Source organism: Sarcophilus harrisii, chromosome 4, assembly GCF_902635505.1.
Source record: "Sarcophilus harrisii chromosome 4, mSarHar1.11, whole genome shotgun sequence".
Lineage (NCBI taxonomy): Eukaryota > Metazoa > Chordata > Mammalia > Dasyuromorphia > Dasyuridae > Sarcophilus > Sarcophilus harrisii.
In genome coordinates, this window is record NC_045429.1 from 379,048,714 (window position 1) to 379,337,071 (window position 288,358).

The 288,358-nt window shown below is 34.2% G+C and overlaps 2 protein-coding genes across 11 annotated transcripts; both read left to right on the forward strand.

The window, feature by feature from the left end:
• The first annotated feature begins 5,989 nt into the window (after positions 1-5,989).
• On the forward strand, positions 5,990-179,229 carry WDR64 (WD repeat domain 64). Of its 8 annotated transcripts, none has more exons than XM_031966959.1 (28): positions 5,990-6,347; positions 12,799-12,929; positions 28,887-28,989; positions 42,101-42,204; positions 45,051-45,080; positions 47,657-47,767; positions 55,057-55,271; positions 58,889-59,023; positions 70,195-70,274; positions 78,508-78,647; positions 91,035-91,161; positions 94,618-94,766; positions 101,329-101,452; positions 104,705-104,880; positions 111,051-111,230; positions 116,473-116,603; positions 122,876-122,977; positions 124,506-124,566; positions 140,278-140,314; positions 142,180-142,340; positions 156,907-157,012; positions 157,819-157,877; positions 163,073-163,182; positions 167,242-167,430; positions 169,755-169,860; positions 170,715-170,795; positions 174,321-174,434; positions 179,056-179,229. In XM_031966959.1, the coding sequence occupies exons 1-28, from the start codon at positions 6,203-6,205 to the stop codon at positions 179,134-179,136; spliced, it is 3,288 nt and encodes a 1,095-aa protein (XP_031822819.1). In that variant the 5' UTR covers positions 5,990-6,202; the 3' UTR covers positions 179,137-179,229. The 8 variants fall into 8 exon arrangements, with proteins under 8 accessions (XP_031822819.1, XP_031822820.1, XP_031822821.1 ...); XM_031966960.1 differs by having other exon boundaries at positions 104,705-104,874; XM_031966961.1 differs by lacking the exon at positions 122,876-122,977.
• A 34,313-nt stretch (positions 179,230-213,542) lies between these two features.
• On the forward strand, positions 213,543-258,941 carry EXO1 (exonuclease 1). 3 transcript variants are annotated; one of them, XM_031966967.1, is made up of 14 exons: positions 213,543-213,714; positions 226,894-227,055; positions 232,434-232,553; positions 233,007-233,130; positions 234,052-234,189; positions 236,700-236,912; positions 238,391-238,578; positions 239,345-239,441; positions 242,306-242,534; positions 246,212-246,458; positions 248,892-249,435; positions 254,533-254,637; positions 256,996-257,189; positions 258,677-258,941. In XM_031966967.1, the coding sequence occupies exons 2-14, from the start codon at positions 226,895-226,897 to the stop codon at positions 258,816-258,818; spliced, it is 2,502 nt and encodes an 833-aa protein (XP_031822827.1). In that variant the 5' UTR covers positions 213,543-213,714; position 226,894; the 3' UTR covers positions 258,819-258,941. The 3 variants fall into 3 exon arrangements, with proteins under 3 accessions (XP_031822827.1, XP_031822828.1, XP_003767833.1); XM_003767785.4 differs by lacking the exon at positions 213,543-213,714 and adding an exon at positions 225,811-225,936; XM_031966968.1 differs by lacking the exon at positions 226,894-227,055.
• The last annotated feature ends 29,417 nt before the right edge of the window (positions 258,942-288,358 follow it).

Here is a 288,358-nt window from a genome sequence, read left to right on the forward strand (position 1 = left end):
CAGTTATAAATCTCTAATCCTATGAAACCAGAAAGATCTCTCCTTTGAGACAGAAGAGGCAGGAATCTTGAAAAGTCAAAGAACAATTATGTAACACGCATAGAATTTGCTGGACTTGGAATCAGGATATGGGTTCATAGTAACTATGTTACTGTGGGAAAACTATTTCACTTTCTACTCCTCCATTTCCTCAATAGCATGACAGTTGTAAATAACATTAGATTGCAAGCTCTTTGAGGGCGGGGACTGTCTCTGGACTCATGTCTTGTTTTTTAGCACAGTACCTGATACATAATAAATGCTTAATAAATGTTTGTTAGGGATTATTTTTAGCCACGGATTTATCCAGACAGATAGGTGGCTCAGTGGATAGAGTGCCAGACTTGGAATCAGGAAGATTGTTCTCCCTGAGCTAAAATCTGGACTTAGACACTTACTAGCTATATGACCCTGGGGCAAGTCCCTTAACCCTGTCTGCCTTAGTTTCCTCATCTGCTTACTTTCCTACCTCCCTTCCTCCCTTCCTTCCTTCCTTTTGTTGTGAAAGATGTGGAGAGCAATGAGAACATTTGGAACAGCTGCTATGGAAAGTGACTAGTAATTCAATTTGAGAGGATATAATGTTTGCCTTGTAGCAGTGAAGGCCCAGTGGAGATGGGAGAAATTAAATTTGTAATGTACTTTTTAAGTAAATATAGTATTAACAGTTTGGATTTCTTGTTTTCTATCATTGGATTAGCTTATAGTTAATCTATTTTATTAGTTTTAAAAAAACTTGTAGTTTTATTTACCAATATTTTTGTTTTCAATTTTATCTCTAATATTCAGACCTTTTAATTGTATTTGTTTTTGTTTGTTTGTTTTATTTTTATTTTAGCTGCATGAGAAACTCATTGATTTGTTCTTTTTTTATATATTAAAATGTTTAGAGATCTAAAATTTTCATTAAAGAATGCCTTGGATATTCCTCAAAAATTTTAACTGCTTCACTTTTGAAATTTTTTAAAATGAAATTGTTTTTATGATTTATTCTTTAGTTTATCAACTCTTTAGGATTAAGTTATTTAGACCAATTTTTTTTTCTTTTTTTAATGAGAAAACAAAGATTAAGTGACTTGCCCAGGGTCATATAGGTAGTAAGTATCAAGTGTTCAGAGAGTGGATTTGAACTCAGATTGTCCTGACTCAAGAGCTAAACATTTTGCTATCTTCATTCTTTTTTTGGATAAATTCATCCTATTCATGTTTACTGTTATTATTATTAATTACATATTTCTCTCCATTATACCTGCTTCCCCCCCACCACTTTTCTCTTTATAAAGAAGAAATGGATAAAGAGAAGAACTTTGAAGATACCTGTAATCTATAATTTAATAATCTGTTCCTTCTTATCTGTACCTTTTCTCTGTATTAAGCCCAGACCCAGATCTTTGCTTTTTCTACTTTATCAATATTTAGTCACCCATTATGACTAACTCTTTGAAATCAAAATGTATTTTTTCATATCTATTTTTTCCCTAAATCCAGACATTATCAGTGGATTCTTTTTATTTTTATTCCCTCCATGCATTCAAATAGCTGTGAATTTTCTTTTTTGAGTTCTTGAAATGTGTTATCCAGGCTTTTTTTTTGGAGGGGGGGAGAGGAGGCGTCATGGTTTTCAGGGAGTTGATGACATATTAGAAATGATCTCATTTTGACCTATTTTATCCAGGACAATTATTTTTGATGGTACATATCTCACATTTTCTTCTATTTTTTTCAATCTTTTGACTTTCTTATAGTATTTCTTATTTTCTCATAGTTTTTCTTATTCCATTCTAATTTTCAATTTTTCTGTCTTCTGTTTTGTGGTATTTATTCACCTTCACAACTGAAATTTCTTCCAGAACTTTTATTTCATTTATGATTTTGTTTTTATCCCTTTTTTCATTTTTTCAACCACTTTTGGAGTCCTTGTGATCAGGCCATTTTTTCCCTTTGAAACTCTATTTATTGTAGAATTGCTCTATTTTTCTTTGTGTGTGTGTGTCTACAACTTGGACATTTATTGATCTATATAGTATTTCTTTGTTCATTGTTTTCTTCTATTTATATTTGTCCCTGAACTAAATTCTTTGTGTGGGAAATAGGTGCTAGACCGCCTTATTCAAATTAGCTAATCAGAAATATCTTCAGATACAAAGAGAAAGCATTTATTTAATCCCTGCAGGAGAGGTCCAAGCACAAGTCATCTCAGTTCCCAACATGTGCTTGACTTGGCAAGCTGGAAATAGTAAAGCTGGTTAAATAACAAAGACCCAAGTGTTTTCTTTGGATGGTGGTCACCAATGTTGTCTGCTTCCTGTGGGTCACATCACTTCCTGTTACTTCCTGAAGCTTAGACCTAGGTTCTGACCTTTCTTGCCCTAAAGAACTCTAGGCTTTGAAATTATGTGACTTCCTGCAAGTTGGGCCTAAAGTGTGATCTACTCCATCTCATAGACTTTTTTGAGAAAACTTCACCTGGACCCATTCATTTGGATACTTATTTTCTCTAGGAGTTAGTTTCCTCATTTGTAACATGAGAAGATTGAATTTAGTGATCTCTAAAGACATTGATGGTTCTGAATCTATGTTATATGATTTTTTTTTTTCCAGAACCAGACCCTATCCTCTATACCTTTACTTTTGGATGGTGCCATCAGGCTCTTTTTAGCCTTAACTTCTACTTCTTGTGCTTCTGCTGCTTACTTCTCTGAGAAATGATTGAGCATTTATTTGGTTTCCACAGTTATGAAAATTAAATTGGAGAAATGAAACTTAAATTAGAAAATTGAAACCCATCAGGAGTAGAGATTTAGATTTGTAAGGGAACCCAGGGACTTAGTTTTTCTGCTTCTCTGGTAATCTTCCTACAAAAGAATGAAGAATGTGAGCTCCTTGGGGCAGGGACTGGCTATGTGATAAGAATAGAGTTTATCTCTTGGACTGGGAAAGATTGGAAGAGCAGAGACATGACACCTGAAGGAGTTCAAAGAACCAAAAGAAAGAACTGCTCTGGCCACATGTTGCTTAAAATTGAGTATATTACATACCTTATAAAGGAGAATGGTAACCTGAAAAGGATTCTGATTGGTTAAGATCCTGAAGGAAGAAGTAAGACTAATTAAACCCCATAAAAAGGCTTGACATGGCTTCTGTAGGTGTGTGTTCCCATTCTACAGAATTTGGGTACCATTCTTGCAAGAATGTGAAATAAATTTTCTTACATTCATCAGTGAGTCCACTGGAGCTCTTGATTATTTTGTTTCTTACATTTCCAACTTTTCTAATGTGACTGCATTCAAAGGATTGAAAGGCTTAAGTGTCCTTATTCTGATTCTAGTTTCCCTAGGGTGTTCTTCTAAGGACTCCACAAGTCTTCTGCTTTATCTCACCCCCCTCCTCCATTCTATGCACTGAGGGATAGGTGATCTTCTGGGACCCATCTACTCTGAATGCTTCTGTAGGCCACAAGCTTCAGGAAAATTATGTTCATGCTGATTTTCTTGGGAGCACCCCTCTTCCACATCTGTCTATTCAGATTATTTTTTTTTCTGTACTCTTGAGCTACATGAAAGATCATACTGTTATTTCTCTTTTCTTCATTACTATTTGATCTGGTGACTGTGCATTATCTTATACAGGGGTCCTCAAACTTTTTAAATAGGGGGCCAGTTCACTGTCCCTCAGACTTTGGAGGGCTGGACTATAGTAAAAACAAAAACTTTGTTTTGTAGGCCTTTAAATAAAGAAACTTCATAGCCCTGGGTGAGGGGGATAAATGTCCTCAGCTGCCACATCTGGCCAGTGGGCCATAGTTTAAGGACCCCTGATCTAAAACATTCAGTACTAAATAGATGGGAGAGAGTACACTACCAAGAGTACATGTAATATCTTACTGCTGCTAGATTGCAGACATAAATCATGAAAATGTGCCCCTTAGAGTGGAAATGACATTAGAAAGTAGAATTATGGGGAATTACACTGAGGCATGCAGTGTTAGGATCATAGGATCCAAATGTTAGGATCATAGATTTAAAGTTGGAAGAGACCTTAGTGACAATTTATTCGACCCTTATTTTACAAATGAGAAAACTGAAACTTTGGGAAGTTAAAAAGACTTATTCAAGGCCACAAAGCAACCTGAGGTGAAATTTGAATTTAGGTTTTCTTGCTTTAGAGGCTGAGATTCTCCTACTCAATGCAGATGTTTTTCTACTTCAACAAACTTTTAGTGCTCTCATTAGAGGTGGACAGAGATATATACTAGTATTCAATGAAAAAAAGTATGAATTTTAAATGGAACTGAAAGTGTCTGTTAATGCCACATATTATTTACCAAGGAGCTGCAAATACTGCTGGATGTTGAATTTTTGGCTCTTCAGTGAATAACAAAGCAATAGGTGAAATATAACAAAGCAATAGGTGAAATATAACAAAGCAATAGGTAAAATATACTTCATATGAATATTTGAACCACAAAACAGGTAACTCAGGTCTGAAATTCATTAGTTATTGTTGTTTAGTCATGTCTGATTCTTCATAAACCAATTTATGATTTTTTTGGCAAAGATACTGAAATACTTTGCTATTTTCTTCTCTCATTTTAGAGATGAGAAAATTGAAGAAAATAGGGTTAAGTGACTTGCTAGATTTGAACTCAGAAAGATGGGTCCTCCTGACTCTAGGCCCAGCACTCCATCTATTTTGGACAATTCCAAAATACTATTAGTCATTTCCAGGAAAAATTGAAGGTCAGTAGTCTTGGTTAAGGAACATGAAATAGTTTCAGGAAGAGTGATCATTTCTGGGCAAATTGCAGAAAAGCATCTTCTCATGCTAGAAGATCCTGAAAATTCCTCTATCTTCCACCAGTTTGTTTTTATTCAAATTAAAATAAAGACAAAAAGAGAACCAGCAGAGTGGTTTGTGGGTAGAGAACTGGTTTTGGAAACCAGAAGACCAGGTTTTAAGTTCTTCTTGGGTTCAGGAATGGCTGTGACAAAGTTCATGCTTCCCAGCCCCTCCTAGTCATTTAACTTTGTTCCAGGAAGCTAAAATTTAGTTGCAGAGTAGGTGCTAGTATACATTAGTAGACTGAGCACCTGATGAAATCACAGGTTTGGATGAAAAAAAAAAGGGCAAATCCTTATATTTCTAAGAATCATAATGCTGACTCAGAAAATATTGGATCATACCTTTAAAGCTTAAAGAAAATTTAGATCCAACTCCTGATTATGGTAGAAGTCGAGAATGGTAAACATAACCATAAATCAATGATCCTAACATTTGGATCCTATGATCCTAACACTGCATGCCCCAGTGTAATTCCCCATAATTCTACTTTCTAATGTCATTTCCACTCTAAGAGGCACATTTTTATGATCTATGTCTGCAGTCTAGCAGCGGTAAGAGATTACATGTACTCTTAGTAGTGTAAGAATGGTAACATATGGGGAAATTGAGAATGGTAAAGTCACATAGCTGAGATCCTGGACATATTTGAATTCACTTCATCTGTCTCCAAATGAAGCATTATTTCTATTATCGTGTTGCTTCTTACTCACAGGATGAACCAATGCTACTCAATTTTTTCTTTTATCTCCAATAAATAGTCTACAATTCCATTTATCCTATCCAGTGCAGCTTCAAGAGAAAGTATCAAACATACTCTCCTTTGTTTTTTGAAGTATGAAGAAGAATGGAAACTCAGGGAGCTATGATAGGCAAGGAAACAAACAAGTATAATGCTGTCTGAATTCACAGCATTTAAATGTATTCCCCTACCCACTCTTTACTTAATATACCTGCCACTCAATATACACATAGGAAGCAAAATCTCACTAATGTTCTTCTAGTGTTAAATGAAGAAACTAGCATACATTATGATGTAATGAGGACTTTGTGAAGAGTATTCAGGGAACATTATGAGGTCAGGGCTTTCCCTGAAGGGATAGCCAGGATGTAGGCCTGGTGAATCCAAAGTCATCTTTCCTGCTAACATCCTAGCAGCACATCTTGTTCCCATTCTACAGCATGGAATTTTAAGATCAAAGGAATGAACTTTAGAGCAAAAACTGAGACATCAGGAGGGACACCTTTACAACAGGGAGGGATTTTCAGATCATCCGATTAGTGCCATCATTTCCATCTAGAAATAAAGCCCCCATATGTCCCCATGGAGAATCCTGAAGAAAAGAAGCTCAGCATCACAACTGAAACTAGCAATTTTACAGCAGCTTTGAAGGAATTTGAGAAGTTAGTGGAATTAACAGCGATCCAGAAAAAGGAAGAAAGACTAGGTTTATATGTCAAAAATGAAGGTAAGCTCAGAAATGTCAAAACCTCCTCAAGAATCCAAAAAGAATCAGGCTGACTAAGCTATGTAGAATTTAGGAGTAGAGAGAGTTTCAATGTTCTGTCACATGTCAGTGTTTAAAGATACAATATTACTTTTCAAATTCTCCTTTGGGGAAAAATAAGAAACAGGTGAGAAACTTTTCAATCAAGTTTGCATTATTCTCTTCTGAATTTAGGGTTAGACTCAAGAACATGGTTAACATAATTACAGTTTATCACTCATTACCTTTCCTTTTGTGAATTTTCTAAATTCTCTACAAATAGTGAACTAAATATACTAAGACTAATTTTCCTTGCTGGGGTTACGTTCCTTCTTTAATAACATTATACAGATAGATGGTCCAGTGGATAGAGTGGTAGACCTGAAGTAAGACTCATCTCCCTGAGTTCAAATCCAATCTTAAACACTTATTAGTAGAGTCTGCCTCACTTTCTCATCTGCAAAATGAACTAGAGAAGGAAATGGCACATTTCTCTAGTATCTTTGCCAAGAAAACTCTAAATGGTGTTAGTAAGAGCCAGACAGGACTAATACAACACAATAATAGGAATTTTTATTTTATATGAGGGCTTACTTCTGTGAACTTTACTCTGGTAATACTTAGGAACATGTGAGGCAGCATGGTATAAAGGATGGAATGTTAAATTTGGAATCGAAGTTTGGGTTCAAATTCCACCAATGACTTTGTGGACTACAGACTAGTTAATTACTTTCTTTAACCTACTCAAAGTATGGGGGTGATATTTGTACCTAACTCATATAGTTGCTATGATGATTGAATTAGAATGATGTCTATAAAGTACGTTGCAAACTTTAAAGAGCCATGTAAGTGTCAATTATTATTGTCTTCTGAATTAATTCTTTGATAAATGGGATAAATATCTCAGCCCTGCGTGAGAAGGAACCAGTACATCCGTTGAGCTCACAGGCGGGGGGCAAGGACATTGCTGGCTGCTGGCACTTGCAGGAGGGTGAAGCTCTTGGTTTGGGGTTCCAGGTCAAAGGGAAGAGTTGAAGTGAAGCTAGAGCACCATCCCCCCACCTCACAATTAGAGGTGCTTACACTAATAATTCTCATTTAAAAAATGAACCAGCAAAGAAGACCCCAACCATAGAAATTTATTGTGGAAATAGGGAAGACTGAGGTTCATCTTCAGAGGAGGACACTGAAATATAAAAAGCTTCTGCCCCAAAGAGTAATGTTAAATGGCTCCCTGCCCAAAGAGAATTTATAGAACTCAAAAAAGAATTTTAAAAAATCAAATGAGAAACATTTCAGAAAAGCTAAAAAAAATAAAAATAAAAACCATCCAAGAAAAACAAAATTTTGAAAGAAAAGTTAACCAACTAGAAAATGTCTTAAAGATAAAAAAACAACTTTTTGAAAATTAGAATTGGGCAAGATGAAGCCAGTGAGGTTACAAGAGATCAAGAAATAACAAAACAATATAAAAAATGAAAAAATAGTACAGTATATGAAACATAAGTAAAACAATAGATCTGGAGAACAGATGAAGAAAAATATAAGAATAATTGGACTACCTGAAAGTTATGACCAAGAAAAAGAATCTTTACACAATAATGCGAGAAATAATCTAAGAAAATTGTCCTGGAATGATAGAACATGTGGGGAAAGTAGAAATAGAAGAAATCCACTGATCACCACCTCAGACAAAGTTTTTCTTTTGTGGAAAACCTATAGGTCAAATTTCAAAACCCCCAGACCAAAGAGAAAATCTTGCAAGAAACAAGAAAAAAGATTCATTTACTGGAGTTAGAATTAGAATTGTACAGGACTTAGCAGCAGCCACCATAAAAGATAGCAGGTCTTGGAATCAAAAGATCTAGGCCTCGGGATAAAAATATCATCTGCTGCAAAATTATCTATAATAGTGAATGAAAAAAAAAGGACACTCAATGAACTTGCAGATTTTCAGAACTTTTACCCAAACCTAAAGTCAATACAAAATTTAATATATAAGAACCAATATTAAATTAGTTTTTCAAGGAACTTAACATGGATAAATTGTTTTATGTTTTTACATGGAAATATGTGCCATATTTTTAATATTGACATCAGCAATGGGTAGCTCCAAAGAAAGATTGAGACAGAGTTAAGATAAAAATAGTAATTATGTTAAATAGATGAAGTATAGAGGAAAAATAGAGGCATTAGAATGGGGAGAAGGGCTTGTAGTTCTGAAAACCTCCTCACATTCAGAATGAGTTAAATAAAGCGACACTACAAAAATACTATGAAGAGTATAGCACTTTCCAAAATCTATAAAGAAAAAAGGAGGAGGGATGGACCGAGAGGGAAACAAAAGGTAGGAGAAGATGACAAAGGAGGGATTGGAACCATGGATGGAGGGAGGTTAAGTAATAGCAAGGTAAATCAAGGAGCAAAATGTGTGTGTGTGTGTGTGTGTGTATATCAATACATGTATATATAAATATATTTTTGCTTGATTATAGCCTTCTTGGGGAAGGTGAGGGGGCATGAAAAGGAGAAAAAAGAATAAAAATTTAAAAGTATGTAGTAGAGAACATAAGAGCAACTTTTAATGAAAAAAGGAAAAGATGGACACTTAAGAATATAATTTCTTGAGGGCAGCTAGGTGGTGCAATGGACAGAGTACCAGCCCTAAAGTCAGAAGGACCTGAGTTCAAATATGGTCTCAGACACTTAACACTTCCTAGCTGTGTGACCCTGGGCAAGTCACTTAACCTTAATTGTCTGGGGGGGGGGGGGGAGAAGAATATAATTTCTTTTACTATTGTATATCCTTTTTTGAACTGGTAATTTATGGTTATATGTTTTGAATCCTCCCTGATGGAGGGAACCATGTGCTAGGCATATGACAATGTTCTGTTTTGTCTTGTTTTGTTTTCCTTTGATATTTTTCTTTTTTAAAAAAAGTTCTATTTTTAATAAAATAAAAAAATAATAAAAGGTCTGAAATTGATAGTTTAATATGTGTCTAGCAGTGTGATAAATAAGAAAATTCAATTTTGGGGGAAGGTGAATTAATAGAAGCATAGATTCCTGGAACAAGGAGGCAATAGTCTCACTGTTCTTGTCAAGCTTGAAATATTGTGCTTAGTTCTGGGCACTAAGGTTAAAAAGAGTTTTGATAAATTGAGAGTGTCCAGAAGAAGACAGCTGGGACCTCAAAGGGTGAGTATGTGTGGCGTGTTAAGTGAAGGGCTTTCAGGCTTTCTTTAAGAGGGTCTTTTGAAGGAATTAGGGGTATTTAATCTGGAAAAGAGAATACTTGGGGAGGGGGATAGTGGAATGAATTGCTATCTGTGATCTAAGAGGTCTATTATGTAGAGGGGGAATTAGTCCCAGAGAGCTAAATCAGTAGAAACATTGGATTTAAGTAATCAAGAGACCAATTTAGGCTGGAGATGAGGAAAAACTTTCTAACAATCAGAAATATCCAAAAGGGGAATAGACATCTCCAGAGGGGATAGCTTCTTTCTCCTTGGAGATATTCAGATGGAGGACAGATAACTACTTGATGGATTTGTTACAGTGGAAATTCCTTTCATTGATGAGTTGGGTTAGATCATCACCGAATTGCTTACTAATTCTCAGTTTTTCAGATTCTGTGAAGGTGGTTGGTAAGTATGCTCCCTAGCTCGAGTCCTGCAGAAAGGTTAAAGTCAATCAATATTATGTGTTCTTCAGTCATATCCAATTCTTTGTGACTCCATTTTGGAGTTTTCTTGGCAAAAATGCTGGAATGGTTTGTTATTTCCTCCATTTCATTTTACAGATAAGGAATTGAAGCAAATTCCTTAAGGTTAAGTGATCTGCTCAGTGTCACAAAGCTAGTAAGTGTCTGAGGACAGATTTGAATAGAGGAAGATGAGTATTTTTCTGTCTTCAAGTCCAGCACTCTATGCACCTCACTGCTCTCTGCATCCTTTCTCCTGAACCATATCACATACTATGATTTGACATACAGGGAAGACCTATATACAAAGCTACTGTTAGCATCCCAAGATCAAAGGTAATAGTGACAAATGCAGAAATGAAAGGGGAGTAGTGGAAATATTGCTAGGACAGTTAATATCAAAGAGCTGGCTTGGTCAATCATTGTCTACTACACCTCTGTGGGGATATTTTGGCTCTGCTGTAACTGTGTACCAGTAAAAATTCAGGCTTTCCTAATGTATTAACTTAACATTAAGGATAAATGGCTTAATGGAAAAAAAATATGCTTAGCTATTTGCATTATAGATTGTGTGATATCCGGATCTCAGTTTTCTCATTTCTTAAGAGGATTGGGCAAATGTTATGATTTTGTAAACACTGTATCAGAAAATTGAATTCTGAAAGTTACATTTCAAATTTCTTATCTTCTTTGAAAAGAAATGAGACACTAGTTAATAGTTAACTTAGTTTAGGAAAGATTGAGTCTTGCTAAATTAATCTTTTGCTGTGTCAAAATGATATAACTTGAAAGACTTAGGGGAAATGATAACTGTAACATTCTTTGACTTTAATCAATCTCTTTAATCAATCATATACAGTCTTTTGTTCAATAAATTTCCAAATGTACAGCCGCAATTGAGCAATAATTGATATTTTTATGTAGCATTGTAAAGCTTGCAGAGGGCTTTACTTACATTATTTCCTTTCAGTCTTATAAAATGTCTTGTGAGGTAGGTACTACAGGTAATGGTATTATTTATTATTATTATTATTATAGTTCTAATTTTTGTAGATGTAGAAAATAAGGTTCAGAATGACCCAATGATTTTTATCCTATATCTATACAGTTAATAAGTATCAGAAATAGTGGACCCATATGTTCCTGAATCCAAGGCCAGTACTCTCTCTCTACTGTATTAGTTTGACTCTGGAAAGTAAATTTTTTTGATAATAGTAATGCACATATATTTAGCAGATTATTTCAGTTTGTAAGAGTTGTTTGATTACCTGTGGATTCATATTTGTATCAGAAAACTCCTTTCAACATCTTAAGGATGACTTGAGATCCATAGCACATAGGTGGTAGATCTATGGCCTAAGTAACTTACAATCTAGTAATTCTATTATGAAAAAGACAAAAAGGGTTGTCTAGAATGATTTTATCTCAATGAGCCCATGCTGACTAATAGTAATTAATAATTTTCTTCATAAATGTTTACAACCCAGTCTTTCAATAAGTGGTTTTAGAATGTTAACAGCAATCCAACATCATGATCAAAATCAAAATGAGATTTGAAAAGTAACTTTTTAAAATGAATTTGTCTGAAGTTACTCACAAGTAATCTACAAGGATTGATCTTGGATTCAATACTTTTTAATCTTCTTGTCAATGACGCACAATAATAGAAATCATCATATATGTAATATGCATATTATATATCATCCAAATTTGGATTTATAGGCTTTTGATAAGTATGAAATATAAGCATCTCTCATATTACTAGGTTTGTTCATTGACTTGGTTTAATCTGTTATGCATATAATAAGTAAATGGTGTAGTGTTTGGAATGCTGGGCCTGAAGTCAGCAGGATCCAACATCAAATTTAGCTTTAGACAGTTACTTCATATGTGATCCCAGGCAAGTCATTTAATTCTTATTTACCTCAGTTTCCTCACCTGCAAAATAAGCTGGAGAAGGAAATGGCAAACCATTTCAGGGACTTTGCCGAGAAAACCTCAAATGGGATCACAACGAATCAAACACAACTGAATTAACAACCAAAAAATCTTTAAAGGTTTTAAAAGTCTAAAACCGAGTCATTATGTCACTTAGCATATTAGTCTGAATTCATTTATTGCTAAGTTTGGCATCAGAGAATTCCAAGTGATAGTAAGAGATCTTATGTGGTTATAGACTATTACAGCAGGTAGTCCGCTATCAATAGGGAAATCATTCATGTTACAAGGGAGAAACCAAGTGTGGTATTCCCCTTTGAGGAATCATGCTGGGGGAAAAAAGTCCTTCCTATTTTAGTTGAGAGAGACTCTTTGATGGAGGTGCTAGAACATTTATTTTGAACATTTGCTACCCTACTCTGGAATATTCTAACTCAATACCGAGTCAAGTCCAAAAGGAAAGAATTTTTTGAACCAGAATAATCGCTTCTTACAAATGGAAACTAAAAGCACCAGGGTGATACATATTGAAATGAATAATGTGGCACAGTAGATATTGTGTTGATATAGGACTTAGAAAGGCCTGGGATGAAATTCCACTTCTGATACTTTATAAAGTATGTGTTCCTGCATATGTGTCATAAGCTCTCTGACCTTCAGTTTCCTTATTTACAAATAAGGGAATTGAACTCAATAGCTCTTGATATTCTTTCCAATTGTAATTCTAAGATCTTAAACAAAAGGACCTTCCATATTTGGTAACTGCATCTATAATTCTTTGTTTCAATGCAGACACTATTGATTATGAGAAGTTCTATGAATCAGTGTTGGAACTATTTGGTCCAGAAATAAAAAGCCAAGATGTGAAAAGCTTTTACAGGAAACTCAGCAACAACCCAGATGCATCCGTGGACTGGTGTGAGGTAGGAAATTTTGATATCTGTTCCATGAAATCTCTAAATCAAGTTCCTCAATATGGGATTACATATTGATTAAACCATGACAACATGCATGCAATTTTTCAAACACTATTCTAAATACTGAGAATTCAAAAAAATGCTAAAACATGATCCTTGCCCTCATGGAACTCATTCTAATGGAGAAGACACTTTGCAAATAATTATTTGCATGCAGGATATTTACAGTGTAAAATATATTAGAGGAAAAATACCAGAATGCAAAGTGAGTAGAGGCCTTATTATACCTCTGAAATCTTGGGACAGGATTTTTGCTTCATAGCCAAAAAGGGTAGGCAAAATGCCACTTATTTATATTAATAATAAATAACATTTTAATACATATCAAACTATTACAGAGAATACGCTCACAAAATTAATTAATCCAATGTTTTTTTGCCATTATTTACATACCAGTCACTTCTCTCTTTACTATACCATGAAAACAAGTATTACATGAGTACAAGAGACAGGGCTCTTCAAACAATCTCTCTGATACTTCAGAACAGAAACAGTATTTGAGTTTCATTCACAGAAAGTAAATTTCTGTAAGTCACTTCTAGTAGTTTGGAATAGGTAAGAAAGAATTTCTCTTTATCTCCTCATGGTTTTCATGAGTTTCATCCCAACTCATTCATAGTTTTTGAGTCCTAGTTGGTCTAAGTTGGTAGATAGCTGGTCTACTAATGTTGTGTATCACATTTATTAATGGTGTGATGTTATGCCATCAATATAAATTGCAGAGTAGTTGCCAATTTGCATGAGTAGAGAGAGTTTTCTGATCAAGAATGCTATATCCAATGAAATCACAGGTTTGGTTAAAAATAAAAATAATATTAATAATAAATTTGGAGTGGCTGTTTGACCTAGAATTTAAAACACTGGGGTCATTGTGATAGGAAAAAATGCCCATCTTTCTGCATAATCCTATTTTCTTCTTTCCTTCCTTATCCCTCCCTTTCCAAGACAGTAAGCAAGCTGATATAATATAATATATATATATACATATATATATATATACACAATCCTTTTAAATATAGTCCCATATTTGTTATATTGTACAAGAAAAAAATCAGACCAAAAAAGGGAAAAAAAAAAAAAAAAACATGAGAAAGAAAAAAGCAAACAAACAAAAGAAAATTAGGGGGAAAATACTATACTTTGATCTACATTCAGTCTCCATAGCTCTGTTTCTGGATGGGGATGGCACTTTCCATCCCAAATCTGTTGGAATTATCTTGGTGTTCACTACTTTGCTTAGAAGAGCTAAGTCTATTATAATTGATCATCACATAATCCTGTTGTAACTGTGTACAATGTTCTCTTGGTTCCGCTCACTTCACTCAGCAACAGTTAATGTAAGACTTTCCAGGCTTTTTCTAAAACCAGCATGCTCATCATTTATTAAAAGAAAATAATATTCTATAACATTCATAAACCATAACTTATTCAGACATTTCCCAATTTATGGGCATCCACTTGATTTCCAGTTCCTTGCTACTATAAAAAGAGTTGCTTCAAACATTTATTATATATGTGGATCCTTTTCCTTCTTTTATGATCTCTTTGGGATTCAGACCCAGATTTTCCCTATTAATTCTGAGGGAAAAAAAAAGAAAGAAGAAGAAGAGAAAAATTTTAGGGGAAAGGAAGAGACAGAACAATCTCAATGTTCAGAAAATAGGTCTAGAAGACCAACTGCCCAAAAACTCATTCAAAGTGCCAAGATTCCTCATGACCAAGGATATTATGGTATGAGGGAAAATTTTTTTAAACGATTTAAAAATCTTAATTGTTTCAAAGGAACATCAAGAGTAAAAAAAAAAAAAAAAAAAGACATAAATGCTAATTATTGTACAGACCAATCTTCAGAATAACCGTCATATAGATGACAATTCAACAATCATTCTAGGGCCTTCTGAACTCTAATCAGTTAACTTCAAAGGTTGAAGCAATAGCTTAGAAATTAGGAGAGTGACATTATGTTGAAATAATATGGATCTTTGTAATTTAGGGTAAAATTCAACATTTGCATTATACTAGCACTAAACCAGAATTCTGGAAATCTATATGCAATGTGAGTTAATTGCTAAGACTTGTATTTTCTACAAAATTGGATGACTCACCAGGTTTTATATATGTGTCATTACAATATGCCAGGATGATTCATCTGGCTTCCATTAAACAGATGGTCTTTACAAGAAAGTCAGCCCCATAAGAAGGATATTGAGATGAGGAAGAAGAGTGATGGTAGTCTTTCATAACTGGTCTTCTAAGTAATGGACCTAATATTTTCCCAAAGACAAAACTTTAAAAGACAATGTGATATAGCTGAAAGAGCAGGTTTTACTGGGCTTTGAATCCCAATGTTACCATTCTTCATTGGAAAATCTATTTCTTTACCTCACTGGGCCCTGATTTCTCATTCTCACAGTATTAAGGTGGTTAGGTAGAGAACTTTAAAGGGAAATCACTTCTAATTCTAAATTTCATAATAAATTATTTGATTATATCAACTCAGATGAGATTCTCCAGATAAAATAGAACTGGAAAAATCTAGTGCTGATTGCTCCAATACTGATCTTATTCATGACATTATTTCTCTGATCTTATTCCTGATGCTGATTCTAACCTGGGGCTTGCTTCTGGAGAAAAGGATGCCATGCCAAAAGGTTTTGCTTTATCTTAATACTGAACAAAGGTCTTCTCCATTTCCTATTTTGATCATGTCACCATGGTGATCCACTGCTTCAGGTTAGCTTTAAGATGTAATTCAGAAATCATCTTCTGTATGAAGCCTTTTCAGAGCTTTCTCTCCCCAACAATCTTGTATTTTATTATTTACATAATGATGTGTATATGTATATAATTATTAACTTTATTCTTATGCTGTGTGTATTTTTATATGTACTTATTGTCCCTACCACTCCATTAGATTAGAAACTCCCTTCAGATACAGATTATTTCATTCTTTCTATTTCTATCTCTAGGTCCTAGCACACATAATCAATCAATAAAAACTTGTTGATTTATTAAGAATAATAAGAAATGGGAGTAGATTGTAGGAGGGAAAGATAAAAAAGAATAAGGTACAGCAGTTTCTATCCACTAAGGGGTAGAAGAGCAGGATTAATATATCATGGACACCCAGAGTACCTTTCTCTCACTCCTTCTCTACTCCTTTCTAGAACTTATTGAACACAAGGTCAAAGTGCTATTAAATAAAATTTAATTTTCTTTATGTTATTAGGGCAGAGTTTCCCAGAATATTTTCTGGACAGAACATCTAGATTTGCATAATGGAAAACAGACAATTTTAAATAAGAAACAACAGTGCTTATTTGGAGACAGAAAAGTAACGTAGACTGTGATATTACTGATTTATTCATTTTATTGTCTTTCAATTAATCTATCCATCAAAAAATATTTATTAAAGGACTTAGCATGATAAGTCAGGTTCAAATATCTGTGATCCCACAAATGTGAGTACTTATCCATTTAGTAATCACTTACTATGTTCCAGGCATTGTGCTAATCTATGGGATGCAAAAAACAAAATAAAACAAAACAAACAAACAGAAAAAAAAAACCAAGTCCCTGCCCTTCAAGGAGTTTGTGGTCACATGAAGAGCCAAAATCCTCCCACCAATGTGGATTACTGTAGTCAACAATCAAAGAAAAATTTACAGCCAAGCTTTTTTGCCTTTAGAAAGTCTAGTTCTGGAAGATTAGTACATAATTTATCAGTAGGCCAGTGCTTAGTGTCTTTCTTGTAGAAAGCTATTGGACTTCATTGGAATAGTCTTTGAGAACAAAGAGTCAATGCTTTTGAGATAATCAGATAATGGCTTTCTAGGCAATAAATATGTTGAACTGGAAGGTTCATGAGCATTAATTGAACTCAGAATGTCTATAACATCTAGCATACTAATTGTGACATGAGTAAATTAATGAATCTTAATTTCACTGTAAAATGGAGATTATAATTATTATCTACTCAAGGTTGCAGTGAGGACAATGCTACTTTGTAAATCTTATTTTACTACTTTGTAAAATTATTTTCATGATAATGGTAAATGAAGAAAGAAGGGATCTTACTAACACATTTATATTGTATTTTACTATTTATGAACTGCTTTTCTCACAATAACCCTGTAAAGTAGGTAATTCAAGCAGCATTATTTTCATTTTACTTGTGAGGACTCAGTTTATATGATTTGTCCTCAGTCCCACAGTCATGGAGCTAATTAAGTTCCAGGATTTATTATCAAACCAGAGCTTCTGACTTTAAACCCAGTGTTCTTTCCTCTCTAATGTAGCTGATTTGGTTTGCATCAGGATTTATGTGGTCCCTTAAGTAAATAATAGACCATTAATGTGACCAGAAAAACAAACCAAAAAAGCCTCATGAAATTATGCAATAACAATTCTAAGTCTTTATGGTTCTCCACATTATAGTAATTTGTGAATTGCCTAAACTCTTGGATTCTTAAATTTTGGGATCTTTCTTTTAGCCTGAGGTCCTAAAATTTTTGTAAAAGTATTCTGGCATGGACAAGTTTCAAAGGTGTATTCATAAGATTTTTAAAAAGCTCACAAGGGGCCATGGCTTAGTTTTCACATAGAATTTTATTAAGATTTTCATGTCAAAAATAAGAATGTAAATGTACTGGGAAGGATGCTAGTAGTGGAAAGGGAGTCTTGGAATACCATTAATAACACTGTGAGTCAAAGATGATTAATTATGACCAATGAATGATTAATTCTGCTTTGTTAAAAATGTCGGTTCTCACTTAAGGGTGGTTTTATTTTGTTTTGTTTTGTTTTAAATCATGGTTCATGTTTTAAAAAAATGTTAGCTGAGACAACCAAAGTACTCCAGCCTTAGATTTACTGTAAGCTTTCCAAGATATACATGATTTTCTCAGCTACAAATTTTCCATTGACTTAGTCAGACTAAATCTCTCCTACCTTACTAATGTATTCTCTTGGGATCCTGAGTTCTTAGTCATGAACATATAGATGCTGTCATCATGAACTAATCTCTGGGGTTAACAATATCATTATGAGGAGACACTCAAATTGCTCTTAGTATCACTGGAAGATTTCATAGAAGGCTTGACCAGATTTAATTGGTGTTACTGCAACTTCTCTTGATGTGAAAACAACTCTGAATGAGCCCTATGGTTCCTGGTGAAAATACAGACCCAGATTTATTCACAAAGCATACCAAAAAAAGGACAAACAGTTAATTGACAAATGACCATTTTAGACTAATAAATAGAGATATTTGATACAAAATTAAGAGTTAGAATGAGACCTTCATCTAGCCTAGAAGTGCTGAACCTGGACTCCACAAACCATACCCTCCCCTACAGCATACAGAATGGATTGGGGGAGGGGGGCAATTACATTTTTGTTTTCACTACCTTCTAACTAAAATGTAGCATTTCCTTCAGTTATATTTTTAAAAACTATTATTTTTGGAAGGGGTCTTATAGGGTATGCCACCAGTCTGCCAACTAGTTAAATCTAAACCTGAGGTTTAAAAAACAAAACAAAACTTTTCCATTGTCACACATTTTTCATAACAACAACATTATCTGATATTTATCATTTAAACATAATAGCCCTTATACTTCACACCAAAGACCAGAAAAATCTCAGGCTAGGGGAAGAAGAGAATGGGAAAGAAAGGGATAAAATGAAGGGAGAGAGAAATTCTTTCTGGGTCTTTTCTTCACGGAGCAATTTGTCTTTATGTTTTTGAAAATCTTGTACAGGAAGTTTTCCACTATCAATTCTGGATTACTGCCCCAGATACTTGTCTTTTTTTCCCTTTTAAAATTATATTTTCTTCAATTGCACGAAAAAACTATTTTTGGCATTCATTTTTGAAAATTTTGTTATAAATTCTCTCACTCCTTCCCCTGTCCCTCATTGAGAAGGCAAGCAATTTTACATGGGCGTTATACCTATAAATCATGTAAAACATATTAGTCATGTTGTGAAAAATACACAGGCAAAAAAAAGATAAAACAAAATAAAACAAAAATAGTATTCTTAGATCTATATTTAGATTTTGTCAGTTCTTCCTGTGGAGGTGGATAGTATTTTTCATCATAAACTTTAGGACAATATTGCTGTTATTATGCATGATATTCTCTTGGCTTTGCTCACTTTGCATCATGTGGTCTTTCCAAGTTTTTCAGAAAGTATCTTATTTGTCATTCCTTATAGCATAAGAGCATTATTTCACTATCATATACCACAACTTGTTCAGCCATTACCCCATTAATGGATATCCCCACTATTTCCAATTCTTTGCGACCATAAAAGAACTGGTATCAATATTTTTGTACCCATAGGCTTTTCCTTCCCACACCTCTTTTTGGAATACTGACCTAGTAATCCTATTGCCAGGTCAAAAAGCATGTGAAATTTTATAGCCTTTAAGACAAAAATCCAAATTACTTTCTATAATATTTGGATCTGCTCACAACATAACCAACAATGCTTTAAAGTCCCAATTTTCCCACATCCCTTCCAACATTTGTAATTTTATTTTTCTGCCATGTTGGTCAATATGATAGGTGTGCAATAGTAACCTTAGACTTGTTTTAATTTGCTTTTCTCTAATTTTTTTGCATATGATTATTGATAGTTTTGATTTCTTTTTCTGAAAACTACTTGTTCAGATCCTTTGACTATCAATTGGATCATTTGGATAATGACTTATATTTTTTATAAATTTGACTCAATTAGGTATTTGAAAAATGAGGTATATATCAGAGAAACTTAACTGTAAAAATCCTCCTCCTATTTTCTGTTTTCCTTCTAATCTTGGATGCATTGGTTTTGTTTGTACAAAAACTTTTTTGCTTAATTCTTTAGAACAGAGTTAAAACCCAAATGGGGCTATGAAGTCAGATAATACTAAAATGACTAAACCACAACAAAGCATTCTTAATAAACTATCTAGATAGTACTTTTAGGCTAAATCTTTTTGTTCTAAAATTCTTATTCTTAGTCTCTGAGATTTTACTCTGGTTTGGGGAGGCCATCCTCTATGCCTTCCAAATTATTTCTAATCATTTTACCTTGTTTGTTTCTCCTCTTGGGACTGCCCTTTCAAAAAAAAATTGCCAGAGTTTTCAGGTTCCAGGTTTCTCTAATTTTTTTATTCTAAACTCCTTTGGCTCTCCTTGGCAAAGCAGGAGAAAATGGAGGAACAATGAAACAAAACTATTTACTTAGAAGCAAAAGTCTTGAACTTCCCATGGTCTGACTACATCATAAGATTTAGAGCTAGCAAGAATTTGTGAGATTATCTAATCCCATATTTTTTATAGATAAAGAACTGAAATCTAGACAGGCTAATGGACTTGTTCAAGGTGAAAGGAGTGGTAAAGAGCTGAGGTGAGATTCAAACTAAATGTCCCCTGCTGCTCTTTTCACAAATGTCTTGTTGCTATGTGGCCAGCAACAAACTATCTGGCAGTACAATTATAACAGCTAGTATTTATATGGAGCTTTAAGGTTTACAAAGCACTTTACAGATATCTCATTTTTAAACTTTAAAACATTACTAACTGTGAAATTGTTTCCTCCGAATGATTAATAATAATTCAAGCTAACATTTATATAGCACCTACTATGTGTCAGATACTGTGGTAAATGCTTTATAATTTTTATTTCATTTGAGCTTCACAACAACCTTGGGAAGTACATATTAGTATTCTGAGGCTAACGGTTACTTGCTGGGATGCAAGTAACTGGTCCAGGATAACACAGCAAATGAGTGTCTTAAGGCTGAATTTGATCTCAACTCTTGCTGTTTCCAGGTCCAATGTTATATATAGAATGCGTTACTGTGTTACAGATTGATCAACAAATATTTTAATGATTACGTACCATGCACTTTTGATATGCATTGAGAGAATACAAAGACAAAAATGAAACAGTTCTTTTCCTCAAAAAGCTTACATTCTAAAACTGTGGGAAACAACATGTATATGTAAAGATGGGAGGAGGATAGAAACTAGACCTCTGATTTCATTAGTATAAGAAATTCCCAGATGAAGAAACTCTACCAAAGTAGATGCGTGTCTTTTCTGCACCTTATAGTTTTCCCAAGTTGCTTAAGCAGGGCTTCTCAAACTTTTGCCACTCAAACCCCCTTTTTCCCAAGAAATTTTTATGTAACCCTGGATATAATGGTATATAAAATAGGTATCCAAGTCATACGTGTCTGACAACATTATCTGTGATGCAGTGGCAAAAAGCACTTAGTTCTTCAAAGTCTCTATCGTCTACCTGTTAGTGTGCATCCTATTAGTTACTAATACATATCAGAGGTAGGTCTTCCTGATTTCAAGGCAGGCTCTCAAGCCTCTCTAACACACTGTCTCTCATATGTAAGTATGTATTTAATATACTTAGTCAATATAGGATAATTTGTTTTGGAAATGCACATTAGCAACTAGATGACAGAGATTGAAAAACTAAGTGATTTTTGCCAGTGCACCAAAACTGATGTTGTTAGACCCCTTCTGTGAAGATGAAAAATAGTCTCAAGGTCAGCTACCACACTGATGGTAAATTATCTAACTTGGAAAGGCTAAAGCCAATACTAAGATGGAAGAAAAATTTCTGCCTCGATATTTTGTTTGCATATAATTATCCATTCAATGCAGTCTCTGAGGCTGAGAGATCGCAAAGTTGATTGAATCTCTGTTGCTTGTGCTTATTTTGCCTAGAAATCAACATCAAGAAACAGAGGTTTTCCATATGCCAGCATTTGGCCATCCATATGTGAAACCACTGGTTATAGAAAATGGAGAAATATTGAATGCTACAGACAAAAGTTTACTTACCTTGGTGCAGGATGCTTTCCAGAGATATATACATAGATGATGAGGTATCAACCTCATGTTTCCAGTTAGCTCAGTGTCTGGAAGGCTCCAAAGAAAAATGAGAGAGAAAAGGATATTAGGCTACCTACCAGACTGAAAGTTAACAGAATCTTTGTGTTGACCTCACATATGCCTGGGAAACCTGGGCAATATACCAGCGCCCCACCAGGAAACTGAATTGCTTTCATTTGAATTGTCTGAGGAAGAATTCTGAAAAACAAGGTACAAGAAACTGAGCTCATTTCTCAAGCTGAATTGCCAAGTATTCAAACTCTACTGCAGAGAGCACAACTCTGATTGGGTTGGCCACATTGCTCGAATGCCAAATATATATTTGCCTAAGATACTAACTACTTTATGGAGAACTCACACAAGGGTAGTGTTCACATGGAGTTCAGAAGAAGCAATATAAGGACAGTCTCGAGGTCTCGTTGAAGAACCTTAAGATTGTTAAATATGGGAAACACTGACACAGGACCACCCAACATGCATGCCTTTGTCAAAGAAGGCATTGTACCCTATGAGCAAAGCAGAATTGTAGTAGCTGAAAAGAAATATAAAAGGTGCAAATTTAATGCCATTGCTACTCCAGTTGTTCATATGGATTATTTGTGCCTAGATCTGTGGTAGAGCCTTTTGACTTTATAATGGTCTGATCAGCCACTGTACCTATGACCAACCATATTGTATCTTGACACACACACCCCATACTGATGTTATTTTGTTCTTCTTAGGAGAATGAAGGACAACAACCACCAGGTATCTGAAGTGAAATTTAACGCCAAGACTCTCTTTTGTCAAGAAGTTCCTTATGTGGCCACCATTTTTTTCTCTACCTCAGTTATTGCCCCTACAGTCATGGAATTATTAAATATACTTATGATCCCTCAAATACTTTGGTTTCTTCTGAAGTGCCCTCCCTGTCTAATGACCTTATGCTCAATAGCTCTTTTTTCATCCAGGCTTTAAATTATGCTGTATAGGAAAGTTTGAGAAGTCTGGCAGTACTAACTTTGAGGCAAAAGCAATCACAGGAAGGTATGATCTAAGTATCTTTCCTTCTTCCTAATAGTGGACCTTTTGAAGTAACTCCTGCCCAAGATGCCCTTTATATATAAGCTAGTTATGGGTGAAAGAACACTTCCCAAACTGTGACTCATTCCTTAATTGCTTATTTATATGCCTGGGAGTTGAACTTTCTTTATATTTGGTAATCAACCTGTTGAGAGAATTTTTTTTCATATTCCAGAAGGAATCAGTCCATATTCCCTGCTATCCTTTGGATTCTGAAATGATGCTCTCCTACTCCCAATAGGTGATAGCTTGTTGGAGGAGCATCTGTATAGATGTTTTGTCTCTTCCCTCTCCATTCCCACCAGGGAATCCTACTTTCTTACCTACTATGGGTCAGGGAAAGCATGATATGAGTCAGTCAACAAATTTTTTTAAAGTGTTTATTATATGCTAGACACTGGAAATTCAAAGACAGACAATATATGGTTTCTATCTTTAAGGTGCTCTTATTCCAATGAAGATTCTATGCTAATAAATATGGAAATATATAACAATACAATATATGTAATAACATTTAATAAATGTACTATGTTTATGTATGTATATATATATATATATATATATATATATATATATATATAGATAATTATATACATAGGGTGAGAAAAATATAATGAAAAGTACCTCAGAGGAAAGGCAATGGAAGTACCAAGAAATTCTTTTGCTTAAATTAGGATTGAAATGGAATCTTTTGGAAAGACTGACATCCATGAGGCAGAAGTGAGGAACCAGATAATTTCTAGGCATGGAGAATAGTGAGTGAAAAGACAAAAAGTCCTTGGGAGATGGATAGTCCTGGGAAAGAAACATAAAGAAAGCTAATAAGTTGGGGGTTGGGGTAGAGAAGTATAAGGAAATTTAAAAATTAGATTGTCAAGAGATTTAAAAGGCAAATGGAAGGTTGTGATATGATGCTGGAGATAATAATGAATTACTGGAATATATTGAGAGAGAGAGAGAGAGAGAGAAAGAGAGAGAGAGACAGAAGAGTGTGTGTATGCATGTGTGTTTGAGGAAAGTCACTGGTGGCTGAATGAAAGATTAATTGGATTAGGTAGAATATTAAGGTAGAAAGAACACTGCATTATTACATACTGGAGGGAAGAGGGACAGCACTGGATGTGGTGAGGGTTGAGACAAAATGACAACAGATTGGATATATTAGGATGAGTATGAGAAAGAATTTGAGGGTGGCACTGAGGTTGCAAATTTGAGTGACTGGGATAATGACAGGTTATTTCTGAACCATAAAGGAAGAAATATTAATCACCCTCCCAAGAAAATTTATACCTAAAATGAAACCCTCATTGTTGTTATTGTTGTTTGGTCATGCCTGACTTTTTGTGACTTAATGGACCACAGCGTGCCAAGCCTCTTTTGTTCTCCACCAACCCTTGAAGTCCATCCAAGTTTGTATTGATTGTTTCCATGCTATTATCTATCCATCTCATTCTCTGCTGTCCCCTTTTCTTTTTGTCATCAATATTTCTTAACATCAGGGTCTTTCCCAATAAGTCTTGCATGTCTCCTCATTATATGACCAAAGTATTTAAATTTCAGCTCCAGTATTTAATCTTCCAATGAATAGCTGAATTAATCTCTTTAAGTATTGACTAATTTGACCTCCTTGCTGTGTAAGGGACTCTCAAAAGTCTTCTCTAGTACCAGAATTTGAAAGCATCAATTCTTTGTTGCTCTTTATATTCCAACTCTTACAACTATATATTTCTAATGGAAAAAACATAGTTTTGACTAAATGGAACTTTGTTGGCAAGGTGATATCTCTGCTTTTTAATATGATGCCTAGATTTGCCTTAGTTTTCTTTCCAACGAGCAAGAATCTTTTAATTTCATGGCTCCAGTCTCCAACTACAATTTTGAGCCCAAGAATATAAAATCTGACACTGCTTCCATTTCTGTTCCTCTATTTTCCTGGAAGAAATGGGACTAATTGCCAAGATCTTAAGTGTTTTTTTTGGTTGTTGTTGTTAAATTTCAAGCTATCTTTTACATTCTCCTTTTTTACCCTCATCAAGAGGCTTCTCGAATCTTATTTTACATGCTTATCTGAGATTGTTGATATTTCTCTCAACAACCCTAATTTCAACTTTTTATTCATCCAGCCTGGCATTTCACTTGATGTTCTCTGCATGTAAGTTAAATAAGGTGGCAATGTACAGCTTTATTGCACTTTTTTTTTCCAATTTTAGATGTCATGTTTGGTTCTAACTGTTGCTTCTTGACCTACATACAGGTTCCTCAGAAGACAAGATAATCTTGTCCTCCTATCTCTTTGAGGACTTGCCACATTTTCTTGTATTCCACACTGTCAAAGCATTTAGTGTAGTCAATGAAGCAGTAGTAGATGTTTTTCTGTAATTCCCTTGCTCTCTCCATAATCCATTGAATGTTGGCAATTTGGTCTCTGGTTTCTCTGACTCTCTAAAAACCAATCTGGTTTTCTTGTAATTCACATATTGCTGGAGTGTAGCTTTCAGAATCTTCTGTCAGCCTTACTGGATTGAAATGATCACAAATTTTTGGTAATTAGAACATTCCTTGGCATTGCCTTTCTGTAGGATTGGGATGTAAACTGATCTTTTCTAATCCAGTGGTCATAGATGTTTTCCAAATTTGCTGGCATATTGAGTGCAATACTTTAACAGCATTATCATTAAGATTTTAAATAGCTGATCAGGAAAAAATTGTTCATTATAGTGTTAATGTGGAATGATAATGTGATCTTGAGTCAGAAGGTTTGGAGCTGAGTGTCCTTCTAGGTCTCAGTTTCCTTTTTTGTGAAATGAGTGAATTGGGTAAAATTCCTAAAGTTTTTCTAGCTCTACTTACTCTGGTTATAGATTCATAGTTAACTCCTCTTCTTTCCCCACATCTGCTCCCTTTTACTTCCTGGGACTGCTGTTATTGTCCCAAGGGAAAAAAAAAATGTAGTGAGAAATCTGCATGTGTTTATGGGATGATTGTACATTGCCCGAGGTTTTTTTTTTAATATATTGTTATCTAAATGTAGGGAATTATTTTGCAGAATTTACTTTTTTCCTGGGAAATTGGAGTTTATCAGTAAAAGAATAAATAAAGTATTTTTCCTGTTGAATTCTGAAAATACTCCCCCCATAAAGTATTTTTCCTGTTGAATTCTGAAAATACTCCCCCCAAAATGGGAATAGAAACATTCAGACTAAAATATGAATTAAACCGGTTGCCCAATTTTACAATTATTGTTAGTTTTGTTTGGGACAGGTGTTTGTATTGTACTAAGTTGTATTCATAAAAAGAAGCGAAGTGATGATGGAGGTTGGAGAGAGCCGTTGATCAAAATGTACATGACTGTGAGTGTTTAATAAATTCTTGTGAGGCCTAATCATATCTATTATAAATATGTCTTAATATCAAAAAGACCAATTAAAGATTTCAGACTGGCTTCTAGGTCAGAGGACCAATAAGAGAAGACAAGAAAATTTCTCTACTTCTCACTAATTCTCAAAAATTCCCCCAAACTTGGGAAGAAAAGCAATATGCTAGAAGAAAAGCCCAAAGATCTCTGTCGACCAGTATAGCAAGAAGCTGAACAAAGTAGTCTTATGCACTAAGAGCAGAAAACATTAATGTCTAACTCACTCACTCACCATTTGTACCAGACCCCAAACTTTGACAGAGCATAAAAGCTGCTTTTTTTTTTTTTGCCAGTTCTTCAGTATTTGCTCCTTCCCAGAATCCATCATTCTGTGACAATAAGTAGCAGAACTTAACTCTGCCTAACCTCTAGTAGAGAGGAAACAATAGTAAATAAGTTTTGTCTGGGACTTCAAAAGCTAGCTAGATCAATTCCTTCATTTTGTAGACAAAAAAAAAAAAAAAAAAAAAAAAAAACCTGAGGCCCATAGTGTTAAATGACTTGCCAAAGGTCACTCAGTATGGTTGAGAAACAGCAAGTAGGCCAATCTGGCTAGATGTTAGAGACCATGAAGGGAAATATGTTTGGAAAAAGTATAAGCTTAAAAAATTAGTCTAGACTCAGTCTGTGAAGGGTTTTAAATGGCAAACATAGAAGATTGCACTTGATTTTAGAGGCAATAGAGAGCCAATAAAACTTGGAAAAAATTAGAACTTCTATGTATTGTCTTTATATCATCTTCATTTGCAAATGACTCCTTCTCCTCTCCCTAACCCTTCCCTCAAATTAATGAATTAAAAAAAAAGTTTAAAAAATTCAGCAAAATTAACCAATCAATTGACTGTCTGAGATTATCCAACATTCCATATCCATAAGCCTGTGCTTCTCTAAAGAAAAGAAGCTGTGTTTTCTCATCTCTTCAATTTCATCTTTTTGTTCTTTCCAGTTACATTGGTATAATCAAATTCAGTCTTAGACATTTACTAGCTATGTACCCTGAGCAAGGCATTTTTTTTGGCCCCAATTTCTTCATCTGTAAAATGGAGATTAGCGCATCTACCTCTCAAGGTTGTTGCAAGGATCAAATGAGATAATTAGCACAGTCCTTGGCACATTAGTAAGCTCTATTCAAATGTTAGTTATTCTTGTTATCATTATTATTATTATTATTGTCATTTTTTCCTAGTTCTGCTTACTTCATTTTGTATTAACTCATTTGTCATCCCATTGTTCTCTGAATTCTTCACATTCGTGGTTTCTTTTGGTATGATACTATTTCATTACATTTATTTATCATAATTTATCCAGTCCCTAACAGATGGAAATCATTTTTCAGTTTTTTACTAACACAGAATGCTATTATGGACATTTAAGTGTTTACAGGACCTTTCTTTTCATTTGTGACCTTCTAAAAACTTGTGCCTAGTAGAAGGGTCTCTTGGAAATTCTTTTTTCCCACCATTTCTGGAATGCATTCTCACCACATTTTTGCTTCCTGGAAGCCTTTAAAATTTAGCTCATATAGGACTTCTATAGAAAGTAATTCCCAGTCTCAATCTGCTGCTAGTTCATTTTTATCTTCTATAGTAAGTCTTTCAAAATTCCTATTAATTCTAGTGTTTTACCTATATTGACAATTTGTCATTTATCCTGTATTGAGCTCTTTTTATACATACCTTTTTTAATTTTTTTGCATATTGTCTCTTCCATTAGATAGTGAAGGGATGATCTTTTCCTTTTTTTCTTATTCCTGGTATTAAATGCAATATTTGGCACATAGGTTATAAATGTGATTATACTAAATAAATGATTAAGAGACTTCATAGTTACCTTATATTTAATTTGTATATCTTACGTATACTTATATGTGTAAATAGATTCTCTCTCCTAGCTGTATTGTAAGTTTCTCAAGGACAAAAACATTTTTCTACTATCTATAATATCTAACACAATTCCAGGCACTTTGTAGATGCTTGTTGGCTATGTAGATTGATTAATTGACATTTGAGCATGATACAAATTTGTTTTCTAGAATAGTTGTATCAATTGATAACTTCATGAATAATTAAGCAGGGGAGTGACATGGTCACACCTTACCTTTAGACTTGTCACTATAACAGCTGTATGGAGAACAAATTGGAAAAGGGAAAGTCTTGAAGAAAGACCAAGCAGAATAATATTGCAGCAGCTCAGGCAATAAGAGATGCTGGTCTTAACTAGGATGGTAGCTGTATTAAGAGAGTAGATGTGTGAGACATTGTAAACTTGGAAACTAAAAGATATTATGGAGTGATTGCTTCTCTTTCCTTTCCTTCATAATAAACTAAACATGATTTCAAATGATTATGTTCAATCATATTGTAATCCCCAATTGCTTCCAAAAGTAACATTATAGAATTAATAAGATCCTTCCCTTTTTATGAATGAGAATTTAAATTCTATCATTATTACAAACAATCACTAAGTAAATGGAGCATGTTTAAATCATTGTGTAATATACAAATATTATTTTCATTTTAGATATTTGGTTATTTTCTATCAGAAGAAGATGCCCTTGCTTCTCAGCTTGATGAAGAAAATTTGGTTTTTCTTATTTCCAGAAAACAAAGATTTCCACTTTCAGGTAGTATTTTTAATATTCCTAGAAATTAATATGAGTTTTAATGTATATCCAAGAAGAATGTTATACACATTTTCCTATAGACTCATTTAATTAATTACATTTGTTTTTTAATATTGTAAGAAAAGAGATGACTTATATAGAATCAATTTCAACAGTCAAAGAAATAGGCATAATTTAATTGCTCCATAAAGCATATTTGCAGGAGAATCATAGAATCACAATAGAGCTCAGCAGTCACCTAGCTCAACCTACCTTCCTTGAAGCTTTAACGTTCCTTATGAGAACCTAACAAATGATCATCTAATCTTTATTTGAAGACATACCTTCAAATTCACAAGTTCATGAGAAAGTCATTTAATCTCTGTTTGCTTCAGTTTTGCCATCTATAAAATGGTGTTAATAGCATTTACTAACTAGGATTGTTGTGAGAATCAAATGAGATAATAAATTTGCCTGGCACATAGTAAGCAATATATACATGTTAACTGTTATAATAATAATGATGAAGATGATGTTTATCCTACTTTTTTGAGAATTGTTAGAAATTTCATTTCTTTATTTTGAGCTAAAGCTGCTTCCCTATAATTCTTACCTATTGGTCTTAGTTCTGCCCAATGAGAGAGATGTGAGAAGTCCATAATAATATTTAGGTTTTCCTAAAGAATACTGTAAGATATTTAATAATCATAAACTAAGACTTCAGTAATATGATAGCACCTCACTAACTTGGACTCCAGGAGTAAATCAAGCAATGCTTTTATACAAAATATTTTATAATTAAACATTTTAAATCCTCTAATTCAAACTGACAATTCAGCCACAGTTAGCCTTCATTGGTAAGGTTTCAGAAGGGATCTAATTTTGAAGGATATTCTATCAGGGGTCCTCAAACTATGGCCCGCAGGCCAGATGCAGCAGCTGAGGATATTTATCCCTCTCACCAAGGGCTATGCAGTTTCTTTATTTAAAGGCCCACAAAACAAAGGTTTTGTTTTTATTATAGTCCAGCCCTCCAACAGTCTGAGGGACAGTGAACTGGCCCCCTATTTGAAAAGTTTGAAGACCCCTGTTAAGATCATAGGAACATAGAGGTAAATTACATAATCCCAAACCCTCATTATACACTAAGAAAATCAAGGCTCACAAATAGCTGTCAAACTGTGCATGCCCTTTGATCCAGCAGGGTCTCTACTCGCTCTGTATCCCAAAAAAATCATTAAAAAAAAGAGACAAGGATTCACATGTGCAAAAATATTTGTAGAACTTTTTTTTTTTGTAGTGGTGAGGAACTGGAATCTAAGCGGATGCTCATCAGTTGGGGAATAGTTGAATAAGTTATGGTATATGAATGTTATGAAATATTATTGTTCTATAAAAAACAATCAACATGATGATTTCAGAAAGACCTGAAGAAACTTACATGAACTGATGCTAAATGAAGTGAGTTAGAATCAAGAGAACATTGTACACAGTTGGCAACAAGATTATGTGATGATCAGCTCTGAGGGACAAAGATCTTTTTAACAATGAGGTGATTCAAACCAATTCCAATGGACTTATGATGGAGAGAACCATTTCCATTCAGAAAGAGGACTGTGGGGACTGAATGTAGATCACAACATAGTATTTTCCTTTCTTCTTTTATTGTTTGCTTGCTTTTTTCTTCTTTCTCATTTTTCTTGTGCTGCATGATAATTGTAGAAATATATATAAAAGAATTGCATATGTTTAACATATATTGGATTGCTTGTTATTTGGGGAAGGGTGAAGGAAGGAAGAAAAATTTGGAACACAGGGTTTTTGCAGGGGCAAATGTTGAAAACTATCTTTGCAAGCATTTTGAAAAACAAAACCCTATTATTTAAAAAAAAAAAGAAAAGAAAAGAAAGAAAATCAAGGCTCAAAAAGTCTGATTGGCATATCTACTTATTGAGAGGGTCAGCCCCAGAACTCCTCACTGACTCCAATGCTTCTCTATTACAATATATTTGCTCTCTGGGAACATAGTACTAGGGTATTCACTCCATGTCCACGGATAAGAACAATGTTATATCATGTTGTTCAGTTATTTTAGTCATGTATGATTCTTCTTGATCTCATTAGAGATTTTCTTGACAAAGATACTGGTGTGTTTTGCCCTTTCCTTCTCCAGCTCATTTTACAAATAAGAAAACTCAGACAAATGGGGTTAGGTGACTTGCTCAGGATAGAACTAGTAAATGTCTGAGGTCACATTAGAACTCAGGAAAATAAGTCTTCCCTAGTTAAGATCCAATATAGTGTGTGCTATTGCACCACCTAGTTGCTCCATGATGACACATGCTACTAAGTTAGAAGAAGTCTGTCACTCAACTCTCCCTCCGTAGATGTCATTTTACCCATCTATAGAATGGATGTAATATTAGCACCTATTTCTTAAATTTGTTGTGACGATCAAATGAAAAAATAATCATAAAACACTTAGCACAGTGCCTAGCAATACTGTTATATAAATGTTAGCTATTGTTGCTATTGTTATTAAATTGAAGAGTTTCAATAATCTTTTAAATTCCTGCTGAGAGAAAATGTGGCACAATGGGTAGAGCACTTGATTAGAAGTGAGGAACTATAAATTCTTCCTCTCACGTTTACTAGCTACTAGGCTATAGCCTAAATCATATTACCTTTGAGTCTCAGTTTACCTATAGTAATAATAATAATAATAATACTTGGGTTACCTAATTCATGAATTGTACAGTAGGCATGCAAAGCATTATATACATTTCAGTTATTAATATTCTATAATAGCTTTAATATTGCATGATAACCATAACACCTTATTTCTAAATCATCATTCTATATTAAGCATTGTGGAGAATGGATTTCAGAGTCAGAAAGACCTAGGGTCTAGTCCTGTCTCTGAGACATATTTTCTGTATGACCCTGATCAACTTCTTACTTAAATTCTCAGTGCAACTATCTGACTTTTCATAGGTTTTCCATCCTGCCTGAAATGCATTCTCTTGTAACCTCTACCTCATAGGATTCCTATGTCCCTGCAAAGCACTGTTCAAGCCACACCTTCTACATAAGACTGATCCCAATACCTCATATTGTTAGTACTCTACATGTCTCTTTTTTAACTGTTTATGTAGATTTGGCATTTACTTTTGTAAATAGAACCTTCTTGAATACAAAAATTTATTTTGTTTTTGTCTAGCACGACTTGCATATAAGGGATTCTTCATGTGTCTGATTGAACTGAATTCTTGAATTAGAGGAGTACATCTCTGTTCTCCACCTTATTGAGGAGAATAAAATATTGCTTGGAAGGATTTAAAAAAAAGATTCCAGAGAAGTCTACTAAGAGATGCAAGCATGAAAATATGAGAAGGTCAAAGACTGTCACTCAGAAAAGAATAAGGAACTTCTGAGCAGATGAAACCATGTAATAAGTAGAGTAGTTTCTTTTCACACAGTCTTATGTCTGGATCTTCTGAGGAAAAGAAGTTTCTCATACTCCAAAAAAGCTACAAATATAAGCAAGGGTGATAATATCTATTACTGGCATATGAATTTTTTTTTTATTCCCAAGAAGGTGGTGATAGGAGACTCCCTGATAAAAGGTGTGGAAAAGACTAAATGTTGGAACAGGGTCATAGTAAGAGATCCAAGTGCCAACAGCAGAGTCTAAGTTCCTTGAGGTCAGGGACTGCTTTGAATCTTTTCTTTAAATTGCTGGCACCTAGAATAGTGTCTTGCAAACAGTTGGTGCTTAAAATTTTCTCTTAGATTAGGTTGCATAAAGTATGCATTCAAACAGCTTCCTAAAACAAATCAAGAATACAATCCACTTCTGGGGATTTGAGTGGGAACAAATAATATGGCAAAAAAAAAAAAAAAAAAAAAAAAAAAAAAAAAGATTCTTTAGATATTTTAAGAGGGAGTAAATGAAGAGTTTGTGAGTACAGATGATCTTAATGTCTTCCAAATAAAAGTTACCAAATAAAAGTAGGGAGTTTCAAAGAGAAACTACAATGTAGAAACTGAATAGATGTGTCAGAGAGATTTAACTTTGCAGACTTGGCTTGGATCCAGGAAAGATCCCTGACCATCATGGAGAGAGTACATATAAGGGGATTTGGAAATTATCTGTCTGAAGATTATCTGATATAATTGAGAAGATTTTAAATTGAAAAGTGGAGGAAGAAAATGTCCAAATATAGATAAAGCAGATTCTACAAAGAGCAACAATTATGACCCATAACAGAGCTGTTTAGAAATTCACAAAAGAAAAAACAAAATATGATTCTTATTGTTCTAAGTTGTATCTTAAGTGTATATTGTATAGAATATAGGTGAAAAAGTAAGCTAAAAATTTTAACATAGGGATATCTTAAAAGTATCATTGAGACTTGGTACGATATGACCAGTGACTGGAATATCATAATAAAAGGGCATACCTCATTCAAATAGAACAAATTATGTAGAAAGGGAGACACTTTAATACTGTAAAAAAGAAGAGATAAACTTTTGTGGAAAAGGACAAATCCTTGTTGGGAATATAGCATGATGGAAGTCATTTGGGTGAAGATCAAAAAAGGAAGAAATAAGAACAATACTGAGGTGGGAGTAAACTACGATAAGGGTCCAAATCCCATAGTTCATTCTGAAGCAGGGCATATTTTTGAGTGGAGACTTCAAGTGGATAGTTATTTGTTGGAGATCTTTTGCTGATCAAAGCAGAAAAATTAATAAATTCTTGTTGATATTTTCATTATTAATGACTGAGAAGTGGCCAGGTAAATTTCCATTCTGGACTTTATCCCTACCAATAACGAGTGGAATTGTTTGTTAAAGTTGTCAATCATCCAGCATTTATGAAATGCCTACTATAGGCTAGGTACTGTGTTAAGAACTAGAGATACAAAGAAAGGCACAAGCAAAAAAAAACCCAAATTCAAAATAGTACTGGCCCTGTCTCAAAGAGGTCATAGTTGAATAGGGAAGACAATATGCAAACAAAGCTTAGGGAGCTGGTGACTATGGAATAAAGAGGTAAGCAGTGGCCATGGTATGATCTGTGATTTAGATTTTTTAGAGTTTTTGAAACATGTTGTGTTTTAAAAACTTCAGGAATAGGAAAAGTAGGAACCCATATCTTGAAAATGAAATTTTGGTGAGATAATCATAGTTGATTCTAACAAGAGCTATGTAGAGGAACTCATGGTTTTAAAGTATTCATGAATGAATTCAGATTTTTTTAAATTGACATAGATGGGAGATATAATCAAAGGCAGATAATTGGGGATAAAAAAAAGACTGGCAAGACACTAAAAAAATCAGAAAGGTTAGTTCCTAATGTCAAAAGGTTAGCCATATATTCTATGGACAACAAAAAAGTACTTTGTTAAAAACAAAATGATAAAGAGGAGATAGAACTCCTGCTTGAATAGAACATGAAAATGTTTCATTTTCCTAAAAAATGAACTTCAAACTGTTAAGAAGCATAGCAAAAATAACTAGCAAGGAAATGAAAAACAAAAATATGATGGTAGGAGAGTATCTTGTTGGCCAAAATTCATTATAACAGATAAGATCAAGTTACATGTACCAGACAAATTAGATTTAAGAGAATTGCAGGAACTCCCAATTATGATTGTAAATTTATGTGACAGTGATCTCTGTGGAATCATGCAGAAAGAAAGTGACACAAGACAGAAGCAAGCATATATTCTCTTGATTTACAAAAGCAGAAAGAATATGGTTGATTCTAAATATGTCATGGAACTTGATGTTAATTCTTGGTAAAATCTGGGAAAGATCACTAAGACATTTTGTAACACTTAAAGTATAAATCATAACTATTCTAGCATAGATTACTAACCAAAGTCATTTCAAACTAGTATTTTGCTTTTTGACAGTTACTAGACTGGTCAAGCTAGACAGCACAATATATAGAATGCCAGGCCTGAAATCAGAAAGATTCATCTTATTTCAAATCTGGCTTCAGATACTTACTAGCTATGTGACTCTGGGAAAGTCATTTTACCCTGTTTGCCTCAGTTTCTTCATTTGTAAAATGGGCTGGAGAAGGAAATGCCAAGCCACTCTAGTGTTTTTTTGTTAAGAAGATCCAAAATGGGGTTACAAAGAGTCAGACATGACTGAAAAATGATTGAACAACTGAATAATAAACAGGAGAATATTTTGGAATTCAAATTTTTAGTTTTAGCAAAACATTTGACAAAATCTCTCCTAATAATACTTATGGACAAGATGGAGGTATGTGGTTTCAGTAATGGACAATAAGTGTTTCAGATAGATTCAATACGAGTTGACCAGAAATAAATTATTTTGATTAATAGATCGTTTTACTTGGGTATCATTCTTTAGTAGATTGCATCAGGTTTTCTTGAAAAACCAATATTTTGTTTTCTTCTAATTAACATTTTCATCAGTGATTTGTATGAATATATAAACAGTATTGAATCAGATTGACCAATAACAAAAGGTTGGAAGGAATAGCTAGTGTATTGGATAATAAAACCTTTATCCCAAAAGATCTCAATGAACTAGAACAATAGACTGAAGATAACAAGATTTAATTTCATTGGGATAAAAGGCAAAGTCTAACATTTAGATTAAAAAAAAATAATCACTGAGTAACTGTATCAGAGACATGACTGAGAAGCGGTTCTTGGAAAATATTAACTTATAATTTTTATGAACTGAAATTTTAATAGAAGTTAGAAATATGACATGACTGTCAAAAAAGGCAATTCAATTTTAAGAAGTATTAAAAGAAATATATTGCCACATCAGAAGATTTTAATAGTCCCAACATAACTTTTCTCTAATCATACCACAACTGGAGTATAATCAGACAAATTTTAGATACTTTATATTTTTAAATTTCTGTTTATTTAGGGTATACATGTATATTCACTTTTTTACATATTCCATTTGAGTCATATTGGGAGAGAAAAATCAAAGCAAAAGGGAAAAACCATAAGAAAAAAAAACAGAAGGGAAAAAAAGAGATGAAAATAGTACATGTAGATCCACATTCAGTCTCCATAGTTCTCTCTCTAGAAACATAGTGCTTTCCATCCAAAGTTGATTGGAATTGCCTTGTATCACTGAATTACTGAAAAGAACCAATTTTATTGATCATTTTTTTTGAAAATATATTGATCAATTGGATCTTTTCCTGAAAAGAATAATTAATGGAGGAATTATGGGAAGACAGACATAGTACAGCATTGTTGGTAGAGATTTCATAAAACCATTTTGGAAAGTAATTTGGATTATGCAGAAATGGTGATGAAGTGTCCATGTCTTTGTCACTGAGATCCCACTAACAGGCATATACCCCAAGAAATCATTGATTAAAAAAAAAGAAGTACACTTCTACACTAAACTAATTATATGAGTACTTTTTTATAGTAGCAAGGAATTAGAAACAAAGTAGATACCCATAGATTAGGGAACAGTTAAAATGACACATGAATATAATGGAATATTACTGTAAAATAAGAAGTAGGATGAATATAGAGAAGCATGAAAAGATTTGCATATACTGACTGATACAGAGTAAAATAAACAGAGCCAAGAAAAAAATAAAAACAATTATAACACTGTAAATAAAAAGAACAACCACAACAAAAAAAAAATCAAAAGTGAATGTTTAAAAATTACAAAGAACAAGCATGAGTGACAGCTATATGGCTCAGTGGATAGAGCATCGGCTCTAGAGTCAGTACAACCTGAGTTCAAATCCAGTCTCAGACATCTAACATTCTAATGCTTAGTTGTGTAACCCTGGGCAAGTCACTTAACCCCAATTGCCTCAGCCAAAAAGTGAAAGAAAAAAAAAAAACATGGCACCAAAGAAAATATAGCAGAAGATATTTCTTCTATCTTTATAGTGATTGGAAGTCCATGAGTATGGAATATGGCTTATGTTTTTTCTGAGTTTTTCAGTATATTAATCCATTTTGTTGGAATTTTTAAAATCTTTGTTTTTTAGTTGAAAAAATATTCTTTGGGATTACTAGGTGGTGCAGTAGATAGAGCATTGGACTTGGAGTCAGGAGGACCTAAATTCAAATGTGACCTCAGACATTTACTACTATATGACTCTGGGAAGGTCACTTCACCCTGATTGTCTTCCCCTCAAAATAAAAAACAAATATTTTTTGTTATATGAAATGGCTTTCTTGGAGGAAAAAGTGAGGAATACAGGGGAAATTTTAGGCAATGTAAAAACAAAAGATATTTAAAATTAGACAAAAAACAAGCAATTCTGATGGCAAAAGATCATAATCCATTCTTTATAATGATAATATTTATGTAGCATTTTAAGGTTTACAAAATTCTTCACATATTATCTCCAGTTATCCTCATGACAATCCTGGCAGGTCATTGCTATTATTGTCCCCATTTTACAGGTCAAGAAATTAAGGCAGAGGTTGAGTGACTTGTTCAGAGTCACACAGCTCATAAGTATCTGAGGCAGAATTTGAATTCAGGTCTTCTTGACTCCATATATAATACTCTTATCTATCTAGTGGCCTTTTACCAGCTAAAGGAACTAAGGGTTTGTGCCCTGAGAAAAACAGTTTGGAGTCAGTAGAAACCTGGTTTTGACTCCTACTTCTGATGTCTCTTAGCTGTGTTAATATAAGAAAACGTTTTGAGAACCCCAGTCAAATGTAAGCTCTTTGAAGACAGGGGCTATTTTCCCTTTTATGAAAGTCTTTTCTCATCATATGTAAGGAATCTTAGTGAATCTCAGCCATGTTCTTTGTGCAACTTTTTGCTGAGAACAAGAGAATGTGCTTGCAGTAATTTGATATAAATGCCAGGAGGCACAGAAGGGGAAGTCCACTCTCTCTGTGTTGATTAAAGATCTTCCTTTATTGCTGACATGTGCTTGCTCCAGAAATCTGGTCAGTTCCCTGAGTAAAGACAGTCAACCTAAAGGAATGAATAAACTATTCTTCCTGGTGGGTCCCTCCAGACAGAAGCACCTTACATCTGGAAGGCTGTTTTGTCTGGAAAGTCACATATCAAAGAGGAATACTTAGAATAGTCCTTTCTTTGTTCTCAGCCTATAAAAACCCCATAGTAGGAAAGGCACTTTGGACTCTCACCCATGGGGAGGATGCTCTTTCTGCCTGAGATCTTTCCATCAGGGACCCTGACCGGCTGTGACTCAGGATTCTCCAGCCAAGAAATGCAGGTGTTGGTGCTTCCCTGGAATGATGATGATGTTTGTTTTTCTATTATCCTTATTGTTCTAGTGATAGCTGTATTTGTAAGTTGTGTATTAATTCTATGTTACAAGTTACTTCTTCCTTCATGTCTTGTTTGAATCAATGTTTTGAGTAATAATAAACTTGTGCTTGCTCCCTTTAAGTCTGTGCCTATTGAATGCGAATTCTGAACCTCTATTAACTTTACAACATATAGCATAATGACCTGTACACAGCAATGTCTGATAAAATCTTATTGAATTGCTTTGAGTAGTGTAAACATGGGCAAATTATTCAACTTCTTAGAACTATTATAAAATAAAGATTGGTGTTGCTGCTTTGTTTGTTCTTTATTCTCAGAGGACCATGGGAGCTGATGCTGTGTCATGTAAGTGAACTGGATTTAAGTGAGGGAGGGCTGTGCAAGGTCATCAGCATCACATTCTCTTCCAGAGCCATCTGAGTCCAGTGGCAAGATATAGATGAGGATGACTACAGGTGGTGTTGGATGTAATAGGAGACCATGGCCTTTTTAAGCTAAGGTCTTCAATAAGTCTTAGTTTGAGCCTGCAATCATTCAGTGATTAAGACTGGGTAGCAATTGAGGCAAAAAAAAAATCTCCTCTTTCACCTAGTCAAAAAAAAAAAAAAAAGCAAAAAACCTCAAAACTAACTAAATAAATAAATCTAGGAGGGAAGGTCCTCAGAGTTTCTGGCCAAAGCAGAAATGATTGCTTATTTATACTCAATGAGTCAATCAGGATTCAAACAATAATTAGGCAGCTAGGTGGCACCATAGTGCATAGAGCACCAGGCTGGCATCAGGTAGATCTGAGTAAAAATCACCTTAGACTCTTACTACCTGTATGACCTTGGGTATGTCACTTAATCCTGTTTGCCTCAGTTTCCTCATCTGCAAAATGAACTGGTAATCTAGTCTAGTATCTTTCTTTTTTTTTTTTTTTTTTTTTTTTTTATGCTGAGACAATTGGGGTTAAGTGATTTGCCCAGGATCACACAGCTAGGAAGTGTTAAGTGTCTGAGGTCAGATTTGAACTCAGGTCATCCTGACTGGTTCTCTATCCACTGCACCAACTATAGCTGCCCTCTAGTGTCTTTCAAAATAAACAAATAAACCCAAATGGGTCACTAAAAATCAGAAATGACAAAATGATTGAAATGACTGAACAACCTTCCTCAGAATGCTGAGAATAAAATTATGTAACACATGAAAATTTCAAAGTACATTATAAGTGAAAATTACTAATACTACTGTCTATTGAAGTCTGAACCAGAAATGCCAAATGTGCAACCTACAGGCAGTACCTCTTGAATATGGCCCAAACCAAATTAAAATGTAACTGGGAAATATTTAACAAAATGAATAAAAATACAATAAAATACAAATAACAGTATGATTTTCTAATTAAATATGTGGCTTGCAGAGATTCTTGTATAGTTAGTAGAGCTCTTTTTTTGAGTTTTAAACCACTGGTCTAAGCACAAGGTGTTCTTTAATCACTTGTTTTTTTTTTCTATGTGGTTAGTAAGAACAAATTCTGGCATTAGTGGGGCTTGAAGCAATCATCACCATGCTATTTGCAAACAAAAAGATATCATTATCTATAGAGAATTCTACTTTAATTTTGACTCTACCTGGAAAATAACAACCAACAATGATAGATATTGATATAATGCTTTTCATTTTGGCAAGGTATTTGCATACATTATCTAATTTGAGTCTCATTACTACATATATAAAGTTGGTTTTATTATAGATTAGTAAAGCTTAAAGAAAATAAGTGACTGCTCAAAATCGTAATACATATATTAATTATCAGAGACAAATTTGAAACCCAGCTTTCTACTCAAAGCCCAGTATTTTACCCACTATGAATTATGGGAGCAGCATACAATTTTAGTGATCAGACATCTCCCTGCAGTATGTTTTGCTTCACATGAATAATTGGTGTTGTCAAACTTAGTTCCATTTTTATATACTGAAGGAATTTTACAACTTTTGAATTTATGTGAGTGATATTTTATGAGACAATAGCTTTGAGAGGAGATATTTTACTCTCACCATTTCCCTAAAACAAAGTTCCCAAGAAAGATTGGGAAGACTCCCTTACAGGGAGATTAAAGGGAATTGTAACATTAATAAACATATTTTCATCATTCAAGTTACATAATAAATCAGGTATGACAAATGGCAATTATTTTCCCTTTAGTAGATAGTTCAAACATTCTTAGAAATGATTCCATTAATACTAATATAATTTGGAACAATGCCCAAAGTGCCATAAAACTCAGCATACCCTTTGATCCAGCAATGTGTCTACTGGGCCTGTATCCCAAAGAGATCATAAAAAAGGGAAAAGGGCCCACATGTGCAAAAATGTTTGTAATAGCCCTTTGGAAATTGAGTGATACCCATCAATTTGGGAAAGGCTGAATAAGTTATGATAAATGAATGTTATGAATATTATTGTTCTATAAGAAATGACAAGCAGCTGATTTCAGAAAAGCCTGGAAAGACTTACATGAACCGATGCTCAGTGAAGTGAGCAGAACCAAGAGAACACTGTACAACAACTAGATCAGATCAACTCTGATGGATGTGGCTCTTTTCAACAATGAGGTAATTCAGGCCAGTTCCAATAGACTTGCGATAGAAAGAGCCATCCACATTCAGAGAGAGAACTATGGAGACTGAGTATGAATCAAAACATAATATTTTCATTTTTTTTGCTGTTTGCTTGTTTTTTTCTTTCTTCTGTTTTTTCCCTTTTGATCTGATTTTTCTTGTGCAGGATGAGTAAATATGGAAATATGTTTAGGAGAATTGCAATTTAACCTATATTAGATTGCTTGTAGTCTTGGGGGAGAGGAAGGAGAAAGAGGAAAGAGGGAGAAATATTTGGAAGAAAAGGTTTTGCAAATGAGAATGTTGACACTTCCTTTGCATGTATTTGGAAAAATCAAATACTATTCAAAAGAAGAAATGATTCCATTATTTATAGCAGGGAAGTCCTATATTAATGTGACATTGTTGTGAATCAAGAATTGAAATAATTGGCTAGCCTTACAGGAGGCATCCCACAATTTTGGGGATTATTTTTCATTTCACTATTCTTGAAGCAAGCATTTTGCCTTCATTAAAGGGTATGGTAACTTTGCATGCAAACCATGAAATTTGAAGGAGCAAAAGACAACCTGGTAGTAGCTTTAAGAATTACTTTGACATAGTCAAGATTCATTATATATTCTGTCTGATCCTTCTTGGAACCATAACAACCTTGGCCAATTTATTTTGTGTACTATTTCTACCACATATTTCATATAAGTGAAGGGATTTGACCAGACCTATTTTATGTTTTCATAATTATTTGAAAACAAACTACAATAAAATGAAACCAGACAAGTAAGGTAGTCTTGTTCTTTAATATTGGAGTGATTCAAATGACATTAATTCTGTATCTAATAAGTTATCATAACTTAGAGAAAGTTGACATTCTTAAGCAGAGATAATCTCAGCAGAGAGATAATGCTTTATCAAATAAAAACAAAAACAAAAATCCCACTCTATAGAATGTAACAGAAAATATGAGCCCTTTCTTAGGACCAGAGCTGTCTATTTGAAGGTCATATGAAGCATATCATTTCCTAGTTCTATGTTTTCAGATTAATGTTCTATGGATAGATAGGGTCTTAACAGGAGCTATTGTTGTTTGGTTGATTTCTTTTCTGACAATTATTCTCTGAGACGTTTTTAAGAAAAAGTAGTTTTTGTTTTATATTTTTAAACCTAACACAAAGATTTTGGAGCCTTTTTGGCTGGGAGAGCAAATGAATTATTATGCCATTGACAGGTGGCAGGAAACGTGATGTGGTTAAATGTCTCGTCAAGATTCCTCAACTGAATTTCCTGATAATAGCAACTCAGAAAGGATCAATAACTGTCTTCAACAGTAAGGTAATTTTAAAAGTTGCCTTTTTATTATTTATTTTCAGTAATGCATCAGGCACAGCCAAAATCTCAAACCATAGTTTGAAATTACCACCCCAAATAAAAATATAAATAAATTGCTGAGGGGAATACAGATTCCCAGTCCATTTTTATGATACTGAAAGTACCAAATCTGGCACCATTCCAGAATCCTCTGTTGCACAGTGTAGTACTGACACATTCATAAGACAAACCTGGATTAGCGCTCACATGAAAAAAAATTAAAAACATTCATAAGGGAAATGGTTTTGAGAGTACCCTGTGAAATATGTAACCTGGTTGCTCAGAATGATTTTGAGTGTCTTTTAACTTCTTAAGTTCATAAGCTTTCACCTCTAACTCAAAGTATCCCTGAAAGATTTTAATAGGAGGCATGCCAATAATTTCCCTATAATATCATTATGAATCTTTAAAAATAATTTAGTATTAATATGACTAAAATGTTTCAGTTTCTCAGTTCATTGGCAGCTGTAGAAAGAGTTTTGTTTATGAAAGACCTGAAAACTGAAATTGGTGGGTACCTTTTTTTTCTTTCCCTAACAAGGACTTTTCTATCATATTCCTTGTGACTTAGTCTTTCTATAATCAATGGGTTGGTTTTTTGTCTTTCCTAGAAAACAAATTAAAGAGTAGAAATCAAAAGTAGAAAACAAAATATAATCTGAATTGAGAGGCTTATAATTTTCATTAAAAAAATATTCATGGTATTTCACTAAAATTTTTCAAAATGAAATTTAGTGTATATATTTCCAGTCAGGGAAATATGTGTTGTGTAATAGATGTTTTTATCCAGTCAGATAAACATTTGTCCAGATGTCTCTACATCTAGATCTACATATATACACATACACAGAGTATTTAGTATTTTAAAATACATATCTTGTTTCTAACATGTAAATGTAATTAAATACATCAATTAAATTTGCAAGTATAATTGACATTAAAACAAATTTTAAAAATTAAGTTATTTAAAATGTTAAATGTCTTAAAGATAAAGAAAAAAAAAGGAAGGAAATAAGTATTCATTAAATATCTACTATGTATCAGGTACTATGCTAAGTGTTTTATTATTTGATCCTTAAAATAAACCTAGGAGAATAGAGGCTATTATCATTACTCCCATTTTTCAGTTGAGGAAACTACAGTAGATAGAGATTAGGTGATTTTCTCAGGATCACACAACTAGTAAATATCTGAGGCTGAATTTCAATTAAGATCTTACAAACTTTAAGTCCAGCACTTTATCCATTGTGCCACCTGTATGTAGTTTTCTATTGCATAGGGGAGAGATTGGGGGGGGAGGGAGGAATTTTTCTTGTTGTTGTTATAATCAGAGTAATTTATCAAAAGACAAAATGAGTGATCGCATTACAATACCTTATAATAATCTGATCCATAATTCATGTTCTTTATGGAAAAGTAAATAGAATATATGAATTTTCTGATTTATAAAAGATGAAAAAATATATAATGAAAATGCTATAATATAGTATGCATGAAACTTTTAAAAAGTTAAATGATGGCTAATGTTAAGGATTATAAAACCTCTGTAAGAATTAAAAGGCTTTCAGCATGTAACTTCAATTAAGGCAAGTGGATTGAGGGAAGTAAAAAAAAAAAAAAAAGAAATGAAAATTAAGTATTTGGTAGTCCCTCTCTTTTCTCTCTTTTCCTTTCAAAATTTTAGATTTCCTATCTCTAAAAAGAAACTTCGCTTCAGACATTTACCAGTTATGTTACTTTGGACAAAGGTAAACTCTGCCTCAATTTCTTCAACTGTAAAAATGGAAATAATAATAGCACCTCAAAGGAATTTTATGAGAATTAAATTCAATAAGTTAAGTGCTTAGCACAGCATCAAGCACATAGTAGGTCCTATATAAATTCATTTCCTATTCTCTCCACCCTAATAACATTCTATTAATTAGATTAGCTCCTTAAAAATAGGAATTATTATTAATTTTTCCCTTTCATTGAATCCCCAACACAGTATAGTGCCTAGATCACAATACCCTTAAACCAATTATTCAATTCAATTTTAGAGTGTTCCAAATTCCTCCCTCCTCGTTGATGGACTCATGAGGCAGACAAGCATTTTCTTCTTCTTTTTTTTTTTTTTTTTTTGAAAGGGGGGAAAGGATCCTTAATAGGACTCTTAAAAGGACTTTTAATGTTTTTTAATCCTTCCTCAGACACTTATTGGTTGTGTGAATAGTCACTGGCAAATCACTTAAATTCATCAATCCTCAGTTTCCTCATCTGTAAAATAAGTATACTAACTACCTATATCACAGCGTTGTGAAGATCAAAGGAGATAACACACTCAAAGATTTTTACAAACTTTAAAGGGTTATATAAATATTTCCTATTATTATTATTTAGAGGAGTTGTAAAAAATCCTGTTGCTAATATCATTTCACTATAAACTTTTCATCACAGAGAGCTAAGCAACATATAATTGTAACAGAAAGAATTTAATGAGTGTTGTAATGTGAGGGAAATGAATTACTTAGTAAAAAAAAGAAAATGAAAGAATAAGAAAGTAGAAGCAGAACTGTCATCAACATGTTTCAAGATAAGCCTTTTAATTGTCTCACATGTCAAAGAAAACTTGGATTCTGCCATTTTGCTAGCTTTTCAGGAGGATGAAGGAACAGACTAGGGAGGAAAGTGGTCACTTAGTGTAAAGGAAGATGCCATGAAGCATCAACATAAAAATGGCTCCATTTTAGAGTGTGCTCAGTGTTAATATTCTGCTTAACTGCAATATCTAATATACTTCCTTCTTGCTCTGCTCTGCTTTTTTACTACAGATGAGAGTTCAGGCAAACATCAATGTTACAGTAAGTATTTCATTTATTTTTTAATTAACTGAAAGGAAAGTTGAAGGACAGTTTCTTAGCAATAAATTGAAAGCGCCTGAACTGGCCTAAAAAATATGAAAGCCTTTTTGTTCTGCTGTTTTATATGGGGAGTGTGAGAGCCCACAATGATTATTCATTGTGAATTTCTACTGGACTATGAAATGAGGTGACAGAAATGTAAAGATCTTGAATCTTGAATATCTGTCCAAAGGATCAAGCCTACATATTTTTTGGAAAGGAAAGGAGAGTTAAATATAGAGCAAATCTGAGTAAATCAAAATCCACTGAGAAAGGATGCCAATCATTTAATTAAAAACATCTACCATGATTTGCAGTGAGCCAGTTATCACAGATCAGAATTGGGGAAAACCCCAACATATCCAATTCGTTCTCAGTTATCCAGAAAAATGGGTAAGGTATACTCTGTAATAAATATGGTGCCCCTGGTTTATAATTGGCAACAGCAGGAAAAGAACTACTTTAAATAAGTTGAGAAAATATTTGAAAGCCTCTTGAATTTTAACTTTGAAAAAAACAATAATTTTTGGCTTTGTTCTCCCCCTCAGTTGTCAGGTAGAGAGAAGATGCTATTAGAATTCTTTCATAGCCCCAAATAGAGCAGAAGAGGAGAAATCACCTCTTTCCACATCCTGCTGATGGGTGGTGGAGGTTGTAATGTAATAAGGTAGAAGAATTGAAAAAAGATAGTGGAACTAATATTGAACTTAGCTTCAGCAAGTTTGGATTCATGGTTTATCAGAAATTGTTTTGGGCTTGGAGTCATGAGTTAAATCTCATTCAGAACTTAGATGTGTAGGGTGAGTGTGAGGGAGTAGTCTACAACAAAATCCCAAAACTGAGAGCATGGATGACTGAGAGGATGTTAATACTTTTGACAGTAATGGGTAAGTATAAAAAAAGAAACGGTTTGGAGGTAAGATAATGAATTTTTCTTTGGACATGTTAAATAGGAGATGTCTAAAAATAACGAAGATATTCATATCAATTGTTAATGGCAGGACTGACACTTTTCATGAATGCATTGCTTTTTCCATTGGACAAGGTTACTTTTCTTTAGGATTCTCTTTTTAAAATATACATTAAATTCATTTTCACTGAAATGTCAATGATTTCTTAGAACCTCATTCTTTCTCACAGAAAGGAAAGTGACATAAGAGTGCTGGGTCATTTGTAGAGGGATGGGAAAAGTGGTGGTAAGTGAGGGAAAGGCTGAAAAAAAGAGAGTTAGGAAGGGGAGAAGTAGGAGAAATTTGTCTGAGATCAAAAAAGGGAAGGTAACAGAGAAAAGGAAGAAAAGGGAAAACAAAGTGTCTCAGAGATTAGAATCAATTCATTGATAAAGAGGGAAAAAATGTGTAGAACTGAATTTGGAATTCAGAGCTATACCTCTTCTCTCCCTATTCAAATGGTTGCCAATTCTTGTTTATTTTATCTCTTCTATAAGTCATGCACCTTCCTCCTTTTCTCAATTCACATAGTCAACTATTTACTATAGGTTCTCATTGCTACCAATCTAGACTTCTGTAATTGCATTTCTTGATCTCCCTCCTCCTCTTTCCTTTCTTTGGTTCTTCCTGCATATGGCTGCCAAACTTATTTTCCTAAGGTACAGACATAATCCTGTAATTACCCTCCTCAAAAGCCTTCAGCAGCTTCCTAATCCTGTAGGATAAAATATAAAAACTCTGCCTGGTGTTTAAGGCTCTACATTATCTAATATTATAGCTAGGTGGCACCGAGATAGAGAATTGAGCTTAGAGAAAGGAATATCTAAGTTCAAATCTAATACACATTATTCCCCTCTGTACTCTGTGCTCCAGCCAATTAAGCTACTAGTTGTTCCCCAAACAACCTTCTGTCTTCTCCTTCTGCAGGTGTGATCTCCCATCCCTGTTATAACACCCTTCATCATCTCTGCCTTTCAAATCTTTATTCTCCTCCAGGGCTGATTTCAGTTGTTACCTCCCTAGTGAAACATTCTCTGACTCCTCCACCTAGAACACTCTTCTTTTCCAAATATTCCTAAAGGATCTGATTTAATGAAGACAAGGCAACTGGGTGACAGAGTGGATAGAGTGCTGGACCTAGAATCAGGAAGACCTTCAAATCCAGCTTTAGATACTCACTAGATATGTGATTCAGGACATATCACCTACTTCCTAGTGTAGTTGTAAGCATCAAATGAAACAATGATTATAGTAAATGTATATACATGTTATTGTTATTATTATGATTATTATTATAAAATCCATATAAACAAAAACTCTTTGGTGAAGAGTATAATTTTTGAGGGTATCAAGGAGATAATGAGTCCAAAAAGTTTGAGATGTGATGTGTAAAATGAGGTAAGATGTCCTTGTTAGGGGTAATTGGATGGAGCAGTGGTTAGAGCACCAGCCCTGAAGTCAGAAGACTTTAGTTCAAATGTGGCACTTAACACTCACTAGCCATGTGAACTTGGACAAGTCATTTAATCCCAACTGCCTCAAAAAAAGAGTAAAAGAAAAAAGAAAAACCTCTTGCTTTTCTTCTAGGACACTTCTTGGATTACAGGATGTGATTACCTTCCTCAGCTGAAACGAATTGTTGCTGTCACAGAAAGAACTATCATCATCTGGGATTATAAAGCACAAGGGAATAGCCAGGTACTGTGCTAAGAAAGATTCATGGGCATGAGCCCATGATTAGTAATGTCAGTGGCTGGGCATAAACTCTACCCAGCGACCATTTTGAAAGAAGAGAGATGGAGATAGGAGTTCTTTCTCTCTCTTATTCCAGTGCCTGAATGTTCTTTCTGACTGGGTGTATTTTTTATATTTTACTTTTAAAATTATTTTTAATATTATATGTAAGAATGAGATGAAAATCAGATGCTTAATGTTGGTAGCAAATATAGTAGTTAGGGAAAAAGCACTCTTTCAAGCATTGCAGGGTTACCATTTTTTCTGTCATTATTGCCTTCTAGTATGTGCCAAGACAATGCTGATGGGTGTGGTAGGGGGTTCTGGAGGAGCACAAGAAGTGGTCCCTCTCTTCAAAGGACTGAGAGTTTATAATCTAAGTGTCTGTCAGAACTAATAATCAGAAGGAGAAGCCAATACATGTAAAATAAGAGAACAAAACAGTAGGTAGTGCTGTGCTAATTGTGCAAATACCTCATTGGGCTTGAGGTCTGATGGAACTGTGTGAGAAGTAGGGTGTGAGCTGATATTCTTGCAGGATAGATAAGATCCAGATACCATTTAATTCTGACACTTGTGACCTTATGGCCATGGGCAACTTCACTTAATCTTCTATCTCAGTTTCCTGAAGGAGGGAGTTGAAGTCAATGGTCTCTGAAATCTCTTCAAGCTCTGGGTTAAATATACAATGAATTATAGGTTAGCAGGGTCTCTTAAACTTTTTCATTTGCCACCCCTTTTCAAACAAGAAATTTTTAGGGAACCCTAGATATATAGGTATATAAAATAGGCATACAAATTAAACATTTACTGAAAATAAATCATAATTTAGTGACTCCCACATTTAACTATATGACCTCATATTGGTCTGAAATGTATAGTCTAAGAAGCTTTGGGTTAGCCTCTCAGTGGACCTATCTTTTGTGTACAGAGTGTGGTAACACTGCTTAGTCTAATTAGATCAAGATTTCACAACATAACTAGTAACTGGTATTGACATTAACATTTTAATTTTTAATTTTTTTTCCTGAACATTGTGAACAGGTATATCCTTGTGTCTACCCAAATTATGGCTATCTAGCAAACCAGGTTTCCCTAGCTTTAATTTTTGAACACTTTTCTTGTAAAATTATACAATGATTAAGTCATTGACTTTTATTGTCTAGTTTACGCCTAGGTTTGTGTCAATGATTGGCTGTCATATCCATCTCTGTTTCACATTTCCCCTAGATATTCCCTTCAAGGGGAGTCCAAGAGATCGCTAATCACAGCACTGTTTTAGTATACATAAGAATAGTCCTAGCAGTATTCTCTGCAAATACCAAAAAATTGGAACCCATGTGCCCTGTGAATGAAGGGCTGAAAAAATATATTAAAATCAATGTGATGGAAATTTGCTATAAGGAATGACCAATATGAAGAATTCAGAAAAACAAAAGGAAGATTTTTTTCAGAGGAACACTAAGAATGAAATGATCCAGAGGGAAATAACAATTAAAACATGATGACCACATACATAAATATACAAGTTAAGCCAACAAAGAGAGGCAGTAAAATTCAGATGAAAAACAATATATTGATAAGCATTTATTAGTGGAACAATGGATAGAGATCTGAGCTTAGAGTAAGGAAGACCTGAGTCCAAACCCATTTCAGATACTTACTTGCTATGTGATTCTAAGAAAGTAATTTTTAATCCTTCTTTACCTCAGTTTCCTCATCTATAAAATGAGTATAATAATAGCAACTACTACTTAGCATGGTTGTGAGGATCAAACAAGATAATTATTAAGCACAATGCTTTGCATATAGTAAGCACTATATAGATGTTGGCTATTATTATTATTATTGTTGTTGTTGTTATTTTTATTATTATATTACTTATGATATATACTAGGCATTGTACTAAGTCCAGGCTTAGTTGAGGCTCCAAAAGACAAAAATTTAAGTGATTCAAAGTGATCCAAAAATTTACGTAATTACCTTCAAGGAATTTACCCCATTTGTGCTATATGACTAAAGTTAAAAGGCATACATACTCTTTTCTGCTTATAGTGAATAATATATTCTCATTTCCCATATCTATCTCTAGAGTAGGGATAGACCTTTTAAAGGGAGCTGTTTAGGTACACCTGTTTTTATTAAATCAAAGTTCATCAATCATTTCTTTAAAGTAATGTTTCAGACAGACTACCAAGTGAGCCTGAGGCAGGAGTCTGAGCGATAGAATTTTAAAAGCATTCAGACACTAATGAAGAAAAATGAAGGATGGCACACAGAGCCTGTTGGGATCAAGCTCTTCACCTCTATGTGCTATGTGCAGTAACCTCACAGAAGACTATCTAAGCATGAGGTTGGAAAGTTGGAAGTTTGAGGGAAAGCAGAAAGGACAGTCATTATTTAGTCTGAAAGAAAATTTAATTCTGGTCCGAATATTTAATTTGTTCAATGCATCAAAGAGCCGTGATTTCATCACTTTAGATACTACCTCTGCTGATTTTGATTGAAACTCCTCTGTAATGCTTTTTGAGAGCAGCTGTATCTGAAAATGGTGACCCTATAACTATTCCAGTGAGGAGCTTCTTGGAGTTCTGTGAGGCTGGTTCTTGGAGCCTTTAGTACTGGGCCCACAATACAAACCTTTCCTCAGCTTTCACCCTGTAAGCATAGTTTATCATGGGTTCACTCTGGCCCCACTCATTGAGGGCCATTTATGTCAAATTTTACCACTCCCCCATCCCTCAGGGTTATTTGGTACCATATTGGGTATTGAAAAGCTTCTCATTTCTATTATTGGCACTCTATACTCCCATTGATTGTATTCCTCCATTTTAGGGGCTCAGTGAAGAACACCCTAGTACCATTTAAACATTTAATATCAGATTAATAGAGATATTTTAATCAAACCTATAGCAAAGATAGATAAATGAACATTTCCACCAATGCCTGGGTGGAACTCTTTTCCCTGCAAATATCACCCCAGTCTCTGGAGAAGGGGAAGAAGTATACTGGGCTCATGGTTTAGCTCAGTTCCTTCATAACTTTAGTTCCACCAAATTCAACTTCAAAGCCTCAGTCATTACTCACCCAGGATCCTTTCTCCCCATGTTTTTCCTGCTGAAATAGCTTCAATACCCAACCTGGATTCCTGAACTCTGTAATAAAAACTTCTGGATTGAAATTTCATTCTCTGAACCTAAAATGAAAAAGGATAAAGGAAAAAAAACCAAATACCCTAAACCTGTTTCCTGGGACTATATGGCCTAAGAAAGATAGTTATGAGTGAAAGAATCTTTCACCCTTAGATCTAATTGAAGGAAAAGCATTAAATTTCTCAGTCAATGTTAAAGACCCAGTCAAGTCTGTTCATGCAGCCAATGCAAAAAGACTACTTTCCATCATACAATAGGTGGACTGCAGAATATTCACAAATATACCAGTTTTCTTGTCTTCTGGAAGCAGATCCCCTAGTGTCTTTCACTGATACTATCTTCAGTGATTTAGGCATGTACAAAAACTCCATTACATTAGCCTTCAATAACTCAGATTCCTAATTGTCACATCATTATGAGACATTGGAGAAGAAAGGGATTTGGTTCAGGATAGCCAAAATATTTAAAATAAAAAAGAATAGCTTACATCTCTGTAGCACTTTAAATTTTATAAAACATTGTATTAATAATCGTGGTGTTTATATGGAGGTTGGCTAAAAAAAGGAAAATGAATTCTTCTTCTTTGACTTCTGGTAGATGTACTCACTCCTAAAAATGACACAAAAGAGGTTGTGTCTCCAAACACTTTTCTAAAGCCTCCTGTTTGCCCTCAGATTTTCAGTTTTAAATAAGACAGTTTTGAACCACTAGGGCCTGCAAGCCACTGAAAGGATTAAAGAAAAGGATTGTTTGCCTGGGAAATGAAACAATCAACATTTATATATATATATATATATATATATATATATATATATATATATATATACACACACACACACATTACATATATACATATATATATTAGGTAATTTATGTGCTTATTGTTCAGTCATTTTTCAGTTGTATCCAATTCTTTGTGACCCCATTTGGGGTTTTCTTGGCAGAGATACTGAAGTGGTTTGTCATTTCCTTCTCCAGATCATTTTATAGATGAGAAAACTGAGGCAAACAGAGTTAATTAATTTGCCCTGGATCATATTGCTAGTAAGTGTCTACTTTACCAGGTTTTTGGAATATCAAATACAGTAGAAATGCTAGTTAGTCATTTCTATTGATATGAAAGAAAGCTCTAAATCACTATTGATTAGAGAAATGCAAATTAAGACAACTCTGAGTTACCACTAAACACCTCTCATATTGGCTAAGATGACAGGAAAATATAATGATAAATGTTGGAGGGGATGTGGGAAAACTGGGACATTGATGCATTGTTGATGAAGTTGTGAACTGATCCAAACTTTCTGGAGAGCAATTTGGAACTATGCCCAAAGGGCTATCAAACTCTGCATACCCTTTGGTCCAGCAGTGTTTCTACTGGGTCTGCATCCCAAAGAGATCATGAAAAAGGGAAAGGAAGGGGACCCACATGTGCAAAAATGTTTGTAGCAGCTCTTTTATAATGGCAAGGAATTGGAAACTGAGTGGGTACCAATCATTTGGGGAACAGCTGAATAAGTTGTGTTATGTGAATGTAATGAAATATTATCGTTCTATGAGAAATGATCCCCAGGATGATTTCAGAAAGACCTGAAGAGATTTATATGAACTAATGCTAGGTAAAGTGAGTACAACCAAGAGAACATTGTACATAGCAACAAGATCATGTGATGATCAACCATTTTATAAACCAGTTTAGTTGCATCATTAAAATACAAAAGAAGGAATACCATCTAACAAGGCTGGGAAGATAGATTAGGGCCTAATTGTGTTTGTCTTTAAAAGATAAAGAAATTTCTATTTTATCCCGGAGACAACAGAAGATCACTGGAGTTGAATGAGTAGAAGAATCAAATGTCAGACCTGTGCTGAAAAAAATTGTCTCTGGTGGGACTGTGCAAAATTTATTAAATTGGTGATAGATGATGAATGGAAACCAATTAGAAGTCTGTTGGAATAAGTTAGCTCAAGGCCCAAACAGAGATGGTAACTGATCCACCATATCAGAGTGAGGGAGAGTGATAAGCTTAGGATAATACTGAAATTATAAACCTAGATGGGAAAGATTGTAGTCCCTTGGATAGAAATTGGAACACTAGAATGATATGAGTTTGAGAAAAAATACTTGTTTATCATTCCTTGTTTAACAATATTATCTCAACAGCTACTGGTTTTGACCATTAATTAATCACTTCTTCAACAATATTTTCATATGTCTTCCCTCTATAGAAATCAATTTCAGGGATTCACTAGTTTCGATCTCAGCTTTTCTCACTTTGATTGTAGTCACTGGCAGATAAGAATGTCAGGCATGATAGCTTGTAGCTATATCATTGGAATTCTAACCACGACAGCTACTGCTTTCCCATGTGGTAAACAGCAAATCTGGGTCCAATGTCCATCACTCCAATTCCTCACATGGTGATCAGGGAGTCTATCTCCCAATAATAATGGAAGGAAAAAGTTAGGCAGCCACTTTGAGACCAGAACTTATTTCTCTTATTACATAGGTCCTTGTTTCTTGTTATCACATATTTCTTGAGTCTTACAAATTCATTTCTCCTCTGAGCTTCTGGAACTCTCCTAGATTCCCTCATTCAAATGAAATTGATGGAACAATCACAGCAATCGAAAATAATTACCACTAAATCTTAAACTTCACTGAATTTAAAAGAAAAGGAAATGGATCAATAGAAGAGATCTGGCTCAAACATAAGGAAATGCTTTTTCATAATCTATCCTTGTACATACATATATGTTACTAAGACAGTGTGAAATTTAAAATATTGTTTTTCATTTGCCTTATCTGGCTTCTTTCTCCAAACATGCATACCACAGTAAAACTAATTTCAGAATATAATTTCCTAAATGTTTTTCTCCTGACTAAAGAGCACTAGAGGCTCCCCTATTACAAGTGGAATTTTTAATCTATAGTCCTCTGCATAATATTCAAAGCTCTTCAGGATTTAGGCTATACTGTTTAACTAACCAGAGCGGCTAGGTAGTATGGTAGATGGAGTACTAGGTTTAGAATCAAAAAGACTCATCTTCATGAATTCAAACCCAGCCTCAAACATGTAATAACTATGTGGCACTGGGTAAGTAATTTAACCCCATTTGCTTCAGCTTTATCATCTTTAAAAAAAGGGCTGAAGAAGGAAATAGTAAATCACTCTAGTATCTTTACAAGAAAAGCTCTGATGGGATCATGAAGAGTCAGACATGACTGAAAATGACCAAACAACAATCTAACCAACCCTCTTTCTATCTATTCCCCAGGATGACTTTCTGTTTTATATCAGCCAGTTTTTGTATTTTTCCTCACATTTTACCATCATTTCATGCCTTTGTGTTTTTATTCATTCTTTTCAACCCTAATATATTTTTCTTTTTGTTCTTCACAGTAAAAAAGTCAAAGCCTATCCATCCTTTGAGATCTGCATATCCTCCTATCATCCATGAAACATTACTCAACTATTCTGCCCTACATTGATCTTGATCTTTTTTGAATTCCTATAGCATATCATCTATATCATGATTTAACACTTAATCATATACTATCTTGAATGTATAGCCATGATAAATATTATCATCCTCATTGATAGATGAGAGAAAAAATGCTCAGAAGTTAATCAGTTTTCTCAAAGATTTCAACGCTAATCACAGCTCTGACTGACTCTGACTCATGACTCATGAATAGTATTTTATTTTTCCAATGACATTTAAAGATAGTTTTCAACATTCATTTTCATAAGATTATGAATTCCAAATATTTTTCCCTTCCTCTCTTATCTCATCCCTCCCCAAGACAGCAAGCCATCTGATATAGGCTATACATATATAATCATTTATATGTGACTGTTTTTGTCTTTTCAGCAAGGTTGGAAACATTTTTGAGGTTAAGGATCACATTTCATATTTCCATATCTTCAATAGCACTTAACAGTTATGTAATAAATATTGATTGATTTATACAACTGATTTTCAATATCTCTTTTGCCCCATGAGTCTATTCATCAGGGAACAGCTTTTGACCAATAATAGGGCTAATCTGAAGTGAAGGAAAGCAAGCGTTAAGAATGAAATCTCTTGTCTACTTTCTAGGACAGCTGTTTTGTCATAAAGCCAGTGGATCACTGCCTTCTGTGTGTTTGTGTGGTGCCTATTACTGACCACCTGGGCAGAGATGACATCCTAATGGGAGATGATGGTGGCTTTGTGAACAGGTTCACTTTAAGCAGCGATGACTTTGGACTAAGGCAGTCAAAACACAAAAGGAAAGCTCAATCCCAGATCCTGGATTCCAAAAACTTCAAAAGGTAAATGGTTGAATTAAGGGTAATCGTTGTCACTAAAACACATATTATGACATGTGGTTTGAATATCTCAAAGCGATTTCCCAAATGTGCTTCATTGATTTTGGCTAGTATTATTCCCACGTTTAGATTTTTTTTTGTCAGCTTGCCAGCAAGACTGAGAAAGAAACAGAAATCTGAGCAAGCAGCAAAAATTATCCTAGTTCTTGGTATAAAAACATTTCAAATTGGTTTGGATTAAATACCATGGTGGTAAAGACTTTTGTTCTAGCCAGGTATTGACTCATTGGATTTGAATTGTTTCATCATCTTTGGTCCTAAAAAAATGTTTTCCCTTGTTGGGAGGGATGCCTAAAAGACATCATTTATTGACTAAAATAAATTTTGTACAATATCACACACACACACACACACATATACTCTCTGATAGCCATAGCCATAGTAACAATTTGGAAATTTAATTACAGGGTACTAGACCTGTGATTTCATTAGTATAGAGAATTCATAGATACCATAATTCCTACCAATACAAGTCCTCATCTTCTCTGGAAGAGAAGTTCAGAGTTCACTGAAAGTTTAAGCATTTTGCCTTGGGGGGCACATAGTATGTATCAGAGGCAAGATTTGAATTCTGGTATTCCCAGTTTCCAGGTCAGTTCTCAGATCAGTATCCTATGTCATGCTTCAGAAAGGGTCCTTGAATAAAATGTAACCTAAATGACCATTAATGTCACTTGTCATTTCTAGTCTAATTCTATTGTTGAATTCTTAAGAGTGATAAATTCTCACAATACTTGGCTCCATTTTGGAACCTACTATGGGAGATGACAGTCACAACTGAGCAATATTACTTATCTCAACAAAGTATTTAGTAGGCTAAATTGATGGGGAATTCAGCCCTCCTTCTCCTCTTTCACCACTATGTGACCTATTGTTCTATAAAATGTCAGGCATGTCACTTTTCAACTTTCTGGCTAGGATTCAGCCTGTAGCAGACCCTTCTCCATCAAGATAGTGAAGTAAGGCATTAATCTTCTCTTCACTAAGATATTTACCACTTATAAAAAAAACTAGAGGCCCTTTTTCACATTCACTTTTTTTGTTTCCATTTGATGGGTGCCTCAGAGAGACTTGAAAGATTGTATAATTAAAAAATAGTAAGATAATAATATACACTAACATTTGTGTACTCATTCTTGTATATAGCCATCACAAGCCTCTACATGGAGGAAATCAATGCTAAGAATGAACAATTTTTATGCCTTTTACTCAGAAAAGGTGCCCTTATAGCAGAGATGATCACCAAACCTAGCAAGGCAGGGTCTGTGCAGACTTGCGGGAAGGAAAGAATTCAGAAATAGAGTATAATTCTAAGAGCCATTAGAAAATTCTCTCTTATATGACATTTTGTTCAACAAACTTATTGTTGTGGACTTACAATGTTCAAGGTGCTTGGAAATACAGTGGTAAGTTGATAACTAAAGAATATAGAATTCTAATAGTATGCTGATCATTTTGCTAAGAGGTAATCCAGAACCCAGAGTTACAAAAAGAAAGACAATCAAGATAGAAAATACCATCCACTAAGTTGTGTGTAATATCAGTGATAATATTGTTTCATGCTCAAAAAAGAGATTTTGAGACAATCTCTATTCCTGAACTTTCTACTCAATATTTATTTGTGATCTACTTGATAGTCTACTGAACTGAAAAAAAAAAAAAAAACAAACAAACCTGAAATATAGACTAATCCACCTGCAAGACTAAGGCTAATAGATGCTAGCCATTATTCCAAAGAAGGAATATAAAACCTCACTACCTGAAATAGGAGACTGGTTTATTAAATAAAAGTCTCCCTGCAGCCACATTTGTGTCTATGTCTTCTATGTTCTCTTAACAAATTTCTACCAGCCTGTTAGGAAAAAAGCTACTTTTCCTATTAGACTATTACTATAAGCTACTTTTCCTATTAGGCTGAGAGGAAACAAAAGGAAAGTAGTTCAGATCTTAAATTCCAGATAAAGAAATTATACTTTATTCAGAAAACAATGGAATAAATCAGAAGCAAAGCCAGGTTACCAAAGCAGGTCCAGCAGTGTTCTGACATAAACAGGAAAGATACCTGGAAGCTTATAAAATACTAACAGAAATCAGGGATTTTAAGACATTACTACATGAGTTTTAGAGGTTTCTTAATAAGGATCACCAAAATAAAGGCACACATATAAAGACAAAGGGCTCAAATTGCAAAGAAACTATATTAAAAATGATTTACAGGGAACTTCTGTGCTTCAACTATTTTATCATCACTATGCTTTTGAGCTTTTCATTACTGATTACTTGGGAGAATTACTTGGGAGTATTAGATTGTTCTCAGTCAAGGTAGATTTCATTGTGAACAGTGAAGTAGGCTTAGTGTTTAAGGGATTAGCAGCAAGCTAGAAAAAGAGTCTCATATTTATACAAATTTCTGGGTTGTAAAGGGCTGGAACTCTGGAGAAGTATACTTGAAACAAAGTGTTAACTCAGTGGAATTGATAAGATGATGGTTCTCTAGTTCACATATATACTTAGTACTTAGCATGATGATATAATGGTTCTTTAGTCCACACATATTCAGTATGCTGTAATGATGTAATTGTACTAAGGTATATAAGGGCTGACTGGAAATGAGACATTCCATCTTTCACCATCCTCATGGTGGCTCTCCTGCCTTCATCACTTCTCCACTAAGACCAAGGACTTGGGCTGATCCCGAGGACCTCCAGAAAGCTAGCCCGAACATTACACTGGGCCACCTGTCACAGGCTTAATTCTTAGGTAGGCAATTAACTACAAGTAAAAGACAAACAACATGTAGTTGCCTACCCAGCCAGGTATAGGGAGCTTGAGTTATACTATCTATTTCAAAGATCTTGATAAAATAAGGTCAATCAAGTTGTCCCAGTCCCCCAAAAATAGCCTTTGTTACTGGGTAGAGTTTCCATTGTTGATGGGCAAATTTTCCACCAGGCAGGTTACAAGTCAAAGATTGATCAATAAGATTAGATTACTAACAATCTTAAGTAATCTAGATAAATAAGAAATCACTTATTTTAAATGGGTATTTGATGACAATTCATTAAATCAACTATCACACTTACAACTATCACACAGAATAGTCTACTATTCTGAGGGCTCTACTACATGGCACACTGTAGATAAATGCTAAGTCTGGATAAAGAAAATTCATTTTCCTGAGAATAGCCTCAGACACTTAGTATTTTTGTGGCTCTGGGCAAGTCACTTCTAACCTTATAACTTTTATAGATGAGTTTCTTCATTTATAAAAATGAGCTGGAGAGGGAAATGGCAAACCATTCCAGTATTTACATCAAGAAAAACCCAAATAGGGTTACAGAATTAGACATGACTGAAATCAACTGAACAGCTACTAATCACTACTCAATACAAGACTAGGAGGAACTATATCTGTAGCTATATGTAAGCTTGCTGGGTTAGATTGAAATTTGCGCCATTTCTGTTTTGTGATTTGGTTCTGAGCTAGAATATAAGCTGGAGCATCAAACAGTAGCTCAGTTATATTGTGCATCAACAAAAATTCATTTTTTTGTCCCTAGTGTTAAAAGGAAGCTACATAATGACTGGGTCATGAAGATTAACTATATCCAGCCCCTTCACTCCTTTGGGTCTTGCTCTTTAGACAGCACCCATTCGTTTGTTCTGGACTCTTTGAAGAGACTTGGAGACAACACGTGAGTAAAATTGTACACATGCATTTGGTGAATCAGACTGCTCTTCTCAGTAATAAACCTGTGGTAGCTTTAGAGCTTTCCAATTAGTTTTCATAGAGCTCAAAGGTATTCTATTTTATTTTAAAGATAAAGTTAAATTTTTTTAAAAGAAAAAGGATATTGCATAAAAAGCTGAACAGGATTTGGTCCCTTGTTGTTTATTTTTAAGTGCCAAGATCTGTTCTAGTATGCCCTGCCTTGTAGAGGGCTGAAACTATTGAGTCAATGCACTGAAGTCAGGACTGCCGAGCACTTGAGGCTAACTACCCATTGGACAATACTCTATGGACATATGCTTGGAAAATGGTCCTTCCCACTATCCTGTGCTGGCTCAATGATTGGTGTAGATAGAGGATTGTAGGAAGGACTAGGGGGTGGAGTAAGACTGTCCAGAGTCTCTCTTGGCAGTAGACGAGGGAGAAGGCAGTCGTAGAGAATCTACTTTGATCCTGTTCAATCCTGTGTCTAAAGACCAAGAATAAAGACCAAGGACTTTTGCTTATCCTGACTCCAGATGATTCTGGGATGTCTGAGGTGGTAGTGCAGTTGTCACACTGCCCCATATTTATATACATTTAGTCATAATGCATATTCATGCACATATGTGTAATATATTGTGTATATATATGCAAAATAAGAAATACATACATATCATAATATGCATACAGTTTTGGGGAGATGATAGAGAACAATTATATTGATAAAACTTTGTATACTTTGTATTCTGATCAGAATGTGAATTGATTTGCTAATAAGATGATATTACTTGAACACCTAGCATTATACTTTTGTGTATACTATCTAAATGACTTATCTAAAAGTGTAATTAAATGAAAGTGCTTCCTTGTTCCACACTATACTTTACACTTTCTAGTTCTAAAATAATCTTCCTAATGTGACAGTCTAAATGTGGCATGGTCCTTAAAGAAACTTAAAATAATTTCACAATGCCTTTGAAATGAAGTCCTAATTTCTTAGTCTGAAATTCAAGACCCTCTATAATTGGGCTCCAAGATACCTTTCCATTTTCAGAAAAGGCCATCGAGTATAATGGAAAGATAAGTGGCCCACATACTGTGTAGCTAATGAAACTTATTAAAATAGGATAAAGAAAAAATAATTTGTTTCACTCAGCATAAATAATCCATATTTAACTTAGTTCTAAATTTATTTTGTTAAAAAAATTAATATTTGAAACAGAAATTTAAAATGAAATAGAATATTTTATCTAAGGTCAATTTGCATCTTTTTTATAAGTACAATCTTTATGGAAGAGCCATTCTTTTTTGGAATAAGTAACTTTCTTTGTTCCAATATATCATATTGCATCAAGAGAGGGAAAAAAAGAAACTTAAGGAAATGTTTTGTACAACACATTAAAAAACCATTTCAATTGTAAATATCAGATTGCTTGATTTTACAAACATCAATTATGTGACATAACTAATTGCAAAGCTTTACTTAGTTTCTATAATGTAATTAAATCTTTGTGACTGTGTCTCTGGCTTTTTAGAGGAAACATTTCCAAAACATTCAATTAAGAAACGGATGTATCTTCCATTCCAATTTGATTTGTGCACAAATCTGACAATTCATAATACATTGATAGTCTTTAAAAGCCATTTAAATATACACAAATATCCTTGTGGTTGCGCAGTAGGGTCTTGGTATTCTGCAATCACATAAGGAATAAAGATGTTGTTGTGGGAAAAAAAAATGTAGCAAAAGGAAGTTTAGCAGTACCAAATTTTAAACTATATTATAAGGTTGTAATTATCAAAACTATCTTGTGCTGGCTAAGAAATAGAAAGGTAGATCAGTGGAGCAGAATAGACATACAATTTACAGCATCACATAAATATCATAACCTTGTATATAACAAAGATAAAGACAAAATTTTAAGATAAGAATTCATTATTTGGTAAAAAATTATTGGAAAAACTGGAAAGCAATAAGGTAGAAACCTGGCACAGACCAGGGTCTTACACCATTTACCAAGATAAGTTCAAAACTGATATATGACTTAGATACAAAGAAAGATACTATAAGAAAATTAAAAGAATGTGCTATGCTATTATTATGGTAGAGATTATGGTTATCAAGTTAACATTAATTTACCAATGTAAATTTCTCTAGGATACATACTTAGTTAAGTCACTACTACTTTCATTATGGCCATAAATGAACTTTCAAGTTAGAACTACTTCAATCAATTAAGTATTATTGAGCGCCTACTATGTGTGAGGCTCCATATTAGATGCTCTGCTACTTGAAGAAAGAAGTAAAATGAGCATTGTAAGTCCCTCGTATATGAAGATACAACCATCAATCAACAAGTATTTATTAAGTCTTCACTTTGTGCCAGGCACTGAGATAAACTCTAGGGACACAGAAAAGGAATAAAATAATCCATACTCTCACATGCACATAAAAATATAATAACTACTTAATAAAGATAAAATTTTGCAGTTTACTAGCCCATGTTGTCCCCCAAATCCTTGAAAAACAAGTGTTCAATTTTCAGAGGTAGCAGCAGGAAAACCCACAAAAACACAAATTGGGACCAAACAAGACTAAGTCATTCCCTTCAACAACAAAAAAGGGAAAGCATCAATTTAGGGAGTAAGGCTGAGAAAATGGTGAAAATCAAAGCTGGTTGATTAAAAAAAATGTTGATTCAGTGCTCTCCAAAAAAAAAAAAAACTTTGAAGGAAATAAAAGCTTGAACACATCTACAAGCAAAGCCTCAAACAAATACACAGCTTGACCAGATCAAGCTACAGAATTCTTAGGATAAAATGAAACAAGAGTTTTAAAATATTATAAATAAATGCAATCTTTAGGGGAAAAATTTTGAAAGAAGGTACAAAACCATACCTAAGTAAAGATTCCCTGAAAATTAGAATGGACCAAATAAGATTATTCTAGACCACCTTTCTTTGTACTGTTTTGTAAGTCAATTGTTCTTGACAAGAGATACCTCAAATTTTCTTTGACTTTTTCAGTCTTTGGATTTTCATCATGACTGAAATCAACTTCCTGTGTGGAAAGAAAAAAGAAATTTAGGAAAAAATAAGCATCCAGGAAAAAAGCGAATCCAAGACTGCATAAGGGACATACTAAGGGTCACACAAGTCATGGAAGCTACCATTTAGAAGAAGCTTGGAAAATAATATTCTAAAGGGGAAAAGATAAACACAATTAGAACACCTTACCTGAAAAAATTGTGTATAATCCTAATAGATAGGCAGGGAAAGGGACTTAAATGAAATAGAGATGTTCCAATCATTTCTCATGAAAAGAACTTAGCTGAAGAGAAATTTTGAAATGCAATTGTAAGAGTAAAAAGACACATTAAAAAGGTAAATGTGTTTGTGAAATTAGAAGGTGCTATAAAAGTATAAGTTGTTTACATTTTAATAGGGAGTTAAGAAAAAAGTTTCCTCTAAGGTCTCTAATGTCATCAAAGATAATAGTAGTTAAGTTATTTAAAAAGTCCAGGAATGTCTTGTTATGTTTTGTTGAGTTTAAGAGAATAAAGAAAAAGGAAGGGAAAAGAATACATCAAAGAAATAAAGGGGATGAAGGAAAATTTATTACTTTATATAATCTAGGAATAAAGGAAGATTACAACTGTAGAAGGGGGAGGAGCAGAGTTTCCAGCATTTAAATCTCACTTTCATCTAAACCAAAAGCACAGAAGATAATAGACCAATTAGTAGAAAACACAAATCAATAGGACAACTTTGAAAACAACATTGAATTTGTTGTACATTTGGAGGAAAAATGTTGTAGATTCACAACTATATATGCTCTTTTCCATTCTTTGTACAAGAAAATGTTTGACTTTATTTGGTGTCAAATTCATAATATAACAAGATAATTTTAAATGTCTAAATATAACTAACTACTTTAGGAAAATCACTTTGGGAGCTGATTGGAAAATGGACTGGAGTGAGAAGGGAATTGAAATAGGGAGATTTGTTTACTCCTAAATTACCAAGGACCTGAAGAAGGTCACTTCTAAATTTTCTATTCTCTTTGACTTTGATTGTAGCCACAGGCAATATTAGTTGAATACTGTCTTCTTGATACTCTTATCTCTAGGTTTTCAGGACACCATTCTAATTTTCCTCCTTCTTATCAGACCACTTTTCTCAGTTTTCTTTGCTGGATTTTCATCCAGATCATATCCTCTAACTGTAGTCGTCCACAGGACTTTGTCCTGGGCCCTCTTCTCTCTACTACTTTGCTTGATAATCTCATCAGCTCCCATAGATTATCCCAACTTCTGCTGATGATTTTCAGATCTTCCTCTCCTAATTTAACCTTTCTGCTGACATCTAATTTCACATTTGAGCTGCCTTTCAATTTCAAATGGAATGTCCATTAGTCATTTTAAAGTAAGTATGTCCAAAATGAAACTCTCCCTCCTCTTTCTCTTCTTCTCCCCACCATTTTTGTCTTGCTTGACTTTAATTTTTTATTTCTTATTATATGGCTCTGAAAAGAGACGGCTTTTAAGAGCCCTTAATCATTGACTGGTCATGGTCTCAGACAGACATCTGGGAAAGTCCTTAATTTAGAAAGGTCAAAATCATCCATTGTATCCTGAACCATCACCAGTCATCTTGACCTTTGTTTTGCCACTGGACTTGTTGACTCTGGAAAAGAGAATGAGACTGATGATTCTGTGCAGTTTTGCCCATTTCATGAGCAAGTCAAGACATTGCCCTTGTGATATCCTTAGTTCTCTTTGAGAACAAAGGATGGAACAAGAACAATCTAATACTCCCAAGTAATCAGTAATGAAAAGCTCAAAAGCATAGTGATGATAAAATAGTTGAAGCGCAGAAGTTCCCTGTAAATCATTTTTAATATAGTTTCTTTGCAATTTGAGTCCTTTGTCTTTATATGCATGCCTTTATTTTGGTGATGCTTATTAAGAGACCTCTAAAACTCATGTAGTAATGCCTTAAAATCCCTGATTTCTGTTAGTATTTTATAAGCTTCCAGGTATCTTTCCTGTTTATGTCAGGACACTGCTGGACCTGCTTTGGTAACCTGGCTTTGCTTCTGATTTATTCCATTGTTTTCTGAATAAAGTATAATTTCTTTATCTGGAATTTAAGATCTGAACTACTTTCCTTTTGTTTCCTCTCAGCCTAATAGGAAAAGTAGCTTATAGTAATAGTCTAATAGGAAAAGTAGCTTTTTTCCTAACAGGCTGGTAGAAATTTGTTAAGAGAACATAGAAGACATAGACACAAATGTGGCTGCAGGGAGACTTTTATTTAATAAACCAGTCTCCTATTTCAGGTACTGAGGTTTTATATTCCTTCTTTGGAATAATGGCTAGCATCTATTAGCCTTAGTCTTGCAAGTGGATTAGTCTATATTTCAGCTTTTTTTTTTTTTTTTCTGAAAAACTATATCACTGACTAAAACATGAACGGTGTACTTTATGAGATGGTAACAGAGACAGTGGTTTTTAAAGTACAAGGATAAGAAGGAGTATGTACTTATGTGTTTTAGGTTTAAATAGAAGGCAATTTCTAAGTTTGTAATGTTCAAAGAAGAAAACTATGTCTGTCTTTCTATCTCTACATGCCATAGTCACATAAATGATCTCATAATTCCTTCCAATACTTTATACACATGGTTTCATATAATTTGGAATTCTGAAACATCATCAAACCAATGAGCTGATCCCCAAGTATAGTTTTCCTTTGGTCTCTCCATTTTAATTCGGAGTTTGAGTCTTAGATTTTCCTCGTTAATAATAGAAGAGGGAAACAGAGAAGAGACACAGAAAATCAGTCAAGTAGCACAGCTGATAGAGTGCTATACCTGGAGTTAGGATGACTTATCTTCCTGAATTCAAATCTGGCCTCAGATATTTACTATCTGCATTATCTGGACAAGTCACTTTATCCTATTTGTTTCAATTTTCTTGTCTGTAAAATAAGCTAGAGAAAGATATGGCAAGTAGTATTTTTCCCAAGAATATTCCCCAAATTGGGTCACAAAGAGTTGGATATAATTGAAAACAACTCAACTACAACAAAATATACATAAATGTGTGTATGTATACACATATGTGTTATATAAGCACATATAATATTTTTGTACATGTAATGCATTTATATTTACACATAGTATTTATATATATATATATATATATATATATATATATATATACATACATATTTGTGTATATAAACATATACATGTGTGTATGTGTATGTATCACCTAAGCATTTCTAAGGGGAAAAAAAATGCCTCAGAGCAGAGAAGTCAGAAGTAACTCAGGAATCTTGAAGTTTTTGTTTATTCAATAAAGGGTGTTTAAGGAATCTTGAAGTTTTTGTTTATTCAATAAAGGGTGTTTATAGAATGTTATCAGAAGTTTTTAAATCTCTATAAGACATTGCCCTCATATACCATATTTGAACTAAATCCTCTTATGTTAAAAAATATATCCACTTGCATAAAAAGCAGTTATTTGCCTAATTGAAGTTTTAACTGTGTGATTCTGCCTTATTGCAAGAAAACAGGAAGGACATTGAATAACAAAAATTTTAATTTGAAACAAGAGTTAGAATGGAGACTGCTTTAATGATTTCATTCATTCCTTCTTCTCCCTATCCAATTAAATCTCTGGTCTCGAGTATTTCTAGAAACATAAAGCAATTTTGGCATCCAAGCCAGTCATTCAACAGGCTTTTATTTTATGGGCATTGTTTTGAAATTTCTTGAACTGGATATTGTTCTTGGCTGAGTTAGAAGTTTGGTTTATTGACTTTTAACGTTGTAGATTTTGTTTGGTACCAATTGAGATCTGGGCAAAGTTGTATTCAGTGCTAAGCAATCTTAGCATTCAGCGTAGATTCTAAATATGTGACTCACCTGCTTTTCTGTTTGCACTTCCTCTGCTACAATTCTTTCTGTAATCTAGCTGGTGAAATGTATCCTCAAGTGTACAATGAGGATTTATTCAACCAACCTCCCCTATTCTTCCTCCAAAAAACACATCACTATTTGATGCGCATCTAAATAATAGAAAAGTAGGGTCATTTTATTCCTAGATTCAACATAATTTTATTTCTGTTATTTCACCATAATGAGCTTTAAATTGAACCAGATGAAATTGCAGTTATATAAATACATAATTAGCCAGCTGTTAAAATTAAGTCAACCTATCTCCTTATAGAAAGAAGGGAATCTTTCTTTTTAATTACCATTTTAGAAATTATAATTGTTGTAATTTTAATTTTGTATTGTTTTTTTACAATTGCAATTGTAAAAACAGCCAGCAAAGGAATGAACATCTGCGATGAATTAAGCAGCATACAGTAGTTACGGGCTTGTTGTCTATTGGATTATTTTCAATATCTAACCCTTCAGATCCTGGCTAGCTCCCAAGCAGTAAGCTCTGGGTATTGGTTAAATTTGAACATTATTTAACAGGAAAGGAAAGGAAAGGATAATACAAAGGATTTTGGTAAATATTAGATAAAAAAAGAAAATATTACTACAAACCTTCCCTAGTTGGTTTGGGTATCCTGCTTTTACATTCTGTTGTATTCCTTCTACCCTATGAGCTGGGCACAAATGTGGGGGAAAATGACAATCTCATCTGGGGACAGAAAGCATTAATTTACCCCTTTCGCTGCACTCTTAATAGCCTAGGTTCAATTTACTTGTTATTTCTCAGATAAACTGTCAAAGAATCCCCCAAATCCATTTGTCTCACCTCCATCTTATTTCCCTTCCAAATCAATCTGATCTCACTGCCAGATAATTCACCAGTTATTTTCAATTCCATTCATTTAAAAAAATATTAAAAACACTGTGTGTAGAGCACCATATATTAAGTAGTAAAGGAAATAGAAAATTCTTTATTAATTCACAATTTGACTATGTCACACTGCATAGTAAATAATGTAAATAATTACAGTCAGTAAACCTGTCTTTCAGTCAATAAGCATGTTATTAAGTACCCTACCATGTGCCTAGGCACTGTGCTAAGTGCTAAATGATGTTTGTATTCCTCATCATGAGATTCAAGGTGATGCAAATCTGATTCCGACCAGCAGCTTTCTTAGGATGTGAAAACAAAAGATATTTCCAATTGATTTTCTTTTCCAATCTTCACCTAAAAAGCCATCCCTTATGAAAAGACAAAAGGAAGAAAGAAAAAAAGTTTTGCAAAATAAACAATATTTTTAAAAAGTTATATGCAGTGTGCCATAATCATCATACCCCACTCTATAAAGAAATCAGGCCAAGAATGGAGGTAGAGAACGTGATGTCATCTCTTAACTCATCATTGGTGTCAACCAATTTATAATTTCTCATCATTGTTTTTAGGGTAGTTTACCTGAACTTCATCCTGAAAACCATTGATCTTCCAAAAACATTCCATACTTTCTGTGTTTTCTTGTGGATATAGAATTGTCTTTTGTTTATTTCAATGTATTTTTCTTTGTCATTAAAGTTCTTTCTCATGATTCCTTAGAGAGCTTGTTTATGAATTGAACTTTTAAACTTAATCATTATGTGTTTTGGAACTTACAGCCTTAAAGGTGTTTGTTTGGTTATTGAAATTTATGAATTCTTTCCATTGATATTTCATTTTCTGTGTCCAGAAGTTCCAGGAAGTTTTCTCATATTATTTTTTGCATTATGGTATTTAAGCTTTTTGACATATTCTCCTGAGACATCTATGATCCTTAAATTGTCTTTACACAACCTGATTTCAATATCAGCAAGTTTTGCTTGGAGAAAAAGCACATTTTCTTTTAATGCTATTGTTTTTTCTTTTAGATTTTTCTCTATTTCTCTGTATTTGCATTCCCAATCAATTATATTTTCTTTTATTTCTCTAGTGAGATTTGCCATCACAGATTCAAAATTTTCTATTTGTCTAATTATTTTTGCTGTGCAAATATGAACTCTACTCTCATAAATTGCATTTCTCTTTTAAATCCCTCAAGAACAACATGTTTTATTTCTCTGTTCACCTTGAATTCCACAGTGTTCTCTGTTTCATCAACTGTAGGATCATTTTATTTTGAACTATTTAGTTAGATACGTGAAATTAATAGATCTAAAAGCCATATTTCCTTCTGCTGTAAATGGTTTGCTGCTGATTTATCTGTTTATGTTCAAGGTCTTTTGAGTTTTCTTTTTCCTGAGATCTTTAGCAATTTTTATCTTTCCCCCTTATTTTTTTCTATTGTTCACTTTCTGACTCCCTCCTTTCTGAGTGTAGTTTCCCTAGAGGCTGGATTTCAAAGCATTTCAGCCTCTTTTCCCCATCAAGGCAACTTAATCATTCACCAAATAATTTTTTAGGCAATAGGACTGGCCCCAGATGAATGCTAAGCTCCTTTTAGGCTTAGCAAAGTGCTACACTTTCCCTCCCGATCCCAACACACACACACACACACACACACACACACACACACACACACACACACACACACTTGAGAGTAGTATCTGATTCTTCTTCCCTATTTCAGCTCCAATATTCTTTTTACATCATTGTGAAACCTTTATGCTAAAGGAAACCCACTTCTATTTTTTAAAGCACTTCTCTTTCCCTCTCCTTTTCTTAGCATCACTGCCACCTGGAATCCTTAACCCCTGTCACTACAGTTTCTTTTGCTGAAATTTCTATTTTCTGAGGAGATGCTACCTTGACCCCTTTCAGTGATATCCCTCAAAAATCTTAAAATGCTAGTGCTGGAAAGAACCTTAAAAGGTCATATAGTCTAACGTCTTTCGGGAAACTAAAACCCTATGAGATTAAGTGACTTACCAAGGTCATTTAACTAGTCAGTGGTTATACCAAAATTTAGAATTCAGGTCTCCTCCCTACTGTTCCATTCCAATAGACTGTGATGATTTCAAAATACCCTGATTCTCATCTCCCAACTCCTACTAGTAGTGTTTCTTCTGGAGTCTATCCATCTATCACTTGTAAGCCAAGAGAGAGAGTATATCCTCATTTATATTTCTAGTCAGGCATTTCTGTCTTGTCCCTACCAACATTCCTTTGAGAGAACAGGAATTAATGAAATTACACACTGCCTCATTCTCAAGAATGTAGTCTATATAATTCAAAGTTCTACCTAAAATAGGACTTATCTTTACAACTTACCTGATGGACAACTATCTAGTAACATTTCCTATAAAATTTAAAGTATCAAAAAAGTAATTTTAATAGTTTTAATGCTTCTTCTTTACCATTCAATAAATAAGAATTGGGGAAAAAATTAAAGAAAACAAGTAATGCTGAGTTCTATTCACAATTTCATGGACATATGAGTAAAGGCCCACATCAGTGTTTAGAATATTAGCAAGAACACAAGTTTGTTCAAACAAACTTTTATTTTCTTCTTAGGTCTTTTTATTTTTTTCAGTGTTTTTAATGGATATTTTCATATTTAACAAATGTATCACGTCCAAAGACAAAGAAGTGAAGGAAAAATCATCTACTTACTAACACAGTGGTAGGAGGAAGAAATTCAGAAGAAGGGAAGAGGCTAAGAATTGGAGTTTCAGTTGGTAGAAATGAAGTATATTTCCAGAATTAAATAAAGCCTTTTCTCCCCCAAAAAATTTGAATAATAGGCTTTCACTTAATAATGTTGCTTCTATAATAATATAAGGATGATGTGATTAATACACGATAATAAACCTTTCTAGAATTTTACCAAAGCCTGTTATAACAGTCTACTGATGGCTCAAATTGGAAATTGAATTATTAGTGACAATCTGAGCTCGGAATACTTAAGTCCTAGCAATGTTAACTTTCCTAAGCATCAGTCTGTTTACCATAGCATTAATAATATTGTTCCCATAGACCTAACTGTACTCTTTAATGATGTTTCACTTCACCTAGCATCATATTTTTCTGAAACCAGTTACTGCATTTTAACAACATTGTGGGCTAAATAGATTTCTAAGGGCCAGATCAAATTACATAATCACTATAACTTTGTTCTTCTTGAAGAATGCAATAGAAGTGCCAAATAATTAATATACATTCTCTTATTGAGTGCAACTTTTTTCTAAGTTGGAAATGCATTATAACATTTTATATCTATTCCTGTATTTTGCAGGCCAGTCAGAGAATTTTCTATGCCAAGAGGAGCAAATACTTTTGTATATTGTATAAGAGCAAATGTCATTGTTACTGGGGGTAAGTACACAATGCACAATGAGTTTTTTGCTTTTGGAAGAAAAAAACATTTATTTCATCTTTCATAGAATTTATAAACTAAAATTTTAGCATACTAACTTGTACTGGCTCACAAGAGCTAATTGTTTAATTTTCACTGAGATTACATATACTCAGAAAAGGGCAAACACTATAAATCAAGGCTTTCTATATTGTTTTGTTGATTGTATAGACTTAAGAAAGTGATGACAAAATTGTTTACAATGCAGGTTAAAATTAAAAGTTTGTTATGCATATGTGTTTGTGAGTTAATTGCTAAACATTTTTATAACAAATCCCTATCTAAAATAGACCACAGAAATCAATTAGTCCAATTTTAGTTTTCAGATGAGGAAATTGGGTTTGAGAGAAATGAAATAACAGAAAAGTCACCAAGTTACAGTGGCCAAGACTACACATGGAACCATGTATTTGAATTTGTGGTCTATTTTCTTTCTACAACTACACCATAATGCCTCACTTTGAACACAGTTTCTTATTATAAGAATACAGTGTACTACAGCAGAAAGAGAATTTGATTTGGAATCAGAGAATGAGAGTCCAAGTATCATGGTAAGCACTGGCAATGCAAAAGAAAAAAAAAAAAAGAGGCAAAAGACAGAATCTGTCTCCAGGAAATTCACAATCTAATGGATTATAATACTAGGAGAGGAAGCAGAGGATATAGTCTAGCCTCAGATATCACATCCAGAACTGTAGGAGCCTATTCCTTCTTTTTGTATGTCATGTAAGCTAACTTTTAAATTTTATTTAAATGTTTTAATTTAAAAATAGAATAATTTACAAAATAAAAAAATATATAAATTATTTTTAAATGCAAAAATGATTTTATGGACCATACAAAAACAGAAGGTGGGCTAGAATATGAGCCTTACTGGAGACTCAAATGCAAATACTTTTTCCTTTCCAGAGATTTTTAACCCTTGGATAATATCATAAGTCAAGAAGATGGTCAAATTCTTTAAGAAAAATGGAGGCTCACCAAAGAGAAAAGATTTGGCTTGACTTTTTATAGGTTTTATAGGATAATTTTTTGACAAGTAAAATAAAACCTATGATGTATTTGATATATATTTTAACTTGAGTACTTGGATAGGAAATGAGGGCCATTTTACCTATTCTGAAAGAGACCTAGATATAAGCTATATTCTTATATTGTGAGGGAACATCCTAGATGATGTATGAACTAAAGAGATATGATAAGTGAATTGTATCTGAATTATATAAATACTTGACTTTGGTTCAAGAATATGTGTCACACATACTCTATGAGAAGTTTGGATGAAATGATCTTTAAGGTGCTTTTCAGCTTTAAGATTCTCACATTATTTTTATGAATCTTTTTTCATATGGTGATAGGCTAAACATAGTCTTTGGAAAATATTGAAATAGGTTTTGTCATCTAGTACTCAGTATTCAGTCACATCTCTGTACATAAAGGAGAAGACTATTTTTTTTTAACACTTAACATTAGCCATTACCCACTGAAATTCTACAAAGAGTAGGGGGGGAAGTACAAAGAATAAGAAATCTAGCAAAAACAATATAAGAAGAGGATGTACCACAGACTGTGAACCACTTTCTTGAGGTCTAGTAAAAAAGATTCTACAATCAAATGTGAATTGTAACCAGCAAACATCATGTATTCAAAATGCATAATTTGAAGACATCTATGTAAAGTGAACACTGTGAAAGAAGTGTTATAAAGGAAATACACATCAACCACTACAAACTGATTTGGTCAAAAATAAGAGAAACAAAAGTTAGAGCTCCCTTTTTCTGAGTTGCTATTGTCCACACCTTGGTTTCTTTTCCAGTTTAATGGCATGGTAGTGAGGGAAAAATGCTTATTTTGGAATTAGCAGGCATTGGGTTCAAATGCCATTCCCTTAATTATTATCTATGTGAATGAACTTACTATCTGTATTCATAAAATGAAGATGCCGAATTAATGATATATCTAAGGTTTCTTCTCACTCTAAATTATATCACCTAGAGACAAAAGTATATCAAAGAGAAAAATCACAGAAAGGAGGACTAGAAAGGGTATGAAATCTTCAGGATGAAGAGGGGAAAATATCAGAAATTATACTTAGATAGCTTGAATGAATTATTAAGCTACCTTAGGATGACATAGATCCATTAAAAAAGGCAAGTTTCTATCTTACCTTAGCTTAAAACTAGACAACTTGAATGGATTATTAAGCTACTTTAGGATGACATATGTCCACTTTAAAAAGGCAAGTTTTTTTCCTACTATAGCTTAAAACTTGTCCAAAGTATTAATCTCCTTAGAAAACCACTGTTTGGTTTTGTTGGGCCCTGTGTTGAGGGCTTGAGTTCACTAACTGTATGCTTTGGGGAGAATACTCTTTTTAATTGATGCTGTGTACCCAAAGTGAATGTCTTTGAATGAGCCTCTGTTCTCACAAGAGAGAACTGAAAAAAAGAAGGCATGGCTTAGTTTTTATTTGTTTTGTGCCTCACCATTTTAAACACTATGGTAATCTTAGAAAAATAATACATATGTGGAAATGCCAGGGAGGTTAGCGGACTTGGTGTGTTTATGTGGACAGAAGCATCTGATTTAATTTTAAGGATTGTTATCCCCACCGATATTTTTGAAGATTTGTTATCAGCAGTATTCAGAGTTCTACTAAAAAGTCCTGAAGAGGAAATTTAGCAGAATGAATGGCAGGTTACAATATTTTAGGATTACTCATGTTCAAATGGGTTGTACTAGTGTCCAAACTCTGTTGCTAGGAAATTCAGTAACTGCCACGCACAAGAAAATATCCCTACTGATTAGTGACTCAGCTGACCACAAATGGCTAAATGTACAGTGCATACTGATTCACTGTTCAAAATACATGATGAAGGCAACTTTGTGGGGTATGGCTTCATCTGTTAAGCATGCAAACATTTGCTGAGCTTGAAAAAAAAAGAGTTCTTGCAACAACCAAGGCAAAATAAGGACAAGATATCTACAGTATAACTACATATTTCCTAAGCATTCTTTTCAATTCAATTCAATTCATGCAGTTTTAGAGCAATTGTTCTGTACAGGCACCAGCAGGAAATCTAATACTTTCTGTCCTAGAAGCTTACACTTCAGAAAGGGGAAAGACGAATGTAAGACAGAGATAATTATTGATAAGCTACTTTTCCTCATCAAAGAAAACAGGAACATCCACATACTAATTTATCTTCTCATTCTTCCATTTTGGGTAGCGGAAGGGAGCATATGCAAAAAAGATTAGTAAATTTTGGAGGTAGAGTTGACCAAACCTAACAATTGATTGTTTAATCTGTTAGATAGCTACCTCTGGATAGGGTAATGTATAAGATGAGGGAGAGTGAAGAGTTAGAGCAGTACCAATGTGAAGACATGGAAATTGAGTTAATGGAGGTGCCAAGGACAAAAATAGTGGTCAGAAAATTGTGTAGGGACAAGTTGATCTTGAGGCAATCAGGGAACATCCAAATCGAGAAATCCTATATGTAGGAGAAGATATTGGTCTGCAGTTTTTAAAGAGGATATAACTGGAAATAGAAATTTAGAAGTTATCTATATTGAGGCAACACCTGAAGTAATATGGATGAATAAAATTGCAATAGGAGAAACTAAAGATGAAAAGGAGATGATAGAAGAATCTTGAGGGAGAAGGACACCAATCTTGAGGAAGAATAAAAGAATCAATAAAAAGGACAATCAGTATGCAAGAATAGACTCTGCAAAGCACTATCCTAATCTCTGAGAATACAGAAAAAAAAGCAAAAATAGGCCTTATTCTCCAGGATCAAGAGCTTACAGTCTGGGGATATAAGTAACAACAAAAACAATTGCATTTATAATAGTGATTTAAGGTTTACAAAGTGACTTTAAAAATTTATCTCATTTTATCCTCACAACAAATTCATGAGATAAATACTATTATTATCCCAATTTTATAGGTGAGGAAACTAAGGCATTCAGTGGTAACTCTGTGAGATGGAATATAATGTCAGATCTTCCTAACTCTAGGAACAGCATTCTGTCTATTGCATCCCTAACTGTCTAATGATGATAAACACTTGTCTAGTTAAGGTTTGCAAAGTGATGTATGCATACATGTATGCATGTGTGTATATTATACAGATATATAAGTATAAAATATAATACATATTTGCATTCCAATTTGATCTTTACAACAAGTCTATAAAATAGGAGCTAGAATTATCTTGATTTTAAGATGAGGAAAGTGAAGTTAGATAGAGATAAAAGAGCCCACAGTTGGTGTTTCTTTACTGATATCTTCTCTCCAATCCATTTTCCAAAAAGGGTCTGAAGCACAGGCACCACTATGTGATTCCCCTACTCAAGAAACATCAATAATTCCCTATCATAAGTGGAATAAGACACAAACTTCTCTGTTGACATTTAGAGCCCTTCATATTTGTGTTCCAATATATCTTTCAAGAATTATTTCATATTACTATTCCTCAAAAATCTATTCAACCCTATTTTTCAAATCTATTTGAAAAATATTATATTATTCAAATCTATTCTACCCTACTTTGTATGCTCCATGCTTGACATTTGACCTAAAATTTCTGTGTATTTGTACATGCTGCCCTATATCTAGAATTCATTCCTTCTTATTCTTTCCTTCTTCAAATCCCTAGTTTACTTCAAAAATCAACTAAAGGCCACCTCTTGATTGCAGTCTTTTATATTTCCACTAAGACAGATAGATGGCACAGTGATTAGATTAGGGGATCGGAGTAGGAAGACTCATTTTCCTGAGTTCAAATCTAGCTTCAAATACTTGTTAGCTTTCTGGGCAAGTCACCTACTTGTGTTTGCTTCAATTTTCTCATCTGTAAAAATGAGCTGGAGAAGGAAATGGCAAACCATTTCACATCTTTGCCAAGAATACCCCAGTAGAATCACAAAGAATTAAACATAACTAAAAAACAACTGAACAAAAATATTCCCACCAACTTTGTTGTCCTCTTCCCCCAAACTAGAAATTGCTTTGTATATATTTTGTATATCACCTTTGGGGAATCCTCACTTCCCATGGTGGATCCCTCATTCAACACTACCTATTCAACATACTATGTGGGATATTGTATCCACTTTAAATTGTGTTCACAAACACATTACTAATGTGTCTACTTTTTCTAGTTGGCTAGAGTATATCATTTGTTCCATAGGCAAATGATATAATAGTATAACAAGAAAAATAATCATAAAACAGTTCTACCACCATCACTAAAAAAGAGTAGATTCATGTAAGGAACGTGTGTCCAGGGAGTACACATGGAAGGACACATTCTTTGAGGGAATAGTTATGGCCAGAGTATACATATAAAATAGTTCACATGTGACAAGGCAACTCATGCTATGGGGTTGGTCATTTGTGTATTCTGATGGTGTCATTAAGCATGTTCTCTGCTAGGTTCCTAAATATGATACAGAGATCCTCCCAGGGCTGGCCACTGCAGTTCAGGAGCTCTTCTCTGCTTTCAGTCAAAGATTTGAGATGTGATGTAATATCTTCCTCATAGGCTAAGTAGGCTCTGTTATCACTCTTTTAGCTTAAGACCCAGAGGCTTGACTTCTACAACTTTTTTTAGGGATGCAAAAGCTCTGAAGTATCCTGTCACAGAACTAAAAAAAGAAATCACTAACACTTTAGTATCCTATAGAAGCCTGTCTATTTTTCTGAGACTTGGCTAGGGACTGGGTTTTTCTTCTTCTGGCCCGAGGCTCAGCTACTTGGAACACAAAAATATTGGCATTCTGGATCACTAGTACAATCTGCTTTAAGTGTGTCTAACTGTGTTTCATGGTTACCAAGGGCAGTATCTTCCACAGAAAGCTTACATTGGTATGAGTTAGAAATGCCTTATGACTTCCTGGCTAATTTCTAGCTACTAAACTTTACCCAGCTGATTTATATCAGCTTTATAAAGTGCCAAGTGTTCTTTTCATTTAAAAATGATAAAACTCTCTCGTTCTTAGGAGTAAGAAACAGGTGCAGTACTAATCCCATTGGACAGTTATTATATTATTCCTGCCTGCCTACAGTCTTTAACTTCCATAAAGAGAAGGGCTAGCAAACTTTCACAGCTTTTGAATCTGTCCCACATCTTTATTTACTTATCTATACATGTAATTTCCTCATAGTAGAATGTATTTTTTGAGAGAATACTGTCTTGGCACATGTTACATGTCTAATAAATGCTTGTCAAATTTAAGCTGACTGGAATCAATTGTGATAGGGTTTTATGAACTATAAAGAAGTTATGTATGAAAGTGATGAGCTGTTAAGTACTCAAATCTAAAAAGCACAACCCTTAAGAACACAAAATCACACCTTGAGGCCATATTTAGGAATTAGAATAGAACTTCAGGAGAGGATCTTAGTGAGAATGGATTTAAGTGCTGTGGAAATAAAGAAATTTCATTTAACCCCTTTTCTGGGTTACTACTTCAACCTAAACTCAAAATTATGGTTGAGTCCCCAGTCCCATCAGTATATTTCCATAAACAATCAGCGAGTGGACTTAATAAGTTTTTAACAAAGACATTTACTAAGATATAATAGTAAGAACAGTTGGTATAAATTTTCTTCTAGAAGCTTAGGACAAACTTTTACATAAAAACTCAGTGTCCAAAGGAGTAGTAAAGGTAAACTTAGAGTACATTGGTAATGTATGAAGGACATAGGGGGCAAAAAGCAACTCATTAACTCCTAGCATGGCATGGTCTATATTTTTTGGTAGAACTGTAATGCATCTTACTTGGATAAAGACAAGCCACTCAAATGGCCTCAGAAGATCTGCTCCTTTCTTGAGGACATGGCCAGTATTCCTTTCTGCTATAATTTTTTAATATGCCCAGAAACTGTCTCTGTCCTCAAGGAACTTTCTCTCTGAATTCATGACTGTCTTTGGATATGTGTCCTTCTATTCCTAACTGGATTTATTACCTACTGTCCAGTAGCTTTGATGACATTGTTGAAGGTAGGAGAAGAGAAGAAAAAATCCTATCTCTACATACCTTACATGAACTTTTTCATTTATATTACAGCAGTGTACAGTGAGAGTACTAGAGTGAAGTGTCAAAGACCCGAGATCAAATCTGGCCTCAGACACTTAATAGCTGTGTGATCCTGATCAACTCACCAAAACTTTGTTTGCTTCAGTTTTCTCATCTGTGAGGATCAAATGAGTAATTTAATTTTTACAATGTAATAAAGTGCTTAGCACAGTACCTGGCATATAGCAACTTAACATATAAGTGTTAGCTATTATTATGACTTTTAACATGTTATCTCCTTCACTACAATATAAACTTCTGAAGAGCAGTGACTCATGTTGTCTTTCTTCACATCCTTAATGTCTAGCAGAGTGCTTAGAACATAGAAAGTGTTTAATAAATGCATGCTGATTTAATAATAGCAAGTGTGACTTGCTATTGTGTTGTGGGGTTTTAAGAAAATTCCTTAATTAATAATTTGCCTTTGATATATATTTTGAGCTTTCTAGAATTATATTAATTGTAAAAGGGTAGAGACCATCTTCCCTTATGTTAAAATAACTCTTGATAAATGAAGATTGGATAGTGGTTTTTCAGAAAGGGAAGTACTTAGTTTTTTGTTTGTTTTAGTTGCTTTGGTTTTATACTAAAAAGAAAATGAATTCTTAAAAAATACATATTTAAATGTCAGAATTATTTTTAAAGAATATATACAGGACAGTACCAATTCATTATAGATTCCACATGATGACTAAAATTTTTTGAGAATATTCTCTGTTCAATGTTTCTGATAGATTATTTCTCTTGAACATGTATTTCAGATAAGAAAGCACTGGAATGAGAGAAATAAATTATGATATCAAGTATTTATATTTAATACCTATGTTCAATTATTATAAAACTGTCACTAGATGTCACATTATATTATTACATTATATATTATAAAATCATGTGTTATGTTATATAATATGTATAGGTGTTATAATATGTGTTCAAGTTTAACGTTTAGGTCTGTAGTATGTTAACAGATTAGAAAACTAAGGAATGTTCCAACAGGATTTAGAAAACAGAGATATATTTGGGTATAAAGGAAGAGGGAGAAACTCTGAATTCTGTGAATCACTTTTTCTTTGATAAACAAATTATTTGTACCTTAATTTTTAGGAGATGACAAAATCCTCCGATTATGGCACCCCAATATCAGCACCAAACCTGTAGGGAAACTTGTTGGACATATGTTCAGTATTATAGAACTTGTTACAAATGAAAAAGACCAGCACGTGATCAGTCTTTCTTCTGCAAAGGTAAAAAACAAATTATTTTTTTCAACCAAGATATATATTCTTTCAACCAAGAAATCTGGGAGATTTTTTTTTTTGTGTGTGTGTTAAGGTAACTAATAATCATGTCAAGAAAATAATACCCATCCATACTTTCATGTTTTTAGCACTATGAACAACTAGGTGGTATTGTGGAAAGAGTGCTGGGCTTGGAATCAGGAAGAACTCAATTCAAATCCTGCCTCAGAAACTTACTAGCTATCTAGGCAAGTCACTTGGCTTTTCTCAAACTGTTTTCTCAATAGTAGAATAGAGATAATTTCAATTTGGGTGGTTGTTCAGTGTTATTTTTTTCAGGTTTTGTCCAACTCTCTATTACCCCGTTTGGAGTTTTCTTGGCAAATATATTACAGTGGTTTATTATTTTCTTCTCTAGATCATTTTAAAAATGAGGAAATTGAGGCAAACAGGATCGGATCACGTAGCTATTAAGTTTTTGAGACCATATTTGAATTCAGGAAGATGAGTTTTTCCTGAATCCAGGTCTGGCACTCTATCCACTAGATCACCTAGTTGACATAACAACAAACTAAACCTATTTCCTAGAATGTGGGAAGAATAAAATGGAATTAAAATTAATTTTTACTAAATTAATTTTATTATTATTAGATTAATATTATTATTTAATTAATTAAAATGAAAATGAAAATTTTAATTGCTTTGGGAATTTTAAAGCTCTCTCTCTCTACATATATATATACATACACACACATACACACACACATATATATATATATATATATATATATATATTTAGTATTATCAAATACTCAAATAAATCCAACAAGTCATCAGTTTGGATGTTTACTCTAATAATACTGTTTAAAGACCACCCATGCCTATCTGTACCATATAACTCTGATCTATGTCTTTTCTTGCAATCTTTTAAAATAAGTCCTGGGAAAAAGTCTAGAGTAGTGCAACCAGATGGAGAAGGGTTTGTGGATCATACTTTAGGATGATCAGATAAAGAAACTAGAAATAGTGAGCTTGAAGAAGAAAAGTAGGGGGTGTGGGTGGGTATAGGGAATGAAGGTGATAGCTTATCTTCAAGTACTTGAAAGTCTGTTAAGTGGAAGAGGAATCTGTAGGTTATTTGACCCCATAAGGCAGAAATAATAGCACTAAATGGATGTTTGAATAGAAGAACATTTAGTCTTGACCTAAAGAGAAGAATTCTAACACTGAGAGCTATCTAAATAAGGAATGCACTGCCTCAAGGGATAGTGGATTTCTCCTTGCTGTAAGACTTCAAGAAAAGACTAGATGACTAATTTTGAAATGTATTGTAGTGGAAATTTTTTTCAACTCTGATTTAGACTAGTTGATTGTAATGGGCTGAGGCTTGAGTTGATGCACTGAGGTCCCAAGCACGTGAGGCTAAATAGTAATTGGACTATATTCTATTAATATACATGCTTGGATAAAGAATGGCCCCCGCCCATTCTCTGTGCAAGTCCTGATGTGTTGTATAGGAAATGACGACTTCGGTGGGTGGAAGCAGAGGGAGAGGAAAAGAGGCTGGGAGAGATTGGGCCTGGATTCTACTCTGGTAGCTGCTGGTTGTGTGGCTTCTGGTCTAGCTAGCTTCTTGACTCAGCTGCACACATTGCTATCACCTATTCTCTTCCACCTCCGATCTTTCTTCACTGAGAATAAAGATTGACGATTTCCCCCTAACCTGAATTCCTGACTCCGGCTGATTTTAAAATAGGCAGTCTTCACAGTTGATCAATAAGGTTTTTTTTTTTTTGTTGTTTTTGTTTTTTTTTTATCTCTGAAATTGTATTATTCTGATTCTAAATTACTACTTCTTGGTGATGTCACAAAGGAAAATTCTATTTAGGTATGGTTTGAACTAAACCTATAACCAAGGTTCCTAGCAACTTTGAAAATTCTAGTGCTTTCCCTCTATTAACAATTTCCTATTTGTCCTGTACACAGTTTGCTTCTATATTGATCATCTGATGATAGCTATGTGTAGAGTCACCTTTCGGGTTATTGAAAAAGAATGTTTGATCTAGAGCTGATGTCAGCATCATAGAAGAGAAAGTCAAGTGGGTTACAAGGTTAATAAAGGTGATTGAATTCCCAGGTGAATTATTTAAAGTCCTAAAAGATGGTGCTGTAAAATGTTGCATTCAATATGCCAGCAAATTTGGAAATCTCAACAGTGACCACTAGATTAGAAAATATCAGTTTACATTCAAAAGAGGAATGTTCAGATTATTTTAAAAAATGTGCTCCTTTTACATACAAGCAAAGTTATGCTTAAAATTCTGCAAGCTAATGGATAGATTATTGGTCCTAGAATCAGGAGGGACATAAGTTTAAATCCAATCATATCTCCTTACTAGCTGAATTCCTGGGCTAGTCATTTACCTCCAACTGCCCCCAGTAAAATAAAATAAGGATTTTTACAAGTTAGGTTTCAGCAAAGTGTGAACAGAGAATACTGGAAAAGCAGACTGGATTTCAAAGAAGAAGAGGAGCTAGAGCTCAAATTGCCAATATTCACTGGATATGGAGGAAGCAAGGGAGTTCTGGAAAAACATCTACTTCTGCTTCATTGACTACATTATGGGGTGGAGTCAAGATGGCAGAAAGTAGACAGGTCTTTGTCTGAGTTCTTCCTGGCTTCCCTCAAATCAATACCAGATCAAGCTTCTGAATGGCTTTTGCAATGACAGAACTTACAAATATTTGGGGGTGTAATAAATTTTTTGCAGAAAATATTTTGGAAAATTTTCAGGGAATTCCTCAATTGTAGGAATGGTAGAAGTGGGGGGGTTACAGCCCAGCACAGGCACAGTACAGTGCAGGGAGACCCAGGGTAGAAAGACTTCCATGTGCAGGGAGAATCTAGTGAGAAGCTCATAGTCAAAATACAGCAGTGTTTGCTTGCTATTCTGTCCTGGATCAGAGGCCAGTGGATCAGCAGATTAGCTGTGAGATTTCCAACACTATTACAGAAGGCAAATAGTGAGCTCCTGAACCCCTCACAAAACTTGGGACTTGGCCATGCCATCCACCATGGGAAGGAAGTCTGCAATCCTGACCCCAGGGCAGCATGAAGCAACTGTTGCCTGTAGGGGAAGCTTGGGACAATCTCCCCTTTGCCCGAAGAGCAGATTTCAACCTTTAAAAATGAGCAAAAAAGCAAAAAGTGCTCTGACTATAGATAGGTTTTATGGAGATAAGGAAGAATAGACTTTAAACTCTAAGGACATTAAAGGCAAAACATCTCCAGATGAAGCCTCAAAGTGTGATATAAGTTGATCTCCATCTCACAAGGTTTTCTTAGAAGAATTCAAAAAGGATTTTAATACAGAGTTAGAAGAAAAATGGGGAAAGGAAATGAAAGCTCTAGAAAAGGAAACACATAAATTGTCTGAAGAAAATCATTCCTTAAAAATTGTTTCAATGAAATGGAAAAAGAAAAACAGCTCCTTGAAAAACAGAAATTGTGAAATACTGATTTGGACAACAAGGAAATCAAATCAGTCAATACTTAAATTAATTCAGGCTATTCATTAGAAGATCAAATGCTGAAGCTGGGACTTAAATAATTTGGCCTCAGAAAGATGGGATTCATCAGAAAAGATCCTAATACTCAGAAATTTTGAGGATAAAAAGAAATTGGGATGGCAAAGAATGAGATAGAAACAATAAATATGAACTTGGACAGATTTGAAGAGATAGTGGAGGAGAGAAGGGCCTGGTGTGCTACAATACATGAGATCATGAAGAAATCATGACTGAATGACTGAATGACAACAATACTTTATTTTGTATTTATTTATTTGCATGTTATCTCCCCTTTTAGATTGTAGGTAGAGAGTCTCTTGCTTCTTTTTGTATCCACAGAATTTAGCATAATGTCTTAATACTGTGCATCATTCCTTTACCCTGTGTACTTAACTCTTTTCTTATGAAAGTAATAGATGTTTCATAGATGTTGATTGATTGATCAGTTCTGAGAGGGCTGGATTTAGAGAGGAAATCCCTTTGCTTAAGAAGAGGAGAAGAATGGTTAGTTCAGAGAGTCTTCAAAGCAGGAGGAAGCACAGAAGGTATTTCATTATGCTCAAGAGATACAGATGAATATTTGGTCAAGTGTTCAAAAGGACCCTGAGGTCATGGTCTGTTATGGGCCCAAGTAAATATGTTATAGGCCTGTGAAGCTTCTCATTTAAGCAAACAACACTTTTATCTCCTGATTCCTTGCCTTTTTAATTGTTGAACCCCATGCTTGGAATGCTTTCTTCATCTATCCTTTCACCATCTGGCTTCCTTCAAGATTCTATTTAAATTCCAGCTTCTATAAGAGGCCTGTTCTGTTCCCTTCATTCTTCCTTCACTCCCCATGCCTCACTCACAAGCTAGAATCTTCCCTCTGATATTGCCAATCTTGCATTCACACTGAATATATATATATATATATATATATATATATACTATGTCCTTATTTGTTTGCATATTGTTTCCCCACCATATGAGTTCCTTGAAAATAGTTTTTGTCTTCACTGTATCCCTAGTGCTTGGCACAGAATAAACACTTAACAAATGCTTGGTGACTGTGGAATTTGTGATCTACAGGACATCCAATTTGAAATGGTTAGGTCACTGATGATAAAGGACTGGAACTCAGCAGAGAAAAAAGGAATGAAAATATAAACATAACATAAACATATACTATACATATAAACTATACATAAAAAATATGTATAGAAATAACATATAAAAAATTTTCCTCAATGTTAATATTCCCCCCATCTTATAACCCTTCCCTTATGGCCTACAAACATGCTTATATCTCTATTATTTAAGGAAAAAACTTCATTTAATCCTGTCATTACATCCAGCTGTAGTCATCCATCTCTTCTTTTCATTGCTCAAGTCCTATATTTATTGCTTTTACTTCCTCACCACTTTTTCACTTCTTGTTCCCTTAAATCTAAGCTCATTATTCTACTGAGTACTCTACTGCTCTCTTAAAGGTTCCTGGTAATCCCAACTAAATCAGGTGAATTTTCTCAGATTTCAGCTTCTTTAATGTTTCTGCAAGTCTTAATATTGTGCATCATTCCTTTACCCTGTATACTTAACTCTTTTCTTATGAAACAATGATGACACTCTCTCCTGATGACACTCTCCTAATTCTATATTGATACTCTTTTTATCAGTCATTTTCTGGTTCATCATCGGCCCATATTCCTTCCCTCCAAAACCCTATCACTTGAAGATCTCATCTGCCTCTAAGAGTTCAATCATCAACTTTACATAAATCTATACACAATCCCTTTATTCTCCCTTGAATCCCAATTCTACATCTCCAGTTAACTTCTAGATACTCAACATGTGTCATTATTTCCTTTGGTAAGTCTACCCCTCCTCCAAATTTCCATTTATTTTGAAAGCAACATCCTTTCCATTATTCAGGTTTGAAACCATTCTCTCCACTGGACTTGGGGTAACTGAGCTATACTGAAGAGACATTGCATTGTAGGTACTAAACTGGACTTGGAATCAAGAATAGTTACAGGGTTGTTATGAAAGTGAAAAGTACTTCCACAAAGAGCTATCTAAATCAGAGGTATTATCATGATTTCACTGGATATACACTGTAAACTCCTTGAGGACAGGGATTGATTCTCTTTTCATTTTCTCCTTGCTTAGCAGAGTGCTTGGTGCATGACAGGTACTTAAGAAATGTTTGATTGGATGCTTTCTCTTTTCATATGCAACTTTTTAAAATTTTTGACTAGTAACTGAATACTGAACTATTCATTTTTTTAAGTACTAGGGAGGAAATCACTATGTGATAGTGATTTTACTTTGAGACATTTTTATTAGTCATTTCATTATACTGTTTTATGTAAATTAACAGTTTTTAAAGAGTCACTGAGTAACTAGATTGAAGATTTGCATTTGAGAAGAGATACCATTAGAAAAAATATTAGAGGAAGTTATCTCTTGGTTCATTTATCTCAACTGGCAGGAATCATGAGAGTTCCAGAGTTTTAGTAATTAAATACTTGTATCACCAATTTGGAATTATTTTGAATATTTATTTTCCTTTCCCCTTCATGACTTGGCAAAGATGAAGGGATATTGTATGAGAATGAGGTAATTTTTTTTTTTTATTCTATTCAAGATAGGGCTTGAGGGAACAGATTTAGAGAAAATTGAGTAGAAGAATTAGGACTTCAGGAAGTCACTTCTGAAAGCAAATGTTTTCAGACAATGGGAACAAATTTGTTATAAGAAAGAACCTGATGTTTTCCTCTATAGATTTTCTTTTATTTTTTCAAAATTTATTTAGTTATATATGCATTTACAATGTCCCTTTTCACTACCTATCCTCCCACAGTGAACAAAAACCAACTCAAAACAATGGAGAAACAAAAACCTCAGAGTTTTTTGCTCTAGAGATTTTAAAGAAACATAATTTTTTGTCATTGTAGTTATTATGCCCAGAGACAAAGAAATACACTAGAAAACTCTTCAAAAATTCTATCTTCCCCAATGAGTCTGTAAAGGAAAGCTAATGAAGGATTTTAAAGATCTATTGCTTTTCTTCAGATAAGGCAACTTGACAATAAGGTCAAGCTTCAATTAATTTAATTATCACTTACTATGTTCTATTTTCCTAGAAATCCTGTCTTCTTTTTGAACTGCACAGAGCAGGTTGTCATGGTTCTCCATAGTTAACAGTCACATGGCAGATAGTATTTCCTCTTCTGACAGTTAAAATAATGTCTGATTGCATTTCTGTATACCATGTTCAATGATTTATCTAACAGCTGTGGTAGAACTTCTGTTTCTGAAGGCAAATTGAAAATCACTGAGAAAATACAGAGTGAATTGAAAATTTTATCCACTTTCATTTCATTAGCAAACTCAAAAGGAATAATGGTTGGCAATGTTCCCAAGCATCAATTGTACCCATTCTGGCCAGTTATTCTTCCTTTTATGTACGAAAAGGAGGAAGTAGGTGATTTATAAGGAATAGCAAATGGATGGTTGGATTTTGCTATTCATTTTAAGATTTTCACTTTTTTTTTTTAAAGAAAGGTAAAACACCTGATTAGAAGGTGTAATGTGCCTTACAAGAGGATACTTTGTCCCAAAATCAATGACCAAGATTAACAAGATTATAGTAAACCTGATCAGGAAAGGTATCCTGTAAGACATGACTTGAATTGAGGATTGAAGGAAAGCAGAGATTTCAAGAAGAATACACATTTAGCAAAAGGCGTCCACTCCTATTTCACTGATATTAAAGGTCTTAGTCTTAAACTCCTTCGATTTTCCTACTCTTCACATTTTATTTGTCCTTTTACTACTCCTTTGAGAATATAAATACCAGTGAGACTATATCCAATTCCTATGCACCATGAACACACAAAATTATTAGCACCATCACAAGATTATAGATGTAAAGGTGGAAGGGACCCTAAGAATCAACTAGCTCAAACTTCTCATTTTTACTTGATATTCAGTGACTTTTCCAGAGTCCTACATTAAGGGTGTGGCAGATCTGGTTCTCTGACTCCAAATCCGGCTCTTAATCTAATTCACGGCTCTGCTTCTCACACAGGATAAAAACCAATAGGAACATTTCTTCAGAGCTGGTTATTATCTCCATGATATGCAGACTCCCCCTCTCTCCCCAATTTGCCAAGTGCTTCTCCAGGGCAATGTTTATCAATGTCACAGAATTTTATATTTACAAAGTACATCTTCCTACAAAACTACTGTGACAGTGAATGATTTCAGTTGTATTACCTCTCTTTTTACAAAGGAAAGCAAAACTCAGGTGAGACGATTTTGTATATGGTCATTGCAGTAAATATCTGATTGTCTTAGACATACATGCAGATCTAGTGAAGATGTCTCTGTATATTATCTTAAAAACCTACTCTGTATCTCCTCAAAGGGTACCTTCAGATGTTCTTCCAAGAATTCAATCTGGAGAATATAGAGAATTCCATCTCTGCCTGAGCTCCCTACTATTGGGATGGCACATGTGCATAGTATATAAATATGCCAGTGCTCTTTAAAGAAAATTTGATTTCCTGCATCTTTCTCATCTATAATGAGAGGGAGATTTATATCACTCAGAGGACATAAAATGAAGTGTCTTAGTACTGGCATTAACCCTTCCCTTGTTCCATGTGAAATAAAATTATGCCCCCTCACTTTACCAAATGGAAAAATGGAGGGTCAGAGATATTTGCCAAATTCTCATAGCTAGTTACTACTAAAGTTGGAGTGCATTCCTAACCCCTAGTCCACAGCTGTTTGTAATCCACCATATTATTATAAAATCAAAATGATTTTTTGCAGAACAACGGGGTTCTTTGACATGCTATCAAGAATTTACCCCATCTGTTTATTTGCACACCCAACACCAGAATACTCTTGGATAGCAGTCCAGTTCTTGGGTATCTCTGGTTCTCAGGGGATTTGCTGTCACTCATCCTTTGGCTATGCCAGATTGTAGGAGATGTTTCTTTTATTAGTTTAGGGGTCAGTGTAGGTTGTCTAATCATATCATATTTTAGGACTCATCCTACTTTGGGGTACATTCCTTTTTGCTCCGTATTTCACGGTGTCATTAGGGGGACATTAGAGAAGAGAGAAGGATTATTGAGGCACATCTTGAAAGACATTAATAGATGAAATGAAAGGGCATTCAAAGAGAAGGATCCTCTGGAATATAGGTTTATGGCCCATTCCTCATGTCTATCTTTAAAAGGAAACAGCATAGTTAGATAGAAAGAACCTTTAACATTGAAGTCAGATGATGTAGGAGCCAAATCACCTCTCTGATGACTAGTGGGCATTATTTTGTAATCTTAGGCAATCTACTTGCCTCTGTGGGCCTCTGTTTCCTCATCTGTAAAATGAAAGAGATATATTAGAAGGCTTCTTGAGGTCCTTTCCAGGTCTAGACTTGTGGTATCATAGAAAAAGGGAAGAACATTAACAAGGCACAGCTGTGAAAATAAGCATGGTATATGATGGGAACAATAATACTGAGCTGACAAGAATAGACAGGCCATGTTGAGCAATAATGAGAAATAAAGTGGGATAGTTAGGGTCAAAGCAGACTGCAGAGAACTAGGTCTGTTAAGCAGAAGAAGCTTAAATTTGAATCAGTGGGCAGTAGAATTACTGAGCAGAAGGGAAGAACAAAATGAAGTGAATGAATTTTTAATGGACCAAGTTTTTGCAATTTTGCATTTCCCTTTAGTAACCATCAACCAGGAACAATGAAATTAGATATTAAAAATGAATATTGATTGAGGATTTCCACACTGGGTTTAGCAAAAGCCCATGGGTGGGACAAGTATGTTTTAGATAGTAGGGAGGGCAAAGTCAATAGAATGGATATTAGGGTCAAAAGTGGGCAAAAAGACCAATGAAGTGTCAGGATCATGCTAATAGATTGGATGAATCTGGAGGATTTTAGTAGTTAATAGATCCCATAGTACAGGGATAAATTTAGATTGTGGAGAACCATAAATCTTAAGTTATAGGACAGTCAAAGTTTTATGCCCTATCAAAATTAAAGATCCTTCAGGTATTCACATGATTTTTTAAAACTAAATTAAAACCAGATTTATCCAATTTATTAACATGAATTTATTGAGCTTAGACTATGGGTCTGACACTCTCTATTCTAGTATACAAAAAAAGTTTATGAAATTAGCCCTGTCCCAGAAGAGCCGCTTAGCTGGAGAGTCATGCATATGAAAAAATGAGAGAGGTATCATTTAGATATACATATATTACATATGTATATGTGTATAGAAAGAGAAAAAGAAAGAAAACAAGCATTTGTTAAGTGCTTACAAAGTGCCAGATATTGTATTAAACACTATAAATATTTTCATTTTATCTTCACTACAATACTAGGAAATAAATTATTAATATCCCCATTTTATTGTTGAAGAAACTGAGGCAAGCAGGGATTAATTGACCTATCTAGTAAATGTCTTGAGTTGTATTTGAACTCAGGGCTTCTTTCAGGCACACTGCTCTAGTCAGTATGCTATCTACCTGCCATATATGTGTGTGTATAAAATCAAATAAATGAATTCTGTCCACCAGGATGGATTATAATCCATCTATAAATGAATAGATAAATCTTACTGTTTGAGGCTAAGAGGTCAAGTGATTTGCCCTATGACCATGGGCATTAACTTTTCTTTAAGGATCACCTTCATTAATATCATCTTTGTGAATACTTCTTCTTGACTAAAAAATGATTCCTTCTTCCCAGATTTCTTTTAATACTTTCTTTGGACCTCCTCTTTGTCTATATCTCATTTCTCTTGTTATCAGTTATTTCTGTACGATAAACAAAGATTTAGAAATGAAAATTTCCTTACAGAAATATTATTAAATCATAGTTATTGACTTTCTTCTGCTGATTATCTCTAATTTATCCTGCATATTCTTGTTTACACATAGTTGTTTATTCATTTTCTTTTCCTTTAGACTGGGGACTCCTTGAAGGCAGAGAATGGGTTATCTTTTTTTTTTCTTTCTTTTTTTTTCTTTTGTATTCCTAGTGCTTAATATAGAATCCAACACATATTAATGATTGTTGATAGATTGGCATCACATTACTACAGTGTGATAAGCTATAGTAAATGAAGTACAAATTCCTCAGTCATTTAAAAGTTTCACAGCCTCATTTCAGCTTATATTTCCAGGCTTTTTAATAGCTATTCCTTCCACATCTCAACTTCTTCCATCATGATTTCAATATATGGCTCAGCTTAAAAAATTACATGGGAATTAGGGGGAGAGTGCCATTTGCAAAAGTTGCAGGTGACCTGGGAAGGCTAGCAGAAGACAGAGAAATAGTTTAGAAATTCAGAAATGCATAAAATCTATATATACTATCAGCTCAAATTTTACAAGGAGTTGTAAATACCTCATAAAAGAAAAAGAAAAAAATCTAGACTTCTCTGATATGAAAAGAGGCCAAAAATTTTTATGTGGATATTTCAGATTGCTGGGGTGAAACCCTCATGATCCTTGTGATGTGCAAGGGATAACTGTACATCACTCCCCTTGATATACTCTATCATCCAAGCCAACAAGTCTACTAGATGTTCTCTCACATGCCATTCCATCTCCTCTGACTCTATGACATGATGGACTCCCATATCAAGGAGTCCTATGCGTCTTTCTTAGAATCACTTACTTCCTTCAAAGTTCAGCTCAAACACCATTCCCTACCTAAGATTTTTCCTGATCCTACAGTTACCAGTGCCTCCCCCACCAAAATTTATCATGTGTTTGCTTTATGTTGTTCCTTGGATAATGTGAGTTTCTTGAGGGTAAGAACTGATTCAATTCTGTCTTCCTTATTTCACTTTTCTCTTCCTCACTATCCTCATCTGCAAAATCAAGGAATTTGGAGTAAAGGACCTCGAAAGAGTATGATCCTCAATGCCTAGAAGGGTGTTTCAGTCATGGATGACTCTTTATAACAATTTTTGGGATTTTCTTGGCAAAGATACTAGAGTGGTTTGCCATTTCCATTTCCAGCTTATTTTATGGATAAGGGAACTGAAGAATATAGGGTTGAGTGACTGTGCCCAAGGTCACATTGCTGGAAAGTGTCTGAAGCCAGATTTGAACTTAGGAGGATGAATCTTTCTGACATCAGGCCCCAGCACTTTATCCAATGTACCACCTACCTGCCCAGCAAGTTTTTAATAAATATTATATTGATTGATCCAAACCCCTCAGTTTACAAATGCTTAAAAACTTGATGCTTATAAAAGTAATGGGATTTAAATCCTGGTCTCCTGGTTTAAAATCCATCCATCCATCACACCATGTGTGTGTTTCCTTCTTTCCTTTTTCCTTCTTCCTTCTTCATTACAATGTAATACAGCCCCTTCAGAGATTGGTGTGTGTTACATCTCTTTTTATTTTCTTAGATGCAAGCACATTGTCTTCTCTCTCTCTCTCTCTCTCTCTCTCTCTCTCTCTCTCTCTTTCTCTCTTTCTCTCTCTCTCTGGTTTAGGAAAAGCTTATTAAATTTAATTGACATAAAAATCCAGTTCCTGTAGCTGTTTATCATATTGTGATGTATCATAGCTTTAATCATATCTGTTGTTCCCTTCCTATGATGATAAATAGTAACATAAATAAGATCTGAGTTGGAGTTTGGCATATTTATGGATTATCATTTTACCTGTTTTTGCTGCCAGATTTATAATAACTTATTTCAGACTCTGAAAATAGTCTCATATATTCCCTTATGTAATGAACTTAAGTAATTGGCTATGCTGAATTATATGCATTTCCTTCCCCAGGTTTTTAGAGTGTGGGATATACAAACTCTTTCACTGTTACAAGTTTTCCACGACAGTCAAGGAGGACCAGGGGACATGCAGATCTATGCAATGATATTTGATCAAAACCACGGTGTGCTTGTCACAGGTCAGTGTGTTCAGTTAGCTATTGATGAGATCAGTCCTTTTCGTTTCTCTAAAATCTCTTTTACGTGAGCATTTTATTTATTAGATAAGGAGGAATACTGGAGAAAGTTTAATACATTTGTTAACTTTAACTTGCTACAAGTAGATATTTGTATCTACTTCCCTCCTGTTTTTCTACAAGTAAGGTATGGTCTAGTAGGTTGATGGGAATAGTTGGCTTGTGGGTAGAATTATTTTTCTTTCAAAATGCCCCTCGGATATTCATGTTGCATCTTGATCTGGGTTGCAACAGAGAAGGAATGGCATAGATGCTGTTGGCACATAAAAGCAGCATTCATGCTATCCATACAGCCAGTTCTACTTCCTTCTTTCTGAAGAGAGTTAATGAGGTTCCTCTTCTAACAGCTGCACAGGCAGTTGGAGCTAACAAGCATTTTGCTCAACAAGTCATTTCTGTACCTTCTTTGTGTGTACCCAGGACAGGCACTGGACCATTTTCTTTCCTTTGCACTTGAGGCCAAAACTATACCAAATGAAAATAGGACTTTGGCCTCAGTCTTTTAAGATTATTATTGAAGAAACTGGAGCCACATTCAAGAAAGAATAAGGTTTCCATCTAGAAAAGGCTGGGAACTGTTGGTGAAGGTGGGCTTTAATGTTTAAGAAAGAGTGGGGTTGGGAGTTCTTGCATCATGAAAACTAAACATTCAGTGTATTTCCCAAGTATTTTCCCCTCTGACCAGCAGTTGTGGGTTGCTGTTAGAGAAATCACTGAAAAATCATTGCTTTCTCAAGAATCACTTTCACTTTGCTATTGGCAGAGGATGTTTTTCTCACTTCTCTGTTCTCTGAATTTTGAATAAGATCTTTGCTGAGCGATAGTGATTAACCACACTCACATAATACTTGATATCAGTGATAAAAATAGATCATTTTTCACCCTTTTGGAAAAAAGTCAGCTCCAGCATAATTTGTTTAAATTTTAAATCAGCTCTTTACTATATCCCTTCCCTAAAAAGTAATATAATAACAACTGCATGCCATTTTACTTTTCATTGTGCTAACCTGCATCTGCAACCACCTAGATATGCATTTCAGGACCATTTATCATCATAGTAGCTAGGTTTTCAGGCAGGCAGAATATCTAGAGAGGAGGAATAAAAGAAAAGGTCGCAGTCTCTGCATACAATTCTGCTAGAATTTACATGATTTTTTTTGTGGGGGGGGGGGCTTGCTGAAACAGTTTTGAGCATAGTTTAGTTACCACATCAACAACGTTTTAAATTTTGCAAAGCACTATTTATACAAGTAGTAAGAAGCAAAGCTGGGATTTACCCAGATCCTCCTGCTCTAAATCCAATACCCTAGCTAAGTGATTTGTCTAAAGTCACATATTTAATTAGCTGCAGAAGTATCTTGAACACAGAAACAAAAAATGAGTTGTTTAGATGTGTATTCCCATTTCTACAGCTCATTGTATGACTTGAAGAGAAGCCAAAAACTTAAGCTCAGTTTCCAAATGAAGAATCTAACCTAATTCACTGTAATAACTTGGAAATGAATTTTATTTAGCATTGCCATAATGCTTTATAAAGTTCCACTGATTTAGAATCATGATTAGCTATAATTAATAAGGTTATGTTTTAAGAGGCTTTTTAAAAGAAAGTCTTTCATAAACACTAATCCTAGTCACCAAACAAAAGCTTCCATACAGAAGTTTGTCAGTCACCATTTATATTTTGCATTAACATAGAGAAAAGAAGGCAAAATATTAGGAAGGAAAAAACACACAAATAAGCTAACAGGTGTTAGAGGACCTGAACCCCCCCCCCCCCCCCCCCCCCCCCCCCCCCCCCCCCCCCCCCCCCCCCACCCCCACCAGCCTTGGACATCGCACAGGACGCAGCTCAGGTAATCTGAAGGTAGCCTTGTAAGGGTGAATAAGTTGACAATGGGAGGAAGGTGATCCCACCCTAAGGAGCAACGTGGCAGTTCCCGGACCCTAGAGGGGAGGATCTTGAAATCCTTATTAGGAAAGGAATGCACGCAACATATCTACGTGTAGCTTCCTGTAGAGAATCATGTATCTACTATAGGCTAGGATGTGATTATGTATGAAGTAATAACTAGAAACAAACACCAAGAAGATAAAAGCACCTGCAGTCTTTGCAATAAATGGAGTCTCACACCACCCTGGCTCTCACCCCTCATTGCCCACAATCTTCACCTTTTCAGGTGGGCAGGTAGTGCTGGTCACATAAGGCCTGTTCCACTTGGACGTTAGGGCCGTGACCCCTAACAAACAGGATTTAGTGACCAAGAAAAATTTAATAAAGTCAAAATTGACTGCTTTTTTATGTTTAAATCCTGTTCACCTCATTTATCAAAAAATTTCTTAAAGGTAACAGTTCAATTCAAGCCTCATTTTAAAAAAAGATTAAGAATGATAATTTCACTGATTGGTTATTTGTAGCTACAATCCCATGTGGTTTCCTATCACAATTTTCCTTCCTAGTTTTCTTCTTAATTCTCTGACTACTCACTCCCCATCAGTCACTAAATACCTTAAGAGTTCTCAAGGCTCTATTTTGGCTCTCTATACTAACTCCCTACACAAATTCCCAGGGCTGTAATTATTAGTTTTATAGATAAACTCTCAGATAACTGATGTCTCCCTGTAACTAAATTTCCAATTGCATTCTAGTCTCCTTTTACATGGTCCTCTGACATTCCAAACACAAATATATGAAATACTTAATATTTTCTGCCTAAAAGCTTCCCTGCCTTGTAACTTCCTGCCTCTTTTGATAGCCTCATCATCTCCCAGTCAAATCTCAAATACTCTCCATTTCTCCTCTGTATAATTATAATAGTATCCTAAGTCACCTTGCTGTCTCCAGTTTCTACTTTCTCCATTTATTTTCGATATTCATGCTGATGTAATCTTCCTAATTTATCAATTGTTTCACAGCATTACTATTGCCCATTGTTCACAAATAAAATATAAAGTCTGCATTCTGACATCCTTCTACAATCTATCTCTCCCTATCTGACCTGATTTATCTCATACTTCTCCCCTTTCCATTCTAGTTAGAATAAACTATATATCAACCATCATTCTTGTTCCTTTCTCTGCTATCTTTGTACTTTTTTTCTCACATCAACCTCCTTTAGGTGGAAATACTCCATCTCTCTTAAATTTCTTTCATTTTGTTTGAATTTTCCCATTGTGTTTCTCACATTGTACCTTATGTCATGATTATTTGGAACATATATTTCTATTCACTATTAAATTGTGAGTGTCTTAGGGACTTTTTAATTTTTTTTTTGTATTTCTGCCACCTAAGAATGCTTTATACATAATAGGTACTTAAAAATGTTTCCTTCAATTATTTATTTTTTATCTTTTATAAATTTATTGTTTTTTATTCATTATTTTTTCCTCTTTCTATAATAGGATCTAGTGTTATTGACATGTATCCTTTGACTCGGATGATACAAGACACAAAACAGATCCCACATAGTCATGATCGAGACATCAATGTCATGGTTTATAACAGAACTTTTCACCAATTACTCACTATTTGCTCTGAATCTATCATCAAAGTAAGTAAATTAGGTTCTTCAAACAAATAAAAGGCAAACCAAAAGAAAATCTCTTTTACCACCAAAACATTATTGAGAAACTTGGCAAGAATAATGGTGTTTATGATGTAAGCCTGTATTTCTGGAACTACTTTTGGTCTTTTATATTTCCAAAAAATTGGATAATCTATGAAAAGCAGGCTTTTTCAGTCTGTGTAACATGGTGACTCTAGTCAGTACTGGGTTGGTGCAATTTTTGTCTACCACAAAAGGTAATTTAAATGAATAAACTAAAGATGAGAATCTGGTGTACACTTTGAACTTAATTTCTTACAAACTGACTGTCATTGCCCTCATATTCCTTAGATGTATTATTTGTCCATAGGAAATTCAATTTATTATCAGAGTGATTGACATTGTTTAGTAGTTGTAGCAACAAAAGTTTGTCTAAAGTATAGTATAGCTCAGTTTTGTGGGAAAAGTCAAAGACTCATTCCATGTTGCTGTACAAATAACTAAAAATAGAGATCGATGTTGCAGAATAATGAATTATTTAGTGACCTAGGGATTTTATTTCTCTCTTATGTTTGTTTCTGAATCTGAATATTTCTCTGTATGATGGATAGAACTTGAAATATCTTTTGGAAACACATTCTATAGACTTCTAATATCTTGTGGGGGGGTTGTTTCTAAGAGTGGGGACAAGGAGGGGACCACAAAGCATACTAATGTCATTCCTCCACATACTGCTTTCATCGAGGTATTCCTAAATCCCTACTGCCTTTTTAGCCTTTGGGAGAGGCAGTATTGTTCAATTCATTCATCAAACATTTATTTACTAGGAATGGGAAGAGGAAGAACAGGGTAATAGGAAAATTCTGTGTTGAGAGGCAGGAGCCCTAGACTAAATCTAAATTTTAACACTTGCTACCTGTTTGATAATAGTTCAGCCTTTCAACATCTCTGAACTTCAGTTTTCCTTTGTGTGAAATGGAGATAATAATACTTGCACTGCTTTACAAATACTTGCACTGCTTTACAAGTCAGTCAATCCTCATTTATAAGTATCTACTATACATCAAGTATTGTGTTAAGCAGTGGTGAGATTGATTTTAATGTGCTATATAAATCCAGGTAATCCTTACTTGATTTTCTGGTTTGAAATGTTGGAGATTTACTGGACCCAAATTCTTTACAGAGTTTGGACAATTTCTACAAATTTCCAGCAATCACTTTTGGCTGCCTATGCATGCCCTCAGGCAAATTCAAGGTAGTATTGGCTTCCCAGTAGGAAAGGATGATAGCTCTTGAATTGAAAAAAAAATATATCAGAGATCATCTTGTCCAATCTCTTCATTATGAAGATGAGATAACTGAGCCCTAGGGAGTTTATTATTTGTCCAAGGTTACACCATTAATTTTTATTAGAGACAAAGAGGTCTTTTATTGGGGAAAACAAGGAAATATCCCATAGACGAACTGTCATCTCTTATGGGTTGAAAGGTGAAAATCCTTAAGGCAAAAATAGCTACCCATTGAAAATAGTTGATTCAAGTATAACTTTAGTGGGAAAGTCTGGATAAGGTTAGTATACCTGAGGCACTGCTTTATAAGTATTTTCATTTTGTAATCCCTCCAAGGACTCATAGATCACATTATTGCTGCTGCTGCTACTATTATTATAACATGTAGCCTAGTCCTGTTATTGCCAAACAGTTCTTTAGATGGTTATGTGTCTAGCCTCCTGGAACTCTTAAAAAAACTAAAAAAGAAGTGAATGAAATGAAGACTCTGTAAATGAAGGAGCCTTTTTAATTTATCACCACCAAAATTTTACTTTTTTTGAGTTTGCAGTTCTGATTTCCAAAATCTCTTTAGACTTCTCTCACTGAGCAATATGAGAAATGTCTATATTACCTTTTATCAGGATATACGGACTATGGAGAAAGGAACCTTAGAGGTTATATATGTCATTGTCTTTATTTAACAGATAAAGAAAGAGAAGCTCAGTGAGTCACATAGGTAGTATTAATACAAAGCTTGTTTTTATTTCAGGTCCTTTGATTCAAAATTCAGAACCCTTCCTTCTGTACCATGAATAAACCACATGGCAAATCAAGTACTATAGGACCAGAATAATCATCTCTAAAGACTCTAAAATTTTCCTAAATGCTCTGAAAACTGTGAATTAGAAATAAGAACTATTCTCAGTTCTATTATCTATTACTGAATGATAGTTTAATTTGAAATTAATTGGGGGAAGATAATACATGTTACAAATTTCATCAGGGTATCTAAGGATCAGTTAAGATACTTGAAAAGTGGTTCAACCTTCTTAGAGACATGTGTTACAAAATTTTTACCCTCTTTTCCAAATAACCAAATCATTATTGTCCAAGACATTAGAGAAAATATCTATCTACTCAGCCTGGATGTAATTAGCCAACTCAGAAATTATGTCCATCTTTCCTACCACTTATCTCTTGACATATAAAGGAAACAGTGAAGACTTCATTTGTAATCATTACCTATCCTTCTGCCTTTTGTAGAAAATGAGGTTTTTGTCATGACTCCCAATTACTCTTTCCTTTATGTCACTTTGAACATGATGAGTTACCAGTGTTTTACTTCTATTTAATGATCACTTTATTAAATATCCACTATTTCCAGGGCATGATGACTTACATCTATAATCCCTGTTGTTAAGAAGCCAGGTATATGGTTTAAAGCTGCAGTGGCTAGAGCTAACCCATTGCACATATTAAAGCTAGCACCACTATGGTGAATCTTAGAGAATAAAGAGTCACTGGGTCTGCCCAGATTAGAAATAGAACAACTCAAAGTGCCCATGTCAGTCATCAGTGAGATCAGGACCGTAATTGGCTGATATATCTCTAATCTAGGTGAGATGGTGGAGTGCTTTACATATGTAACTCTACAATTCTAAGTTTTAGAACTGAATAACTTCATTTCAAACAAAACTCAAATCTTAATACTGTAACTATTATTTTTTTAAAAAGCTTTTGCTAAAGAATTACAATTTTAGCTTTAATCAGGAAATGCATTCTGACAAAACTAACAATATTGTTTCTCCCTAAATCACCTTTTAATAAGTGTATAAGAATTCAAGAAATTAAATACTTGTAAATATTTTCAAACAAAATTCAATCATGCCTGAATGATTATAATTAGCAACTAGAGGGGAAAATTGGTAATTTCCAACTTTGTTTGAAATATGTATTATTAGTATTTGCAGTTATAAATAATGCATGTACATGTAATACTTTTCAGATTAAAAATACATCTTTTTAATGAGGTAGGTGGTCCAGGAATCATTATCTCCATTTTGCTAATAAAAGAATGAGGCAGAACTCAAGGGGTCTTTTGATGTTCAGTCAAAGACTCTTTTTAACATCTGCCAATTACTTGTGAATTCCTCTAAAGGAAAGATAAAAAAATGTTTAAATACAAATAAGGCTAAGATTAAAAACAAGTACTATTTGATTTATTAGAGATTTAGATAATTAGAAGAAAATGGTTTTCAGAATATAATAAAGTGCCATAAGTGGCATGTGATAATTCACTTATACATGAACATCACTCTTATTTATAAGAAATTTAAAGTTTTATTTGTTATTTCCTTCTTTGACTGTCCAAGGTCATACAAATATATACCATTCAGTATAAAATCGACAGGTTTTTCAAAATAATCAAGGTGTCACTTTGAGGCCAGCCAGGACTAGCTCTCTCTACAACCATGGCTTCCTGTTTGTAGTAGGGTAAAGGAGAGGGATACTTCCTAATAAGTAAATTTAGGATACTTATACTAGTACAAAATTAAGATCCTCTAAAGTCTCCAGTCTAGGTACTCATGCTTGATAGAATCAGCCACAGCATGTTATTGATTACTTTGATTGATTGATTGATTAAAAAAAGGAAAAAAAATTAAATTTGAGAATTCAGCTATCATTCCACAAATGAGTGCATTCCCACTCTCTTCTTCCATAGCATAATGTGAAAAAGAAATTTCTCCCATGCAAGTTTCCACCAATAAAATGGAGAAAGCAGAGCAACATCCTGACAACCACAAGTCCTGCTACTTATACCCATCTACCATCAATTCGTCCTGACTCTTCAACCAATTGGAAATAGAAGTCTCACCAGATCTGCTTCTGCCTTACATCCTATTAGCCTGCCTAGAAGTCATTCCATCCCTTTGTTCCAATTTGTGTGTCTACCTTTAGTAGCCTAGAATTTCCAAATTGCCACGACTTGTCCTTTATGAAACTCTTCTGAGTTCTCTCTTCATCCTTTTCATTTTTCCTTAGATTTCTATGTCTTCTCCAGATTAAAATATTCCCTGTTCCCTGGCACTGGTCTCTCCTGGGAAATGAGGCCCTGGTTTTTTTGTCTACTAAATAAAATACTATCATATGAAGGCTAGTTGTGGCACTGAACTTCGATGGTTAGAGGAAAGACTGAGGCATAGTTCTGCCTCATTTAAATCCAAAATTCACTCCAAAGTCAAAGCATTACCCTGATGATATCATAGATGCTCTTTAAGAATAAAAGATGAACAATAACAACAACAAAAATAAAAACAAACCCCCATTATTAAAAAATTGTTTCCTTCTAAAATCTCTTCAATTATAGCAGATACTTCACAATGGTTATGTTGACAGGGAAAAAGTATTTTGGGTCCCTAAGGGCTGTTCACTTTGTTGGAGTCACTATGGATTCTAGAGTTAGGCATCTTAGTCCTGTTTGCCTAAGTCTTTTAGGAATGGGTCATTCAATCTCTACCAAACCTGGCTCATAGAATAAAATATTCAGTCTCATAACTTCCTACTAGGTTATACAATAGTCTCCTAACTGACTTCCCTCATCTAATTTCTTCCTTCTACAATCCTCCTCCATGCAGCTGCCAAATGTTTCTAAAGGTGGTTTATGACCACCACCCAACCCTACATTCAAGAAGCTTCACATTGATTCTAACCCTAAATGCTCATTCCTCTACTTGACATTTAAAGCCTTTCATAATCTGCCTTCAGCTTCTCTTTCTAGGCTCACCATTCATTATTTAACCTCTCATAGTCTGTATTCCAACAACACTGGATTACTTGATGTACATGATTTTTCATCTGTGAAATCTTTGCCTTTACACAAACTGTCCTCCATTCCTGGAATACTCTGCCTCTTTATCTATCTCTCTCTTGGAATCATTTTTTTTTTTTCCAGAGGCAATTGGGATTAAGTGTTTTGCCCAGGGTCACACAGCTAAGAAGTGTTAAGTGTCTGAGGTCAGGTTTGAACTCAGATCCTCCTAACTTCTGACTGATGTTCTATCCACTGAGCCACCTAGCTGTTAGCTGTCCCTCTCTTGGAATCTTTAACCTCTTTTCTATATCCATCCCAAGGCTACTTCTTACAAGAAGCCATTTCTGTTTTTCTTAGTTATCATTCCTGCTTCCCTCTCACAAATTATGTATGTTTTGTATTAATACATATTGTTTATTCTCAGAAAAATATCAAGTCCTTTAAGTCAGGACCTGTTTTCATTTTTTGTTTGTGAATTCCCAGTACCTCCACAGTGTTCAGCACATAAGCCCTTTAAAAATTGTATTAAATTATCATCATACCACACTGGTTTATGCTACAATTCATGTGACACTGAAAACATCAGAAAACAATTAAGAAATAGAACTGATCATATTTATGGGACTTTCAATCCTTTTTTGGATCAATAAGCCAATTTAGGAAAAAGAATTGTATATAGCTCAAAAAACTGCTTGGTACATAGAAAATAAAATTTAAGTAAATTGATTGGATTTTAAAGACTTTCCTTTCCCACCCACTTTCAACCTTTATCAAACCTTGATAACTCATGAATAAACCTCTAATGAAAAATCTAGCCATAGAAGGTTGTCATCTATAATTAGAGTTGCTACTTTCTTGAATATACTACCAATAATCTTTCTTACCAACTTTACCAATTTTTCTAGATTTCATGTTAACGTATGTCCCAATGTAATAGCAAGAAGGTGGGCCTGAAACTCTGGAGAGCCATATTCTAGTTCTAGTACCACTATGGCCTAGCTATATGACATTGAGCAAGTCATTTGAGCTATCTAGTATTTTCACCTATAAAATAAAAGTGAAATTACCTGGAAGGTTCCTTTAAATTCTGTGATTCTTTATTCATTTCTATTACTATTCTAGGATGCTTTGGTTATACTTGTGTCTAGTTCAATTCTTCCAGTTTGACCTAAGCCTGATTCATCTTTTGTCCAGTTGCTCACTTTGGTTTAGGTCTATTTAAATTAGAATGTCCTAAACAATGTCCTACTTCCTGTCCAAATCACTATCTGCTTTATGATCAAGAGAATAATTGCCATAAATATCTATTGCATATTGTTTATACAGTTCAAAGCTGTACAACACAACCTCATCAATTTTTTTTCATGGAAATAATCTTGGAGTATAAGGTATTATAATAGTTATCAAGTATGACATGGTTTGAATATTATCAAATATTCTCATATGAACTAAAAGACAAATTGATCATTTGATTTCTCTCTATTAGGTCTGGGAACTAGAGACAGGACATCAAATATATCAGATTTTTGATCCCCATGGAAGCAATGTTGAAGTAACAACTGCTGCTATTGATAAGAGTGGATTTGTTCTTGCTACAGGGGCATACACTGGTAAGACTTATCTCTTGAGGTGTATCTCTGCCTATGTTAACCCCCTAGACATCTGCAATCAATAAGGCTAAAGAATTTATTTGTTTTTGGTGGGATAGGGTGCTGGGGAAGAGCAGGTTTGAGTGGGAAAGCATGATACTAACACCAGTTTCACTTTGATGACCTTATATCACTAATTCCATATTCCCAGGCTTTTGGTTTTATATTTATAGCCCTTGATATGGACTGATGGAAATGCCTCTTGCCTAGGTTTGCGCTATCACTGCTATTGTTTCTTATTGATGTTCATTCATTTCCAGCTGTTTCTGACTCTTTGTCCCATTTGGGGTATTCTTGGCAAAGATATTGGAGTAATTTGTTATTTCCTTCTCCAGCTCATTTTTTAGATGAGGAAACTGAGACAAACAGGGTTAAATGTCTTGCCCAAGGTCACACAGTTAGTAAGTATCTGAGACCAGATTTGAATTCAGGAAGATGAATCTTCCTGCCTCTAAGTCAAGAACTCTGTACCTGCTATACCACCTAGCTGTCTGATACCCCTGCATCACATAGTATATAGCTTATATACTAGAATGTTTAGCTAACATGCTAACCTTAGCTAGTCACTCCTTGTAATAGTCTTCTTTAAAATGTAATCTTCTCTTGTTGGGGTTTCCTTGAGGTCTCTGGAGCAGCCTTCCTCTCAGTTTAGTAATCACCCCAAATGCAGCCAGGGGTTAAAGTCCAAATCCTTTGTTGTCTCCTTCAAAATCTTGTCTCCTTCACTTGGAGCTCAGCTAGTTTTTCTGAAGGCCTTCTGGATCTTGATTTCAGACAGGACAACCTGGCACCACTTCTCTGTCTTTCTTAGTTCTACCCAACTGCCTTCTCTGGCTTCTGAATCCTTTCAACTTCCAAGGGTTTCTGCTTCAGCCTCCAGCCACCACAAAGATGGACAATGGAATGAATGTCTCAGCCTCCCAGAGCTTCTAGTGTGCTTGTCCTTTCTGGCCCTGAGAGCTTCTCCTTATATGTTCCACACTGAGTATATACCAATCACTATATCACTAGGAAACCATTATTTGTTGTAGGATTAAATCAATGCTGAATTAGATTAAACCACTATCTCCTCAATTGCACTGACTTAGCACTTTGTTTCAAGTTCTGGCCCATAACAACTCTGTTTACCAAAAATGGGTCCTGGAACCTGACAAAGGGTTCAGCTCACCTAGAATTTATTTCATTTGTTATTTAACTTCCTTCCTTTGACATGAAGAAATAGCCACTATAGACTTTAGTAAGAGGAGAAAGGAAGAGGATGGAAAAAGAGCAAATAGTAACGGACTGAACTTTAAGAAGGTTAAACTAGTACAAGAAAGCACTTGCACAGTGTCTCATATATAAGAGCATAGCATCATAGATTTAGAGCTGGAAAGGATTGTAGAGATAATCTAGTTCTTGTCCCTCATGTTCTAGATGTGGTGATTGAGGTCAGAGAGTTTGAATGATTCATTTCAGATCATATTATTAGTGTCAGAGCCAGATATTGACTCCCCTGTTATGATTAGAACAATGCCTTATATTAGTGACACATTTTACATATTACAAAGAGCTTTAGATGCAGAGGGAAAGGAGCAGAGAAAAGGCCCTGTAAAAATAAGCCTGGAATGAACTGGAGAAGATAGCAAAACTATCTCTACATTTTTCATCATCCTGAACTTTTTCCAGCCTCATAGCACTCACCTCCTTGCTCTCTTTTCCATTCAACTTGAATCTGATTCCCCAAGTTTCCTGAATGTCAAAGGACTTCAGATAGTGGAAACCTTTGGTTCTGTCACTATGATTTTTGTAGACAAATGGGAAGTAACAGCATGATTACTGCATCATGGGAATAGAGCAATGGTCTAGTGGAGACTTAGGTCAGGGATGCTGAGAGTACAGCATTATAAAAAATAGTAAGAATGGACTCTTCATCAAAGGCAATTGGGAATATTAGCTTAGACAGATGAGAAGAAGCAGCTTTTTGGCAAGAGGGGGTGGGAAAAGGGAAGTTAGAGACCTTTGCCAGTAACATAACTAGAAGAGCTTGGGGTCTCATAGCATCCATTGGCAGAAGCCAATAATATAGAATAATTTCCTTTATAACTCAACTCCCAAGCTTATAGTCTAAGGGAGTAGAAGAAAAGTAAAACAAAGATCGACTTTTTAAACTTCTAAATAACTTCCCTACCTCTACACATTCTGAAATAACTAAACTAGGTTAACTATCTGGGCCAGACTTACATTAGACTAAATTCCACATTTGGGGGATCTCATGATTATTTCTGGAGCCCCATTAAGTTTACATTTAGAACTGTCTCTATATCCATCCCATCACCAATTTCCCTACCTGATTTCTGGTCTCAGAAAGTTCTTTAACAAGAATCTTTAATTACATATTTAGAAGTGAGGTTAAAAAAAAAACCAAATATCTGGGAGTCATAAAACATTGTCATAAATGACTTTTCAGTCAAAGTCTGCAAGATAATATGGAAGCCTTTTACTTTTGTGCATGTTTTGATATAGTTAGGAAATAATAGAGGTGAATAGTTAAAGCTGAGACAAGAAAACTTTTTTATTTAGGGTAAAAATAATAGTGGAGTACAACAATAGGCACAGTTGTGCCATGAGAAGGAATGACCTATCTCCCAAACAGCCATACCTGTACACATTTTGAGGTTGGATACAACGTGGAATCCAGGAAAAAGTATCCTGTTTGATGGGATGTCAGTTGCTGAAGCTGGTCAAGGGAGTTGACTGCCCCATATGGTGCAATTTAAAAGAGAAAGGGGGGGAAAAATTCAGAGATGGCAATTTCCAGACTACCTGGGGAGGATATACACTCTTCTCTGTTCTGGAGAAAGTGAAAGCCTTCAATTCCAGTGCAATGGAATTGCTCTTTATTCTGCAATAAAGGTCAAGCCCCTTATTCTGAAATAAAGGAAGCTATTGATAAAGAGAGAGAAAGGGTTCCAGAATAAGGAAATTAGAGATTCCTAAAATAGTTTGCGTGTGTGTGTGTGTGTGTGTGTGTGTGTGTGTGTGTAGAGCTGAGTTTATAATTTTGTTTAGGGCTACTCTTGTTATAAGAAGTGAGCACAAGGTTTAAAGTGCTGTTTGTTTTAATGTATACACCCACAGAGAATCCACAGTTTAATAGAAAAACTCCTTGTTCTATTGCTTGTTAGAAACTTTCATATATCTATTAATCACTATTTTTCTCCTTTTATCCAGGCACAGTTAAACTCTGGGATTTTGGAAGTGGGCAAGAAATGAAAATGTTATTTGAAGGGAAAGACTGGAAAGAGGATGATCATTGTTTGAGCCAGATAGCCTTCGTAACAACTGATAAAAAAAATCACTACCTGATCCTAGCTCTGGAGTTCAACGGGAAGATCAAACTTGTACAGGTTTTCCATTTCATCTACGCATTTATTTTCTGACTTTTCTACTCTTTGAAGTTTATTTAGAATTTATTTGCGGATTTTAGTGATTCATCTTTATAGTTAACCTCAGTTGGACTATTTTTTCTAAATTTGCCAAGATGATTCTCACTACCTTTCCCTTTGGCTTCCTTTGTATATTTATTGTCCCCTGGGAAGAATGGCTGCCCAGCCACCAGCAGCCTGCCCTTAGCTGCCAGCAAAGGAGATTTATTAAACTACTTCAGTCAGATGACCAAAGCTTTGCTGAAGAGCAAAGCTGGGCTCTTTGACCAAAAGTACACAGAAGCTATCTATATCTGGGATGCTATCCAAGACCTTTTTAGGATTAGTCATTGGAGGACTAGATCATACAAAGTCTCTGACTGTGCATAAGAAACAGAGAGTCTATTCCTGTTCAGTGAGAACAAAGTCACCCTATCATCAAAATAACTATGCTTTGAAGATCCAATAGATTCAATTGGAAGCTTGGTATAGTGAATAAAATACTGGACCTGTTTTGAGACCTTACCTGAGACACTAGCTGTGTGTTCCTGGACTTAAAGTTAATGACTCGGTTCTTTCATCTAGAAAAATCTAGAAACCTAACAGGATTGTTGTGAGATCAAATATGATAATGTCTGTAAAGTGTTTTGCAAACAACACAGCATATGTAAGCCATTATTATTGGAAGGTTTAGACAAGCCTCCTTGTTTTTCCTGTGTATGTACCACCACTTAGGAAGCTAATGCCTTCCTTACATAAGTAATTAAAGCTATACCATTTATCCTGATTACTGAGTGAATCTGTTTGTTCTCCTTGTCTGGAACTAAAGAATTTATTTGCTCATCTTTCAGAAGGACTAAAATTCAGAAATAATTTCCTCCTTGAATAAGAAAGATATTATGAAACCTTAGCAAAGGTTAAGAAAACAGATAGGTCTGCTCCTAGAGAGGTGAAGTCAAAAGTTTCTCTTATTTGCATCTGCTTTCCTGTCATTGTCCTAGAGCTCACAGAAGGATACTTTGGAAAGGAATTTCCAAGGGTACACAAATTGCTAATTCTTTTGTAAGTTAACAGTATACAATATGTCATGGTGCTCTCCTTCATAATCTACATTTTTCATATTACATACATTTCATTTTACATGTCATTTTGACATATCCTTTTCTAAGTTCAGAAAAACTGAGACACAGCCCCATATATAAATTTCCTGGAGTTACTTTTGAGACAGGGAATAGTTGATGTTTGTTTAATGTCCATTGATACCTTTAGTACAATTTGAAGCACTAATTACTATACAAATTCACATTTTAAATGGGCCACTTCAACTTCACAACCATTCTGTTGATTTAAGAAAGTACATTAAATGTATCTAAAGAAATCTTGGTTCTTTTCTGAAACAAGCTGTTATACCTTGAAACAATAAATGAGAGTCCAAAATTAGAAAACGTAAGATGAACAAATTTCAAGTTAAGGAACTCTTCTAATTCAACTGTTGGCCTCATTTTAAAGAGAAAGAAGGACAACTACAGAAGATGAAGAGTTATAGAAGCTCATAGATGATACACAGTAGACCCAGAATTGCAACCCAGATTGTGTGGATACAAATCTAGTGCACTTTCTATTAAACAGTAGTTTGATTAGGATTTGTCTGTTCACTCTACAGTAGTATGTTTTGGCACAGATAATTTTACTGCAAAAAATTCCCTTTTTTGGCAAGGCAAATTGGGGTGCCTGAGGCCAGATTTGAACTCAGTGTCTCCTGACTCTAAGGCTGGTCCTCTATCCATCGTGGCATCTAACTGCCCCTGCAACATTCCTTTTTACAGAGGGCTGCTGCAGTACATTTAAAATTTGATTTTATTTATATATCCATGTCCTACAGTAACTTTTAGGCAAATGGGTCATACTGACAAAGAATAACTAGAGTATATATTAGTAACACAGTATAATGGAAAATGGGTTGGATCTGAAGTTAAGAGGACCGAGTTCTAATTCAAACCCTACTATTTACTTTATATGTCTTTGGGTCAGATTCCAAAGATACCGAGGTCATCCCTCTGCATCCTGGCCATCACCAATCATCTTGACTTTTTGCCTTGCTTAATGACACACTAAGAGAGAATGACTTTGTGCAACTCTGCATATAACTCCATGAAGTCATTTGTCCACTTAGAAAATGAAGAACGAACAACAACATCAGACTTTGAGAAAGCCACCACTTCTCTGGGCTTTGGCCTTTTTCATTTGTAAAATAAGAAATCTGGATCATCTACAGAGCCTCTGAGGTCCTTCCAGCTCTACAGTCTGTGATCTAGGGTTTATATATATAATATTATAATTATTAATATTATATTAATTAATCTAATATAAATATTTTTGTCCGCCTGCCCAAGAGGAGTCAGCCAGAACCAATGCTGAAAAACAGGCACATGAAGCAACTCTAGAAGCCAGAGGCAGTCCTGAGATGAATGATCGGCTCCAGCAGTTAGAGAGAGAGATTACACAGCATAGAGATAAATCCATAGTCATCTCCCAGAGTTCTTTCACTGGGTGTAGTTGGTTCAGTTCATTACTGCTCTATTGGAACTGATTTGGTTCATCTCATTGTTGAAGAGGGTCACGTCCATCAGAATTGATCATCATACAATATTGTTGTTGAAGTATATAATGATCTCCTTTCACTCAGCATCAGTTCGTGTTAAGTCTCTCCAGGCCTTTCTGAAATTATCTTGTTGGTCATTTCTTAACGAACAATAATATTCCATAATATTCATATACCACAAGACTGGTTTATTTTGCCATTTCCTTCTCCAGTTCATTTTACATATGAGGAAACTGAGGCAAATAGGGTTAAGTGACTTGCCCATGGTCACACAGCTAGGTAAGTGTCTGAAGCTGGTTTCAAACTCAGGTATTCCTGACTCTAGATCCAGTGCTCTGTATACGGTGCCAACCAGTTGCCCTTGACTTTCTTTATTTTTGTAGTTAAAATGAGAGTTCATACTTTGGAATTTCCAAAGTATGGATTTACTTTTGATTTTTAGTAGAGAATTATTATGGTCAGAATGGTGCATTATGAAAATTACTTTGGCAATGTTTGTGTGAAGGATTATTTAGAGAATGAAACCCAAAGTTCGGGATTTCCTTTTGAATCATACATCTATATACAAGATTCTGTCCTTAAATTTCAACACCTTTATTTCTTGGTATATAAAATTTCATTCTTAGAATTGTCTAAAAGATAGTAGCTGTTAGGGTTTCCCCCTTTTTCTAGTTTGAATTCTAGAATTAAAATTCTAATTTTTTGAATTTTCCAAATTCAAATTTGATTTGGTTTATAAATCATTTAAAGTATAAAACCGATCCATCACTGCTATATATCTTTTCTCTTATTCAAGTGATTTTATCTCTCAAATTGATATAATGTAATCTGCATTAGAACTTTTGTTTTTTCTTTATCTCTTGCATATGTGCCCCTAGAAATAACTATATTTAAATGTATTTAAATTTTAAATTTAGTATGGGGTATCATGCTTAGGTCCTAGAGGTGCAAGAATAAAATAAAATAATATCCTTTACCTCAAAGAGTTTATAATCTAATAGAAAGGAAAGAATAAGCATAAGAATAATTATAATGCAAGGCAGATTCTCAGTACAGAGAAGATATCCAAATAAAATGCTCTGAGATCTAGAAGTAGGTACAATAGTGATAGACTTAGAATCAAGAAGAATATATGCAGGAAAAAGAACTTCAGATGGGACCTGAAAAAAAAATAGAATGGATTTTAAGAGGCAGAGCTATAAAAAAGGAGGAATGGAAGTCATTTTGGCAGATAGAATGATGTAAATAAAGGTCCAACAATGAGAATTCCAAAAAGTGGGAGGTCCAACAAACAGAGTAATAAGAAAAAAATTATTAAATAACCTGTTGTGAGCAAAATACTAGCTTCATCCCTGGGCTAAAGGCAGTTTATTAAAACAGTATCTTTGCCTTTATGGAACTTAAAGTCAAAGTGGTTGGAATGTAGTATTTCTTAAGATGAATAACATGAGATACAATTGAAAAGGCAGATTGGAGTCACAGTTTGGAAGGCTTTGAAAGTCATGATAAGGAATTTATTCTCTATTCAATAGGCATAAAGAGTCACTAAAGATTTTTAGTAGAGGATTATTATGGTCAGAATGGTGCATTATGAAAATTACTTTGGCAATGTTTGTGTGAAGGATTGATTAGAAAATGAAGAGATTGGAAACCAGAACATCAGTCACAGGGAAATCAATGTACTAGGCCAGAGGATAGTTGAATTAGAATAGTTGGAATCATAACATAAAGAAGAAAATTAATGGAAGAGATTATTTTGGAAATAGAAACTGAATGATAGGGATGAGGCAGAGTGAAGACTCAAAAATAACTCAAATGTTTTAAACTTGGATGATTTAGAGCATAGAGATACCATAAATAGAAATAAAGATGTTAGGAGGAAAAATATGATTCATAGGGAAAATAATGGATTTTGTTTTGTACACATTGAGTTTAAGATATCAGCAGGATATACCAAATAGTAGGGGTTCTTAAACTTAGAAGTTGGTGAACTTTTTAAATAATATTTTTATTTTTAAAAATATAATTTGTTTTTTAAAATAATTCTATGTGTTTTATTTGATGCATTTTAAAATATCATTTTATTGGAGTTCATAAGGTTTAGCAGACTGCCAAAATAGTCTATGGCATAATAAAAAGGTTAAGAACCTCTGTACTAATTGCAACATCTAGCAGGCAAACAGAATTTTAGTACAGAATCTGGGGAAAACTACATAGCTGGAAATGTGTACCTGGGATTCATTCACATAATTGTAATAATTGAAGTCACAAGAAAATAAATATTATAAAGAAAAATGTGTAATGAAAAAGAAAGCAGGGAAGATAGAAGGAGGGGAAAGGAGGAAAGAAAAAGAATAAAGACATCTGGGAATCACTACATTTGTGAGCAGAGAAAGAAGAGCTAAGGAAGGTAGGAGAATCAGGAAGGTAATAAAGTATCTTGGAAGTCTGCTTTTAAAAGTAGGTATCAAAAAAGAAGGTGCAGTCAACAGTATCAGATGAGTACTGAAAACACTACTGGATTTAGAAATTCTGGCAGAACATTCAGAAATGAATAAGGAAGACTGGTTTCAAAGTGTTTAAGACAATAGGTAAAAAGGAGGTAAAGGCAGGGAAAGTATAAGAAGTATAAGAAGGTATATAGTTATATAGTACTTTCACATTTATAAAACACTTTTTTTATAACAACTTTGAGGGTAGTGTCAACTACATTATTATCCCCTTTTTAGAGGTGAGAAAATGATTTTTAGAGAGTTGTGATTTCCCCAAAGTCACACCACTATGTGAGAGTCAGAACTTGTCTCAATCTATTAACAATTGTGATTTTCTTCTTCTTTTTCTTTCCTTTTTTTTTTTTGCCTTAAAAATTATATTATAGAGTCTGGCTCTCTGGGAGGAAGAAGGAGAGAAATACTGGGGGAAACAATAGCAATGTCATAAACAGAAAACAGCAATAAAAACTCATTTTTAAAAAAGAATCTGAACCTGAACTCAAGTCTCCTGATTTTGAATTCAAGCTGTTTATGAGTGGGATTATCAATGACTTGAATAAAGGCAGTAATTGCCGACTTTTACAAAAGTTTGTAAATGACACAAAGCTAGGGAAGAAAACTAGTAAGGATTGGATTGAACAATGAGGATCCCAAAATGCTAATGGTCAGAATTTGGGGTCAAACCAAAGTACTTCAATACTTTGATAGATCCGTGATCTCATCAATTAGTATACTACTTTAAATAATGCAGATCTAAATGTTTCAGCTAATTAGTGGTATAGCTAAAACTCTGGTCTCTTGGTTCATTATGTCATATTCTTTGGAAGTTTTTTCATAGCTACCTCTCAATTTTAAATCTTTTCTTACCAAAAAGATTAATTTTTGACTTATAATACATAACATTGCCATTACTATATAAATTATTTTTGTAAATTGACAATTATTTCACTTAATACAATAGATTTTTAAAGGATATTAAATAACAAGTAAGGAAAGAAAAGAAAGGGTATTTCTAAAGAGAAAGTAAGAGTATTAATGAAAGGGTATTTTTGTTAAAGGGTAAAGAAGGAGATCCTCTTCTTGCTGTGGTATGGGAACTACCTGAAATTATGCCTATATTGATTCAAGGGAAGCAAGTTATTTCTCTGGCAGTTACTTCAAATCCCAAGACTATGAATTTAACTATCCCAGAGGTTGAACTGACATCTGAAGACAATAAGCCTGTTGTCCTTAATATTGTAAGTTTAAATTCTGGACACCCTTTTTACTAAAATTATTTTATTTATGTTCCTATCATGTTAGTTCTATTCCTTTACCCTCAAGTCCTTCAATATCTACTCAGTTAGTTGATAAACATTTTGCAAGCATCCACTATTTATCAAGTACTGATAATATAAACAGTATATATACAGTATATAATTCAGAAATATAAACACAGAGAATGAAATGATCCTTATTTTTGAGGAAATTATGCACAAGATAAACAGGGGAAAATATAAGATTGTATAGAAGTTAGTAAGGCAAAACATCATAAGTTAAGATATAAGGATAGATAATAGAAGTTGATAGTTGAACTTTTTTCTTGAAGAGGAATTTTATGAGGATGGAGAAAGGAGGGATCACATTCCTGAGATAAAGGGTGACCAGGATAAAGGCATAGAAGCAAAAGATGAAGTGTCCTATATGAGTTACAGACCCAAAAAAGAGACTAGTTTGTCTGAATTGCAGAGAATAGAAAAGAGAGTAATGTATATGGAGAATGGAAAGATAAGTTAGAGCAAGGTCATTATGGACTTTTAAAGCTAAAGAGTAGAATTGACAAAAATTATACAATCTCATTAAGAATAGTAAGTAATGAACATTAATCTATTTCCATCTAGGAAAAAAATCACCCCAGCATCATTCAGGATCAGGTTGACTACCACCAAGATATGGAGCCATGCTAAATGAGAAATACTAGTCAAAAACTTCTTTCGGACAAGAGATCATTAACTAAAATCCTTGGTTATCAGGGAGTGTTAGTCACAAAATGATGAAGTGTCAGAGATAGAAGGGACCAGCAAGATTACCTAGTCCAGTTCCTTCATTTTATTTTTGAGAAAACTGAAGACCAGAAGGGTGAAGTAACTTGTTAAAAAAAATCACATAAAATAGCAAGTATTGGAATCAGGACTCAAATCCAGATCTGATTCCAAATCTAAAGTTCTTTTTTTCCCTCTTCTATACTCTACTTTAAGAGGGATAATATAGGGGAAACAACACTGGACCAGGAATCCAGAGACTTTTGCTTGAGTCTGGCATTGACTTCTCATGTGACTTTGGGAAAGTCACTAATTTCAGTTTTCTCATCTGTAAAATGGGGATAGACTAAGGTACTTTACAGATTTGTTGTGAGTAAAACATTTTGTTCAGGATAAACTACTATGTAAATGTAGGCTACTATTGTATTGCTTCTTGTTGTTACTGTTTGTCCTTTGTTCTTGAAGAAGATCATGACAGGGGGAGATGATGTCATGTTATATAAGTGAATTGGATTTAAGTGAGGGAGGGCTGGAAACAGAGCCAGTGTGAGTACTCCACTTATCCTATACAGATGGCTATTTCATTCTTCTGTCTTCTAAATATATGTATCATCTTTTCAATAATATATCCAAGTAGATGTATTATGGTTTTTAAAAAATATATTAATTTTCCCTAGTTACAAAAAAAATAATTTTTTAGATTATATATATGTATTTTTTTAGTTTTTTACATATTTTTTACATTTTTTTACATATTTCTTTATGAATCATGTTGGGAAAGAAAATCAGAACAAAAGGGAAAAACCATGAGGAAAAAAAACTGAAGAAAAAAATGGTAAAAACAGTGTGTGTTGATCTACATTCAATCTCCATAATTCTGTCTTTGGATGTAGATGACATTTTTCTATCCAGGATTGCCTTGGATCAATGAACCTTTGAGAAGAACCAAATCTGTCATAGTTGATCATTGCACAATACTACTGATGTAAATACAGTGTTTTTCTGGTTCTTCTTGTAACTCATATAAATATTTCTAGGCCTTTCTGAAATTAGCTTGTTCATCATTTTTTATAGAACAAAAATATTCCATTATATTTACATACCATAACTTATTTACCTATTTCCCAATTGATGGTCTAAATGTATTATTATTTATCAAATTTTTATGTGTCCAAGCATATAGGTCTATAAAATATACATACAAAGCAAACAGTTGTTGATAATAAATCATAATTTAGTGACCCCTACATTCAGCTATGTGATTCTATATATGGTTATGACTCACAATTAAGAAGTTTTGACATAGGCAACTTAAAGGTATCAATGGCAGGATTCAACTCATTTTCTCTGACTCAGTCAGTACATTTCCCTAATGTACTACACTGCATATGCTCTTAAACTTGATATTCCTAGCTTTAAATCTGCAGAATCAAAAAAATTAAAGGGCTAACAACAATCATCTTATAAGTGAATGGATAGGGAGGAAGAATAGAGAATGCTTTATTTTTAATAAAGTCATTAAATTACTCAACTACAATTTCAGCCTAGTCTGCTGGCAGCCAGATTAGGCTAGTGATTGCTACAAATCCTTTGATCCCTGAGTGAAAAACACAAGATAATGGCATTTTTTCCCATCTATCATTACAAAAAGAGCCTGCTGAAAGAATAATCTCTGAATCCTTTATAAATTAACAATTGCTACAATGTGGGTATCCTTACTACTGATGCCTTCTCATAATGCTTATCTAAAAGGTTACTATGGCTTGTCCAAGGTCATTATAGGGAGTCTACCATCTGCACTTAGAATTGTAAAGGATAGATAAAAAAGAACAAAACAAAGCAGTAGCCTCTTGAAATTGGAGGTGCTGCCAGAAAAAGCTACATCTTTAAAACTTGTCAGACTGGGACATTCTCCCATATAGAGAGGATGAGGATCATGTTTACCTATAGGACCCTTGCTATGAACTGACTGGGTGTGGAGAAGGGCTATCTTTTTCTCTTCTTCCCTTTTATCTTGAAGCTATGAGAAATGATTTAGGGTTGTTTTCTTTCATTTTTTGGTTCTTTTATCCTCAAACGTATTTTCCATTATAATTTTACTTCCCTCTTTCCCATAGAAATAACTTTGTATCAAAGAATATTGACTTAGTTGGAGAAACTTGCCAAAATTTTCATAGAATTTCTCTATTTGACCTGCTGTAAAGGAGACTGGTACTGAAATTGAATTATCATAATCATTTTCATGGTGGCTTATTTGCTTATGTTCATAAAAAATGATGTAAGGCAAAATGATCAATTTTCTCATTAAATTATATTTCTATTGTCTTTGGACACATGATAAAATTAACTATGACAGTTCTTTTAACCATCACTCGAAAGGGAATCTATGTACCATCATTCCATTTAGGGGAAATTTCTTTGTATCTTCAAGTTAAGATTAAGGGATAGAAGATCAATATAGATTTGGTTTAGTTACTTCCATAGTGTGCCAATTTTCTGGACTCTGGCCAAAGACCATAAATTAAGAGTACCAACAATTGAATTTAATGTTTTATATGGTCTAAGAATTATGAGGTACTAAGCATCCTCTGCTCCCTTTTTCTCCCTTCTATGAACAGCATGACAGAAACAGAAGATGGGGTCATTTCATATTTTTGTCAGATGAATGAGTAGCTAATAGTCAAAATATTCTTTACCTAATGATTAGACTTTTGGTGGTGAACATCATCAGCCTTCTCATAGTTGCTTATATGGCAGGCAGAGTCAGTTGTCAGGCCTGTGTGCTTTTTCCAGCTTGCAAGTACAGAGCTTGCACTCAGCTTTTAAAGTCTCTGAGAACTCAGGGTCATTTCCATACCACAATGAGACCTTGCACTAGACTGCTCTGAAAAGTACTTGGGAAAATTAGAAACTTATGTCCACTTTGTAATTGACCTCAAATGATGTGGGGTTTGAATGTATTTTTGAGATTTTTTTTTTTGAGTTTTTAACACAGAGAAATGGATTTGATTCTATTCAAGAAAGCTATTCTTGTAGGCACATCTAACTAAATATTGCAAATAAAATGTGAAAAAGTCAGAGGAAAGCACATGGGTAAAGGTAAGTACTTGAGGGACTGGAATCCCTAGTTTAGTCTATTCATTCTAAAGAATGAAATTCTTGATTGACCTCATTTAATTCTACCAACCCTGGCTAAAACACTCAAAGAGTTTATAGTTTAAAATTGCTAGGCTAAGATTCTGCTAAGAATCTTATTCCTATCACGGATACATATTCAAAGGACCAAACACAGGCAGGAAAGTTATAATATAGAGAGCAATCAAGAAAACCTTTAAAGCTTTTCAGCCACTATTGTAATAAGTTGAAAAAGTTAGAGTCAGCTAGAAAATAATTTATAGCATAAAGCTTATTTTAAAAAACTTATGCTATGAACATTCTAGACTCTATACATATACATATGCTATATGGTTTTCACACAATTCAAATTTCACTCTTTAAAAATGTGTTTTGCTTATCAATTGAAATTACTTTGAAATTAATAATTTCTATGAATATTTGTCACAAGCTTATTGTCAAATAAATTGTATTAAAGGGAGGATCACTCATGTCATTAAAACCACAAAAATTTCAGTTCCATGGATTTGATTTATGCGACTTTTAGGTTCTAATGAAAGGCAGAGGAAGAAGATAAATGAGCAAAACATGATGGCATTTGATATACAGTGACACAAAGAAAAAAAGTTCTAGCAAGTTACTAAAATACACAGAGGCTATCTTTCAGAATTTCCACAGAAGCTGAAATATCTTATTGATCATCAGAAGGGCAAATTTAAGCATTAGTCATTTTTTTCATGATTTGGTATTGATACACCACACATATATAGCACAATTGCAACAATTATTTAAAGGTAAAAGGTTTACAAAAGTCACTTAAGGAAAAAAAGCTAGGTCATTTTGTGTTAATTATTTTTCAAATAATTTAATATTTTCCTAACTCTTAAAAAGGTTTCCCTTTAGTTTCACATAATAATAATATACTTATATAGATCTTTACTACACTTTGAATACATCATTTAATTGGATTTCCACCATAAATCTGTGAGGCAAGAAATATGATAATTCTTATCCCCATTTCACAGATAAAGGAAGTTACATGTCAAAATTTCCCATAACTAATGAAGGTGGGAGTTGGCCATTACAAATCCTGTGCTATTCTTACTACAACATGCTACTAACATAAAACGTAGTCATATCTGTTAATAAGCTATACATTTCTTAAACAAAGCATTCAAGAAAAAAAGTTTGTTTGGGTTTCCATGAATGAAATGCTAGTTTAGAAACATTCTTATAATTAGTTCTATTTCCCTGAGAATGATGGAATCAAGCCATATACACACAGTTTCTCCTCTTAAGTGCTTTCCCCAGGGCTGTAAATAAAGCCTTTCCATTTATTCTGTAGAGCCCTGGAATCAGTATGGAAGTGACGTGCTTTGATGTGCTGATAAAGGAAGGCTACAACATGATCGCCACAGCAACTGTAAATGGCATCATCATCTTATGGAACTTTGAAATGAGTACTGCCACACAATTGTAAGTAATACTTTTCCTGAAGGTTTTTTTTTGTTGTTGTTACTCAATAGTCGTACTTCCAAGGAACCCAAAGAACCCATTGGTTTCCAAACACTAGTAGAAAAAGATGAGATAAACTTCTCAGCTGAAGTCACATACAGAAGTGGAATATGATCAAAGTTCATTTTATTTTTAACTCACAAATGGTGTGGATAAAGTGAACCTGCAGGATAATCATAAATGGTATGGATAAAGTGAATCTGCAGGATTTATTCAACAGATCCTATGGAATTTGACTTGAAAAAGAGATCTGAGATGATAGTTCCAAAGTTGGAAGAGATCTTAGAAGTCATCTTATCAAACTCCTTCTGGCACCTAGACAGATTAAATGATTTGCCCAAAGTTGTTTAGGAAAATAAGGAACAGAATAGGGATTCAAATTGAGGTATCCTGGGACTCCAAATCCATGAGACTACTCAATATCAATGTAAACACACAGTCTGGGCTTCTGCTGGAGGAAGGAAACAAAATGAGATTACAGTCAGATCAAGGGCGGGCAAAACTTTGTCTATTTGTGTTAACTTAGATCAGTTGGTTAAAACAGCTATCTTTATGCATCCTTAAATCTGTATCAGTTCTGACTTACAAAGAGTTCTCACAGAAAAGAAGCTCCTGTTCTAGGTTGAAGTAGATTTAGATTTCAGTCTTGAAGGCAGCCTCATTCCAAAAAGAAGAGTCAGGCTTTTCTCAGCCTCTATCATTATCCTCCATAGTAGAGTTGGGGAAATTATAGGTGCTATTTAGTTTTGTTTTTTCCTTGGGGGATAAGTAGATCCCTTCTAAAAATTTACTTCTGAAAATCCATTATAAGAGCCAGATCAGTAATAGCTCAATCAATCAGTCAGAAGGCATTTGTTTCAAATTTTTAAAAAAATAAATTTATATGTATAATTTAAATTAAAATATTTAAAAATTTCCCTTGTTCTCAAGGAGCTCACCATCTAATCTCTTCTCTCTGAAAGTCATGGAAATCATTCCCTCTGGAACTACACTAAATTTAATAATAGATGCCCAGGCCTGTGTTGGCCTAGTCTCATGGACTCTCTGAGAGTAAAGTCTCCTATAAATGTTAGCTATTATATTATTATCATTTTCTTTATCTTTTTTCTTCATTCTGTCCATTGTAATCTAGCAAACTCAATAGAGTCAAGGGCTTGTATTGCACAGTATTTTGTACATTTGGAGTTGCAGAAACTCCAAACATGACTACAATATGAGGATGATGAAGGTAAATCAGACAGAGAAAATAAGTAAAATTCAATTTCCTCTCTCTAGGAATTTACAATTTAGAAAAGAAAATTAAGAAATATTTTTTACTAATTAATTTTCATCACTTAAATTCCATCCTCTAGATTTTTCAATTGTTTTCAAGTCATGATCCACTCTATAATACACTCTATAACCAATTTGGGACTTTTTTGTCAAAAATATTACAGTAAATATTTGGATTTGAAGCTGGATTTGAACTTAAGAAGAATAATTGTCCTGACTCCTAGAGTGGCATTCTATCAACCATACCAGCTAACTGCCCTTTCTGCTGGGCCCAAAAAATGAAAATTTAGATCACTGAAACAGCCCAAGATATCTTGGGGGTGTAGTAGTTAGGACTATACCTTAAACCCAAATCACTCTGATTCTCATTGATTGACCAACATTTAAGTTCCAGGCCAAACTTGCAAACCTATCCCACCTCAAACTTTCTATTTCTCTTTTTTTTTTTTTTTTTTTTTTTTTAATTTAATAGCCTTTTATTTACAGGATATATACATGGGTAACTTTACAGCATTAACAATTGCCAAACCTCTTGTTCCAATTTTTCACCTCTTACCCCCCCCCCCCTCCCCTAAATGGCAGGATGACCAGTAGATGTTAAATATATTAAAATATAACTTAGATACATAATAAGTATACATGACCAAAACATTATTTTGCTGTACAAAAAGAATCAGACTCTGAATTATTGTACAATTAGCTTGTGAAGGAAATCAAAAATGCAGGTGTGCATAAATATAGGGATTAGGAATTCAATGTAATGGTTTTAGTCATCTCCCAGAGTTCTTTTCTGGTATAGCTGGTTCAGTTCATTACTGCTCCATTAGAAATGATTTGGTTGATCTTGTTGCTGAGGATGGCCTGATCCATCAGAACTGGTCATCATCTAGTATTGTTGTTGAAGTATATAATGATCTCCTGGTCCTGCTCATTTCACTCAGCATCAGTTCGTGTAAGTCTCTCCAGGCCTTTCTGAAATCATCCTGTTGGTCATTTCTTACAGAACAGTAATATTCCATAATATTCATATACCACAATTTATTCAGCCATTCTCCAACTGATGGACATCCATTCAGTTTCCAGTTTCTAGCCACTACAAAAAGTGCTGCCACAAACATTCGTGCACATACAGGTCCCTTTCCCTTCTTTATAATCTCTTTGGGATATAATCCCAGTAGTAACACTGCTGGATCAAAGGGTATGCACAGTTTGATAACTTTTTGAGCATAGTTCCAAACTACTCTCCAAAATGGTTGGATTCGTTCACAACTCCACCAACAATGAATCAATGTCCCACAAACTTTCTATTTCTCACTCCCCTCTATGTTACTCTCCAACTCCAATATCTCACCGTACTTTTCCTCCTTACCTCTTTGTCATTCCTCATTGTCTCCAACTCTCAATATGTTCAATAATTATCCTCCATCCCTGGAATTCTCTCCCTTCTTTCTGCCTTCTCTAGTTTCTTCAAGATACACTTAAAATTCCACCTTCTATAGGAAGTTTTTCCTGATTTCTCTTCATCCTAGTGCCCTCTTTCTGTTGGCTATTTGCAATTTATCCTTTCATGTGTTTGCATGTTGTCTCCCCAATGAGACCATAATTTTTCTATTTTATTTTGGAAGTGATAAGAGCCACACAAGTTTATTGATCATGGGTGACATGTTTGGAACTGTGCTTTAGAAAGATGATTTTGACAACTGAGTGGAGAATAGACTGGAGCAGGAAAAAGACAAACAACAATCTATTACAATAGTCCAGGAATAATGTTAGTGACAGTGTTAGCAGAGAACAGAGGGCATATAAGAGAGATGTTATGAATGTAAAATCCTTGGCAACAAGATAAAGAGAAATTCAGAGAGAAGGAGGACTTAAAAATTACACCTAAGTTGTGACCCTGAATATCTGGGAAGATGGTAGTATGCTCAAAAGTAAAAGGGAAATTTGGAAAGGGAGAGGAAGGCTTGAGAGAGAGAAAAGATAAGAGTTCCATTTTGGACATATTGAGCCTAAGATATGCATCCAGTTTGAAATGTTTAATAAGTAGTAAAAGTTGTGAAACTGAAGTGCAAGAGAGAAGTTAGATATAGCCAAAACAGAGCCCAGAATGGACCACTCATAGTTATTGGGTATGGCCTGGATGCAGATTCAGCAAAGAATACTGCAGAATAGTCAAATAAGTAGGAGGAAAGAGAACTACAAGGGAATAGTGTTATGAAAACTGAGAAAAAAGCTAGTATCAAGAAGGCTGTGGAGAAATCAAGAAGGATGAGGATTGAGAAAAGATCACACATGGAAAGTAGCTATTATTCCTTGGGCATGCATTTGGGAAAGCCTTTTGATACTTATCAAACCTGAGAAACACTGCTTATTAACTTGTGATCTATACAGGAACTAATTATACTGCCAGAAGTGGCCTAGGGACTTTTTTTAAATCCCCATCTTCAAATGAAGTTAAATCCCCTAGAAGTAAAAGAAGACAGTGGGTAATCTGTAGTTGATAAAGAAGATGGTTATAGAAAATGGGATGTGACTTTTTCATGGGACCAAGCCATAAAACACAGGAATATAGCTTTTGGTTAGGATTAAAATATATCTAGCATTTGGAAAAACAAAAGATCTAGAAATCAATGGAAATAACAAAAAAGGTAGGAAGGAAAAGGAAATAGCATTTCCAGACCTCAAACTAAATTATAAAGCAGCAGTTACAAGAATCAGTTAGTATTGGTTAAAAAATAAAAAAAAAAAAGATATCACTGGAACAGACTAGAAAAAATTTAATTCAATAACTTAGTGTATGATAAATCTCCAAACATCAATTACTTCAAAAACTTTATTTGATAAAAAACCTCTGGGAAAACAGGAAGGTAATCTGACAGAAATTAGGTTTAGACAATATCTTTTGTCATACTGCATAATAAATTCAAAATGGATATATGCCCTTAATATTAAATATCATACTATGAAAAAATTACAAAAGAAGCAGATCATATATCTTTCAAACTATGGGTAGAAGATATAATCTTAACAAAACAAGAAATGGAAATAGTTACAAAAAACAAATAATTTTGATTACATGAAATTGAAAGGCTTCTACACAAATAAAATTATGCATTTAGGTTAGGAATAAAATCGGCTGAATAGGTAAAAATGTATAAAATTTCTCAGAAAAGGGTTTGTTATCCAAGATATGAAGATGAGTTATCAAGCTTGTAGCCTACAAAACTGCTGAATGCTACTAAATTAAATTAAAATGTATTTGGGAAATGTTTAACAAAATAAATAAAAATAAAATACAACAATGTTAATTTGTGGTTTTCTAAATCAACTTATAGCCTTCATGAGTTTGAAACTACTGATATAGACAACAGCATGCAAAAACTCATACATCTATATAAGATCAAGTCAACTCCCAATATATAAATGGTCAAATTATATGTACAATGACTGCAAAGTATTAATAACAATGGGCAGCAAAGTATTAATAACACAAAAAAGAAGCATAAAAACTCACTGAAGAAAATCATTCCTTAAAAATTAGAATGGGGCAAATGGAAGCTAATGATTCCATATCAAGAAATAATAAAACAACTGATAAGTTATCAAAGAATATGAACAAAGTTCTCAAAAGAAAAATTCTGAAATTAATAATGGTCACCTAGATGATACAGTGGATAGAAAACTAGGTTTTGGTGTCAGGAAACCTGAGTTCAAATTCAGCTTCAAACATTTATTATCTGTGTGACTCTAGGCAAGTCACTTAACCCTGAATACATCAGTTTCCTCATTTGTAAAATAAGGTGGAGAAGGAAATGTATTTTGGTCAATAAAACCCCTTAATGAGACACAAATAATTAGGCACAATGAAAATGACTGAAAGACACATTAAAAACTATATGAAAGAATGTTCCAGTCCACTAATAAGAGAAATATAATGCAAAACAGTTCTAAGATTTCACTTTAAACATAATAAATTGGCAAAGATAACAAAAGACGGGAGTATTTCATCTGTTTTGGGTTGTAGGAAAATAGATATACTAATGCATTGTTAATAAATTTGTAAAATAAAAATGTAAAACAGTATTGGAAAGCAATATGAAATTAAAATTAAAAAAGAAAGTGACTAAAATATCAATACCTTTGAAAAAGAGATTCTGCTTACCAAGCATAAAATCCAAAGAAGACATCATAAGAAGAAAGTATCCATATACACCAAAATATGTATCACTTTTTGTGATAGCAAGAAATGGAAAATAAAGTAGACACCCATTGCCTGGGAAATGTCTAAATAAATTGTAGTACATGAATATACTGGAATATTTCTTCTCTATAAGAAATAATTAATATAATGAATAAAGAGAAACTTTGAAGACTTATGTGAAGTATATAGACCAAGGTAAGTACAGGCAAGAAAACAATATACACAATAACTACAACAGTGTAGACTAAAAAAAAAAAAATTATAAAAGCATAATGTGAATGTTGCAAAAATTACAAAAAACAAAACAAAACAAAACAAAAAAACAAGCAATGCCCAAATGAAGAGATATGTGAAAACATGTTCCTACCTCATTCCTGTTAAGTGAGAGGAATTATAGCTGTGGAATATTACATATATTTTCAGATATTTTTTGATGAATTGATTTGTTTTGCTGATTTTTTTCCTTCCTTTTAAAAAGAACATACAATATTTGCAATTTGGTTCTTGTTGGGGAAGAGGAGGGATATGAGGATAAATTTTGGTATATAAATGGAAGTTTCAAAAAAGACTCACTATTTGAAGGTTTTGTTTTTTTTTTAAAAGAAACTGCCTTATTTTCAAAGTATTGCTGGCCCATAAAACAAGATTTGATCAAATGTTAGTTTCATTTGGAGGTCAAGCTTTGCTTGGAGTGCCTATAGACAAAGGGATTCATAAAGCATGATTTTTACTGAAGTTGAAACATATGTGTTTCTTCTAGGCACAGACCAGAAGATGCCTTTAATCTAAACCTTGACCTGGATCCCACACGCTTAAAAATCAATTCCATCTTATTCCTCTTCCGTAGCAAAGAATACGCAAGGTAAAATGGTACTTATTTTCTGAATAAAACTACCCAAGACCTAGCTGTTAGTAAACTTAAGCCAACACATAGGGTGATTTAAGGGCAGCTAGCTGATGCAGTAGCTGGAGCCCTAGGCCTAGAGTCAGGAAGGCCATAGTTAAAACCCAGCCTCAGACATTTACTAACCATGCATCCCAGAGCAAGTTAATTAATCCTGTTTGCCTTAATTTTCTTTTTCTATAAAATGAACTGGAGAAGGAAATGGCAATCCACTCTAGTATCTTTGCCAAAAACAACCCAACCAAAACAATCCAGATGAGATCATGGAGCCATGGGGACATGTCTAAATAACAATTTCACTACAAAAACAAGGACAGAAATTAGGGATAATATTTATCAGAAAGAAGTCTGAATCTAGTCTGATGTTTCTTTTTTATTTTTTAGACTCAATTATTTTTACCTTTAGGGAAAGTATTATGGTTTTCTGGAGCTTTATTTCACCCATATCCATTTCAAATTCAGGTTTTTCTTCTCATTTACAGCAGTGAAGTGAAGGGTCTATCTATCTATTCATAATGAAACTTCATAACCTTCAATCCTGGCTAAAGGGTGGGAATTCTGGATGCTCTAATAACAGGGAGGTAGATACATGTCATATATTTTGTTAAGGAGAATATTCATCCAGATCTATTTTTTTTTTCTTTGAAAGCTATGGAGTTCATTTTCTTTGTGTCTAAATTTAGAAGGTCACACCTTATCTGTTCACACTTCTTGAAATTCCCTATTTTCACAAAAAAAAAAATCTTTAATGATTTAATAATTGTTATAGTGAAGGCAAAAGCCTGGCATGGATAGGTCCCATCTACTTCTTGGATGATGCACTTTCTGCAAAGGGAAAATTGAAGAGAGTTTGCTCCTAATATAATTATGATAGTGTATAAAAGAAGTATCTTGGAGAAATACAGAGCATAAACAGACATTTCATAACTTGTTTGGGTCATCTAATCACAAGGTGAAAGAGGGAGGCTTGTTGATGGATTTCAAAAGTATTCTAAAAGGTCTATCAGCATTAGCTGAGAAAGCTGATGGGATCACTGAGATTTAGCAAGTTCTGTGGAAACTACCCATAAAGAAAGCTAATATATTAATAAATAATGAATTATCAACACACAAGCTTTTCATTTTTCTAGGTAGAGCCAGCAAGTTTTCCTTTAATCTCTTCAACTTCACAATACTGATTTAACAGCAATATCAACTGATTAAAATATAATCAGAAAACAAAATGGGATAACTATGCAACACGAATGAAGGCATATCAAGTGCTTCATTGGAACCTATGACCTAGTGAAAGACCTCCACCTATGTCAGCTACATTTTCTATGGAGCATCTAAAAAAGTATCTAGACAAAAATGACACAAAATGAGAAAGCAATGATAGGGATTGGAAGGGATCCTCCTGTCAATGAAATTATAGATCCACTGAACTCTTGTCCCTTAGGTGTTTGAATATCATATAATGGTTCTTCTCATTCTTTTCTGACATTAGGAAAATGAGTCAGGACTCTGTAAGTTCTTCAGCACAGAGTGGTGGCTTACAGAGCAGTAAGGTAAGATTTCTTCCCTTTGTATGCATTGTTGATTTCTAAATTGTTCATTTGTGTTTGGTATCATTTTATTAAGTTACTCTTTCCCACATTATTATCTAATGAGGCTGTGAGAACTATGTCTATTCTGGAACAGGCTTTCCTTTGTTTTAAAATCAAATTTAAAAAGTAAAAGGCTACATAATTAAGTAATTCATAGTTTCTAGTTTTGTGGACCACTCACCATGTCATTAAACACTTTGCCTTCATTATGAGATCTCTACAACTGTATGCATTTGTCTACTTCCTGTGCCTGCCCTCAGTAAGTAAATTTCTTTGACTTTATTTTTTAAAAGTATAGGGAGAACTAAAAGGGTAAAATTTTAATAACTCTTTGGGATGTTCCAGAATCAGAATAAAATCTTTAAACTTTGCTCCTTTTAAAATGTCCTATTTTTTCCCAGGTTTCATCATCTTACATCTACCAAACATTATAATTTTATGGTCAAATCAAGTTATATTTTATTTGTATACAATTGGCTTTAAAGTCAGATGATTTGCGTATGAGTTACTGCTGTGACTAGTAATATGAACTTAGGAAAGTCTCTCTGGGAACCAGTTTTGTCAACTGTAAAATACCTCAAAGGCTTGTTTTAAGGGAAGTGCTTTATAAATCTTAAAGCTCTTACTCCCAGAGAAAGAACTCTGGGTGATGACTAAAAATCATTACATTGAATTCCCAATCCCTATATTTATGCCCACCTGCATTTTTGATTTCCTTCACAAGCTAATTGTACAATATTTCAGAGTCTGATTCTTTTTGTACAGCAAAATAACGTTTTGGTCATGTATACTTATTGTGTATCTAATTTATATTTTAATATATTTAACATCTACTGGTCATCCTGCCATCTGGGGGAGGAGGTGGGGGGGGGGTAAGAGGTGAAAAATTGGAACAAGAGGTTTGGCAATTGTTAATGCTGTAAAGTTACTCATACATATAACCTGTAAATAAAAGGCTATTAAATAAAAAAAAATAAATCTTAAAGCTCTATATAAATATGAACAGTTATTATTATTGTATGCTCCTAAACTCACATATAAAAGAAATTAAAAAAAAAATTTGTAGTTTTATTTTCAGTTCCAAATTTTCTACCTTTTATTTCTCCATTAATCCACTGAGAAGGCAAAAAAAACCCAAACCCATTAGAAATATGTGTGATCCAGCAAACCAAATAACCACATCAGCCTTACCCAAAAAATATCTGAGGAAAAAAATAAATATGCTTCAATCTGGACTTTTAAGTCTATCAATGCTCTCTCTAAAATTGGTTATTGTGTTGATCAGAATTCCCAAAGTTTTTCAAAGTTTGTTTATCTTTACAATATTGCTGTTATAGGACAAGTTGTTCTCTTAGTTCTGATTGCTTTTTGGATAAATTTACATAAGTATTTCCAGATTTTCCTGAAACTTCTCATTTCAGCATTTCTTATAAAACAATAGTATTCTATCACTTAACTTGTGTAGCCATTCTCTAATTTATGGGTACACATTCAGTTTCCAATTCTTTCCCACCAATATAAAAAGCTACTATGATTATTTTATATATACAAACTCTTTATAAATTTTATATATGACTGAGTTCTAAATTTTCTTTCTCCCCACCTCATTAAGAAGATAAACAATTTAAGCATATATGTGCAATTGTTCAAAACATATTTTCATATTAATCATATTGTGGGGAAAAAAACAAAAATGATGAAAAAATAAAGTTAAAAAAATTTCTCTAATCTTCATTCAGACTCCATCAGTTCTTTCTCTGGATATGGATAGCATTTTCCATCATGAGTCTTTTGGAATTGAATTGGATCATTGTATTGCTGAGAATAGCTAATTCATTCACAGCTGATCATCATGCAATGTTGCTGTTACTGTGTTCTTCTGGTTCTGTTCATTTCATTTTGTTTCACTTCTTGTAAATCTTTCCGGATTTTTCTGAAAACATCTTGATTGTCATTTGTTAGATCACAATAATATTTCATTACAATCACATACTACAACTTGTTTAGCCATTCCTCATTTGAAGGGCATTCCCTCACTTTCCACTTCTTTGCCACCACAAAAAGGTTCTTTTTGTCGAAAAAGGTTCTTTTTCCTTTTTAAAAAAAATCTTTAAGATTCAGACAGTAGGGGGAGCTAGTTAGTGCAGTGGTTAGATCACCAACCCTGAAGTCAGAAGAACCTGAGTTCAAATTTGATCTCAGACACTTAAAACGTCCTAGCTGTGTGATCCTATGCAAGTCACTTAACCCCAATTGCCTCAACAAATAATAATAAGATTCAGACAGTAATGGTTTTGCTGGACCCAAAGGGTATATACAGTTTTATAGCCCTTTAAATATGGCTTCAAATTGCTCTCCAGAATTTGGATCAGTTTGGATCAGTTCACAGTTCCACTGACAGTGTTTTAGTGTCCCAGCTTTCCCACATCTTTTCCAATATTTATCATTTTCCTTTTCTGTAATATTAGCCAAACTGATGGGTTTGAGGTGATTCCTCAGAGTTGTTTAATTTCTCTAAATAACAGTGATTTAGAGCATTCTTAAATGGTTATAGGTAGCTTTGTATAAAAACTGTTCATATCTTTTGACCATTTATCAATTGAGGAATAACTTATATTTTTATAAATTTATTTAGTTCTCTGTATTTGAGGAATTAGGCCTTTATCCATTTTTCCCTTGACAAATTATACTCAATTGTACTAGACAGCTGATTCTTAGTTGTAATCCTAGTTCCTTGCCTTCTAAAATATCATGTTTCCAGTCCTCCAGTCCTTTAATGTAAAGGCTGCTAAATCTTGAATTATTTTATTTCTAGACTAATAAGGCAGTTTTCTTTAATAATTTTTTTCAAAATTTATCTTATAAAAAAAACAGAATAAAACAGAAAAACAGAAAAGGAAAACAACAATAACAACAACAACAAAAAAGACAAAACAAAAGAGAACATTGTCATGTGCCCAGCAGAACATCAGGGAAAATTCAAAATATACAATAATAAATTACCAAATTCAATAAAGAATATATAATAGTAGAAGAAATTATATTCATGAGTGTCCATCTTTTCTTTACTTCCTTCTAAGTTGTTCTTTTGTTCTCTGCTGCATACTTTTTCTTTCTCTATTCCTTTTTTCTCCTTTCATCCTTCCTCCCCACTTCTCCTAAGCAGACCAAGATATATAGTTAAACAAGGATATATGTATATCCTTGTAAATGCATATGTAGATATATATAGATAAACATACATCTTTAATATCCCTGCTAACTCTTTACTTTATTTCTACTTCTTAACCTGCCTTCCTATTACTTAATCTCTCCCCACCCAAGAATCCCTCCCTTTTCTTCTTCCCCCAACCTTTATTTCTGCCTCTGCCCATCTCTCTCCCCCTTAATTCTTTATAGGTTTTAGATAATGCTATACCTTGCATGGTATATATGTAGTTATCCTGTTGGGAGTAGGCTTTCAGAACTATGAGTCCCCTCCCTCCCTCTTTTAATGCTTATGTGTCTATTCTTCTTTATCTTATTTATATAACATAATTACTATTTTTACTTTAACTCTGCCCCAGTCTTTCTTTTGTGCTATCCAATTGCTGATGTCAATATTTAACATATAGTATACATTTTCATGTAAAAAAATAAGCAATTTGTCCACGTTGAGTTCCTTGAAATTGATTTTTGATATTGGCTCATATGTTAAATTTTCTATTGAGTTCGGATTTAATTTGAAAGTTCATTAAATGTCCAGTTTTTTCATTCAATATTATAATTTTGCTGAATATGTTATTTTGGCCATAGCTTAGATCTTTTGATTGCTGGTATCCATGATTCTAGGACCTAAAACCTTTTATTGTGACTGCTGAAAAATTCTGTACAATTCTAATTGTAGTTTCAGCATATTTGAATTGATTTTTTCTTGTTTCTTACAAAATTTTCTCTCTGATCTGAGGGTTTTGAAATTTGGCAGAAATATTCCTATGGGTTTTCCACAAAGGATTCTTTAAGGTAATGATCGGTGGGATTTGCTTCTATTTTTACTTCCCCTCAATGTTCTATCACTCCAGAATTTTCTTGGATTATTCCTTGAATTATTATGTCAAAGATCTTTATTTGGGTCACAACTTTAAGATAATCCAATTATTTCTGTTTCTTGATCTATTCTCCAGATTTGTTGTTTTTCTTAGATGTTTCACTTTCTGTTCTATTTTTTTTCTTTATATTCTGTTTTGTCATTTCTTGGTCTCAGCTTCACTGATTTCCCCTTACCCAATTCTAATTTTTAAAGAGTAATTATCATCTTTAAGACTCTGTATCTTTTTCTAATTGGTTAACATTTTTAAAATCTCATTTTCTTGGATAGTTTTTATTTTAGTTTAGTTTAAACTAGTTTTAGTTTTTCATCAATGTCTCTTCTTTGATTTTAAAAATTTTTTTTTGAGTCCTATAAATTCTCTCTGGGAAGGGAGCCATTTAACATTACTTTTGGGGGTAGAAGATTTTTTACTTCAGTGTCTTCCTCTGAAGTTGAACCCTGGTTTTACCTGCTATCATAGGAAGGTTCCATGTTGAGTTCTTTCTTCTTTGCCAGTTCATTTTTTTTTAATGAGAAGTATTAGTATAAGCATCTATAGTGGGGTGGTGGTATGGTTCCTCTAGCTTTCCTTCAGCTTTCCCCTCTGATCTGGAAACCCAAACCAAGAGCTTCTCTCTTCTTCAGCATCTCTGTCCACTACTTCTGCACTGGGTGTGCTGGTTCCTTCTCATCCAGGGATGCATCTTCAGCACAGTTGCACTTGCTGTTAAGCTGAGGTTTCCTCAGTCTTCCCAGATTCAGATACCTCCACCCTACTCCACACGCGAGTCCAAGAAGTGAAATTTTCAGGTTCTTACTGAGGTTCTGGCCAAATCCAGCCATACCCCACATATGTTTTTGTGCAGCTAGCCTAGAGGAATTTGTACTTCACATTGGTGGTCTGTGTTCCATCTTTGGATCTTCTTGGGTTATACCAGGAGAACCCTGTTCTGCCCCAAATCTAACTGATTTTCCCCAGTCTATGTTTGTCCTATGGCACAAATTTGTTCTCTTTGTGGGGGAAATCTGGAGACTTTGAAATTTATTGACGTCTGCCATATTCCCAGACTCCTCCCTCAATAGGCCAATAATTCTTAAATTATCCCCTCCCCACACTTTGATTTGTTTCCCAGCTCAGTTCTTTTTCCAATGAGTTATTTTATTTTTTCATTCTTTTGATTTTATTTTATTTTATTGTTGATGTCCCATATAGTCATTAGCTTCTACTTGCCTAATTCTAATTTTTAAGTAGTTCTTCAATGAATTTCTATACATTTTTCCTAATTTGGCTAGTTCTTACTTATAGAGTTCTTCAGTGAATTTTTAAACATCTTTTTTCCATTCAGTAAGATTTTTCTTCAGTAGATTTATGTGTCTCTTTTACCATTTGAGACACATTTATCTGTTGTTCTATTCTTTTTTTAAAGCATTATTTTCATCAGTATTTTTGTGCTTCTTTTGTCGAGCTCTTTTCTCTCAAATTCTTTCCCCTGATTTTTCCTCTCTCTTTCTTATTTGATTTTTTAAAATACTTCTTCAACTCTTCCAGAAATTGGGATGGGAGAGAGTTGTCTGAAATCAATTCAACATTTTTAAAATTTTATTTTTAAGACACATTGCTTTATGAATATGTTGGGATGGAAAAACCAGAGCAAAATAGAAAAACCATGGGAAATATTTAAAAAAACAGAAAAAAAGAAATGAACATGGCATGTGTTGACTTACACTCGATCTCCATAGTTGGGTTTTTTTTTTTCTGGATACAGATGGCATTTTCTATCCAAAGTCTATTGGGATTGCTTTGGATCACAAACCACTAAGAAGAACCAAGTCTTTCACAGTTGGTCATCGCACATTCTTGCTATTGTTGTGTACAATGTATTCCTGCTTTTGCTTGTTTTGCTCAGCATCAGTTCATGTAAATCTTTCCAGATCTTTCTAAAATAAGCTTGCTCATTATTTTTATAGAACAATAATATTCCATTATCTTCATATACCACAACTTGTTTAGCTATTCCCCAATTGAAAGGCATCTGCTTATTTTCCAATTCTTTGTTACCATAAAAAGAGCTGCTACAAATATTTTTGCATATGTGGGTCCTTTTCCCTCTTTTGTGATTTCATAGCAATACAGACCCAGTAGTGGCCCTGCTGGGTCAAAGAGTATGCACAGTGTGATAATCTTTTGGACATAGTTCCAAATTGCTCTCCAGAATGGTTAAATCAATTCACAACTCCACCAACAATGCATTAGTGTCCCAGTTTTCCTATAACTCCTCCAACATTTAACAATAACTTTTCCTGTCATTTTAGACAATCTTAGAGGTATGAGGTAGTACCTCAGAGTTGTTTTAATTTGAATTTCATTAATCAATAGTGACTTAGAGCATTTTTTCATATAAGTATATATGGCTTTATTTTCATCATCTGAAAATTGTCTGTTTGTATCCTTTAACCATTTATCAGTTGGGGAATGACTTTTATATCATTTTATGACCTTTATGCCCAAATCATGTACCCATTTTGACCTTATTTTGGTATGGGGTTTGAGATGTTTCTGACATAGTATTTTTCAGTTATCCCAGCAATTTTTGTCAAATTGTGAGTTCTTATTCCAGAATTTGGAGTTTGGGGGGTTATCAAATACTAGATTACTATAGGCCTTTATTATTTTGTTGTGTGTATCTAATTTATTCCACTGATCCACTACTTTGTTTCTTAACCAGTATCAAATGGTTTTGATGACTGCTGATTTATAATATAATTTTAGATTTGGTATAACTAAGCCACCAAGCTTTGCATTTGTTTCATTAATTTCCTTGATATGAATTTAATATTTTTTGAAACTTTCAGTGTAGCTGTTTTGATTTACTTGTATTCTTTTGAGTTTAGGTTTTGATCTTTCCTGTCACTATAGTAACTTTTTATGTTCAGATTCTTTTTTCATTGTTATTGTTACTTACTCATTTTTCCAGTTTATTTATTTATTTTTAACTTTATGTTAAAAGTTGGGCTTTGCTCCTGAAGTGCAAAAGGCAGGGTCAAAAGCTTCAAGTTTTCATGCTGTTGTTTTAGTTCTTGAAGCCTGTAAGTTTTCAGTTTTTTCAAGTTCTCCAATAAAAGAGGATAGGAGTCTGAGTGAGGTGGGGTAACAATCAAAGCCTGAGCTAATAGCATGCTATTGAGTATAGAAGTGATAAGCTTATCCTGGGAGAAGCATCTTATACTGAGGTATTAAAATTAGGTTGGGCAGGTGTAAAGCTAAATGAAAGTATCAAAAAGGAAACTATCAATTTCAATGCCTGAAAAGAGTTCAGAAATGATGTCCACCTAATGCAAGCCCTCATCACTTCATATTTGGACTATTACAAAATTCTTTGGTTAGTCTCTCTGCTTCAAGTCTACTCTACTTTAATTTATCCTCCTCTCATATGTGAAATTGTTCTCCCCAAAGCACATCTCTGACCATGTCATTAAATTTAGTAGCTCCTATGACTTCAATAATCAAATATAAATCCTCTTCTTGGCAATCAGCAATGTGAGTATGATGAAAGGAAGAAATTTGCAGGTGGCTTTATTGAGGAATTTAGACACAAAGAGAAATATGGCACAATAGTAGGGATAGATGGACAAAGTGAGGATTTTTTAAGGATTAGGAAGACATGAGAATGATGATAGGTAGGAGGGGAGCAGCCAATTGACCAAGAAAATGAAGATTAGTGAAAGTGGGGATTATAAAAGGGGGTAATCTGCTAGAAAAGATAGGATGAAATTGGATCATTTGAACATAAAGAAAGATTTACCTTGATAAGGAGAAAAGGATACCTCTTCTTGTGAAAAAAAGTGAAGTAGGAAATAGTGTTTAAATTAATTTTTTATTAAATTAATTTGGTGTTTAAATAAATTTGAAAGCTATTGTTGTTATATGATCAATTATCATATAAATATCAATTAGGGATGTGTAAAAGGATTCTTGTACTATAGAAATGAGATTTTTTTATCATTTGAGATTTTGTAGTGTTCCCACTTAGCCAGGTTTCTTGATTTTCTACAAGTTTACTCAACAGCACAGAAGTAGGAACAAAGGCAATGGTGAGAATAATCCAAGGCTGAGGCTTGGTAAGGAATGATTAATAATAAGTGGGAAGAGACTCAAGATAAGAAGAAGAAAACTAGTTTACTGAAGATTCAAGATGGGAAAAGAATGAAAGTTGTAGCCTGTGTGGTAGTTCAATGCAATGCCTGAGAAATGAGTAAATAGTGGAACAATTGAAAATCACAAAGAGAATGAATAACACAGTATGGGACTACAAGGCAGGAAGAATAGAATCAGGACAAATTGTGATTAGCTATTACAGATTTTATGAACATGGAAATGGAACAGTTCTAAGTGGTGATAAATGAAGGATATGACCATCTCTCTGTAAGCATAAATGGGGTGGAGGAGAGTAGGTCATGGTAAATGAGTAAATTGAAGAAATGGGAAGTTAGGGTAGTTGAAGGAATCACAATATCTATGTTAAAGTTCCCCATATAAGGGTTGGAATTGATGATGAAAGACTATCAACCAGTCACTGAACTCATTGGGGAAAGAAGGCAAATGTTTCCAAGATATTGTTAGAATAGCAAGCAGAATTTTGATAATAGCAACCAGAATTGTGACTGGGTGATAAATATTGATTAAGTGAACCTCTAAAGAAGAAAAGGTCACTGAATGATAATGATATACAGAAAGTCTTGATTTAGTAATGGGGATCAAGGAGAATTTCAACTCCACCTTGAAGAGTAAGTCTCAAAAGGTATATGAGTAAACATTTAATCAGTGGCCAAAGAGGCTTTGTCATCAGAAGGAATCCAGGTCTAGTAAAAGCCAGAAGATGGACTAAGAAAGAAAAAGGTTTAAGAAGAAAAGAAAATCTGTCATCCATGAGCAGACATTCCAAAGAGCACTGTGAGTATCCATGGACTGAGACATTGTAGAAGTTATGTTGAGGGAGATGAGATTAAGAAAGCAGAGAGGAACAGAAAATTACATTTGAATTAGAAGGGTTCAGAATGGGATGGGAAGAGGAGTATTTCAGGATAGTAGTTTGTTAAACATTGAGAAATGAGTTCAAGTCAGAGCCAAGATAGCAGAATAAAAGACAGCATTACAATGAGTTCTATAAAAACTTCTCCAAACAGATCTAGAAAATGTATCAGATCAAATCCTGATGGGTAATTCTAGAAAAAGTCATAGTGAATCTTCTATCCAATACAGATCAGTATAGGAGAGAGACAAGATATCGGCAGACAATGGGGATGGAGTTAGGGTAGGAGGACACTACAGGATATACCAGCATCCAGGAAAAAGCTGTGTGTCAGGGTGAGGGGATATATCCAGACCCATGCCAGGGAACTGAGACAGGAAAGACATAAATTACATCTTCCCCCACCCCCATTTTGCAGTTCAGACTTATAGATCCAAGGCAGAGTAAGAAAGGAGATGGTAAGAAAGGAGGAAGTTCGGAAGCCAGCAGCAATGGTGTGACTTAAATCCTACATGTAAACTAGATTTCACTTCTAGCTTCCAGCCCAGTCTTCAGAGTAATAAATAATCAAGGCAGAAATACCCAACCAAAGGGGAACCTACAATACTTCCATTTTAAAGGAACAGAGTTTGCCAGCTGGCTAACAAAAGTTGAGTTCAGAAGCAGGTTGATTCTTACCCATACCCAGGCCAGGAACTTGCAGAGCTCAAACTGGGAGCAGTGTAGCACTCAGACTTTGTCCTGAATCAGATCACTTGAGAAGCACTCAAAACTAGCTAATAGCTAATAGCCTGTCCTTGAATAACACAATATTTCATACTCCCAAGAAAGCAACAACAGCAACAGCTCAGACCTTCCCTCCAGAAGTGCTCCAGAATCCAATCCTTGAAGAACAAGTCTCAGCAGGTATAAGTAAAAGTTTAACCAGATTTACCACCTTCCAAAATGAAGATTTTCAGAAACATCAATGTCAGAATCCAGATCTTCCAGGTCAAAGAAAAGATACTGCAAGTATCCAGAAATAAAGATTTTAAGTTCCAAGGACTCATAGTCAGTGTCTCATACAATTTAGCAGCCATAAAGTAGTAGAGAATTTAGAATATGATATTTCAGAAGGCAAAGGATATGGGCTTATAGCCAAGAACAACTTACCCAGAAAAACAATCTCATCTTAAAGAATGATTGGGTGAAGCAGCAAATTATAGATACAATTAATAATTTCACTCAAGATAATGACAATGATGAGACATCATACCAAAATTTGTGGGATGCACAAAGCGGTAATAAGAGGGAATTTTATATCCTTAGAGGCTTACTTGAATAAAACAGAGAAAGAAAAGATTAATGAATTGGGCTTGCAACTAAAAAAACTAAAAAAAGACCAAATTAAAAACCCCCAATCAAATACTAAATTGGAAATTCTAAAATTTAAAGGAGAAATTAAAAATATTGAAAGTAAAAAAACTATTGAACTAATTAATAAAACTAAGAGTTGATTCTATGAAAAAGCCAATAAAATAGATAAGCCTTTGGTAAATCTGATTAGAAAAAGGAGGGAGGAAAATGAAATTAGTAGTCTTAAAAATGAAAAGGGAGAACTTTCTACCAATGAAGAGGAAATTAGAGAAATAAGGAGTTATTTTGCTCAACTTTATGCCAATAAATTTGATAACCTAAGTGAAATGGATGACTACCTCCAAAAATATAGACTTCCCAGACTAACAGAGGAGGAAGTAAATTGCTTGAATAGTCCCATTTCAGAAAAAGAAATAGAACAGGCAATTAAACAACTCCCTAAGAAAAAATCCCCAGGACCAGATGGATTTACATGTGAATTTTACCAAACATTTAAAGAACAATTGGCCCCAATGCTATATAAATTATTTGATAAAATAGGGAATGAAGGAGTCCTACCAAATTCCTTCTATGACACAGACATGGTACTGATACCTAAACCAGGTAGGCTGAAAACAGAGAAAGAAAATTATAGACCAATCTCCCTAATGAATATTGATGCTAAAATCTTAAATAAGATATTAGCAAAAAGACTACAGAAAATCATCTCCAAGATAATACACTATGATCAAGTAGGATTTATACCAGGAATGCAGGGCTGGTTCAATATTAGGAAAACTATCAATATAATTGGCCATGTTAATAACCAAATTAACAAAAACCATATGATCATCTCAATAGATGCAGAAAAAGCATTTGATAAAATCCAACATCCATTCCTATTAAAAACACTTGAGAGTATAGGAATAAATGGACTTTTCCTTAAAATAATCAGCAGCATCTATTTAAAACCATCAGTAAGCATCATATGTAATGGAGACAAACTGCAACCATTCCCAATAAGATCTGGAGTGAAACAAGGTTGCCCACTATCACCGTTACTATTTAATATTGTATTAGAAACGCTAGCTATAGCAATAAGAGCTGAGAAAGAGATTAAAGGAATAAGAATAGGCAATGAGGAAGCCAAATTATCACTCTTTGCCGATGACATGATGGTATACTTAGAGAACCCCAGAGATTCTGCTAAAAAGTTATTAGAAATAATCCACAACTTTAGCAAAGTTGCTGGTTATAAAATAAACCCACATAAGTCATCAGCATTCTTATATATCACTAACAAAATCCAACAGTCAGAGTTACAAAGAGAAATTCCATTTAAAGTAACTACTGATAATATAAAATATTTAGGAATCTAACTGCCAAGGGAAAATCAGAAACTTTATGAGCAAAATTACAGACCACTTTTCACACAAATTAAGTCTGATCTAACCAATTGGAAAAATATTAAATGCTCTTGGATAGGGCGAGCAAATATAATAAAGATGACAATATTACCTAAACTAATCTATTTATTTAGCGCTATACCAATCAGACTCCCAAAAAACTATTTTAATGACCTAGAAAAAATAACAACAAAGTTCATATGGAAAAACAAAAGGTCAAGAATTTCAAGGGAATTAATGAAAAAAAAATCAAATGATGGTGGCTTAGCTGTACCAGATCTAAAATTATATTATAGAGCAGCAGTTACCAAAACTATTTGGTATTGGCTAAGGAATAGATTAGTTGATCAGTGGAATAGATTAGGTTCAAGGGATAAAACAGTCAACAAATATAGCAACCTAGTCTTTGACAAACCCAAAGATCCCAGCTTTTGGGATAAGAACTTACTGTTTGATAAAAATTGCTGGGAAAATTGGAAACTAATATGGCAGAAACTAGGCATTGATCCATACTTAACGCCGTACACCAAGATAAGGTCAAAATGGGTTCATGACCTAGGCATAAAGAATGAAATTATTAATAAATTAGAGGAACATAGGATAGTTTACCTCTCAGACCTGTGGAAGGGGAAGGTCTTTATGACCAAAGCAGAACTAGAGATCATTACTGATCACAAAATAGAAAATTTCGATTATACCAAACTGAAAAGTTTTTGTACAAACAAAACTAATGCAGACAAGATTAGAAGGGAAGCAATAAACTGGGAAAATATTTTTACAGTCAAAGGTTCTGATAAAGGCCTCATTTCCAAAATATATAGAGAATTAACTCTAATTTATAAAAAATCAAGCCATTCTCCAATTGAAAAATGGTCAAAGGATATGAACAGACAATTCTCATATGAAGAAATTGAAACTATTTCTAGTCATATGAAAAGATGCTCCAAGTCATTATTAATCAGAGAAATGCAAATTAAGACAACTCTAAGATACCACTACACACCTGTCAGATTGGCTAAGATGACAGGAAAAAATAATGATGATTGTTGGAGGGGATGCGGGAAAACTGGGACATTGATGCATTGTTGGTGGAGTTGTGAACGAATCCAACCATTTTGGAGAGTAGTTTGGAACTATGCTCAAAAAGTTATCAAACTGTGCATACCCTTTGATCCAGCAGTGTTACTACTGGGATTATATCCCAAAGAGATTATAAAGAAGGGAAAGGGACCTGTATGTGCACGAATGTTTGTGGCAGCCCTTTTTGTAGTGGCTAGAAACTGGAAACTGAATGGATGTCCATCAGTTGGAGAATGGCTGAATAAATTGTGGTATATGAAAATTATGGAATATTACTGTTCTGTAAGAAATGACCAACAGGATGATTTCAGAAAGGCCTGGAGAGACTTACACGAACTGATGCTGAGTGAAATGAGCAGGACCAGGAGATCATTATATACTTCAACAACAATACTATATGATGACCAGTTCTGATGGACCAGGCCATCCTCAGCAACGAGATCAACCAAATCATTTCCAATGGAGCAGTAATGAACTGAACCAGCTATGCCCAGAAAAAGAACTCTGGGAGATGACTAAAAACCATTACATTGAATTCCCAATCCCTATATTTATGCACACCTGCATTTTTGATTTCCTTCACAAGCTAATTGTACAATATTTCAGAGTCTGATTCTTTTTGTACAGCAAAATAACGTTTTGGTCATGTATACTTATTGTGTATCTAATTTATATTTTAATATATTTAACATCTACTGGTCATCCTGCCATCTAGGGGAGGGGGGGTGGGGGGATAAGAGGTGAAAAATTGGAACAAGAGGTTTGGCAATTGTTAATGCTGTAAAGTTACCCATGCATATATCCTGTAAATAAAGTCTATTAAATAAATAAAATAAATAAATAAAATAAAATAAAATAAAAAAACTCACTCATCTACACTAGTCAAAGAGATGGAAGACATACAGTTAAGTACTGAAATACTTTTTTACTTAATAGGGAAAGGGGGGGGAAATGGAGGGAGGCAGGAAGAATTAGGGAGTGGGTAAATTAAGGCAGGGATTAGACCTAAACAAGACAAATTCCAATCATGTACAAAAATGTTCATAGTTCTTTTTGAGGTAGCAAAGAGTGGATATCTAAAGGAAGTACCCATACATTAGAAAATGGTTAGATAAATTTTGATATGAAAATGCGATGGGATACTATTATGCTGAACATTTACTATACTAATGATGAAACATGCTGCCTACCTTCTGATGGAAAGATGAAGGCCTCAGAATGCAGACTGAGACAAGAATTTTTAAAGGCATGTCCAATACAGAAAATTGTTTTAATTGTCTATATGTTTGAAGTGGATTTTGTTTTTCTTTGATTCAACTGGCAAGTGGGTTGTTAGAGAGGATGAGAAGATGGATCTTGCTTGATTAAAACAAAATTTTTTTTGAAAAAATATACAAACGAGTTCAGGTGGGTTATCAACATTACTGAGGTAGAATTATATCAGAGCTTCAGGTAGTAGTGTGTAGCAGAAGAGTGACAGGAACTCACATAGGTATAGATTCAGTTGAGGGAATCAAGGGTCAGGGTAGGGGGAAGTAGGGGAAGTATATCACAATTCTCTCTAGTATATTCAAGCTTAAGAACATTACCCAGAGAAAATTAATAGGACCCTCATGCATTGAGAAACTTTGCCTTCTTCACTGCTGAGTTTTAGCATACACCAATTACACTAGAAGTTATTTGTGTACAGTTCTATACTCTTAAAGTAGGTGGAGGTGGGGGAGAAAGCCTATCATGTAAGCTGGGAACCAGTAGCTTTTTTTTTTTTTAACCAGACAGCTCCAAATTTTTTTCCTCTTCAAGTCCCAAACCAAGTTTCAAAAAAAAGAACAAAATTAACTAATTAACTAAGCTATTTTCCAAGGCTGTTCCACTTAACTCCAATTCAATAAAAAATTTGTTAATGACCTATTACTTAGACACTCTGCTCAGTGCTGGGGAAACAAATAAGAAAAAGAAAGTCTCAAGGACCTTATGATCTAAAAGAAGAGAATAAAAAAGAGAGGAAGTGGGGGTTAAGGAGGAGACAAGAGAGGTTACCACGGTCATCTTTGAGAATAAAAGACAATTTCTGTTCCATAGAGTTGAGATCAAATAGAACTACTGATGCAAAGTGAAGACTTTTGGTAAAATTTTCCAAAGGTTTAATGTCCAAATATTAAGGGAACTCAGAACTTGGATTTCCTAGTTAGTCTCTTTCTCCTCTTCAAGGGTTATCTTGCCTTTTTATTTTTTTTTTAGCATGTATCTTTAAAAAAGTAAGAGATCCCATGCTTAATTTGCAATCAGGATATATGAACGGATAAACAACTACATACCTGGTTCCAGCAATTTTCCCGTTTCCAGTGTCCCTCTGACCACCATAAAGAGTTATTTTCTATGTGTGTAGTTTCTCCATTCTTTTCATCTTTGGCATCTCTCCTGAAAACTCTATTGGCTATTCATTCCTTTTCTGCTTGCTCCCATTTACTCCTGGTGTCAGTGACCTCACTCTGGTTTCTCCTACTGCATGCAGCCATCAATGTCTCAGAAACCTGTAGTTGCCCAGTGCCCAATAACCTCCATATTAATCATAGTCTTAACATAGGAAACACTGTCAGAATGCTGCTTCTGTCTTGGTGGTTATTTTGTTTTTTATTTCCCTTGTTGATAAAAAGTAAAGTCCTGGCCAGGCCCATCATCTATATGACATTACTGCATTTAAGTTCTGTCCTTTCCCACTGAAAACCATATTTTCCCCCTCTCATTTTAGGGAAGTAAATCAAGTATACATGATGCTGAAGGCAAAGGTAGGAATGAAATGATCACGATTCTTTAAAACAGAAAATTTCTTTTTCAACTGAGGGAAAAGAAATAGAGAGTTCTGGGATGTGTAAGGTGGGTGTAAGTTTAACACTAGGTGAAAATGACTTGAAAATATTTTCTTAGTAACAAGAATTGATATTCATATAGTACTTTATGGTTTGCAAAATTGTTTATTATATATATAATGGTAGTTAAGTGGTACAGTGGATAGATTACTAGATCTAAAGTCAGAAAGACCTTAGTTCAAATATTGCCTCAGAAAATTACTAGCTATGTGACATCTAACTGCCTTAAGTTTCTTAGTTGTAAAAATAACACCTATCTTCCAGGATTGATTATGTTTCTATACTTGTAAAGTATATGAAACATGATTACTATATAAATGTTAGCTTTCTTCCTCCTCCTCCTCATTTCCTTTGAATTTAACAATGGTTTTACAAGATAGCTACCTCCTATAAGTATTATTTTTCCCATTTTATATATAAAGAAACTAAGGCTGAGTTTAAGAGATTTATCTGTCCATGGCTACCCAGTTAGTATGTAGTAAAGGAAGGATCTAATCCAGCCTTCTTTTGATTTTTAGGTCCAACACACTTTCTTGTTTACCTTGCTACCAGTAGCATAATAAGAACTATGTAGTATTACCTATCCCATCTGTGCAATGTAGCCATGCAGATATTTTTAGTTTTATTATATTTGCATAAGCTTTTTCTAGAAAATCAAATCCAACTTGAAATAGTACTACTATTCTTTTTCTTAATGCCTCCTCCCTACCCCAATACTTCAATTAATCAACAAAATTTTATTAAGTACCTTCTAAGCCAGGCAGTGAGCTATATGGTAGGGATTTAAAGAACTAAAATAGTTCCTGCCCTCATGCAGTTTACATTCTGGTAGAAGAGGTAACATGCAGCAGCATCATATAAAAACTTTTACAACGTAACCTTGGGAATGGAGGAAAATCACTAGGAGCTGTAAGGAGGGCTAAAGAAAGATCATGCAGAATGCAGCACTTGAGGTAAGTCTTTAAGGAAATCTGGTATCCCAACAGGTGGAGGTGAGAAGGGGGTATATTTTAAAGATGGGAGATATAGCCATTGAAAAGAAAATGGAGATAGAAAATGGAAGAGTCTCATGGAACAATCAGTAAGAAGGCCAGTATGGCTGGATTGTAGAGTGAGGGAAATAATGTATAATTCTGAAAAAGGGGGCTGGATTTTGAAAAGTTTTAAGTACCCTCCCCCCCAAAAAAGGTAAAAGAGAACCACTGGAGTTTCTTAAGTGGTTATGGAGTAGGCAAGGCAATATGGTCAAAATTGCATTTTAGGCAAGTCACTTTGCCAATTGAATGAAGGGTGGCTAGAATTTGGGAGAAACTTGAGGCAGGAAGATCCATTACCAGGATATTAAAATAGGCAAGAGGTCAGGAAAGCTTGAAATTGGGTGGTAACTGTAAATAAAGATAAAAGAACATATTATGAGAAATGTAGAAGGTAGAAGTAAGAATTGGTCAATTGGAGACAAGGATGAAACTATTCTTGATGGTCAGGGGTTATGCATATATGTTGCCTGCCACATACAATGTACAGGTACTTGTAATAGGTCCAATGACTTGTTTTCCAGCTTCTCTTCTCTTTCTACACTAAATTGAGTACTAAGATCCCAAATAAATATTTCACTTATTCTACTGGTTCTGTCGCCCTTTTTTTTTTACTCTCCTCTAAAAGAAAAATTCCAGAGTAAAGAATACAAGATATCTAGCTTTGGTTCTCTAGTTACCTTCTTTCCCCTCCTAAATTAGATAAAGTTTAAGGTCCTAAACATTACAATAACCATGGCAATCTGTTAGGTCAGTCAACAGGAGAGCATTCAGATGGTACGAAAGGAGAAACGAGTGCAGGGCAAAAAACTGAAAAAGATGTATTACCAAACATCTTCTTAAATGAACTCCCACCACCAATCCTGGTCACTGCTCATGAGGATGGACATCTTCGATTATGGAACCTGGAGGTAAGGTTATAGCATCTCATTTGTTTATAATGAGAATTAATTTGGGGCAGAAAAAATAAGGAATAATAGACCATGCTTTGTGACTCTTCCATTAAGCATTTACCAAGACTGCTCAGGTACCAGAGTACTAAAGTGTTTCCCAAATTCTTCTTTTAAGACATTATTTGATGGCTAGCACCTAGATATTGACACAAAGGATTTCTAGAATGAAATATATCCTTATCCTATCCCCATAAATCTCTCATATAAACATATAATTCAATAACAGTGTTCACCAAACACACAATACTTAAATGGATCTATAAAATCTCATTGATTATAGATATTACTTCCAATGAAACAGATTGAAATTTATATTTGCCCATTGTTTGCATTTCTTAAATAAGCTTTCCTGTTAATTCACCATGGATTCATCCAATCAATATGCAAGGGACCTTCCTCAAGCTCTCTTGATATATGAAGGATACTAATGGAAAATTTGTTTTGGCCATCTGTTATCTCATGATATGAACAGCCTACTTTCTTTTTCATTTTTGCATTTCTTTGATTACAGATTTCACAACATCTTTTTAGTTTCTTGTTTATAATGTTATACAGTCCTCTAATGCCTAGCATGAGCCCTTTGGATGATCTTCAGTTTCAATTATTCAAAGACTCAGGAAGTTTCTCTCTAATATATCCATGTGTATACCAGCATGTATGTATATATGTGTGTGTATGCATATATATTGTACATAAATGTGTATATACTTTATATACACACTAATGAAACAGGTGTATAAATAGACCATCCAACTATAAAACGATATTCCTAAAACATTTATGATCGTCGTTCCCTTGCTTTAGAATTCAATTTCTATTGTTTCACATCAAATTCACACTCCTCTAATATTTAAAGTCATTTTACTATGATTTCAACTTATTCTCATTAAGATTATTGTACAGCACTTATCTTCACACACTCTAGAATCCAGCTAAATTGGCCTACTTGCTGTTCTCTGTGCAAAACACTTTATCTCCCACCTCCATGCCTCAGCACAATGCTGTGAATATATTTTCTTTTCACCTCCACCTTTCAGAATCTTTAATTTATTTTAGGATTCAGCTCAAGTTTGCCTCCTACTGGAAGACTTTCTTATTCCCTTCAATTATTAATATTTTACCAAATTACATTTTACTTGTATTTTATATTTACTTATATAATATGCATTTCCCCCATTAAAATATAAAATCCTTGTGGCAAGAATTGCTATTGTCTTTTTATCCCCAGAAGCTAGAAACTGTGCCATATATTTAATATATACTTAAGAAAATGGAACATATTATATGGAACAGAGATATTTACATACATACACATATACATGGATGTGTATATATATTAATACATGTGTACATATGTGTATACATCTATGTATATACACACAAATATATATTTATGTAAGACATGTTTGCTGAATGAACACATAGTGTCCCTTTCCCTGGATGTCCTTCCCTTACCTTGATGGAAGGAGATGCTGAGATTTAACTAGGGATGATTACAAGAAGTAAAGGTAGACACACAGTAGAAGCCAGGAATGTCATTCTTGGATATAAAATTGGAGAAGATTATTAAAATTGTACTGGTGACAGCAGGTGTTTTTTAGTTAGAGCAAGGTACTAAGTCCACTCATCTTCCTCTGAGAAAAACTAGCTTCAGTCAGAAGATGTTGGAAGTACCTATAGCAACATGACAGCCAGGTGAGACAAGAAAATATCACTGGCCATGGAGTTTGTTTACCTTCAAGTTCACTCGGATATTAAGTCTATCTCCCATGTTGCAAACCCTAGATCTAGAATTCTTCCAGGACTTCTGCTTCTTTCTCAAGTGAATCAAGCATTAAATAGGCATATTTTTGCCCAATGAAAGAAGAGAATCAATGGACACCTAAATAAATTCAAACTATACATTCTCTAGAACTTGAAGCAATTATATATAATATGGGGGACTTCCTAGATTGAAGAAGAATGGTGGGCTCACAATGATTTTATAAATATTTTATTATTTTGTTTTACATTGGTTCCTCCAAGCTATCAGTTCTATGCTTTTGAGGGGAAAAAAAAGATGAATGTTACATATGATATCTGAGCATTATTCTTATATTCTTATATAAACTATATTGTACTGAAATTATGTGACTACCACTCACTTGAAATATAACAAATTCAGAAAGGGGACTAGGTTCAGTAGTAGGTGGGCATTAAAGAACCAAATCCTGACTGTATTAATCTATAAATCCATACATCCCTTGACAACTAGTTGATGCTACCCCACAGAAAGATTGAGCTAATGAAAAGAAAGTATCTAATTCTGAAAACCATGGAAAGTATGACACTTGCTCAACACTTCATCTTAGTGAAGTATACACAAACCACAAGAGTGAATATGGGACTTTTTCAAAATCCAAATCTTGGAGCTGAACAGGATTGGTGAGTGACTACCAATGCTATCCAGGAGTTAATTAATAAGGAGTTAATTAATATTAACTCCTGGACATTAGGCATTGTTAATTTATAGTTTGCTTTTTCTCTTCTATGGGTACCCAGATCAAACTTAAAATAATTCTGGATCTCAGGAATTACTTTAATGTTCTGAGATGGATACAACAAATGTCATCTACAATAAAAAGCATCATCCAGAGGACTTTACCATCTAAAGGGAATTCCTTTTCAACTTGAATTTTGCACTGGATGGTCTCTATGATCATGGCTAACACTTTGGGCCAGTACTTACCTGATTTATGCCTTGATTATTGTTATCAATGATCTGATGGTTAAAAAACAGAAATTTCTAAGTAGTTATATCTTTCAAAGAATTTCCCATAATTTTGGCACATTCATGGAAGATATGTTGTTGAAAGAGAATTTTTAAGGCAACATCTTATACTACTCAATCAGATAATTTTCTTATATTTTGGTTGGATTTAATATTCTTTATATCATGAAGTCAGTTATGTAACAATGAAGAGGGAAGCAATTATGGACACTAAAATTAAGGAATAATCATTCTCTCAGTATGTATGCCTTCAATAAAGGAATACATTATTCAATTTTTTTCTTTAGATAAAAAAGTGAGCATGCATGTTCTCTTGGCAGACTTTCTCTGATAATGTTCAATATTTTGGGGTATCTTTGTAAACACTGAAAATTGATCTCTCAATTTCTTCAAAATTGTATTGCCTCTAATACAGAACCTCTTTATACATATATATTTGTTGTACTTTTGATGTTCTTCCAATCTTTGTCTTCTTCAATGAATTGGAATTTAAATATAGGCTACATTATCCTTGGCAATGAAAATAGTTTACAAAAATATTTGCATATCATTTCCGTATTTCATGAATTTATTGTCTTTTAATTTCATCCTTATTCATGATATTGCTCATTTGAGTATTTTGCCAAATTTTCTTCAAATCATTTCCCTTCCTCTGCTTCTCAGTGTCTTTAGAAGAATTATTGTTCATAAAATCTATTATCCTTTTCTATAAAAATTATAGAAAAGTTTATTTTCTAAGCCAGGATTTTATTCTTGACTGCTACTCTCACTGGCAAGTAAGCCAGGTTAGCTTTTTTTTATGTTCTTTTGTTCTTCTCAATATAGAAATTGTTTTACATTGGTTAAACTTCTGGGTGAAACTCTTGTAATCAATGTCAATGTCCTATCTTATCAATTTTTAATTTTTCAGTGCCAGTGACTTTTTGGATGAATAGTCAAGCTTAGCCGCTATTCAGTTAGGACTCAGTATGAGACTCAAACCTTCAAGACTACAGCAATATCATTCTTGCCAAGTCCTATGATTTTGATGTGATGCCACCAATTTTTTGTATAAATCAAGTATAATTAAAAATTTATAAATCCAATGTTATTAAGGATTAAAGAAACAAGAACAGTTGAGTGTGAGATAGGAATTTCTGAGTAAAAAAAAAAAAAAAAAAGGTTTGCCAGGATGTAGAGGAAGAGTATCTGGGCAAAAATGAGCTCTTACCATGGTTATATATCCAGAAAGACTTGTCTTGGGTACAGCGCCAGAGCAAGGCAAAGCACTGCTAATTCAGGAGCCTTGAGGGATTATACTTCCAGTAGTCAAGTCAAAAAAAAGTTTCCATCAAGTGAAAGAACATTCTAAAATAAGTGATTACAAATGAAGGCCAACACACTAGTATGACTAACACATACCCATGAAAAATGCTCATTAGTGTATAATTCATATGGTCATAGTGGGAGCAGCTGTTGAACTTCAATGGTTATCAGTATATCTTTATCATAGCTTATGTTGTGGTAGCTTCCTCAGATACTTAATGAGCTCTGGAACTAATTCAAGATTCAACTCTGAATCGTAACATTTGCAGTAGGATTTCAATAAAGCATGTATGAATCAATTTTTTTTCTGTACCACAACTTTGACTGTACAGTTGATCTCCTGCTAGATACTTCATCCCACTCCATTTTTTGTACAATCCTAAGAAGGGAGAATTGTTTCCCTGTACTGATGAACAATCATTAATTTTCCTTAATTTCTGACATGTGAACAAGAAGATAAGAAGGATAAAAGTCTATAATTTAGCTGATCTTCACCAAGGGCTAATTTTATATATATTTTTAAATTACAGTTAGAGATGAAGGGTAGATAACTGTTTCCACTCCATATGATACTTCAAATAAGATAAGCCACTTTGGTGTGCAACAAGTAGATAATGTTTTAACATCTGATTAATAAACAGGAGGTCTTCTGGACTAATTTGTTATTGTCTATTTAGACAAGATCCTAATTTTTCTACAGAAGGAAAAAAGATTCCATAGTTAAGAAGGAGGAGAAATTAACTCATTACGGCTTCTACTATAAAGTAGAAAATGTGCCTTTCATAAAAAGGCATACTTTCTTTCATAAAAAGAAAATTCTACTTTCAGTTATTTTAGAATCAAATGGGCTCCACATGGATTTATAATAAATAAGAGACAATTAATTGCTAGCATTGGTACAATTACTTTAAGGTTTACAAAGTATAAGATCATTTGATTCTAATCATGCTGTAAAAAAATATTATAACTCTTGTTATTCCTCTTTTGTGAACAAGAAAACTAACCATGAGGGAAACTAAAATAGTGTCAATCTTGTCTTTAGGAATTAGGGCATTGCAGTATTCCTTAGGATTTCCCAGTATCATATAACATTAATGAGAAAAAGTAAAGAAAGCAGTTGGTAGAAGTAAATCAGGATTGTAGTTTGAAAAGACATGAATGGTAACAGGATAAAAAGGTAAAGGATTTGAAAGTAAAGAACAGAATTCAGTTGGACTGGTGAAAAATAAGATCAAGATCCTAATCCTGAAAAAATGTTGCAGGATAGACATCAAAGAAAGAATGAAAAATGTATTTAGGAAGAATGAAGTATAGGGAAAGATATACTAATAGAAAGCTATCATCAGATAAAGGAATTTTAGAATTCCTTTTTTGCCCTCCTTCTTTTAATATTCTTTATTTCTTCCAAGAATCAGTTCAAATACTACTATTTATATAAGGTCTTTCCTTATCTCCAGCCCCAGCCACTAGAGCACATCCCCAAATCACCTTCATATACATATATACATACATATATAAACATTCATACACATATACATATACACATATTCATATTGTATATATGCTGTATATATATGTATTATCTATGTATGTAAACATATGTATTTATATATGTATATGAGTATGTGTTATTTATCTAAATAGACCGTAAGGTCCGTGAGGACCTTTGTATCTGAAAGACCTAGCAATTTCTGGAACAGAGTTAGTGTTTGATTGATTGATCACTGAAAGAACACTTGTAGGTAGTAATGATATCAGATATATGACCAATTCTCTAGCTGTAGGGGATAGAAGAAATAGGTCATGGTAGTTAAAGTAAATGGGTAGTCATGATATTTGAAGGACTATCAACATGTTTATTAAAGTCTCAAATATGAAAAAAGGGATAGATTGAGAGGAGAGGAAAACTGGACCAATTATTAAATTTGAAGAAAGAAAGAAAAAAATATTTGAAAATTAAAGATAGCTACCACTAAGATCTAAGTGAGGTGACAAATTTAAATGGACTGAATCTTTAAAAAAAAAGAATGGCAGGAGGGAGAAGATCTATGAATAGCAATAAAGGACAAAGGAGTATGCATCCTCCTGGCCCAGAATATTGGGATCATGAAAAAGGTTGGGATTTTGTACTGGTCAGTGAATAGAATACCTTATGGGGGCAGCCAAATATATTAAGTCCTCTCAATGAAGCATTTGCATATATTTCTTGAGTTTAAGAGACAATCAGTTTTGCCTACTCATTTCAAATTCTTTATTTGATGACAAATGTCTTTCTAAATAAATGATTATGTGATAACCCTATATCCATGTTAGGGAGGGGGAAAGGAGCCTGACAAACAAGATTTTCATGTCCAGTAGAAATTTTTGAAAGGATATAATTTATATCAGAATGAAGATGGATACTATGGGCCTTCAAATCTATATCCAAGAGTGATAATATGGCAGACTGTTTAATAAGTCCTATGTCTTATGTATGTTAGGGTTAGGTTTTAGATGATAAGTGGAAGAAAAGAAGGCATTAACAGCTACCTCTCCTTACAAATCCATGATTTTAGGAGTCTGAGTATAGTAATTGATTGAAAGGATAAGAGGATGAAAATAGAATGTTCCCTAATTAGTAACATTTTGTGTGTGTGATTTTATCCATTATGTCAGGTAACATGGAGACATCAGAGTCCAGGTTATTATAAATCAATTAACAAGCATTTGTTAAGTGTTCGTTATGTTATCAAGACTATGCTATATACAATAAATGAAACTATTCCTACTAACAAGGAATTTAAACTCTTAGGTAAGACAAGAATATTCATATATATACATACACGTATATGTATATGTATATGTAAATGCAGAATAACTACAAAGAAGACAAATTCAAATAAACACAACGTAGATAAAATGGTAGCTTAAAATGGAACAAACTAGTAGTTTAGGGAACTTACAAAAAGCTTGACATAAAAGGTAGTATTTGAATTGAGTCTTGAAGAAAAGAGAGAAAGTCTTTGAGGCAGAGCTAAGGAGACAGTAAATTCCAGGAAAAGGAACAGGAATGAGAGAGGGAATGTCTTGTGTGAAGAACAAAGAGAAGGCCAGCTTGGCTGAATACAGAAAGAGGAAGTACAAATAAAAGCAGACAGGAAAAATCTAGAAAGTCTTCAAATGCTAAACTAAAAAGTTTGTTTGATTTTAGAGATAATAAGAAGCCATTAGATTTAGTGACTAAGGGAATGACATGGTCAGCTTTGCCCTAATCATTTTGACAGTAATGTGGAGGATGAACAGGAATGGGGAGAAAACATATAAGGCAAAGAAACCTATTTCAAAGCTATTGCAATAATCCTAAACTGATAATAGGTGATGAGGATGGCAACTAAATATGAATAGAAAAGGTTTAAGATTTGACAAGTGATTGAATATGTGGACGAGAGAGGATGAGAAATGATACTAACACCAAGATTTTAGGCATGAAAGTTAAAAACAAGGGATAATTATCACTTATGTGATACATGACAATTATCTGGCAAGTGTCAGAATGGCCTTGAGTTGTTTTTTCAAGTTAGGAATCAAAAGTCTTATAAAGGCATTTTTTAATTTATTTTTTTTTTATTTAAAGCTTTTTATTTACAAAGCATATGCATGGGTAATTTTTCCAACATTGACCCTTGTAAAGCCTTCTGTTCCAAATTTTCCCTTCCTTTTCCCATCCCCTACCCTAGGTGACAGGTAGTTGAATACGTGTTAAATATGTTGAAATACATGTTGGATCCAATATATGTACACATATTTATAGTTATCTTGTTGCACAAGAAAAATCAGATCAAGAAGGAAGAAAAAGAAAACAAAATGCAAGCAAATAACAATAGAGAGAGTGAGAATGCTATGTTGTATTCCACACTCCGTTCCCACGGTTCTCTCTCTGGGTGCAGATGGCTCTCTTTGTCACTGCACAGCTTGGTTTGAATCACTTCAATGTTGAAGAAAGCTACGTCCATCAGAATTGACATTGTTGCCGTATATAATGATGATCTGGTTCTGCTCATTTCACTCAGCATCAATTCATGTAAGTCTTTCCAGGCCTTTCTGAAATTATCCTGCTGATCATTTCTTATAGAACAATAATATTCCATAATATTCATATACCATAACTCATTCAGCCATTCTCCAATTGATGGGCATCCACTCAGTTTCCAATTTTTGGCCACTACAAAGAGGGCTGCCACAAACATTTTTACACATGTGGGTCCCTTTACCTCCTTTAAGATCTCTTTAGGATATAATCTCAGTAGAAACACTGATGGATCAGAGTATACACAGTTTGGTAACTTTTTGAGCACAGTTCCAAATTGTTCTCCAGAATGGGTGGATCTGTTCACAGTTCCACCAACAATATATCAGTGTCCCAGTTTTCCCACATCCCCTCCAACATTCATCATTATCTTTTCCTGTCATCTTAGCCAATCTGACAGGTGTGTAGTGGTATCTCAGTTGTTTTAATTTGCATTTCTCTGATCAATAGTGATTTGGAGCACCTTTTCATGTAGCTACAAATAGTTTCAATTTCTTCATCTGAAAATTGTTCATATTCTTTGACCATTTATCAATTGAAGAATGGCTTGAACTATTATAAATTTGAGTCAATTCTCTATTTTAGAAATGAGGCCTTTATCAGATCCTTTGGATATAAAAATGTTTTCCCGGTTTATTGTTTCCCTTCTAATCTTGTCTGCATTAGTTTTGTTTGTATAAAAACTTTTTAACTTAATATAATCAAAATTATTTATTTTATGATCAATTATGGTCTCTAGTTCTTCTTTGATCACAAATTCCTTCTTCCTCCACAAATCTGAATGGTAAATTATCCTATGTTCTTCTAATTTGTTTATAATATTATTATTGATGTCTAGATCATGAACCCATTTTGGCTTTATCTTGGTATGTGGTGTTAGATGTGGGTCTATGCCTACTTTCTGCCATACTAGTTTCCAATTTTCCCAGCAACTTTTGTCAAATAGTGAATTCTTATTCTGAAAGCTGGTGCCCTTGGGTTTGTCAAATACTAGATTATTATAGTCATTGGCTGTTTTGTTCTGTGAACCTAACCTATTCCACTGATCAACTTTTCTGTTTCTTAGCCAGTACCAAATGGTTTTGATGACCACTGCTTTATAATATAGTATTAGCTCTGGGACAGTTAGGCTACCTTCATTTGCTTTTCTCTTCATTAATTCCTTTGAAATTCTTGACCTTTTGCTTTTCTGGATGAATTTTGTTATTTTTTCTAGTTCAGAAAAATAGTTTCTTAGGAGTTTGATTGGTATAGCACTAGAGAAATAGATTAGTTTAGGGAGTATTGTCATCTTTATTATATTCTCTCGACCTATCCACAGGCACTTGATATTTTTTCAATTGTTTAGATCTGACTTTATTTGTGTGGAAAGTGTTTTGTAGTTTTGCTTATGTAGTTCCTGACTTTCCCTTGGCAGATAAATTCCCAAATATTTTATGTTATCAACAGTTATTTTAAATGGAATTTTGCTTTGTATCTCTTGCTGTTGGATTTTGTTAGTGATGTATAAGAATGCTGATGATTTATGTGGATTTATTTTGTATCCTGAAACTTTGCTAAAGTTGTGGATTATTTCTAATAGCTTTTTAGTTGATTCTCTGAAGTTCTCTAAATATATCATCATATCACCTGCAAAGAGTGATAATTTGGTTTTCTCATTACCTACTCTAATTCCTTTCATTTCTTTTTCATCTCTTATTGCTGAAGCTAGCGTTTCTAATACAATAGTGAATTGTAATGGTGATAGTGGGCAAGCTTATTTTATCTCTGATCTTATTGGGAATGGTTCTAGTTTATCTCCATTATATATGATGCTTGTTGATGGTTTTAAACAGATGCTACTGACTATTTTAAGGAAAAGTCCATTTATTCCTATACTCTCTAGTGTTTTTAATAGGAATGAATGTTGGATTTTATCAAATGCTTTTTCTGCATCTATTGAGATGATCATATGATTTTTGTTAATTTGTTATTGATATAGTCACTTATGCTAATAGTATTACTAATATTGAACCAGCCCTGCATTCCTGATATAAATCCTACTTGGTCGTGGTGTATTATCCTGGAGATGACTATCTGTAATCTCTTTGTTAATATTTTATTTTAAGATTTTTGCATCAATATTCATTAGGGAGATTGGTGTATGATTTTCTTTCTCTGTTTTCATCCTATCTGGTTTAGGTATCAGTACCATGTCTGTGTCATAAAAGGAATTTGGTAGGAGTCCTTCATTCCCTATTTTTTCAAGTAGTTTACATATTATTGGAGTTAATTGTTCTTTAAATGTTTAGTAGAATTCACATGTAAATACATCTAGTCCTGGGAATTTTTTCATAGGGAGTTGATTAATAGATTGTTCTATTTCTTTTTCTAAAATGGAACAATTTAAATAATTTATTTCCTCTTCTGTTAATCAGGGCAATCTATATTTTTTATTCTCCATTTCACTTAGGTTATCAAATTTATTGCCATAAAATTGGGCAAAGTACCTCCTAATAATTACTGTAGTTTCCTCTTCATTGATAGATAGTTGTCCTTTTTCATTTTTGAGACTAAGAATTTGGTTTTCCTCTTTCCTTTTTCTAATCAAATTAACTAAAGATTTATCTATTTTGTTGGTTTTTTCATAAAACCAACTCTTAGTTTTATTTATTAATTCAAGTTCTTTTTACTTTCAATTTTATTGATCTCTCCTTTTATTTTTAGAATTTCAAGTTTGATATTTGATTGGGGTTTTTTTAATTTGTTCTTTTTCTAACTTTTTTAGTTACAACCCAATTCATTGATCTGTGCTTTCTCTATTTTATTCATATAAGCATCTAGAGATGTAAAATATAACATTCCCTTATTACTACTTTGGCTGCATCCCACACATTTTGCTATGTTGTCTCATTATCGTCATTCTCTTGGATGAAATTATTGATTGTGTCTATGATTTGGGTCAGTGCTGTTTCACTCCTGTTGCTGGGTGGGCATGGCCAGGTCCCCTGAGATTCTGGCCTTTAGGGGTTCACTATCTTTTGTGTTGTGTTAGATGTTTTATAACTTCTCTGCTGATCTACTGGCTTGCAATCATGGCAGAGTGGCCAACCCTGCTGCATATTCCTTAGATTCCTCCCCATAGATTCTCTGCCACTCAGAGTTTGCACCATCCAGCAGAGTCTGCACAGCCCCAGGACTTTGCATTGTCTGCACTGACATTTGTGCTCAGCTGTTTGCTAGGCTGCCTCCTTCCCATTTCTGATTGAAACAGACCTTTTTTGGTCTGTTTCTTCCCCATAGAGTCTCTGACACACAGAGACTGCATCACCACACTAAGATTGCACTACTCCAGGACTCTGCACTGTCTGTGCTGGTGTTTGTACTCAGCTGGTTGTGCTGGCTGCCTCCCTCCTATTTCCAATTGAAACAGACCTTTTCTGGTGATATTTGAAATTATCTTCTGTGATAATTTTTTGCACTCCCAATATTTGTGACTTCTGCAGATCCAGAGCTAATTCAGAGGCTGAATTTTGTAATTAGTGGGAGGGTTGTAGAGAAGGTCAGAGAGAAACGTGTCATCTCCGCCATCTTGGCTCCACCCCCAGAAGTCTAGATATTTATTTTTTAATGGGATTTTATGTATGAAATACTAACTTATATTCCATAGGAGAGAGGGAATCAATTTCCCAGATTCAGACATCCTAAGGGGAATTGTAACAGCCTGACTTACATAAATATGTGTGTAATATATAAATATAGGTATGTATGGGTATGTTTGTAACACACACAATGAGAAAGGATAGTATTTGCAATTATAGGATTTTGGAGGATTTTCTTATATACGTAATACAAAATGGCATAGAACTTCCAAGTCCTAACATTAAATAAATGTTGCTGGTCCTACCACATCAGGCTGTTCTGAGAGCAAAAATACAGTGGGGGGGGGGGGGGGGGGGGAGAGGAAAATGTCTAATTCAAAAGTTTTTTCACAAGACCAAAGATTTCAGAAGCCACACGAGAAAGGAAAGGCAGAGCAGCATGGGACCTGGGAAAGATTATAGTTGAGGTGAATGGGAATGAGAGATTTGTAGTGACAGAAGGAAGTTTTCTCCTAGGCAAACTTCAACTCTGAATTGCACAGATTCAGAGAGAGGAATGTTTGCTAGTTGTAGGAAATTAGACTGTCACACTTTTGCCAGTATTAAAGGTAGCTATGTCACAAGACCCACATAGGTAAGCTGTCACTTAACAGTGATTACCACTTAGCAATTCCTGTGTTTTTTTTTTCCCCCAGAATGAAAAATTTGTCTCTTTTCTTTAATAGTTTCTCAAAAGTTTATTTTTCTGGCTCTAAGGTATCTACACCTGAAATTCTAAATGTGATTAATCATTATATTGTAAATCTATGTGTGTTACTGTTCAGGTGGAGATGGAAAGAAAGAGATAATTAATCAGTTTGTGGGTAACTGTTGATTCATTTGTACAACTTTCCAGTGCAAAGAGAGAAAACTTATAAAACTTACACCTGGTTCCTTCGAGACCAGCAGTTCTAACCCTTCTTTTTCTCATAACAGGAAAATTTTGGCAGTCATAGCTCCTCAAAATAATGTTTTTAAATGTGGAAAACAAAATTCACAAGATTACAAAAGAAATCAATTATATATTTAATTCAGTTTATTTTATTCATTGTTCCAAATTCTCTCCCTCTCTCCTTTCCATTCCTAATCCGTTGAGAAGACAAGAAAAGCAAAACCTGTTACATATGTAGAGTCAAACACAATCCCCACATTTGCTAATCCAAAAAAAAAAAAAAAAGAAAAAGAAAAATATACCTCAATTTTTATTCTAACATCTTTATCTGTGTTGTATCTGTGTGTTTCATCATGAGTCCTTTAAAACTATGGTTGTTTTATGATTGATCAGCTTTGTGTTGATCAAAATTGTGTTTCTTTACATTGCTGTTGTCTTTCTGTAAATTGTTTTCCTGATTCTTCTCACTTTAGTCAAAAGACTTCTTAAGTTTCTCTCATTTATTATTTCTTACAATATATAGTATTTCATCACATTCCTTTATCATAATTTGTTCAGTCATTTCCCATTTTATAAGTACCCTCACAGTTTCCAATTCTTTGCCGTCATAAAGAATTACAATAAACATTTTGTCCATGTGAATTTTTTCCCTCTTTCCTTGATCTCTTTGAGGTACATACTTAGTAGTAGTATCATTGAAATAAAGAGTATGCATAATTTAATAGCTTTGGGGCATAATTCCAAGTTGTTTTCCAGAATGACTGAACCAGTTCACAATTCTACCATCAATGTATTAATATTCCTATTTAGCAATAGCCCTCCAGAATTTTGTTATTTTTCCTTTTTTTTTTTTTTTTGTCCATTTTGTCAATCTGGTTAGTATTAAGTGTTACTTTAGTCATTTTAATTTAAATTTCTCTAATTATTATTAACAGAACATTTTTTTCAAGTGACTATTGATATTTTGGATTTCTTCCTCTGAAAACTGCCTTGTCTTAGACTTTAACCATTCATTAATTGAGGAGAGACTATAATTATTAGCAGGTTCACTCAGTTCCCTATAGAGTTTAGAAATAAGAGAAGATTTCTACAAATATCTCCCTCCATTTCCTGCGTCTTTTCTAAATTTAGCTGTATTGTTGGAGGTGGGGATTGAGTGCAAAAAAAGTTTTCATTTTACATAATCAGAATTGTCCAGTTTTTCTCCTGTAAATCTCTCTATCTCTCATTTGGTCATGAATTTTCCCCCAGTCCATAGATCCAAAAGTAAATTCTTCCATGTTCTTCCAGTTTATTTATGATATCACCCTTTATGTCTAAGTCATGAATTTATTTGGAACTTGTTTTGGTAAACAATCAGTGTGTCTAGTTTCTTCCAGAATCTGATGTTTAAATAGTTAGCAGTTTTGTTTTAAAAAACAAAAACAAAAAGTTCATGATCCTTAGGTTAAGAACTTGAGTTTTAGGCAATAAAACAGCACTTGCTGGGGATGAAGTCAGAAAGTGCTGTAACTAATTAGGCTAATAGTGGAAGTGTGTCCTTTGTCATTTTACTTCCCTTTTTCACATGTTTGGTTCTAATAGAAAACCTATCCCAGAAGTGGAAAAGACTTAAGAGACATGCCCAAAGAAAGATCTATTTCTGGCCATACAAGGGTGGGACAAGAATTACAACTGTGCTCAATTCAGATAGCATAGCACCATTCTACTATAACAATAGTATCTAGTTAACTAGATCTACACAGTTGTTTATAATAAACAAAGATTATCTTGTAGGTATCCTATTTATAATTAGAAATTTAACTTCAAATACAAGACTTCATAGGAAGAAAATTATAGCAAACCTCTTGTTTATATTATTCTTTATTCAGGGGAAATTATTGAAGGATGTTTTACCTTTCACAAAACACTCTGCAATTTCTCTTACTACACTGTACACCGATATCTATGCCAGAGTGCTGCTTGCCGGAAATATGGGTAAGAGATCATTTTGTTCTGGGGTTTCCCTCACTCATCTACTCATGGGCATCATGATAATTTATGTGTTAGAAAATTGGTCACAAAAATAATCTTATCAAACATACTAGGACAATGGCAAGATTATGTGGTTACTTGTTTTAAGTGTTAGACATAGAATATAGGATTGAGCATAAGTAGATTGTAATTTTACTCCTATTCTTCTATTGACTCTATAATCTCAGGCAAACTGTACTCTGTTTTCCCATCTGTACAATGTGGTTATTGCTACTTTCCAACCACCCACATTGTTGTGAGGAGTGCAAACTGCCATCACTCCCTTAGCATAAAAGGAATAGTTTGGGTAAACCTGCATTGATGAAGGGAACAGTGACATTATAGAGGAAGGGAGAGGGATAATTAGTTCTTGCTCTTTTTATAGTTGGCCTTTCATAGCTATTACTTAGACTAAATCAGAATTAATAAGAAGGGAAGTATCTCTTTAGTAATTTGTATTTCTTTTGAGGAATGGTCTTCTTAATTTCTTCCCAACTAATCTCTTGTCCAAAAGCTTTTCATTCTTAGCTATTAAAGTGACATTCCTGATAAATGAAGCATAAAAAATGATGCTGTGAAATTGGGCACTTTATGAATTATGCTCAGAAAGAAAAGACATATCCAGGTTGATATAAAGTTTTGTCCTTCATTTCTTGCTCTTCTAATTTATTCAGCATTGTAAGTAGCTGAGCACTGGGAAATTGGTAGCATGGAAATCACATAATACCTAATTAAAGAGTCTAAATCTCTAAATATTTATATCTATACAGAAGGTCATGTAATACTCTGGACTATTGGTTCCTTCCTGGACCCTCCACATGAAGAAAAGGTGAGAACCTACTGTTGCTCTTGAATTATTCAATCAACAAGTATTTATTAAGTGCCTACTGTGTGCTAGGAATTGTACTAAAAAATAGATATACAAAGATAAAAATGAAACAGCCCCTTCCCTCACAAAATTTAAATTCTATCAAAAGAAAAACATAAGTCTGGACCACCACTGAGCTTAAAAGTTAGTTGACAATTACTTTGGGCAAATCATCTAACCTCTCTGGATAAAACTACCATATTAGATGACTAATAAGGTTCATCCAGGATTTAAATCTGTGCTCTTAGATGAATCTATATACACATCAAAAGATATTTATGTGGCTAATATGGAAATACATTTTGCATGATTTCACATTTATAACTGATATCATATTCCCATGAGGTTGGGGAGGGCTGAGATGGGGAGAGAGTTTGAAATTCAAATTTTTTAAAAATGGATATTAATTTTATGTATTTATTTAAAACTTAAATACTAAATAGAAAAAAAAGAGAAAAAATTGTTATGTGTAAGGGGCAGCTAGGTGGTGCAGTGGATAAAGGACCAACCCTGATGGCAGGAGAACCTGAGTTCAAATGTGGCCTCAGACACTTAACACTTCCTAACTGTGTGACCCTGGGAAAATCACTTAACCCCAATTGCCTCAGCAAAAAAAGCAAAAAATAAATTGTCATGTGTACAGCAGAACATGAGAGAATTCAAAAAGTGAAATAAATTTCTATTTCAAGAAAATGTATATAATAAATACTTCACATTATATTCAGAACTGTCCATCTTTTCTTTGCTTCCTTAAAGCTTTTCATTTTGTTTTCTGCTGTACATATTTACTTTATTCTTTCTTCCCCCTTTCTTCCTTGCCACATCCTCCAAGCAGGTTACAGTTAAGTGCAGATATATTCATACACACACACACACACACATACATATACATAAACATATACACACATAGATATCTATAATCATACACATATGTATTAATAAATATCTTTGTAAGGTTGTATGATGTTTATTTGTCCTCTGTTTCTCTGAAGGTGGATAATATCATCTTCCTTAGGGTTAAGTTTCACCATATTTTTCTAAATCTACCAACTCAGCATTTCCTACAACACAGCAATATTCCAAGCTTATACTATTTAGTTGTTTTGAATTGCCTAAAACAATATTAATTAATATGGCTGACATATAATATAGTTTCCCTATTTTTCCCTTTTGATTACATCTATTTTAACTTTAACTTTGAGATCAATATTAATAATTCTATTTTTATTTGAACTAATAAATTCTACTTCTGATGTTTATTATTATATTTGTTTACATCTCTTATTTCCTATCCCTCCTGATTCTTCTGCTTTACTTTAACCTGATACCTTGCCTTCCTATTACTTAACCTACCAACTCTACAAGCATCCCTTCATTATCTTCTCATTCTACTTTTCCCCCCATTCTTGTTAATTTATCCACCTTATCCCATTCCTATTAATCTGTACAACCTTTTATACTCCCTCCCCTTCTTACCCCCATTCTATTCCCTCCCCTTTCTTATTTCTTAATTTAGAAGATGTTTAAACCTTTCTAGATATATATGTATTGTTCCCTCTTTAACCATTTCTGATATGAATGAGATTCCAGAACTACCAGCCATCCTCCCCCCATCTACTTCCTCTGTGTTAATTCTGACTCTTACACCTCATTCATGTAATATAATTCCTCTTTTTACCTTTTCCTACATGCTTTTGCTTTTTAGAATCACATCATATTCATCTCTACCCTAATCTTTCAAACTATCCATTCACTAATGAAAATCTTGGACATATGATTTACATTGCTACATATAAAACATAAACAGTTTATCAGACATATGGTTTACATTGCTACATATAAAGCATAAATAGTTTTTCCTTATTGAATCCTGTGAAGTTAATCTTTGATGTTCACCTGATAATTCCCTTAGATGGATATTAATTTTAAAAATGTAATTAGGGATAATATTTTATATTTTCACAGTATTAAGAGTAAGATGTGATAGCAGTAAGGTATTTTGCATCCATTATTTTGTTTAAATCATTGCACATTTATTATCTCATTTTATGTATTTAAACTAGAACTATAGAACATAAAGGGACTTATAAAGGTCATTTAGTCCTCAGCTTCTTCATCTGTGTTTTTAAATATCAAATAGAGGGTCAGCTAGGCAGCGGAGTGGATGGAGCACCAGCCCTGAAGTCAGGAGAACCTGAGTTCAAATCTGGTCTCAGACACTTAACATTTCCTAGCTGTGTGACCCTGGGCAAATCACCCAACCCCAATTGCCTCAGCAAAAAAAAAAAAAAAAAAAAATCAGGGAACTGATATGATAAAACATATCAGTTTTAAAACTGAATGTAAGGTTGCAAAATTATGATATACTATCAGTAAATGTTTGATTTGGATATATATGTATATATATATATATATATATATATATATATATATATATATATATATATATATTTAACCTGGGGTGAAATTAAAATTTCTTGGGAAAAAAAAATAGCTAACCAGTGGAAAAAGTTTAAAAAGCCCTGATCTAGCCCAACTTTCTGCCTCCATTTCAGCCAAATAGTTTATCTCAAGGAAGGAGATTTGTAATCCAATTTGCCTTATCAAATATTTCTTCTGTCTAGCTCATTCCAAGTAAGAATCAATCTCAACAACTGTGTACTAAAATTAAGCATCTACCAATTTTCCACATATACATGGCCAATACTTGACAAACTGTCCCTGCACATTTTATCCCAACAAAAATGTATTCCAGTTAATCCAGCCAAACCTAGTCCATTTCAAGAATGCACAATCTGTTAGCTAAACAAATGGTACATTTGGCCTGTAAATATAAATATAAACAACATACTTGAAAAATAGGGTCAATTAGGTGACATAGTGGATAGACACCAGCTCTGAAGTCAGGAGAATCTGAGTTCAAATCTGATCTGAGACACTTGAAACCTACTAGCTGTGTAACATTAAACAAGACACTTAACCCTGATTGCCTCCGCAAAAAAAAAAAAAAAAAAAAGAAGAAGAAGAAAAGAGGAGGAGGAGGAGGAAGTGGTGGTAGAGTAGAAAGAAATTAGTCTTCCCAGCTAGGTATGATAGCTAACATTGAATTTTTAATTAAGTCATCATTGACATGTTCAGAAAAAAGCCCTTTGGCAGAAAATATACATTATACAAGTACATATATATATATATATATATATATATATATATATATATATAAACTGCTAGTTTTTTTTACCTGTCTATATGTTAAGAAAATTTTGATGGGATTTTTTTTAATTATCTTAAAAAATTTTGTATTGAAATGAATTTATTGTTAATTTTATTGGAACAATAATTCCACCTTACAAGTGTATGTGATACTCTATAGTTCAAAAAAGCAATTTCCATGTACATAATCACATGTGACCTTCACTTCAATCAGGTATTATTTCCACTTTATAGATACAGTAAATGTAGGAAACAAAATTTTAAAAAAGTTAAGTGATTTAAGTTCAAAGAGTGATGTTAATTTTTAAGACATTTTAATTGAGTTTTAAAAAATGAACCATCTTTTTAAAATCTTATATTTAAAATGACAAGATAGAGAGATGTCCTGTCCTTTATCATTAGTGACATATTCCATTGTATAAAAAAAGGCTGTGGGAGGGTAGGATCTTTCCAAAAAGAGGGATCTACTTAATCTGTGAATATTAAAAATAGGACAATTTACTACAAAAGAGGCCTAATGAAAGGAAAAGGCTAACTGCATATCTATCTGGGCAAACAGCAAAAGAGGGGACCTAAAGTACCAACCTCTGTTCCTCCCCAAACAGAGGAACTCAGGAGGGATCTCACCCTAATCTTTGCAACCAAAGGGATACATAAAAACTGAATTGAAAGGCAGGAACAAGACATTTCTGGACATAAAATAATACAAACCCTTGTAGGAATGTTAATATGAACACATGAGATCTGTTTATTTGGGCAAAGAGTTCTTAGTCTGGCCTCTACTGGTATTGATAAAATTCTCTCTGATATTAATGAAAGCATCTTTTTGACTGATACGGATTCTACCCAGAAATGTAGTGAGATGGAAAGGGAGGCCATATTTTCTGTGAGAATTGAAGATGAGAAAATGAGGAGAGTGATAAGGAAATGTCAAGAAAGGAAGAATACTAACAGCTGAACTTTACTTGAGGTCTCATTTTATTCATAGTACCAATACTCATATGTTATCAAGCTCTAGAAGGTCCTATCAATGGGACAAACAATACTCCATATATGGATTTTAGAGTTATCAACTCCAGTTTCCAAAAGACAAGACAGACATTTTTCAAAAAGAGCTTTACCAGGGAACTAAAAAACAATATAATACTAAGTAGAAAACTGAATGGTTTACAAAGTACAGAAATTGTCCTAAAGTAACTACAATCTGGAAATAGTTTGGCAGGCATAAACTGAAAAATGTAGCTATTCTATTCCTCAGGCTTAAGCCTTATCTTGAAAAACCTTAATTGACCAAGGTTTTTCCCATGTGGTAATACAAATTTTTCTCCCAAGATTTTAAATCATCCTGCACTCTCTATGCAAAGTAGCCTTATTGTCCCTATCCTACAGGTCTCTATGACTACTCTCCCTGGAAAGTCTCTCCTCAGTCCTGGTTCATTATTCTCTGCCTGACAGGGTTTTCCTAAAATAGCCTCACTAGCCCATTTTAAGGTTCACTCCATCATTCCAGAAGGTCAGCCTATGTTTCTTCCTTCAGGGTTGTGCTCACATAGGTGTTTTAGATCTTAAAATCTGCCTATTCTTTCTAGCCAAAACACTGACATTTATGCAACTGAATTTGCTTCCTAATTATAGAACCTTTAACACAATAAGTGCTTGAGAGACTTGCACAGTAACAAAAGTGTTACAAAACTCTTGTACCTAAAATCAAGAGATCAAGAATTAAATCCTGCATCAAACTCTTAGCAGCTATATGGTGGTGGGGAAATTACTTAATCTTAGTCCATTAAATATAAAATTGGTCGTGTTAATAATTATATTACTTACCATGCAGAGTAGCTTGAGAAAAATGTCTTGAATGCCTTAAATACCGTATAATGATGCATAACTATTTACTGATCATTTATCATATTTTTGTAACAAATAATCTTGTTATCATTATTTAGAAATTTAAGCAGCAGATTGCATGGCGTGGGCATGCTTTGAAAATTGTCAATGTCATCTATGTAGAGGATAAACAAGTGGTATTGACCTGCTCTGTTGATGGGTCAATAAGGTAAGTGCATGCTTGCCATTTTCCATCAAAACTAGGTTTATGGAAGAATTCCCTGATTATTAAGTAGATAGAGGCAAAGGAAGAATTGGTCCCATAATTTCATGGCCCGAATTGTTCAGAATTTTACTCCTGAAAAAGAAATGGCATATGTTTGGAATTCTTTACTAAGCTCTTAAGTGCCTTAAATGATTCTACAAAATGACAAGAGTAAAAAAAGTTTCCCCAAAGTAACTCAAAAAATGGGTCAAATCTAAGGAATACAATGAAAATATGATTGTAGAAAAGAACAAATACATAAAAAAAGGTACACATTACAGGCTGTGGCCAGAATTAATTAGCAGCCTTGTTGCTATTTATTTGATTTTTTTTTTAGTGCTTAAGAATTTGAAAATTGCTTCCCCATGCAATATAGCATAAATACACATACATACATGTAAATATACATACATACATACAAATACACACATATACGTATGTGTGTATATATGTGTATACATATATATTGTTAGTGCTTACACATATTTTCACATGTATACATAGATATAAACACACACACATAAGATAGATACTTTAGAAAGTATTATGTGGAAGAAAGAAAGAAATAAAGGGAAAAATATATGTTTATTATTATGAAATATATTTGGAGGGTAATTTTCTATCATTGATGATAGATCAAGTGATCATTACTTCAAAGATCTGTTTTCATGGCATTTATATGGGCATTAATTCAGATTATAACTACTTATACACCTTAATAGAAGGTCTTTATGAGTTTCTAGGGCTGGTAAAAATAATTCAACACTGGGTTGCCAACCTTTTAATAATGAGCCTTTCCACATTTAGCTCTGTTAGTCTTTAAGTGAGAGATACTCTGTTGTTAAACTCATGTTTAAGTTTTTACAGTCTATTAGGATCTGCCAGAGCTTGTGTTTTTCTGACAAAGTCTTCAAGGAGTAAAAGCAACTATCCCATCATGATAGGAACTAAATTCCATTGGAATAAGCCTCAGGAAGATGCTAATGGGGCAGCTACTACTCCCCAAACCCTGCTACATTGCATACCTCATAATATCTATCATTTATCTGTCTACCTATTTTTCATCTATCTAAAAAGCAATCTATGTAGTATCAGAGATAAAGATAGAGGCAGACAGACATAAATACATATATAACATGTATGTATGTATTTACATACATATGTGGATATTATAATATCTCTGAAATAATTAAATTCATGAGCAGGTCAAAAATTCATCATAAAAAAGTACTGTTAGCCTGGCAAGGGTTCTAAATCTGAGACAGCTATATCTCAGTATAATAGAGTTCCTTTGTAATCTTCCATACTTTAATCTTGTTATCACTTTAATCTTTCACAACACAAAAAAGATTAAGAACTCCAGCTTGGAAGAAAATAGAAACAAAAGTTAAAGGTGCTTTAAGTAAATTAAAGAGTTTGAACTTAATTTGAAAGTATAGAGCAATCAGTTGATAATGTTTTAACTTTTGTAGCATAACAGGCAAAGCAGTGAACTAGGAATCAAGATTGCAGATTCATTTACTTCTGTCTCGACTACTAAATCAGCTATGTGTCATTTCATTTCATATTCTCATTTGTAAAATGAAGAGCATCTCTAATGTTATTTTCTATGATTCTCTGAATTGATACCAAAAAATGCAGCTAATTTCACCAGAATACTTCAGTACTGAAAATAAAATGCCTCTCAGTATATTCTCCTTTCTTTGTACCAGTTTGTGTGCTCACAGTTACTTCCTTGTCATATTTTTTTCTGATCAGCCTGATGTATCCCCAGCCAATCAAGAAGAAAGTATAAGTCCTTGAATGGCATGCTGTTTGGGAACAAAATTCCACAACTGATCCAACAATTGTGCTGTCCAACAGGAGATATTGCTAGTGGACTAGTAATGATGTTCAGAATGCAAAAAAAAAAAAAATGTTATTCACAACTCTGGCCCCTCTACTATGTACTTCACCCTATTTTCAGCTACCTCTCAGCAAAGGTGCTAATTATTTTTATCACTCATTTTTAGAATCACTGCTTCCTATCCTGTTAAGTTCAGAACTACTAATTCTGATTGCTAACTTCCCTTCCTGGGCACATTTCATTTTTAAAATATGTGATATTTCATTTTTCCCTACTTAACACATTAAAACAATTTTTTAATATTTTTAAGTTTTGAGCTCCAAATTTATCCCTCTCTCCCCTTCCTCCTCCTTCAGAAGATAAGCAACCAGATATAGCTTATACATGTACAATTATGTAAAATATTTCCAAATTAGTCATTTTGTACAAGAAGACTCAAAAAGAAGAATGAAAGAAAGAAAGTGAAAAATAGTATGCTTCATTCTGTATTCAGACAATATCAGTTCTTTTTCTGGAATCAGATAGCATATATGTTAGTCTTCTGGGATTGTCTTAGATCATTGAACTGCTGAGAATAATGAAGCCAGGAACATTTCTTTTCACAATAAAGGTAATAATTTTTCACTGTTATTTCTAAATACTTTCACTTTCAAATCTTATTAAACAAACATATGTAGACATTTATAAATGAAGTAAGTGTGACTGAAAGATAGGTTTGGAATCAGAACCAGGAAGTCAGTTCTTCTTTGCCTCAAAAGGCAAATATTTAGTGGGGCTAAAGACTAGTACAGCTAAAGTCCAGGAAATTAAGGCTCAAGAGAATCATAGAGGAAGATTCAGAACTTTCAAGAACTGTGAATATACTGAAAACAGCAGCAGTTAAGAGACTAGATGTTACTTAGTAAAGGCTTTGATATTCATCCCTAAAATTATCCAGGTTTTCATACCATTGTGGTTTCTAGACTTTTAAAATGATAATAGCTTTACATGCATTTATTTCATTTGATACTCCCATGTCATATATATTTGCAGTATCAACATAATCCGATACGTGGCACACATGTCATGTTATCACACATAATTTTATAATTTAACATAACTTTCATTATTTTGTTTAAAATTATCCTAACTTACAAGGTTAGTGGTTGATAGAACAAGGAATCAAAAACCAGGTCTTCTGTCTCTATATTAGGGACAGATTAGGTAAAGATAAATCATCTAGATTTTGTAATTCATAATGCTTAAGGACAGAGTAGGCTAGTATTAATGCTCACTGCTTAATTTTGGAATTATTATCTGCATTCTTCTGTTGTTAGAATTTGCCATAGTCTAGATGCCCTGGTTTTGGTCAAATGTTGATTCTAAAATCTCTCAAACTGAGCCCATGATAGGTGGATCCATACTGTTCTCCTTTATGACTTTGAAGTGAGATAGGAAAATGAAGGAAAACTTGCCCAAATGTCATTTGTTTAAGCCTCATTACTTAGAGGTAAATATATATACTAAGGACTCCTCTTAGTTATCTTGTGTAAAAGAAAAACCATAGATAAAATGATGTCAAAAGATATTCCATAGCAAATGATCCACTATTGTCATCTTTTTTTTTCCCCAGAGACCAATAACTGAAAATAAGTATAATTATAAGGTAGAATGTAAACTGTTAGAGGGAAGGGACTGATTCATTTTGTCTCTGTAGCCCCAGTGCCCTAAAGTTCCTATACGTTAATAAGGTGAGGCCCTAAACAATATTTTTTTCAAAGATATCTTTGGATCTTTGGATCAAGTGAGAATATAGTTTTAAAAATCTTTTTCTTAGTGCCAAAACTTAAAAGTAAAAGTGTTTTATTTTATGGTTTAATTCTATCAATAATACTGGGTCCTAGTCACTCCTGCTTGGTTATGCATATTATTTGTGAAAAATCACCTTTGTATTCTCTCCCTTAGGTACCTCCTTTGCTAAATAAATTACTAAAACTGTATAGTCCTCAAATTTTGTTCAAAAGTATTATATGTCCTACATGAATAGTCTTATGGAATGGCACAGGATAAAAATTAGATATCTAAAAGATAAAAGAACTTGAAAAAAACTGAAGGACTCATAAAAAAGTACAAAAATGGTTTCAAAAGCAGTCTGTCACTTAATTTTAAGTACAAAATTTTCTCTTTACCTCTTCTAGAGTTTGGCATGCTCGTAATGGACATTACTGTGGCTACTTTGGACAGCGCAGAAAATTTGAACTGAATCAAGTATCTGATTTCATCTTGCCTTGTGATGTTAGTGAACGCCCTGTAGAAGTAAGAGAAGAGAGCAAATACACAGAAAAGAAACAGAAATATGAATATCCTCTAGTATTTGATCGCAACAAGTGAGATAACAATTTTTATTTTGAGGGCCAATTGTGAGAGTGGGAGATTATAAACTATATTTTTAAACAAAATAATGGAAGTTATGTTAAACTGTAAAATTATATGTAATATATAATGTATGTGTACCATGTGTGGGGCTATGTTGATACTAATATATAGTGGGAATGTATTTATCTTTTTTGGGGGGAGGGTAAAAATCCACCAAGAGACATGTATAACTAAAACCCAACTTAATGAACCAGTTTTAAGGGTTTGGTTTTTTTTTTTTAGAAGATTCTCTCTTTGATATATGGTATTGAACATACACACACATACCCCATTTCTTTTTAAAGAACTTAATATATTATATCAAAAGCATTTCAATAGCTTTTGAATTGACCTTTATGTCATCCCTTCATTTCATTCTATATACTATCACCATGTTAATATCCTTAATATTCAATCATTTCACTCTGTTGTTTAAAAATTGTTGCTGTCTTCCTCTTGCCTTTAGGATAACACTTAAACTTTGATTCTCCCAGAGCTGTAACTAAAGTGAGGAGTGATTTGAGTTTTGTCTCAGGAAACATAAGCTGAAAAGATGCAAAATCATTTTAAGAAGGATTTTTAAAGATTTTGCATTTGGATATTTATTATATTTACATTTTAGTCACATATGCATCTTTTGGCAATTGAAAGAACTGAATTTAGAACCTATTGACAACAATAATTAGATATAAGAGAAAACTAACAGATATCTACTACCAAATGAGCTCTTCCCCTGTACAGTCATATTATATATTGCTCCCACCCCAGGTAGTAGCCTCCTTAGAAATATCTTGGCATCTCCTACAGGGCTTGTGTCCTGGGAATTATTTCTTTATAAGGTGAAATCCCAGGATTTTCTCTTCCACCTAATTTATCTTTATTAATGCTTGTATTATTATATTTTATTCATTTTTCCAGTTATTACAATTGCTGTTTATATGTCTGGCCTTCATATTCTGGATCTAATCTATTTAATTTTTGACTTTTTCTCTCAATATTCTCCCATCCTAGACTTTACACTCCATATAGATCAATCTCCCCACTTTTGGTTGGTAATCTATGCTTATTCTCTCCTTCATATCCTTGCCTTGGATAGATACCACTCCTGTCCCTGGAATATTTTTCCATCTTCCTTTCACCTGGCCAAATTCTATACATCTTTATCCTCTACATTAAGCCTTTTCTAGATATTTCATAAGATCATCTAAATTTTAATAGGGAAATGACCTTAAAAACCAATTGTCCAAATTCCCTAATTTTATACATGAGAAAACTGCAAAGGTGAAGTAGCTTGTTCAAAATATCAGAGATGATATATAAATCCAATGCCAAATTTAGTGCTTTTCTCCCCCCACCTTTCTCTCCCACATTGCATCACATTGTCACTGATAAAGCAGATTTCCTGTGTTAACCAACCATCTTTTAAAATTTCTATTGTTTTTTTTTTCTTTAAAAGGGATCTGTATTTTGTTGATTTCCTAAATTTTGTTGATTTCCTAAAACTGAGTAATCATATTAAGGATCTTAGGTGTTTTCTCTCACCTGCCAGGATGCTGTTTATTTCATTTGTTGTTATTAATATTATATAGTGACTAGCCCCCTTGGGGCGGGGGGGGGAAGTCTTTTTTTTCATGGAAAAACATTGTCTGTTGGCTATTTTAAAAATTATATTACCATTAAAGATGTTTAAAGCCATATTGTATGTTCCAAATTGAATTTTTAAAGTAGGAATACAGGTTATATGGAAAGAAAAAATTACCAGAAACTTCATTTTAGAAAGTTTCCATGAGCCAGATAAAAGTAAAGAGTCAGCCATAGTCTACAGTCAATGGTTTTCCCAAATCTACTATGCATTATTACCTACTGTATGCTAATAAATGCAAATCAGTTATAGAAACCATGTGTTTTCTTTGGCTAGTAGCACTGGTAATCATAAGAACCATGACTTTTGTGTGACACAGTGAGTATGTTTTGTATTTTTAAAAAGGAGACAACTTGTGGTTTACTTTCAATGAGGAAGGGAAAATAGGACTGCTTAAGGGATTTTTGTTTTAGGAAAGAGAGGGACTGAATGATCACAGAGATTCTTTCCATATCTAAGATTCTATGATTTTATGAAGTTGAATGGAATATGGAGTGTAGTCAGCAATAGTTTCTTAAAAATATTTTGTTGAGGGTAAGTTAGGAAACTTGTGAACAAGAATGGGGATATTAGGTGTACTTTATTTTATTGCTGAGATGTGCTTTAATAAAATGAACTGCTAAAACTTATGTTTTTCTTCATATTTTTATGCAGATGGAGGAAAATGAGTTCATTCTCCTTATTATTCAGACGGCCAACTCCAAAACCCTTTGATGTTAATCAAGAATTTAAGTTTTTCAAAACACTTTCTTCTCCAAAGGTAATTTTCCTCCTTTCTATGCCTTCATTTTTGCTTTGCTAAAGGTATACATAGGTTAAGAGAAAAACAAGACCCAGAAGACTTTTTTTCTCAAGCACAAATTCATCCTTTTTGTGTGACAAAGTGAAGAGAGAACGGTGTATGTTATCCAGTCTGTTTTAACTTCTAACATCTCCTGTAACTTCAAGTAACATTAGGCATTTGGCCAACAGTTGACACAAACTTCATTAGCTATTTTTATGTGTAGTACAATCAATGAATTTTTAACCACTATTTATACCCCTTAAATTGTCTCTTATTAAAAAGCAGGAAAGAAGTGTCATATAATTGAGATTAAATGATTTAACCAATTTTAGTAAGAATAGAGACTTACTGAGTGCTCTGGTCCTAATTGGGCAAAGTTTGAAAGTTCTGAATTTAAAGGACCTGGGTACAAATCCTATTTCTGACACTATTGTGGGAACTTGGGGAAATCACTTAATTTATTTGGACTTCATTTTTCTCATCTATAAAATGAAGGTTTGGGATTAAGTGGACTCTGGGGTCTCTTTCTGCTCTAAATTTTGATTCTATAACTTCTTCAGTATGGCAATCAGACTAGAAGAGTTTAGTTGTTAAAGTTAAAAGTTTTCGAATCCCTCTCATTTGGATTTCACTAGCATTCATAAGGGGTCATTTTCCGCTCCCTGGAATTTTGCTATTTGTGTAATCATTTCCTTTTAAATACTGTTTATACTTGCTTAACACTATTCATATTAGGGCCTACTATTACAATCATCATCAATGACAGCTATTAACTAAATGGTAGCTTTGCATGAAACACATACATGTTCAATCACTCTTTTCTTTTACAGATTAGAAGAACTGTTTTGGAACGTTCCCAGATAGGAAACAAAGAAGCTGGGATTATATTTGGTGCTCTACATATATACAGGGTAAATTCAAGCTACTTTTTTTTTTAACATAGTAAAGTAAAATACTCCCATGATTTTAAAGAGAAGCACCTCCAATAATCAATAAATATATGTTTATTGAATCCATGCCCACTCAGCTGAGTGCTATTGATAATACAAAATAAATGTAAAACATTCCTGTGTTCTGTGAGCTTACAGTTTATTTAGGGAAATAAAATTAATTCATGTGAAACATTTCAAAACAATTTAATCCTAGATTATGTTACTCTCTCTTTTTACCAATCCTTCCATTCTGCCTATAAACATTGTCAAGTCCTTTATCAAAAAAAAAAAAAAGACTTCCTTAATCTATTTTCTTTTCAAGCACACTCTCTGTGTGTGTCTCTTTCTCTCTCTGTCACCCCTCTCTTTTCTTTTTTAATATTTTCCTGCTTATATATAAAAACAATTTTTAACATTCATTTCTTAAAAATATTTGCTTCTAAATTCTCTTCTTCCCCCTCTTCCACTTCCCCTCCCTAAGATGGTAAGCAATTTGATATAGGTCACTATTTTTGATCAGGCAAAACATTTTCATATTAGTCATGTTATAAAAGAATACAAACCAATAAAGAAACACAAGAAATAAAATGAAAAATAATATGCTTAGATCTGAATTCAAACCTCACAATTTATGCATGTGTTATTATGTAAGACATATGTCCATATTAGTCACAGTTATGAAAGAAGAAACATATCAAAAGGAAAAAAATAAAAAGAATAAAGTAATTGAAAAAAGCATCTACATTCAAGTCCATCAGTTCTTTATCTGGATATGAATAGCATTTTCCTTCATGAGTCCTTTGTTACTTGTCTTTGAACATTGTGTTGCTGAGAAATACTGGGTCTTTCATAGTTGATCATCACACAATGATGTCCATACTGTGTACAATATTTTCCTGATACTGCTCATTTCACTTTGTATCAGTTCAGTTCATGCATGTTTTTCTAGGTTTTTTAATGTCATTTCTTATCCCCTATTCATCATTTCTATTGCACAATAATATTCTATTACATTCACATCCCACAACTTGTTCAGTCATTTCACAATTGAAGGGCATTACCTCAATTTCCAATATTTTGCTATTATGAAAAGGGTTGCTATTAATATTTTTGTACATGTAGATACTTTCCCCTTTTTATGTTCTCTTTTGGATACAGACCTACTAGTGGTATTCCTGGATCAAGGGGCATACAATTTGTTTGTCCTAGTTGATCTTTAAACGTTTGGCAGAATTCATTTGTAAATCTATCTGGTCCTAATGAGTTTTTTTTTTCTTTTTTACCTCCTTAAGAACCTCATTCATGGCCTGTTCAATTTGTTTTTCTAAAATAGGTTTGTTTAGATATTTTAATTTCCTCTTCTGTTAATTTTGGTAGTTTATACTTTTCTAAGTAATATTACATTTCACTTAAATTGTATATAATTGGGCAAAACCACTCCTCATAATTGCTTTAATTTGATCCTCATTCATAGTGTATTCAACTTTTTCATTTTTGATACTAGTGATTTAGTTTTCTTCTCTTTTAAAAATCATATTAATAATTTATTTTATTTTTCATAAAACCAAGTCCTAGTTTTATTTATTAATTCAATGTTTTTTTGCATTCAATTTTATTTATCTCACCTTTAATATTCACAATTTATAATTTTGTGTTTAATTGGGGATTTTTAATTTATTCTTTTTCTAGTTTTTAAATTATATATCCAATATATTGATCTGCTTTCTCCATTTCAATGTAAGCATTTAGAGATGTACATTTTTTTCTGATAAATGCTCTTGCTGCATCCCATAAGTTTTGATATATTGTATCATTATTATCATTCTCTTTGATAAATTAGTTATAACTTCTATAACTTGTTCTTTAACCCACTCTTTGTTTAAGTTTAGTTTATTTAGTCTCTAATTAAATTTGTAATCCATGTTTCCATGGTTCTTTATAAAATTTAATTACATTGTAATCTGAAAAGGATGGATTTAATATTTATGCTTTTCTGCATTTAATCAAAAAGCATTTATAGACCTAATATATGGTCAATTTTTGTAAAAATGCCATATGCCAATGAGAAAAAGGTATATTACTTTCTATTCCATTCAGGATGAGAAGGCACAAACTTGAATTTCCACTGAAGCTTCACAATTCTCAGATCCCCCAGATTTAAGATGTTGATTTATCGGAGTTTCTGATAACTATAAATCTTGCTTTGTTCTAGTGGGAAAATGTCCCTAACTAAAGTCACCACTCAGACTGTGCTATAAAGTTCATTGGCCTTAAATAATCCATAAATTTCCTAGAGAACCTAGCAGCTCAAGCTTACATGGCAAAACCTGTCAGAGCAATCTACCAACAATTGAACCTACACTACCTAACAAATACTATATTTTGATAATTTTCTCAGTGCTAAAGCAGTCACTAAGATGCACTTAAAGTAAATGGAGTGAAGAGATGGCCCTGGATTCAATAAGACCTGATTTCAAGTCTCATTTCTGATACATTCTGGTGCTGTGACCCTGGGCAAGTCATTTAACTTAGCACCCCAGGCAATTCTAAGTTGTAATTGTAAGTTGGAGAGAAGATGTCAGTCTCTCTTGGTAAAAGATGTTTCTTTACAACTTCAAGAAAAACACTTGTTTAATAAAGATTTTGCCAGAGTATCAAGTTCATGCCAATGCCATCAATTTCATAATCATATGTCTTTAAACATCAGAAAGCTTATAGTTGTCAAATAGATCAAAATCAAAGGGTTTTCATAAATTATTAACATATCTAAATAATTAATTCAGCCATCTAAGTTACCACTGGAGACAACCATGCTCTAGTAATAAAAATTAGCGTGTACCTTGAATACAGAACTTTTCCAGCAGTCAGTATTTATGCTGTTTTACCACATTTCATCTTTGTCCAGGCTTTACCAGTTTAACTAGTTTAATCAGAAGATTAAAAGACAAGTGGATGGTATGGATAAAATCAGCCCAAAGACCATAGTGTCCTGAACATGTAATATTAGTTGATGGACCATGACAATTTTTTTACAAGTTCTAATGCATTAACACTTTATGAAAGTAAGGGGAGAAGAATATTACTCTTAGGTAAAACATAAAGTCTAATAGGATAATAAGGCTAAAATCATCCCTAAGTAATCATAATAGAGGACAAATAATTCTAAGTGGTATAAGTAGGATGTGGTGCAAATGGCCACTAGGAGATGTCTAGATCCAAAGACTGTCTGATAAACCTTTTGAAAAGATCCCACAAAAAGAAATGACACCATGGACAGCTCCCTGGGACTAGGAGGGCTTTCCCTTTTATTTGCAATATAAAAATGCAAAAGGGTAATACAGTTACATAAGCCAGAGGAAAAAAGCAAGTACAGTATAGCATGGGAGATGCTAAAGTGGATAACACTAGAAATAAAAGGAGAAAAGATTGTGTAAATCAGGGAAGAATCATGAGCACTAGGCAGGAAATTTAGTTTCATATCAACTATCCCTTTTTATTTTCCAGGTACCAAGCCCTACAAGTCTGAGATTCCTTCCCCTCATTGGTGCAGATGCTCATAAGGAGTCTTCAGAAAATTTCCAAGGAAAAAAGAAGGGAGGCCGTGTACAACATACACAAGTAAGCTTTGTACTAGGAATTCTTTGATGTGTTTCTGTTTAACTCTTAACATATATTTTTAAAAATACAATCTTATTTTATTTTCAGTTTTAATTTCTTCCTCCCATCTCTACCTTCCCCACTCATTAAAGAAATAGGAAAAAAGAAACCTGTTACACACATATATACCCACATATAGTTAAGCAAAACAAATTCCCACATTAACCTAGTGTGTGTGTGTGTGTGTGTGTGTGTGTGTGTGTGTGTGTGTGTGCACTGCAGTCTTAAAGTTTATCATCTCTCTATCTGTAACTTAATAGCAAACCTCATCATGAATCTTTTCTGGTTGGTTCCATTGTGCTAATTGGAATTCCTGAGTCTTTCAAGGTTGTTTTTCTTTTATTGTATTGCTATTATTGTAGTAACTGTTCTCCTAGTTCTGTTCACTTCATTTTGCATCAGTTCATACATGTCTTCCCTTCTAAAACCATCTCCATCATATTATTGCACAAAAGTATTCCATTACATATGTTATATGTGCCACATATGCCATAACTTGTTAAACTATTTCCCATTTTCTAATTATTGGCCACCACAAAATGAACTATCAAATATTTTTCTATGTATGGTCCTTTTTTTCTTTCTCTAATATCTTTGAGGTATAGACCCAGTACTGATATTACCAGGTTAAAAGACATGCACAGTTTAATAGATGTGAGATCATAGTTCCAAATAGAACTCCCTATTCTGATTTGAAATCCTTTCCACTTTTCCCATTTATCCAGAACATATTGTACTTGAAATATTCTAGTCCATCTGTTTTATCTTATAAACTTTTATACTGAATGTGTGTTTAAGCCAATGAAATAGAAATTGGGAGCCAGAAAGGCAAAGGTAAAGTGAAAACAAAGAATTATTTTATTAAAATAATAAAGCTGTGTCTACTATGGCTTTCTATCTCATAGTTCACTTGTTTAGAAAACAGGTAACTCCATATGTTATCTGGGAGAGATTTTATTATATATAAATAAATATATATATGTACATATATATATATACATTCAATATAAAAGTATATATATATACATATGTATATATATATTTCAATCTATGTGCAAAGTTAAGAGTTTTTACTAATTTTATAATGGAGAGAGTATCACATTTAGATTCAACAGACCAGCACTAAGATATTGGACCTATTACTTATAACTTATGTGACCTATGGAAAATAACTACATCTCTCTATAACTCAGTTTCCTTACCTGAAGAATGCAGGGGAGAAATTATTTGATTAAATAATCACCATGGTTCCTCTAAGCTCTTAAGTGCTCCACTGGTACCCACTATTAATCAATTTGTAAGAACTTTTAACCCAACTTGATGCCTTCTATCTAGTATGTTTTAAGCTAGTCTGTTATATCAAAAGTTACTAGAGAGAGGGGGATATGTAAGCAATAATTTTTGTAGTCCTTCTTTCCATGACATCAAACTGAAAATATGAAAAGAATAACATTTGGAGAGGAGGGTGGGGCAAAAGTTGATTTCACTAGATTGTGACGTTGGACAAGTTACTTAGCCTCTTAAAATCTTAACTTCCTCCCTCTTCTGTCTAGATGGATAGGCATTAATGACACAGGATGGTATAGTGGAAAAGACAACATTAGATGGAGTCAACAAACTTAAATTCTAATCTCCAAACATCTAATTTAAAATATCCTTAGCCAAAGTGCTTCATTTCTCTTTTCCCTTGTGTTCAGTGAATTGACTCGATTAAATGATCATTTAGTCCTATTCCAATTCTATAATTCATTGTTCCTATTCTATTACATGAAGAGATAATGCAGATGATGTTAGAATATATTTTGGCAATGGTAACATTAAATAAAATTTGTTTTGTACAACAAAGATATTAATAGCTATATATTCCGTCAAAGGTAATATGTAAACAAGTGTTATTATGTAAATAGTTATATTAATATTTGAATTTTAAGTCAATAAGAGCTCTTTTGAATCAAAAAATATTATTTTATAAAGAAATGGTAATATTTTAATTTTTGGTTCATGGAATTAATGATTACATAGGTAATTCAAACAAGCTGTGTTCACTGACAGTAATTTGGGTGGAGGAAAGACCATATGATAGTGGAAGAGAATCCAGTGAATTTAACATGATCTATTCCTGATTATCTGAGTGAATGGTGCAAAATACTAGATAAACTAGATGGGGTAGTGGTTTTCCAGCCAGTGTACTAGCCTTCTGACAACTTCATTCATACCCCTCAGTATGAAAATTACTTCTACTTAATGCATTGTATGAGTGATTTGAGGGCATTAGATATGCCTTCCTACTTTTGTTTTGATTAGACAATTATTAAAAATAATTAACATTTTCTGACTCAAATGTTGACAACAAGGAAGAGATAAGGAGGAAAAGTCTAATATCCAAAATTAACCATGTATAATATGACAATTACATATATCCATGCTATACAACTAATTAGCCATGCAACTTTGAAAAAGATATTTCCCCTCTCTGGGTCTCTTTAAAATGAAGAGATAAGACAAAGTGATCTTCAAGGTCTATATCAATTCTAAGATTCTATGGTTCTATAAATCAAGTTCATATATTTCAAAATTGACTCTTACAACCATTTTCTTGGAATATGTAGGATAGCAAAACATGTTCAGAATTAAAGAAAACATCATGTCATTTGATTTTCTAGAAATAAATGTTTTTATTCCAGTTAATAACTCTGATAGGTCATTCTGTACACAAGGAAAGAACATATTAGGACTGTCTCCATATGCTAACAAGAATAGAAATTATGAAATAGTAGTACAATTTCTTCTGGTTTTACAGGATGACAACAGATGTGATACTTAGGAAGAAGTAATGAATTGAGAAATTATTCAGTATAGAGATATAAAACTGAATTTGGAGTCACTTTTGCCACTTTGTGCTTTATGAATTCTTGGGTGGCATAATTTCAGTCTTTGTGTATGAGTATGTTACTTAACAGCATTAGGTCTCATTCATAAAATGAGGAAGTGGAACTACATGATCACTATGGTCCCTTCCAACCTTAAATGCATGAGCAATTTTGGCTGCTGAAAATTAACTCTTAAGATGCCAATCAAATTTGTAACCTCAAATAGAATGAAGAAAAGTCAACTTTACTATTTTTCTGTGCCTGGCACATAATAGACACTTAATAAATGTTGATTGAGTAAAATAATATAAATGACAAATGTTGAATATAAGGAATAGAATAACAGAAATATATTGATCTATTCTGTCCAAAACATTTAAGAGGAGACCATTTAGTTAGGTCTTCAATAGTTTTAGGATATGATTTTTACCTGACCAATGACTCATGAGTAAGTCTTTAACCTTGTTTCCTCATTAAAAAATAAACTCAGAAAGAAGTCACTAAAAAAAAAGGAAGATTTAGAAAGTCTGAGGAAATTACTAACAAATTCTGGGTAATAATCATGTCATATGTCTTAGAACAGATAGGGATCCCACAGGCCATCTTATCCATTATCTTTGCTTTACAGATGAATAACATGAGACTTAGAAAGATGAAATTAATTATTTTTCTAATCTCCGCTTATGATTGCACAAACTGAATAACAAAATAAGAACTAGAACTTGACTCTTTGCATCATATCAACCTAGTTTTACTTAGTGATTTGGATGTTAAAGGGAAACATAAACTTTTTCTTTGGGGAATAGAGGTAATTTCAAAATATCAGAGATACCAAAAGCCCTAATTAGGATAAGAATGAATGTTTAAGTAAGAGTAAGGAACCTCCACTTCTCCAATTTATTTCATTTAGCTTACAAAGTAATTGAACCTGAAGTATTGAGGAGGGAGTGGAATTCCTTTCTGGAAAGCTGCTGTTGCTAAAACATTCAGAATAATTTTTTGAATTATGTAAAGCAGTTGAAGGGCTATGATTGATTTACATTTCAAAAGATTTTGATAAGAACTGACCCTTGCTTAACTATGAAGTAACCAGAAGTTTTTGATCAAAGCAATTTTTTAATACTTTCTAATCCTTTTCCCTCTTCATCACTCTTTTCCCTCCTCTTTCTCTTCTTCCTTCTCCTCCCTCTTCTTCTTCCCCTTCCTCCTCTTCCTCCTCTCTCCTCTTCCTCCTTTCTTCCTCCTTCTCTTCCTTCTTCTTCCTTTCTCTTCCTTCTTTTCTTCTTTCCTTCTCCCTTCTCTTCTTCCTCCACATCCTTCCTTTTTCTTATTGCTTCCTTTTTCCAATCAAGATATTATACACATGCATTTCTGTCCTTAATTTTTAAGCCAGACTAGTTTAAGTTTTAATATGGTTTTCTCTCTTAAAAAAAAGAAAAAATTCAAAGCCAAATACTTGCAATGTAGTTGAGTTTCTTTCTTCTATCAGTTAATACTTTTAATAGGAATATATACGTGTGTGTGTATGTGTGTGTATCCTTACTTTAGAGAATGCTTTCTACAAAGAAAACATGAAAGGTTAGAAGGAGATTTCTTTCTTTCTGGGAGAAAATGTAATTTGTGAATACATCAAAGTTCAAAATGGTGTCCAACATTCACAATATTTACCTTTACAATTTTAGATAGTAATCAAGATATCCTTTTTCTCACAGGCTCGAAGGAGAAGTCTGAGAAGAAGTTTAGCCCCAGGGGTTAATCTGATTTCTGCATTCTTCCCACCCATTCAGAAGTAGGAGGAGAAAAATTAAAAGTTGCTGCTACCCAGTCTTTAAATAAAACCTTAAGATCTGGTCAACATGTTAATGGACAGTCTTTATTTCAACATGGTGAGTAAGTAGTACTATGGGTATCTTCACACCTATCCTTTAGGCTGATATAAAGAAAATTCTCTAGGGACTTTTAATGTTTTCACTAAAATGCTCAGAATATCAAGCAAACATAAATCAATCACCTTCAATATCTTACACACATTGAAGCCTATTTAAATAATCTGATTTTTTTTTGCAGTACAAAAAGATATCAGTGAATAGGTAAAATTGACCAAAAGGGAAGATATTTAGTTTATAAATTTTCATTATTTAGTTTTACAAATGAGGGAAAATATTAGTAAATATATTTTCAACTATGTACATTAATATGATAACCTACCATTTACAAATAACTATAATGACTTAACAGTCTTAAGGTCTACTAGGAACTTTTACTTTTTTTAAAAAATCTCATTCCTTTGTACAGTATTCCTTACACAGGAGATAATTAATAGTTATAAATTGAATTGAAATAAAAGGTTAAGAATGTTTTGGGTTGGGATTTTTGGGGGGTTTTTGGCAGAGGAGAAAGAGGACTGACTTATTCCTTGTACCAAAGTTTTCTTTTAAACTATGGGTGGCAAATCCATATGGGCTTCCTATAAGTGAATGTGAAGGTCACAAAAAAATTTGGCAATAGCAAAATGTATCAAATATTCTGCCAGGATTTAATTATGGAAAAATAAACAAGAACATCCATGTTATTAGTATACAAATTTGCTTTTATCTTTAATAAATGGTAAAATTATTTATATCAAAAAATTATTTTAAAATAAATTTCTTTATAATTTATTATCAACAATTGTTTGATTTGTAAATCTATTTTGAATAACTATATGCCTATATATCCAGGATCACATAAAAATTTCCCAAGCAAAAAGGAGTTTCAAATGGAAACAGCTTAAGAAGCCCTGCCCTATGCCAATACAGATTGACTCCTGCTCTGCAAAATCTTAGAGTTTGCTTGGGCATTGAGAAATCAAGTAACTTTGCCTCCTTATCACAGTCAGTGTGTGTCAGAGGAAGGACTTGACTGTGGGACTTTTAAACTCCCAGGCACTCTCACTATCTACTATGCCAGAATCCTTTTCAAGTATATGATAAATTTAAATTTTTAAAAAATTGCTAAAGTTCAACTCTGACTATATCTCACCCCTCTCTACTCCTTCAGAAACAACTAAACTCTGAACTCTTTATTCTAATATTTAAAACCCACCATAATGTGGCTTCAATCTACCTTTTAAGACATATTCCCCTTCATCTACTTTATGCTATTGCCAAATTGGATTACTTTGTAGATTTTTTTACCCATTCCCACATCTTTTTTTTTTTTTTGCTCTTACCACAACCACTTCTATCACTAAAATGCAAGGCCTTCCACCCATTTCAATCTACTGATACGCTAGCCATATTGTAAGAATTAAATCAAATGCTATGTCCATAAAAACTTCATGAATCTGCCAGTCTAGAAACAGAATCACAGGACGTACAATTTTTAAAAAGAACCTTAACAATCATCTAATCCAATGTTCTCGTTTTATAAAAAAGGAAATCAGTTTGCCAGCAAGCATTGAGACTACTATGATAAATTAATTTATTAAGCACCAGGTATGTGTTAGGTATTAAATGATTCAGTCTCTGCTCAGATCTCTCATAGTACTTTGTATAGGTTTATCACAAGCTGCTTAGCATTAAAATGTGCCAATTGTAGCTTCCTTGCTAAATCATGAACCATGAAAGCATCAAAGCATAAACCATGTTTTCTTTATCTTCATATACCCTAGTATCTCACAGGTTTTCAAGCAGAAGCATATTGTCGAGAGGAAAATTTTTCAAAGACGATTTGTCCCAGGTTCAGAGAAGTCCCTCCCATCTCTAAAATGACTATGAATAATAATGGTACATCCCATACTGGACTTGGGAGTTTATATAATAGAATTCTCGAGATCCCCCTATCAGTTGCTTATTGACTACACAATCTGAATCAGGTCATTAAATCTCTAGAGATAAGTTTCTTTTTCTCTTTCATAGGTATATGATTTGTTTAAATATGAGAATTCTGTCACTGTTCCTTATTGAGGTTATTGTGAGGAAAGTGCTTTCCAAATGTAATTAAATCTAGGTGCTTTTTCCCCTCTATCAACTTGACTCTTCTCAGTGTGAATTTAGTTGAGTTCATGATATTCCACTGATCAAAAGTTTTTCGTGGCTACCCAGTGCCCTCAGGATAAAGGCAGAATTTCTTCAACTGAATTTCTAGGGTCTTCCAGGATTTACCCATCTTTAGCCCATCTAGTTAACCATCTACTTTTTTACTTTTTTTTCTTCCAGAACTAGCCTTGCAGAGATATGGAAATTAGGGAAAATTACAATGTATTCATCCTCACCTCTGTTTCCTAACATTTCTAAATATTTGAAATCCACCTAAATATTAATATTAAGAAGGACAATTTAGGAGGGAAGGAAAAAGGTAATTAATGCCCCAGAAAAGGCAGTATGAATCTTGGAAAGGTGTGTGTGTGTGTGTGTGTGTGTGTGTGTGTGTGTGTGTAGAAGATAAGAGGAAATTATTGTCAAGTATCTTTTTTTAGTACTAGCTGACTATGCCATCTTATTCCTACCCCCTGCTTTCCTGAAGCATATCCAGCTGCCTGGTCTCCATAGCAACTTAGGGAGAACTCCTGATTTGCTGTGGTTAAATGAGGAATTTATTTATCAACCACAATTTATCAATCACTCCTACCTAGTAGTCACCCTCGATGAAAGTCAGGCCAGTTTCCTCACTATCCTGCAAACATACCCTGCCCATTGCTGTCTTCACTGTTCTGCTTATGCTATTTTCTCCTGTTTGAAATAACCTCTTTCTTATTCCCAACTCTATAAATCTTTTCCCTCCTTCCAATTAGATCCTAATACATACTATCTACTTTCTTGATTATATCAGCTCATGTTGATCTCTTAGTTCTCTCTAATTCCTATATTCTTTGTCTATAACAATTTTTCACTTTAGCATTAAAGTTTTTAACTGTTAAAAATAGTAAAAATTAAATTCTTTTTAACTGTTTAGTATATCAATCAACAAGCATTTTAAATATATGGCAGGCCTTCTGCTAAGTGCTAGGGATACATAGTCAAAAATTAAATAGTCTCTGCTCTCAGGAGCTTACATTACATCAGGAGAGACAACATGTATATGTAAATATATATAAGGTAAAAAATTTTGGCAAGGAGGGCACACACATGTGAGAGGATCAGAAAAGATTTCATAAAGAAAGCAGTGTTGGAGTTGAGCATTGAAGAAAACTAGAAATTCTAAGATAAGCAGATGAGGAGAGAATATATTCTAGGTGTGGGGAACAGCCAGTACAAAGACATTGGGAAGAAATGTTTTAGACTAAATATATAAGCTTCTTGAAAAAGGAGGCAATTTTAATACTTGTCAATTTTTATTTACCACATGCACATAATGAATACTCAACATATACTTTTTTAATTGAGACTTACTAGAGCAGAGGAGACCAAACAGAATGCTGCTCTGAATCTGGTTATCAAACCCTGGCTCTATCTTTTGCCCAGAAAATCCTAAAACTCTATCTGCCTCATGGTGCAATCCTCAGTATCTTGGCCCAGTATTTTCCATTTATAACCCCAATCCACTTCCCTACTCTAGGAACTTCCCTAGAAAATCAACCATTTTCAATCTCTCTCTCCTGGCTAGATCTTTCCATATGCCTACACATATGTTCAGTCCTCCCAAATTCAATTTTATTGTTAAATTTCTTAGAAAAAAGTTGTCTACTATTTAATGCCTTTATTTCTTCAATACCTACTTTTTTACTCAACTCCTTTCTTTTAATTTGACTTCTACTCCTACTATACTACTGAAATGGCTTTCTGTAAGGTCACCCAACAATCACTTAATTGCTAAATCCAATGACATTTTTCAGCTGTCATATCTTTTAACTTTTCTGATATTTTTGGTACTCTACTAGATACTCTCTCTTCCCATAAGTTTTAAAAGATCAGACATTCCAGATATCCCTCTTAATTTCCTAATCATTTCTCAATCTTCTTCATGGAGTTCTTGTGACATTCTATTGTGTTTCCCAGATAACTGTTGTTAGTCCTCTTCTTTTCCCATACTGTTTTCCACTCCCCCTAAAACTTTGATTACTGTGAAAATATCTCTCAAATCTCCATATCCAGTCCTGACATCTTCTAAGCTCCAGATTAACATATACCTTTCACCATTAACCTACTCCAGTTATTGCTATTACAATCTATTTATACTTACCATCTCTCCATTGTTACTTGGGTGACCTTTTATTTTTATCTTCTAGATATGATGATGGTCTACGATGTCTTATAAAATTCTCTCCAATATTTGTATTTTAAACAGAAAGTTAGTGACTTTGTTTTTTTTCCTATTTTTTCATTTCTCAATGGATTTTGTATTTCAGGATTTATATAGTATTCAGGATGCCTCATGTAAGCATATATTCACAATACTAAATCCTGAGAAATGTCAGGCAATTATACAGGAGTTATATATAAACATTTCCATTGGAATAAAGAAAAAGCGAGTATATTCTTCACAAAATTGGAAGAACAAACTTTATTTTCTGCTCATTATTAAGAATTGCTCTGCCAATCAGAACCAATCTCAGAAAAAAAAAGGAATTAACATGACTCAATTGAAATTGTGCCCAACAGAAGCGGCTATACCCAAAGAAAGAACACTGGGAAATGAATGTAAACTGCTTGCATTTTTGTTTTTCTTCCCGGGTTATTTATACCTTCTGAATCCAATTCTCCCTGTGCAACAAGAGAACTGTTCGGTCTGCTTGGCCATGTGGGGGAGGGGGTAGAGGGAGGGAGGGAAAAAATCGGAACAGAAGTGAGTGCAAGGGATAATGTTGTAAAAAATTACCCTGGCATGGGTTCTATCAATAAAAACTTATTAAAAAAAAAAAAAAGAAATTGTTCCCAAGCCTAAATGTTTGCCTGGAATGTGTTGATGTTGAATTTCAGCCCTTCTCAATAAATCTAGTTCTGATTTTCAGTAATAACGATTATAAAGATATAATATCCTTGAAGATATGACTTTTATGAATGTTTCTTTGTTTTTTTCTGCATTGATAAGAACTTGTATGCAGACAACAAATAATTAATGTAGAAAATCTTTCAAAATTAAATATTTATCAGGGCATTGTACAAGTATACCTCAAGTAGAAAGAATGCAAGGTAGAAATTTGCAATGGGAAAGCATTGGTTTTCCCATGGCTGAGTTTTCAGGATTTAGCATAGCTAATGGCATCAATGGATAATAATGAAAAAGCTAGTAGTTGAGATTACTAAATATTTTTTCATTAGGATACTGGCAAAATTTTCTTTAGGGAGAGGCCTATTTCTAGATACATCAGAACCATAAGAACTTTGCTGTTATAAAGTAACAGGCATTATCCAGGGTAAATATTTCACCGTGAAAGAACTTAAATTTACATCCAGCCCCTGTACCACAATGCATCTTTTACTTGATCTCACCCTCATATTAATTAAAACCATGCTATGCCCATAGTAGGTACTTGTGGATGGACTGACTAAATGAATCAATTTAGCCAAAACAACTAGCTCAACCAAACTTTGTCCTATTCATTCTATATACCAGAGAATCCATTCTCATCCTGAATCAAGTCAAGAACTCCTCTTATTAAAAAATTTAAATAACTAAGTGTTTATACATGAATTTTAATGTCCAGTGGGAATCAAAATATTCTTCCATTTTAAGGCCCACTTTAAAGACTTATGAGGGGTATATGAAGTGTAGTATAGGCTATTATGATTAGATAAATCAAATTTGATAGAACAGACATTTTATAATAGCTCACATTTATACAGCACTTTAAGGTCTGAAAAGTGCTTTAAAAATATTATGTAATTTTATACTCACAACAACTCTAGTACATTACCTTCATTTTTACAAATAAAAAACTTATAGAGAGTGGTTAAGAGATTTGCCTCAGTCACATTGATATTGTATCTGAGATAGGATTTGAACTCAGGTCAAGCACTCAATCTACTGTATCATCCAGTTACTTAGATGACACATTTTTTACAGCATAGCCTGATCTATCTCTCTGAATCCTCAATTGCTCATCCATCTTACTATAAGAGTTGGACAAAGATATACAAAGAAGTCCAGATAGCTTGGACTTAAACAGAGTAGCATGGATAAAATAAATCTACAATAATTGTTGAATTAGTTTGAACTCTATTGGGTGGAATGAAATAGGAATAACTTATCAACTACAAATTGTTTCCTCCAGTAAAATGTAAATTCCTTGATGAAAAGAGCTGTTTTTACTTTTGATCCCAGCTCCCCCGGCCCTGGACCTTTCATGATGCGTGACACATACTAGACACAAAATTTTTTTTTACTGAATTGAATTTGGTTTTAATTGAAGAGGTCAGAATTCTGGAAGGAAAACATTGTTTTTAATGTAAATATTAATGGACATGATTAGAATAGTGATATGAAAGGTCAGCCAAGATCTATCACGTATACTTTAGCTAAAATCTTTTTTAAAGGGGTACAAAAATCAAATAATAATCAATACATCCAAAGAAATTTTTAAAAACCTGATAAACTCCTTTATTCAGCTCAAGATTGCACAAAAAGACACTCAGAAGCCACAGGAGCTGGAATAAGAGTTCTGTTCATTCAGGAAGGCAGCATGAATGCAGGTTAAGATGTCTTAAGCCTGAAGCAAGAATGAGTCACACTAAAAGGACTAGAAAACTTTAGCACCTGGACCAGTGGTGTCCTGGTATGAAGAAGAGAACCCACAATACCCTAGGGATAACTCAAGGAGGCCAGAAAACCATAGTCACTGAGACAGTCAATAAGCATTTCTTTAATTCTTTTATGTGCTAAACAATGGAAATAAAAAGTAAGACAAAAATAATCCTTGTCCTCAAGGAGCTTGCCATTCTAATGGGAAAGAAGATGTAAGTAACTAAATACATACACAATACATACAGATAGAATAAATGGAAGGAAATATCAGAAGGGAAGGGACTAGCAGCTGGGTAAACTGGAAAAGACCTCTTTTAAAAGGCAGTAATAAGAGCTGAATCTCAAATGAAGTTAGGGAAACTAAGAGACAGGATAAGGAAAGAGAAAGTTCTAGGCATGGGGATGCATATGCTAGGGCAAATGCATAGAATGGGAGATGGAGTGTCAAGTGTAAGGAAAAGCAAGTAGTTATTGTAGCTGGGTAGCAGAGTGCTGTAAGAGAGTAAAGAAGACTAGAAAGTTAGGAAGAAGACAATATGTGAAGAGCTCTAAATGTCTTAAAAATAAAGAGTGTTTTATTTTTTATATTAGGGTGAAAGGGAGCCACTGATTCATTAAGTAAAACAGTGACAGAGTAAGGTTATGAATTAAGAAAATAACTTTGGCAGGTAATCAGTTGGAGTGTCAAGAGACTTGATGGAGGTAGACCAATTAGAAGGCTGCTGTAATAATCCAGGGGAAAAGGGAGGAAGGCCTGAATGTGGGTGACTGTGAGAATAGAGAAAAAGGAGAAAATACAAAAATACACATATACATATATATGTAAGTATATATTCATACATACATAGGAATACATGTTTATCTGTATACAAGTATATATGCATACACATTTACTTAATACCATGAAGGTAGAAATGGCCAGATTTATCAAAGGACTATATGATATGAGTAAGAGTGAGGAGTTGAGGATGACACTGCAATTATTATTGTTATTATTATTATTATTATTATTATGAAAATGCCAAAGAACACCACCCAAGAGGCAAATAGAGAAAAGGGAAGTAAATTGTGACTACATACAAAAATGCAGAAGTTAGGAAGCCTGGCCCTGGCACAAAGTCCTAAAAAGGAGCTAAAGCTGGAGATACAAGTAAAAAATAAGAAAATGCCAAAGATCACCACCCAGGAGGCAAATGCAGAAAAGGAAAGTCAATTCACAACAAACACAAGAATTTCAGGGGGAAATAATTTGGTCACAGGGACTCTTAAGAATAACTAGGTATAGGAATAATAATAAAAAAATTATAAATAAAATAAGATCTTTAGGGGAAGAAAGGGAAAAATAATAAATGGCTTAGAACAGAAAATTGAAAATATTATCCAGTTATTGAATTCCCTGAAAATGAGGATGGAACAAAGAGAACTCAATGATCTATGAAACAAGAAATATTGACACAAAAGCAAAATTTAGGAAAACAAAGAAATGAAAGGTAGTTGCTACCAAAAACACGAATCTGGAAAACAGGTAGAGACAAAGTAATTCAAAAATTATAAGATTTTTAAAATTATAAGCAAAAAAAGTGGATGCATAATCCAGAAATCAAAAAAGAGACATTCCCAGATCTAGTTAAACCAAGAGCAAAGTAAAATGCAAAGAATACAATAATCACCCAGTTGAACAAACTCAGTAATGTCAAAGTCAACATCTAGCAATTTGACATCAAAGAAAAAAAGCATTAGAAGCAACTAGAAAGAAGAAGTTCAAGTACCAAGGAACTGTTCAAGATCACCCAAAACTTGGTGGTAACTACAATAAAGAAGAGAAAATCTTAGAATATAAAATTACGAAAGACAAAAAGATAAAAGCTTATAACTAAGAATATTTTGCTCTGTAAGAATGAATATAATCCTACAAGGGGAAAATTTACCTTTAATAAAATATAAGATTTACAGCATTACATAATAAAAAGAACAGACATGAGTAGAATGTTTGAAATGTAAACACTAGAATTAAAAAAATACTTTAAAAAATTTAAAAGGACATACATTTAGCCAATTTGAAGAGGCTAATAAAGGAGATTTTTTGTTGCTATTCAGTCACTTCTGTTGTGTCCTATTCTTTGTGGCCTTTTTTGTGATTTTCTTAGTAAAAATACTGGAGTGGTTTGCCATCTTCTCCAGCTGATTTTACAGAAGAGAAAACTGAGGCCAACAGCGTTAAGTGGCTTGCCCAGGATCACGCAGTGTCTGGAGCCAGATTCAAATTCAGGTCTTCATGAGTTCAGGACTAATACTTTATTCCCTGAACTACATAGCTGCCTCAATGATGGAGTATTTAATTCTAATGAGACAGAAGAGACAACTTCAGAATCCTAATATCTTCAGGAGTCACAGAAGGAATTTAAGTAATCACATAACCCAGGTTTGATTTTTGTTCTATTTTGTTGACTTTAGGAAGGAAAAAAGGAACACACTAGGGAAAAAAATAAAGAAGAAGGGGGGGGGTATACATTTATCATCTTTCATAAATGGATTATATAACAAAAAGAATATACAAACATAGAAAAGGAAGTAAAGAGAATAGATATGTCATAAGTCCCACTCTTTTCTGCACTAGAGAAAAGAGAGTTGTGTGCAGTCTGCTGACTGTAGACTGGCTGACTGAATGAGACTACTGGTGCAGACTGGGAGAGACTGAAGGAGACAATAAAGACTTTGGACATTATTCCTGACTATTCCCGTGGTGATTATTCTGCTGAGACCAAGGCTGGTCCCAAGGCCCTCCAGAAAGCTAGTCTGGACATTATATTTTGGTGCCCAATATGGGGTGTAAGGATTTACACTCAGCAATTCCAACTGACACAATTGTGAGTTCACTGGAGACATCTTCGTGACCTGGAAATAGGGTGAGTACAAAAATAGACAAGCAGGAAACTTTGGTAAGGGCTAAACTAGTGTTTCAAATGAAATGGGACAAATGTTTAGAAAAGAAACTTCCCCACCCCAAAGGAAGTGTGTAGAGTGCATAGTTAAGCTAATAAAATACCAAGGTTTGATTGTAACTTGGAAGCAGATCATTGGACTTTTAGAAATATTACAGCACATGTATCCTTGGTTCTCTAAGGAAAAAAATTAGAGCCAGTTAAGTGGAAATTAGTGGGAAAGCAACTAATTGAATATTACAATGATCATGGTCCTGACTCAATTCCTGAACAAAACATTCTTTATATACAACATAATACAATTGGCTTTAAGGAATTACATAAGTATTAGAATAAGGAAAAAGGAGAAAGAGCAGGAGGGGGATGGTATTGACAAAATAGCTGAAAAGCATGAAGAATTAGACAAGTAAGGAGTTAAGTACATTGCTGATGAAATTAAGGAATGAGGTGCTTCACAGAAGGAGACATTGGGGCATTCCTCACCTCATGACCCTCCCCACTCAATTTCCCCTTCATGGGTGGAGGGAAGAGGAGGAGGAGCAGTGACACAATCAGCACCACTCATGCAGCAGCTTTGTCCATTCCCTATCACACAATTAGAAAAGGCACTAATTAAAGCTAAAAAAAGGACAGGATATATCTGATTTAATAATAAAAGCATACCCTGTGATTGAAGAATTTGATTCTTCAGGTCAAGCCAGGAAAAGATACACTACTTTTAATTTGGAAATTATCAAAGATCTGAAAAAGGGATGCATGCTTTATGGGACTACATAGTCTTACATTAAAATGGTATTAGAGAATTTGGCTTTTGGAGTTTTAACTCCTAGTGATTGGAAATCTATATCAAGGACATGTTTAGGACCTGGACAAAACTTGTGGCTTTCAGAGTATAGTGAACTCTGTAGAATACAAGACCAATGAAATAGGCAACTGGAGTTAATACACTAATCATTTTTGATCAACTAGCAAGTGTACGTCATTATGCATACATTTTAGCACGGATTAATTACCCTTTAATAGCATATGAGCAAATTGCTGCTGCTATTAAAGCATGGGGCACACTCCCAGGAAAACAAGACAGAAGGGAAGTCTTCATGAAAATAGAGCAAAGTCCAAATGAACCCTTTGCTGATTTTGTGGGACACCTTCAAACAGCTGTCATACAAACTATTGGTGAAAATGCAGCAACAGAAATAATGACAAAACAACTTGCTAGAGAAAATGCTAATGAGATTTGTAGAAATATTATACTAGAACTACACAAAGATGATCCTTTAGATGAGATAAGACACTGTGCCACAGTGAGCACAAATGCCTTTTATATCCAAGCTATGATGCAGAACATGGGAATACAGGGTCCTTTTTAGCAAGGGACTTCTAGAGAGACTTGACAATGCTTTCAATGTGGTAAAGTAGAGCATCTGAAAGTTGGCATAGAGATAGAGTAAGAAGAGAGAGTGAAAAAACAAGATCCAAAACCGTATGTCCAAAATGCAACAGATGCTTCCATTGGGCCTCAGAATGTAGATTGATTCAGGTAAACAAGAGACAGCACCCAGCTCCAGGGCCCCAGGCCAAAAACAGATGGGGAATGATGGTAGCTGAGGTTATACCCAGAGAGTCTTTAGAATTTCAGTACTCCCAACATGATCAATCAGCCAAAAAGCAACCTGATGGGAGAAAGGGATTGCAAATGGGGAGAATACAGGTTTTATAATCCGACAGAAGGGGAATGTCCAATGTGAGCAGTTCCAATATAATCACCAGGTGATGTGGAGAGATCCAGAAAGTGGTAAATGGAAGGGACCAGATAGGTTAACTGCTATGGGAAGAAGGTATGCTTGTATCTCTACAGATGGAGAAGGAATCAGATGGATGCCAATATTCATCTTGTCCATTGGAGAGAGACAGAAAAAGAGAAAAACCTCGAAACAAAGGAGAAACATGAGGTGGTTTCATCTCTGACTACATGTGCCACTGAAAAAGCATGACTGTTAACCCAGTCTTTTGGCTGCTGAAGGAGGTGTATGTATGATTGTTATTTATATACCCTTCTTCTAGGACTTCTGGAAATCTTTTACAATACCATGTTGATTCATATTGTTTATTATATCACTACTTGCATGTATAATTCATGTTTGTTATACCACATTAAGCCTGTGCTGACTGTAGGGAGAGCCATCACTACTAGCCTATGTTATATTACTATGTGCATATGAAACACCTCCCATGCTGATGGATTTATGTATACCTGTTTCAATTTCAGCCCAGAGGAAACCCTCTAACAAAATCTGGTTTGACTCCCCATTTCTGTTTGGTGTTTTCATCTCCCTTCCTGAGACATCCAGGGAGGGCATGATCACCTCCTTTTTTGGTGTTTTCACCCCTCCCTTTCTGAGAAGTGAGGGAGGACATGATCACCTTTTTGGGGTTCTCACCTCCCTGAGAAGTCAGGGAGGGTATGACCATCTATGTTCTAAAACAAAAGAAAGTGGGAGATGTAGAGGGCAGGAATTCTGAAAAGGTATACTTAAGGCTCAGTATGATTGATTTAATCCTATAACAAGATATTAACTTGGTAGAATTGATGAGATAATTGGTTCCCTAGTGATATAATGATTGGCTTATACTCAGTATAATGAATTGATTTAATTGTAATAGAATATTTAAGAGGTCAGAGTCAGAACAAAGTCGGAGCAGTATTGGGCTATACATGTCAAAAGAGATTTTAAAAGGGGGAACGACTTATCTATACAAAAATGTTTGTAACAGCTCTCAGGAAAAAGATTTGGATATTTGAGGGGATGCCCATCAATCAGGAATGACTGAATAAATTGTGGGGCATGATTGTCATGGAATATTGTTCTATGGGAACATGGGAAGTGAAGAGTCAAATGTTCTTGAAAGAAAAAAATCTAGAAAGTCCTCCATGAACTCAAGCAAAGTGAAATGTATTATATACAAAGTAATAGCAATGTTCTGTGATGACCAGCTATAAATGACTTTGTTATTCTCAGCAGTACAATGATCCACATCTTCTCTGAAATATGATGAAAAATCCTATCCATACCCAGAGAAGAAACTGATTGTGTCTGAACACAGATTGAATTTCTTCCCTCCTTCTCTCCCTCTCCTCCTCCCTCTTTTCCTCCCCCCTCTCTCTGTCTCTTTCTTAATTTTATTTTTCTTGAGGATTTTTTATTGGGGTGAGAGATGTATGTTTTCTTTCACAACATGACTTATATGGAAATGTTTTTGCATGACTTCACATGTGGTTTCATAATGGGGCCTGGAAGTAGAGTTAAGGAAGAAAATCTGGAACTCAAAGGTAAATATAAAAAAAATTGTTTTAAATGTAACTGGGGAAAATCTTAAATAAATAAATAAGAATTAGAAATTACCTTAAAGATGATCTTACTCAATACCTTCATTTTACAGTTTAGGAAAATGAGGCATAAAAAAGCTAAGTAACCTGCCCAATGCCACAGAGGTGGTAAAGGGCAAGCCCAGTATTCAAAATCAGATGTTTTTAGGTTCAACATTCTTTCCATTGAATTACATTGTCCTCTAGGTAGGTAAGAGCCGTATTGTGGAAAACTTTAAATGACAGGCTGAAGAGATGTTTACCTGGTTCTGCCATTCTGTCCTACAATGGGTAGATTAGGATAAGGAATCTTATGATCAGGGCAACTAAATCTGAAAGAAACCTTAGAAATTTTCGAATCTAACCCATTTTGTTTTTGCAAAAGTCTCATATCCAGAGATATTAGGTAGCAAACAGTAGACCTGGGATTTAAAACTAGAACTGAATAATTCTAATGCTTTTTCTACCATGCCATCAGTTTGGGCTAAGGCATAACATGTGTAAGGGTTTGACATTTAATACAGAGTTGCATATAAATTTGCTGAGTGCTCTCTGTGTGACTCTGCACAGCAATAATATATGCAGCCTAAATTGACTCACTCATTTACTACTATCCTCAAACCTACAGAAAAGTAAGGTAATACTCTATATTGCTTTTCTAGACAAAGAGTTTAATATTTGAGTTGTGCACAAGGTGGCACTCCATTCAAATCACCAACAAAGGGGTCTTGTCAATCTTTCTACCACATATGTATAAGCTTCTCCTACTGAGAATAGTTCAAAAAAACCTGAGTAAGCAAAAACACAGCTGTCTGGGTTCTGAATTTATACAAGAGGATGCTGTGGCATATGGCTAGAATTATTAAAACTAGGAAAAATCTAATGCTTCATTTTCCATCCCACATCTATAATCTCTCTCAGACTAAATGACCTCTCCTCATATTCATAGAAATCATCAAATTCAATGGCCATATAATTGTATATATGCAATGTAAAAAAAAAAAAGTTAAATATCTGCTTTCAGATGGCTCTGGAAATTCCTCCTGACTGCCCTCTCTATTCTTGGGTAGAGGCAGCTAGATAGCACAATAAATAGAAAGCTAGATTCAAATTTTGACTCAAATACTTACTAGCTATGTGACCCTAGGCTAGTCACTTAACTCTGTTTGCCTCAGTTTTTTTCAAGTATAAAATGGGGATTATTACAGCAATTACCTCCTAGAGTTGTTGTGAGGACCAAATGAGATATTTTGGAAAGCATTTAGCACAATGCCTGGCATATAATAGGCACTATATAAATGCACTATATAACCCTTTTTGAGTATGAACATGGACTTCCAAAATGTACTACACCAAACATGGTACAGAGGGCATAAAGAGTTAGATGTTTTGTGTTTGAGTCACTAGCTCTGGACCTCAAAAGGAAAACAGAGAAAGCAGGAGGAAATGAAGGAAGAGCATTCCATCTTCTTACCCTGGTTCACCATCCACAGTGAGGCAAGATGGCTTGTAGGCTATCCATCAATCTCTTCTGATTCCTACTTTCTGAAGCTGATCTGGTTACTTATGTAGTATTAGTTATGGCACCGATTCCCCTACTACCTCAACTCTTCTTCCAATCATCCCAGATAAAGGTATGGGCATCAATTCAGGAATTTTAATCCCCAAATCCACTGATACTAGCCCACATAATAGTCAAAGAGCTTTGGCCAAGTACATAGTTATCTCTGCCCCAGAACCAAAAATAAAAAAAAAAAATGACTGGCAGGAAATCCCTCTCTATAAGGCATAAAAAGAGAAAATAAATGAACTCTAGACCTGTTTACCCATATGCAGAGATTGTGAATTTCTAGTGGTTCTCAAATTTGTTGGACTTCTAAGGATCCCATTCAGCTTTCTGTAGAGATGAAATAAGAATACCTAGTGCAAGAGAAAATTTAATACACTATTAAACAAAACCATTCGAGTAAATGGTCTCCTAGTTTGGGGTCTTTTAACAATGGATAAGGAGAGAATTACATATTGTCAATTGGATGGACCCAGTCTGTAACCTGTGGGTGGCTGAAGAAAACTATCCTGAGACAAGAAAGTCAGGAATCAAAGAGAAGTTTAATTTCAAAATAAATGACACATGTTCCATAGCCCCATCCCTAGTGGAGGGGACCTGTTTTCATGTAGAAAGATCTTAACACTTATACTAAAGGTTGCACAGGAAGCTGGAGCCATGACAATGAGGGATAACAGCAACAATGGGATGTTTGATTCTTAGGAAGATTTCATAAATTCAGAAACAACTCTGAGATTTTTCTGTTGCTGAGATCATCCAGAGGGTAAGCACAAGGATTGTTGTTATACCAAGTTCAGAGGACAGTTTGCTTGCTGGGCCTTAGCACTGGAAAACAGCATGTCTCCTAATTTCTTGAGACATATGTTTACCCCAATTATTTTTTTTAAAAAGGCCCAAACTTCTTAATGGAATCAATTGAAAACATAATCCAAGTGTAAACAAGGCCTAAGATATCTCTATCAAATCAATCGGAGGAATAAATTAAGTAAATATAATAAAAGAAAGAGTAAAAGTGCTTTTAAGTTATTGATAAAATTAGATGATAATGCAAAGGAATTATATTAGGATTGGTTGAAAGAATTAGATATCTCTTGACTTTTTTATATCAGAGAAGAATATTCCAGTAACTGCTTTGGGAGTCAAGTTTGGAAGTGCTTTGGGAAAAAAGATTCTTTGCATATATGCTTGAGCAAGGGAATCGGAAATGAGCCTTGTCACATTCTTCAACACTCCCACTGACCACATCACTGAAAAGACGGGCCCATTGACAAACACAGCATCCAGTTGGAGAGTGAACCAATAAAAAATAATCAACAAACAACAACAAAACAAGCAACTGTTAGGGAACCTCATGAGGACTCTAGAAGGAAAAAAAAAACCTTCCAATAGTGAGGAACTGTGGATTTATTCCTTTACCACGTGAATTCTCTAGGCTTTAGCCTGCTTTCTTCTAGACTCTGTATATATGGGAATGTATCCCAGGCTTTTGGGAGGCTGTTTTCTGCAGCAGCTGGCTTTGTTATACCTGTTTAGTAAATATCCCTTTTTAAAAGCTAACCAAGTCTGGATAGCTATGGCTATATGAGGAGGGTACTAGATGGGAAACAGTAAATAATAGTATTAGAAAAACCTCAGTTTCTCAAGGTTATCCCTAGAATTCTGAAAAAAGAAGCAGTTAGCCATTCCCTAGGAATCCAAACTGCCAGTTCTGGCAAGAATTTGGAAAACAGTCCTAGAAAAGTGATGTACGATAAAATATATATATATATATATTTATATACATTAACTATCTTCACTGAAAAAACCTGGACACTCGGGAAATGCAAATTTTTTGACCTATTCAGATGTGTTCAAGTAATTTTCCTTGATTCATGTGTAATTCATGATGACTCCAGCTTAAAGAAGCATTCTCTCCATTTTCAATACTGTTGAATGCCAAATGATTGAGTAGGAAAAAGAACTAATACATGTGCAAACTGCTTAATGATGCTCAGAAACTCTTCATTAGTTTTCTCTTGCCTCTTATCACTTTCACCAATTTTTTTTTCACCAAAAAATTGAATCTGAATGTATAAGAAATATTGTGACTGTTTTTAGATTTGTTTTCTATGAAAAACTAAAATAATAGAAATCAGAATGGCTATAAAGAGTTAAAGAATAATATTTTTTCCAAAAAAATAAATGAACAGAAATAAGTAAAAAGTCCCTAAATAATTTCTTTGTACTGTCTTATACTATTGGATTAAAATGAACTCATTTATGTACTATTCATACATATACATAATTTATTTATAGTACAACCACTCAAATGTGCTTTTTGGATAGTAAATTCAACTTTTTGCATTATTGTTCACTGCCTGGAAATACTGCTTTTCTGCCCTACTGACTTAATTACTCATTTGTATAAAGGGATTACGTATTGGGGGGGGAGGAGGGGGGAGTTGCCATAGAAGAAAACAAAGAATTGATAACCAAAGCAATACGGCTTTAGTAAATAGATGCTTACCATCATGAGTGTATAAATTAATCATTAATAATTTATTCTTTAACAATATCTACATGGTGAAGAATGTAAAATTTATCAGTTTTACAATGTGTATAACTCAGAGTAGAACAGGCGATTAATAAGGAATAACAGGGGCTGGAAAATTTTGTATTACATGTTTTCAAACCTAGATGAAGAAACATAACAAGAAGCAGATAAAAGCAGACTTTAGATTTTCTTGTTGCATTTTATTCTAAATTTGTTGTCCAGTGAAGGATCACATGGTATTGGGCAAATAATACCTTTGTAAATAGTGTCTTTTTTCTTTTTGCCTCCAGTACCCCTCCACACTAACACAACATTCAGAAGCTAAGAATATACTTTGGATCTGAAGTCTTCAGGTTTCTGGATCATCTTCAGATCAAGGAGGTGAGGCCCAATATAAACAATGTAGATCCAGTATCCTTATTGAATAGGAAATCTTTCTTCTCATACCACTAGTTTAGACACACATCCAAACCAGGTAAGATTGAACCAGCCCATTATTTCTTGGATGGGAACTTTACCTGGGCATTCAGTCCATTGTATTCATACTAGTGGCTAGTGATGAAGCCATTTTCTAATGTTTTCCCCAGGGCTCTATTGCCATGCTATATTCCTATCCTCCAAATAAGCAAAGCAACCAACAAAAACAAAAGGAAGATATAGTTCAAATTTCACACTCTGGAAAATTACAGATTTTCATTAGTGTTGGTTTGCAAATATACTCTTCTGACATTTCCCCTAATAATTTTGCAGTAGGAAAACACACATGCTATTTTGTGAAGACTGCGTATTTTAAAATCAGCAGGAGTCAGGAATTCAGGTTAGGGGAAAATCATCAGTCTTTATTCTCAGTGAAGGATCGGAGGTGGAAGAGAATCAGCGATAGCAATGTGTGCAGCTGAGTCAAGAAGCTAGCTAGACCACATGACCAGCAGCTAGGAGTATGGAACCAAAGTCAATCTCTCCCAGCTTCTCTTCCTGTCTCTCTCTCTGCCTCCACCCACCAAAAATCGTCATTTCCTCTACAACACATCAGGACTTGCACGGAGAGTGGGCAGGGACCATTCTTTATCCAATCATGTATATTAATAGAGTATAGCCCAATTACTATTTAGCCTCATGTACTTGGGACCTCAGTGCATTGACTCAAACCTCAGCCCATTACACTATTTAGCCAACTGATACATAATTTTCTTTCACCAGCTGGACCTTTCAATAACCTAAGAAATTTCAGGTGATACTGTGGCTTCAGAAAAAAAAAAATCTGCCAAACTGAACATCACTTTCCACCTGAAACTAAATTCTGATCTCCTATGAATACCAATCCAGTTCTTAAGCTATTATGATTCAGTTATTATCCACCAAGTACAAGTGAAGTCTCACTCAAGGAAGATTTACATGTGAGTAAGGAAAAAAAAACAACTATAGCTATTTTCAATAGAAAGAAATCTCTGGAGAATTCAAATATGGACAGATGTGAAATAGATATAATTAGATGAATTTAAGAATGACTGAATGGTTGAACCAAAGAGTAGTTATTACAAGTTCAATATTAACTTGGAAAGAAATCTCTAGTGAAAAACCCCAAGCATCTGTTTGTGGCATTGTGTCAATATTTTTATCATTGATGTAGATAAAAGCCTAGATGGTACACTTATTCAATTTATAAATAATATAAAGTTAACTAACACATCAAATTAACAGAAGCAGAAACCAAAAACATTTCAATAAAGTGAGAACTTTGATACTTCAACTATATGGTTAACATTTTCTAATTTCACCAATTGTGACTTTAGGAATTCTACACAACTGTTAAAGGAATAACAAAGTATTCATCCTTTTTTGTACTTCATTTAAGACTTAATCCCTCTGATACTTTCCCCTTACCTCCTAATCTCATCCCAAAACCCATCTTATTCCATCCCTCCCAATCCTCTATTGATATGAAGAACAGAATCCTTCTCAAATATCTTTTGTATAAGAATTAATTTAGGGCAGAGGAAAATTGGTTAGTTAAAATTTGAAATTGTAAAGATATTTTTCTATTTGAGAAAGTCTGTTGGGAAAAAAAGCAATTTTCTTGAGATCTAGAGACAGTGTAGGAACATAAAAAATGTTCAGTGAATCAGGACATTTTGCTCTGAATGAAACTGCGGACTAAAAGAACTTGACTATGATAGTCCATTTAACAGAAATACCACAATATAATTCTATATACTGAAGGGAAATTTACCTCATTGTGTGGCTCCCAGTTCTCTTTTCAATTTGCACTCATGTAAGAGGCTGTTTCTAGTTTGACCCCCCTTTCTGCTATTTCCAACCAATGTAGCCTTGATCAAGTCATTTTTAACAAGGTTTTAGTTTCATTGTCTGAATGTAATCTATATGTCTACTAGGGATCCTTACATCCCATTTTGGGCAAACTAGTTTCAATCTTGAGTAACTTCTCTCTAATAATATCAGCATGGTTTATATTTACTCCTCACTCAGAACTTATCTTTGGGGGAACATCTCAATTTGAGTTGTTTTTAGCTCTCCCTGTATGTATGTATGTGGGTATGTATATGTGTGTGTATGTGTGTGTGCATATATATATATATATATATATATATATATATATACTTGATATGTGCATATATATGTGTATAAAGGTATATGCATAAACATATATAAACATATGTATATACAGCATATAAGCTACTGGAGGTGCCATGATTTTAAGAATGCTAAGAGACTAATTTTCAAGATATTTGAGATACTTGGATCAAATTATTGGAAAATTTGCAGATGACATAACTACAGAAAAATACAATTATGAGGACATCAATAATTACTGGTCTCTTTATATACTTTTTTTACCTCTATTATTGTGCTGAAATAGATGCAAGATAAGACCCAACAGGAACCTGATGTGAGACATTATTATTGGATTATTATTGAAACACTGGAGCCACTGCAAGGATCCCAGCAGGTCTTAATTGAGGGAACATCTAGTTTATAAGGAGCAAGAATCTCGATGGGGAAGATCTTTCTAGTCATAAGCAACAGTTGTACAGAAGCAAAAAGCCCGGAGTTAGTTCCTTATCTGTGGATTACCAGTATGTCCTCACCCTCATGCTGTCCAAGATTTTCCAGCGAGTTTAACAAAGAAAAGAGCTGATTGAAAAACAACCCCTTGAGGTCTAAGAGAAGGGGGAGCCTGCTGCGATGGGGCCAGTAGGTGTGTCTGCAGGGGGATTGGGCATAGGATGTCGAATTTGTGCTTACCCATTGTGCAAGAGGGGTGTTTGAGGGGTAGAGACCTATCCGGTTTTTTTTACACAAAGCCAAGAGGATGTCTCCTGTTGTCCTTGAGAACAGGTGGGCTAAGTCATGTGGGCTATGGTGAAATAGTTTTCCTTTCAGGCCCTGGGGATTTCACTGTGCTTTAAATTTTCTAAGCTTCCAGAATTAGACAAGGGTAGGTTTAAATATTGGGGTGGTATTGTACTATAAATTTTTTTTAACAACTGACATTTATGAAATAGCCATAGGGCAGATAGTTAGTTGATGCAGTGGAGAGAATTCTGGGCCTAGAATAAAGAAGCCCTGAGTCCAAGGGTCAGAATGAACTGAATTCAAATCAGCCTAATATACTTAGCTGTGACTCAGTTACTTAGTCCTATTTACATCACTTTTCTTATCTGTAAAAAGGAGCTGAAGAAGGAAATGGTAAACCACTCTAATATTTTTGTCAAGAAAACTCCAAGTTGGGTCATGAAGAGTGGACACAACTGAAATGACTGAACAACAGCAACAATACATACATGATATCTCTTGATTCTCACAACAGACCAAGGAGGTAGATGCTATTGATAGTATTATATATGTATCATAGATTAAAATGATTATATCAAAAGAATTCTTCATGAAAATTTGGAAAGAGATTTTAAAGGGCAAATTCAAATTCTTTCAAACTTTGTTGGCCATATAAACATATAAATGATGAGAAATGTAGTTAGGCCTAAGGTAGAGACACTGACTGCCCCATTGGACTAACTTTTGTCAAAGTGACTTTCTTTGTTTAACTGTGATGGAATTGGTTCTTTTCAATAATAAATTCAATGCAATTCCAATAGATTTGTTATGGAAAGAGCTTTACACCTTCAGAGAGAGAATTATGGAGACTGAATGTGGATCAAAGCATAGTGTTTTTATCTTTTTTTTGTTGTTGTTTTGTTTGCTTGTTTTTTTTTTTCTTTCTCATGACTTTTTTCTTTTGATCTGATTTTTCTTGTGCATCATGACAAATGAGGAAATATGTTTAGAAGAATTGTACATGTTTAACCTATATTTAATTTCATGCTGTCTAGGGGAAGGAGTGAGGAAAGTGTGGAACACAAGGTTTTGTAAGGGTGAATTGTAATGTTCTGGTTAGCTTTCTAGAGGTTTTGGGACCAGCCTTGGTTTCAGCAGAATAATCACTACACGAATAGTCAGGAATAAAGTCCAAAGTCTTTATTATCTCCTTCACAGTCTGTCTCCCTTGCCTGGGGCTGGGCTAGCTTTCTGGAGGCCCTCCGGAATGGGTCTTGGTTTCAATGGAGGAAATGCAGGAGGCGGGAGAACTGCCAGAGGCTGGTCCAAGATGGAATGTCTGTGGCTGACTTTGTCCTCAATTTATATGCTCTATTACAATTACATCATTACAATATACTGAGTATAAACCAATCATTATATCACTAGGGAACCAATATTTGTTGTAAAATTAAATCAATCATACTGAACTAGAGAACTCATATACTAAACTAGATAACCATTATCTTATTAATTCCACTGAGTTAATACCTTATAAGAATCCTTGCCTCAAGTACATTTCACCAGAGTTCTGGCCCATCACAGTGAATGTTGAAAACTATCTTTGCATGTATTTTAAAAAATAAAACACTTTCATTTTTACAAAAGGAAAAATAAAATACTTTTGAGAAAAAAAGAAGGTAAAAGTAATTTAGAGTTTTTTTAATTGTTGTTGTTTTTCATGAGGAAGACAGAATTCCAGAACTGTTTGGTAATAATTGGATAAAAAGCCTTTATATGGATAATTACAAGGTATAAAACGTAGCATTCAAAGACTAAAACTCAGAGCTATTGCTTAAGCTAGAGTGAGGTCTCCATAGAGACCAGTGACAAGAAATCTAATCCAAAGAAAAGATAGAAGTGAGCCTGAGGGTACTAGCATGATGGTACAGATTCTCTGCTCTCTGCACCAAACAGATTGGTGACTAAGACTGACAATTTCTTTTTGCTGAAGAGAAGTTATACAGCCAAGATCCCTAAGGGAACAAGGCAGTATGCATCAAAAGAGAAAAAAGGCTTTGTGAAAGCATTTTACCCATAGGGCTATTGCTGGTCCTATTGGAGACTGGTTATTTTTCTAAAAGAGCTATTTAAGAAAAAAAAACTCCCTGGCTTTTGAACTCAGTGTTATGGAGAGAAGAAGATAGTAGTGCTAAAGTCAGAAGCTAAACAAATCATTATACATATATTACATACTGGTATGGTCAGCAGATGAATAGCATCTATGACTGACAGACACAGTGCAGCCTGAAGAACCTTGAGGATGTCATGAAAAGAGAGCAGCAAGTCCTGAATTTTAGAGTGCAGTTGTTTATTTCAAGTCCTCTCAGTCCCTAAATACTTTAGTACAATTACATCACTACAGCACACTGAGCATGTGCCAACTACATCATGCACATCCTTCTGCAATCATGCACAGCCTGATCACAAGTTTTCTACAGGTGATCCCTACATCTTGCTACTCTTCCCACTGATGGTATATATTGTCACAAGAGAATTTCTGGCCCAGCTATATTACTACCACTTGCTTTAAGAAGGATGTAAGGATCTTCCATAAATCACTATAGCTCAGATGCTATGGTTAGTCTACAAATTCAAGATACATTCCAGTGCTTACTAATCAGTTCATTATTTTACCTGATGAAGATCTCCTCCTTTAACTAATTCTTCTTTGATGTATAAATCATTGCCTTCCCTTTTTGCCCTCTGTTATAGAGACTCACAGTCAGTAGGGGAAACTCTTGGTGAGGTATAAAACCCTTCAGCCCAGAGGGAACCTGCTGACAAGGTCTGGTTCAACTCTCATCTTCTCTTGGGGTGTCTCATCCTTCCTGAGAAGTGGAGGGGGGGAGGGGAGAAGTGGGGATGACACCTGTGTTCTATTTGAAGCAGAAATATTTACAGTAAAGAAGTGCATTTACATATTAATAGCAGTGTGCTTATAGATAACACTTGGGCAGTGTGCTGTGGTGATGTAGTTGGCACATGCTCAGTGTGCTGTAGTGATGTAATTGTACTAAGGTATTTAGCGACTGAGAGGACTTGAAATAAACAGACTCCATCTTTGACCATTTGAGTCTCCAGCTATATCACTCCTCCAACACCAAAGATTCGGGCAGGTCCCAAGATCCTCCAGAGAGCTAGTCTAGATGGCATATTTTGGCACTCCAGTGTGGTGGCTCTAGAAAGTATAATACATTTTGGTACCCCAACTTGGGGGCTCTAGAAAGCACACTATACTGTATAAAATTCCATTCTAACCTTCCTGATTATGGAAACAAAGTCTATATAATGTGGCTTAAAATCATCTCTTGGGGTCCATTGATTTTTGTAAATTGTGGGTTTATCATCTAAGCATATAATAAACCAATTATTGCATGTCTCCATTGGTTGATAAGTAGAATTGGCAGAAATACAATCCAATTCCTGGATAATTTCAATCACAATAAATTTGCCACTGGTTTATAATTTTGTTACTTTGTCATTTTGGTAAATGCTTTTGCTTTGAACAATTTCCTCTGGATAACTATTTTTTAAAAACATTTTTATTTAAAGTTTTGAGTTCCAAATATTCTCTCTCTCTCTCTCTCTTTTTTTTTCTCTTCGTTTCTCTCTCTCTCCCCACTCTTCCCTCCCTAAGATGGTAAGCAATCAGATGTACATTATACAAGTTTAATTATGTAAAATATGTCCATAATAATCATTTTGTGCAAGAAAACTCAAAAGAAAAAAATTGAAAGTGAAAAGTAGCATGCTTTAGTTTGTATTCAAAAATAATCATTTCTTTCTCTGGAGGTAAATAGTATGCTTCATCATTAGTCTTTTGGAATTGTCTTAGATCAGTATATTGCTGAGAATAACTAAGTCATTCACACTTCTTCATCAGAGTATATTGCTGTTACTATGAACATTCTCCTGATTCTGTTCACTTCTCTATTCATCAGTTCACTTAAGTTTTTCCAGGTTTTTCTGAAATCATCCTGCTTGTAGTTTCTTACAGTACAATAATAATCTATTACAATCATATACCACAGCTTATTTATCCATTCCCCAATTGATGGATATCCCTTTGATTTCTAATTCTTAGATACCACAAAAGGAGGTGCTATGAATGTTTCTGTACAAATAGGTTATTTTCCCTTTTTTGAATGTCTTTAGGATATAGACCTAAGAGTAATATTACTGGGTAGCACAGTTTTATAGCTTTTGGGGAATAGTTCTCAATAACTTTTAAGGTAAACATAACAATGGGGCTTTGTGAGATATAGTTTTGTGGGAACTCATAGAATACCTCAAATCTTGTGTAGCCATTTATAAAGGAACTATGTGGCAAATTGGGAAGTGTCCCTAAGAACTATATAGGCATTTATAAATTAATTATTCTATAGCACATTACATCTTTATAATCATATATTAAACTGAAAAGTACCCAGAAAACAAGATTCCACTATTTACTTTTAAAGTATATAAAAACATTTTATTTCCTTGAAAGCTTCTATGTTAGCAGTTAGCTAACCAAAGTTAGCAGATCTTTTGAGTTGATATTATGTCAATATTATGAACTTCCAGAAACAGGGGGCCCAAAATGCTACCTAAGCAGGACATAACTGACCCATTTCCAAAACAGTCTAATTGTAGTATCAGACATTTGAGTACATGCCCTGCATTTCTAGCGACAGTAAGATTATTTACCTCTATTGAATTGGAAATTAGCAGAAAAATCCTATCCTAGTAGAGAAAGTGAATACGGTCTTGTTAGGGAAATAAGTGAGAAAGATAAAGAGGGGGTAACGCTGAAAAAGAATGTCTTTCAGCCGGCAGAGTCCCTCGCAGATCCTTGGCCTAGTATGGTTCCTGCTTTGAGATCCTCAACTACAGAGGATTGAGCTCAGCTGCTTCCTTTCATAATTGAAACCTTGGCTAGAAGCTGGGGGTAGCTCTTGGTGGGGACTGGGAGCAGTTTGAGCTGGAATCAAAATAGAGAATATTGGAATTCAATGAGTGTCTCTGGGCTAATTTCCAATTTGGTAGAGATAAATAGGAGTGGTCCTGGACTCAACTAGTTTCACCCAGATAACAGAATGAAACCACTTTATCTTGATTCCCTGGAGCAGTCTCTCAGGGGAGAGCTTAGCGTTCCCTCCAAAATCAGAGAAAGAGAAAGAGAGTTTCAGAGCTCCCCTTGTCACTATGAAGATAAAATCAACATTACTTGACAAACTGATTGGACATGGGATGGTCAGAGAGAATGAGGAGTCAGGGATAATACCTACATTGCAAACTTGAGTGGGAGAGAAATTACTATTAATAACCAATATCTTGGGGATCCAGAAGTCTCTCCTTTTTTAAAATTCCTCATTTTAAAAAGTCCAGTTCAGGACATTACTGATAATGAGATTTCATTGATTCTCCTCAATCTCAGTCAAATCTTGCAAAAAACTTAATCTGGGGGGAAGCCCATTGTGTTTTATTCCAACTTGAGTGGAAAAAGATCTTTTGCCTAGCTAGACCAAGGGTGAGGGTGGTCTGAGAAGAGAGATAATTTTCTGTCCAAGGGTCTTTCTCAGCCTCTCAATTAAAAGTGTATATAAACTGTGAGGAAGATTCACTACAGTGAGTCAATAGTTCCATTGAACAATTGAAGCAGAGTTTATGAGCTGTTGTCCTTAGTTAATGAGCAGTAAGAATTATTCTGAGGTGATCCCTGCCCACGAACTGGTGGCAGAAGAAAAAGTCTAGGGTTCTCTTTTCCCCCTAGCTGTTGTAACTACAGCAACTGACTAATTAAAAAAGAAAGGCTCATACATTCAGCTGTGATAAATCCAATTTGTAATAAAATAAGCAACTAAAAGGTCAACAATTTACATTCCAATGGTATAATTTGTGTCTATGTGATTAGTAAATATGTAATGCCTATAATATAAATTGTGTTTGCTTTGCTATGGGCTATTTTCATTTTCTTAATGTCTGTCTAAAAATTAGCAGTTATTTTTTAAGGGCAAAACAGGCTCAAATTATTTAATTCCCCTTTTTAATTATAGCTTACTGTCAGTCTGTTTATTGAAGATTTTCTTTGGAAATGACTTACAGCACTCAGGGGAGAGAAAATGACAAGTTCCTTAGCTTATTACTAGAAAATTGAGTTAATGATTTTCTTTTCCAAAAAGCAGGAAGGGAAATGTTTTTATTATACTGTTAAAATTAAATTGTTATTTATAGTAACTCTTTTTTTTGATGGAACAAAAACTAGAAACTAAGAAAGTACTAGTTAACTAAAGAATGGCTGAACAAGTTATGATATATGAATGTAATATAACATTATAGCACAATAAAAAATGGAAAATAGATGGTTTCAGAAAAACTTAAGATTTGTATCAACCTGAAACAGTGAAATGGTCAGAACTAGGAGAATAATGTCTACATTAACAACAACATTAAAAAAACAAAAACAACTTGGATGAAGTATATATGTAATATTCTCCTCTAAAATGTAAAGTTCTCTGGGAGCAGGTTTCTTGGGGGTTTTCTGGGGGCAGTCTTCATTTCAGTTCAGAGTAATCACCCCAAATGCAGCCAGGTTTTAAAGTTCAAATCCTTTATTTTCTCTTTCAAAATCTTATCTCCTTCATTTGGGGCTCGGCTAGTTTTCTGGAGGCCTTCTGGATCTTGGTTTCTAGTCCTTTGCCTTTGCCAGCTTCTGTCTCTAGCTCCCTCCGAATATCTTCAGCCAGCACAAAAGTGGAAAATGGAAAGAATCTGTCTCCTCCTTCGAGAGTGGGCTTGTCCTTTCTGGCTTCTGAATGTCCTGGACTGAATCCCGGTTGAGGCTTCTAGCTTATATATGCTCTCTTAAAGGTGTGAATCTTGTAGAACTCTACTAAGAGAATTGTCAAGTACCATGCTAAATTAGATAACTGACTTAGCACCTTGTAAGAATCCTAAATATAATCCACTTATATAGAGGGTTCAAGGTAGAAATGCATTCATTTTTAAATATGCCAATTTCAGGATTTTTTTTGCTTGAATATGCAGACTTGTTAAAAGTGCTTTGTGATTTTTTTTTCCCCAATAGGGGGAGTTAGGTAAGAAACAAATAAACAAAAGGAAGAAAAGAGGGTTGTTGTGACTTGTAGAAGGAATACTAGAAAGAATTGCAGGTATATAGTAGGAAAACTTTAAAAGTTGCATTTTAAAAATTTATTATATATTTTAAAAGTAAGCTGTATATAACAGACACCCTCAGTTTCATGTACAATCCTTTTTCTCTTCTATTATGTATATGGAAATGCCAATTTCGTTTGGTGTTTAGTTCCAAATTTTAAAAAGAAATTTTTACAAAGAAGAAAAGAGAACTGTTTAATTCCAGGGGTGGGTGGGGTGGGTGGGGATTGACCAATTTTTGTGGATCTCTCTGGCAGACTAGTGAAACCTATGGACCCCTTCTCAGAATAATGTTATTAAATATGTGTGGGACAGAGTGCCAGATTTCTCTTTACCCAAATTGACTACTCAGAGGCATCTCCAGATAGAAACAAAAAACATTTATTCAGTACTTGCAAGCAGCAGTCCAAGCACATCAACTGGATAGTCCAGCATGGTATGTGATACATGGCAGAAAACAGAGAATGCATTATATGGCAGAAAAGACTTAAGTATAATCCTCCTTTCTATTAACTTTTAAATTCACTGGATAGATTGAAAAGGAAGTAACAATTGACCAATGGACAACAATGCTGTCTATTTCCCCAGGGTTATGTGACTTCCTGAAATGTAGGCCTAAGGTCTGACTTACTTTACCTACAGTCTCTGAGGAATCTTCATCTGTTCCCATTCAAATACATAAGATGAAATACATAGGATTACAAAAGAAATCAATTTTACTGAAATATAGTGATCAAAATATTAAAAATGAAAAAAGTTCATGGTTCTAAGTTAATAACTCCTGCTTTCATACTGCTATAAATCTATTTTTTTTCAGTTAAAAAAAAAAAACTATGTGAATATATTAACTTGAAAGCATTTTACAATTCAGGCAGACACATTGCAAGATGTTAGATTATTATTGTCTTTTCTTTTTAACAATTTTACTTATATATATATATCTGCAAATGCTGTTCAACTATTAGGATTTCATGTTTTTATATTCAACATACTTTCTAAGAAGATAATTATTTTAATTCAATAAGGCCTCTTATACTTGCTATAAATCAAGGATTTAGTTTGTAGTGAAGTTACCCAGATAGCATATCCATACCTGAGTTATATTAATTTATAATGCTATGGCATCTTATATTTTATATTGTTTTGTAGTTTTCAAAGTAATTTCCCACATCTCACTGTCACTTTCTTTATTTGCTTATACAAATTAGAAATTCTTTCATAATGAAGGGAAGGGGCCTGTAGCTAGAGCTCAGAGTCTAAAGCTGGTGGTCACAAGTGTGGTCTACTCCATTCCCCAGAGAATGGGAGAACAACTTCCCCCATTTTCCCTCCCAATTAATGAGCTTAAAGTGAGATCATAGAAATAAAGACCCCTGTTTTAGCAGCCTGAGAGAGTGAATGAGGTTATACAGTATGGTGTAGGACAGTGGAAGTATGGGACATGTTAAAGGCTGTTAAGAGATCCCCTGAACTTGTTTTTTTTTTTTTTTTTTGAGTTACCATATTTTCCAGAAACACTGGACTCAGAATGTATTAGAAAGCCCTAAATGTGTCAAGGATGAAGTTCCCCCTGAGCTGACATAATTTGTTGTTGACCCTAAACTGGATTCCCTGTGTGTCCTTGGGAGGCAAGATAGGCGCCAGCCAGTCTATGCCAGACGGGACTGATGTTTGTACAGCTGGGATCCTTTGCAGATAAGTAGACCCTCCTATCTTCATAGTGTAGCAGATCCAAGGGAAAAATATGAAGCGTTTGCCGTCATCTTGCTCCTCCTTGTGGGATGTAATTTTGTCTTTTCTCTACTTTTCCCCCTCCCATGATATGTCCCTTCTTAGTATCCCCTCCTCTGTTTGCCCTGCTATTATAAAAGGAGCAACTTTTATAAAGATTGGGAACCCTTTCATTTCTTTTGTAATGAAAATCATTTTCATATAAGTCTTATAATGTGATTGCCAGTTTACAGACAAAGGGACAGTAGTCTATGGACCTCAGCTCAGATTACTTCATCCTATTCCTAGCCCTGGATTTATATCTAAATCCAAAATGAGTTTCACAGTGTGAGCTCAGCTTTTCATTTCCAGGATTTAACTATTTTAACTGGCACTTGGCATTTTCTCAATTAAAAGGAAGAAATATTTCTGATTGCAGTCTATTCCAACTAAAAATATTCTCACTGAAAATATATTTGCATCAATTGACTTTATATATAATAAGCTTTATTTTAAAATTTCTTTGTCCTTCCTTTCTACTCTACCCCACCCTTTCTTAATCATTACAGGTCTACTTTGTTACTAGTTTTATTCAACATCTGTAAGTACAGGGTCCCTGCAGCAAGTAAGTTCAAGCTAGTCCCATCTGTGGCTTTTTAATGAAAAAAAAAAAAAAAAAAAGCAGAGAAAGTAACATAAAGTACTTTCCCTACTTCACTTCTTTTTTCTTAACTGACAATTAGCTGATGAGAGGCAAAACATAACTTTTTCTAACACAACTGTCATTATACTCACAACTTCATTAAACCTGAAAAAGTCTTAGACCTATAGTTGTGTAATTAACTTCACAATTAACTAGTATAATAAATTAACAGAGATATAATTAATAAAGTCTTGTCTCTTGTCATCCTTCAAGTCAGGTTTGACCTCTAGTAGCTTCAAAGTGTTAATGTGACTTCAATGGGAGTAGACTGAACACAAGTTGGAGCTCCAATGAACCTTTAGAAATGATCTTGCCAAGTTCCCCTCATTTTATAGGTGAGAAAACCCACAGAGGTAAGCAAAGCTCTAAGGCCACACTAATTAGCAGAGCTCAGATTCAGTCAGATATATTCTGACTAACTGGCAGAATTCAGATTTGGTAAATTGTGACTTTAGTTACAATGCTTTTTTTTTGCATTCTGCTTCTGTATGAATACTTCCATAAGCAAGAAAACTCACTCTATTTAAAAGCTTTTTCCATACGGAGATAACTCTAATTGTTAGTAAGTTCATCCTAATATTGAACCAAAATCTGCCTTCTTATAACTCCAAACCATCGCTCCTAGTTCTTTCTGCAGAGAACAACAATCATTCATAACGGTTGACATTTATTTAGCAGATCAAGTTTTATAAAATGCTTTATACATGTTCACTCATTTAGTACTTAGAATTTTCCCCATGAGCTACATAATAAGAGTATTGTCTCTATTTTACAAATGAGAAAACTCAGACTGAAAGAAATTAAATGACTTACCTGTGGTCACACTGATAGTGAGTGTATAAGGTAGATTGCCAAATCAGGGCTTTCCCAAATCCAACTTCAACTCTTTTTCTATTTTACAACATCTCTTAATAACAGGTCATCTTATACATGTCTTAGGATTCCAAACACAGCTTACTGTAGAAAACAAAGCGAATAAGAGGCTCTATCAAGAGAATATCAAATCTAAAATAGCTGAATGCAAATAATATAGACAGGGAATTTCATGATAGGAGCTCAGAGGAAGCACAAATATATTATACTGAAAAAGTAAAAACCGTACATCCTGACATGTAATATATAGATTGGTAGCCTGAGACAGAAGAAAATTACCTAAAAATGGTTAAAAGTTGATCACTTTAGTGCCCAAGTTTTATTTTTCAATAGATAAATATCAACTAAGTTCACTTACTGGCTTTATGACCCTGGATAAGTCATTTGACCTTTGTGTCCTCACACCAATCTCTCAAAATTTTGAAGATTAAATGAGATGAGATAATAAATCACTTTGCAAACCTTAACAGGTGCTATATATGCTTTCATAATTGTTATTATCATCACAATTATTATATACACAAGTTAAGGACAACTGAACTCCTAGATGAGAAGGCCTTCTTTTGCTTCAAGTGGAAATTTTTAGAAGAAAATATTAGGAATTTAATATCTCAACCCAGTATGCATTATATTTCAATATATAACACAAAAGTAAGAACACAATATAGAACTATTTCCCAGTCTTGCTTAATTTTGGTTCCTTCTCTCTGAAATTACCCTCAATTTATCATGTTTCTATCTACATGTATATATATGCACTTATGTATATATATTTTGTTTGCATAGAGTTTATATTTTGTCTCCTTTATCAGTCTGTGGGTTAAGACTGGTAATTGGTTTTTGGCTTTTTTTGTGTCATCAGAACATAGTATGGCACCTAGCATACAGTAGGCATTTAATAAATTCTACTTGGTTGACTGAACAAATTATTTATGACTGCATAGTGACAATAATAATTTAAACAAAAAGAAAAATAAGACAAAATTCTATAATTATAATAACCAATCTTGGCCAGGAAAAGAGAAAAGGAAATATATTTCCCTTTTTTTGTTAGCATTTAGGGGAACTAATAGGAGTAAAATGCTACACTCAGATGTGATAGCTAGTTGGTTTTCCTTAATTATTTTTCTTTCCAACTCCCACATGGGACAGGTAGGAAGAGCAACACAGCTAAATACACATCTTAAATATTCTGGGAACCACTAGATATAATTCTTCTGAAGACTCAGAGCAGAGATAGCAAACTCCTCTACACCAGAATAAAATGTAATTAGTAAATATTTACCAAAAGTATTAAAAATACAACAAACATAATCTTAATTTGAGGTTTCCTAAATCCATTTGAGTTTGATTACATAGAGTTAGACTACCAGGATCCTGGACTTAAAGACAAACTACTGTTTCAGGTATTTATTAATTTTGTGACCCAACACATCATTTTGTCTCTCTATAGCTTAAATTCTCCATCTGTAAAAAAGGGAAGTAGATTTGATGATGACTAAGGTCCCTTCTCTCTCTAGGCTAAAGCCTAGAATCCCTGCCATTTCACACTTAGTTCTGTGGGTCATATCATCTTTCCTGTTGCTTACCCCCTTCAGATCCCTAGGTACTGCCATCTGATTTGTTGATGCCCACTAAGGACCTCAGACTTTGCTATTCATTCTGTTATATCTATAAAATCTTTTCATAGGACCTAAAATGAATCTTTCCATAAATGGAGTCATTTTGTGCTTTCCATTTGTATCTGCAACTCTTAGCATAGCCTTTGGTACATAATAAGCACTTACGCAATGCCTTATTATTGATTCATTCATTGTTTTAAGGGAAAGTACCATGAGTATACAGTGGCATGGGGTGGGGAAGGAGGAGAGTATATCCAGATATGACTATAATATAAACACCCAAAAAATCATTTCAATAGAACTTTCCCTCCAAGAGACTATAGCAAATACAAATTTTGTTAATTGATGGCTATATTTTCTTTGTTAATCTCTGAAGTCTTTTATATTGCCATTATGTCCATTCACAGAATATTTCACCTTTCAGGGATGTCTAAGAGATTAAAGAAACATTTTATAAAGACCGATACCTACAATTTATATATCTAGAATTTCCCCCAAGACAGTAGTTTCTAAAAAAACTAGAAAAAATCATATTCAAAAGAACATGTAAACTTTATTTGTTTGTGACAATTAAAGTGGAGAGAAAAGATAGCTATATCAATTAATCAACCAATATTTATTAAGTACTAACTATGTGCCAGGCACTTTGTTAAGCACTGTGGATACAAAAAAGGGACAAAAAGACAGTTCCTATTCTCAAAGAGTTTACACTCTAAAACAATGCATATACACAAATAAGTTACAAACTGAATAAATAGGACATAATTAAGAGAGAAGGGATCAAAAATAAGAGAGGTTGGGAAAGACTTCCTACAGAATAAGATATTTTAATTGAGTTTGAAGGAAGCTAGGGAAGCCAGTAGGCAGAGATGAGAAAGGAGAAAATTTCAGGCATGGGAAATCGAGAAAATATCTAGACATGAGAGAGAACGTCTTGTCAGTGAAACAATCCGGAGGTTAGTATCACTGAATGGAAGAGTACAATACCAGAAGCAAGGAATAAGAAACCTGGAAAGGTAGGAGGGAGATAAATTATGAAAGGCTTTCAATATCAGGGAGAGGATTTTGGAGATGATAGGGAGCCCTTGGAATTTTTTATTATTTATTGGAGCCCTTATGTGTGACAGACCTGTGATTTAAGAAAATCAGTTTGGTGACTGAATGGAAAATGGATTGCTATGAGGAAATACTTGAATCAGGCAGACCCACCAGCTGACTACTGCAAAAGTTCAGGTAGGGCTAAGGTGATAAGGATCTAAACTTGAGTGATGGTTTTGACAGGGGAGAACTAAGGAAGATGTTGCGAAGGTGAAATTAGAAGTCCTTGGGAACAGATTGTATATGGGAGTTGGAAACAGTGAGGAATCCAGGGGACTTCTAAATTTTAAGTCCAAGGAACTAATGTAGGGAGTCAGCTTTAAGACCTTTAGAAGGCTGAAGCTGCTTGGAAGACTTTAGGAGACTTTCCAAGCCCATTTTCCCAGCTGATAACTCATATCTGAGTTTGGAATATTTGCTGAAAATATAATGGACAACATGACCTAATTGTATTTTGAGATAGGATTCTTTAAAAAATGAAAATAAATAACAGGTTGGATCTTGACTAATAGAACAGGGAAACGTGATAACCTTAGTTATGCTTTCTGTAGTTTTCTGGCATTTGTATAATGTATAACAAGAAAATTTTGGTTATGGTGAGATATAAAAGAGAAGCTGTAAGAAATAAAGTCAGTTCAAGATGTAAGCTTTGAACTCTTCTGGCCCCACTCATTTATTTCACTCCCTGCTTCATCCATCACTCATGCCAGTTGCAGGCAAATGGCACCTGAACAGAAGGAAAGAATAAGAGGAGAAGCAGCTCTTGCCAGAGAGATTGTCGAGCACAAAATGATAAGGGTAAGAGGATTATCTGCAGGCTTATAAGGAAAAGAATTTTTGAAATAAGAAAACAGATGAATGACAGATTAAAAGAAGATGGCCCTGATGAGTTCTTGTAGATGCCTTTTCTCTATAGAATATTATAAAAATTTGCTTAACCTCAGAGATCAAAGTGCTAATGGTAAATACTGTCATGAAGGAGGATGTAGGAGTAGAGACAGATCCTGAAGTAACCAATGATAATGATTCTAGGGATATTGAACATAACATCAAAGTAGGTCTGCCCATTACTAATACTGAAACACTAGAAAGGACTCATAATTTGAAACCATATGTATTAGGCTTAATTGAGACCTTAACTGCTGATATTTTGTGCCTCTTTGATTGGTATACGATGGCAAGGACAGCATTAGAAGGAGGGAGATTATTTGTTATGGAAAATAAATTATGATCTTTGCACTGATCAGACACAAAGAAATCAGGGAGCATAAGTACCTACAATTTTTGAAATGTTGACAAGAATTTTTTAAATGGGACAAATTCAATTTAAAGACAGAAATCAATATATACAAGTACTGAAAAGGGTAGTTAGAGAAAGAAGTTACCCTATAACTAAAAGACTGCTTGAGGATTTAAAAAAAAAAATGTAAAAGGTTGTTGCCCTTGGTGAGAAAGAACCCTGAAAAGGTGGGAAATCATTTTTTAAAAATAATGGGCTCGTCCGGAATTTTTAACTCCTTTTTTGGGGATCTCCTGACCCAAACCTGAAAGCAGGCTCCATGCCAGAACTTCAGGTGGTTTTCATGTTTGGCTCTGGATTTGGGGCTCTCCCTTGAAAGAGATAAAGAACTGAAAAGAAGAGATCTCAGGGTAGTAAAAATTATGCCTCAAAATATAAAGGGAAAAAAATTAGGAGGATGCTTCCAGGACTAATTGAATATGTAAGGTTTAAATCTATATGTAAAAGCTGGAAATAGATTTCTATGAGTCTGTTTTGACTCTTGTGTTCTCTGTTACAAGTTAGCAAGCTTATAAGAGATAAGAATTCAGCCTTTTTGTTGCTGACTTGGAAAAATATCAGGCTGAATTGCTGAAATTCGTTCAAAATAGTAATTCTTTCAGGGTGTCTCAAGGAAAGATTTTTAGAAGTTTCAACCCATCCTGTTGCTCTAGTAGCAAGGTTCTGATTCTTGATTTAGGGTCCTAAATTCCTGCGCATCAGAGTTCTTGTGTGCTGAAGGAAGTATCTTTCTTAGTTCCCTTTAAATAGGAGATTGCCCTAGGTTTGGGAAATGTACGAAAATAAGGGAATTTTGGAAAATATGAGTGAGTGTATTAGTCGTTGATCATGATAAAGTAATTTGGGAGCTAATTTTGAGCTCTGCAAGATTAGGATACAAGGAAAGAATCTTTTTCTCTTTTTCTTCCTCTTCCTCCAGTTGACTACAGAAGCTTTGTATGAGAGGGTGAGAGAAAAGGAAAAAATATATTTAATATAGTGAAATAGTGAGAAAGTTTAAGCATGTAGGAATGAGAAGAGCATAAACTGAAAGGGATTAGAGAACTTGGGAACTTTTGAGAAAACAGAAGATCAGAGTGCTATCACTTTAAAAATTCCTACAAGCAAGGAGCCTGTGACTTTGTTATCAGAGATCAGATTTGTGGAACCATGCCAGGAAGAATCTCAAGGCAAAAACCCATATGAAGCAAAAGTGGGCACTTAACTAACTCTTTCCTGGTTTACAAAATAAAAGAGGTTTGTGTGAATTGGGAAAATAACTAAAAGCTAATTTTGCTTGACTGGAATATCTAGGTACATTTTAGGGAATCTCACAAACCAAAGTACTGGTTAATTTTAAAATAACTTTAAATTGGTATGTGTGTTAAAATTGGAAATTTAATGGATTGTGATAGATTCTGTTTTACCTGAATTGATAAATAATGGATTCTTTCTGAGATTATGCAACCCATATTTGGCTTGTTATCTAGTACCCTAAATGTTATTACAGTATAAACTGAAAAACTAACAAGAGGTGGAAAATGTGTTTAAAAATCCGTTGTTATTATCAGGCTATCAAAGGAGAAGCTAAATTCTCTATATCAGTTAGTCTCTGAAGAGCTCTAATTAGGAGATGTTGAATTTTCTACTAGCCCTTGGAATTCTCCAGTACTTGCAATAAAGAAAAAAAAATCAGTGAAATGGCAAATGTTATATGATTTTTTGTGTAATAAATGATACCATGGTCACTATGGATACCCTTCAGGCTGGCCTTCCTTCCCCTACCAAGGAGCTTGCTGACTAGCCCCTGATAATTATTAATTTAAAAGACTGTGTTTTACTATTTCTCTTCAAAAGGAGGATAAATCTAGATTTACCTTTACTATTTCTATATAAATATGTAGACACCTGCACAAACATTTCAATGGAAAGTGTTACCTCAAGATATGGCACATCCTACAATGTGCCAAAATTTTGTTAGCCATACTATTTCTTTTTTATTATTATTATTTTTCAAAACATATGCATGGACAATTCTTCATCATTAGCACTTGCAAGACCTTATGTTCCAATTCCCCAGCCCCCTCCCCCCCTCCACATCCTCCCCTAGTGGCAAGTAGTCCAATATATGTTAAACACAATAGAAATATATGTTAAATCCAATATATGTATACATAGTTATACAATTATTGTGCTGCACAAGGAAAAAAAGACAAGTAAAATAAAATGCAAGCAAACAACAAAAATAATGAATATGCTATATTGTGAACCACACTCAATTTCCACAGTCCTCTCTCTGGGTGTAGATGCTCTCTTCATCACTGAATAAATAGAAATGGTCTGACTCATCTCATTGTTGAAGAGAGCCACGTCCATCAGAATTAATAACTATATAGTCTTCTTGGTTGCCGTGTATAATGATCTCCTTAACCATGCTATTTCATCAGACCAAAATATCCAGATTCCAAAATAATTCATCCAAAATAATGAATATTTTATATAGCAGCAAAAATGTAAACAATTTCAATTTCTTAATATATGATTTAGAGCAAGTCGTACCTTTATGGGATTTGGTAATTACTCATCATTTGTGAAAAATATCAATGGATATTCCCAAGGATAATAAAGAACTATTCTATTGATTCTGAATTTACTGCATTTACTGATGGCTACAGTTCAGGGAAAGCAGGGTACTATATAGATGAGAAATATAATAAGATCATACAAAACCATTACAATTCAGCACAAAAGGCTAAAATCTCATCAATAATGCTCCTCCCTAAAGATGTTACAGAACCCCTCAACATTCTTTTAGATGCTAAGTATATAGCATATGTCTATCCCCATTATTTAAAGGGAGTCTGAGAATAGTAGTCTATGCCTTTGTCCCTTTGACTGTTTATAACTGAACATGTTTTTGCTATAGACAATATACAATTTGAATTTTTTTATATTTCTAAAACTTGAGTCTTTGGTTATTGATTACTGAATATCTTTTTGTTGTTGTTGTTGTTTTTGCTGAGGCAAATAGGCTTAAGTGACTTGCCTAGGATCACACACTAGGCATCTGAGGTCAGATTTGAACTCAGGTCCTCCAGAGGTCAGATTTGAACTCAGGTCCTCCTGACTTCAGGGCTGGTGCAACACCTAGCTAAGTGAGTATCTTAAAGCAAAATTTTCTATTCATATATCAAGATAAGCTGTGAACTTTCTGGGATGAATCTCTTACTGTTATCAATATAAGATTATAGTTAATACTTATTTAAAATATGTAATCCTTGAGAGCTAAACCCACCTGAATCTTTGATTAATGAAACATTTTATTTAAGATGAAAATTCTTGAAACTATAACTAATATTGTTTGGAGCTTTGAATTCAAGTATGATTGTCTGATGAATCATCAAGTCAGTAATCCATCATCTGAGAGATGGCCACAAGTTACTCAGAGGAATGTGATTCTGAACTGTTAAAGTTGAAAGTTTGTATCTGGACAAGAATTGAGAGTGTAGCCTTGACTTTTGCTTAAGGAGATATTTCTGACTTAGTGTTTTCCTTTGAATAGGAACTCACCTGATCATTCCTGAGTCTGATTATGAAGTGGAATTGTTATTGCACAATTAGTTGTATGTACTCTCAGGCTGTGACTTGAAAAAAACAGTTTTAATGCTATTATGATCATGTTCTTGCTTTTTTCTCTTATGGCAAATCTCTAAAATAAGAGTAAATAGTCAATAAAAGGCATGAGTACAATTCAAATATGTCAGATCTTGTACTTTTCAATCAGAAAATATGCGATCATTATATTCTTAATAAGTAGGTAAATGAATTTTGGCTCACTCATCTATTTATTGTTAGATATGTCTATTAAATAAGGTCCTTAAAGTTTACAAAATAATGCAAAAGTAATTTATTAAACTGTCTTTTGTCCATGTCACAGTAGACAGACACTTATTCTTCCTTTACTTTTGTCTCATTACAAAGAGGTGAGGCTGTCAAACGTTATCGATTATCTCTTTTTGGAATATGACCTTATGGGTATTCCTAAACAGATAAAAATAGACAATGCTCCTGCCTATGCTAGTAAAACTTTTAATGAATTCTGATCTTCTGACCATATACATTTAATTACCAGAATTTCATATAACTTGACTGGTCAAGCTCTTGTAAAGTGTTGTAATAAGGACATAAAAATCATGCTTGATAAACAAAAAAGGGGAATATACACCACTACCCCACAAAGGAAACTATCAAAAACAAAAATATATAAATATTTAAACTTTTTGACAATGGAAAAAGCTGGGCATACCCAGCAGAAAAGCACTTTTCAGAAGTAAAAAGGCTTGCAGACTGGGTAATGTGGAAAGATGTATTAACAGATAAACATTATTAATCCATTATTAATGTGGGGAAGAGAACTTTCCAGAATAATATACATGACCAATGTGGGATATCTGAGAAAAAAATGTCAGAGCATATATCACCACTGACCACTCAAATGCAGAATATGAAACTTCAAGGAAAATGAAGATTGAGTCAGGCAACACAGAAGATGGAGAACTCTACATGGGGAGAGATAAAGGTTCTGTCACAGCAAGCAATGGATCTTGTCATAGGTCAAGGACATTATAATAAAACTGAACTCACGTTCCTTGCAGTGGTAACTATTTTATCCACCCAGATGTGTGGAGGGAGTGGAGAAATGTATTGGAAAGATTTCCTTTTCCTTCTTGGTTACAACCTGTGACATATAAATGCTATATAGCCCACCACAAGCTTTCCTTGTGGCTAATTACAATGCTAATTGTGAAAATGTAAAAAATTGCCTCAACCTTACATTAGAAGACACTGAATATAAATGGAATGTTATTTATGTAAATTGTATACTCACTAAATGTATTGATGTAACTGCTAGATATGTCCTAATTACAGAATAAACTTCTTTTGCATATTTCCCACAAATTCCTCCCATCCTTGATTTCAGTCAGCAAGAGAACATTCATTGTACATAACTGCAGAAACAGTAGACTGCTCAAAAAGATTTATAGGTTTGTTGATAACTAGGATTATTGACTTTGTTTCTTTAATAGTTTCAACCACTATTTCTGCTGTAACATTACAGACTGAAAGTACAGCTACGTTTGCTGACAACCTAGCCAGGAATGTTGCTCTGGCATTCTAAACACAAGAAGATATTGATATAGATTTTAATAACAAATTAAATTTGTTAGAACAATTAGTACTCTTTTTAGGAGATGAGCTAGATGTATTGAAAACAAGAAAACAATGAGATGGGATTGTCAATATTCATTTATTTGTGTTATACTTTTAATATACAATGCTATTAATCCTGATATATCATGGTAAAAGATACATGTACAACTCAGGATTTTGGCATGACTCTAATATTACTTTAGATATGAATATTTTACATGTAATCACTTCTGGTATTGAAAATGTGTCCATGCTTGGAATTTATCTAGAAAGAATGGCACACTCTATAATTAATGCTTTTTATAGACTTAATCCTTTTAAAAATTGATTTTTTACACTCTTTCATACTATACCATCTATATATACATTATATATTGCTTTTTATTTTAACTTGCTCTGGCTTTTTTTGTTTTCTTAGAATAATGACTATCCTATTGAAACCAATCATAATTGACCTGCATGAATTGTGATTAAAAAATTTAAAAGGAGGAGAGGTGGGGAACCAGCTGTAAGTTCTTTGGAAGCCCAAAGCAAGACAAGGTCACTTGGAGGACTTTAGGAGATTTTGCAAGGCCAGCTTCCCAGCTGATAACTTATATCTGAGCTCCTTTGGATTATTTACTAATAGTGGATGACACAACTGAATTATATTTTGAGACAAGATACTTTAAAAATGAAAATAAATAACAGGCTAGACCTTGATTAATAGAACAAAAAAAGTCATAATCTTAGTTGTAATTTTTGTGGTTTTCTGGAATTTGTGTAATGTATAATAAAGAAAAATATGCTTGTGGGGGGTATAAAAAGAAAGCTGTAAGAAATAGTCGGTTCAAATGTAAGTTTGGACTCTCCTGGCCCCATTCTTATTTATTTCACTCACTGCTTCTTCCATGATTCATGCCAGTTGATGGCAGATCAGGAGGATGGTATTGCCCTCAACAACAACAGAAAAGACAGCAGAAGGGGAGGGTTTAGTGGGAAAAACATTGAGTTCTTTTTAGATAGGGTTAGTTTAAGATGTCTACTGGACATTTAGAATGAGAATTCCAAAAGGTAATTCTGGAGATGTGAACTTAGAGGTTAGTAGAGAGGTTGGAGCAGGGTAGACACATCTTAGAATTATTATCATAGAAATGGGAATTAAATCCATGGGAGTTAATGAGATCACCAAGTGAAATAGTATAGAAGGGAAAGAGCCAGGGTCTAGGACAGAACCCTGAGGAACACCTATAGTTAGAGGCCTTCTCTACCAAAGGAGATTAAGGAGTGCTCCTCTAACTAAGACAACTAAACAAAGTGGTGACCTGAAAACCTAGAAAGAGGAGAGGGTGATTAACAGTGTCAGAGAGAAAAAATGATCAAGAAAAGGTCATTGGATTTCGCAACTATGAGATTGCTGATAATTTTAAAGAGAGAAGTTTCAGTGACATTGTGAGGGATATAGAAGACCCTTACCCAAAATGGCTACTCAAAGAACACTCACTAGAAGGCAGAAAAGTTGTTTATTGAAAACCTCCGGAGGATGAGCGTCCCATCCCAGATAAGAAAGAGAAAGCTCGGGGTAGGAGGGCTAAAGAAGTAGTAAAGAAACATAGCTTTTATACAAGAAATTACATCACAAGTAAGCGAGCATTGAGAAGAGGAGGGGGAGGCATCTAATTGGCTGTTGCTATTTGGGGCAATTGGAATGAAAGGTTTCTGTTTCCCTGAAATCTTCTGATTTCTAAGAAACAGAAAGTCAGGTCTTCAGGCTTAATCAAGCAGATAGTGGTCCAGCTAATAGACTAAACATCGATAAATGTCAAATACTAATAAATGTCATCAGCTCAGCATATTTACTTATATGTTTCTAACTGGCCAAGGCTCAAGTAAATATGAGCCTGCATATATTATACAGGTCATAGGGGGAACACAAATAATGAAAATAAAATACAGAAAAAGAATTCATACATTCCTGTAAGTTCTTCACCTTAGCTCTCTTTATTCCATACAATATGATAAGACCTCGTCAGACTATAAGGAGTTAAAGAAGAGAGAAGGATGTTCTTATTGTAGGCCACCTTTTTGAAGAGTTTAGCTATGAAAGGCTGAAGAAATGTAGAAAGTGAGGTGGAAAAGATAAAGTTAAAGTTTTTTTCCCCCGAAGGCATACATATGGGCATATTTGTAGATAGTTAAGAATGAGTCAGTAAATAGGGAGAGGAGGTTTAGTTTAGTTTAGTTTAGATTTTTGTTTGATGGGGGGAGGATAGAGTATGCAAAAAAAGGCAGAAAGAAATGAACATCAATGACACTTTTAAAGAGAAAAAACAAAGGAGTTTGGGAGGTCTAGAAAGTAACAGAAAAATGAAGCTTCTTTGGAGCTAATGTAATAGATTGTTGTACACATTAATTTTTTTAAAAAGCTTTACATTATAAGATTTATAGTTTCATATATAGTCCTCTCTGTTCTTTATGAATTGTAATGTCCATTTTCTTGATACTTATAAAGTTCAGAGTATCAAAAAAGTAATTTAAAAAGAAAGTAAATAACTATTAATATACTGAGATGGTTCATAGTGAAACAGCTAGAGAGACCAGAAGGAAAGTTTTCAAATGACTAAAGGAAGAAAAAAGATGAACATTATTACTGCTCTACAAGTTCTAGTTATCACACTGGTCAAATATATATAGATATACCCCCTTCAACTATTCCACATCAAAGAGTTAAATTAGCCCTAAAAGAAATATCTTTGATTTAGAAATAAGAATGCATTAAACCTAAAACTCCAACCAGTAAGTTACCAACAAAATGTATTAATATGAGATATATGAGAACAATGAAAAGAACTGGCCTCAGAGTCTGATAAACATATTTATTAGATTTTAAATGGTAGAATAAAAGGTTTTATTTTTATTTGTATTTTAAGATGGTGCTGTTGGTAGGGTAATTACCCTAGTGGCAAATGTAACTGAAAGACCAATCTATGGTCAGGAATTCATTACTGGCAGATTTTGACAGCAGCTACTTGCTGAGGACTTGGCACTCACTGCACAAGGACCTCTTACCCTGATAGTCAATGTGACTCCTTTAAGCTAAGCCTCTCCATCTTGGATTTCTCCCCACTAAGCAGTCTGTCTTTGGCTGCTGTTTTAGGATCATTGACATTTTGATGTACATTTCTTTCCTTTAGATTAGATTTCACAGAGTCCTTGAACTGTTCCTTTCTGTCCATCTGGTGAAGTATTGTTCTCCATCAGTTCCACACACTGTAACTTCCTGGAGAATAGTACATTTCATGCCCTCACATGAAGAGTATAATAAAGGATGATTATGGTAATTATTCCATGTCTATGGCATGACTAAGCCCCCAAGGCCACAATTAAAGTTTCTGTGTCACCCTCTTACATTTAGCATAGTATGAAGATATCACTCTTCAGATAGTTCAAGATGCTAATATTAATCAAAGTTTTGGCCTCCATGGCCTATTTTCTCTTTGAGAGACCTTTTACTTAAGTTTATATTTCTTTCATCTACACACCTTATTGCTTAAAATAATAGGTAAACGTGACAAAGGACAATTAAATTAGATTCTATGGGTCATCATAAGTAATTTTCATCCCTCTTTGAATTTCTGGATTTATAATTTGTTGCTGAGGAAATAAAACAATTTGCTTACTGATACAACTAATTCCTGAGAAGGAGGGTAGACTGAATATCTTAAACAAGAATTCCTTTTGGGAGCTATCAGCTTAATTGGCTACCATATCTTTAATCTATCTGGAATCACAGCTGTGGACCAGCCTCCTTTTTATTTAAAACATCCTCCCTGTTTCACATTGGGGGGAAAAAAACTGTACAGAGACATCTGGCTTTCTATTTCCTGCTCTACTGGAAAGAGCCCCAGATTTTAGATTTAGAAACATAGAATCAGGGTTCAGTAAATCTGTCACCAAGCATTTGTTAAGCATCTACTATGTACCAGGTGAGACTGCTCAGTGACACACTAGATAGAGCTACCTTATTCCTGGAATAAGGAAGATAAAAGTTCACATGTAATGGTAAACATTTACAGGCTATATGACAAGTCTGCCTCATCTATAAAATGAGCTGGAGAAGGAAATAGGAAACCACTACAGTATCTCTACCAAGAAAACCCCAAATGGTGTCATAAGAGTGGGATACAACTGAACAGATTTCTGTGATAAGCACTGGGGATAAAAAGAAGGATAAAAAATAAAAGTCCTTGCTCTCAAGAAACTCACAGTCTAATGGGGGAGATAATTTGCAAACAACTAATTACAAACAAGTTATATGCAAGACAAATTGGAAATAATACAAGTCAGGCACTAGTGTTAAGGGAGATTGTAAAGGCTCCCTGGGGGATTTACCTGGAACTTTAAGGAAGCCAAGGAGTTCAGAAGACAGAAATGAGAATGGAGAGACTCTCAAGAATGAGGAAATAGACAGTTAAAAATATTCTGAAACAGGAGATAGCACATCTTGTGTAAGGAACAGCAAAAATAGAGGGGAACCATAGAAGAAGACTGACAAGATGGGAAGAGGTGATGTAATATTTGATCCTACAAATGATAGGAGCCAGTGTAGTTTATTAAATAAGGTGACCTGCTCAGACCTGATTTTCAGCATGATCCGTTTGATAGCTGAATGGAGCATGGACTAGAGTGAAGGGAAACTGGAAGCAAAGTGTTCAAACTAGAACTATTTACTATCTGTGTCATGGATTAAGTCGCTTAATCTGCAGGACGTCAGTTTTCATATCTGCTAAATTGGAGGTGTAGATCTTCAATCTCCTTTCCAGCTCTGAATCCTATTATGCTATTGACAAGAAAGCATTATAAATCAAAAGCTTTCCCACGGCTCTCGAGAAATCACAATCATGTCAATTCTTAGCTGCCCCATTAACGCGTGACAGAGCTGAGACTGGATCATTGAAAATATGATCTCTGTACTAAAGAAGGAAAAGGGACCTGTATGTGCCAAAATGTTTGTGGCAGCCCTTGTTTGTAGTGGCCAGAAACTGGAAAATGAGTGGATGCCCATCAATTGGAGAATGGTTGAATAAATTGTGGTATATGAATATTACAGAATATTATTGTTATGTAAGAAATGACCAGCAGGAGGAATACAGAGAGGATTAGAGAGACTTACATGAACTGATGCTGAGTGAAATGAGCAGAACCAAGAGATCATTATATATGTCAAATCTGATGGAAGTTAATTTCTTTGACAAAGAGACCTAATTCAGTTTCAATTGATCAATGATGGACAGAAGCAGCTACACCCAAAGAAAAAAACACTGGGAAATGAATGTAAACTGCTTGCATTTTGGTTTTTCTTCCCGGGTTATTTTTACCTTCTGAATCCAATTCTCCCTGTGCAACAAGAAAACTGTTTGGTTCTGCACACATACATTGTATCTAGGATATACTACAACATATCCAACATATATAGGACTGCTTGCCATCTAGGGAGGGGGTGAAGGGTGGGAGGGAAAAATCGGAACAGAAGTGAGTGCAAGGGATAATGTTGTAAAAAATTACTCTGGCATGGGTTCTGTCAATAAAAATTATTATAAAAAAAAAATATGATCTCTGTATACCTCAAATAGAGAGGGAACATGGCCTAGTAAATAGAAAACGGAACTTGAAAAGGCGACACCTATATTCAAGTTCTGCAGTATGTTTCCAAGCCTGATGGTTTAAATGTGCATCCAGGATTCAGGGATGTGCCGGAGCCAGTTCCAACCAACTATTCAATTTCAAACTTTACAAATCAAAATTAGATTATTATTTTGTTAGCAGAGAAAATGTTAACATTGTAGATTAAATTTAAAGTGCATTTTTTCTGGAGAGCCTGTTGTTTAATATTTACCAAAACACACGCATCCAGATGGAAAAATTGTGAATATGGCAGTGCAACAAATTCTTTTTGGCTTCGATTTTCTTTTCATTTTGCTTAAAAACAACAACAAAAAAAAAATTAAGCACAAATGAGCCGTCGCAGGCTCACCTTAAAACACACGCATCTTCATCCAAGTTTCATCTACTCTCCTGACAAAGGTTGTCTCCCGGACTACAACTGCCTGGCCTCCGAGCGCGGGTGCAAACTACAATTCCCAGAAAGCCACTTGGTGGTGGTGGGGGGGGGGGGTCTTTCATGCGCGCTCATTTTAATTTCTCCCACAAAGATTAAATAATTCCTCCTTCCGGCCGAAGTGAAATCTCCCCCGACTTCTCCAAGGCGTTCAAGCCAATCAGTAGAAAACCGATACAGGTGGAAGGGGAGAGAGAGAGACAGAAGAGAGATTGACAAGAGAGAAGTGATCCATGGGAGATTCAGAGACCCGTGCAAAAAACTAGAAGTTGATTCGCCAGCGGTGTCTTTGACGTCACTTCCGTTAGAGGCGGCGCCCCTCCTGTTCCAGACGCGCGTAAATTGAAAACGGGCCGTGTTGTTTTGGCGCTTACGCTGTGAGTGTCTGCTGATCTGCACCCCCAGACTCGGTTCTGGTGCGGGACCGCGCGAGGTGAGAGACTGGGGGCTAGCCGCAAGCGCGGAGAGAGAATGCCCAGGCCCCGCGCTCTGGTCCCTCTGGAGTGGGTGCGAAGGCGGGAGTCGGCTCTGGATACGCGGTCCGTCTCGGAAGGGCTTATTATATAAGCAGGGCCCTGGGCCGAATGAGAGGCCTGGAGACTCGGTGCATAGACAAGCCCCAGACAAATCACTGAACCTCTGCCGGTTTTAAGGGTGGAAGAGATCTAACGAGATCTCTTAGCTATCTGAGACCTAGTGACGTAACCTTCTACGGGGGGGGGGGGGGGGGGGGGGGGGGGGGGGGGGGGGGGGGGGGAGGGTGCCCTCCCTTAGTGCGTGAGAGCCGATGGTGGGGGAAAAGAGAAGCCCATCTACGAAGCCCTTGATTGTTGAGCGATCAGATGTCAGGAAGAGGATTATAAATGTAAAGTCAGATGTAATACACTATACACGCTCTTAAGTACCCTTGAAGTAAACTCTAGGCTTAAATGTAAAACGGAATTTATCCGCAATACTTAATTTGCAGCTATAGTAAAAGTAATTTGTCTCCAGAACTCGGCAAGACCCGAGTTCAAATCCCACCTCTTGACACATACGGGTGAAGTGACTTGGACAAATGGTTTCTCTTCTCTCAAGACTATTTAGTTGCGGAGAAAAGTTTGTCTAGATACAGTTTCCCCCTGGGCATCATGCTCCCTTTAACAAGGAAATCAGAGCTAGTCATTATCCCTGGGCAAATGGTAGAACCTGATTGGGAAAGGGAAGCTCTTTAAATAGGTTTAAAGGTTAATAGTTTTCAGAAGTCCAGAAAATAAATTGTTTTTTAATGGCGATCAAATCTTTTTTTTTTTTTATGAAATTTTAAAATTATACACACACACACACATATATATGGATGGATGTATTTAATTTTCCATGTTTCAACTTTTTTATCATGCATAACTGGCAGGATGGGGATACAAGGTTTGCTTCAGTTTATCAAAGATGCTTCTGAACCCATCCATATAAAGAAGTATAAAGGGCAGGTGGTAGCTGTGGATACATACTGTTGGCTTCACAAAGGAGCCTTTGCCTGTGCTGAAAAGCTAGCCAAAGGTGAACCTACTGATCAGTAAGTATGAATTAATCTATTTTTATTTCTTTTGATTTATATTTCTGTTGGTGATTTCTTAATGATAAATGATGTCATTTTCTTTTAAATTATAACATTGAATGGATTTTTTGTTGAAAAAGTCACTTGATCTTGAAACTTCAGTATCATTTGCTCTTCCCCCTAATTCCACATATACATGTTGCGTAACCTTGTCTTTTCTATCTTCTTAGCGTCTCTCATAAACTCTACTTTGTCCCTATTCACACAGTAACAATTCTGGATCAAATCTTTTATCATCTCTCACCTGGATCTACTGTTGTTGTGTTCTAACTGATCTCCCTGCCTCAAGTATGAATTCAGGGTAATAATCCAGCCTTCCTGGTGATTTTTCCTAAAGTTAAGTCTGACCTTGTCATAAAGCTCAGGGGGCTCCCTCTTATTTCCAGGCTTCTTACCTTAGTCTTCTTAGACTTGATTGTTCTCTAAAATTCTTCAATTCGGCAACAAAGGCTTACTCACAATTTTTCAACACAATGGTCCATCTCATCTTCATGCCTGCTCTGTCTCCCATGCTAGGAATGCTTTGCCCCCTCATCTCTACATCTTAATTCCTTGACTACCTTCAGGATTCAACTCAAACCACATCTTCTGCAACACCTCCTACCTTTCTGTGCCTTCCCTACCCAGATTGCCTTCCATCTAGTCTATATGCATAGTATATATATATTTCATCTTCCCATTAGAATGCATGCTTCTTGAGGACAGGTCCTGGTTTGGCCTTTCTTTGGTATCTCCAGTGCCCAGCATATAGTATCATCTAATAACATTAGCTGATTGCCAGAAAAAAAAAATTATTTTCACTTAGTTCAGTATTGGGATTTTTTTTTTTGTGACATGTGAGATATGTAAAGGAAAAGTGTATTTTATTTGCTATTCCAGTTGAATATCCAGCCATTCTTTGCCAGTTGTTTTCTTGTCAATGTTAGTTGTAAACAATCAAAATTTTTATTATGAATATTTTCTTTGCGAGACCTAATTCGTTTTCAATTGATCAATGATGGACAGAAGCAGCTACACCCAAAGAAAAAACACTGGGAAATGAATGTAAACTGTTTGCATTTTGGTTTTTCTTCCCGGGTTATTTCTACCTTCTGAATCCAATTCTCCCTGTGCAATAAGAAAACTGTTTGGATCTGCACACATACATTGTATCTAGGATATACTAGGACATATTCAACATATATAGGACTGCTTACCATCTAGGGGAGGGGGTGGAGGGTGGGAGGGAAAAGTCGGAACAGAAGTGAGTGCAAGGGATAATGTTGTAAAAAAATTACCCTGGCATGGATTCTGTCAATAAAAAGTTACTATAATTTAAAAATAAATAAATAAATAAAAAGAATATTTTCTTTGCTAACATTAGTGTTTCTTACAATATTATAGTTCATGAGGAATAATGGTAATTATTGCTTTCAGTTTTGGAGGACTTTGACTAATGAACCGTAACCTCTTTTATAATAATGAGTCAATGAAATCTATGTTATTTCCAGTTATTATGTTTTCTAATACATTAAAATTTTTCAGAAGGTAATCTTGTAAGACCTGCAAATAAATAACATTAATTCTAAATTTCACCTTTTCTTCACACAATCTCCCATGTTCATAACCTTAAGATTGACTTTCATTCTTTTACCTGTCATATGTAATCTATTAACAAGTCCTATTCATTTCTTCTCTATAACAGCTGTCAATTCTATTTGTCCCAGTCACACTATCATACCTATTTTACATGTGTTCCCTTCTCCAATCTTTTTGGCCACAAAAATAATGCAAAGATCTTGTACTCTGTGTAAATATCCTCAGTATGCTCCCTGTTCCTCACCCATAAAATTTAGACTCCCTTTTTCAGGGAATTAAAGATTAAAAGCCTTCCACAGAATGGCTTTCATCCTATCTTTCCAGTATTATCTTAAATTAGGTTAGGGATTGTATTAAACATCTACTCTGTGCCAGACTTGGTGCTAAATGCTTTACAAATGTTAACTCAGTACCACCTGCCTCATTTATGAAATATTTGCTGTTACGAATGTTTGTGGCAGCCCTTTTTGTAGTGGCTAAAAACTGGAAACTGAATGGATGTCCATCAGTTGGAGAATGGCTGAATAAATTGTGGTATATGAATATTATGGAATATTACTGTTCTGTAAGAAATGACCAACAGGATAATTTCAGAAAGGCCTGGAGAAACTTACACGAACTGATGCTGAGTGAAATGAGCAGGACCAGGAGATCATTATATACTTCAACAACAATACTATATGATGACCAGTTCTGATGGACCAGGCCATCCTCAACAACAAGATCAACCAAATCATTTCTAATGGAGCAGTAATGAACTGAACTAGCTATGCCCAGAAAAAGAACTCTGGGAGATGACTAAAAACCATTACATTGAATTCCCAATTCCTCTATTTTTGCCCACCTGCATTTTTGATTTCTTTCACAAGCTAATTGTACAATATTTCAGAGTCTGATTCTTTTTGTACAGCAAAATAACGTTTTGGTCAGGTATACTTATTGTGTATCTAATTTATATTTTAATATATTTAACATCTACTGGTCATCCTGCCATCTAGGGGAGGGGATGGGGGGGTAAGAGGTGAAAAATTGGAACAAGAGGTTTGGCAATTGTTAATGCTGTAAAGTTACCCATGTATATATCCTGTAAATAAAAGGCTATTAAAAAAAAAAAAAAAGAAAGAAAGAAATATTTGCTGTTACAATCCCCATTTTTACAGTTGAGAAAATTGAGGCAAACAAATGTTAAGTGACTTGTCCAGGCTCATACAACTAGTAAGTGTCTGAGGCCAAAGTTTAACTCAGGAAGATGAATTTTTCTTATTTTAGGCTCTATCCACTGTGCCATCTAGTTGTCCAAATTCAGGGATCTTGCTATAGTCAAGTTTGTCTTTCTCTGCCACTTTTGTTCTATACATAGTAGACCCCAAATATTTGTCTGGTTTATTGATTCCTTTCCCTCTCCACCTTTGGGGTGAACTTGCTAGTCAAAAGAAAAGGCACAAGATAATATGAAGCAACAGTGGGTATGAATAATATAGAAATGTTGATAATTTTCCAAGGGACAGTAATTCATATATGATAATTCATTAATATATGAAATGATTTAAAAGATCCCCAAAAGGGGATTAAATTTAAAAATTTAATTAAATTTAAATTAAACATTAAAAATCAGTTCCTATGTTTCACAGCCTTTCCTATTAGTAATACACTATTATGACAAATTTGTAAAGTCCTGCCTTCTGGAGATTTTAAGGCAAGATGTTTTTGTATAAGACATTTCAGATAATAAATATTATATATATATATATATATATTAATAGGCAAAGAGATATTCAACAGAGATAACTTTTGTGGTTGCATTTGTCAAGGAATCTTGTATAATCTTACATCATATGTGGGAGATATCTTGTTTGAAGAATGCCTTTATGGTTGTGTTTTCTTCTACCACATCAAACATTTTGTGGGTATATTTTTGGCCAATAAACGACAGATATAGTAAGATCTCTTTACTTTCTGTAGTTCAGTTATGTGACTATCAAGCTGTTAAGAGCTGTGGAAGCTGCCTGCTCTTTTATCATATCTTCAAAGTCAGCTTTGAAGTGCATAAACATATTGCTCAATGTTACACAGACATTGAAAAAGACAGCGGGATATAGTTAAGCTTTTAAATGGGAGTGAATAAAATGTGAATAATAAGGTGGTAAAGATAAAAATTAGATAATGTATATTAAACAACTTATAAGCCTTGTTTTTCAGTTATGTCTGACTCTGTGAGTCCATTTAGGGTTTTCTTGGCAAATACTGAAATAGTTTGCCATTTCCTTCTCCAATTCATTTTACAGATGAGGACACTAATGCAAACAGGATTAAGTAACATGCTCAGGATCACACAGCTAGTGAATGCCTGAGGCTGGATTTGAATTCAGGTCTATGCCTCTTAGCTACTCTCATTTATCTTTTTGTTTCTTCAGTTTTTTAGGAGAAGGAGGATGGTGAGGGTGAAGAAAGAAATGGAGAAAACTTATATTCATTGAAATATCTTCAGTCCCTAAGTGTTTTTTAAATCATAGTCAACAATCATTTATTAAGAGCCTTCTGTGTGCCAGGTAACATGTTAGGTCTGGAGATATAAAGATGTCCATGACCTCAAGGATATTACATTCTGCTTGAGGAAACAACATTTATACAGTTAAATAAATATAAAGTCCATTAAGAAAATAGAAACTTGTGTCCGGACTAGCTCTTTGAAAGATCTCGGTACTCCCAAGTCCTTGGTCTTAGAAGAGGAGTGATGAGGCAGGACTTACATAGATAGTCAAACATGGAGTCTATTTATTCCAAATTCTCTCACCCTTATATACCCTAATACCCTTATATAACTATAGCAACACTGTACATGTGCTAACTGTATACTGCACATGGGGTACCATATAAACAACTTGTTGTATGTAAATGACTCTTTGCCACCTGATATCACTCTGCCTCGATTACAACAGTTTGTCAACTCCCCGTTCCCCCTACTTCTCAGGAATGCCGAAAACCCTTGGGGAGGTGGGGAGCCAAACCAGACATTGTTAGCAGGTTCCCCTTTGGTCTGAAGGGTCTTATACCTCACCCAGAGTTCCCCCACTATCTGTGGCCCTCTACAGAAACTAATTAGAGGGAGAGCATTAATAATTGGAAGATCAGGAAGGGCTTTATATAATAGATGGCGCATGAGTTAACCCTTTAATGACAGTAGGAATTCCAAGAGGGAGGTAAAGGTGAGAAAAAAGATCATTTTAGACTTGAAGTACAGCTTGTACAAAGGCATGGAGGCAGGAAATGAAATGTTGTGTGTGGAAAAGCAAGTGAGCTAGTATGGCTGAAATGAAACATTCTCAAAGGCAATAACAGTAGAAATATAGGCAGGCCCAGGTAGCAGTTTCTTGTATGTATTTGGTAAGGTGTAACTGCTCTTAGTAATTCCATTTATTTAAACTCTGTTTCTACTTCCTCATATAACTAACACATCTGGCATATGATATAAAATCATATATTGCTGTAGAAATGCCAAACAAAATGTGTTCCATTTCATGAATATTTAGTCAGATGTTTTGGGGACATTCTAACTTAGTTAACTTCAAGCTCTACACATTATTTTCTTCCTTTATTTTTCATTGTTTTATGAGGTAACACAGTCCATAATCTTCCATCATCCTCTTAATATTATGTAAATGAATTTGCAAATCATAGTGTTGAGTAAAAATACTTGATTTTTATATATGTTTTCAATATTAAAGCTAACCATTACTAAATTATATTGTTTCTCACAGGTATGTAGCATTTTGTATGAAATTTGTAAATATGCTTCTGTCTCATGGAATCAAGCCAATTCTGGTATTTGATGGTTGTACCTTACCATCTAAAAAAGAAGTAGAAAAGGCTCGAAGAGAGTAAGTTTTTTTTTTTTTTCCCCCTGTATTTTAGTGTTTCCTTTTTTCTCCTACTATGCATTCATTTATTTCCCCAATTTTGATTTTGGGAACCTTTGCCCTACAGTTGTTCTCTATCAACAGGACTTAATCTAATTCTAAATAGTGGAACAGTAAGATTACTAGAAATAAATTATTAATTTTGGAAAATGTTGATTAATTTAAGGTCTTATTTTTTTCCTTTTTTTGACAGAAAAATAACATCAAGTGATTTTCCTCTGAGATATATAGAGTATTATTGTTCAAGACCATTTATTCAATATCTGTTGTTTGCATTGCTATTGTGCTTTTGAAAGATATTTAAGAAATATACAATATTGTACCTCGCCTCAAGTTATTTTCAAGTTGTTACACATGTCATATACTGATATAATAAAGGTTATTGAAAATGGCTGATCTTATATTTACCTGCAGAAGACGTCAAACCAACCTTCTAAAGGGAAAACAGCTTCTTCGAGAAGGAAAGATTACAGAAGCCCGGGAATGTTTTGCCCGTTCTGTCAATATCACACATAGAATGGCGCACCAAGTAATTAAAGTAAGCTATATTATTGTTAACAAATAGGTTGCTATGCTAATTTGATGTTAAAGTTAATTGTAAACTGCTGGAATTTGCTGGAGATGAAGGTAATAGACAAGAAGATAAGAAATGTCCTGGGAGCATTCTCTAGGAAAGAAGGACTGTTATCATAGACTTTCAAAAGCAGGTATTCAAGGAAGGAAGAAAATTTCATTTAACAAAGATTTATTTAGCCTCTAATCAGTACAAAGCTTTGTCTGTGCATTGAAGTTACAAGGACAAATTAGGATTATTACATAACAATTACCATTATAACCTATTACTTTAGGAATAAGTTCTAAGGGTTAGAATAAAGTTTGAATGAAATATTTTAAAAGCCTGCTTTTCCAGTTGGGAAAAACTCTCTGGGAGCCTGTGCTCTGAGGAAACAGTGGACTATAATATCTGGGGACTAAGAAACTCTTTTTAACCATTTATTCCATTTATTTGTAAGTTAAATAATTAGAAACAATTTTTTATTTTATTTTATTAAAAAGATTGTATGTATAGTAATTTCCCTTTTCCTAAAATATATATTGCTTTAACTTCTTAATTATTGATGACAGAGAAAGAAGGTAATTTCTTCTGCAGATACTCCAAGTAAAACTATCTCAAAAATTATAAATACATTAATATCTAGTACTATCTAGATCTGATTATTAATTATCTAGAACTGATAATAAAATGATCTTATGATTGATGAGGTTTATGCTAAATAGTCTATGACCTCTCAGGTCCCTTCTAACTCTAAAATCATCTAGTACAGTTTAAACATTGAATTTTAAAATCACCTAATACAGTTTGAATATTGAACTTTTGTGGATATTGATACACTTGATATTGAGGACCAGGTAGTTCCATGCTGCCTTGTTATTTCTTCATACTGTTCTCTTTCCTTAGGCTGCACGGGCCCAGGGAGTAGATTGCATAGTTGCTCCATATGAAGCTGATGCACAGTTGGCCTACCTTAATAAAACTGGGATTGTACATGCTATAATCACAGAGGACTCTGATCTTCTTGCTTTTGGGTGTAAAAAGGTATTTAAAAGTTCATCCTAACAGAGCTTATTTTGTCAAAGTTGATATTATGGATATTGATAAGAATTACTTGTTTTAATATGTATATTTAAAGCATCTGTTATAGAATGTTAATGAGGAAAGGCCTTGGTGCTTTAATTTTTTTGTGATTTGCCTGAGAATTAATTTAATTTTGGTGCTTTTCCTAGTAAATCCTCAATATTTGGGATCCATTTGCTTTATCTTATGATGCTTTGTGTTCTTTAAAATGTCTTCACATATTTTATTTGATCTTCACAATAATCCTATGAAGTAACAAGAGAATCAACATGATGAGATTTAAGGAATACTGGTTGAGTCAGAATATTTGGATTCTAGTCCTGGTTAAATACTAGCTGTATATTCCTAATAAAAGTCACTTCTGCCCTCCATTTCCTTTTCTGCATTTTGGTGGTATTCTGAATGAGATTTAAGCAAGAATTCTTTTTTTCTTTTTAATATTATTGTTTTTTCCTGATTATACATGCACGTTTTTTTAAAAACACATTTCTTTATGAATTATATTGGGAGAGAAAAATCTGATCATGAGAAAGAAAAGACAAGCAAACAAAAGAAAATAAGAGAGAAATTGTATGCTTTAATCCACATTCACTCTCCATAGTTCTCTTTCTGGATGTGGATGGCATTTTCTATCCCAAGTCTATTGGAATTATCTTGGATTACTGCATTGTTGGGAAGAACTAAGTCTATCATAGTTTATCATCACATAATCTTGTAACTACAATGTTCTATTTCTGCTCACTTCACTCAGCATCAATTAATGTAAGACTTTCCAGGCCTTTTCTGAAATCAACCTGATCATCATTTCTTAAAAAACAATATACTATAACTTATTATTACTCATTTTCCAATTCTTTGCCACTACAAAAAGAGCTACTACAAACATTTTTGCACATGTGAATCCTTTTCCTTCTTTTATGATTTCTTTGGGATACAAACCCAGTAGTGGCACTGCTGGATCAAAGGATATTTACATATTGATAGCTCTTTGGGCATAGTTCCAAATTGCTCTCCAGAATGGTTGGATCAGTTCATAATTCTACCAACACTTCATTGGTGTACCAGTTTTCCCACATCCTCTCCAACATTTATTATTGTCTTTTTCTGTCATCTTAATCAATCTGAGAGGTGTGAGGTGATATCTTAGAATTGATTTAATTTTCATTTCTCTAATCAGTAGTGATTTAGACCTTTTTTTTTTTATATGACTATAGATGGTTTTAATTTCTTCATCTGAAAATTTTTGTTCATATCCTTTGGCCATTTATCAATTAGGGAATGACTTGTATTATAAATTTGACATAGTTCTTTATATATTTTAGAAATGAGGCCTTTATCAGAAATACTGATTATAAAAATTTTAATCTTTGTGTTGGTTCTATTTGTGCAAAAACTTTTTAATTTAGTATAATCAAAGTTGTCCATTTTGCATTTCATAGTGTTCTCTAGTTCTTTTTGGCCATAAATTCCTCCCTTTTCCAAAGATCTGGTAGGTAAACTCTCTTCTAATTTGCTTATGCTATCATCCTTTATGCCCAAATCATATACCCATTTTGACCTTATTTTGATATGAAGTATGAGATGTAGATATTTTATAATAGAGTTTTAGGCCTGTAACTGCTAGACCACCATCCTTTGTATTTTTTTCTTTTCATTAATTCTCTTGATATTCTTGACTTTTTGTTCTTCCAGATTAATTTTATTATTTTTTCTATAAAATAATTTTTTTGACAGTTTGGTACTTCACTAAACAAGTAAAACAATTTAGGGAGAATTGTCATTTTTATTATATTAGCTTAAACTACTCATGAGCAATTGATATTTTTCTAGTTGTTTAGATCTGACTTTATTTGTGTGAGAAATATTTTGTAATCATGTTCATATAGTTCCTGGGTTAGGTAGACACCTAAATGTTTTATTTTGCTGCAGTTATTTTAAGTGGAATCTCTCTTTTTTGCTGCTGAGCTTAGAATTGCTGATGATTTGTATGGGTTTATTTTATATACTGCAACTTCGCTAAAGCTCTTAATTGTTTCAAGTAGGTTTTTGGATGATTCACTAGGATTCTCCAAGTATACCATTGTATTATCTGCAAAGAGTGATAGTTTTAAGTCCTCATTTTAATTCCTTTAATTTCTTTTTCTTATTGCTAAAGCCAACATTTCTAGTACAGTATTGAATAATAGCAGTGGTAATGAGCATCCTTGTTTTACTCTGATCTTATTGGGAATGTATCTACCCTTTCCCCATTACAAATAATGCTTGTTAATGGTTTTAGGTAAAGGCTGCTTATCATTTTAAGGAAAATTCCCTTTATTTCTACACTCTCTCATTAAACACAAATTTTTAAAGTAATTGCAATCCATAAGATAAAACAATTATCACTTATAATGACTAGTTGATGACCTGTTTCATAAAAGAAAAATGGCTGTTTGAAGATTAACTGTTTTTTTTTTCCTTTCAAACTCAAGGTGATTTTAAAAATGGACAAACTTGGAAATGGATTGGAAATTGATCAGGCTCGACTGGGAATGTGCAGACAGCTTGGGGATGTTTTCACTGAAGAAAAATTTCGTTACATGTGTGTTCTGTCAGGCTGTGATTATCTCTCATCACTCCATGGAATTGGCTTAGCCAAGGCATGCAAATTACTAAAAATAGCCAATAATCCTGATATTATAAAGGTATATGTCATTTTACTCAATTCAAACTTTAGTCTCTGAGACTAGATTTCTCCCTCCCTCCTCCCCAGGGTTAGAATAAACAGTTGAATTAAGATAAATTTGAAAAGTTTCAGCATATCTGAGAAGCATTGTAGTTAGCTGCATAGAACCTTGGAATCAAGACTTCCCGGGTTCAGACCTATTGGCATATGCTGATTGTATGATCAGCAAGCCACTTAATCCCCTTTCTAGGAAACTTTGAGTCTATAAATCAGATCATATACAGATCATATGCCTATTATTAAGCCTTAGTAGAACATTAGAGGCTGGGGTTTCCTGACTGAAAAGTTGCCTCTACTGATGAAGTCTGAGGTCCAGTTCAGTATATTGATAACATATCATTTCCCTTGATAATGTTATCTATTAGTTATCAATTGAAAATGCCCTGAAGTTTTGGAATAACCTTATCTATTTAAGAAAAACGTGATAACCACAACATAGCATTTCCACTCTTTCTGTTATTGTTTGCTTGCATTTTTGTTTTTTCTTCTCAGGTTACTTTTACCTTCTTTCTAAATCCAGTTTTTCTTTAACATATACTTTAACATATTTAACGTATATGGGACTATCTGCCATCGAGGGGAGGGAAGGAGGGGAAAAGTTGAAACAGAAGTTTTTGCAAGGGTCAATGTTGAAAAATTACCCATGCATATGTTTTGTATATAAAAAGCCATAATAAAAAGAAAAATATGATACTGCATTTTTCTAAAGGTTCAGATTCATAAATTATTTTCATCAACATAAATGCATCTCAAATTAGTCTTCAGGAACCTTTTGATATTTTTAACATTATTTTATGCCTGAGTTTGAGATGAAGTATTATTTTCTGATTTCAAAAAATGGGGCATTCAACACTGAAAGGACCAAAGATAGTTAATTATGAGAATCAATAGAATTGATTCTCAGTTACAAATCCTTTATTTTGTTTGCTCTTACCTTTATAAAAATTCTGATTTGTTACTTTTCCTCCAAAACAACTAAATTCATCAGTCTCTTTATCCACTAAAGAAGTTTTACTATTTAAATAGTGCAAATAATCTTTGGGGACTCAACACTTTAGTTGACTGTTTTTAACCTAACAGCATTTAGATATAGAGTTTTTTAAAATATATATTAATTTGTTAATTGAAAAAATGGAAACAGGATAGATGTTATCATTTTGATGTTTGTTTTCATCAATTTCTTATTAATGGATTGAGAAAGGGATGAAATAAAGCATTTTAGTTCAATTTACAATCTTTTCTTGAACCTTAGACAGTCATTTGGTCTTGTCCTTCTATAGCTGTTTATGCAGAAATAAGTAATTTTTATTTTCTTGTCCTTTCTAGAATTAGAATAAAATACAATATTAAGACTTCAGACATATTTGGAGAATGTGGCATTGTTTTTTTGTTTAATTGAAGATAACTTATGAGTAACTTTTTGATGTCTACTATTAGGTTATCAAAAAAATTGGGCATTATCTTAAGATGAATATAACAGTACCAGAGGAGTATATCAAGGGATTTATTCGAGCCAACAATACTTTTCTTTATCAACTAGTCTTTGATCCCATCAAAAGGAAACTTGTTCCTCTTAATGCCTATGAAGATGACATTGATCCAAATACACTACACTATGCTGGACAGTATCCTTTGTGAACTGAATGGTGAAATTTAACTTGTCCTTCATCTATACTTTTATGATAATGTATTCATTGTGACATTCTCACATAAGAGAAGTTAGGTCTTAATTTAATTTTATTAATTTTATTTAAGTATGTTTTGTGCATGTGTGTGTGTTATTTTTTAAATCTGTTTTAGTTACTCTTCCATGGAAACATATTAGAGGAAGGTTTTTGTTTATAAATAATCACTTATCAACAGCATTTATGAATCATTTTTGCATTTACTTGGAGTTAGACATGAAACATTTTTTTAAATGAAAACTGACTTGAGAGTAATATTAATGTAGCCCTGGGGTCATTGACATAGTTCATACATAGCAAAGGCAATATTGGTTTTTAGTAGCATGGCAACTAAGGTGATCAAGAGAGATGTTTGAGAATATGGGGATATGAGCATGGGAGAGGCTACTCCTTCATCTGCCTGGACTCTCCTTTTTCATTCAGAAGTCCCCAGATAACTGGTCCTCTGGAGCTCAAAAATCCTGGTTATCTTTTCAAATTTCCTGCCACTTATATGTAAATAAATGAACAAGAACTTAGCATAAGAAAACTATACTGTTTTCTTGTGTATACCAATGTATATGTGTTTACTAATCATGTGATTTTTGTCATATTTGTAGATTTTTTTTCCAGTTAATGCAGGTAATATTTTTACCCATTGCATTGTAGAATTTTCTTTAGTAGGTTATGAGGTTCAATGCTTTTCCTTAATCTGATTGACTTTTAGATATCTTGATGATACCACTGCCTTTCAAATTGCACTTGGTAATAAAGATATAAATACAATGGAACAAATTGATGACTATAACCCAGACACTGCTATGGTAACTTTTTAAAAATTGAATACTTTGCAAAAGCATGTTTCAAATACATTTCTGGAGGTGTACCATTGACTTCATTTGGTAATAATTTACCTAACTAAGCCTTAAATTGGAGTCGCAGTTAAAAGCAACAATTTTGTTTGCTTTGTTACATTTTGTTTTTATAGAAATTCCATTGTCTCTCCATAGTAAAAGAATAACTTTAAGGCCCTATATGGTTATATTAAAAATCATGTTTTTAGATTGCTTTTTTATTTAGGTTTATGCTATACCACTATTGTTTGGGTTTTTGTCTTATCCTCATCTAGACTTCTTTGTGACATTTGATACGCTTGATCTAATTACTCCTTTTTTTTTTTTTTTGAAATTTCCTTTGTTTTCAGTAACTTAATACTATGCTCTTTCTTTTCCTACTTCTCTGAACAACAAGCACTTAGCACAATGCCAGCATATAGCAGGTACTTTAAAAATTGTAGTTAACTGACTTTTGTGCCCTTGACCAATATTTTTATTTTCACTCCACAAAGATACTCCCCACCTGTATTATTTTGATCTATATATTATTTATTAATGACTTGTATCTCATTCTCTTCCTTTTCCTTTTTGCCTCTTGCCTTCTCTGGCTTCTTTCAAGTTCCAGTTAAAATTCTACTTTATACGGTAAATTTTTTAAAATTCTCTTAGTGCTAGTGTTTTTTCCTTAGTTGATCTTTTTCCTTCCCACATATATATATATATATATCTTGTCTCCCCATTAGATTGTAAACTCATTTGAGACCAGGGACTGTATTCTGTGTTTCTTTAAATCCCTAGCACTTAGCATAGGGTTAGGTACATAGGGAGCACTTAATAAATGCTGTTTACAGACTGAATCACCTGCATAGTGAGGAGGCTTCTTAAATTTTTTCCACTTGCAACCCCTTTTCACCTGAGAAATTTTACATAACTCAGGGCATATAGGTATATAAAATAGGCGTACAAATCAAACATTTACTGATAACAAATCATAATTTCGTGAACCCCACACTCAGTTACAAGGCCCTATATGGGATCTTAAACCACATTTAAGAAGCTGGGGATTAGATGACCTTTAAAATCCTTTCCAACTGCAGCTTTGTATTGCTATTGACATTTGGGGAGCTTAAAAGTTACTTAGAATTTTTTTTTTGTTCCAAGAACTCCAAAGGATCTTTTTCTCCCTGTTGTGGGCTCAGAATGCCAAATTTGTCAGGATATCAAATAGCCTAGTGTTGCTAATTATTGTAGTTTTTCTAGAGCCACAAGTATTTAGAAATCTAGAATTTCTTTTCCTCTTCTTCCTATGAAAATACCTTTTTAAGGCCTGGAGAGACTTACACGAACTGATGCTGAGTGAAATGAGCAGGACCAGGAGATCATTATATACTTCAACAACAATACTAGATGATGACCAGTTCTGATGGATCAGGCCATCCTCAGCAACAAGATCAACCAAATCATTTCTAATGGAGCAGTAATGAACTGAACCAGCTATACCCAGAAAAAGAACTCTGGGAGATGACTAAAAACCATTACATTGAATTCCCAATCCCTATATTTATGCACACCTGCATTTTTGATTTCCTTCACAAGCTAATTGTACAATAATTCAGAGTCTGATTCTTTTTGTACAGCAAAATAATGTTTTGGTCATGTATAAAAAAAAAAAAAAAGAAAAAAAAGAAAATACCTTTTTAAAAAAAATTTTATCATTACATATCAAGCCTCTTAATTCTCTTTTTAGACCTCCAATCAATTATACTGCACTACCTCAGTTAAGATTTATCTTTATTAGATTTTAATATTTTGTCATAAATATTTAATCTTTTTTTTTTTTTTGGTCTGTAAAATGCAATCTGAATAATAAAATTTTGAACTCAAAAATGCCTCAGAAATAATCTGACTCCAACCCCTAACTTTACATATGAGGAAACTGAGGCCCAGAAAAATAATGTGATTACTTACCCATCAGGTAAAAAGTAACATCTTAGGTTTCTAGATTTTTTCCTGAGAGTAACTTTAGAAGCCTTCAAATCCAACCACCTCCGTTTTTAGATGAGAAAAAAGGTCACCTAGCTAATAAATATCTGAGATGTGATTTGAATCCAGATCTTCCTGACTCCAAAACCAGCAAGCTAGCTATTCCTGCATACTGACTGTAGTAATTGAACTGGAATTCCATAGCTGCTTATCCTACAGCAGTGCTCTTTGTAATATGCTATGCTGTGCAGTCATCCTACTGACTACATATGGGGAACTGTATTATGCTAACTATTTTAAATCATTCTTTTAGTTTATACCCAATGACTGGCATGGTAAAGTGGCTTCTCTTATATAATATGTATAGATTGCCCTAAGAGAATCTTTTGTTTAATAGTGGAGAATAAAATTTGAATTAACAATTTTATAATTAAAATAATTTTTGTTTAAATCTAAGCCATGTTTTAAAAGAGAAAAAGTTGATACATGTATGTTGTTTTATGATGTTAGTTTTTAGAAACATAGAGTAGGCATATTTTGAAGTCTATTCCAAATTGCCTTTATAAGTGATTCCTTGCTTATCACCAGAAAAATTGTTAGAATGTTGTTGTATTTCATATTTTATCTAATGTATTAAGATAATTTCTATAATGCCATCTTAGGCAGATCTGTTCTTTATTTCTTAGAGATGGGCTATCAAGGTCACTAACACTTCATTGAAGAGAAACAGACTTAGAAACACAAGCTATTTAATGGAAAATGTAGAATATGTTAATAGAGGGCAGATGTATCCTTAACAGCTGTTCTTTATAAAGGTAATTTATCAAATTTATAAACTTTATATGTTTTTTCATTTTTTAATTTTCTAGCCTCATCAGTCAAGAAGTCAAGGGTGGAATGACAAAGCTCCTGATCAGAAGACATGGAATGTGAATAGCATTTGGAACAGGAACCATTGCCTAACACCTAAATTAGATGCTGTTTCAGATACTACACCTTTACAGGAAAGATGTACTACTGCAGGCACTGAGAGAGTTATTAGTAGTAAGGGTTTAAATCTTCCAAAGAAGAAACTATTTATAAAAAGACCAAGAAGTGGTAAGTATTTTGCTTTTGTGGTATATCAAATTTAGAAACAGTGTAAATATTAGGGTAAAGCCTCACTGATTTTTTTTTTTAATATAATCAATTACTTTTCTCTAGATGGTTGAGATTATTTTTCTGATATTTTTGTTTTTACACTTCAAGCCCCACATCCTGCCCTTTCTTATTACACTTATTACATAAGCAAATAAATAAATTCTCTTATATAACTTTTACTTTTGCTTTACAAATCTGAATAACACACATTTTGTACCATCATTTAACTATATGCCAATATATTAACTTTATTATTGTTTGAGTCATCATTTATAATAATCTCCTTTAAGACTAGAGTACCTATCATAGTGCCTGGTAGATAGCAGGCATTTAATAAAAATTTATTGATTGGACATGTATTTTAGGATTAGAGCATCTTTATTTAAATAATTAGTTTTTCCAAAATTTTCATATTGTATATCTCTGTATACTTGTATATACATGTATATACAAATATACATAGAGGCACAATATATGTACGTTATAAGAATAGCTATTCAAATAATAATTGAATCTAACAAAATAATCCAAATACATTTGTTTTACTAATTTCTAACCCCTGAAGTCATTGTAAAGTCATAGAATCTTAGGCTTAGGAGAGAATTTAAAATTCACTCTTCAGCAATCTACATAAAACAACCATTCTCTATAGTTAACTATATCATAAAGTCGTCTGTTATTCCTTGAAGACTTCCAGTATCAGGGAACTATTTTGAAGTAGTCTTTTCCATTCATAGATGGTTCTGAATCCTATTAAAGTCCTTTCCTCATATTTAGCCAGAATCCCTACTTGTAACTTAAACCCATTGGCTCTGCCTTTTCCCTCCCAGAGTTCAACAAGGCCTAATCCCTGTCCATGTTCAGATATTTAAAAATATCAATAATGATGTAGCATACCTATATCCTTTCCCCACTTTTTACCTAACTTTCAGAACTTTTCTAAACTTATTGTTTGCTTTTTGATTTTGAAGAGTCATGACATCAGGAAGGAGAGGTAATGACTTGCAAGTGAACTGGATTTAAGTGAAGAAGGGCAATGCAAAGTCATCAGCCTTATTCTCTCCTTCATAGATCCTTCACATAGATCAGGACCATGGGAGATGGCCCTGGATGATGTGGGAGACCTTGGCCTTTTTAAGCCTTTTACAAATCTCAGTTTGTCTAAGGCAATGCTCATTTGATGATTAAATCTAGGTAAGAAATGAGGCAAAAATTGCCTCTTTTACCTAATCCAAAAAGTAAAATCAATCTGAGAGGGGAGAACTTTCAGGGTTTCTAGCCAAAACAGAAACAATTACTATATACATTCACTCTGAGCTATGTTAGAATAGGATTCTTCGTCTATTCCTTATTCCATCTTTTCACTAATATTCTTAGTACCAAAACTTCCTCATTCTCTTTCCCCAGAGGATCTAAATAACAAAAGAGAAGAGAAGACAAAAGTTTTATATCTTGTTTCTGTTAGAAAAATGTAAAAGTTTTCATACTAGTTTGAGGGTAGAACACAATAATAATAGTAACTAGCATTTATATTGCATTTTACGGTTTGCAAAGAGCTTTACAAATATCTCTTTATTTTCAAAACAACCTTAAGAAGGTTATTGTCCTTTTTTTTTTTTTTAAACTCCTGAAGAAATTGAAGCAAACAGGTATGCGCAGAATCATACAGATAGTGTCTAGAGTCACATTTTAACTCAGGGCTTCCTTACTCCAGATCCAATGTTGTATCCACTTGGCTAACTGCCATCTGTCTCCTATGAGGGACAAAAGTGAGAATTATTAATTCTCAGAATTTGTTATTAATTTATTTTTGTCTCCAGTGCCAAGTTGAAAACGCTTTCTTAAAGGTCATTAGTGGTAACCCAGGCACCAAATCCAGTTGACTTTTCTTAATTCCCATCCTTGATACTTCAGCAAGATTTCACACTGTTGGCCAATACTCCCTTTCTTCTGAAACTCTTCCCTCAGTGTCTTTTATGTTGAGCTGTCAGTTGGTTTTTCTGCCCTTGATTTATTCCTTCCAACTTCTATGGCTCCTTTTTTTTTCCTTCCTACATTTCCAGTTGTGTATTGAATATCATTAAAATTTTTGATCACTTATTATCTAAATGTTAAATTCTTCCCCTTTCCAAACTGTGTCCCAAAGGCTCCAAAATCTCATATAAACATTTTTGACTCTTTCCTCAGTCACCAAATCCTGATAATTCTGCTCTTCTACATACTCAGGCTCCATTCCTTTCTTTGCATTTCTATTACCCCTGCTCTGGTATCCCATTAATTTGGACTACTGTGCGTGTTCTTTAACTGATCTTATTAAGCCATAGAGCATCAGTTCTGGAAAGGGTCTTGGCAGTCATCTAGAAAAACTGTTAGATTTTACAGATAAAGAAACTGAAGCTCACAATACTTAAGGGATATCCCAAGATCACTCAGCTGGTATCTCATTTAAGTTTCCAATTCAAGTCTCCTTATTCTAGATCTAAGGCTCTTTTAACTACATAATGCAGCTTCCACTTTTTAGTCCATCCTATGCTCTGTTGTGAAAATAATATTCCTAAAGCACTGTGAGCATCCTTCCTTCTTCTCTCTATTCAAAAAATGTTTTGAAAATTGTTTTCAGAATTAAGTCTAAAGTCGTACCTTAACCTTCAAAGTTTTTCATGATGTAGCCTTTGCCTACCTTTCCAACTAGTCAGTTAAGTTCAGCATTTATTAATTCTTAGTATGTGTAGATGCTAGAAGGCAAAATCTTAATAGCTCCTAACCAAACTATTTCTTTCTTTGCCTCCTCTGTTCCCTCTTCCTAGAATTCTCTAACTTACCTGTCTCCATTTGGTATAAATCCTACCTAGAATTCATGATGAATAGATTAAATGCTACCTTCTCTATAAAGTCTTTTTTAATATTTTCCCTGCCACAACCAAAAGTAATCTCTACTTTTTTTTCTTATTATACTTTATTTGTGTGGCTTAGCACACATGTTCTCTTTCTGCATTGAGATAACAGGTCTTGACATACATGTCATCTCTTAAATTAATCTATAAGCTCCTTGAAGCCAATGACCTTATCTTTATATATGCCTTTCATCTTTCCACTGTCCGCTCAAGGTTACTATGCACACTAATAACCACTAAAAAATGAATGGATTTGAAATTGGAGGTATAATCACACCATGTATTTCCCCAAAAAATACACTTAAAATACAACATATGGCATCCAAAGCTGTTGTTATAAAAATCGTGCTATTTAGTTAATCACACGTTTGCTTGTAAGTTATTATGTTGGTGTTTTCTTTATTTAAACTTCATTACCATGGGGCCATTTATTTGTGTGTGGAAATTTGAGTCAAAGAAAGTGCCTAAAAGATTCATTAATAATTTTAAAATAGCATAAATTAATATGTGTCAGATTTTTTATTTGAGTCACTCATTATGTAAATGTAAATATAGTGGGCATTAAATGTTTATCCATTTTGAAATTCAAAAACTCTTGGGGCTTTTTATGTAATCCATTTAACTTAGCCACTAGAAGTGGGTCATAAAAAAATATAAGTTATTTCATTCAAAGAACATTTATTTACTATGGGATATTTTTGCTCTAAGTTAAACAAATGCACAAATTATGTTTGCATTTAGAGGAACTATCAGAAGATGATCTTTTATCCCAGTATTCATTTTCAATTACAAAGAAAACCAAGAAAGAGAATTGTGAAGGTAACAAACCACAGAAGTTTTCTGAAGCATTCATCCCTGACACAGAACATGCCATTTCCAGTAAAGAAACCTTGAATACTAGGCCTAAAATAAGAAACAAATTTGCATCGTTTTTGCAGAAGAAAAATGAAGAATGTGGTGCAGTTGTGGTTCCAGGGACTAGAAGCAGGTATAATCATATTAACAGAATCGATTACCTTTTCAGCTGTACTCTGTTAATCTAAATAACAAACATTAATGAAGTGCCTTTTATGTGCCAGCCACTGTGGTAGTGCTGTGGATACAAGGATAAAAATGAAATGGACTCTCATCTTTAAATCATTTATAGCATGCATATTATAGTGTATATATAAAATAAATATGGGATGGGGGTGAGGGGGAGAATAGCACCATCCTCTGAGAGCAGAATTGTGAAAAAAAAAACTAGGGATTCTAAGAAGAGAAGACAAGAGATTGCATCCCTGATATGGGAGAGAGCAGGACAAGCGTATAGAGATAGGAGGGGAGGATCCTGTGTAAGAAGGTCAATTTCAATCAATGTGAAGATTTAAAAGATCGATAGAAAGGATTATAAATGCCTAACAGAAGTCTCAGTTTGATTCTAGAGGTGAACTACTGAGGTTTATTCAATGAAAGGATACCAAGGTTAGACTTTACTTAAAGAAAATCTCTTTGGAAGGTGTGGAAGAGATTAGAAGATGAAGCGATTTGGAGCAATGAGTTCAATTAGGGGCTACAATCTCATATATGAGAACAGTAAATGGGACACATGGCTGGACTATAAAGTTCTGAGAGAGAAGTAAAGTATAAGTAGATTAATGAGGTCAGAAGGGGCAAGATTGTGAAGAACTTTAAATGATACCTAGAATTGATTTAGTTCTAAATGTCATATTTTAGAGCATGAAGAAGCTGAAAAATATCCATAAGAGAGGAAAGCCAGGATAATAAAGGACCTTGAGATTGTGTCATGTAAGGATCCGATGAAAGAACTAAATCTACTTCTCTAAGAGAAACTAAGAAAAATTAGGGCAGGCAAGAGGCAAGTGATAATCTGTGTTCAAATCTTCACTGACTGACATGGTAACTACCCTAATTCAGATATTTCTTACATCTTTCTTGAAATACTATAAGGGGCTCCTAATTGATTTCATTGCTCTAAATCTCTTCCCCTTACAATCCATCTTTCACACACCTTCCAAAGAGATTTTCTTGAAGTACAAGTCTGATTATAGAATCCTCTTATTCAGTTAACCTCAGTAATTCCCTATTTCTTCTAGAATCAAACTGAGACTTCTCTTAGCTGAAGGATGATCATGTGGAAGATGGATCAGACTTGTGTTTGTTTCCCTTAGGGTAGAAGTAGATTTTTCAGGCTAAAGTTTTTGGAGAAATTTTGCTAATTCTAGTCATCGGAAACTGTCCAAGGGTGGAGAGGGCTGCCTTCACCAGGGACTTGTTGATTAGGTACTAGGAATGTTGTGGACAGTGTTTTTCTTTAGACAGATTGAGTAGATGGGGGTGTCTTCCCACTTTTAGATATAATGGTAAAAACAGTAACAATAGGTACTTAATGAGAACAATCCCATGCTAAGCACTGGGCTAGATAAGGAGGCTACAGAAATAGAGATTTTAAGTACTTTTAAGTTCCAGGTGCTGTGACAATTCTTGTCTTCTACTTGCGATCAAAATAACAGTTTTGTTAAGAGTAAGATAAAGAATATCTGTCTTATTCATTGGAAGTACACAGACTCTACCACAACAACCCAATTGTGTAAGCAGTGAAATTAGTATTGTTTCCATTTTACAAAGGAGGAAACAGGTTAAATGATTTGCTTGTGGTCATATAGATAAAGTATCAGCCCAAGTCTCTGAACCCAGAACTTTTGATTCCCAAGTTCTACAATGTTTTCATCAAACTACCCCTTTTCTCAAAGAATTATTTATAAGAAATGATTAATTTTATTTTTTTCCCTTCTCTAAAATATATTTCACTTCAGAAGTTCCTTGATTTTATGATGTGGGTGTCCTTCTGATTAATCGAGAAAAATATCCCTTCCAAGACTTTGTCTTCATTGAATTAATGTAGCTGTTCTTCATATGACAGACAATGGGCATTTACTCATATCCATTCTATATTTCTAGAATGTGCCAATGCTTAAACTCCCCTGAAATAGCTTGAAATTCTAGGATTGTCTTCATGACTCAATGAGGTATTAGAATGATATAGGGAAAAGAATACTGTCTCTGGATTCAGAGAATCTGAGTTATGGTTCTACTTCTCATACTTAATACCTCTGAACTGGGGCAAATTCATTTAATCTTTCTAGCCTTAATTTCTTCATCTGTAAAATGAAGTGTTGGACTAGATGTTTTGGTTCTGTCCAATTCTAGATCTGTGATCCAAAAATGTAACACTCAAATAATCATAAAATATGTTTATTTTCTGTAACTGTTTAAATTAGAAATTAAAATTAAATTAGAAATCAAAGCTCAGATATTATTAATCACTAATATATAATTAGGACCAATAACTAGCTGAGTTTTACTATCCTTTGAGAAGAAACTTTGCAATTATCTGGATCTCATTTTTCTAATCTTTTAGGTTCTTCTGTACGCCTGTGGATACAGCTGACTTCACTGAAAAAAACAGAAGCAACCAATCTTTATGTGAAACTACTGTCCTAGAACAGACTGAGCTGAAACTATCAGAAGATATGGATAGCCAAAAACCTGCTGAAACAAATGTAGCTCAGAATATGAATGACCTAAATGAAGCCTCTGATCATGATTCTCTAAATTCTGAGACTAAATTCACAAGGACAGTCTCACCACCCACCTTAGGAACACTAAGAAGTTGCTTCAGTTGGTCAGGAAATCTTCGGGATTTTTCAAGGACTTCTAGCCCATCTCCAAATGTAGTTTTGCAGCAGTTTTCAAGAAGGAATGAACCCTCAATTCCTTTAAATAAGAATACTAATGAAATGGCCAGTTTGTCTCAAGAAAACAGTGATGTTTTAGATGGCAACACATCTCCCATTCCTGAAATGGGACATTCTTCGCAATCTCAGGAAAGCTTGGAACTATCCCAGAACAGTTTGGATTCCTCAAGGCTCTCTCATCTATCAAGCAAGGATTCTGATTCAGAGGTAAGTCATTTAATAAAGCCTTACATATCAATATAGGATAGAATATGATTTCATTATCAATGAAGACATTTTTTTGGTAGCTTTCCTATGACTTCCATTGTGTGATTCTGTGAAAGAACATTTCTTAATACAAATTTATGTCTATTCTATGGAAAGATATTAAGAATAGGATGTCATTATATACTTCAACAACAATACTATATGATGACCAGTTCTGATAGACTTGGCCATCCTCAGCAATGAGATCAACCAAATCATTTCCAATAGAACAGTAATGAACTGAACCAGCTACGCCCAGAGAAAGAACTCTGGGAGATGACTAAAAACTATTACATTGAATTCCCAATCCCTATATTTTTGCCCACCTGCATTTTTTATTTCCTTCACAAGCTAATTGTACAATATTTCAGAGTCTGATTCTTTTTGTACAGCAAAATAACGGTTTGGTCATGTATACTTATTGTGTATCTAATTTATATTTTAATATATTTAACATCTACTGGTCATCCTGCCATCTGGGGGAGGGAGTGGGGGGTAAGAGGTGAAAAATTGGAACAAGAGGTTTGGCAATTGTTAATGCTGTAAAGTTACCCATACATATATACCTGTAAATAAAAGGCTATTAAATTAAAAAAAAAAAAAAATTCTTTGCAAAGACAACATGCCTATGATCTCTAACAGCAGATAATAAAAGCATGTATAGTGTTCAAAAATAACTATGCAAGTAGTGCTGGCTTTGTTGCTGGTCCACTTTCTATTGTTCCACTTTCTGCTGAAATATGAAATACATCTATAAATTTAAAAACCTACTATTCCAATGAACTGGGAGCTTCTTGAGATATAATCTGTTATAAGATGGATACTTAATAAATAAATGTTTGTTGAAAAAAAAAAAAATAGTATATGTGGGGTTTATGATCCTCAGTGGTAGATGGAGTACCCAGATGGATTAAATCATGAAAATATTCCTTTTTGAAGAGTAGGTGCTTTACATGTTTTAACTTAACCATTTCTGTCTGACAATCATTCACTTTTTTCATTCATAGAATCATACATATGTACATGTCTTATACATATACATGAGTGTGGGGGTTGTGGTCACATAAAGTATCAGCCCAAATCTCTGAATCCAGACCTTCTGGATCCCAAGTTCTACAATGTTTTCATCAAACTACCCCTTTTCCAATTAAGCTTACCATTGTCTCATTCCTGATAATCATATAAACAGAGGGCGCATTGTAGTATACAAAGTGGCTTATATTTTTTTTCCAAATTGAATTGAGGTGAATTAGTTCAATTTTTGTTTGCTTCCATAATATGATATACTTACTTTTATATAAAATTATTTTTTAAGAGAAATGATTGTTTTTGTTAGCAAAATATTCTATTTAATTTTGTTTTCCAGACATCAGTCAATTGCCATTTCTCAGCTAATTAATCTATGTAGCTTTATTGCTTTACCAAATAGATTTCATATTAGCCTTTTCTCCCAAAATGCATGCTCTCTGTATTTTAGGTTCATCTCAAGTCTTGCAGGTTTATTTTATTTTTTTCATAATGTTTATTGTTAGAAATGGTTTTTCTCCTCTTTCTATTCACTTTGTTCTCCATTAGTTAATAAATATCTACATTAGTTTCCTTCAAAATTGTCTTAATTTTATCATTAATTTGATATTTTAAAAAATCCATTTTGTTCATATATCACAACTTGTTTAGCCATTTTCCCAATAGAAAGATAGTTCTTCAGTTTGCAATTTTGGACCCCGTTTTCCCCCAAAAAAAGTTGCTCTAATTTTTTTTTTTTTTTTAACTAATCTATGTAGCTGAGTGTAGTCCCAGATTGCCTTCCATGATGACTGGATTAGTTCACAGCTTCACCAAGTGTGTATTAATGTATCTGTTTCCCCACAGATCCATTAACATTTGTCATTAGGTATTTTGATATTTTTACTAATCTGATAGATGTGAATTAGAATCTCAAAGTTGCATAAATTGTATATTTCTAGTCATTGATGATTTAGTGCATTCTTTTATGATTGTTGATAGCTTAGGTTCCTTTGAAAACTTCCTGTTCATATAACTTTTGATTATGCAATTCAGAAATGACTACTAGTCATAAATTTGAATCAGTTCTTTGTATAGCTTAAATATAAGGCATTTATTAGAGAAACTTGCTACAAAGACTTTTTTCCACAGTTACTGGTTTCCCTTCTAATTTTTTATTGTTAGATTTGTTTATGCAAAAATTTTAATTTTATGTAATCAGAATTGTCCATTTTAACTTGTATTTGACCATGAGCTGTTATCCTATTTGTATATCCCCTATAAATACACTCAAAACATAATGAGTTACTCAACCTTTTATATCTAGGTCATGTATCTGTTTGGAATTTGTCTTGATATATGGTTTGAAATATTGATCTAGGGGCAGCTAGGTGGAGCAGTGGTTAGAGCACCAGCCCTGAAGTCAGGAGGACCTGAGTTCAAATCTAGTCTCAGACACTTCACACATCCTAACTGTGTGACCCTGGGCAAGTCACTTAACCCCAATTGCCTCAGCAAAAAAAAAAAATCTAAAAAAAAAAATCTGAAATATTGATCTAAACATAATTTCTGCCAGATTGCTGTTCTATTTTCTTAGCAGTTTTTGTCAAGTAGTGAATCCATTGGTTTTTTATAAAATACTGCACTACTGTGTTTATTTGCTTCTAAGTAAGCTATCTCATTTAATTTATCCCTCTCTCTCTCGCCAGTACAAAATAATTTTATTTATATTTATTTATTTTTTATTATTATAACTTTTTATTGACAAAACATATGCATTGGATAATTTTTCAACATTGACCCTTGCAAAAACTTCTGTTCCAACTCTTCCCCTCTTTCCCTCCATCCCCTCCCCTAGATGACAGGTAGTCCCATACATGTTAAATATGTTAAAGTATGTTAAATACAATATATGTATATATATTTATACAGTTATCTTGCTACACAAGAAAAATCAGATTTAGAAAGAAGGTAAAAATAACCTGGGAAGAAAAAAATGCAAGCAAACAGGGTACAAATTCTGTGTTGTGGTCCACATTCGTTTCCCAGAGTTCTTTCGCTGGGTGTAGCTGGTTCTGTTCATTTCTAATCAATTGGAAACGATTTGGATCCTCTCATTGTTGAAGATAGCCACTTCCATCAGAATTGATCCTCATATAGTATTATTGTTGAAATATATAATGATCTCCTGGTTCTGCTCATTTCACTTAGCTTCAGTTCATGAAAGTCTCTCTAAGCCTCTCTGTATTCATCCTGCCAGTCAATTCTTATAGAACAATAATATTCCATAACATTCATATACCACAATTTACCCAGCCATTCTCCAATTGATGGACATCCATTCAATTTCCAGTTTCTAGACACTACAAACAGGGCCACCACAAACATTTTTGCACATACAGGTCCCTTTCCCTTCTTTAATATCTCTTTGGGATGTAAGCCCAGTACTAACACTGCTGGATCAAAAGGTATGTATAGTTTGACAACTTTTTGAGCATAGTTCCAAATTGCTTTCCAGAATGGATGGGTGTGTTCACAATTCCACCAACAATGTATTGGTGTCCCAGTTTCCCCACATCCCCTCCAACATTTGTCACTGTCTTTTCCTGTCATCTTAGCCAGTCTGAGAGGTGTGTAGTGGTATCTCAGAATTGTCTTAATTTGCATTTCTCTAATCAATAGTGATTTGGAACACCTTTTCATATGGGTAGAAATAGTTTCAATTTCATCTGAAAATTGTCTATTCATATTCTTTGACCACTTATCAGTTGGAGAATGGCTTGATTTCTTATAAATTTGAGTCAATTCTCTATATATTTTAGAAATGAGGCCTTTATCAAGAAAGAACCTTTAATTGTAAATATGTTTTCCCAGCTTATTGCTTCCCTTCTAATCTTGTCTTCATTGGTTTTGTTTGACCAGTACAAAATAATTTTAATCATTATTGCTTTGTGGTACAATGGAGTCTTCCCACTTTTTTTCATTATTACCCTTCAGGTTCTTGACCTTTAGTTTTAACACGTGAATTTTGTATTATTATTTCATTATATTCTTAGGAGCTAGTAAAGTATTGAATAAGTTTATTGATTGAAGTAGTATTGTCATTTTAAAAAAATATTGGCTCAATCTGTTAATATTTCTCCAATTATTTAGGTTTGTATTTATTTCTAAGTTTTGCTCATCCCATGATCTCTGTGAAACTAGGAGAAATTTAATTAACTCTGATTATTTCAGTAGCTTTTCTTGTTTGAGGAAATACATATAGATACATACATACATACATACATACATACATATCTATCTAATATTTTTCCCTAAAGTAATTAGGATTAAGTGACTTGCCCAGGATCACACAGCTAGAAAGTATTAAATGTCTAAGGTCAAGTTTGAACTTGTGTCCTCCTCACTCTAGGCCAGAGGCATCTAATTGCCTCTTGGGGAAATATTTTAAGACTGTATTTTTGCTATAGGAAAGTGCTTATATTTTCTTTTGCCTGGAAATAGTCAAAGTAATTATTTGGGCAGAAGTAGTATTAATTTTAAGTTTGAAAGATGAAAACTATTAGCTAGATTATAATAAAGCATCAGTAATACAGTAAGCAACATTCTGTAGTTCAACATTGTACAGAAACAGATCTTACATCAGATTTGTGCAAGGGAGTTTTCATATTATAAAGAAAATATACTCCTAGGATTTGTAATTTATTTCTCTATCCAATACTTCTGCCATTTCCTTAAATGAAATCACTAGAGAATATCTTTTTTTCCCCTTTTAATTATTTCTTCTCCTCTATTCTTATTTTTTATAGCTTTTCTTATGAAATCTCATGCAATTAATTAATGGGTACATAAGATTACTGACATTTATAATGTAACATAGATTACTTATTTGTGTGGTGTTTTTGAGCATCTTGAATAAGGACTGTCTTATGCCTCTCTTATATTCCCAGTGCTTAATTCATGCCTGGCACATAAAAATGCTTAATAAATGTTCATTGGTTGACTGCTTCTCCATAAAAATGCCCACCAAAAATGACTTTTTTTTTCCCCAAGGAATCTGACTGTAGTTCCAAGCCATCTGATAATCAGAAGTCACAGAGCTCTCATCTGCATTTATCTTTGTGTACAAAAAGAAAAGATTCAACCCTAGGGAACAAGGTAAGTCTTTTTTTTTTTTTTTTTTTTTTTTTTTAATTCATGTTGTCCAGCTTCCTGGGGCATTGAATTAATGAAGTATTGAAAGTCTGAGAAAAAAGGAATAAGAATCAATATCAGCTTGTCAATGTTTATCATTTATGGTAGTTCTTTAGCTTTTCACTTAATGAAAATTTAACATAATTTTTTAATATTTAAATATAACTGTCATAGTATCCTTACTTTATGCCTTCTGTGTATTCTCCTTCTAATTAGAGATCTTGACTTTAACACTAATCAATAATAACCAATTAAGGAAATATTGGACCTACAATATTTCTTAGTAATTCTAGGAGCTAGTTTAAAATGTAATGGGGAAAGAGTTAACAAAATAAACAAAACTTTAGTAGAATATGTATAATGTTAATATATGGTTTTCTAAATCAAAAGGTGTCCTGCAGCATTCCTTATGTACTGCCCATTTCTATTTGAGTCATTTGGGGACAACCATTTGAGTGATACTACTCTCTTAAGACTATCAACACCATGTGACTTGCTCTCAAAGCTACTCCAGTTCTGACCTATTTCTTCAGTTTCAGTCCTGAATTTCTCATCAACTCAGCATATTTAAAACTAAATTTATTATCTTTACCATAAAACCAGATTACCCCATCCCAAAACATTTCCCTATTTTTCAAATATTAAATTCTCCCAGTCAGCAATTTCAAAGGTTGGCGTCTAGGCATCTGCTTCTCTTCCCTTTCTTTAAAGAAAAACTTTCCTATTCCTTTAATCCAGTCTGTTAGTTTGTATCTGGTACAATGGATTGCCCAGAATCCAAGGGCTCAAACAGTCTTTTTATTAAAATGATACTTTGTAATACCCTCAGATAGAAGCACTTCTCCAAGCAGTTAAAATACAGTTCAGAAAGATTAAAAGGAATAAAGACTGGTGACAAAAAGATTTTTTTTAAAAGGTCTTCAAAAATAGGTATCCTTAGCTTTCATGAGCTCCCCACCAAAATCCCCCCAAAATGCTTTTATACCCTTCTTTGTCCACTGTCCTGAAACTGGTCCCAGATCAATCCACCAGGAGATAAATTAATACCAACCTGCCCCAGATGTGTATTCAAGGTCTGACATATAAAAAAGTTCGAGACATAATGTCTGGGTAATTAAATCATTGTATTAATGATGCTGGCCTAATATGAATTAAAAGGGATCAGTGACACTCCGAAAAGCCAAAGACCCCTCATGAAATCCACTCAGGACTTATGTGCCCTTGGAAGAGTGGATGTTCCTGAGGTAGGCAATTGAATCTGACTGGTTAACAAATAATGAAAGAGAATGCCTATTCTAGTGAGGGACACGGGGAATGTGATTTTACTTACATGTGATTTACTTCCAAATCACCCCCAGTCTTAGGAAATTGAATCAAAGAATTTATCCCCACCCAAACCTGAGTAAAATACAATGGGTGGGAATTTACCTATATATAAGGAGGTGTAGGTAAGAAAAATTTTTGGTAGACGTCACCAATGTTCTTTAGAGACTGAGCTTTGGACAGAAAAATAGGGCAGGGAAAAAAGCTTGGATCTCTCTTTTTTAGTTATTAATATTCATTTCTCTCAAAGGCCTTCCACAATTCTATCTACCCCTCTCTTCATTATTTTCTTCTTCAGTCAGCTTTTTAGGCATTCTGTATATTCCCACCTCTGAATTTTTTATTCACTCCATTCTTATCTGCAATGTCCTCTCTTCATTTCTTGTTTATCTTGTTTTATTTAAGACCCAGTTTAAGTCTTGTTTCTTTCCTAACTGACCAGCTTTTACATATAAGCACTTCCCTCTAAACTTAAATACTTTTTGTCTATACTACTTGTTTTGCACTTGGCAACGTTAACATCTTATACACAGTCAATAAATGTTTGGTGGTAGTGATGATTATATGTTAAACCTCGACAAATTTATTTTTTAACCAAATAATAAATGATTGCAAATACTATAGTCCTAATACTGAAGCACTCCTTTCCTAAGAGAACAGTGACATCTTGTGTTTATTAAGTTAATCTTTCTGGAGATGCCTTATTAATTTTTGTCTCCATCTCAAATATAATGTGAAATCCAATCTGTTAGGAAATTGACAAAAACCTAATGAATACTCCTTTTTAAAATTAGCAGTCTAGTAAAATGTATCATGAAAATATTCATTTAAAACAAAACAGTATGTAAAATATCAATTTGATTTCAACAATTATGGGAGTCTTGCACATAGATTATGTCTCTTTGCTTACCTGCGAAGTATAATATGAAATATATTGAAGACAGTGATAGATTTATGAAAGAGCTATTCCTAATATTATGTGGCATTTAAAAACTGTAGGTTCTTGGGCTGTCCAAATCTACTTCAGTGGGATCTCTTTCTACAAATAAGATCAAACCACTAGTTCCAGCCAAAGTTAGTGGACTAAGCAAGAAGCTTATTAGTATGCAGAAGAAACATCATCGTAACGCTGAAAACAAGCCAGGAGTACAGATCAAAATCAGTGAACTCTGGAAAAATTTTGAATTTAAGAAGTAAGTATGTATCTTCTAACTTTCTGATAGTATGTTGTCCCTTTTCTTTTGTCATTGGGGAAATTTATTTTTCTTACTTCTAAGAAGCACCTGAGAGAGATACAAACTCAGCTTCTATAGTGATGCTGTCATCCAGGCAAGGATTGCAGAGACCCGACTCCTTCTCTCGGCTTTTATTTATTTGTTTGTTTGTTTGTTTTAGACTTTTACAGATCATTTATAGTCTTTATAGCTCAGATGAAAACTAGGGCACATTAGTTGTTTCTTCTACCTTTCTTATAGTATGCCTGGGTGATGCAGTGGTTAGAATGCCAGGCCTGGAGTCAAGAAAACTCATGTCTCTTTGTTCAAATTTGGCCTCAAACACTTTTTAGCTGTGTGATCTTGGGCAAGTCACTTAATCCTCTTTGTCTCAGCTTCTCATTTGGGGAAGGAAATGACAAACCATTCCAGTATCTTTGCCAAAAAAAAAAAAAAAAAATCAAAAATAGGGTTAGAAAAAATCAGGCACACTGAAATAACCGAACCACAATGAACCTTTCTTACAGGTTTATTATCAGAATAAAATGAAATGTGAATACACCTAGAAAGGAAAATTACTATGGAAATATAAGATTATATTTACATCTTGATGCTATCTCTCAAATAATGCCCACCTCATTATCACTACCTTCCACTTCACGTCACATTTTATGAAATCTAACACTGGATTAGCCAATATAAAACTTTGTTTGATAGTTTACAAGAACATCTTTCTGATGCTGAGCATGTGTAGACCTGACATAAAAATAACTTGCTACTTCATTCTAAAATTGTGTAGTTGAGAAGCAGTGTAACATACAGAGCTCTTTAGAACCAAAAAAACTTAGGGTTTTGCCTTTGGCACTAAACCCCTCTCCATTCAAATCTAGACAACTCCTTAAGACTATAAGTTGCAGAGAAGGTGCTGACCTACATTGATTGTGAGTATTTCCTCAACCAGGCATTCTCTATCCCAATGAAATTCCAGGTCCAATCCTTAACCCTACCATTCATGTGTTCTTCTAGTGATTATAGTTCCCAGAAAAACCCTCACAAAGAATGGGTAAAGACAGGGGATAAAAAAATAATAATAATAATGCCTAAACAAATAGAGCAAAGCAAGAGTGCTAGTAGTATTTAAGTAAGATCTTCCATGGAAAAAAGATTTAAAAGCCCCTTACTTATTCCTACCAGTCTATGCCAGATGGAACCCAAATTGGAAGGTAAACTCAAAAGAGAAAGTGACTGAGAAGCAGACCAAATTTGTAGATTCACAGTGGGGATTCAAGCAGGGAATCAGATAGATTATACACTACAATTCACGAACATGATTGGGAAATTATTTTTATCCACTGGGCATTCCTTTATTTTTCCAACTGAGCAATATATTTTTAGGTCATTTATTGCCCTCCTCTCTAAAAATCGAAATACACATTGTCATATGATTATGTTCTTTTATTTTGCAGAAATTCTGAAAAGCTTCCCTCTTGTAAGAAGCCACTCTCTCCAGTCAAAGATAATCTCCAGCTTACTCCAGAAACAGAAGAGGATATATATAATAAACCTGAATGTAGTCACGTTCAGAGAGCAATCTTCCAATCGATATAGACTGCTATTTGGCTCTTATACACTGAAACTTTAATGTATTGAATTGCCTGTTAGGAGAACAGGGAAACAAATATATAATAAAATGGACCTATTTCAGGTTAAAAATACATTTTGTATATGAATTATGCCCTTTGTCTGAATTTGTATTTTGGGGTGTGGGGGGGATTATCAAAGAATACTTCAGAAAAATAAAAGAAAAATAAATTTTTTCAAAGTCAAATCCTTAGAACTTTAAAAATCTGCTCTTAGGAGTATGTTTGGATTTCAGGGTAATGATGGTTTGGAAATTCCTACTTAGAGCAATATTTGAGCAATGCTACTTACAGCAATATTCCTACTTTGAGCATTCCTTGATCAGCTTTTAAAAATAGACTTCAGTTTTTCTTAATTAAGTATTCCTTGGAGCTGTTAGATGAGGCAGTGGTTAGAGCACTGATCCAGGAGTCAAGAGGACATGAGTTCACAGACTTCCTAGTTGTGTGATCCTGAGCAAGTTACTTAATCTCATTTGCCTTGCAAAAAGATACAATATTGCAGTGAAGAATATAACTATAACTATCAAGTACTTTAATTTGATGTTTCAATTAAAATTATTTCTCAAATTCAGATGCTCGGTTCAAAGTAAATGTTGTGTTTGCATAGCAAAGGGCTAGGTAAGTATTTGGAAACAGGAACAGCTGCGTAATTGAAGTTTTGCAAGGTGATCCAGGAAGAAAAAAGTACAAAAGTATCTGAGGGATCACAGGTTGATAGAAATTTTTATGTGATTGACTATAAAAAACAAAATATTTTAAGTCGGCTAATTTCAGTTTGAATCCTGATGATTACCCAAGTCTTTTAGCTTTTTCCATTCCTTGATCTTGAACCTGATCTTCCAAATTTTCACTGTCCTGAACACACTTTTGAACTGAAATCACCATGTGTCATTAACAACTGACACACTATAAAAGGACTGTTAGTGTAGCTGCAAATTCTAGATTTGCAAATTCTTATTTGCCTTTGAGAACTTAGGAGTTTTCTATTTGTCAGTAATGTCTTTATGCTTGGTTTAATTTATAGTGACTTTTAAAAGGGATATCGTTCAGTGCTTCTGTAGTACAACAGTTGTCAGCCAAGGTTGCTCATGACTTGTGACTAAATTGTTAAAGGGCTAAGAACTGTGATTCTTAAGCCCATTTTTCCCTCTCTGCTTTCTGCTATTGTCAAAGCAGGAAGGAGCTGTACGGTATTAAAGAATATTTTGTATTTATTTGGAGTATTGAGAAGTCACTTAGTTGCCAAGTTGAAAAGTGCACAGGAACAGGCCATAGTAGAAACATGATGCTTCTGATGCCATAGAAAAATGTAAACTACCTTGAATAAATGTAAAAAGCAAAAGAAGCTCTTTATGTCCCATGCGAAGACTTGCATGAGATCCTGCGCCATCTTGGTACTCTGCTTTCTTTTTTCTGTTTTGGTTCTGTAATACCTGATCTGGCCTAGGATTGGTGCAGCGATCCATAGTGTTAGGGAGCCTCTTATGAGTAAGCTCCTCTGCTTAACCCTAATACCTGTAATACCCAGACTCCTTTGAGCCCCTCTTCAGTGTTCTCTCAGATGGTAGATCATCCTACAAATTGGCATGATTAGGGCAGAACAGATCTGCACACCCTTACATTCTTGAACTCATGCCTGAAAAGAAATTTTCATTACAATATATTCCCCAAATCATCTATGCTATGCTTGAAAACCCCCAAGGGGAGGAACCCACCATCTGCTCTTTTGGGGGCAGCTCAAATTGTTGTTTTCCCTGCCATCAAGTCCAAATTTGCCTTTGCAACATCTACCCATTGCTCCTTGCTCTGTCCTGTGGAGATAAATAAAACAAGTGTGATCCCTCTGTGTGACTGCTCTTTGAATAGTCAGTTATCCTATTTCCCCCAAGTCTTTTTTCCAGCATAAATATGCCTAAATCCTTCAAGTGATTGTCATGTCATGGACTTCCTCATGCTGGTTGCCTTTTTTCTTGATTGTTTCTGGTTTGTCGATATCCTTAATCCATGATGTCCAGAACTGAAATTCTCTAGATGAGATTTGATGAGGGCAGAGTTCGAGGCAGCTATTGCCTCCCTGCATTCTCTGAAACTACAATTCTCTTAATGCAGCCCAAAAATCACATTAGCCATTTTGGTTGGCACATACCACTGACTAATATTGAGCTTACAGTCTACTAAAACCCTCAGATTTTGTTCATAACAGCTAATGCCTTCTCATGGCTTTTGTCCTCATCCCATCCCTACCATTTTAATCCTTATATTTTGTGAAGTTGATTTTTTACAAGTGCAGCTTACAGTTATCCCTCTTGAATTTCATTTTATTTGATTCTGCTCAATGTTCTTGCCCGTTGAGATCATTTCAGATAATGAGGTTGTCATCTCTCTCAACTTTGTATCATCTGCAAATTTGAAGAATATAGCATTTCATGCTTTTGTTCATTAGTGATAAAAAATGTTACAAAACATAAGATATAGATCTTCCATCGAAGATTTGCTATCTTGACACTAAGTGAAACACTGAGGCAATTAGGGTTAAGTGACTTACTCAAGGTCGTACAGCTAATAACTGTTAAGTGTCTGAGACTAGCTTTGAACTCAAGTCCTCCTGACTCTAGCGCCAGTATTCTATTGTAGCACTTAGTTGCCCCGCATTTTTGTGAGGTAGAGTTTAGTGATTTGCCCAAGGTAACACAGATAGTAAGTGTCGAGTTTTGGGGTCCAGTCATTCAACTAGTTCTGAAGCCATGTAATTCTATTATTTGATTCATATCTCCAGCTTTTTCAAAGGAATAGTGTGAGCTAAAAAATAAAAAAGTAATAGTATGAGCTACTTTTATCAAAAATTGCTAAAAATCAATGTAAATTAGATTCATAGTATAAGTAAATACAAAATAATTGGAAAGGAGAGCACTAACAGCTAGGGGGAAGGTGGAAGGACATGAAAGAAAAAAGGCTTCCCATAAGAAATGATATGTCATTTGTGTTAAAGATTTTAAGAGGTTATGAGAACAGAGTGAATTCCAGAAAATAGGTTTTGAGAGAATGACAAATAAAAATGACTAGAATTTAGGTCACATAAAAGGAATAAATCTAGAAAGATAGACTGGAGACAAAAAGGGAAAATTTTAAATTCCGAATGTTTCACCCCAGAGATGTTAGGGAGCCACCGAAATTCGGGGGGGAGGGGGGTGAGAATTATTATTATTGTTAATACTAGCTTTAGGAGCGTTGTTCAGGAAAGCCATGCGAGAGATGGATTGTTGAAGGGAGATCATGGAAGAAAAGAGGCCAGTTAGGAAAATATTAGGATGCCTATGGATAAAAAGGGATTGAGAGACAGTCAGTTACATTCAGAAGACAACAGAATTCTGAACCATGTCATTTGCTCTCATTCCTCATCCAACCCTTCTGCATACTGTTTGGAATAAGAGAAAGTTTGTGAAACTAAAGACCTGATTGGGGTGAGGGAGAATAAAAAAATCAAGAATGATACCAAGATTTGGAGGATGGTTAGGTTTGGGGGGAAAAAAGATATTTCTATATTGAACATTAATTTGAAATGCCTATGAAATATTCAGATGAAGATGTCCTACAGTCAGTGATATGGAACTTGAATTCAAATTAGATATGTAGAGTCCTCTGCATAGATAGGATAGAGATATGATATATAGATAGATATGAGAGTCCTCTGCATAGAGATTATAACTGAACCCGTGGAAGTCAATGTGATTACCAGAGGGTATTGGAAGTGGATTGCCACAGGATTTAATAGACTATGAGAATAAATGGCAAAGACATAATAAGACTTTATTAAAACTAGGAAAACTGACTCAATCTGATAAAATTCATACACAAAAAAATTAATATTAGAAATGACAAAATTTTAAATCAGAGATTGATTCATGGGGAAGATTCTGAAAGAGTGGAAAAGATCATGACTAATGCTTTATTTAAAAGGGGAGGGGGGAAACATCCAAAGACTTCAGCAATTCAACCTGCTTACTCGGGTCTATAAATATTTTTGTGGAAATGGTCTACACATCTTTTTTAACATTTCCTTTTTATTTTTCTCAATTATATGTACACAAACATTTTTAACATTCCTTTTAAAAAATCTTGATTTAAAAAATCTTCTAAATTTGGTCCCTCTTTCTCTCCCTCCTCCTTGAGAAGAAATTGAGAATGAATTTGATGTAGATTGTACATGTGTAATCATGTGAAACATTTCATATTAGTCATGTTGCAAAAGAAAGTAGATCAAAAGCAACAAAATAAACATATATAACTTTTTATTCCATTTTACTGATAACAAAAAAAAAAAAAAAAAACTAAGGAGTCAGCAAGGTTAAACAAATTTGTCCATGGTCAAGAATAGTTGTTACTAATGGCAGGATTCTAATCTAGATCTTTCTTACTCTTGTGCCCAATACTATTTCTATTACATCATATTGTTTCTCAAATTGCACTCTTTAGGTGTCTCTACATACTATGTATGTACTATGGGACTAGGAGACTATGACATAACAGTAGAGATAGTGTGGTTCAGTGATCTAATAAGTATTTAAATAGAGATATAAGGTAATGAGATATATTTGGTTAAGTTATCTACCAGCAGGGCTGAATGGAGATGGTAGAGTTGGGGAAGCACCATATGCAAGCTCTCCCAATATTCCCCTCTAAACAACTTTAAAATAATGTCTCAAATCAAAATCTGGAGCAGCAAAGTCAACAGAAGGTTGGGTTACTGCATTTTTTTTTCAATCTAAGACAACTTAAAAAGTTCAAAAGGAGAGGTGTGTGAACCTGGAATGGGGACTGGTCAACACCACCTGTGGGACTGGGTGGTAGTGATAGCAATGGCAGGATCTCAGATCTCAGGTCAGATTTGCTAAGGGGATTAGGCAACTGGTTAGAAAGAGATGATAAGGATTCCCTGTGTTAGGACAGGTCACTGTTTGACACCTTTATTGCCTGTACTTATGTTGAGGTCACATTTATAGGGCAAGGAGTTTGGCTCACAGGGGAGCAGGGGTCCTGAGGAGCCATGTTGCTTTTGGTCAGAAGGGAGCAGGGACTCTTCCTGAGTAAAGATCAGAGTTCAGACCAGGGAGCATACTTCTCCTTGGATCAAACTACCTTGAAAGCACAAAAACAGAACTAGCTAGGAAAACAGTAGCACTGAACAAGTCTGAAACTTGAGGCAATGCCTACAGCCATCCACTTACAGACCAGTTCCACCCAACCCCCTACCCTGATAATTTAAAAAAGAGGGAACCAAAAAATTGAAGAAAAACAATTTTTAAAAATAGAATTGGCCAAATGGTAAAAAAAAAAAAAAAAAAAAAAAAAAGTACAAAACTTCATTGATGAAAATAACTCTTTAAAAAGAATTGGTCAAATGAAAAAAGAGGAGCAAAAGTTCACTGAAGAAAATAATTCCTTTTTTTCCCCAAATTTTTTTATTAATTGTTTTTTTTCTGGTTATACATGTAAATTAACTTTTTAAATACACATTTCTTTATGAATCATGTTAGAAGAGAAAAATCAGAACAAAAGGGAAAAACCACAAGAGAAAAAACAAACAAATAAAAAATATAGCATGTGTTGATATACATTCAATCTCCATAGTTCTCTTTCTGGATGCAGATGGTATTTTCTATCCAAAGTTTATTAGGATTACCTTGGATCACTGAACCACTGAGAAGAACCAAATCTTTCATAGTTGCTCATCACACAATGTTGCTGTTCCTTTGTACAATGTACTCCTGGCTCTGCTTGTTTTGCTCAGCATCAGTTCATATAAATTTTTCCAGGTCTTTCTAAAATTAACTTGTTTGCCATTTTTTTATAGAACAATAATATTTCATTACTTTAATATACCATAACTTATTCATCTATTTCTCCATTGATGGGCATTTACTCATTTTCCAATTTTTTGCTAACCACAAAAAAGAGTTGCTACAAACATTTTTGCACATGTGGGCTTTTTTTCCTTCTTTATGATTTCCATGGGATACAGATCCAGTAGTGGCACTGAAGAAAATAATTTCTTTTAAAAAATAGAATTGGGGGGCAGCTAGGTGGCGCAGTGGATAGAGCACCAGCTTATCAAGTCAGGAGACTTGAGTTCAAATCTAGCCTCAGATCCTTAACAGTTCCTGGCTGTGTGACACTGGGCAAGTCACTTAACCCCAGTTGCCTCAACAAAAAAAAAAAGAAATGAAAAAAGAATAAAATGTGAACTATCTTAGTGGAAAAACTGATTTCAAAAACGGATCAAAGACAGATAATTTAAAAATGACAGGCTTTCATAAAAGCCATGATCATATAAAGAGCCTAGACATGATATTTCAAGAAATTATAAAGGAAAACTGAACCAGAGGGTATAGAATTTAAAAGAATCCATCAATCTCCTCATAAAAGAGAACCCAAAATGAAAGCTCCCAGGAATTTTATAGCCAAATTCCAGAACTCCTAGGTCAAAGAGAAAATAGTTCAGAAGCCAAAAAGAAACCATTTAATTACTATAACCAAGATCACACTAGATTTAGCATCTATCATATTAAAAATTATTTCTTACCCACTTTTTCCCACAACAGGCCCCACAAATTAAAATATTTCTGAGCTCCCATCTCTTTGCACCCCATATAAAGACAAATTTAGTTCAAAAATATAGTTCATATTTGATGCTTGTAGGACTACAGGGAAACAGGCACCTGGTTATACTCATAGTAAAGTGTTAATGTGGTACATTTTGGGTGGAAAATCATTTGAAACTACAATAAACACTACAAAACTGTTCATGATCTTTGAGTAATTCCATTGTAAAAGGATAACCTAGAAAAATTATTACTAGGAAGACTAAGGGGGATAGGACCTACACAAAAATGTTCCTAACAACATTATTCATAGTAACAAAAAGCTAGGAACAGCTTTTGTTTCTAGTATTTTAAAAATGACTTTCTCTCTTCACTTGCACCCTTCCTCTGAACCCTATTTTTTGAATCATATTTGTTCAGTTCAACTACACAACATCCTCAGTATTTTTTGGTTCCCTTACTAAACCCCATCTTTTGCTATTTGGTTCCTATGTTGTTACATGCTATTTACTGCCTCTGGAAGAAGTCACATAACTATTCTACCTAGGTTCACTGAAAATTTATGGTTTCTAATTTCATCCGAGTCCTCTTAATTACACAAAAATACTATTTTTCCCTGATTGACTGCCATACTTCCTTCAGTGGTTACTCTAAACCTATTCTCTCTTCAAAGTTCTGCTACCCCTTCATTTTCCCTCAGCAAAGGATTTTTATTTTTAAAAAAGTCAAATCAGGGCAGCTAGGTAACACAGTGGTTAGAGCACTACTCCTGAAGTCAGGAGGACCTGAGTTCAAATCTGATCTCAGACACTTAACACATTCTACCTGTATGACCCTGGGCAAGTCACTTAACTCCAATTGCCTCAGCAAAACAAAAAACAAAACAGGAAAAGTCAAATCTATCTTTAGCCCAAGCTTGCTCTTCTTCCTTATTTCTGGCTTCAAAAATCTGATGGCCTTTGTTGACTTCTCATTCTCCTGCCCAACATTTTTTCCTACGTCCTTTTTCTTCCCCTTCTACATATTTATTCAAGTCCCTTCTATAATTTCAATGATCATTTTTCTACAAATGGCTTCTTACTCTATATATCCAATTCAAGTCTGTTTCTTAAACTCCTGACTCCCCAGCTGCCTGTTGAACATCTATCTCCATCTAGTTGTTTTACAGCTCTCCATGGTCTTTGTCCAAAATAAAACATTATGCCTTATAAAGCCATCCCATCTACAAATATTTTGCTGTTTAAGCATACTACCATTTTTTTCTAATTATCAAGGTTCTAAACCTTAGAATTTATCTTCCCTTGTCTCTATCTCTATTCTTCCCTCTCCCAACCAAGCAGAAGCATTCTGGTCAAATCTATTACCATATAAAATCTCATTTATGAAACTTCTCTATACAAATATTCCATGTCATAAATTAAATAACTTTAAAATTCAGTTGCAAAATTCATCATTTCATTTTACAAATCCACATAAATTTGTTGATTCAGGATTGAGGCACAATTTGATTTTTTTTTCACAATTTGATTTTTTTAGAAATAGTTATTACTTTTTAAAAATATGTAAATGTTTTTTTCATTTTCTCTTTTTTCTTGCAAATGTAAAGCTTTTACACATAATTTTACTGTTCTTGATATATAATAAATGTTTACTAAACTGCTTGTTGTCTGATTCAAGAAATTCAAGTGGCCAGAAATGTTGTCTCAATGCCTTTATAACTTACCTTATAAGAGTGTATGGATTAAATACACTTTTTGTGGTATATGAGAGTCTGGATTAAGATTAAATTAGATTAGGTTAGATTAGATTAGATTAGATTTTCCTATAGCATATAAAGCAATTGTTGTGATGAAGATAATAAAAAATTTTAAAGGGAAATCCCTAAATTTCAATTTAAAAATTAATAATGATAATGTTACTGATGATGGTGTTTGTTGGTGATGATGGTGATAACTAGCATTTATATAGCAGTTTAAGGTTTACAAAGTACTTTAAAAATACCATCTTAATCCTTATAACTAACTTGGGAGATAAGTGCTATTATTATCCCCATTTTGCTGATTTGGAAACTGAGGAAGACAGAAGTTAAGTGGCTTACCTAGGAAGGTCAGATATGAACTGAAGTCTTCTTGACTCCTAGTATAGCACCTTAACTATTGTACCAACCAGCTCCAAAGATAGGAAAATGCTCAAATAAAACAGATAACAAAACATCCTTCTCTCTCAGATGTGGTCATTGTATCAATATTGCTTGGAATATTTCTGTTTTTCATTGTTACATGGAAAATTCTATGGGGGGGGACAGTATTTAGGAAATAATTATAAGAGTAAAAAAAAGTCATCAATAAAATTGTTGTTTAGGAAGATCATCTGTGAAAGTCTGCATGTTGCCTTATATTTTCAGCAAAAATGCTTTGGATGCATGCATAATTCTTTTTCATAATGACATATCAGAACTGAAAAGTAGGAAAATGGATTTGTAGTTGCCGGTTTGGGGATCATAATTTTAGAGTTTGAAGGTTCATCAAGTCCAATCCCCTTTACAGATGAGGAAACAGACCTAGAAAAAGTGGCTCTTGGTTATACAATTTAGAAGTGGTAGAGATTAACTTTAGTCACTATACTCTATAACTCTAAAATCTCAGTCATTTCCTCCCCTTTTTTGGTTAAAGATGTTAGTTTTCATCTGTAGTGTTCTCTTCTTTTCTAAAATATAATCATTCTCCGGGTACAGGTTTCTTGGGGAGCTTTCTGGAGGCAGTCTTAGTTTTGGTTCTGTGTAATAATCATCTCAAATGCAGCCAGGTGTTAAAAGTTTAAATCCCTTATTGTCTCCTTCAAAATAGCCCTGTTAGTTTTCTTAGAGGCCTATCTTCCTCCTTGGTTCCAAGAACTCTTGCAGCTTGTCTGCCAGATTCAGCCAAGCCTAAATCTTGATTCTCCTCTTCTCAACTGACTGGAGGAGCTCCTTATGTATGATCTCTTAAAGGTGTGAACCCAAGGTTGACTCCTTTTCTGAGAGAGTGGGATTGTGGGAGGTATAAACTTGTGAATCTCATACTGAATCCTGAAATCTCCCAAACTTGTGAACTAATGTGTGAGCTAATGTGTGAACTCTCAAAAATGTAAACATAAGCATTGTTTTTTATTAATTCCATTGAGTTAACACTTTGTAAGGATTCTAACATTCATCTTTTCCAATTCATCAGTTAGATAAGCATTTATTAAACATCAAGAATTATTTTAGATGTGAGATACAAAGAAAAAAAGCAAAGAGTTCCTGTGAGAATAGCATGTGGGGAAAAAATACAAAATATATACACAGTAATTTGGGAGCATGCAACAGGGAGATTTTTAAAAAGTCTCTTATGGTGACAAACTGAGCTATGAAGGACTTCAAACTTATTTCATTTTCATCATGCTTTCTGGATAACCTATGAATGGCATCCAACATCAAGGAAATAATGAAAAAGAGTATGAAGGAAAGTGGAATAGTTCTTCAAGGCATAACAATACTAAAGTTGCAATAAACACTATTTTGTGATGGGTAAAAGATAAAACTAGGCTAGTGAAAAGGCCTAGAGAAAAATCAAATAATTGAATTCAACAACATAATGTTTAATAAATACCCTAACATTAATTATCTAGGAAAGAACTCTGTTGGGTAGAATTCTATTTGGATCATTATTGCTGAGAGAACTGCAAAGAAGTATGCCAGAAATTAGAACACAATTTATACCATATTCCATAATCAATCCAAAATGGATATAAGTCCTGTTACATATAAAAAGCTTGAAAGAAATAGATTCTAGGTAATCATTTTATTAAACATTGCTATTGGATAATTAATAAAAGGTATCAGTGGCAATCTTGAATGTCAATTTCTTGAAGCTTGTATGCCCTTGGAAGCTAAGGTGTCCTTGAGAAGTGGCAATCAGCTATGATTGGTTAAAAATTAATGAGAAGACTGAATATTATGATGAAAGGTTCTAAAAATTCTAATGAGTGAATGAGAGACATTACTTTGATTGTGAGACTTTTACTTCTAAACCACCCCCAGCCCTAGGCAATCTAGACAAATGATCTAACCCCCTCACCCATGCTTGAGTAGAACAGGATGGGCTTCCCTACTTAGGTGGAGCCTAAACAAGATTGAAGGGAAAGGCTCTCTTTAGTTTATCAGAAGCTGATTTGATCTTTTAGAGTATGATTAAATAGGAAGGGAAAATACCCTGTTTTTCTCCAATAATTGATTATTTAGTGTAAAAAAATCATTTTTCAGTCCTGAAAATTAAGGAACATACCATTAAGGAAAAAATGGGAAAAGAAACAGATCATCCTTCATAGCTATGGGTAGAGAATACTTCCTGATTTAAAAAAAAAAAGATGGAGGTAAATACAAAAAATAAAACATAATTATAATTACCTAAAATTAAAAAGCTTTTTTGCATAGACAATATACATGTATATGGGATAAGAAGGAAAATCATTGATGAATCAAAAATCTTCGCTTGCTAGTTTGCTATCAAAAATATGTTAAAAGTTAACAAAAATATATAAAACAAAAGATTGTCTCCCAGTAGAGAAGAATAAGGCAAGGGATGTGAACAAAAAGTTCTCAAAGGAAAAACTGTAAACTATGAATGATGTTTACATTCACATCACTAGATGTGCTCCACATCACTAGAAACAAGAAGAATACAAGTGTGAGGTTTCATCTCACAATCAATCAATAAACATTTATTAAGCTCACACAAGTACTAGCCACTGTCCTAAGCAAATAGGCTAAGAAAATAAAGGATGGAAATGATCAATGTTGGAAGAATTATACAACAATAGGCTGTAGGCATTCATCCAGACAAAGAACAAAAAAAGAAGCATAAGACCATTGAAGCCCAAAAGCAAAAAAAAGATGTCTTACTGGCTATTGATATAACTTCCAAGAGCCTAGACTTCTCAGCCATCTTTCATGTCATCAACAATAATATTCCTGAAGAGTTTGAGAATTATTGGGGACAACCCTTGGGAAACCATATTCATTATTGCTACCATATTCATTAACAATGCCAATGGTGAATCTGAGTTAATGGATCTCAAAAATGATGGGGTCTGGGTAGCAGTTCCTAGTTTGAAATAAACATATGGTGAATTCACAAGGCTGTTTGTTCTCTTTGGCAAAAAGACAGGTTTGTTTAGGGGAACATGTTATAAACAAAAATAATAGGTAAAATAGGCACTAGGAGTGGCAAATACGAAATACAGTTAGGAGAGCATATAGTTAGACTAAGCCAGAATAAGGGGAAAGATGCCATTAGAATGAAGGCACTATAAGGAGGGAGAGAATGTAATCTCATAATGGGTTTAGTCCTGAAAAGAACTTAACAAAGATCTTCATCATAACCAGATCTTTTATTGGGGAAATATAACCTTGAAGTTTCACAGATAAAGGCTCAAAGGAGGATCAAAGCTAGATGAAAGAACCTGGCAGATCAGTTCCCAGAGCTGTGTAAAGATATGCTACTCAGTATCTCAAGTGTTGTATAAAGATACACAGGTTTGACGGATAGACAAAGGAGTTCCATCCTCACAATCACTCAGTTTAAACAGGATATTGTTATTGGAACTTGTTCTATCTGATATTAGTCGGATGGGCTTCTCCTGACTGGAAAAGAGTTCACATCAAAAGCACTGTGGCTTGGGACTAATTTGTAGAACCGGTATTCTAGAGATGAGCCTGTGATGGATATTGGAGGACAAAAAGGCTGCACCTTCTCTGGTGTGTCAGTTCTCAAATCACAACTGCCCCAAGCTGAAGGCATTAAAGACTATTTCAGCCTCATTGGCCTAAAAGACTATGTGACTCAAAGGACTATTTGAACTCACAGTTCCACAGATGTCTAATGACACTGACTAGGTTAGAGTTTGGAGCTCAGAGCACACCTCTGTTGGGAAGATCACTTAAATAATCTTCCCAGGTTGACCCAGGAATGTTGTATACATTGAATATAGGAGTAGAGGTGAGAAGGGGAGGGAGTGGGAATGGCATGATATATCTGGAAATAACTAATGTAACACCAAAAAATAATTAAAATTTACTTAAAATGCATATTACAAATTTTAAAAATCAAATTATATATGTTAGTTTTGTTTTTGTCTCAAGATGAAGGCTACTACCTTCTTTGAGATATCCACATATCCATTCTTCTAGTTAGTCAACAAATCCTGGAACTCACACTTCTCAGTAGCCTGAGTCCTAGGGGCACTTAGGACCGATATTATGCTCCCAAATACCAGGTAACTTCCCTCCCAATCCTATTTTATAGCTTCTTTTTTGGGTGTCTTCTCGCATTAGATTATAAAGTCTTTGAGGGCAAGGACTAGATTCTGTCTTTGTGTGTCTAATGCTCAAAGTGTGGCACATAGTAGGCACTTAATCATAACTAATTATGATTAATTAATAAAGGTTTATTGATTGATCAATCAAGCCATTGATTAGTTTGAGTTATCTTGAATTTCTTTGCTTCTAATCCAGGCCAAGAGGGAGAATTGAATACACACGTATCCTAGATACCAAGACACAAAATCCAACAAGGAAAAGGAAGAAAATGACTTAACAGGATCCTTGAATGCATAAGAAGAATCTAAGGAAAGAAGATTAAAGGGTACCCAGAAACTCCTGACAAATTTAAGGATTTTTATCTGGATGAAATATGGTTCCTTATGTCTGACTCCCAGGGAAGTGGTAGCAGCACAAAAGTAATTACACTTTAAAGTGCGCCAAGTGCTTTATAAATAGTTCATTGTCCTCTTATAACAACTCCAGGAGACAGGGGCTATGATTATCTCCATTTACAGATAAAAAAACTGAGGCAGGGGGAAGAGCGACACAGTTTATAAATTTCTTAGATTAAATTTGAACTCAGTTCTTCTCAATTCCAGGCCAAACAAGCTAGCTACCGTAGCACTATATATAACTATGGCTTTCTTAGGGCCATCCTCAGTATCCCCATATATATTTCTCTAAAGATATATGACTAAAATTCTTCTGATCTATCATAAAATTTGTGAGGCTATTCTTCAAGCTACAATTTGAATGATCTTGCTTATTTGAGAAGCAATTCTCTTGGAAAACACTAACTCCAAAGTCTATCAACATTTCAAGGAAAAACAGGATGTATAGGTCCTCATTTCATGCCCAGGATCAAAATTGGTCATCATAATTACACAGTATTTAACTTCATCTTCTTGCCCTTTTCATTTCATCATAGTTATTATTATCATATATTATCATCTACAACTCTTAGAATACCTAATATGTTTGAAGACAAGACTGATTAAGTGCCACCTTCTGGGGTCAAAAACCTACCTCAGTCCACCTCCCTATTTTCCCCTAATACTCTTGATATTTCCCTAGCTTCAAGTTCCTTCCAAAGGCAAGTTACCTTTCATCCACTTTGTATATTCTGTATATGTTTCTGTTTCTGTTGCCCACTCCTGTTGGGATGGAAGTTCCTCTAAGGTAGATACAGTTTATGCTTATTTATGTTTCTAAGTGTTTGACCCAGTGCCAAATATCCACTAAACAAAAGTTTGTTAATTTATTGGGATATGTATCTTGGGGACAATAGGATCCCATTGGAGTATTATGAAGGAGGAATTAAACATAGTATGGATGTTATTTTGTTTTTTATCTCTTCTTCTTGACTTGAGTAGAAATGGGAATAGAACTTAAGTCCAAGAAAACAAAGATATATATATATAATCCTCAAGTACTACATTTAATAGTTATAAGTAAACTTCCCAGTATGGCCTTGGATGCCTCAGGATGGCTACTTAAGAATGGGTGAAATTATTTCTCAGTCCTAATATTATGGAAACTTTCTTTTTCTTCACAAAGGAAACAACACTTTTTCCTCTAGGCAGGAGATTTAAAGGATTACTTTAAATTAAGAGTTTAGCTGGGTGGGGTGGGGAGAGAATCAACAACTATTTGTTGATTGGTTTAATAAAATTGATTGAGCTAGGAAATAAGCTTAATTGAAGACCTATTAAGCTATCTACTAGTAGTCAAGTAGAGGCAAAAAGTCCCTGCCCTTAAGGAACTTATATTCTATGGTGGGAAGAACAAGAAAACTACATAAGAAGTAAAAGCAATGCAAAAATGATCATGGGAGAGGTGATGATAAGGAAGGGGAGGTAGGAAAGGCCTCCTGTGAGAAGGTAGCAAATAAGCAGTCTAGAAATAAGCCAGGGATTCAAAGAGTACCAGATTAGAACAGAGAACATTCAAAGTATGGGGGATAGGCCAGTGCAAAAGTAGAGAAGAGTGTTGGAGAAGCTTCTGAACCTTAGTCCTGTGGAAGAGTGCAGTATGAAAGACTGAAAACCCAGAAAGGGTCTATGTTGTACAGAAATTTAAATGCCAAACAGGAATTTATATTTGATCCTAGAAATAAAAGGGAGCCATGAGATTTTATTTTATTTTATTTATTAGAGTTTTTTATTTACTAAATGTATGCACAAGTAATTTTTCAACATTGACCCTTGCAAAACTTTCTGTTCAAAAATTTTCCCTCCTTCCCCTCACCCCTTCCCCTAGATGGCAGGTAGTCCAATACGTGTTAAATATGTTAAATTCAACATATGTATACATATATATGTATATTTATACAGTTATCTTGTTGCCCAAGAAAAATCTTATCTAGAAAGAAAAAAAAGCTGAGAAGGAAAACAAAATGCAAGCATACATTAACAGAAAGCGTGAAAATGCTATGTTGTGGTCCACACTCAGTTCCCACAGGCCTCTCTTTTCATCACTGAACAATTGGAACTGGTCTGAATCATCTCATTCTTGAAGAGACCCACGTCCTTCAGAACTGATCATCATATAATCTTACTGTTTCCATGGACAATGATCTTCTGGTTCTGTTCTTTTTATTTAGCATTAGTTTCTGTAAATCTCTCCAGGCCTCTCCAAAATCATCCTGTTGGTCGTTTCTTACAGAACAATAATATTCCATAACATTCATATACCATAATTTATTTAGCCATTTTCCCACTGATGGGCATCCACTCAGTTTCCAGCTTCTTGCCACTACAAAGAAGGCTGCTACAAACATTTTTGCACCTATCGGTCCCTTTCCTTTCTTTAAGATCTTTCTGGGATATAATCCCATTAGAAACACTGCTGGACCAAAAGGGTATGCACAATTTGATAACCCTTTGGACATCGTTCCAAATCGCTCTCCAGAATGGCTGGATCCATTCACAGGTCCACCAACGATGTATCAGTGTCCCAGTTTTCCCACATCCCCTCCAACATTCGTCATTATCTTTTCTGTCATTTTAGTCAATCTGATAGGTGTATAGTAGTACCTCAGAATTGTCTTAATTTGCATTTGGAGCCATGAGATTTTATTGAATAGGTGGTAACAAGAAAGATATGCACTTCAGGAATACTATTTTGAAAGATGGGCTAGGTTGGATTGCAGTGGGAAGATAACTGAGGTTTGTCTAAAAGATTTTGGAAAGCACAGTTGAAGGATAACATTTCTTTACATAAAGAATTCCATATCACTGATACTAGTCGGGTAAAAAAAATGTTGCCTTCAATTTCCAGGGAATGCCCACTTATCTTCAGACTTGAAAAATGTCACTCAATATTACCACTCTTCAAACCTTTCACAACATTAAAGATTCCAATCACACTCCTTTCTCTTACTTATTTTTTCTCTTGTTTATTATTTGATCCACACTGGAGACTAACATTAGGAAAATTTTTACTTTGGATCAAAACAAGACTAGAAACTATTATTCTGATATAGCCAGGACAACAGCAAGGTTTCCATGAAGTAGAGACCTGGAACATTGGGTAGAGATGGGAACCCCTCTTTGTCTAATTTCAGAGCTGGAGATTCTCGAATAAATTGGAGACGGTTAGGGCTATCCCTGGTCATTTGAAGATTCTCAAAGGCTCCAATTTCTTATAGGTCCATTTTTTGAAGATTATACCTGGGAGATAGTAGAGGCATTAACACCATTTCCCAACCAGGAGAGGCTGAAAAACCAAAGTACTTAAGGGTGGGGAGTGCTATTGTATTAGAGATTAATCCCAATTTCCCCTCAGGAACTATCACTGTTTTGTTTTGTTTTCTCCAGAGAACAAAAGCCTCGTTTTGCCATTGGCCAAAGGTCAGTTCCAGAAAGATATTTAAGTCTGCTTTCTGAGATTGCCAAAATCCAATCTATATACCTCCAGCCTTTCACCTGAAGTCAAGTCAAGTGATTTCAGCATTTTTCCTTCAGTTCAAAGAATTTGCTCAGTGCTTCGAAATTGTGAAAGAGAGCCCCACTGAACTTTTGTGTTCAGGCATCTGAAAAGGTACTTCTGTATGCATAGATGGAAATTTCCAAGACTTTTGAATTTAGGGGATGGGGAAAAGACAGAAATCCTTAATGGGGAAGAAATAGCAGTTTTATGTGTGGGGAGGGTAGTATGGGTCTATTGGTAACAATTTGGGGGAAGAAAATTAGGAAAACTTTGGTTATAGGTTTCCTTTCTTCCTGGACCCGTCCAATCTTGAGGTCCTCTCCAGTTTACAAAACTTTTTTTCAAGAGTAATGAATTATGGAACCTGGAGTTTGTTTAAAAAAACAAACAAACTATTTATTGACTCGGTGGCTAAAAGGAATTTTTGTCTTACCTTTTTCCATAGTGAATGGGAGAAAAAAGGCAGTCCCTTTCAGCAAAGCCATTCCCAGAGTTTCTTTTAATGGTTGAATGGGAAGAATAGGGGAGAGATTTTTGATGTTGGTTCCTGGCTACTTGAAGGGATATCATTTTAACCCTAACTCATTTCCCCCTTCATCCCTTCATTCCCTGTTCTTCCCCCTTCCCCCACCGGAGGTGGGGAACCTTTTTTCTTTTGGTTTGAAGCCATAGAATTGCAATATATGCATACTCATACTCATACATATACACTCCACATCCTTTGTTTTACTGATGAGATATTTTTTCTTGCAGCATCTTGGTGTTTGCACTTTGGCCTCTGGATATGAAGTGCCTGCCCTGTGCTTTCCTTAGTATAAAGAACAAGGTAAAACTGATGAAATTAGAACCAAATGATGAGATTAAGGTTCCTGGTGGTCAGGAAGTTAAATGTGAGGTTTGTGGCAGGTTCGGGGTTCAGGGAACCAGATGGTTTGGCTCCCCTAAATTCCCTTAGGTTTCGGTGCATGGGTAAGGGTTTTAGGAACCCTCCTTCTGGTGGCGCAGAGGTCCTTCATAAAGGAATTTACCAATCCCTTTGCTATGCATGAATAGAAAGCCTGAATTCCTTAGTGGAGGAGTCCTGACAGTTTCGAGCAGAGAAATCCCGACAGAGAATCATAGTCTCGTTAGGGAAATAGGTGACGATAAAGAGAGGGTAACATGGGGCAGAGTTTTCTAATATGCTAGGAAGAGTTTCTCCTTGGCATGGCATATAGCTTCTCTGCAATGAGTCAGTTACAGCTTGGCTCTTTTTATCTACAAGCTGGATTTCAGCTTGAGTTGGAATTGAATACAATCATCACCTGAATAGGGTTGGAATTCTCCAGCCCCACTTAGATACAGAATGAAGCTGTTTATCCTCAGGAGGGGTCTTTACAATTGCAGGATTCAAGAAGAAACTGTTCTTCAAAGAATTTTGGGGTCCCTTTATCAAAATCAGGTCTTCAGGGGTGTTAGGTTTTTAGGGGCATTGAAACTATCTTTCAAGTATGGAATGACACCTTGTTTATTTTTTTTTTTTTTGACACCTTGTTTAAATCAAATTTTGAAAACGTTCATTTTGGAGGATGATATAGTTGATCTTTAGCACATTTAGGCCATTGGGCTCTGGGCAAGAATCTTAACATGGCAATAAGATGAAAAGATTTAGAAGGGACTGAAATTCCCTTGGTAGATGAATTTTACTTGCTTAAGAGTTCTATAGAATAATAAAATCACAGATCTGCAAAAAACTTAAGAGGGAATGAATATTTTTGAAGTCATAGTATTACAGACATAAAATCACAGGTATGATCATCTTGTCCATTTTCCCTGTGAAGAAACTGAGACTTTGAAGATCAGTTTGAAGATCAGTCGATTTTTTCTTTAAAAAAAAAAAAAAAGACAAAAGCTGACATTTCAACCCAGCTCTTTACAATACAAAGGACAGCCAAGTGGCAAAGTGAATAGAGTGCTGGATCTGGACCTGGACTTGGGAAATTTCTCTTCTTGAGTTCACATCTGGCCTTATAAATTTACTAGCTGTGTGATGCAGGACAAGTCATTTAACCCTCTTTACCTCAGTTTCCTCATCTATAAAATGAACTGGAGAAAGAAATGACGGGTTCCAATATTTCTGCCAACAAAACCAAATGGGATGACAAAGACATGAGTGAAATGACTAGACAATTTCATACTCCAAATCTAGTACCTCACTAAGCTGTATGCTTGGCTGGGAGTCAATGTATTATTAGAATGTTCTAATCTGACTCAGCACTTTGCTTTCATTTCTTTAGTTTCCACATGAAAAATCAAGAGGTTGGGGTAACTAACTTCCAAACTCCATTCCAGCTCAAAAATCTGGAATACTGTGAATCTAAAATGACATCTAAAGGCATACAAATGCTTCAAATCTAATTTTGGTGGCTTAGTAATCATCAGATTTGTTATTGTTCAATCATTTCAGTCATGTCTGATTCTTTGTGACCCCATTTAGTGTTTTCTTGGCAAAGATGCTGGAGTGGTTTGCCACTGCCTTCTCTAAATTAATCAAATTTAGTAGTTATTATTTTAGAGATTTAAATGAATGGAAAATGACCCTTTTCCTACTGGAAAGGGTATAAAGTAGGTTCTTATAACTTACTCAAAAAGGATTGTGAAAGCAGATAGGTATAACCAACCAAGGAATAGGAAATTATTTTAGCTGGACTTTAAAGGACTTTGAGGACAAAGGATGTCCCTTGAGGACATCAAGGGAGTCAGACTGTTTTCAAAATCTTTTTTTATCAATTGGCCAAGGGATGCCCTCACTTGAGATAATATTTTTTCTCTCTCCTGTCAGGAAACTGTTTCATTACCAGAATGCCAGTTTATTTAAAAAAAAAAAAAAAAAGTTTGCTGTTCTGGTTGGTGGGTGGGGGAATATTTTATCTCATCCTTTAGATTGTCACCTCCTTGAGGGCTAATCTTTTTATTAGTTATATCCTCATCATTTAGCATTCTGCCTAATTTATAACAGGTGTTTTAAAAATGTTGAAAGTTTAGGTTGTCAGAAATTTTATTTAGAGGTGATCTCAGATAAGATTTTTTTTTTTTTAGCTCATGCCTCAGACACGTGGATTTTACTAATTTGAGACCTGCCTTGCCCATGTTCAGGAAAAGGGATCTGATTTACTTTTCCGTATTTATATCATTGGCCAGGCATTTGAGGGTATGGAGGAGGGAGAGAGTGATTGTGATCCTCAAGAATCAATTCTTTTTCAGTTTCCCCAGATGAAGACCAAAAAGAATAAAGATAGATCCAAGAGGCAACCTGAAAGTTTCATATCTTGGAGGAAAAAGAAAGAGAATGACCAGAATGCTCCTTATAAACATGAAACAAACTCTGTATGGGAAAAGTCAGGGATTTCCTCAGAATCCATTTCTTCTGAAGAATGGCATTTTCTGCATCCCTACTTTACCAGTACCCCAAACACATCCCTTATTTTCTATCCAAGAATCTCTGATTGTACCCTGTATCTGGAGGACAGAGAGCAGCAGCTACAGAAACAGATCTTGGAGACCAGCCTCTGAAGTATAAGTCTTGCCAGTGGCTTTGGAAGTCGGGAAAACCTCATTTAGGGACAGTACCACACACCATACTGGGATTCTTTTTCATTTTCCAGCAGGTTAATCTGATTTGATCAATCCAAAAAAGGAGGAAAATTGAATTCTAGTCATTTGCAAATAGTTTACTCATTTCAGTTGGGTGTATCCTACTTGGCAATTGAAACTATCAATGAAGTTATTTGATGAATGTGACAAAGAACAAAGGAAGTAAGCTTTGGGTTCCAGGTTAGGTTGCTTCCTGAAATTATTTTCCACTCAAAATTTATTTTCTTTTTAAATGGTCTATACCAGTCATTAGAATCAGCTGTTCTTCTGCCATGGAGTATCAGTAGTACAAATTCCTGGGATGTATTTGTTGTTGTGCTGTCTTTAGTACTTAGACTCTTGGAACCTTCCTTTTCACTCACATGAAATGGTTTGGTCATTCTTCTCCTGAAGACCTTCCTTTTTTTTTCCTTTTTCAATTTTTTTTTTTTTTCCTGAGACAATTGGGGTTAAGTGACTTGCCCAGGGCCACATAGGAAGTGTTAAGTATCTGAGACCAGATTTGAACTCGGGTCCTCCTGACTTCAGGGCTGGTGCTCTATCCACTGTGCCACCTAGTTACCCCTCTTTTTCAATTTTTTATTTAAAGTTTTGAATTCCAAATTCTATGCCTCCCTTCTTCCTCCCTGAGAGGGTAAGAAACCAAAAATAAGTTATGTTATACTAATAAGGAAATGTGTTTCCTTATTAGTAATTTGGTACAAGATTCAAATAAAAGGAAAAAAAAGTAAAGAATATCATTCTTCAGTGTGCATTTAATCAATATCAATTTTTTCTCTGTAGGAGGGATAAAATGTTCATTAGTCTTTTGGGATTGTCTTGGATCATTGTATTGCTGAGAGTAGCTAAGTCATTCATAATTCTTCATCAAACAAAATCACTGTTACTGTTCTCTTGGTTCTGTTCACTTCACTATGCATCAGTCCATGTAAGTCCAGCTTTTCTCAAGTTATTGTTTGTCATTTTTAATGACAGAATAATATTGCATTACAATCATACACAGCTTGTTTAGCCATTCCCTAATTGATGGGCTTCCTTCCCTTTCATTTCCAATTCTTAGCCTCCACAAAAAGCTGCTATAAATATTTTTGAACAAACAGGTCCTTTCTGCCTTTTCTTGGATATCTTTTATACAGATCTAGCAGTTTTCCTCTGGTTTTAACCCAGGTTAAGAGAAAGAAGCATACTGCTGCTGTCCCCAAAGCCAGAAGTCTTTGGGAGAAGGAGTTGCCCTTAGTGGGGAGATCAGAAAGGATATAGGCAATACAGAAGATGCTTCTCAGGAAGAAATATGTCCTTGATTGACTCAATTTTTTTAAAGCAGATCTATTTTTAATTTTTTTATTTTTAATTAATTTATTTTATTATAATAACTTTTTATTGACAGAACCCATGCCAGGGTAATTTTTTACAACATTATCCTTTGCACTCAATTCTATTACGATTTTTCCCCTCTCTCCCTCCACCCCCTCCCCTAGATGACAAGCAGTCCTATATATGTTAAATATAGATTGACTCCTTATGAGGAGCTATCAGAAGAACTCTTTATCTTTCTGATAAAAACATTGTGTAGCTGATTTTAATGAGGTTTTTCTTGGGCTTCATTTGTTCATCTCTGAATACATGAATCTTCACAGGAATCATGGCTATATTAAACCAATTCAGAAAGGAGCCTGTAGACAATAGAAGGGATACTGATGTTCACTTAAGTGGCACAATAGAACATGTCTTGACTCTTATCCACTTCTGATTTATTTTCCTGTCTGTGTGACCTTGACCGCTTAATTCTTTTGATTCTTTTCCTATGAAATATTCTTTCTTTACATCTATGAAGTTCTATTGCTGAAACTGAAATTCTTTAGCAATCTGTGGGTCTCTCGGGACATAAGCATTCCTAAACTACTTGTCCCAAAGCCTAGCTCTTTTTAGCACTTCTATCTTTTTTTTTAATAACTTTTTATTGACACAACCCATGCCAGGGTAATTTTTTACAACATTATCCCTTGCACTCACTTCTGTTCCAATTTTTCTCCTCCCTCCCTCCACCCCCTCCCCCAGATAGCAAGCACACTTCTATCTCCATAGGGTAATATCAGGTCTATGGAGCTGTCCCCAACGATAATCATGTCAAAGGGAAAAAGAAAAGCTCAGAATGGAAGATGTGCTTAACATCAGACTCCATTGACATTTACTCCTCCAGTTTATTTTACAAATAAGTGATCTACCTAGGATCACACAACTGGTAAGTGTCTGAGGTCAGATTTGAACTCGGGAAAATGAATCTTTCTGGCCCCAGGCCAAGAAGTCTATCCACTATGCCATATTGAGTATCATTATTTTGTCTTTCCTTGCATTCCCTAGAACTTATCAGAGCCTGGGGTATAATAAATAAACATTTGACTCATTTATCAATTGATTTCTCTCTGAATCATTTGGATAAATTATTAAGTATTGTTCAGAAGTATATTCACTTGAAGAAACTTCCACAAAACACATATTTGAAATATCAAGCCTATTTAGCCAAAAAACTTGAACTTGGTGGAATCCCTTCTGGAAAAATGGACAGAGATGCTTCAGCAAAGAGTAACGGCTACCTGTGGGAATTTCCTAAGGTCTACCAAGCACTGAAATAATTGCCAGTTTGAGTGCAAATAATGGAAAAACAACAATGAGATCAAGTTCTAGAAGGCTACGAATAAAATTTATCTATAAATTTAGATTTGCTGATAACTGTCTGAGAAAATAAATTGCAAATGTGTGGCAAGATAGGGTAAGTAGTTCATGACTGGCTGTCTTACACAGTTCTGAATGCTGCTCCAAGTTCAGATTAAATTGATCTCAAAGTTCAAGTGTTAAAATGAAGCCAATATGATGATAGCTACGGAGGCCATCAGATTTAGAGAATGAGTAACCAGAAAATGTCCCCTCGAGATTATCACATATTGCTTTCCCCCCCTCCTGCCATATCTCTGAAGATTTGGTGTAGAAATTTGCAGTTGACTCAGACTCTGAATCATGAAATTGCAGCAAGATCAGCAGACCTTGGACACTAATCTATATGTATGGGATTCCAGAGGTGGGAAGTTCTAGGCCTTGTGTAATTTTTACACCAAAGACAGAATCTTTTGTGGTACTCAAGAAAAAAAAAAATAGCTAATTGGCTGGCAGCTGCACTATCTAGGAAGGCCACCAGGTGGCATTGTTTAGCGGCAAACTAATGGCAAGGATTATTAACGTTTTAGAGCTGGTAAAAAGTATCGGTGACTATCAAAGTGTGTTTTGTGATTCTTTGGTTCTCAACTGCCAGGTGCCAATGGTGGGAACCCAGACAAAGAGACATACCCACATCATTTGGGTGCATGGGGCATTGAACCTGGTAACTCGCAAGAAAGTCACACACACTCTAAATAGGATGCAAAAGCATAATAAGATAAGGGAGATTGGAAAGAGATTTGGTTGGGAGAAAGTAGGCCACTGAAAAACTTTGGTTATAGTTGATATACATTCCGGATTTGAACCTTCAATTACAGTTGGACTGTTTGTTCAAATTAGCATAATTTTCAGCCAGTCATGGGAATACAGAGGAATAAACCATTTCTTAAAAAACAAAACCTCAAGTGCATATATATATTTAAACATGGAAAATATATATTTTTAAAATAAGATTTAATTTAAAATTACATACAAAAGGTTTATTAATGTATTTGATTTTCTTAACTTGGCAAACATCAAAAATTAGCAATTAGATATAAAGGAGAATTGAAAATTGAATACTTCTATGGTGGGAATTTGGATAGGCTCCTAGGACAGCTGTTATAACTACCATTCATCTTGTTCTCCTACCCAATCAGATACTTTGTAAGCCTGATGGTTTGAATTATAAAAAATTGGCCTGATAGTCAGAGAAGCTGTGAGAAATATTTTTTAGATTATATACTGCATGCTTCTTGCTTTTTGTTTGGTTTAGTTTTGTTTTGGGTCCTCTTTATTCTTTTTTTCTTATGTGTTTTTTTAAACTTCCATAATTAAAGTCATCTTTAAAGTTATGGTTTATTAATATTTTATATTTTAAATACATATTTTTTAAAAAAAGACATGCACCTATTGGACTAAGGAAAATTTGGATTTAGGCCACAATATTTGGGTTATGTGCAGATGGTTCTTATTTGTTTGTTTGTTTGATTTGTTGCTGCTGCTGTTCTGATTTTTGTAATGGTATATGAGGAATTTTGTAAGAAAAGAAGACCAGACTAATAGATCAGTTGGAAAGAGATGCTTTTTTCCCCTCAGTGGCAAAAGGCTTGTTTAAAATATAGGTGTACTTTTTGGAATTAGAAGTCTTGTTCTGATGCAGTTAAGTTTTTAGAATATATAGACAAAATTATGCTGGAAATACTGAAAGCATCGTTTGGCTCCTCCTGTTACCTGACAAGAAGAAGGAACATAATTTGTCTTTAAATAATAAGCAATTAGTGGGGGAAAAAAAAAACCCAAAAACAAACTACCTTGAATTGAAGTCAAGGCTTGCCTGATCATGAGGCCCTAATGGATTTGTTATTTATTCTTGTGAAAAGGGTCAAGGTTGATGAAGAGAGATCTAGAACTGAGGGTTTTAAAAAAGTCTTACAAGGATAGTCACAACTGGGAGATAAATTGAATAAGTGGTAAAAGAGCCTCAAGCTTATCCTATTACCATCCACTCAAGGGGGACATCTTGTGGTTTGTGTGAGTTAGCAGGTAGGTGAGCTTTTAACTTTGGTGGTTCTAAGAAAAAATAATGAAACATATGTCTAGGAGAACACAGATGATTAGCTCTTTAAACATCAGTTCAATCAACCAGAGGGACCAGATGTGAATAACAGCAAAATTGCATTCATAGAGTACTTTAAAGTTTGCAAAGCACTTTATCTGTATTAACATTCATCTTCATAACAATCCCAGTAAGTATTATAATCCTTATTTTACAGGTGAGAAAACTGAAGCAGAAAAAAGATTAAGTGGTTTACCCATGATTAATTAGTCAATATCTAAATCAGAATTTGAACTCAGATCATTGTGATTCCAAAATCTTCTTTCTATCTACTATGCCGCTTAGCTACTCAGTCATTATGCTATTACCATGGTCTGTTTCTAATACTTTCAGGGTTACAAGATTTTTTCCACACAATAACTCTGTCAAGAGATCATGCAGTTGGTTGTCATTGGACCTTGTGATATAATGTGATTTTGGAGTCCCCTGACCAGGGGTTTCTGTTCTGAATCCTTGGTTTTCTAGCTTTGGAGTGTACACCAGAAAACTGAGCATATCCAATCTATCTGAAGACCACCCTTAATTCATCTGGAGATTACTTACTAGCCTTGCTCTCTGGTCATAGAATTAGCCTATCTATGATTGAAAGTTGTATAAGTACTTCTTTGGTACTGTCTCTTTGCTGGATTCTAACTTTGCTTAGAATTCAGTCTGTTTAGTAAAGGCATAGGAGATGGATTCAAGCCTGCAAATTCTTTTGAGACACCTTGAAACATCATTGTGGGACTTTTGGGATCCCCCTTCTCAACCTCATCATTTGGATTTCAGAATACATCTTCCTTTTTCAAATCCAGTGCTCTTCGATCTTATGTTGTGCTACTTCCCAGAAGATCCTAACTGTTCTGCTATTCTTAAATAAGTCACATACTGGTTGAGTCTCAATTAAAATTTAAGATACAGATCTGGCCAAAGACGTCAAGTCCAAGTGGACGTCAAGTCCAAGTGGCAGCTTGATGGTAAAGAAGAGAAAAATCAATTTTTGGCACCAAGGATAGATAAACTAGACAGAAATATGGGAGTCGAGTGAAAAAATATTTAAAATCTTATATGAAAGACTTCAGGAAGTAATGTCATTGAATCATAAGAGTGATCTTAGGGGAATAAAATATAAGACTAGTAAAGCAAAAAGGGACCAGGTTGTCACAGGTTTTATATGCCAGAGAGAATTTTATATTTGGTCCTAAAGGTAATAGGGAACCACTAGACTTTAATGGGAGAGAGGAAAGTTACATGGTCAGACCTATTCTTTTGAAAGTGGAGAATGGGCTAGAAAAGAGAGATTTGGAATGGGGAGAGCAGCCAGGAGATTATTACAATAGTCTAGGCATGGAGTAATGTAAGTCTGGATCAGCAGTGTCTGAGGAGAGAAGAGGACACAGATGAGACTTCTTACAAAGGTTGAATCAATATACTTTAGCAAAATATAAGATGAGAGGAAGATCACACTGAGGAGTGAACCTTGGGGGATCAGTCAGCATTTATTAAGGATCTGCTATGTGCCAGACACTGCTAAGAACTGGGGATGCAAAGAAAGGCAAAAGATAATCCTTGCTATTAATGAGCTCACAATCTAATGGGTGATGGGAGGAGATTACATGCAATCGGCCATATACAAACAAGCTGTGTAGAGAAAACATGGAAGCTAATCCACAGATGAGGAACTAGAAGTCAGAGAGTTTGGGAAAGGCTTCTTGTGGAGGTAGGATTTTGATCAGAGACTTGAAGGAAGCTAGGAGAGAGAACTGAGGAGGGAGAGCATCAGAGGCATGGGGAACAGTCAATGAAGAAGCCCAGGACCAAGAGTGTCCTGTTTATATACCAGTAAGGAGATCCACAGTATCACTGCATCAAAAAGCATGTGGTGGGGGTGTAAAGTATAAGAAGATAGGAAACCCTGTGTGTGTGTGTGTGTGTGTGTGTGTGTGTGTGTGTTAGGGGAGGAGGTTATGAAGGCATCTGAATGCTCAAGGGATTTTGTGTTTGATTCTGAAAGTGACAGAGAACAATTGGATTCCATTGAGTGTGTGTGTGGAGGGGGGAGGGGTGATATAGTCAGACTCCTTCATTAGGCAAATCACTTTGGCAGCTGAAGTGAAGATGGATTAGGGTATGTATATGGCTATTAGACTGGAGCTGGCATATCAACCTGCAGGCTATTGCAATAGTCCAGGTGTGAGGAGATGAGGGCGTGGACCAGAATGGTGTTTGTATCAGAAGAGATAAGGGGGTTTTGTTTGAAAACTATTGCAAATTCATGAAATTTCTTACTGCATTGCTCTGGGTCCTCTTTGACTTTTCTGCCATATCCAGAAAGCTCATTATGAGGAAAACTTCATCATCTTGCAATCATCCCATCAACCTTGAAACTCTTATCTCATCACATTCTTTCCCACTGAGGTGGAGTTTTGAATTCCCAAATCTCCATCTTAAGGGAGAAGCTCAGCTTAGAGCATCTCATTTTTCACCTGATAAATTGCTTTGGGATTTCTCTGAGTTTGCCACCAATTCCCTGACTTGGGAACCTTCCTGAGTATGTTCCTCTACCTTCCCCTGCTTTTCAATTTCCTATTGGTGTCTTCCCCCATTAGATTATAAATTCTTTGAGGGCAGGGTCTTTTTTCTTTGCATTTGTATCTCCAAGGCTTAGCATAGTGCTTAGCATATGGTAGGCAGTTGAAAAATATTGATCCATCAATCAGTTGATTGATTCATACGTCTTGACAACAGATTGTCAATGGAAGGGGCTGTGAGAAACAGTGAGGAATTGAGAAGAAACTTCCATTGTGAGCCTGGGAAATGGGAGGAAAGTGTTGCCCTTGACAAATAAGTTTGGGAGGGGAGGGGGAGAACTTGGAGGGAAAAGGTTCAGTTTTAGACATACTGATTTTTATGTGTTTAATAGACAGAGATGGGGATCAACAGAGGTTAGGGCTAGATAAACAGATTTGAGAATCACTACTCTAAAGATAATAATTGAAATCAAGGGAGTCGATGAATGGGATTGATTGGATTAAGTATTTCTCACTATTGAGCCTAAGTCGCATGATCCTTATTCCCAAAACTGGGAGATGGGGCCTTGGCTGGATCTGGGCGGGACTCTGGGGGCATGACATGATCTCTTGGAAGGTCAGGCTCTGGGTTGCAGGAGGTGACAGGAAGTTACAGGGAGTGAAGTGACTTGTGAAAGGCAGACAACATTGGTGATCATTGTTCAAGGATGGTTACATCCTTTTAGTTTATTTTTTAGTCATTGAAAAGACTTGGGTCTTTTCCTATTTAACTGGGTGCTCTACTTCCAGCTGGTCAAGTCCAGGGGCACATGGTGGAATTGGGATGACTCCCAGGTGTGTCTGGGCCTCTCCCTGCAGGGATTAAATAAATGCTTTCTCTTTGTATCTGATGATGTCTCTGATTAGTTAATTTGGGGAAAGGGGTTTAGCACCTGTCCCACACAATGAGATCATCAAGTGAAGTACCCAGGAAAGATCCCTGTGGGACCTATGGATATCCAGGGGTTAGTAGTGTGAGAAATGATTATTAGTGACCAATATTTGAGGTGGGGGGGATTTAGAGCTCTCCCCTTCTTTTAAAGTCCTTCAAAGATTCAGTTCTTCAGAAGGACATTATGATAATGAGATTGTATTAACTCTCCTCAATCTTGGTTAAATCCCACCCAACAAAGAATTCAATCTAAAGTGGGGAAGCCAATTGTGTTTTGCTCAGACTTTAATGGAATATACATTCTTGGAATTGATAGCTTAAAATTATGGGTGATTTGGTATAGAAATCTCCAGCCAAGAGATACCCAAACCCTTCATTTTAATATAGCCTACCTCCAATCACAGGCCAAATAGATTTGATTGCTATTTAATGGACCATCTACTGTTTTGAAGGGTATATAAATGGGGAGTTTGTCCCCATGATTGTCTTTGTTCTAAGAGAAACAGCCAAATGACCATACTTTTATTAACAACCTATTAACCTTATTACTAAAATGGTCAAATTACCTAGAAACTATGTCTCTTGAAATTTGTTAAATAACACAGAAGGCTGATCTAGATAATGATTCTGCAGAAAAGAAAGAGTGGCCACTCAGGGACACTTAGAAAATCCTTTTTTCTTTCCTTTCTCCATTACCTTTCCACTTCCCTTATTGTGGCCTTATCACCTTTGATTATTACAAAAGCTTCTTA

Bases quoted from the DNA above. Each gene is read 5' to 3' on its own strand.
- WDR64 (XM_031966959.1), top strand. From the start codon at position 6,203: ATGGAGAATCCTGAAGAAAAGAAGCTCAGCATCACAACTGAAACTAGC. The intron at 12,930-28,886 runs GTAGGAAATTTT...TTTTCATTTTAG, and splicing joins CATCCGTGGACTGGTGTGAG to ATATTTGGTTATTTTCTATC. The intron at 167,431-169,754 runs GTGAGATAACAA...ATTTTTATGCAG, and splicing joins CTAGTATTTGATCGCAACAA to ATGGAGGAAAATGAGTTCAT.
- EXO1 (XM_031966967.1), top strand. From the start codon at position 226,895: ATGGGGATACAAGGTTTGCTTCAGTTTATCAAAGATGCTTCTGAACCC. The intron at 233,131-234,051 runs GTAAGCTATATT...CTCTTTCCTTAG, and splicing joins TGGCGCACCAAGTAATTAAA to GCTGCACGGGCCCAGGGAGT. The intron at 254,638-256,995 runs GTAAGTCTTTTT...TAAAAACTGTAG, and splicing joins ATTCAACCCTAGGGAACAAG to GTTCTTGGGCTGTCCAAATC.